This window comes from Camelus bactrianus, chromosome 6, assembly GCF_048773025.1.
Source record: "Camelus bactrianus isolate YW-2024 breed Bactrian camel chromosome 6, ASM4877302v1, whole genome shotgun sequence".
In the NCBI taxonomy this organism is placed as follows: domain Eukaryota; kingdom Metazoa; phylum Chordata; class Mammalia; order Artiodactyla; family Camelidae; genus Camelus; species Camelus bactrianus.
The window spans coordinates 111540213-111753127 of record NC_133544.1 but is presented as its reverse complement, the minus strand read 5'-3'; the positions used below and the strand labels follow the sequence as shown (position 1 = coordinate 111753127).

Here is a 212915-nt window from a genome sequence, read left to right as displayed (position 1 = left end):
CCCACCCCTCCGATTTCCCCCAGCCCATGATCCCCTCTGGAGGTCCCTATTATCCTCTCCCTCCCACTTCAGTCTTGGGCTGCACACCAATTCCCTCTTCACAATCTCCCACAAGAGAGGTCCAGGTACAATTGGGGACACTGAGGTGACACAGGCTGGTGTTGCTGGGAATGAAGAGCAGGATCCTGGAGCAGAGGAGAGGCAAGGGCTCCCAATCCACCAGAACACATGCTAAAGTGGGGGCAAGACACCCATAAAGGTTGAGGCAGGCATCACACTGCAGCCCCGCCCTCTGCTCCCCCAGGTTGCCCTGTGTTTCCTGCTTTGGCCTGGGGGACTTCCCCCCTCACTCTCTGTTAGAGGGGTGCCCATTCATTCATTCACACCCTCATTCAACATGTACATGGGTCCTGCTCAGTGCCAGGCCTCAGCTGAATGACAGCTCATCCTTGGGGACACAGCTCAGATCTCACCTCCTCCATGAAGCACTTCTGGATTCCCACCCCTCCTGAAGTTCCTCTGGCCTCAGTTGGGACCACTAGGGCTGAGACCACACTCTGATTACCTCCCAAGTCTGTGATCTCTGTGAAAGCCCTGGGCCCAATGTGGAAAGAGACTCAGAAAAATGGGGCCAAAAGGGGCTAAGAAAAATGTTACTAGTTCTCTATTACAGAGAAGGGCACTGAGCAGAGGGAGGGAAGTGTCCAACCAAAGCTACAGAGGAGGGTCTCAGTGAGCCCTCCCTTGGCCCTGTTACTAGTTCTCTGTTACAGATGAGGACACTGAGCCACAGAGAGGGAGCAGAGCCCTGCTATATTCTTGGCCCCACGGCCTGTGTCCTTTATGAGTAGCTCCATGCTGCCAGCAGGGGTGTGGGCCTGGAATGGAGGTTGAAAGCAGCCTGACCCCCAGGACCCCTTCATACACAAAGTCAGTCTCAGGAAACACCCCTCAAGACCTACTCTACACCCCTGGGATTGGGACCTGATTGCTGTTCCTGGAAGCTGGCTGGGCTTCCCTGTGAATTGGCCCAGGAGATGCTTGGGACAGCCACAGGGCCCCTGAGGCTCCCTGTCCCCAGATGAGCAGCTCTGGTCCCCTTGACTGTCCCTGGCAGAGGCCTGATGAAACGAGGTGTTGGTCGGGCAGCCAGATGTGGAGATGAGGAAATGGGAGCAACATGCAGGTACATTCAGAGTTTCAGGTATTCACTCAACAATCATTGATTCACGCTTTGCAGTGTGGCTGGCCTGGGGCCAGGCCTGGGTGTCCAGTAGTGAATACAGTCAACCCCTTGAGACTTCTGGGAAAGCAGTGCTCGGAGAAACGGGCCCTCAGTGCCCCCCTCCTGCTCCCCATGAACAATCACACTGAGATGAGGCTGCAGCCATGGGTCCCAGTGGAGGGTGAAGGGAGGAGGGAAACCCAGAGTGGGCACTGACCATGAGCCTGGACACTGGAACCAGATGGCCTGGGCTCTGTAATCTGGGGTGGTCACCTCCCCTGTTCTCTCTGTGCCTCAGTTACTTCTGCAGAAATGGGTGATAACGCCTGTCCCTGCCCCCACAGATTTTCATGGGGAGTCAGTGAGCTTCCCTTATGCGTGTAGGACAGTGCTTGGCTATGGGTCAGAATCCTGCTCAACTCACAATAGTCTGTCCCACTTTAAAGATGAGAAAGCCAAGGCTAAGGGGGTTATGAGACCAGCCTGGGCTAGCCCCCTTCTCATGCTCTGCTGTCCAGGTCTCCTGCTTTTACATCATCCCTCTGCCCCCATATCCACCCAGCAAAGTAGGTGCTGAGAATCTGAGCAAATCAGAATATGAACGGAGGCACACCCTGTCCCCAACTTGGGATCTTGGGGCGGTGGGCAGGATGGGGATATCCGGCACCCCCAGAATGTCCAGGAGGCCCAGCATGACTTTCACCTCCTTTCCACTCAACACGGAGTAGGTGTGTGTCCAAGGGCCAGAGGGCGATGGAGTAACCCAGGGTGGGTGGATGCTAGGTAGGTGTGGGAGGCACAGAGTGGCCCCTGGAAGACAGTGTCCAGGCAGCCAAGGTGTGGGGAGTGATGGTGCCCAGAAGGGGCAGAGGAGAGTCCAGCCTGGACACCACCCCCTGCTGGACCCTGATCTGGGGTGAGAATTGGGACAAGCCAGGACACTGCTAGGACTCCTCATCCAGCAAAGAGGTGAGGAAAAGTTAATGAGACAATGGAGGCTGACACCACCGTGCTCCCTGTGTGAGGGCACTGCTTCCAGGATCCTGGAGGTTCCTTAGACCCTTGTGAAGTGGCTGCTGTTTCCAGCCCCATGTGGGCAGAAGAACTGAGGCAGGGAGGAAAGAGTGACTCAGGACAGAGATAGGATTCATCCAAGGGTGTGTGCTGGGCCTCTCGCTGAGAGCAGCTTCTGGGCATCATGGACTCAGGATGTGTCTTGTCCTCCCTCTTAAGGCTCATGGCATGTTAGGCAGGAAAGGTCCCAGTGCCCATACCTGAGCCTATCTGGGTGATGCTGACATGTGGGATCATGATGGTCCTGGGAAAGGAGAGAGAATATGGGCTGGGCGTCAGGTCTGCATCAGAACGTAATGATGCCCCTAATGTTGTGTGACCTGGAAACTCCCTGACCTCTCTGTGACTGGCTTTCCAGCCCTGACTCAGAGGACTGCTGTGCTTGGCATACAGTAGGACCTCAATCAGAGGAAAAAGCCAGCCCTTCCCCAGGAACCTCTCCTAATACATGCCCAAAGCTAAGCCCATGTGCCACACATCACCAGAGCTGATACTTGACAAACAGGGCAAGTGAAATCCAGCAACTCCTCCATCCTGCCTGAGGCCCTTCCCTCCTCAGTGACAGTGGCTCAGAGCAGGTCTCTGCATCCCAGAAGTCTGAACTGAGCCTTGTGACCTGGAGGAGTCCCTGTTCCACACAACTCTGTTTCAAGTTCCTTCCAACAAGACACAAGAGCACATGGTCAGTCTCTTAACTGCAAGATACTCCCTTTGCAAATTCCCCCATCACATCCGGGCAAGAAGATGTGAGTTCCAGGGCACATGTACATCCAAATGATGACTTCAGGGAAATATCCCTGCCCACACTGCCCTCTTCAGAGCCCACCTTCTAAAAGAAGGGGTAGTGACCCACGGTTGTGCACAGTTTTATCAGAACAAAGCCCTCACCCACTCACCATTGGAAACACGTGAGAAGCAGAGATTCCCAAGTGCCTGGACCCCTGTCATCCAGAAAGCAGAGGTTAGGGTAACAGACAGAAGGGGAGAAAGTACTTTCAGACTATATATCTGATAAGGGGTTAACACCCAAAACATATAAATAACTCTTACAATTCAACAGCAAAAAACAAGCAATCTGATTTAAAAAGAGGGCAGAGGAACTGAATAGACATTTTTCCAAAGAAGGCACACAGATGTCTAACAGGTACATGAAAAGGTGCTCAACATCACTCACCATCAGGGAAATGCAAATCAAAACCACAATGAGATATCCCCTCCCATCTGTCAGGGTGGGTGTCATCAAAATACAAGAGATAAAAAGTGATGGTGGTGGTGTGAAGAAAAGGGAAACTTCTGCAATGTTGGTGGGAATGTAAATTGGTGCCATCACTCTGGAAAAGAGTAAGAAGACTCCCCCAAAATTTAAAATTAGAACTTCCATATGATCCAGCAAGTCCACTGCTGGGAATATATCCAAAGGAAATGAAATCACTATGTCAATGAGACAACTGCACCCTCATGTTCACTGTATCATTATTTACAATAACCAAGATATGTAAACAACCTAAGTGTCCATCAACAGATGAATGGATACAGAAAACGTGACGCATATATATGTATATATAATGGAATCTTATTCAGACATTAAAAAAATGAAATCCTGCCATTTGTGACAACTTGGATGGACCTTCAGTGTATTATGCTAAGTGAAATAAATAAGACAGTGAAAGACAAATACCTATGATCTCATTTACATGAGGAATCTACAAAATAATCCGAAACCAATAGAAACAGAGATCAGGTTGGTGGTTGCCAGAGGTGAGTCAGGGGGTGATTGAAATTCGGGAAGATAATCAAAATGTACAAACTTCCACTTAGAAGATAAACAAGTCCTGGGGACATAGTGTACTGCAAGGTGACTGTAGTTAACAACACTGCGCTGTGCATTTGATAGTTGTTAAGAGAGTACCTCTTAAAATTTCTGATCACAAGGAAAATAGTGTGTGTCTATGGGTGATGACAGACATCAAGTAAACTTAAAGTAGTGATCATTTCACAATATGCACATGTAATAAATCATTATGCTGCACACCTAAAGCCAACAAAGTTATGTGACAATTGTATCTCAGGAATACTTATCCCAGGAAGCGGGGGTGCAAGCCTGGACTACCTACTGCAGGAGCTGCCTTTGCCCTCCAACAGCAGAGGGTGGTAATTGTGACAGGGACTGTAGGTCCCTCAAAGCCTAGAATGTTAACTGTCTGGACCTTCACAGGGAGAGTGTGCAGACCCTGCCCTGGAAGACGGTGGTCATGGCAGCAACGACGGCCTGCCTGTGTGCAGGCTCAGCCCAGACAGCTCCTGTGCTCTGCTGTCACCGCATTTACTTCCCTCCCCACCCTCAGAGGGAGAGGCTTCAATGTTGCGATTTTACACATGAGAAAACTGAGGCTCATTTGCTTTGAATTATTGACCAAGTGGTGGGGGAAGCTTTGAACCCCAGTGTTCGGATTTCAAAGCCACATCTCAGTCCTGATTTTTACAAGGTGGAGTTCCAGGCACTGGGGACCCTCCACCTTCCTCACTTGTAGTCTTACTCCAGGGCTGCCATCCCCGAGGCGTCTGGGTGAACACATTTAATCTGCTTACTCTGCACCAGCTGAGCCCTTGGCTGCCAGTCTGTTGTCGCTGCCTGACACCAGCTGAGGTTTTACAAGTAAATCATCCCACCTGCCCTGCCAGCCCACCTGCCCTGCCATTTGGGGCAGACTCCTCCTAGCCTGGTCATTCTAAACCCTTAGCTCACACATTTGCACAACTGCATCGAAAGGGCCCTACTCCCTGTGTGGAGGTATCGACAAGGGGAAGGGAGGGGAGTTTTGGGTGGCCGCTTACTGTGAAGGTGACACATGACAGGGACATATTCATGTCCATAATTGCACTCAATTTGAATCTAAGTACATGGTCACAGCGAGGGGTAAAAGCTGAGGGGCTACAAGGCTGCTGAGAAAGGGGCTTGACTATTGAATTGTAAATGTGTAATTTAATTTAAAAATTAGCCTCCTGGGGGATAAGAATTTGCCCTAAGGCCAGAATGGGCCACCTGACCCCTGGGAACCCCTCAATTCCAGGATGTAAACATCTGAGCATGGAGGGGGCTTAAATTGGGGTGCTGTCCTCTCAGTCATGGTGCACCTGCCCACATGTGCACCAATGAACTGCAGTTCTCACACATCAAGGCACCTCTCATGCCCTGCCAAGGAGGTCCAGGTCATAAGGAAGGGATGACAGACTGTGAGGTCACACGTGTGCCCCTGCAGGGGTGAATTTTGTATAGGGCAGAGCCCCCCCACTCTCACCTCCAGGAGGGGTGCTGGAGGGAGCAGGAATCCTGAGCCCCTAGGCTTAGCAAGCATCCTGACTGAGGGTGGGGAAGCTGTCCACTCTGAAGTCATAAGTCAGATGGTAGATTGGGGTCCCACCCCCACAGCTCACCAGTGAGACCGTCTAGTCTGTTTTCTCTGTAAACTGGAACACAGTCACCCTCACCCTCAGAAGTGGGGGCAGCCTGTGTAAATTACAACACAAAGCCCTGGGCTGTTTCAGGTGCCCGGGGGTGTCCAGCCCCCCTAGGCCGGGCAGGTGGGAGAGGAGATGTATGAGTTAGCAGGTGTGAGAGCAGGGCTGAGACTTGGCTGAGTGCATGCACTCTAATATCCAGGAACTGCGAGCTACCACTAGCAAATCTGTTCACTGAGGCCATGTGTACTCTCCCTTGTCATTTACAATCCCCTGTTTGAACAGAGGCCTCTGGAGTCTATTAGCCACATTGTTGCCTGTCACCACACTGTTGCAGTTCCAGGGTCTCCATTTAGCCAGCTTGAAGGAATAGTCAAACTTTTTCTTAAAACCAGTGACAGAAAACCAAAGTGGCTTAAAGAAGCAAACAGGGCAGGAGAGAATGACTTAACTAACTGAGACATCCACAGGGAGATAGCTTCAGGCAGGGCTGTACCTGGTGCTCAGTGACATCAGCAGAAGTCATCCTTCCCCACCTCTGGGTTCTGCCACTGGTGTCAACTTCACATGGCTCTGCTTTTACGAGAGCAAGATAGTCACCAACTGCCACAGGCTGACATCACCACCCCTCAACTCCCAACTGAAATAGAACTTCTCTGCTCCCAGGATTCCAGCAACTAGGCCTGACCTCCGTGGAGCCTGATTGGGCTGGTGCCCAGCCCTGAGCCAATCACAGTGGCCAGGGAGGATGGAAAATGCTGATTGGCCAGATCAAGGCCATGTGACCATCCTCTCCGGGAAACCTGTGAGCTGTTCACCTGTTTTCAGGTTGGGAGAGTGTGATGTCTCCCAGAGGATCCTGCTACTAGCACAAACTGCAGGTGGCACAATGAGCTGAAATGAGCCTGTCTGCTTGGTGACAAGTGACAGGTCACTTAGTGGTTCACTGCTCCAGGGAAGGAGGCTTGTCCACACAGTATTGGGGCTTCAGAGCCAGATGTAGTAGAAAAGCCTCCCAGTCTCCCAAAAGGTGGGAAAGTGAGCAGTGACACAGGAAAGGCACTCCTCTCTGTGGCCCTTGGCTTTCTCCTTGTTATAGTGGAGAGTGCAGTGTTGCCCCTGACAGCCCACTTCCCTGCTGGGAGGCCTTTGCAACAGGTGGAGAGTGCTTGGAAAAGCCCACTTATTCTGAGGAAATGTTATTGCTCCTGTTTGCATTATTATTTTCATGTCACTTGTGAGTTGGGCCCTGAGGGGTCCCTGATCTGGGGGCACAGACACCCACAGAAACTTGGCCCACTATTACTGTTCATTCAACAATGACTTACCGAGCACCTACTGTGTGCCAGATTCCCAGGGTAGAGCAGTGGTGTTGACAGCACAAGCCCCTGCCTCACCTCATCTCTGCATCCCAGGTGGGGTCAACAGAGTGGGAGTTAATGAAGCAGAGGTCCTGGCCGAAGCCTTGTGGGAACCCCTGGGTTTTTCTCTGTGCTGAGGGCACTAGCAGCACACCGATTGTGGGACTCAGTACCCGCAGGACCCAGCATGATGGGTAAAGGAGAGGGGCATTCCTAAAAGCCCATCCTCACTAACCCAAGGCTCTGGAGGGCAGCTCCACTCTGCTCAAACCCAGGGGGCATCTTCCACCATTCTGATCACCCTCTGGTATTACTCCCCGCTCAGATGCACTTTTCCCTGTGGCAGCTACACTCAGAATATGTGTTTGTTTCTCTCCCATGTGGTTAAGTGGAGTTCAGATACATAATAGTGATGGAGTGGCTAAGCCTCTGGGCAGATTGCTGGGTGACCCGCGGAAATTGCTGCACATGATTAGCTCCCTTCTGCCAACCAAAGGGCCAGGCCCCAACACTGTTCTCTCTGTTCTAGCTCACTTAATCTGCACAGACACTCTGTGCAGGACATCCTGTTATCCCCCATCTCTGCTGACTTTGGGTGGACAAAGCTTGGGTTTGAGAAAGTTGCCAAGGTCACATTGTTGACAAGTGGGGAGCTGGGGTTTTGCACCCTGGTCCCAGCAGTCTGGATCATGGAAAGGCCTGGGTGGGGCAGCTTATTGCCAAGGGAAGTCCTGCCCAAGCCTCTCCCATGAGAGCCCACCCAACAGCACATCTAGCAGAGTCAGCATTTCCTGGACCAGATGGACAGAACCTCAAAACTTCTTTGCAAACAGATTGTTTCCATGTTCTTTTTTCAAACACAGAAAGGCCACAGGCCAGGGAAGGAAAAGGCCAAGAGTTATTTCATTGGGGAGAGTGAAGGACAAGTGTGAAGACACACAGCACTCCCAGCAGGCCTCTCGGCAGAGCCTGCCACTGGGTGAGCAGCTACCATGACTACTTACCATAACCCTGTGAGGTTCATGCCTGTACAAGCCTGCCTGTGAGAAGAGCAAAGTGAAGCTCAGAGAGGTGTGGGGACACTCCAAAGACAAACAGATAAGGTGGGATCATCACCACCATGCTGTGCTGGGACAGGCAGTCACCTGTCACACTGCTCATGCATGGCCTGCTGGGAGTAGTGAAGGCCTGACAGGAGCACAGGAACACTGTGGTGAAGGTGATGTTTCTACCTGGGACAGATGGTACCGGGAACTCTAGCTGATCCTTCATTGTGCCTGCTTTGAGTGCCAGCATGTTGCAGCCTCATGTAGGGGAAGGGCTGTCTCCTTTCCACAATGGTGGACAAGGAAAAGCATGTACACACTGGCATCACCATAGACCACCGGCAGGATCAGGATCTGGAGCTAAGAACAGAAACTGCCAACACCTCAGGAACTGGTGCAAGAGGAGGACCTGAGTGCCCCCTGAAACATGTCTAGTTTTAAAAACATACTTAATTAGGGGGAAGTGATAAACAGTTGATCCCTTCAAAATATTCGGTTATCCAAGGAACAACAGCACCTCAGCATTGTAAGAAGATTAAGTCAGTCATCAATAACCATCACTATATGTATGAGAAAACAGTGTTAGGAGATACAAAAGGGTCTCAGGATCATGCAGGTCAGAACTGAGAACCGTCCAAAGCATGGGCTGCATGATAGCCTCTCTAAGCTACCTGAGGCTTGGTCTGCTCCTGACACAGGGCAGATGGTTTTGAGAAAACTACACTCCTCAGGGGACCCCAGGGAGTTGAAAGAGTTGAGTTTGGATTCCTGATCATCTTCTAAGTTTGGAATTTTGAGATTCTTCTGCACCTGTCCTTCCTCCAGAACAGAATCTGATTCAGGCGGGATTCCAAGGACTGAGGCATGTGCCAGGCAAGAGAGCAGGCATGGCTGAATGAGAGCATCGCCAGTTCCATCAACAAAGAGGCCAGGGCACTGAGATTTCCAGTGATTTAGCATCCTGGCTTGGAGGGGTCATGTGTTCTACAGTGAGTACTGAGTATCCTGCACCGCCCTCGAGGACCTGCAGGGGGCGCGCGAAGCCAACGTGTCTTAGGTGGCAGTGCGCATACGCAGTTCGCGTCAGCAACTAGCGTCTTCTCTGGGGGCGGAGCTTGTTTTCCTCAGGACTGAGAGGGCGGCGACAGGGAGGCTCCGGGACAGCGCTGCCTGCGTGTCCGCGGGAGAAGGACGCTCCCCGCCCGCTGTCTGAAGTTACGCCGGTTTCCCACGGCCTGAGCCCGCTTCCTGCCGGGGTGTGTGTGGACCTGACCGAGCTGGGGCCCCGGCCGGCTGGGCAGGAGGGGACGGGTGCGCTGGCGGGCCCGCTTCGTCTATTCTCCTCGCCCGCAGGGAGCGGGTGAGTGTCCGCGCCCCTGGTCCTCACCGCCCGGGTCCCCTTCCCCCGTGTGATCGGAGGTGTGTACACAAAGGGTCAGGAGCGGGGACGCGGGTGTAATGGGAAAGGGGCTGAGAAAGTACTGAAAGGGTTAAAGAGAAGTGTGTAAAATCACATTATGTTAATTTTTATATTTTAAGTGTGTCAAAGTCGGAGTTTATCATGCTTTTACTTTCTTGTCTTTAAAGGAATGCAATCATTTATTTTATACTTAAAATATGTTTCTCAGCTTACCTCGTTTTCAAGTCAAAATACTGCCACGGTTGACATTTTCTCATAATATAGTGACAATCTTAAACATGTGTGAATATAAACTCATTGAAAAAATCTTGCAGCATTCCATGCTGAGTAGTCTTGTTAAAAATAATATCCGGGCCATTACTAAATCATTACAAAAATATAATTTTTTTGAATCACTTTTAGAAGTTCCACAAACAGTGGTACTTTTAAAACACCAACCACTGCATAGTGCTTAAGACCATTTAAGATGAAATATATTCAAACCTAAAACTTTAGAATACTCAAAAGGCAGGATGTCTGCTTTTTCATTGCAAATACATGTTTTCTTCATAAGTGCAAAATACGACAGTATTCAGCTAAATATTGTATATATTTATTCAAAAGGTGAAATTAGAATATAATCTCCTTATTTTTTATTTTAAGGCTATTTCCCATAAAAATTGGTATTTTTATCTGTATGATCTTAATTGTCCATTCATGTTTTTTTCTTTTGATTTATTTTCTTTAACAGAGTGCATTCTTGTGTCTTTTTAGAGTTTTTAATTCTGCTAACTTATTCCCAGAGACATTCTGAAACTGATAGTAAATAATGGGAGTGGCCTTATAGTAACTGTGCATCTTTTATGTCAGCACAGTGCGCTTGCTGATATGATTTTACATTACATTATAATATAATTATTTTATTTGATTTACATATATACTAATACATATTTTATATATGTACACACATATATGAATATCTACTAAATGCCATTAATTTGCATGGGGTGATAGCTGATAACATGTGATCTTTCTGACCACTGGCTATTCTTATGTGTGTCTAACGTACTTCTAAGAACAGATGCTAGAATATCACACCTCTCATTATACAGTATATTAAACGTTATATTTTATTTTACTTATTTTTAAACACTTTTTATTAGGTAATAGTCATTTTACAATTTTATGACAAATTCCAGTGTAGAGCACAATTTTTCAGTTATACATGAACGTACATATATTCATTGTCACATTTTTTTTTTTTTTGCTGTGAGTTACCACAAGATCTTGCATATATTTAAGATTCCACACATGAGTGATCTCATATGGTATTCCTCTTTCTGTTCTGCTCAACCTAGAATAACATTCTCCAGGAGCATCCATGTCTCTGCAAATGGCATTATGTTGTCAGTTTTTGTGGCTGAATAGTATCCCATCATATAAATATCCCACGTCTTTATCCAGTCATCTGTTGAAGGACATTTTAGGCTGTTTCCATGTCTTAGCTGTTGTAAACAGTGTAGAGAAATCAGCTGAAAATCTTATGGGGGTTCCCTTGTAACCCACTCTTTGTTTTCCTCTTGCTTCCTTTAGGATCATTTCTTTATCCTTGACCCTGGTTAACTTGATTAGGATGTGCCTTGGTGTGGGTCTGTTTGGGTTCTCCCTGTTTGGGACCCTCTAAGCCTCAGGTGCTTGGATATGATTCCTTCTTTAGGTTTGGGAAGTTTACAGTCATGAGTCCTTCCCACACCTTTTCAATCCCCTTTGTTCTTTTTCCCCTTCTGGAACTCCTATTATGCATAGATTGGCACACTTTATATTACCCCATACGTCCCGTATATTGTTTTCATTGTTTTTTATTTGTTTTTCTCTCAGCTGTTCTGATTGGGTGCTTTCTGTTGTCCTGTCTTCTAGATCACATATTTGTTCTTCTGTATTTTCTAGTCTGCTTTGCACAGCCTTTAGGTCAGCTCCCATCTCAGCCAATGAGTTTACTAATTGTACATGGTTCTTCTTTATAGTTTCTATTTCATTTTTGACATATTTTATATCCCTAAACCCTATTTCTTTTAGTTCCTTCAGTACTTTGATCACTCTTTTTTTGAAACCTTGTTCTAGTAGGCCATCAATGTCTTTTTCCTTGATCATGCTTTCAGGGGGTTTCTCTTGATCTTTTAATTGGGAGTGGTTACTCTGCTTCTTCACATTGCTCATATCTTTCTGGCACCGTGGCTTAAGGAGTATCAGTTACGTACTTAACCTGGAGATGGTGTGCCCTTAATGATTTGATCAAGAGGTCTTTGTGTCTTCACCCTGCTTCGCGAACTCAGCTTGCTGTTTCATAGGCCTTCTGTTGGTGCCCTCATCTGTGCTGCTCTCAGTGGCTGTTGGCTAGCAGATTGTGCCCCCTCCTAACACTAGGTCAGGAGCTGAGCTCTTACCCAGTGGGCGGGCAGGTCACTCCCCCTCCTGATGCCACAGTCAAATGCTGTGCTCAGGGGGAGGCAGGTGGGCAGATCACACCCCATCCCAGCACCGTGGTCCGGTGCTGTGTTCCTTCCAGGAAGGTGGGTGGCTGCCCATCTGCCCTCTCCTGGTGCTGGTCGCTCCACTGCTCTGTGCAGCTGCCTGCTCTGCCTCGAGTAGGCGGTCTGTAGGTGGGCACGGGGAAGACTGCAGAACAGCCCCACCTAATCTCTGTGCCAAGTCTGAGCTCCTTGTTTCTCTTGGCAGCACAAGTTCTGTGAGGTGTCAGGGTAGAAAGATCCTCTCTGCCTCAGGCTATAAACAAGTCTCAGTCCTGCCTAGGAGGTTGTGGAGCAACCACGTGCAGATACAGGCCTCAGCCCTGCCCCCGCCCAGGCACTATGCACAAGAGGAAATGGTAGCTGTGGCTGAGCACTGCTTCTCTTCTTGCGAGATGTGCCAGTAATGGCACAGGTCTGAGGAGACAAAGGCTAAAGCACCCCTCCCCCCAGGGCACATGCCTGTTTACAGTTTTGTTTACCTTCTGAGTTAAAATTTACCTGACAATGAGATGTATAAATTAGGCTTTTGAGGTTCATCCTTGTATCAGTAGTTGATTCTTATTTATTGTTGAATAGTATTCCATTGTTTGAATATACTATCATTTGTTTTATCCATCCACCTACTAATAAATACTTAGGCTTTGGATATCTTTTTTTGCAAGCAAACATTTTTTAAAAAAATGCAAATATAATATACATGCTTAAATGTGAACACATCTTAAGTATACAGCTCAGTGATTTTTCACAAAGTAAACACATCTATGTAACCTTCATCCAGTCAAGAAACAGGACATTGCTGTTCCACTTTGGGTTTCTTCCCAGATACTACGGCACCCCTTTGATGGATTAACCATCCTAAATTCGGCCACCATGGATTGGTTATTTTGCTTTTGAAATTTTTGGTCCCGTACTTTCCACTCAACATTATGTAAGATTCATCCACTAGTGTTTTCTGTTAACTAGTATATTTATTTTTATTGCTTTAAAGTATACAACTTGTATGCATGTGCCACCACTTATGGTCATGTATTGCTGACAAGTGTTTGGGTCATTTTCTATTTGGGGGTATAACAAATAGTGATTATGAGAATTTTCTGGATGTCTTTTGGTGCTCAGATGTAGAAGTTTCTGAAGGGCACACACATGGGTTACCCTTGGTAATAGGGTGTGTGTGTGTACATATATATACACACACATATACATATATAACTTTCATTCAAAAATCCTTTTCCCAAAGTATTTGTAAGAATTTATATTCCCACTGGCCATGTGTAAGAGTCCCCATTGCTTGTTGCACTCAATAATGCTTCATATCACTTAACAACTAACTATTCTAGTGGATGTCTAATGGTGTTCCAAGTGTGGGTTTAGTACGTATTTCCATTATTACTAAAGAGGTCAGCCTCTTTTCATAGCTTATTTGGATTTTTGTGTGTGAGTGTGTGTGTGTGTGAAGCACCTGTTCAATTTTTTTGCACATTTTAATATAGAGGTTCTGCCTTTTTCTCCACTGGTTTTTGTTCTTTATATGCCCTAGATACAAGTCTTTTGTTGGATATAGGTATAGCAAATATATTTTCCCACCGTGTGGCTTATCTTTTCACTTTCTTAATGGTATCTCTTGATAAAAATAATTCTTAATTTTACTGAAGTCCAACTTAAAACTCTTCTTTTATGTTTAGTGCTGTGTCCTGTTTAAGAACTCTTTGCCACTTCAAAGTCATTAAAATATCTCCTACATTATTTTCTAGATGCTTTGTTTTGGTGGGGGATTAGGTTATTTATTTTAATGGAGGTACTGGGAGTTGAACCCAAGACCTTATGCATGCTAAGCACACATTCCACCTGAGCTTTACCCTCCCCCAGATGCTTTGCTTTATGTTTCAAATTTATTAGATTTATAATCTACCTAAAATTACTGTTCATGTATGGTATAGGGTTTAATTCAATACTGTTCCATTGGTCTGTATATCTAACTTTAGGTAGTTATCACATAGACTTAATATTGTTTTATAATAAGTACTTTAACATTGTTCTTTAATATCATCTTGGCTATTGTTGGCCCTTCACGCTTCTCTATGTATTTAGAATCAGCTTGTCAAGTTCTACAAAAAAACAGTAACAACAATTAACTTTTGGGGATTTTGATGTGCACATATAAATATTTGAATCAGTTGAAGGGGAACTGACATCTTTAAAATGTTGAGCCCTCCAATCCATAAATTTGGATTATCTCCCCTATACTTATTTTTATCACTGCTGTAACAAATTATCACAAATTTTGCAGCTTAAAGCAACACAAACTTATTAATTTATTGTTCTGTAGGTCAAGTCAGGAACAGGTATCACTTGGCTAAAAATCAAGATGTCATCAGTTTTATGCCCTTCTGTAGGTCAAAGGAAGAATATATTTCCTTGTATTTTTCAGCTTCTAGAGTCCACCCACACTTCTTTACCTATGGCCCTTCCTCTATCTTCAAATCTAAAAGCTTTACAGCTTTCTAATCCTTCTTCCAAAGTCATATCTTTCTGACCACAGCTGGGAAAATATTCAATTTTTAAGGACTCCTGTTGTTAGACTAGGCCCATGTAGATAATCCAGGCAAATATCCCTGTCTCAGAGTTCTTAACCTGATACATCTGCAAAATCCCCTTTGCCATGTAAAATAATATATTCACAGATTTCAGGATTAGAGCATGTATATAGGTAGGGGTCAGTGTGGTGCACTATTCTGTTTATCAAACTGTTTAACATTTGACACTTTCTGACAAACGTACAAGATAGAAGATCCTGATCATGTTTAGAATGCTTCCTCTGCAAAATATTGGGCACTGAGTTTATTTGAAAGGACTGAAAACAATATTACCACAGGAATGGTTTCCTAATTCTACTGACATTTATTTACTTTATAGTTAAATACCCAAAATGGTCAGCCAGGAGTGGGATCTTGGCAAATAAAATAAAAGTATTATTCAAGCATTTATCACTGAATTTACTAGCTAATTCTATTTTAGAAACAGACAGAAAATAAAACAATTTAGAGTAAGTCTGCTTACTTATATATTAAGTGAACATAAAGTTTTAAAAGCATGTCTGAATATGGGATAAAAAGAGCATCATGAAATGTAATGTTAATATTTAGTACCTGCAAATCTGAAACTCCCAATTTATAAACAAGTTCATGCTGTATAGCACAGGGAACTATATCCAATACTGTTTTGTAGTAACTTATGGTGAAAAAGAGTATGAAAATGAATAAATGTATGTTCATGTATGACTAAAGCATTGTGCTGTACACCAGTAAATGACACAACATTGTAAACTGACTACATATATATATATATATATATATATATATATATATATATATATATATATATATATATATATTTGAAAGGACTATATATACCAAGAAAAAAATTAGATTGATAACCAACAAAAAATCTGTCAGGAATATAATGCTAGAAACACTGAGACACAAAAGAAAATCTCAGGCATACATCTGTTTATAGAGTCATAGAAAAAATAGTGCCTATGCAAGTCCCTGATAAGCATGAGAAAATAGGAAAGGCGATATAAAAGTTCAAAATGCTTTGCTATGTAAGAGCTGCAAGACGACACAGACACAAAATTAAGTGGTCAAAATGTTTATATAATTAATGATAACAAAGTATTTGAGGACATCATTTTAAATGAGATAAAAATAGCTGCTCAATTTTCATATTACTAAGCAACTCATTTCTGTTTGCAGTAGGTCCATATTATTTTTATATGTATTTGTATTTTATAAAGACATCAACTTAGATCCTGGCTGATAACTGACAGTGGAGCAACTGATTGATATAAATGGGTATCATAGGCTTATCAGATTTCATATGCTTTAAATATACATTAGTTATTAGCTGTCAGGAAGAGTTCAATTTTCATTTATTCTAACATAGTTGTGTCACAGGAAGGTTACTCTGTATTTACAATGGAGGATCATGATAGATATAAAGATATCAAGCCTTATTGATCTTCATAGGGTTGCTTTTATAAGAAAAGGAGAATAAAATAGGAAAAATCAAAAATACTACTTTTTTAATAGTGTTCTAACAGTTTTATCTTCATTTTTATTTTTTTACTGAGTTATAGTCCGTTTACAATGTTGTGTCAATTTCTGGTGTACAGCACAATTTTTCAGTCCTTTATGAATATACGTATATTTGTTTTCATATTTTTTCACCATGAGCTACTATAAAATCTTGAATATATTTCCCTGTGCTATACAGTATAAACTTGTTTATCTATTCTATATATACTGTCAGTATTTACAAATCTTGAACTTCCAGTCTGTCCCTACTCACACACCTCCCCCCTGTAAAATACTATTAAATCAACATATATTTATGAAGAACTATGAAAAATGGGAAACTATAAGTTGTTTCTTTAAATTGGAGCAAAGAGAACTCCTTTAACTGGGAAAAGAGTTAAAATCTGGCAAGTTTTATGATTTCATGTTCACCCCTGACAGCTTTTCTTTCCTCATTTCTCCTTCAATCTTTTTTGGGCTTTCTAAAGAATTAAATTAAAAAAAAGAAAAAAAAGTAAATTAAGAAACAGCTTTGCATCTAAAATAACCTCCTAACTGGAAAGATTGTATACTTTGTGAAAAATTTACAGCTACCGACTTATGATCTATGTCTCTGTCCACACTGCCTTACTTGTTAGGAAGGGTCTTAAAAAAAAAAAAGTAAAGAAAAATAGCAAATTATTATGGCTTTTACATTTTAAATTCTTTTCTATGAGTTTACAATCTGCTCTATCATGAGTTATTAAGATAAACATTATCAGCTATACTCTACTTTCCTATCATGCACATTGTGACTCTGAGAAGCTCACACAATCTAACTTAACATCTGCAGGTGGTGTACAGGTTAATGCAGTTCTTTTGACAATATATGGTTTTGTAGTCTAGTTGTCTAACTACTACATAATGGAAAAGATGTAGAACTACTGGTACCACTGCCCTCGGTCTCTGTCATTTACCTTAAACATACCTGGAAAAGTAGATTCAAAAACTCATTGGCAAGAACATTTTTCACACTCCAGATCTGATATTCTTCGAGTTAAGATGGCCACTCTGAAAGAGAAACAATGTTTAAGATTATTTTAAATCTTCATTTTCTTATATTATTTGAATAAAATCTGTTTTATTAAACTTGCAATGGTCATTTGTCTGAAAGAAAACTAATGATTTAATGTAGATGCTATGTGTTCATCTAAAAGTAGGCCAGCAAAAATAAGTTCAAAAGTAACCAAACTCTGAAGTAGTGAGTCATAACGTGGGCAATTTATCACCAAAAATCTTCCTCGAGTAAGACCTGGGAAATAACTCACAGTATCTTCTGGTTCAAGGGGAAGTTTACTAACAGAACCAACAAAAGGTTCTGGGTAGAGAAAAAGGATTATTTACTAACTTTGAAAGAATTCTTCCAAACTCTCTGGATTATGCCGTTTGACCCTAACAATTTTCTAAGATCTTCTTTAAAACATCTGGCAATATTATTAGACTTCTTAAGAGATTTAAAAGAACTAAATATATATAATAAATGAGTATCTATATTAACATTTCCTCAAAATAAAATTTAACATTACTTTCAAAAGTTGAATAAAGCAGTATTTTTTTGGGGGGGAGTCAGAGTGTACCAAAAATTACATTTATATACAGTAGACAATATTACTTGGGAGGCAAAAATATAACCAAATGCTTCTTACTTCATGTTTTGAACAATCACCTTAACAATCCTAGATGAATAATAATGTTCTTAGCTTTTATTACTTAATTATATTTTTATTATCTAATGATTTATTATTTAATGATACTTAATAATATTTACTATTAATGATATTCATGTATTCATTCAATATATAATAACATTTATTATAAGAAAAGATTTTAAAGCACTGTGATGGTAATTATTGGCTTTCAGGATGCAACTTCCATTAAAGTATATTAATACCAATGTAATGGTACAAAATAATGGGTAATATTGTCACAGTCTATTCACCAGTGAATATGGGTAATAGGTTTGGTTGAAAGGTCCAAATTCTATTCTAAATTTTTACCATTTCATTATTATGGTTACACGGAGATGGAGCAGCTAAATGATCTTTTTTTTTAATGTTCAAAAGTACAGCCATAAGAAGAAACTCGGTCTTACATAAAAATAGACAGCAATGATAACATCCATACTTATCAAACACCCAGAAAAAAGGCGATGGAAATTGTATCTCTACATAAGGTATTTCCTAAAAGAAACTTTCCTATGTTTCTGTTTTCATATATACCAAATAGAAATGGCTACCTTAGTTTTGGGCAGAAAAGTAAATGAAGACGGTTATCTGAATTGCCAAACAAAGATCAAGCCCTGAAAAATTAATTTCTATTATTTATTTCTATTGAGTGTCAGTTAATAAGACTATGATGATTTCTTCTGGATTTGTGATTGAAAAAAAATGTTACTTATTTTTCTAAGCCTGTATAAGACCACTATGGTCTACACCCTACAATCTGCTACTTGGTACATGTCAGCATTTGAATAGAAAGAGTCAAATTAACTCATATGTGTCTCACATATATGGATTATCTTCAGTTTCACAGGGATACATAGACATTAAGGCAAACCTATTATAATATCTTCAATAAATGTTGTGAAACTTAAAAAAAATTCAAGGCTTTATTCTTTGTAAAGTACATGCTTGTTTCTGTTATTATACACTAATTCTGGCTGCTATTAAAGAACTTAGTACAGACCTTCACCAATATTATTGAAAAAAAAATTTTTTTAAACTATATACACCACTCAGATTGAGATAAAAAATAATTTCCATCATCCCAAATATCCTATGGTCCTTCCCAGTTAAATCACCCATCTCCAAAATCACTATTGTAACACATTAACATTAGTTCTGTCTCTGTTCTAGAACTTCATATAAATTGAATTGTACAATGTGTTCTTTTATTCTGTGGCTTCTTTTGCTCAATATAAGTTTTGTCTTACCATAATGTATTAAAATGGGAGAAGTAAAGATTATAAACTACAGATGGCAAGGGCTGTCTCTACTTAATTTTTATAAAATGCCTAGCTTATAAAATATAATGTTTTTATGTAAATAACACTTAATGGAGTTGTTTAAAGGTGGAATGGGCTTTCCTTAGGGACAACTTGGAGGTATTGTAACGACAGGTCCAAATAAGCATTTAGCAGGGATGATGTAGAAGAGATTCAAGTATGTATACGTAAGGTATGTATAGCAATTCAGAATATAATGTATTTTTAGAAAAGAATAAATTAGTCTCTGCTAGACTCACCTTTGTGGTATCATGCGCATTCAATGTGTCTTCTACAATGTTGGATACATCCATGTGTAATTCCTTTAAAACCAGAAACCCAAATCAGTAGTTAGGAAGGAGAAGGTATCATTTTTATAAGCCAGTAGCTGAAGTATAAAGTATTTTGGGTCAACTTTTTTTTTTTTTTAATTACAGAAATATATTGCTTGATTACCTTAAAGATTATGACAATTTTCCAGTGGTTTCATTTTTTTTTTACATAATACATTCAGTTTATTAAATTTTCTAAGGCAAATTCTCTTCCTAATTTTGCATCTTTGGCTATGAATATTTTGAGTAGCATAATATAGAACCTGGAAGTAGTAAGAAATCTTTTTCTCAACCTCTTTTAAAAAATTCTTCACTCTATGTTCCTGTTGGAAGTTTACATGCAAGAAGATGTATACAATCAGACTTTACCAGGGTATCATCGGTGCAGTTGTCCTTCCAGACCTCTAAATGTGCAACCACGTGTCTCTCAGTTCAACCCTAGAAAGAACTCCGTCACCGTCAACATCAAATACCTTGAAGCAAACTAAAGAAAAGAAACTCTTATGGAGGGAAATTACTTTCATATTCTGAAGTATAATACATTTTATTACAAGCTGCCCTAGTAAAATTACTTAGTTCCTCAAACAACTACATTCTGGATTAAGTTCTTATTTGGAGGACACTGTGTCCTTAAAGTCCTTTGAACTTGTAGGCATTCCTGTACACTTCACAAGTCTCTCTCCTTATATCATTAGCCAGCTTAGAGAACTCTATCATTCACCTAAATCTAAAGTTAAATTTCTTGCAAACTGAAAAAGGGCCAAGTTACTATACAATATCTCACAGGTTTTGAGAAGGTAATTCAAGCTTTTAAATTAATTTCTACTATTTAAAACTGATCACTTCACAGTTGATTCTTACAATGTGGAAAATATTCCATCTACATTAAGAATCAACAAAAAGCTGGTACAGTAAGCCCCCTGTATCCATTGGTTCTGCATTCACAGGTATAAAGAGTAGATCAAAAAAATAAATATATATAAAATATATATATATATATATATATAACTTTCCCAGAAAGTTCTCAAAAGCAAAACTTGAATTTGCTATACACTGACAACTATTTACATATCATTTACATTTTATTTACAAACAATTACATTGTATTAGGTATTACAAGTAACCTAGAGATGATTTAAAGTATACAGGACGATGTGCATAAGTTATATGCAAATACTGTGCCATTTTACATAAGGACTTGAGCATCCATGGATTTGGTATCTGAGGGGGTCTCAGAACCAATCCTCAGCAGATAATGAGAGATGACTGTATAAAGATTTTGCCTCTCCAATGTAATTAATGTGCACCGTATATTTTTGCCTAAGAACAATTTCAAATCTTCAATGAAGTTTATATAGAACAAGCTAAAAATCCGAAATATCAGCACTTTGCTAATTAACATCAATATCAGCAAAATTGCTAGTTAGTCTAGTTGGTTAACTTCCACTAGTCCACTGGCAAAAAATAAACTTAAAAAAATTTAAGACAATAATTAAAGTCAATTGAGAAACAAAGACTTCAGCCTCTTTAATACCAGAACTTTAATGTGAACAAATAATCTATAACAAAGCCAGGTTAGAGTAATGGTATACTATCAGGGAAGATAAAAGAAATCTAAATTCTTAAGATTAAATAATTATCTACTTCACACACCTGTGTAACAATTATGCTATTAAATTAACTGAGTGCATCACAGTACAACATTACTAAAGAATATTGAACTATTAAGTATCATACACAAAATATGCAGTATTTGTGAAGCTGTATTTTAGAAAGATGCAGCGATAATGACCCTAGTGAATATATAAGAATTAAGTTCCAATTAAATGTAAACTGCTGCATTTTCCTAAACAAATATGGTTAAGATTTATTAATGTAATATGCTTATAAATTAAGCTACAATATTTTAGCTAGGTTTAAAAGATAAATTCAGTATTTAATAAAATTGTTTTATCATAAATATAATTTTGCTAATAAAATATCAATATACACAGTAATAGAAAATAAGTTGGAATTCAAGTTAAGCAAGATATATTTTCTATATAGGCTACTAGAAAATATTTTCTATATGCTTAACATTTTCAAACACATCATGAATGTTGTAGTTCATTTATCATGAATTGTACATTCATCTGGAAAATCAACCATTATTAATAACAAAGATCTTAAATTACTCCACAGTAAAAAGAACAGATGATTGAACCTTTACACTGACCTCAGTAAAACCTCAGCAAGAGACTGCTATTTGCCAAAAGGATGAAAATTCAAGCTTTAATCAGATGATTTTTTACATGAATGGATGCTAATTTTTTTCTCTGTATAGCTTCCAAATTTTGTGATGTTTAACACACTTACATTTCTGTCTTTCAGCCAGAGGTCCTCTGCAACAAGCTGATAACCCACAGGATATCTCCTTAAAATCTATGTGGCTGTCATGATTTTCACCAAAAGCATTAAATAAACCTGTAAAATAGGAACACAGAATAAATCACAGCCAACAAACTTCCTGTTAATAATGACACGCTTATGAAAGGAGGCATGACTCGCATAAACTAACTTAGTTTTTAAAAGTTATCAGTAGTTTCCACTGTCTTAGGAAGTTTTTTCTTTTCCCCTGGCATAATTATAAACAAAATTTAACTTCCTAGAAGAAAATACTATCATTTAATGTTTGGTTTTGTCTGCCTACCTGTCTCTTTTATTAATTCCAAAAGTCAAAAGTGATTGTAGAATGTAAAAAATAAAAATATATTTCAAAAATTTAACTGGAAAAAAGCCAGAGACCACAATTATCCTAATTTGGAAAGACTAAGGAGAGAAAGGAAAAAAGAAGAAGAAAAGTTGAACTCTATCAGAGATATACTGTGTTGTTATTAACAAGCTTCATAGAGCTCCTTCATGAAGCAAAGAAAACACACTATATTATAAGAGAAAGAAATTCTGTACTGCAGTCTTCATTGTACCACTTAATCTGTATAAATAAATATATTAAATTTCAGAAATAAAGGGCAATTTATAATCTAATCCTGTGGATTTTAAACTTTTCATAAAAAATAAATGGAATCATTTTGTTTTCAAATGAAATGATTTCTCAATCTCTAATTCTAAAAAGGTAAAAACATAACTGCTCTGCTGAAGTGGAAGCCCTGTCTGTTTTAGCTCCCCTAACAAATATTTCTAAAACACACTAGAAACCTGAAGAATACAGACTATTTCAAGAATCTAATTCTGTGCCCTCAAAGAGCAGAAAATTGAAGCTAAGAAGTAGTTAAATGACTTGCTAAAAGAAATTTTTTTAAAAAGGTCTGAATCAGAAGCAGAACCCAAGCTTTCACATTTCAAATACAGTTTTTGTGATTATCACCCACAACTACTCCTTGTAAACCTCAATTAATATATATATATATATATATATATATAGTAGTGAAAAGTTTAGAGCTAAGTGGGGACCTTAGAGATGGTCTAGTCCATTGGTTTCTTAATTTTTTAAAGGTGGGGGAAGGATACAGCAGTGGAACCTTCTATATAAAAGATATACAATACACACTCCTCAGCTGAGGAAGAGGTGGGGTCATGTGTGGAAGCTAGAGCTTTGCCTATTCAGTGTCCACCACCCTGACCCTGCACCAGATGCTGAGGCACCGCACTGGAGCACAGTTTCATAATGATTGTCTTGGTCAAACTGATTTTATATATGAGAATATTCAGGTGCAGAAAGGTAAACCAACATACACAAGGCTCCAAAGGTGGAACAAGGCTCACGTGTTTAGCAAAGAACATTTGTAGAAAATAGAAGGATTCCCACCTTCAGTCAGGGATGGACGAATTGGTGGTGAAGCCAATGGGCCAAATGTCTCTAAATCAAATCATCCAGTTCGGGATTGAGCCCTCAGCAACCAATAGCATTTCTCCAGATGAATGATGTCTGATTCTTGCACTAACAATCAAATCAAACAAGATTATAAAATCTCACTCTTCTCTTCTGGACAATTAATTAGTTCATCCTGATAATGTAACTACTAAAGATACATTTTAATTTCCCAGTTAAACTGTTAAAAAAACTACCTAAAACAAAAACTCTGAAAGACAGATATATTGTATCTAAAGTGGCATGAAAATTAAATTCAAATTAACATAAAAGAGGCTTTAAAATGGGAAAAAAATTTGCAATTTCCCATTAAGCAGGCTGTTTAATTCCATCATGTAAAATAATAAACTAAGATATTTATTTTTTGCTTCCCACACTTTTATCTGTATTCACTTTGGTGATTTTAATCTCTATCTTGGATTTGAAAATTCTTGATCATAGTCTCTCCTGGCTACACTGGTAACACACTAATAGCAGAAACTATGTTTGATTTATCCTGTCACTATTGTAACCACTTACACATTTAATACTTATTAAATAAATGTACAAATGGGATAGACCTAAGCTTCTCCTTCTTGGCCCTAAAATTCTTACTACCCCTCCTATAAATGCAGAAGCCTCCTCTGTAGGACAGAGTGTAAATGTATCTCCTGAGAAGGATTCCCCAACAAGGGCTGTCTTTACAGCGTGCATTTAGATAAGATGTTTCTATGGGACATTTCAATAAAAGGATGAAGGACCTAAGCTTCCCAGTATGGTGGGAGTTGTGATGGGCATGGGAGGATGCTCACTTGGGAGGATGAGATGTTAAAGACACTAACAGTGAAAAGGACAGGGCAAGATGAAAGGCGATTGGGATACAGGACCACAGAGATGTGACATCTACTTCCCACTGTCATCTAAGTGATACCTACTTGAAAGAAACATTTCTACAGTTAAATTCTATAATGGGGGGTTATTTAAATGAAGCACACATATTCTCAATGAGTAGATCACATAATTTTTAGAGATTCAGAGTGCATTAGCATTTTCAGAGTACTTTTTACATCAATAACTAGTATTTATAAATTCCTGTGTGCTAAATAAGTATGTGGAATTTTTTCCATTTTGCTTTTAGACTTACTACAGCTTAACCTATTCACTGCACTGATACAGAGTAATTTTTCTAATGAATAAAAATGATAATGTACAAACTTGTTAAAGATTCTTTAATTTCTCCATCACCAGATTTATGAACATTTAGGCCTATGTGTCAGGCCCCGTTTCTTACCAGCTTTTTCACCAACACCTTACATTTAGGTTATATTGCATTACCCAGAGGTCGGGAAATGTTCTTTCACACATCCACGTCTTTATTAGGTCCTGTGTCCTCTGAGGAGAAACCTTCTCCCCACTTTCACATCCTTCCATTTTACAGCCTAACCACTAATCCTTCTGTGAACACCTTCTAATGCTTTCCAACCTCACCAGCTACCCCAGGGTCTTAGTTTCTCTCTTCCGCAACTGTCATCCACTGTATATAGTATCCAATATTCAAGTGAAGTATGAGTCCTCATTTACAGGTCTGTGGCCTCTCTAGATTACAAAGTATTTGGATTCAGTAACCTTGTCCTTTTATCGCTGTTGCTGCTAGAATTCATTTCATAGGACCTGATACATAGTAACCACACAATAAATACTTGCTGAATGAAGGAATGAATGAATGAATGAATAGCCAAGGCAATCTTCACAGCCAAGGCTTCCCCATCCCAGCTCAGTATTGTTTCTGTTATATCAAAGAGACTCTGCCTCATGAAACAATAGACCCTGCATATTTTAACAAATGTATACAATTATTAGGAACTATTATTAGAACAGAGACTAGCACTACTGTTCTCATAGGTATGTCACATAAGTAGTGTATTAAAGCTCGTTCTGATTTATTATTTATACAAATCAGCTATGTCTGTCACCAGTTTAAATATTAGTAATTTAGAAAACAAAAGTTATTGATTTATCTACTCATCAGAAAACATTATGACAGATCTATTTACATACCTCTTTTGTCAGTTTATATACCAACTGGAAAAGAAGGGGTGTACAGTCAACTCTGAGAGTATAATTGCCTGCAAAATAAATAAGAGAGTATTTTAATACCTCCAAATGGACTTCAAACCTGTATTTAATTCTAACTTTATTTTCTAATTATAAACAAGATATAACAGATTTCAATATGAAGGCATCATTCCTGGAGAATTAAAAATAGGGTGGACCCTACAGATTATCATATTCAGTGAAGTATGTCAGACAGAAAGGCAAATACCAAATTATATCACTTATATGTGGAATGTAAACAAACAAAAAAATGATACAAATGAACTTATTTACAAGCCAGAAATAGACTCACGATATAGAAAAGAAACTATGGTTACCCAAGGGGAAATGGGGAAGGGAAGAGATATGTTAGAGTTCAGGAATAAGATATACACTATTATATATGAAACAGATAAACAAGGACTTACTGTATAGCACAGGGAATTATATTCAGTATCTTATAATAACCTATGATGGAAAAGAATCTAAAAACAATGTATATGTATATGTATATGTATATGTATATGTATATGTATATGTATATGTATATGTATATAACTGAATAACTTTGCTGTACACCTGAAACTAATATTACACATCAAATGTACTTCAGTAAAAACAAATAAATAAAATTTTAGAATAGATAGGTAGGTAGATAAATAGACAGACAGACAGACAGTCTGGCTAAAACTAAAACACAAGGTGGAAATAACTCTTCAGGAGCCAGAGAGGCTGCAGCACACACTCGGGATAGGAGACTGCAGAGGCGGACTCTGCTCCTAAGGCCGCAGCTCCTGCAGTAACAGGGTCATTGCTCATTACGGCAGCAGTACCTAGGGGTCTTTGGCAAAGGAAGTGGTAAGGCCATAGTGTTCATGTTTTTATTCATTCATTCAATTCAATATCAAGACTTTAGACTAGAGCGTGTCAGTAACTAACATGTGTCCTGTGACACTTACCTAGAAATAACCATAATATGATGAAAGCCTACAGATGCACATGTCACATGTCAGGGTCAAAAGGAAGTCTGTAGTGGGTGATTATTTCAGAGTTGTTCCAATACATACAGGAACTATTTCTGTATGAAATATTTTAGCCCAACTTTTAAAAATAGCTCCACAGGAAGAATGTCAAAAGTACTAAAGTTTTAAGTAGTAATCCAAGATAGGCCAATGGTAAATATACTAAAGGAATTAGGATCAATACCTTAGTTATGAATCATATTGATTCATTTGAATCATAATAATGTTCTCTCTGGTAAAATGGAGAAATGGAGGTATTATTGAGGCATCTCATAGAAAGAGGATAATCCTAGTTTATGAGTTGGAGTTGATAGAATTAAATACTGGTATACTATTTAATGACAATCTGAAATAAAATTTACCTTCTGTGTATGAGTCTGCATTGATATATGCAACCTCTCTCTCCTGGAGTGTTTTCACATTCTCCTGTAGTTGAAGCAAAGCAGTCACTTAACTCACAGCATTTACAATTGTGGATATACAAGCAAAACAAACAAATTAATTCAGTAAAAGAGTGGTTTGCAGATACCATTATAAATCAAATGCCTATGCCTTTGACCATCATTTTAAGAAAATGCTATTAACTGCTTGATAATATTAAAGCAATTAAAACAAGAAAGAAAAATATTAGTGATGCTGTAGCCACTTTTCATAGCAACAGCAGGGAGACCCAGAGGAAAACTGCCCCTGATCCCCTGCACCATAATATGAAGGGGGAAGGCTCGGAGATGCTCAGCCTCACCCTGGATCTACTGGAAGAGAACTGCTCAAAGTAAGGCTTGGAAATCTGTATTTTTAAAAGGTGTCCCTGGCAATCCTTAAAGACATTAAAGTAAGAGATCCCTTGACGTTGGGGATCCAAGTAACTTTACCATATTAAAAGTGAGGAAGTTGGAAATTTGATTTATCAAGAATTTTTTGAAAGAGAAGATATTGATGAAAAAGAAAAAGAAAGGAGGGGAGGATAGAGAAAAAACTAGAGGGAGAGAAGAGTGGCTATTAGGACAAAGACAAGACATTTCTCTCTCACACATACATGCACACACGCACACACATTCTAGAAAAATACAGCAGAAGAAGACTAATGCCATCACACACATGGGAATATGCAGAGAGAACTCTTTTCTTCTCTCTATTTCTCTCTCTCTCTCTATCTTGCTACCTTATAAGAGCAGTTACAGTAAAAACATTTAAAGCTGTGAGTAGTCATCCCACAAATGAGAATTCTCACCTCTGCACTTGGCCACACGGGATAGATGACAGCTGATTCTGCTGCAGAATTTCCATTATGACAGAGCTACAGTAGAAATAAAAGATTCCTTAACTATATGTAAAGATAAATGTGCTGCTGAACATGATCAAGAAGCTAGTAGAAAATGGGAAACAATATTCAAATTGTCTTTTAACTCACATGAAGTTAAATTAAAGAAAGGCATATTATCTTGTATCTTGGATTTATTTTATCTGTATTTTAAGCTGCTTAAATTATAGAAAGACACATGTATTTCTATATACATGTATTCACAAGAAATTACATATTTCTAAAAGTAAATGACCTTAATGAATAAGATCTGATTCATCTAAATACGTGTATTATGAAATGCATGTTCATAACACCAACATAATAATAAGACTTTGCAATATAAATGGAATCAAATGTGATACAAGTAACTGTGATTTTATTCCCATACTTATTTGATTCATATTATTATTTTAAAGTATGCGGAAATGAGTCAGAAGGAAAGCATTTTAAAAACCAGACACAATGATAAAGATATGACATTCTTCAAATCAATTCTATAAAATTGGGACTCATAAATGATGAACAAAACAGAGGATAGTCACAGGAAAGTGCTTTTTGGTGCACCTGCTTTAAAAAAAACACACAAGCCGACCATGAACATGTAAGAACTTAGAGTTACTGGACAGAGAGCCTAAGGGAAGAAGATGAAAGAAGGGGGCCTATGAAAGACACTTTAAAATAAAGCATTAAGAGCCAGTGACAAATGAAAATTAATCATAATTGAATTAAAAATAAATCCTTGAAATTTTAGAGTAATTCAATTAACAAAATCATTGTATTATACTTCCCAACCAGGCACTTTTGTAAATGGTAAAATATACCTATGGTTACAATTTAGTACGGAATCCATAAAGGAGAGACTATAATCAGAGTATAGTCATCTTAAAAGAGCATGTTGTTTTCCTAGATAGAAGAAATCCAAGGAAACTGTAAAAACTTGAAAATTAATGCCAAGGATCTATATCAGATTTTCAATAAGCTAATTCACTTGTCAGAAGCAGCTTCCTAGGTTTGACTATTTTCTGAGCTTACAGATTTTACTTACTTATCACAAAAAAATACAAATAGAAACTAAAATATTTTAAAAATAATGAAAAACTTGGTTTGTACTTAGTAATTAAGAGGTTGTTCTGTTTTACCAAACTGATGTAAAAGCAAAAGCAAACTCTATTTCTTAAATTTTCTTGAGTATTTATCCAAATTAAAACAATATCAGGTAATGGAACACATCTGTGATTACCCTGAGATACATGTTGACCAAGAAGATACGTTTTCTGTCTTAGTTACCTCAGCCCATTTGTGGAACCCAGAAGTCCAAATTTTTCTGCATCCCAGCTGGCAAAAATGGTAGTTCTTCTCGGTCTCCAGCCTGTAATCATTGTTAACATACATGGTTAGGTACACCTGCCTAAAAACAAAGGAAAATTCACTCAAGTCACTTTCTGTCATCACTTGCCAAGGAAACATTTTTTACCTCTACTAATCAGTTTTCCAAAATTCTGGACAACTTCTTATAAATCAGCAGTTCCACTGGTTAGGTCAGTACCTCCAAATACCCAGAAGTCCTGATGATCTCCCAGAATAACACACCTGTTTGGAAAGGAAGGCATTCAAAAGAATGACAACTTAGAATGTATTATAAAGAGCAGTAATTTATGTTTTTAAATTAAACTTCTTCCTGCTTGAGTTTCCTCCATAGAAAACCATCAAGGTAGTGTCTCCTTTTAGAATTTACCTTTTTTCCCCACATTTAATTATATCACATCAACCAGGAAAAAAATATTAAGAGTTGATTAAAATTTATCTTCTCTTACTCCTGTAATCTTTGTAAAAACAAAATGTTTTAAGACATTTTAAAAAATTCACCAACTCACCAAATTTCACAGATCCTCAGGTAGTTCTGATTACATCGTAAATGCTTGTGATTTTCTTGATGTTATGAACATGCATTTTAACCTTCCTAGAATTTCACAAAGGGAACAAATTACTTCACATAGAGCATTATGTCTAACAGGTTCCTTCCAATGTTTTATTCTAAGTCTCAGAAGTACAGAAAACTGTTTAATAGGATGATAAATTCCCATATGCCCACCATCTAAATTCAATCATTGTTAATACTGTTGAACTATTTGCAAGCGAGTTGCGCAAATCATGACAGTTCTCTCCTATGTAATTAAGAATGCACCTTATGGTGAGATTAAAAAAAAAATCAGTATTTTATATTTTTCCTCCCTCATAGCTCTATTGTTGGTATTTATTTAAACTTCAAAATCATTATTCAACATGAAAAAGAAACTTGTTCTTAGCAATTTAAAAAAAAAATTGTGTATTTGTCCATTTAGAGCTCAAATCAATTAAAGGATATAAGCCCCAGGTGCTTTTATTGATATTTTGACCAGGGAAAATTTCTGTTTCTGACTTTTCTCTTAAACTGTTACTGAAGCTAAATGCTCTGTTTTCCTTGTGTCTGTATGTGTCTGTTTATAAATCACATTTGTCATTGTGTACCTCTAGCAGGTATTAATACATGAGATAATAAAGTCTATGTTAAAGGAACTCAGTTCTAATTGAGTTAAATAAACACTTTTTAAAAAATTCTTATAAAATATAACTGAACTTCTAATATCTTAAGAGTTTTGAAATTTTAAAACAAGCTTCTTACAGAACTTATAAAATACTTGCAGAATCCAAATTCACATTGCTAAAGCAAATCATTAACCAACAAGGCTCATTTAACCATTTTAGTTTAATAAAAACAGCTATCTCCTCTCTGATTCATCAGTGTGAAGTTTCCCTTTCCCTCTACATTTCAAGCCAGTCAAACTAAAGTTCTGATCATGCCATGCTGTTTCCCAACCCTGCACAAGCTGTCCTCTGCAGCTGGCGTTTACTGCCTGTCTTGATTCCTTGGAAATCTTACTGTTTGTGTAAAATTAAGCTCAATGAGCACCTGTTCCGTGGTCATGCCTCCTTAACACCAGTGCTGTCCGGGGCTAGTAACAGTAACGACTATGACGGTAAGCGCACGGGGCCATGTAGCAGTTAAGCGTTCACCACTGTGACCATGTAACCCACCCCCACAGAAGTGACCGGTGAACTTCTCTCCTTTCCCCCTTCTCTCCTACTCCTTCCCTTAAATTAACCTAGGGTTTTGCATGCATAGCGTTTTGACAGTTATCTGAAACACTGTTTTAAACCCTCAGTTGAAAAGGGAAGATAAAATGTTACACCTGGCCCGGACGAGGATAGGGGTGGGAGTGGCCCAGAGGAAGCTGAACAGGACCCGCGGCCTCGGATCACAACACAGCCCCGTTCCTTCCTGAGGTTCGCAGCCGGGAAAGCAGAGGCCTGGGGACCGGACCGCCTCGGGGCCTTTGGGGGAGGCCGAGGGAGGGACGGATACCCGCGCAGGGCTGGGGAGGGGCCCGCAGGGACTCACCGTCTGTGCAGCGGCTCCTGGCCCACGGCTGGGTGGGCGTCGGTGGCGGTTGAGGCTGCGGTGCTGGCTGAGGGGGCCGAGGCGGCGGCAGTACCGGCTGAGGGGGCCGAGGCGGCGGCGGTACCGGCTGAGGGCGCTGGGCGGGCGGCGGCGGCGGCGGCGGTTGAGGCTGCGTTGCCAGCTGAGGGGGCTGAGGCGGCGGCGGCGGGCGCGGAAAGGACTTGAGGGACTCGAAGGCCTTCGCCAGCTTTTCCAGGGTCGCCATGGCGGCCTCCCGCCCCGCGGGGTCAGCCCCCGGTGTCGCCGTGCCGACCGGCGGCTCTGGTCAGCAGCGGTGGCAGTGAACGGGGCTCGGGACCGCCAGCAGGTGCGGACCCCAAGCGCGCGGCCATCTTGGAGCCGTCCCGATAGCCCCCGCGGCCCTGCGTCTTGCCACGCTCCGCCGGTGGGGCGGGGCCTGGCCGCAGGATTGACAGCCGGAGGCAGCGGCCTCCGCCAATGGCTGCCGCGCCCGCCCCTTGGGCTCAAAGAGCCGCCACAGCTGCTGGAACCACTGCGTTCTTCCCGGCGAGGGGTGAGGGGTACTGCACGGAGATCGGGAGGGCGGTTCGGGGGCGGGGTTGCGTGGCACGGCGAGGAGGGTGGGGAGGGCGGGGTGACTTGTGATTGAGGGTCTCTCTTGGCGACGGGCGTCCCCGGACGACGCCTAGCAGGTGGCAGTGAGGCGGGGCAGTGGGCTGGGAGCCCGAGACCCCCACGGGGTGCTTGCCCACCCCGCGGCGCGGGCGGAGGGCCGGCTGGCCGGACAGCCTGCTGTAATATGCTGACTGTTATATATTTGGCCTTACCCTTGTTAGTTGCCTCAAATCACTCCTTGTTCACCTTCATGATCATTACCATAGATACACTTCTTACAATCCTCGTACTTACTATGTTCCCTCATGCTACAGGGCCATACACATGCTATTCTCACTCTTAGAAATAATCTTTTGCACATCAATCCCCTACTCCCCTCAAGAGATTTGCCTATCTAATTCCAATCACTCTCAGTGCTCAGCTAATTTGTGAATTCATAAAGCCCATTACATTAACATAATTTCTTAACACCATGTAATTCTCCTTTATCACATTATTAAAGTATACTTTATAATAACATAAAAACTCTTCCATGCATGAAGGTAGATATTAAACAATTAAGTTCACAGTATAAAGTTGTAAGTACATATACTGTATATTTTGAAAAATGTTAAGGAATAACATACTATAGTTAAATTCATTCATAATTTTTCATAGAAATATGGAAATATTTATTCCAAGTAGGATCATCATTATATGTGTGTGTGTATATATGTATATATCTCTCATCCTTCATTCACATTAAAAGTTCTGATAAATTATTGCCAACAATTAACTTTTATACCCAAAATTACCAATAAAGGAATAGGAAAGAAGGGAGAAAAGAAAGAAGGAAGGAAAGAAGGAAATTGAGGGGTTTAGAACTCTTGAGGTTGAGACATATTAAAGACTCAGATTTGTACACTTATATATGATAATTACTTTCCTGAAATGATATAAAAACACAAAGAAAACTGAAAGCTAAATATAAAGTTATTTACAACCCAAATTTGAGGTTAATTTATATCTTCAATTGATTTGCATTTTTAAAAATTTAATATTACACTGTTCCATTGCTATAATATAATCAAATTCATAAACAGAAAACTATATATGATATATACATCCTCTCACCATTTATAACATTTCTGAAACTATTTTTGAAGTAGAATATTTTATATTTAAAGTTTTTATCATTGGAAAGGCTTTGAATGTTTTAGCACTATTAGATTTAATTTACTTGATCATAATATTTTTTCCAATACATGAGAAATAATATCTTACATGGTTTTGATCATTCTTTAAGTAGTTTGTTAATATTGTGTAATAAGTGAATTCATGGAATGTTATTATAGACTTAGACATTTTTTATTTGAAGATGTCATCTTTTGTAGTATAATAATAAGGCCATTATTGTAGGAATGTGAAGGAGTCAGACATTGCTTTTAGTAAAAACATCACTCTAAAGGGCATATTGGCAATAGCAGCATGTGGTTAAGATCATGTCAATTTTTTGTAAATCTTTAACAAATTCTGAAATCACTCTGGTTGCTTACAAATTTATAAAACACAATTACTTGCAGGAAGAACAAGGCTATAGTCATTGCATGACAAAGGAATGCTGCTTAATAAATAAGTGAGGAGAAGAATTAAGTTTAATCCAAGGAAAGCAGCATTCTTAAAATATTTTGGATTGATTCGAGGAACAGGGATTTTATGATTATTTATTTAGCAGAGTTTATATAGACATTTATGTGTGTGTGTGTATCCTTCATGTCTGTATCAATTCAAATAAGGTTTTGCCACAAAAATAAATTTTAGAGCCAAAAATACCAATCAAAAAGAAAGAAGAGGGAAGGAAAGCAGGAAGGCAAGTTAACATCAAAAAATTTCGTCATTATTTAGAGTAAAGATCTATATCAACTAAAAACATTTGTATTGTGATCTCCACATTCCACTAAAACTTATGCCATTTACCTATAAACATAAGCTTTTATTTGCTTCTAAAATAAATAATACATAAATTTAATGAAACTGCAGCTCAAAAGAAGGAAATAGCATTAGAAATTCAGTCATCTAGTGCAGTAGCTAAAGCATGGGTATGACCAGACTCTTAGCAATCAGAGAACAACCAAGAAAATGTGCCAAAGTGTTGGATACCCAGATTTGTTCCCAGGGCAGGGAAATAGGCATATCAAGAAAAGTAAAAGAATATACCATGTTTAGAGCTTAATTATAATGCAAAATAGATATATACCTATATCTATTTCAAAATGTTAAATTTAAAAGTGGACCAGAAAAAAATATAAACAAAATTACTTCTATAGAGAAAACAAAGAATAGCCTTGTCTTCTTCTATTAAAGACTGACTAGCCACAAAATATTATGGAAATAGCTATAAAGCTTTGAGGAAAAATATTATAATTCTATAATTGTGTTACCACTAAGGTTGTTATGTTTGTAGTTAAGCCAAAGTAATACCAAGACATTCAAAGAATCAGAAGGAATGGTAACTATATATTTATCCTAAAAAGTAATAATAAGTACTAAGAAAAGGATACATTTTTTAAAATGTAAGAAGTAAGATATGATTATATAAATGCTATGTTAAAGGGTATTGAATCTACAAGTAGACAAAATAAGGATCATGTCTATTTTGAAAATATTTCAAAATAAATGCCAATAAATAAAAATAATTCTTAAAATGATATTTCAATCTAACTTGTTTGACTTTGTAAATGCATGTTACTTTATATCAATTTGCATTATTATTATATGGTTAATAACACAGATACAATTAAAAGAAAGTGTATAAAAATTTGAGATAGCAAAAATAACTTTCTTTTCTAATATTTACAAATAAAAGATTTAACAGTGAATTTTTATCAATCATAAGTCTTTATATTTTCAGTAAAATATAAAATTATAATGGAGAAAAATGTAAGCAAAACTAACATAACTTTGTAAATCAACTAAGACTTAAATTTAAAAAAATGCAAACTAGGTTTTTTTTAAAAAAAAATTCATTTATTTCAGTTAAAAAATAGTCACTGTTTTATTTCAAGACGTTGCAGAGATGATGTACTAATATGCTGGTGCTTTAATACCTCAAAGTTCAGAAATCACTGCAGGGAGAGGCTGACGTGTCTACAGTCAGGAGGAAAAAGCCAAATCCTTCCCCTGTGTCCCCGCACCCTGCCAGTGTCTCCTTGGCCCAGGGGTGAGGAGAGGCAGGAAGCCTGCAGAGCATGCTCTGTGCTCGCAGCCCCTTCAGCCAGTCTTGGAACACTGCCCCCTCCTGGGTGTGAGGTGTTTCAGTGCCACTTGCTGTGTGGTCCTGCCTGGCTCCTCTCTGAGGTCACGTCCTCAGAGGTCAGTGCAGGCCGAGGTCAGGGTCTGTGCCTGTGGGTCTGCTTCCTGGCCTCCCCTGTGCATCTGAAACAAGTTTCACACTACGTGCAGGCCCACAGAGAAAGTTGTTGTTCAGATTTTTCTGTTTCTTAGTGCAGTTTTTTCCCCCCTATTTATAAAAATTACATTTACTGTACAAAATTTAGGTAAAATGGAGAAATGTAAAGAAGAAAATAGACTGACCCACAAACCTGCCCAGAGGACTGTGCCACACTTTTTCGGTATAGTCTACTGAGCTCTTTTTCTTAGACACACGATACACGTTTTAAGCACAGTTGGGATACCCTCCATCTGATTTCGTGTTCTAATTGTACAATGTGCTCCTGAAGTTGTATTTTGCATATTGATTTATCCCTGATGTATCTTTATGGTTAAATACTCTGTGGAAAGATATTTAGTAACTACCTGACAGCCCATCATGTGGGTGTAGCACAACTCACTTACTTGTTTTCCTACCATTGGCTGTGGGTTATTTTAATATATTTAATCTGTGATGAAGCTGATACTCAACATGGGTTGAATTAATTTTAGAAAATGTTATATGTAATGTACTGAGTATAGAAATTGTGAATAGTTTCTGTTTGCGAGAGCTACTGTTCTTATGATTTTAAGTTTCTGATTTTAATAATGTGTACATATCTTTTATCTTGATCTTAAATATTCTACAATTGGCTTGGTCTCCTGAGAAAGGCTACACACTCTCTCACTTCTAGAAGTTGTGCACCTCAGAAGACATAAGAGGAATTCAGTCACCTTTTCTTGCAAATTCACTGGTAACTGTCTGTGATTGTACTCGGTGGAACTGATACATCCATCAGATGGATGAGGATTCGCTCCAACCTTCTGTCTCCATGAGTGTGTGACAAGCAGCCAGTGCCATCAGGGTGCTCAGAAAGCCTCCTCTACCTGGTGCAGGTGGGGATTGTCCACTCTGCCCGGCTGCTCCCACCAGCATGAGCTGGACCTTCCCAGCCTGTGGCCTGCATGTTGAGTGGCACCCCAGGGGGCTGGTGAGGCCCTGGGGCCACACAGCAGCTCCTGGCCCTCTCCTGCTGGTGACGGCTGACAACCAGGTCACTGGCCCGGGAGGGCAGCTGGGTGAGCAGATCCAAACTCCCCTCAGCATGGATCTCACATAGCATAGGGTTGAGGGGAACATGCCAGACTGTTCCTTCCTACCAAGTGCAGCCCTTACTAGAGTGAGCAGGTCAATTACTGAGTCCTTAATGCATGCCTAAACCATGCTGTGTGCTTGACCTGCTGCCTGTCACTGGGTCTCTTCTGTGCACCCACTCGCCGCATATGATAGGTGAAGGTGCCAAGGCTGAAACATATGTGTTAACAGGTGTGGTCATGGTTACTCTGCCCACAGATGTAGAACCAGGATCTGAGTCCAGGTTGTCACACCCTAAGTAACGCATGCTAACCAGGTTGTTGACTTTTAAATGCAAGCCAAATTGTAGTTGGTTTAAAAATTAATAGTTAAACAGCAAAAAAAATAGTGACAATGAATATATATATGTTCATGTATAACTGAAAAATTGTGCTCTACACTGGAATTTGACACAACATTGTAAAATGCCTATAACTCAATAAAAATGTTAAAAAATTAATAGTTAAAACTTCTTCCTTTTTGTTAGAGGAACAATAGTGACCCATTGTTTGGACAGACAACAGCATTTTGGAAATTAAATGCCTTCTGCGGTTTTCTCTTCACATTCCTAATGGAAAGGCCACTTTGCTTACAGAGCATCTGGAATTGCATGCATGGTCATTTTATTCCCCCTCCCCCAGTCCTGAGCTTTGCACAGAGTGGAGATTCAGTAAATGCTTGCATTGCCAGGGCAGGTGGGGGCAGGAGTCTAACTTAGAGTCCAGGGAGGGCTTCCCTCCAGGAATTACTCACATGTTGTTTTGCCTCTCTGTCTCCCCAGGTGGAAGATTAGGTAATTGGAAGCTGCATCAAACACATCCCTATTGCAGGTAGAGATATTATGTATTTCATTCAACAGCTGCCAAGGGAGAGGGAGGTGGGAATCCCTCCTGAGCAACCACTGGAGACTGCAAAGGCCATTAAGGTAAAAACAGATGGGAAATTGGCCAGTTTGGGGGTGAGAGAGAAACGGTGTTTGCACACTTCCCCTTGTGGCTGCCACCCCTGCTCCCACCGTGCCTGTCCTCCCCTCCCCATGAATGTGGGTCTCCATCTGTTTACCAGTTGAATTAAGGGGCTGAAAGCTTAGCCTCTTCTCTGAACAGGGATGCTTGTGGAGGTTCCAGCTGTAAGTGAGAGCAGCTTGATAACTGGTATTGAGCATCCTGTGTAGTATGATGTCATTTAATTGGAGCCTGATTAGACAGAACCTTCAATTAGCCAATGTGTCTTTCACCTCTCCCTCCAGGCTTCATTTCCCGAGTAAGGAGCAGACAGCAGCAGCAGTGACTGTGAGGAGTCCTGTGCAGTCAGCCAGAATTCAAACTCATTTCCAGCTCTTGCTGTGTGTGGTTCTGTACCCTGAGAATTACCATTCAGAGTGATGCTGTTCTAGCATGAATCATTGAACAGAGTCCTCCTGTGTTTTCTAGACTCCGTTACCATGCTGGAGGAGTTACAGGAAGCTCTAAAATTAAATCAGTAAGATTCGGAGGAAAATGTCTCATTGGCCTTTATTTAAAATGCCCACTTGACTAATCCATCAGTTTTGTCTTTGTGTCAGTCTGTAGGTAGCAGTTGACAGACCCCTTTCAAAGCAATTTTCTCTTCAGGTTGCAAAATCAGGACAAATTACTGTTTTGTTCTTGTTTTGTTTTAGTCAAAATGAAGAGATTCTTATTAATACAAGGATAATTATTATATAAAGAGCAAAGATTTTGTTTTTGGAGAAAAATTTAAGCATGGAAGTGACATGTGACCTTGAACACATAGTTTCTGAGCTGCAGGGGAGTTTAAGGGAGGTTAGCCTCCCCCCTTCCCTCCCACTTTTGCACCCAGTAACAAGCTGGTTGAAGGAAAGCTAGTGCCTGGGGGGAGTCCCACATTTTGCATGACACTCTTGGTGGATGGAGAGGTATTTTTAGGACAGGGTGCACAGGTGCGAGTCAGGGCTCCTGTGAGTAGGGTGGCTGGGTGCTCTGGTGTGCCCAGGACTAGAGTTTCCAGGGCTGGGGCACCTCAAAACTTGGGTGTGTGGTCCTGGGCAGCCCATGGGAGTCAATACTTTCCCCCTGGGGGAAGGTTTACAGAAGTAGCATAAGACATTCTTTTTATGTTAAAATATTTCCTAGAACTTCCCCTAGTCCTTTCCTTGTGTTTCTTCAAGGAAATAAATTTGGATGTTTGACCGAAGTTCCCTCGCCACCCCACTCCTGTTACCAATATGTCACAAAGCCTCTGGCTCCGGACCGTCGGGGTGGCCATGCAGGTGAGCAGGGCCCTGAGTATGCTGACTGTGACAGAGGCTGCTCTCCTAGTCCTCGTGGTGGATTTTACCTTCCTCACTGGCTCTCTGGGGTCCATCTCTGACCCTGAACCAGGTTTGGCCCATTTGGTCGGTGACAATGTATCACTCAGCCATGAAGGTCAGGAAGTGGAAGAGCTCCTTGTGTTCCCTGCAGGTCAGCCGCCCCAACCCTGCTGTCAGTTAGTTCTTGCCCCACTTCTCTCTGTGGGAGTGGGTCAGAGTTGCCCTGTGTCTTGTTGCCCCTGTGGGCAGGAGTGGGCCTGAGGTTGTGTGGATCCTGTTGGTGGGGGCAGTGGTGGTCCAGGTCTTGGGGCTGACACACTGCACACCATCAACTCTGTGGAGGCACTTCCTGCCTTCTGTTAAGCCTCTGAGATGCTGCAAGACTTTGACCTGGTGTCTTAGGACAACTTACTGTTTCTGCCCTCAGCCTGGTAGATTTGAGGTTGTATGGAGTGACCCACTCACTCAGTTATCAGTGAGCACAGGGGTGTGTAGCAAGTCTGGCCCATCAGTCTTACAGTTGTGCAGAGTATACCAAGGGTGGTATTAGGTTTCGTTTCAGGGATTCTAAGAAATTTTGAACTTAGTATTGTGAAAATGCCTTCAGAGGTCCTCCTGAGCACCAGCTTTGGGCCTGACAAAGTGCAGGCATTGAACAAAGCCCACTTGGCCCACAGGAAGCTGACTTTCAGAATCTGGTACCCAGGGGCCAACCGCTGTTCTTGTGAGGTTAGCTCTAAGGTTGATCTGGATGATCAACCCAGAGACCCCCAGTCAGGCATCACCAGCTGAGGAAACACTTTGCACAGCACAGGCTGGGGCTGGCACTGAGCGGGTTCTCATGCCCCAATGTGTGGCAGCTCCATTCAGTCAAAGTCGGGCTTTCCTTTGGTTCATGGTCCCAGCACCTTACAAAGTGCTGTGCCATTTACTTATTTATCACCATCACTGGTTACTCTGATTCTCAGCCAGTGTATGGGCCAGTGGGCAGGGGTCTGTGTGTGTTTTATTCACTTGTGCATCCCACGTGCCTAGGCACTCACTAACTCTATGTCATGGAGCCACTGAGTGTGCTGTGTCAGACCACAGAGCAGGTTAACCACCTGCCAATCGGATGTGGTGACCACAGGGCCAGATCTGCTGCCTTCAGATCTGGGTTGGGCTGCGATGCGGGTCTGCTTGTCCCAGTGGGTGGCAGCGAGTGCCTGGGCAGGTGCCACGTGGGGGCATACAAGGAGTAAGAAGAGAGGAGATGGAGACTAGGGACTTGATAGGCACCGTCAGACATCATCTCAGATAGTAGGCAGCAACATGTGACACAGTGACGCTGGGACTAACATCAGAGCTGGAAAGAAAGCAGAGTACATTGCCAGAGCATAGCTGTTAGACATCACTGAGCCCAGTAAGTGTCCCTTGGAGCTGTGGCCGTGGGCAGGACTGATGTCGGGGGTTTGTGGTGCTGGAGTTATTGGGTGTTTGCCGGAGGGCAGACAGGGTGGCGGCTAATGCCTGGTGATATCTCTGTGTGTCTGTGTGTGTGTCTGCAGGAGAAGTACTGTCACATTTGCCCCAATATAGTCAAGGAGTTTGCCAAGTATGTCATGGATCCACGGAAGTGGATCAAACAGCACACAGGGAACAATGCCATCAGCCAGAAGAAGTTCATTATCGATGTTGGCTAGGAAAGGTTCCCAGGCCCTGAAATTTTCTTTCACCCAGAGATAAGACATTTGCTTTCTGATTGTGCAGAGAATGACGTGTGTGGAGCAATGCTGCCACCTCGTGTGTGCAAGGGTGGCTCTCCGTGGGGCTCCCGAGTGAGGTGGCCACCTTTTAGGGAGGACCTTGGGAGTGTAGGCTGCAGCTTCAGTGGCTGCTCTGGCTCCTGCGTGGTCCACGCCGTTGACTGGGTGTTTCATCGTGCTCCACTTTGGGTCTGGCTATCTGTTAAACAGTTAATGGTTGGTTAAACCAAGAGTGGTTAGGAAGCAGCTTTAAGAACAATAGAAGATAATGGATTTGAAATTCATCTCCTACTGATATGAAAACTAGTTAATCTCGAGGCTTGATTGGAATTTGCCTCTGTATAAGAGTACGATATCGTACATATAACCTTCCCATCACACATGACGATCCGTCCTCAGTCCAACTTTTAACCCAGTACAGCTGGTCCTGCTGTGTTCCCTGCTGCAAGTTAAAGCTTCTGTTTGAGGACAGCCTTGGGAAGAAGAATTAGAGATATCATCAGTTTAATGAGTAGTCACAAAGAATGATTACTGCTTTTGCAAAAACAGTAACTAAGAGGCAATATTTTAAGGTTTAAGTAAATTGGATTTTACTTCTATTTTGGTATAATTTTCTGCCTCATTCAGTTTACATTTAATAGGTAAATAAAACCACTGCCTGTTCTTCGATGTGTATGACTGTTTGTTCAGGGAAATGGCACACAATGCATGTCTGACTGTACCTGATATCACGGCACTCATTCGCTCTTGATAGTCTTCAGTTAAAATAGACATAAACCAACAATGTCCAGTGAACAGCTGCATGGCGCCTTCTTCTTCCCTCGAGCAACACTTTCCATGATTTTTAAAGCATATTTCAGAATTTTGTAACTGAATTACTTATACTTTAGCTTATTTCACTTATGGAATTGAATGTAAGATTTTTTACTCAATAACATGATTGTTACCATATTGATTGTTTCACTTAGAAGCCACCACCATTCCCCCTTCCCAGTCTTCTAGCTCAGGTTTACAGTATGAGTCACTGACTAGGTTTTTTCTTATATCCTGGCTAACTTTTTCATGACATTAGTGTCTATACATCACATGTTCAATATCTACTCACAATATTTTTCACTACATGTCACATACACTGAGCACTTGCTTTTTACAATCTCATATAAAGTGTGAGTCACTGTGTATTCTAACACAGGGCTGGTCTGTCTTTGTTACTGTTTGATTTTTTCCCTCTCTAAACCCACACATTTCATCTCTTGAGGGGACATGTCACCATCACTCCATGCACAGAGTCACTTGGATTAATTTGACACATTCATTCCAATGTGACAGTTTTAAAGGCATAGTGAATTCTGTATTTGTTAAAGTTACTTTTTTAAAAAAGTTGCTGAGAGAAATGTGTAACGTTTCTTTTATATCTGTATAAAATTCTGTTTGCCAACCCAGATTTTATGGAATCCATCTCAGATGTTGTTGACAAAGTAATACAGAACTGTCCCATCGCTGTCCAACATCTCCTGTGTAAGGTATAAGCTGCTTGGGTAACATGCTTGGATTTCATTCTGGAATTAAAGGCCCAGCATTCTGAGAATAATAGACTCTTACCGTCACTCTGCAGACAGTCCTATTTGACTTCTGTTTTATAGGATTTGTTAAGGGCCAGATTCCTGATAAAATATTTTTCTTGGAGTGAGGATGACTAAAATGCTTGGCAATATGACTCAGTTAACCACAAGTATTTGATTTAAATATTTTAGTATCTCTTATTCTTATCTGCCCAGCTGTATTTTTAAATTGGACAATTTTAACCCTCCATGTTGACTGAAAGATCAAGGGGGTCCTTCCCCTCTTGCTTTCTGTGAGTTCGCTGGTCTTGCTTCATGAGTATTTAGATTAGTGCCAGATGTGTTGTTGTCAGAGAGAAGGAGGAATCTGAAATGAAAAATCGGAAAATGCTCATGTAATGTTTCTCCAAAATTCTTTGAGTGCAGAGAATTTTGAAACTTGAAAGGAGAAACAGGCAGTTCATGTAACTGTAGGATGAAGGAAGTGTTGCTGAAAGCCAGAGGGGAGGGGCAGAAAGTGGCAGTCAGCTGGCCCTGCTTCCCTGCCTGCTCACCTCTGTCTGCACATCCTGCTCTTCCCCCAAGACAATGTCTCCCCTTCATAGATGCAGGGGCCTGAACCTTAGGGGGGAGAGGACCAGGCTCAGTAGGTAGGGCTTAATACAGTTTAATTCATCTGGACAGTAGAATACTATTCAGCCTTTAAAAAGAATGAGGTAAAGCAATGTAAATTCAAATGAAAGGATGTCTACAGTATATATTGTCAAATGAAAAAGCAAGTTGTAAAATTTACACATAGTATTATTTCATTTTACTTAAAATATACTTTATGTATATATATATAAGAAAAGGTTTTGAATGATATGTGTTAAACTCCTTAAAGGAAATAAAATATATCTTGGCAAGAGATGGATAACTCTTACTTTCTACTCTTTGTGTTTTAAAATTATTTGAAATTTTATGGTTAATAAATGTTATTTTATTATTGGAAAACATTTTCTATATACACAAATTTGATGGGTAAAAGCAAATTATAATTTGGTTTTCATTGGTATATAACCTTAATTAAACACATCTCACCTCCAGTAAATGTGCAAGGAAGGGAAAGCAAAGGCAGATGAAAGTATTAAGTTTAGTGCAGTATGTCTCTTGTTTTCCCTACTTCTTAAATCTCACATAACATTAGCTGTGTCTTCCTGTTCATGAAAGCAAGGAACAAGTGCACACTATTTAGTCCTCATTTCATCATGGTGGAGATGAAACTTCTGCCAGCAGTAAGGATTGCTCATGCTGGGGTTGAGTTTTCTCATTTGATCATTTAGTTTGTTTTCAGTAGATTTACGGGATTCTTGAAGTAGAGCTGGCCTTCTAGACTGAGTACCTTATTTAACAGATGATGACACTGAGCCCTACAGATAGGAAAAGGAGGCAAAACTGGAGGGACCTGGGTCATATGGGGCAAACTGGTCTTTGACGTTTTTCTAACTGAGGTAGGGTTGATGTACAATATTATATGTTTCAGGTTGCAGTTTTTAAAGGTTATACTCCATTTATAGTTATTATAAGATATCAGCTATATTCCCTGTGCAGTACAACATATCCTTGTAGCTTATTTATTTTATACGTAGTAGTTTGTACCTCTTAATCCCCTACCCCAGTCTTGCCCTCCCCTCTTCCCTGTCTCCATGGATGCCCATTTGTTTGTTCTCAGTACCTGTGAGTCTGTTTTTGTTGTTGTTGTTGTTGTTGTTACGTTCACTAGTTTTCTTTTTCAGAGTTCATATATAAGTGATATTCTACAGTATTTGTTTCTTCTGTCTGACTTATTTCACTCAGCATAATACTCCCCAAGTCCATCTATATTGCTGCAGATGGCAACATTCATTCTTTTTTATGGCTCAGTAATATTCCATTTTATATATACCACAACTTCATTATCCAGTCATCTGTTGACGGACACTTAGTTTGCTTCCATATCTTGGCAATTGCAAATAAGGTTACCATGAACATTGGGGTGCATATATCTTTTTAGGTTAATATTTTCATTTTCTTTGGATGAATACCAGGAAGCGGAATTGCTAGATCATATATTAGTTCTATTTTTAGTTTTTTGAGAAGCCACCGTCCTGCTTTCCATAGTGGTTGTAATAGTTTGCATTTCTATTGTTCCTACTGTTCCTAGTTTGGGTATATAAACTATACTGACTAAACCCAGAGTGAACTAGTTGCTCACAGTGTCTCTCAATGTGACTACACTTTGAATCAAGTGGGAAGCTTTTCAAATCTGGTTGCCTGGGCCAATTGTATCAGAATCTCTGGGTGGGGGTGTGTGATGTTGGGGGACTCAGCTCCTGGGGAGACTGATGCCTATGGAAAGCCAGGGCTGAAAACTGGTTTCAAGCACCACATGCTGCCTGCAATAGCTTGACGTCCTGGATAAATCACAGGCCTCCAGGACTCAGCTCTCACACACTAGTCTCTGTATAAACTATACACCAACAGTATATATGGGTTCTCTTTTCTCCACATTGTTGTTACATGTTTGTGTTTTTGTGGTCTTTTTGATGATAGCCATCCTGATGGACACGAGGTAATATCTCACTGTGGTTTTAATTTGCATTTCTCTGATGATTAACAATGTTGAATGTCTTTTCACTGCCTGTTTTCTCAGCTCAGTGGCAGGAACTATAGGTCGATTTTCTTTTGATGAAGCAAGTAGGAGGAGGCTTTCTTTAGGTCCTGCTGACAACACCTGAGATCTTCTTGGTCACTGAGTGAACACCTAACTCAGGCTCATTGACAAGAAAAAGGTGGTGGAGAATATAAAATGTGGCTTTGAAAATTCATACATTTTAGAAAACCAAAACTTTTTTTAAGAAGTAGTCATATCTAACTTTTATTTCAGTCTTTTCTGTAGATAAGGGTGTTCACATGCTTCTTTTTTTAATTTATTTTTTGTTCAGTTTCCAAGTGTGATGGAGGTTGGGTCTGGGAATGGTTCTTCTTTTTCATTTTATTATATCTCTCAATTTTTATGGGTTAAAGATTGTCAGTTATCTATTGTAGACTTGAAGGGCTTTTTGTAAGTGGAAGATTTCCTATGTTGGCTGTGCACATTTCCATGATATTGCTGTGAGATCTGTTTTTGGTATGGTGTGGTGCCATGCCATTCTTTTGTGTGCATTGCCTGTTATTTCTATGATTGCCGATGTGGTTTTTGTTGTGGTAAACACAATCTACTTTTGTTGTTTCGCAGAGCCTCATTTTGGTTAGGTGTTTATCACAGATTGGAGAGTGGCTAGGGCTCCTCCTTGTATTGGAATTGAGACTTCCAAACCATTTCTGGGGTGCAGGCTGTGGTATGTGGTGTTGGAATGTCTCCAATACACACTCATGACAGTTCTTTATCCTTTCAATTGCCATGGGAATGTCCAAATTCTACACAGAGACACCAGTGGAAACAAATCCAAAGATCTCATGCATTAGGGCTTGCTGCAATGTTCCTTCAGTCCCCCACCTGGGTCCTCAGTGCAGTACCAGGTCAGTGCCATCCCTATTGTCACATTTGCATGTGGTAGACAAGGCTGATGGAAAGGCTTCAACTTCCCCTTCTGTGCACCCAGATCTCTGCTCTTGGCTCTCTCTTCCTTGTGGCATGGGACCACCAAGACAACCACAGAGCGTATCCACACTGTCTGCCTTGGACCCAATAAAAATCACAGTTTTGCCTATGAAATGTGCAGATTCTTTGGCCATGGATTCTGATTTCAACTCCAACTTCCCCTGGGTCCCTCAAACCAAAATTATGATGGTTCTGATAGAGCCCTGCTTTTCCTCTATTGCAAAAATGCCAAATTGGGCCCTGTATCTTCACAGATAGTGAATATGTCCATGAGATACCTAGATAATCCACACTATGTGCATCAGCAATGTTGCTTTTTGAATTCATGTCCCAGGCAGTTCTGTTCTGTAGACACTACCAATCACAGAAAACAACACACTCCAACCCCATGAGACTCAGTCTGTGCCATCAGCCTCAGCCCTCTCCCTCAGCTTCAGCAGACATTCCTAGCTCAGCATCAGCAGCTCAAGTCAAGGTCTTGGGATTGATTGCAGGGATATTTTGTGCTGGTTTCTTTCAGTTCTGTCAGCCAAGCATCTGCTGTGCACTCCTCTCACCATCATTGGATCTCCTTTAATCCCAACTGATCTCTCTGTGTGTGTCCCAGTAAAAGTGTTTTCCCCTTTTTGGCTCCCTCACCAAAAGTCAGGTCCTGCACTGATTTCCTTTTCTACTTTTCTTTTTCCTCTTTCCCAATTTTGTGAGGACCCTTTCTGTCTCTTGAAGTAAGAGATGTTCAACCAACGTCCAGCAGGTGTCCTGAGCAAAGGGGTGGGTAAATGGAGGTTTATCTTGCTGTGTACATGGATGATAGTGAGTTAAGAATGCACTTGTAAGGTAGTCAATAAAAGATATCAAACATAAGATTGTTATATGGGAATTAAATTTTATAGGAGGAGAGGAATGAAATGAGTTCCACAAGGGAAACAACTATGTAAAATTCCTGGATTTTCTAGAAGAGTTTGTTTATTATGTGTTTTTTATATGGATGACACGGTAGATACAAAATCACTTTGGTATTTAATTTAGCTCCCATTGTGTACATTAAAAAGAGTGGTTTTTGTAAATCAGTATTTATAATATCAGAAGCACAAACTTTTATAATGATTTAAAGTCAAGATAAAAATTTTAGTTATTTTTAAATGGATGAGGAAAGGACACAGTGTTTCAAATTCCTTTTAGAGGGTAATGGTTGAAAAAACATTCAGGCACTTTGTTCTAAAGTGCCTGGAAGCCAAGAACCTTTGCTGACCATTTAACGTTTTGACCGAATAAAATGATAAAGCCAGAGTCATTTCAGAAATGTCCAAAAGCTATTTCAAGAATCCCCTGCAAATGGCCAAATCCAGAACTCTGAACACAGTAAATGTTCAGTTAACACTAGCTCTTTGACAAAATATTTTGGCCATTCAACTGATATCTATTAACAGCATAAATACAATATCCCTTCTTCCTACCTCTAACCTTCAAGGAGATCTTTCAATTTTTCAAATATCAGTCAAAAGTATGCTATTGAACAAAGCCCTCTACTAGATAATAAGTACACTGAATTTGGTTGTTTCATTCTTTTCCGGATATTGTTTACATGCCAAGTATAAAGCCTGGCCCAGGAAGCTCAGGAGATGAATCAAATAACTTGACCATGAAGGAGCACTGAGGAGGAGGCAGAGATGATCTCTGGCATGGGTATTATAATACATGTAATACAAGGCTCAGAGGCAGTGTAGAGAAAGAAATGAGAAGCTCTTGGAAGTGGTGGGCAGAGGACAAGTGTCTGGAATGGTCTTTCAGAATAGATACATTTGAATTGACTCTTGAAAGATGGGCAGGTGTTTGACAAGGCAAGGTGGACACCACAAATAGTGGGGAGTGAAGCCATCTGGCAACCTAGTACCTTCCTCTCTGCACTGCAAACAGTTTGAGATGGCTAGTGCATGGCATGTGACTGTGCACATTGTGTCCATGGTGTGTGCACTGATGATTTAGAAATGACAGAGGGGCAAGAGGTGAAGCTTGAGAGTTGCAGAAGCACACAGAGAAAGACTGTCTTACATGGCTTTCCAAGGCATTTGGACATGATCCTGTGGCAAAGCAAGTCATTACATGATTATTAAAACAAGCAGTATTGGTGTGGAATTTGCTTTCCACAACAATTATTTTCCTGCATTGTGAATGACAAATTTGGGAGGTGGAAGAGGGGAAAGAACACAAACTGAACTACTGGTTGGAAGACAATTAGCAGTGGTCCTGGAAAGACTTAAGGCAATAAAAAGGCTGCGAAGGAAGGGCGCTGAAGGGAGGGACCTTAAGGATATGGAATCTGGACAAACTGATTACTATTGTTTAAAGAGTAGTTTAGTGGGAAACAAAGCAAAGAGAAGCACAAAATGTGTTCTAAGTTTTTTGGGGTTATGTAGTTGGATCAATGGTATTGATATTTGCTATATATATATATAATATATATATATATATGGAATCAAAAAATTAATCACAATTTTCTGGGAGAAAAAGTATCTTCAGCACCCTAACTCCAGGTCCTCATTTTTTCTATGAGGCAGAAAGCACAGGTGATGTTATCCCAATTTTATGTCCAAAGGGGTAAACTTTTTGCCTACGACCACATGAAGCAGGTTGGGAAGTTAACTCTCTACCAGGCTTAAGAACATGTAAACAAGGGAGACAAGATCCATGCTTTCACAGAACTTATATTCTTGTGTCTGTGTTGGGGGGAACAGAATATGAACAAGTCAGCAAGCAATGAACCCAGGTCTGAAGGACTATGATGGTGGCAGGCAGTGGTACTTTATCTAGATATTAGGGAAAGTATCCCTGAGGTCACACTGGAGCTGACCTTCCATTGAGAAGGAAGCAGTCATTCAGATTCTTAGGGGAAGAATGTTCTAGGCAGAGAACAGCAATTGAGAAGTCCCTGAGGTCGAAACAAGTTTGCTGCACCCTGAGGGAGGAATTCCAAATACAGAGCGATTGAAGAGCTAGGGAAATTCCTAGTTCCATTGGCATTCCTGGGAAGGTGAAAGTGAAAGGCTTGTGACTCATTAGGGTAAATACCTAGCACAAATACTCTTGGGGAGGGCTGGGAACCTGCCCACCATGCACAACACTATGCCTTTAGAAACTGCACCATGACTCACAAATGCTTTTGGAAGACAAGTCCTTGCTCAGTTGCCTATTTTGGTACCTCATTTAACTAAAACTCATTTAGGTTTGCCTAGAGAGATGAACTTAAAAATCTTTAGATGAATGGAATTCATCTTAAATTTATCAGCTCAGAACAAGAAATCACCTACAGTCCAATGGCAGGCAGCTCTTCCCCCGAGGCTCAGTCATGCCCTAACATGTTACATGGGAACAGAGCCTCCCAGCCAACTTCCAAAGCCCTAAAAGAGACCAGAGAGGCAACATTTTCCCCAAAGGATGCCCCGTTAGCTCAGCTGGACAGGACAAGGAGAAATGGTACCCCACTGCCACGGTGCCAAGCTGGGTTCTTGTCTATGTGAACCTAGAATGCCTTGGAGAGATGGGACATTGGGGCTGCCTGCTGGCTCTGAGATGGGCCATCCCAAGCACAGTCCTGCCTGCTCTCTGGAACACACTGCTCACACCTCTCATCCTGTGGTCATCCTCCACTGCTACTTTGTGGGCTACCTATTCTCCTGCCAACAGTGTTTCTTATGCTACCCCATTCAGCCAAATGGCTTCAAATTCAAATTCTCACTACGGGTAATGCAGATCAACACTCTGACACTCTCTGAAAAGATTCTACTTTACAGCCAATTTTCTCAGATGCCTCTGCTTGGTGTATCTAAAAGAAAAAGTGTGTGAATTTAATGTTTATCAATAGAGCATGAATAAATTATGAAATAATTAAATTATTCCTAAATTATGTAGTTCCTTCCAGAGTATCATATTGAGAAGTTATATATCATGGGCACTTATTTTAAAGAAGGCTCCAAACCATGAAATGCATTCTTTGGAGTGGTGCTGGAGACTGTGGCATGTTCTGGTCCATGCCGAGGGCAGGCTCACCTTGTGTCTGAGCTCATTTCAAACCATATGCCCATAACATCTCTTTACTTCAACTCACTGGCCAATTTTTTGTTCCTAAATTCAACATTCAACTTCGGATCATAAGAAGTTTGCACATACTTTCACAGCACCTGTATGTCTCCTTCCTAACAACTTTAATAATGGCAATTTTTCATTTATTTTCAGTGATAGACTCACTTGTCTCCCTCAGTAACTACAACTTCCACAGCAGCAGGGACCATGTGCATTTCTGCTTACCAATATGTCCCCAGAAACTAGCACATCTTCTGGCACACAGTAGGGCCTTAACAACTAGCTACTAGGGGAAAAATACTATGAAGTAGACTCATTGGTGGAAATGTTTCTGCTTCTAAGAGTGGATCTGCTAAAAATCATTCAAATCAAGGCTAAATAAGGTTAAGGCTCAGCTATGCTGTGCTGTTTTTTCCTTAAAAAAAAAATACAAGAAAGACTTTGCTGCTATTTGAGTTTAAACTGATTTTGGAGACAATTATCCAAAGGTTTGACTAACAATTTAACAACACTCATTTGGATATGTATGGAGATGACCAATTTTAAAACTTTTTTTTTTAATGGAATAAGAGTTCATTTTCAAAAAGGTTCACCCAGATTCGGCCAAATTTAAAAAGATAAGAAAAACTACCACTTACTTTGTCAGGCACTCTCTCTCTATTATTTTCATTTAATCCTCATATCTGAATTTACCCCAGGTCACAGATGAAGAAATGGAGGGAGCAAGAGGCTGGGGTTAGACACTGACTAATCGGCAGAGCCAGGATGCACATCTAGGTCTATTTGATTCCAAGAGCTATGTCTTAAATCTAAGCCAAACTTTAAGCTAAAAAATAAATGCTGACATTGAATAATAATGTTTGTTGCTTCCTCTCATGAAAAGGTACAAGACTACAGCTTAGTACCATCAACTGGGGCAAGTATTTAAAATAGAATTTGGATGCCAATGATGGGGTAGCAGGGAAATGAGAAAATTCACAAAAAAGAATAAGGAGGGGATTCAGAAGTTGGCGGAGTAGAAGGACGCTCGCAGGTCACCCTCTCCCACAAAAACACCAAGACCCACATCTACAGACCCACTCAGCCAACCAGAGCACCTGTGGAACTCCGACAGAACATCGCCCTCTTCAAAAGATAAAGACACCAAAAATCTGGTAGGAGAAAAGGAAAAAAGAAAGAAAAAAAGGCAAAGCAGCGCGGGATGGGTCTCACGGTGAGGGAGCGGCAAAGGAGGACTGGCGCTCGCTCGCTGGGTCTCCCCTCTCCAACTGAGAGGCCAGTGGGACGGAGGGGGAGCCTCCGAGGCTCGGATCTGTACAGAGCAGCCCTTGACTAAAAGAACTAAGTTAAACGGGCACAGAGTGTCCCCCCGACACCCAGCCTGAGTCGCGGGCTGGCAGCGGTGGGCAGGGCCATGCTGCACAAGCCGGGCGGAGGACGGGGGAGGCTGCACGGAGGCAGCCCCGGGGGAACGCAAGGGGCTGCGCGCCGTGGCTGTGGCTGCACAGGGCAGAACAAACTGGGCCCTCCATAAAACAGCAAGGTTGATGTGCTCTCGGGGGAAGGGTGCACACCCCCATCTCTGAAAACCCGCGGAAAGTTTTCGGGGGAAGAGAGGAGGGGCTCAGGCACAGCCGCCATATCCTCCGCGCTGAGCACTCAGGTGGGGGCGGGGGCGAAACCTACATCCGCACCGAAGGGTTTAGCAGCCTCAAAGGCCAGACTGAGACTGGCCTGCATCCCGGGGCAGATAGGATCCTTCCATCCTGGTCCCTCAGAGAACTTGCTCCACAAAGACAAACAAGGAGCTGGGTTCTGGCTCAGAGCAGGGACAGGGCTGTCCCTCGGTCTTCCCCGAGCCCACCTGCGGAGCGCCGACCAGGGCGGAGCGCGCAACCGCGCAGAGCAGCTGAGCTACCGGCGGCGGCGCAGGTAGAGCGAGAGCGGCCCCCCGCCTTTCGGGCAGGAACACAGCCCCTGACCGAGGTGCTGAGAGGGGGCACGACCCGCCCTCCTACCCGGCCAGTCTGCAACATCTGACTGCGGCATCCGGAGGGGCAGCGACCCGCCTGCCCACAGCAGAGGAGAGCTGCACCTGACCCAGTGTTAGGAGGAGGCGCGATCAGCTTGCCGACAGGTGCTGGGAGCAGCACAGAAGTAGGCGCCAACGGAGGGCCTCTGAAAACAGCAAGCTGAGCTTCCAAAACAGGACGAAGACAGAAAGACTTCATATTAAAAGCACACAGACTCCAGGAGAACACCGACAAAACCCCCCCCTTTTTTTTAAATCTTTTTTTACCTGTTCTATTATCTATTAATCTCTTAATCTTGACTTCTTAATTCATTTCTATTTCCCTTGGGTTTTGATGTCCTGCTATTGATTAGACACAGGTCTCAAATACGTCTATTCATCTCCCCCCCCTTTTTTTGTAAAGGTTTCAAAAGGACGTATCAACCCGATTAATACTCTGCTTCAACTCACTCTTCTATTATTCATTATACACTGTTTTCAAACCCTATTTCTCCCTTCTTTTAAAATTCTTTCTCTCTCTCTCTTATTTTTTTTTCTTTTTTTCCTAAGTTCTATTCCTAAATAGGCATCAGATAGATAAAATGCTTAAGGACCAAAATAAACAACTGATACTCCATAAACCACAGTGCCAAAGAGGTATGAGCAAGATGAAGAAGCAGAAAAACCTTTCCCAATTAAAAGAACAAGAGAAATCCCCTGAAAGAAAGATCAACAAAATAGACATTGATAGCCTACTGGATCAAAATTTCAAAAAACGAGTGATCGAATTGCTGAAGGAATTAAAAGAGATAGTGTTTAGAGATATAAAATATGTCAAAAATGAAATTGAAGCTATAAAGAAGAGCCAAGTAGAATGGTTAAACTCATTGACAGAGATGAGGAATGATCTAATAGCTGTGCAAAGCCGACTAGATAATGCAGAGGAACGAATTAGTGATCTAGAAGACAGGGCAATAGAAAGCACCCATTCAGAAAAACTACAAGAGAAGCAAATAAAAAATAATGAAAATAGCATAAGGGACCTATGGGATAATATAAAGCTTCCCAATCTTTGCATAATAGGGTTCCCAGAAGGAGAAGAAAGATCAAAGAGGATTGAAAAGGTTTTTGAAGAAATCATGACTGAAAACTTCCCAAACTTAAAGAAGGAATCAGATATCCAAGTACAGGAAGCTCAGAGGGTCCCAAACAGGAAGAACCCAAATAGACCCACACCAAGACATATCATAATCAAGATGGCCATGGTCAAGGTTAAAGAAATGATTCTAAAGGCAGCAAGAGAAAAGCAAAGAGTAAGTTACAAGGGAACCCCCATAAGGCTCTCAGCTGATTTCTCTACACAAACACTACAGGCCAGAAGGGAGTGGCAAGATATATTCAAAGCCCTGAATGAAAAAAAGATCCAGCCTAGGGTCCTTTATCCAGCAAAGCTATCCTTGAGGATAGAAGGAGAAATAAAGAGTTTCACAGACAAAAAAAAAAAAAAAAAAAAAAAAGCTGCAGGAGTTTAGCAACACTAAACCCATGCTAAAAGAAATATTGAAAGGGCTATACTAAATAGAAAAGCAGCAGGATGCTACAGAAATGAGAAACACACAACTAGAAAGGTGATAACTCATGAATTACAAATAAAGTAAACATGAAATTATAAAAGAAGACATACAAATCACTGAGAATGGGAGAGGGAGGCAGGGAAATATGGAAAATATTTTTCTTTCTTTTTAAAATTTTTTTAACAGTAGGATGGGATTGAGATCATGTTACTATCAGTTTAATAAAAACAGTTATAGTAATGGGTTGACAGATTTACAAAAAAGGGTAACCACAAGCCAAAAATTTACAAAGGAGTCACAAAAATTAAATAAAATCCATGATAATACAAAGGAAAATTACCAAACCACAAAAGGAAGAAGAAAGGAACAAAGAGCATATACCAATTCAACTGCAAATATAAGTTCAAAGTGGCAATAAACACACATCTATCATTAATTACTGTAAATGTTAATGGACTAAATGCTCCAGTCAAAAGACACAGAGTGGCAGACTGGATAATAAAGCAAGAACCTTCAATATGCTGCATACAAGAGACCCACTTTAGGGAGAAGGACACATATAGATTGAGAGTGAAAGGATGGAACAGGTTATTCCATGCAAATGGAAAAGCCAGAAAAGCAGGTGTTGCAGTACTGATTTCAGACAAAATAGACTTTAAAACAAAGGCCATAAAGAAAGATAAAGAAGGACATTTTATAATGATTAAAGGAGTGATACAAGATGAGGATATTACACTCGTTAATATATACGCACCCAATATAGGAGCACCTAAGTACATACAAGAATTACTAACAGAGATAAAGGGGGATATTGATGGGAATACAATCGTAGTTGAAGATTTTAACCCTGCATTAACATCACTAGACAGATCTTCCAGACAGAAAATAAACAAGGCAACAGAGAAATTAAATACTACAATAGAAAAACTAGATTTGGTGGATAATTTCAGAGCATTACACCCCCCAAAAATAGGATATACATTCTTTTCAAGTGCACATGGAATATTTTCCAGGATCGATCATGTACTTGGGCACAAAAGAAACCTCAACAATTTTAAGAACATAGAAATTATCTCAAGCATCTTTACTGACCACAATGCCATGAAACTGGAAATCAACAACAGAGAAACAAAGGAGAAAAAAAGGAAAGCATGGAGATTAAACAATATATTATTGAAAAAACAATGGATCAATGAGGAAATCAAAGCTGAAATTAAAAAATACCTTGAGACAAATGATAATGAAAGCACAACCACTCAAAACCTATGGGACACAGCAAAGACAGTGCTAAGAGGGAAGTTTATAGCGATACAGGCCTTCCTCAAAAAAGAAGAACAATCTCAAATAAACAATTTAACCCGCCACCTGAATGAATTAGAAAAAGAAGAACAAAAAGCCCAAAAAGCAGCAGAAGGAAGGAAATAATAAAGATCAGAGAGGAATTAAATACAATAGAGTTTAACAAGACCAAAGAAAAAATCAACCAAACCAAAAGCTGCTTTTTGAAAAAGTAAATAAAATCGAAAAACATCTGGCCAAACTCACAAAGAATAAAAAAGACAGAGTACAAATTAGCAAAATAAGAAAGGAAAATGGAGAAATTACAGCAAACAAAATAGAAATACAGAATATCATACGAGAATATTATGAAAAACTATATGGAAACAAACTGGATAACCTAGAGGAGATGGACAAGTTTCTGGAAACATACTGTCCACCAAAACTGAATCAAGAAGAATCTGAACAGTTGAACAATCCGATCAGTAGAAAGGAAATAGAAATAGCAATTAAAAACCTTCCTACAAATAAAAGTCCAGGACCGGACGGCTTCACCGGGGAATTCTACCAAACATACAAAGAAGAACTCATACCAGTCCTTCTCAAACTCTTCCAGACGATTGAAAAGGAGGGAATACTCCCAAACTCATTCTATGAAGCCACCATCACCCTGATACCAAAACCAGGCAAAGACACTACAAAAAAAAAGAGAATTATAGGCCAATATCACTGATGAACATAGCCGCCAAAATCCTCACCAAAATTCTAGCAAATAGAATCCAACAACACATAAAAAAGATTATACATCATGACCAAGTGGGGTTCATCCCAGGGACACAAGGCTGGTTCAACATACGCAAATCAATCAGTGTAATACATCACATCAACAAGAGAAAGGACAAAAACCACATGATCATCTCAATTGATGCAGAAAAAGCATTTGATAAAATTCAACACCCATTTATGATAAAAACTCTTGCCAAAGTGCGTATAGAGGGAACATATCTCAACATAATAAAAGCTATATATGACAAACCTACAGCCAGCATAGTACTCAACGGTGAAAAACTCAAAAGCTTCCCACTAAAATCTGGGACAAGACAGGGATGTCCACTATCACCACTCCTATTCAACATAGTCCTGGAATTCCTAGCCACAGCAGTCAGGTAAGAGAAAGAAATAAAAGGGATCCAAATTGGAAAAGAAGAGATAAAAGTGTCATTATATGCTGATGACATGTTACTATATATAGAAAACCATAAAAGGTCCACACAAAAGCTACTAGAGCTGATTGAAGAATTCAGCAAGGTAGCAGGTTACAAAATTAACGTTCAAAAATCAGTTTCATTCCTTTACACTAACAATAAAACAACAGAAGAAGAAAGTAAAGAAACAATCCCCTTTCAAATATCACCCAAAGTAATAAAGTATCTGGGAATAAATCTAAACAAGGAGGTGAAAGAATTATACACAGAAAACTATAAACCTTTGATGAAGGAAATTAAAGAAGGCTTTAAAAAATGGAAAGATATTCCATGCTCTTGGATTGGAAGAATCAATATTGTTAAAATGGTCACACTGCCCAAGGCAATCTACAGATTTAATGCAATCCCTATCCAATTACCCAGGACATATTTCACAGAACTAGAAAAAATCATAATAAAATTCATATGGAACCATCAAAGACCTAGAAATGCCAAAGAATTACTGAAGAGAAAGAAAGAGGCTGGAGGAATAACTCTCCCAGACTTCAGACAATACTATACAGCTACAGTCATCAAGACAGCATGGTATTGGTACCAAAACAGACATATAGACCAATGGAACAGAATAGAGAGCCCAGAAATGAACCCACAAACTTTTGGTCAACTCATCTTTGACAAAGGAGGCAAGAATATACATTGGAATAAACACAGTCTCTTCAGCAAATGGGGTTGGGAAAACTGGACAGCAGCATGTAAAACAATGAGGCTAGAACACTCCCTTACACCATACACAAAAATAAACTCAAAATGGATTAAAGACTTAAACATAAGACAAGATACAATAAACCACCTAGAGGAAAACATAGGCAAAACATTATCTCACATACATTTAAAACTTTTCTCCTAGAAGAAATAAAAGGAAGAATAAACAAATGGGACCTAATGAAACTTACAAGCTTCTGCACAGCAAAGGAAACCAGAAATAAAAGAAGAAAACCTACGGAATGGGAGAAAATTTTTGCAAGTGAAATCGACAAAGGCTTGATCTCCAGAATATATAAGCAGCTCATACTACTCAATAAGAAAAAAATAAACAACCCAATCCAAAAATGGGCAGAATACCTAAACAATTCTCCAAGGAAGACATACAAATGATCAAAAAGCACATGAAAAAATGCTCAATATCACTAATTATCAGAGAAATGCAAATCAAAACTACAATGAGGTCTCACCTCACAACAGTCAGAATGGCCGTCATTCAAAAATCCACAAATGACAAATGCTGGAGAGGCTGTGGAGGAAGGGGAACCCTCCTACACTGCTGGTGGGAATGCAGTTTGGTGCAGCCACTATGGAAAACAGTGTGGAGATTCCTCAAAAGACTAGGAATAGACTTACCATATGACCCAGGAATCCCACTCTTGGGCTTGTATCCAGAAGGAAATCAACTTCAGGATGACACCTGCACCCCAATCTTCATAGCAGCACTATTTACAATAGCCAAAACATGGAAACAGCCTAAATGTCCATCAACAGGTGACTGGATAAAGAAGAGGTGGTATATTTATACAGTGGAATACTACTCAGCCATAAAAACCGACAACATAATGCCATTTGCAGCAACATTGATGCTCCTGGAGAATGTCATTCTAAGTGAAGTAAGACAGAAAGAGAAAGAAAAATACCATATGAGATCGCTCATATGTGGAATCTAAAAAACAAAAACAAAAACAAACAAACAAACAAAAAAAAGGGTAAATAAAGGACAGAAATAGACTCACAGACAGAGAATACAGACTTGTGGTTACCAGGGGGGTGGAGGGTGGGACGGGATAGACTGGGATTTCAAAATTGTAGAATAGACTACACAGTATAGCACAGGGAAATATACGCAAAATGTTATGATAACTCAGAAAAAAATGTGACTATGAGTGTGTATATGTCCATGAATAACTGAAAAATTGTGCTGAACACTGGAATTTGACACAACATTGTAAAATGATTACAAATCAATAAAAAATGTTAAAACTTTAAACCTAAAAAAAAGAAAAAAGAAAGAATACTGAGCTAGAATGGGGAAGCCTTGGCTGTGAAGATTGCCTTGGCTATTCATTCATTCATTCATTCATTCAGCAAGTATTTATTGGGTGGTTACTATGTATCAGGTCCTATGAAATGAATTCTAGCTGCTACAGTGATAAAAGGACAAGGTTTCTGAATCCAAATACTTTATAATCTAGGGAGGCCACAGACCTGTAAACGAGGACTCATACTTCACTTGAATATTGGATACTATATACAGTGGAGGACAGTTGCGGAAGAGAGAAGTTAAAACCCTGGTGTAGCTGGTGAGGTTGGAAAGCATTAGAAGGTGTTCACAGAAGGATTAGTGGTTAGGCTGTAAAATGGAAGGATGTGAAATTGGGGAGAATGTTTCTCCTCAGAGGACACAGGACCTAATAAAGACATGGATGTGCGAAAGAACATTTCCCGACCTCTGGGTAATGCAATATAACCTAAATGTAAGGTGTTGGTGAAAAAGCTGGTAAGAAATGGGGCCTGACAAATAGGCCTAAATGTTCATAAATCTGGTGATGGAGAAATTAAAGAATCTTTAACAAGGTTGTATATTATCATTTTTATTCATTAGAAAAATTACTCTGTATCAGTGCAGTGAATAGGTTAAGCTGTAGTAAGTCTAAAAGCAAAATGAAAATAATTCCATATACTTATTTAGCACACAGGAATTTATAAATACTAGTTATTGATGTAAAAAGTACTCTGAATCTCTAAAAATTATGTGATCTACTCATTGAGTATATGTGTGCTTCATTTAAATAACCCCCATTATAGAATTTAACTTTAGAAATGTTTCTTTCAAGTAGGTATCACTTAGATGACAGTGTGAAGTAGATGTCACATCTCTGTGGTCCTGTTTCCCAATCGCCCTTCATCTTGCCCTGTCCTTTTCACTGTTAGTGTCTTTAACATCTCATCCTCCCAAGTGAGCATCCTCCCATGCCCATCACAACTCCCACCATACTGGGAAGCTTAGGTCCTTCATCCTTTTATTGAAATGTCCCATAAAAACATCTTATCTAAAAGCATGCTGTAAAGACAGCCCTTGTTGGGGAATCCTTCTCAGGAGATACATTTACACTCTGTCCTACAGAGGAGGCTCTTGCCTTTATAGGAGGGGTAGTAAGAATTTTACGGCCAAGAAGAAGCTTAGGTCTATCCCATTTGTACATTTATTTAATAAGTATTAAATGTGTAAGTGGTTACCATAGTGACAGGATAACTCAAACATAGATTCGGCTATTAGTGTGTTACCTGTGTAGCCAGGAGAGACTATGATCAAGAATTTTCAAATCCAAGATAGAGATTAAAATCACCAAAGTGAATACAGATAAAAGTGTGGGAAGCAAAAAATAAATATCTTAGTTTATTATTTTACATGATGGAATTAAACAGCCTGCTTAATGGGAAATTGCAAATTTTTTTCCCATTTTAAAGCCTCTTTTATGTTAATTTGAATTTAATTTACATGCCACTGTAGATACAATATATTTGTCTTTCAGAGTTTTTGTTTTAGGTAGGTTTTTAACAGTTTAACTGGGAAATTAAATTGTATCTTTAGAAGTTACATTATCAGGATGAACTAATTAATTGTCCAGAAGAGAAGAGTGAGATTTTATAATCTTGTTTGATTTGATTGTTAGTGCAAGAATCAGACATCATTCATCTGGAGAAATGCTATTGGTTGCTGAGGGCTCAATCCCGAACTGGATGATTTGATTTAGAGACATTTGGCCCATTGGCTTCACCACCAATTCGTCCATCCCTGACTGAAGGTGGGAATCCTTCTATTTTCTACAAATGTTCTTTTCTAAACACGTGAGCCTTGTTCCACCTTTGGAGCCTTGCGTAAGTCGGTTTACCTTTCTGCACCTGAATATTCTCATATATAAAATCAGTTTGACCAAGACGATCATTATGAAACTGTGCTCCAGTGCGGTGCCTCAGCATCTGGTGCAGGGTCAGGGTGGTGGACACTGAATAGGCAAAGCTCTAGCTTCCACACATGACCCCACCTCTTCCTCAGCTGAGGAGTGTCTATTGTATATCTTTTATATAGAAGAAGGTTCTACTGCTGTATCCTTCCCCCAACTTTGAAAAATTAAGAAACCACTGGACTAGACCATCTCTAAGGTCCTCACTTAGCTCTAAAATTTTCACTACTATATATATATATATATATTAAATGAGGTTTACAAAGAGTAGTTGTGGGTGATAATCACAAAAACTGTATTGGAAATCTGAAAGCTTGGGTTCTGCTTCTGATTCAGACCTTTTTAAAAAAATTTCTTACTTTTAGCAAGTCATTTAATTACTTCTTAGCTTCAATTTTCTGCTCTTTGAGGGCACAGAATTAGAGTCTTGAAATAGACAGTCTGTATTCTTCAGGTTTCTAGTAAGTTTTAGAAATATTTGTTAGGGGAGCTAGAACAGACAGGGCTTCCACTGTGCATTCAGCAGTGCAGTATTTTTTTTACCTTTTTAGAATTAGAGATTGAGAAATCATTTCATTTGAAAACAAAATGATTCCATTTATTTTTTATGAAAAGTTTAAAAACCACAGGATTAGATTATAAATTGCCCTTTATTTCTGAAATTTAATATATTTATTTATACAGATTAAGTGGCACAATGAAGACTGCAGTACAGAATTTCTTTCTCTTATAATATAGTGTGTTAGTTTTCTTTGCTTCATGAAGGAGCTGTATGAAGCTTGTTAATAACAACACAGTATATCTTTGATAGAGTTCAATTTTTCTTCTTCTTTTTTCCTTTTTCTTCTTAGTCTTTCCATATTAGGATAATTGTGGTCTCTGGCTTTTTTCCAGTTAAATTTTTGAAATATATATTTATTTTTTACATTCTACAATCACTTTTGACTTTTGGAATTAATATAAGATAGAGACAGGTAGGCAGACAAAACCAAACACTAAATGATAGTATTTTCTTCTAGGAAGTTCAATTTTGGTTATAATTATGCCAGGGGAGGAAAAAAAAAACTTCCTAAGACAGTGGAAACTACTGATAACTTTTAAAAACTACGTCAGCTTATGTAAGTCATGCCTCCTTTCATAAGCATGTCATTATTAACAGGAAGTTTGTTGGCTGTGATTTATTCTGTGTTCCTGTTTTACAGGTTTATTTAATGATTTTGGTGAAAATCATGACAGCCACATAGATTTTAAGGAGATATTCTGTGGGTTATCAGCTTGTTGCAGAGGACCTCTGGCTGAAAGACAGAAATGTAAGTGTGTTAAACATCACAAAATTTGGAAGCTATACAGAGAAAAAAATTAGCATCCATTCATGTAAAAAATCATCTGATTAAAGCTTGAATTTTCATCCCTTTGGCAAATAGCAGTCTCTTGCTGAGGTTTTACTGAGGTCAGTGTAAAGGTTAAATCATCTATTCTTTTTTACTGTGGAGTAATTTAAGATCTTTGTTATTAATAATGGTTGAATTTCCAGATGAATGTACAATTCATGACAAATGAACTACATCAGTCATGATGTGTTTTAAAATGTTAAGCATATAGAAATTATTTTCTGGTAGTCTATATAGAAAATTTGTCTTGCTTAACTTGAATTCCAACTTATTTTCTATCACTGTGTATATTGATATTTTATTAGCAAAATTAAATTTATGATAAAACAATTTTATTAAATACTAAATTTATCTTTTAAACCTAGCTAAAATATTATAGCATAATTTATAAGCATATTACATTAATAAATCTTAACCATATTTGGTTAGGAAAATGCAGCAGTTTACATTTAATTGGAACCTAATTCTTATATATTCACTAGGGTCATTATCACTGCATCTTTCTAAAATACATCTTCACAAATACAGCATATTTTGGGTATGATACTTAATAGTTCAATATTCTTTAGTAATGTTGTACTGTGATGCACTGTGTTAATTTAATAGCATAATTATTACACTGGTGTGTGAAGTAGATAATTATTTAATCTTAAAAATTTAGATTTTTTTAATCTTCCCTGATAGAATACCATTACTCTAACCTGGCTTTGTGATAGATTATTTGTTCACATTAAAGTTCTGGTAGTAAAGAGGCTGAAGCTTTTGTTCCTCAATTTAGGTTAATTATTGTCTTAAATTTTTCTTTAAATTTATTTTTTGCCAGTGGACTAGTGGAAGTTAACCAACTAGACTAACTAGCAATTTTGCTGATATTGATGTTAATTAGCAAAGTGCTGATATTTCGGATTTTCAGCTTGTTGTATATAAACTTCATTGAATATTTCAAATTGTTCTTAGGCAAAAATATTGGGTGCACATTAATTACATTGGAGAGGCAAAATCTTTATACAGTCATCTCTCATTATCTGCTGAGTATTGGTTCTGACACCCCCTCAGATACCAAATACATGGATGTTCAAGTCCTTATGTAAAATGGCATAGTATTTGCATATAACCTATGCACATCCTCCTGTATACATTAAATCATCTCTAGGTTACTTGTAATACCTAATATAATGTAATTGTTTGTAAATAAAATGTAAATGATATGTAAATAGTTGTCAGTGAATAGCAAATTCAAGTTTTGCTTTTGAGAACTTTCTGGGAAAGTTATATATATATATATTTTATATATATATATATTTTTTGATCTACTTTTTATACCTGTGAATGCAGAACCAATGGATACAGGGGGCTGACTGTACCAGCTTTTTGTTGATTCTTAATGTAGATGGAATATTTTCAGGATTGTAAGAATCAACTCTGAAGTGATCAGTTTTAAATAGTAGAAATTAATTTAAAAGCTTGAATTACCTTCTCAAAATCTGTGAGATATTGTATAGTAACTAGGCCCTTTTTCAGTTTGCAAGAAATTTAACTTTAGATTTAGGTGAATGATAGAGTTCTCTAAGCTGGCTAATGATATAAGGAGAGAGACTTGTGAAGTGTACAGGAATGCCTACAAGTTCAAAGGACTTTAAGGACACAGTGTCCTCCAAATAAGAACTTAATCCAGAATGTAGTTGTTTGAGGAACTAAGTAATTTTACTAGGGCAGCTTGTAATAAAATGTATTATACTTCAGAATATGAAAGTAATTTCCCTCCATAAGAGTTTCTTTTCTTTAGTTTGCTTCAAGGTATTTGATGTTGACGGTGACGGAGTTCTTTCTAGGGTTGAACTGAGAGACACGTGGTTGCACATTTAGAGGTCTGGAAGGACAACTGCACCGATGATACCCTGGTAAAGTCTGATTGTATACATCTTCTTGCATGTAAACTTCCAACAGGAACATAGAGTGAAGAATTTTTTAAAAGAGGTTGAGAAAAAGATTTCTTACTACTTCCAGGTTCTATATTATGCTACTCAAAATATTCATAGCCAAAGATGCAAAATTAGGAAGAGAATTTGCCTTAGAAAATTTAATAAACTGAATGTATTATGTAAAAAAAAATGAAACCACTGGAAAATTGTATAATCGTTAAGGTAAACAATCTATTTCTGTAATTAAAAAAAAAAACTTGACAAAATACTTTATACTTCAGCTACTGGCTAATAAAAACAATACCTTCTCTTTCCTAACTACTGACTTGGGTTTCTGGTTTTAAAGGAATTACATGTGGATGTATCCAACATTGTAGAAGACAGATAGAATGCACATGACACCACAAAGGTGAGTCTAGCAGAGACTAATTTGTTCTTTTCTAAAAATACATTATATTCTGAATTGGTATACATACCTTACATATACATAATTGAATCTCTTCTACATCATCCCTGCTAAATGCTTATTTGGACCTGTGGTTACAATACCTCCAAGTTGTCCCTAAAGAAAACCCATTCCACCTTTAAACAACTCCATTAAGTGTTATTTACATAAAAACATTATATTTTATAAGCTAGGCATTTTATAAAAATTAAGTAGAGACAGCCCTTGCCATCTGTAATTTATAATCTTTACTTCTCCCATTTTAATACATTATGGTAAAACAAAGCTTATATTGAGCAAAAGAAGCCACAGAATAAAAGAACACATTGTATAATTCAATTTATATGAAGTTCTAGAACAGAGACAGAACTAATGTTAATAAGTGTTACAATAGTGATTTAGGAGATGGGTGATTTAACTGGGAAGGACCATAGGATATCTGGGATGATGGAAATTATTTTTTATCTCAATCTGGGTGGTGTATATAGTTTAAAAATTTTTTTTCAATAATATTGGTGAGGGTCTGTCCTAAGTTCTTTAATAGCAGCCAGAATAAGTGTATAATAGCAGAAACAAGCATGTACTTTACAAAGAATAAGGCCTTGAATTTTTTCAGTTTCACAACATTTATTGAAGATATTATAATAGGTTTGCCTTAATGTCTATGTATCCCTGTGAAACTGAAGATAATCCATATATGTGAGACACATATGACTTAATTTGACCCTTTCTATTCAAATCTTGACATGTACCAAGTAGTAGATGGTAGGATGTAGACCATAGTGTTCTTATACAGGCTTAGAAAAATAAGTAACATTTTTTTTAATCACAAATCCAGAAGAAATCATCATAGTCTTATTAACTGACAATCAAAAGAAATAAATAGTAGAAATTAATTTTCAGGGCTTGATCTTTGTTTGGCAATTCAGATAACCGTCTTCATTTACTTTTCTGCCCAAAGTAAGGTAGCCATTTCTATTTGGTATATATGAAAACAGAAACATAGGAAAGTTTCTTTTAGGAAATACCTATGTAGAGATACAATTTCCATTGCCTTTTTTCTGGGTGTTTGATAAGTATGGGGTTATCATTGCTGTCTATTTTTATGTAAGACTGAGCTTCTTCTTATGGCTGTACTTTGAACATTAAAAAAAAGATCATTTAGCTGCTCCATCTCCGTGTAACCATAACAATGAAATGGTAAAAATTTAGAATAGAATTTGGACCTTTCAACCAAACCTATTACCCATAGTCACTGGTGACTAAACTGTGACAATATTACCCATTATTTTGTATCATTACATTGGTATTAATATACTTTAATGGAAGTTGCATCCTGAAAGTCAATAATTACCACCACAGTGCTTTAAAATCTTTTCTTATAATAAATGGTATTATATATTGAATGAATACATGAATATGATTAATAATAAATATTACTAAGTATCATTAAATAATAAAACGTTAGATAATAATAATATAATTAAGTAATAAAAGCTAAGAACATTATTATTCATCTAGGATTGTTAAGGTGATTGTTCAAAACATGAAGTAAGAAGCATTTGGTTATATTTTTGCCTCCCAAGAAATATGTCTACTGTACTTAAATGTAATTTTTGGTACACTATGACACCAAAAACAAAAAATACCACTTTACTCAACTTGTGAAAGTAATGCTAAATTTTATTTTGAGGAAATGTTAATACAGATACTCATTTATTATATATATTTAGTTCTTTTAAGTCTCTTAAGAAGTCTAATGATATTGCCAGGTGTTTTAAAGAAGATCTTAGAAAATTATTAGGGTCAATGGGCATAATCCAGAGAGTTTGGAAAGATGATTTCAAAGTTAGTAAATAGTCCTTTTTCTCTACCCAGAACCTTTTGTTGGTTCTGTTAGTAAACTTCACCTTGAACCAGAAGATACTGTGAGTTATTTCCCAGGTCTTACTGGAGGAAGATTTTTGGTGATAAATTGCCCACGTTATGACTCACTACTTCAGAGTTTGGTTACTTTTGAACTTATTTTTGCTGGCCTACTTTTAGATGAACACATAGCATCTACATTAAATCATTAGTTTTCTTTCAGACAAATGACCGTTGCAAGTTTAATAAAACAGATTTTATTCAAATAATATAAGAAAATGAAGATTTAAGATATTCTTAAACATTGTTTCTCTTTCAGAATGGCCATCTTAACTCTAGAGGAATATCAGATCTGGAGTGTGAAAAATGTTCTTGCCAATGAGTTTTTGAATCTACTTTTCCAGGTATGTTTAAGGTAAGTGACAGAGACCGAGGGCAGTGGTACCAGTAGTTCTACATCTTTTCCATTATGTAGTAGTTTGACAACTAGACTACAAAACCATATATTGTCAAAAGAACTGCATTAACCTGTACACCACCTGCAGATTGTAAGTTAGAGCGTGCGTGCTTCTCAGAGTCACAATGTGCATGATAGGAAAGTAGAGTATAGCTGATAATGTTTATCTTAATAACTCATGATAGAGCAGATTGTAAACTCATAGAAAAGAATTTAAAATGTAAAAGCCATTATAATTTGCTATTTTTCTTTACTTTTTTTTTTTTAAGACCCTTCCTAACAAGTAAGGCAGTGTGGACAGAGACATAGATCATAAGTAGGCAGCTGTAAATTTTTCACAAAGTATACAATCTTTCCAGTTAGGAGGTTATTTTAGATGCAAAGCTGTTTCTTAATTTTCTTTTTTTTTTCTTTTTTTAATTTATCCTTTAGAAGGCCCAAAAAAGATTGAAGGAGAAAGGAGGAAAGAAAAGCTGTCAGGGGTGAACATGAAATTATAAAACTTGCCAGATTTTAACTATTTTCCCAGTTAAAGGAGTTCTCTTTGCTCCAATTTAAAGAAACAACTTACAGTTTCCCATTTTTCATAGTTCTTCATAAATATATGTTGATTTAATAGTATTTTACAGGGTGTGAGTAGGGACAGACTGGAAGTTCAAGATTTGTAAATACTCACAGTATATATAGAATAGATAAACAAGTTTATACTGTATAGCACAGGGAAATATATTCAAGATTTTGTAGTAGCTCATGGTGAAAAAATATGAAAACAAATATACGTATATTCATAAAGGACTGAAAAATTGTGCTGTACACCAGAAATTGACACAACATTGTAAACGGACTATAACTCAGTAAAAAAATAAAAATCAAGATAAAACTGTTAGAACACTGTAAAAAAAGGAGTATTTTAGATTTTTCCTATTTTATTCTCCTTTTCTTATAAAAGCACCCCTATGAAGATCAATAAGGCTTGATATCTTTATATCTATCATGATCCTCCATTGTAAATACAGAGTAACCTGCCTGTGACACAGCTATGTTAGAATAAATGAAAATTGAACTCTTCCTGACAGCTAATAATTAATGTATATTTAAAGCATATGAAATCTGATAAGCCTATGATACCCATTTATATCAATCAGTTGCTCCACTGTCAGTTATCAGCCAGGATCTAAGTTGATGTCTTTATAAAATATAAGTACATATAAAAATAATATGAACATACTGCAAACAGAAATGACTTCCTTAGTAATATGAAAATTGAGCAGCTATCTTTATCTCATTCAAAATGATGTCCTCAATTACTTTAAGTTATCATTAATTATATAAACATTTTGACCACTTAAGTTTATGTCTGAGTCATCTTGAAACTCTTACATAGCAAAGCATTTTGAACTTTTATATTGCCTTTCCTAATTTCTCATACATATCAGGGACTTGCATAGGAACTATTTTTTCTATGACTCTATAAACAGGTGTATGCCTGAGATTTTGTTTTGTGTCTCAGTGTTTCTAGCATTATATTACTGACAGATTTTTTGTTGGTTATCAATCTAATTTTTTTCCTGGAATATATAGTCCTTTCATATATATATATATATATATATATATATATATATATAGTCAGTTTAAAATGTTGTGTCAATTTCTGGTGTACAGCACAATGCTTCAGTCATACATGAACTTACATTTATTCATTTACATACTCTTTTTCACCATAAGTTACTACAAAACCGTATTGGACATAATTCCCTGTGCTATACAGTATGAACTTGTTTTTAAATTGGGAGTTTGAGATTTGCAGGTACTAAATATTAACATTACATTTTATGATGCTCACTTTATCCCATATTCAGACATGCTTTTAAATCTTTATTTTCACTTAATATATAAGTAAGCAGACTTACTCTAAACTGTTTTATTTTCTGTCTGTTTCTAAAATAGAATTAGCTAGTAAATTCAGTGATAAATGCTTGAATTATACATTTATTTTATTTGCAAAGATCCCACTCCTGGCTGACCATTTTGCGTATTTAAGTATAAAGTAAGTAAATGTCAGTAGAATTAGGAAACCATTCCTGTGGTAGTATTATTTTCAGTCCTTTCAAATAAACTCAGTGCCCAATATTTTGCAGAGGAAGCATTCTAAACATGATCAGGATCTTCTATCTTGTACGTTTGTCAGAAAGCGTCAAATGTTAAACAGTTTGATAAACAGAATAGTGCACCACATTGACCCCTAACTATATGCATGCTCTAATCCTGAAATCTGTGAATATGTTATTTTACATGGCAAAGGGGATTTTGCAGATGTATCAGGTTAAGGACTCTGAGACAGGGAGATTATCCTGGATTATCTACATGGGCCTAGTCTAACAACAGGATTCCTTAAAAATTGAAAAGCTTTCCCAGCTCTGGTCAGAAAGATATGACTTTGGAAGAAGGATTAGAAAGCTGTAAAGCTTTTAGATTTGAAGATAGAGGAAGGGCCATGGGTAAAGAAGTGTGGGTGAACTCTAGAAGCTGGAAAAGACAAGGAAATATATTCTTCCTTTGACCCACAGAAGGGCATAGCGCTGCTGACATCTTGACTTTTAGCCAAGTGATACCTGTTCCTGACTTGACCTACAGAACCATAAAATAATAAGTTTGTGTTGCTTTAAGCTGCAAAATTTGTGATAATTTGTTACAGCAGTGATAAAAATAACGGAGATAATCCAAATTTATGGATTGGAGGGCTCGACATTTTAAAGATGTCAGTTCCCCTTCAACTGATCCGAAGATTTATATGTGCACATCAAAATCCCCAAAAGTTAATTGTTGTTACTGTTTTTTTGTAGAACTTGACAAGCTGATTCTAAATACATAGAGAAGAGTGAAGGGCCAACAATAGCCAAGATGATATTAAAGAACAATCTTAAAGTACTTATTATAAAACAATATTAAGTCTATGTGATAACTACCTAAAGTTAGACATATAGACAAATGGAACAGTATTGAATTAAACCCTGTACCATACATGAACAGTAATTTTAGATAGAGTATAAATCTAATAAATTTGAAACATAAAGCAAAGCATCTGGGGGAGGGTAAAGCTCAGGTGGAATGTGTGCTTAGCATGCATAAGGTCTTGGGTTCAACTCCCAGTACCTCCATTAAAATAAATAACCTAATCCCGCACAAAAATAAAGCATCTAGAAAATAATGTAGGAGATATTTTAATGACTTTAAAGTGGCAAAGAGTTCTTAAACAGGATACAGCACTAAACATAAAAGAAGAATTTTAAGTTGGACTTCAGTAAAATTAAGAATTATTTTTATCAAGAGATACCATTAAGAAAGTGAAAAGCTAAGCCACATGGTGGGAAAATATATTTGCTATACCTATATCCAAAAAAAGACTTGTATCTAGGGCATATAAAGAACAAAAACCAGTGGAGAAAAAGCAGAACCTCAATATTAAAATGTGCAAACAAATTGAACACTTGCTTCAAAAAAAAAAAAATCCAAATAAGCTATGGAAAGAGGCTGACCTCTTTAGTAATAATGGAAATATGTACTAAAACCACACTTGGAACACCATTAGACATCCACTAGAATAGTTAGTTGTTAAGTGATACGAAGCATTGGTGAGGGCAACAAGCAATGGGGACTCTTACACATGGCAAGTGGGAATATAAATTCTTACAAATACTTTGGAAATAGGCTTTTTGAATGAAAGTTATATATGTATATGTGTGTATATATATGTACACACACACACATACACATACATACACACACACACCCCCTATTACCAAGGGTAACCCATGTGTGTACCCTTCAGAAACTTCTACATCTGAGCACCAAAGGACATCCAGAAAATTCTCATAATCACTTTTTCTTATAGCCCCAAATAGAAAATGACCCAAACACCTGTAAACAATAAATACATAACCATAAGTGGTGGCACATGCATACAAGTTGTATACTTTAAGCAATAAAAATAAATATACTAGTTTACAGAAAACACTAGTGGATGAATCTTACATAATGTTGAGTGGAAAGTACGGGACCAAAAATTTCAAAAGCAAAAAAGCCAATCCATGGTGGCTGAATATATGATGTTGAGTCCATCAAAGGTGTGCCGTAGTATCTGGGAAGAAATCCAAAGTGGAACAGCAATGTTCTGTTTCTTGACTGGATGAAGATTACATAGATGTGTTTACATTGTGAAAAATCACTGAGCTGCATACTTAAGATGTGTTCACATTTAAGCATGTATATTATATTTGCATTTTTTAAAAAAATGTTTGCTTGCAAAAAAAGATACCCAAAGCCTAAATATTTATCAGTAGGAGAATGGATAAAACAAATGATAGTATATTCAAACAATGGAATACTATTCAACAATAAAAAAGAATCAACTACTGATACAAGGATGAACCTCAGAAGCCTAATTTATACATTTCATTGTCAGGTAAATTTTAACTCAAAAGGTAACAAAACTATAAACAGGCATGTGCCCTGGGGGAGGGGTGCTGTAGCCTTTGTCTCCTCAGACCTGTGCCATTACTGGCACATCTCGCAAGAAGAGAGGCAAAGCTCAGTCACAGCTACCATCTCCTGTTCATAGTGCCTGGGTGGGGGCAGGGCTGAGACCTGAAACTGCATGTGGGGGCTCCACAACCTCCTAGGCAGGACTGAGACTTGTTTATAGCCCGAGGCAGGGAGGATCTGTCTACCCTGACACCTCACAGAACTTGTGCTGCCAAGGGAAACAAGGAGCTCAGATTTGGCTCAGAGTGTAGGTGGGGCTGTTCCGCGGTCTTCCCAGAGCCCACCTACAGACCGCTTACCTGAGGCAGAGCAGGCAGCTGCACAGAGCAGCAGAGTGACCAGCACCAGGAGAGGGCAGATGGGCAGCCACCCACCTTCCTGGCAGGAACACAGCACTTGACCACGCTGCTGGGATGGGGTGTGATCTGCCCTCCTGCCTCCCCCTGAGCACAGAATCTGACTGTGGCATCAGGAGTGGGAGTGACCTGCCCGCCCACTGGGTAAGAGCTCAGCTCCTGACCTAGTGTTAGGAGGGGGCACAATCTGCTAGCCAACAGCCACTGAGAGCAGCACAGATGAGGGCATCAACAGAAGGCCTATGAAACAGCAAGCTGAGTTCGTGAAGCAGGGCAAAGACACAAAGACCTGTCAATAAAATCATAAAGGGCACACCATCTCCAGGTTAAGTACATAACTGATATCCTTAAGCCACGGTGCCAGAGAGATATGAGCAATATGAAGAAGCAGAGAAACCACTCCCAATTAAATGATCAAGAGAAGTTCCCTGAAAGCATGATCAAGGAAATAGACATTGATGGCCTACTAGATCATGGTTTCAAAAAAAGAGTGATCAAAGTACTGAAGGAACTAAAAGAAATAGGGTTTAGGGATATAAAATATGTCAAAAATGAAATAGAAACTATAGAGAAGAACCAAGTAGAATTAGTAAACTCATTGGCTGAGATGAGAGCTGACCTAAAGGCTGTGCAAAGCAGACTAGAAAATACAGAAGAACAAATATGTGATCTAGAAGACAGGACAACAGAAAGCACCCAATCAGAACAGCTGAGAGAAAAACAAATAAAAAACAATGAAAACAATATACGGGACCTATGGGGTAATATAAAGTGTGCCAATCTATGCATAATAGGAGTTCCAGAAGGGGAAAAAGAACAAAGGGGATTGAAAAGGTGTGGGAAGGACTCATGACTGTAAACTTCCCAAACCTAAAGAAGGAATCATATCCAAGCACAGGAGGCTCAGAGGGTCCCAAAAAATAAGAACTCAATCAGACCCACACCAAGGCACATCCTAATCAAGATAGCCAGAGTCAAGGATAAAGAAATGATCCTAAAGGAAGCAAGAGGAAAACAAAGAGTGAGTTACAAGGGAACCCCCATAAGATTTTCAGCTGATTTCTCTACACTGTTTACAACAGCTAAGACATGGAAACAGCCTAAAATGTACTTCAACAGATGACTGGATAAAGACGTGGGATATTTATATGATGGGATACTATTCAGCCACAAAAACTGACAACAATGCCATTTGCAGAGACATGGATGCTCCTGGAGAATGTTATTCTAGGTTGAGCAGAACAGAAAGAGGAATACCATATGAGATCACTCATGTGTGGAATTTTAAATATATGCAAGATCTTGTGGTAATTCACAGCAAAAAAAAAAAATGTGACAATGAATATATGAACGTTCAGGTATAACTGAAAAATTTTGCTCTACAGTGGAATTTGTCATAACATTGTAAAATGACTATTACCTAATAAAAAGTGTTTAAAAATAAGTAAAATAAAATATAACCTTTAAAATACTGTATAATGAGAGGTGTGATGTTCTAGCATCTGTTCTAAGAAGTACGTTAGACACACATAAGAATAGCCAGTGGTCAGAAAGAACACATGTTATCAGCTACCACCCCATGCAAATTAATGGCATTTAGTAAATATTCATATATGTGTGTACATATATAAAATATGTATTAGTATATATGTAAATCAAATAAAATAATTATATTAAAATCTAATGTAAAATCATATCAGCAAGCGCACTGTGCTGACATAAAAGATGCACAGTTACTATAAGGCCTCTCCCCTTATTTACTATCAGTGTCAGAAAGTCTCTTGGAATAAGTTAGCAGCATTAAAAACTCTAAAAAGACACAGGAACACACTCTGTTAAAGAAAATAAACCAAAAGAAATAAACAAATGAATGGACAATTAAGATCCTACAGATAAAAATGCCAATTTTTATGGGAAATAGCCTTAAAATAAAAAATAAGGAGATTTTATTCTAATTTCACCTTTTGAATAAAGATATACAAAATTTAGCTGAATACTTTCGTATATTGCACTTATGAAGAAAACATGTATTTGCAATGAAAAAGCAGATATTATCCTGCCTTTTGAGTATTCTAAAGTTTTAGGTTTGAATATATTTCATCTTAAATGGTCTTAAGCACTATGCAGTGGTTGGTGTTTTAAAAATACCACTGTTTCTGGAACTTCTAAAAGTGATTCAAAAAAATTATATTTTTGTAATGATTTAGTAATGGCCCGGATATTATTTTTAACAAGACTACTCAGCATGGAATGCTGCAAGATTTTTTCAATGAGTTTATATTCACACATGTTTAAGATTGTCACTATATTATGAGAAAATGTCAACCGTGGCAGTATTTTGACTTGAAAACGATGTAATCTGAGAATCATATTTTAAGTATAAAATAAATGATTGCATTCCTTTAAAGACAAGAAATTAAAAGAATGATAAACTCTGACTTTGACAAACTTAAAATATAAAAATTAACATAATGTGATTTTACACACTTCTCTTTAACTCTTTCAGTACTTTCTCAGCCCCTTTCCCATTACACCCGCGTCCCCACTCCTGAACCTTTGTGTACACACCTCCGATTACACGGGGGAGCGGGGACCCGGGCGGTGAGGACCAGGGGCGCGGACACTCACCCGCTCCCGGCGGGCGAGGAGAATATTCGAAGCGGGCCCGCCAGCGCACCCGTCCCATCCTGCCCAGCCGGCCGTGGCTCCAGCTCGGTCAGGTCCACACACACCCCGGCAGGAAGCGGGCTCAGGCCGTGGGAAACCGGCGTATCTTCAGACAGCGGGCGGGGAGCGTCCTTCTCCCGAGAACACGCAGGCAGCGCTGTGCCGGAGCCTCCCTGGCGCCGCCCGCTCAGTCCTGAGGAAAACAAGCTCCGCCCCCAGAGAAGACGCTGGTTGCTGATGCGGACTGCGTATGCGCACCGCCACCTAAGACACGTTGGCTTCGCGCGCCCCCTGCAGGTCCTCGAGGGCGGTGCAGGATACTCAGAACTCACTGTAGAACACATGACCCCTCCCAGCCAGGATGCTAAATCACTGGAAATCTCAGTGCCCTGGCCTCTTTGTTGATGGCACTGGCGATGCTCTCATTCAGCCATGCCTGCTCTCTTGCCTGGCACATGCCTCAGTCCTTGGAATCCCGCCTGAATCAGATTCTGTTCTGGAGGAAGGACAGGTGCAGAAGAATCTCAAAATTCCAAACTTAGAAGATGATCAGGAACCCAAACTCAACTCTTTCAACTCCCTGCGGTCCCCTGAGGAGTGTGGTTTTCTCAAAACCATCTGCCCTGTGTCAGGAGCAGACCAAGCCTCAGGTAGCTTAGAGAGGCTATCATGCAGCACATGCTTTGGACGGTTCTCAGTTCTGACCTGCATGATCCTGAGACCCTTTTGTATCTCCTAACACTGTTTTCTCATACATATAGTGATGGTTATTGATGACTGACTTAATCTTCTTACAATGCTGAGGTGCTGTTGTTCCTTGGAAAACTGAATATTTTGAAGGGATCAACTGTTTATCACTTCCCCCTAATTAAGTATGTTTTTAAAACTAGACATGTTTCAGGGGGCACTCAGGTCCTCCTCTTGCACCAGTTACTGAGGTGTTGGCAGTTTCTGCTCTGAGCTCCAGATCCTGATCCTGCCGGTGATCTATGGTGATGCCAGTGTGTACATGCTCTTCCTTGTGCACCGGTGTGGAAAGGAGACAGCCCTTCCCCTACATGAGGCTGCAACATGCTGACACTCAAAGCAGGCACAATGAAGAATCAGCTAGAGTTCCCGGCACCAGCTGTCCCAGGTAGAAATATCACCTTCACCACAGTGTTCCTGTGCTCCTGTCAGGCCTTCACTACTCCCAGCAGGCCATGCATGAGCAGTGTGACAGGTGACTGCCTGTCCCAGCACAGCATGGTGGTGATGATCCCACCTTATCTGTTTGTCTTTGGAGTGTCCCCACACCTCTCTGAGCTTCACTTTGCTCTTCTCACAGGCAGGATTGTACAGGCATGAACCTCACAGGCTTATGGTAGGTAGTCATGGTAGCTGCTCACCCAGTGGCAGGCTCTGCCGAGAGGTCTGCTGGGAGTGCTGTGTGTCTTCACACTTGTCCTTCACTCTCCCGAATGAAATAACTCTTGGCCTTTTCCTTCCCTGGCCTGTGGCCTTTCTGTGTTTGAAAAAAGAACATGGAAACAATCTGTTTGCAAAGAAGTTTTGAGGTTCTGTCCATCTGGTCCAGGAAATGCTGACTCTGCTAGATGTGCTGTTGGGTGGGCTCTCATGGGAGAGGCTTGGGCAGGACTTCCCTTGGCAATAAGCTGCCCCTCCCAGGCCTTTCCATGATCCAGACTGCTGGGACCAGGGTGCAAAACCCCAGCTCCCCACTTGTCAACAATGTGACCTTGGCAACTTTCTCAAACCCAAGCTTTGTCCACCCAAAGTCAGCAGAGATGGGGGATAACAGGATGTCCTGCACAGAGTGTCTGTGCAGATTAAGTGAGCTAGAACAGAGAGAACAGTGTTGGGGCCTGGCCCTTTGGTTGGCAGAAGGGAGCTAATCATGTGCAGCAATTTCCGCGGGTCACCCAGCAATCTGCCCAGAGGCTTAGCCACTCCATCACTATTATGTATCTGAACTCCACTTAACCACATGGGAGAGAAACAAACACATATTCTGAGTGTAGCTGCCACAGGGAAAAGTGCATCTGAGCGGGGAGTAATACCAGAGGGTGATCAGAATGGTGGAAGATGCCCCCTGGGTTTGAGCAGAGTGGAGCTGCCCTCCAGAGCCTTGGGTTAGTGAGGATGGGCTTTTAGAAATGCCCCTCTCCTTTACCCATCATGCTGGGTCCTGCGGGTACTGAGTCCCAAAATCGGTGTGCTGCTAGTGCCCTCAGCACAGAGAAAAACCCAGGGGTTCCCACAAGGCTTCGGCCACGTCCTCTGCTTCATTAACTCCCACACTGTTGACCCCACCTGGGATGCAGAGATGAGGTGAGGCAGGGGCTTTTGCTGTCAACACCACTGCTCTACCCTGGGAAACTGACACACAGTAGGTGCTCGGTAAGTCATTGTTGAATGAACAGTAATAGTGGGCCAAGTTTCTGTGGGTGTCTGTGCCCCCAGATCAGGGACCCTTCAGGTCCCACCTCACAAGTGACATGAAAATAATAATGCCACCAGGAGCAATAACAGTTCCTCAGAATAAGTGGGCTTTTCCAAGCACTCTCCACCTGTTGCATAGGCCTCCCAGCAGGGAAGTGAGCTGTCAGGGGCAACACTGCACTCTCCACTGTAACAAGGAGAAAGCCAAGGGCCACAGAGGGGAGTGCCTTTCCGGTGTCACTGCTCACTTTCCCACCTTTTGGGAGACTGGGAGGCTTTTCTACTACATCTGGCTCTGAAGCCCCAATACTGTGTGGACATGCCTCCTTCCCTGGAGCAGTGAACCACTAAGTGACCTGTCACTTGTCACCAAGCAGACAGGCTCATTTCAGCTCACTGTGCCACCTGCAGTTTGTGCTAGTAGCAGGATCCTCTGGGAGACATCACACTCTCCCAACCTGAAAACAGGTGAACAGCTCACAGGTTTCCTGGAGAGGATGGTCACATGGCCTTTATCTGGCCAATCAGCATTTTCCATCCTCCCTGGCCACTGTGATTGGCTCAGGGCTGGGCACCAGCCCAGTCAGTTTCCAAGGAGGTCAGGCATAGTTGCTGGAATCCTGGGAGCAGAAAATTTCTATTTCAGTTGGGAGTTGAGGGGTGGTGATGTCAGCCTGTGGCAGTTGGTGACTATATTGCTCTCATAAAGGCAGAGCCATGTGAAGATGGCACCAGTGGCAGAGCCCAGAGGTGAGGAAGTATGACTTCTGCTGATGTCACTGAGCACCAGGTACAGCCCTTCCTGAAGCTATCTCCCTGTGGATGTCTCAGTTAGTTAAGTCATTCTCTCCTGCCCTGTTTGCTTCTTTAAGCCACTTTCGTTTTCTGTCACTGGTTTTAAGAAAAAGTTTGACTATTCCTTCAAGCTGGCTAAATGGAGACCCTGGACCTGCAACAGTGTGGTGACAGGCAACAATGTGGCTAATAGACTCCAGAGGCCTCTGTTCAAACAGGGGATTGTAAATGACAAGGGAGAGTACACATGGCCCCAATGAACAGGTTTGCTAGTGGTAGCTCGCAGTTCCTGGATATTAGAGTGTATGCACTCAGCCAAGTCTCAGCTCTGCTGTCACACCTGCTAACCCACACACCTCCTCTCCCACCTGCCCGGCCTAGGGGGGCTGGACACCCCGGGCACTTGAAACAGCGCATGGCTTTGTGTTGTAATTTACACAGGCTGCCCCCATTTCTGAGGGTGAGGGTGACTGTGTTCCAGTTTACAGAGAAAACAGACTAGACGGTCTCACTGGTGAGCTGTGGGGGTGGGACTCCAATCTACCATCTGACCTATGACTTCAGAGTGGACAGCCTCCCCAACCTCAGCCAGGATGCTTGCTAAGCCTAGGGGCTCAGTAGTCCTGCTCCCTCCACCACCCCTCCTGGAGGTGAGAGTGGGGGGGCTATGCCCTATACAACATTCACCCCTGCAGGGGCACACGTGTGACCTCACAGTCTGTCATCCTTTCCTTATGACACTGACCTCCTTGGCAGGGCATGAGAGGTGCCTTGATGTGTGAGCACTGCAGTTCATGGGTGCACACGTGGGCAGGTGCACCATGACTGAGAGGACAGCACCCCAATTTAAGCCCCCTCCATGCTCAGATATTACATCCTGGATTTGAGGGGTTCCCAATGGTCAGGCGGCCAATTCTGGCCTTAGGGGCAAATTCTTATCACCCAGGGTACTAATTTTTAAATTAAATTACACATTTACAATTCAATATTCAAGCCCCTTTCTCAGCAGCCTTGTAGCCTCTCAGCTTTTAGCCCTCGCTGTGACCATGTTCTTAGCTTCAAGTTGAGTGCCATTATGGACATGAACATGTCCCTATCATGTGTCACCTTCACAGTAAGCGGTCACCCCAAACTCCCCTCCCTTCCCCTTGTCGATACCTCCACACAGGGAGTAGGGCCCTTTCGATGCAGTTGTGCAAATGTGTGAGATAATGGTTTAGAATGACCAGGCTAGGAAGGGTCTGCCCCACATAGCAGGGCAAGTGGGCTGGCAGGGCAGGTTGGATGATTTACTTGTAAAACTCAGCTGGTGTCAGGCAGCGACAACAGACTGGCAGCCAAGGGCTCAGCTGGTGCAGAGTAAGCGGATTAAATGTGTTCACCCAGACGCCTCGGGGATGGCAGCCCTGGAGTAAGACTACAAGTGAGGAAGGTGGAGGGTCCCCAGTGCCTGGACCTCCACCTTCTAAAAATCAGGGCTGAGATGTGGCTTTGAAATCAGAACACTGGGGTTCAAAACTTCCCCCACCACTTGGTCAATAATTCAAAGCAAATGAGCCTCAGTTTTCTCATGTGTAAAATCGCAACATTGAAGCCTCTCCCTCTGAGGGTGGGGAGGGAAGTAAATGCGGTGACAGCAGAGCACAGGAGCTGTCTGGGCTGAGCCTGCACACAGGCAGGCCGTCGTTGCTGCCATGACCACCGTCTTCCAGGGCAGGGTCTGCACACTCTCCCTGTGAAGGTCCAGACAGCAATCATTCTAGGCTTTGAGGGACCTACAGTCCCTGTCACAATTACCACCCTCTGCTGTTGGAGGGCAAAGGCAGCTCCTGCAGTAGGTAGTCCAGGCTTGCACCCCCGCTTCCTGGGATAAGTATTCCTGAGATACAATTGTCACATAACTTTGTTGGCTTTAGGTGTGCAGCATAATGATTTATTACATGTGCATATTGTGAAATGATCACTGCATTAAATTTACTTGATGTCTGTCATCACCCATAGTCACACACTATTTTCCTTGTGATCAGAAATTTTAAGAGGTACTCTCTTAACAACTATCAAATGCACAGCGCAGTGTTGTTAACTACAGTCACCTTGCAGTACACTATGTCCCCAGGACTTGTTTATCTTCTAAGTGGAAGTTTGTACATTTTGATTATCTTCCCGAATTTCAACCACCCCCTGACTCACCTCTGGCAACCACCAACCTGATCTCTGTTTCTATGGGTTTCGGATTATTTTGTAGATTCCACATATAAATGAGATCATAGGTATTTGTCTTTCACTGTCTTATTTATTTCACTTAGCATAATACACTGAAGGTCCATCCAAGTTGTCGCAAATGGCAGGAATTCATTTTTTTAATGTCTGATTAAGATTCCATTATATATACATACATATGCATCACGTTTTCTGTATCCATTCATCTGTTGACAGACACTTAGGTTGTTTACATATCTTGGTTATTGTAAATAATGATACAGTGAACATGAGGGTGCAGTTGTCTCATTGACATAGTGATTTCAATTCCTTTGGATATATTCCCAGCATTGGACTTGCTGGATCATATGGAATTAAATTTTGGGAGAGCTTCCTTACTCTTTTCCAGAGTGATGGCACCAATTTAAATTCCCACCAACGTTGCACAAGTTTCCCTTTTCTTCGCACCACCACCATCACTTGTTATCTCTTGTATTTTGATGACATCCACCCTGACAGGTGTGAGGGGATATCTCATTGTGGTTTTGATTTGCATTTCCCTGATGGTGAGTGATGTTGAGCACCTTTTCATGTACCTGTTAGACATCTGTGTGCCTTCTTTGGAAAAATGTCTATTCAGTTCCTCTGCCCACTTTTTAAATCAGATTGCTTGTTTTTTGCTGTTGAATTGTAAGAGTTCTCTATATGTTTTGGGTGTTAACCCCTTATCAGATATATAGTCTGAAAGTACTTTCTCCCCTTCTGTCTGTAACCCTAACCTCTGCTTTCTGGATGACAGGGGTCTAGGCACTTGGGAATCTCTGCTTCTCACGTGTTTCCAATGGTGACTGGGTGAGGGCTTTGTTCTGATAAAACTGTGCACAACCGTGGGTCACTACCCCTTCTTTTAGAAGGTGGGCTCTGAAGAGGGCAGTGTGGGCAGGGATATTTCCCTGAAGTCATCATTTGGATGTACATGTGCCCTGGAACTCACATCTCCTTGCCCGGATGTGATGGGGGAATTTGCAAAGGGAGTACCTTGCAGTTAAGAGACTGACCATGTGCTCTTGTGTCTTGTTGGAAGGAACTGGAAACAGAGTTGTGTGGAACAGGGACTCCTCCAGGTCACAAGGCTCAGTTCAGACTTCTGGGATGCAGAGACCTGCTCTGAGCCACTGTCACTGAGGAGGGAAGGGCCTCAGGCAGGATGGAGGAGTTGCTGGATTTCACTTGCCCTGTTTGTCAAGTATTAGCTCTGGTGATGTGTGGCACATGGGCTTAGCTTTGGGCATGTATTAGGAGAGGTTCCTGGGGAAGGGCTGGGTATTTCCTCTGATTGAGGTCCTACTGTGTGCCAAGCACAGCAGTCCTCTGAGTCAGGGCTGGATAGCCAGGTACAGAGAGGTCAGGGAGTTTCCAGGTCACACAACATTATGGGCATCATTAGGTTCTGATGCAGAACTGACGCCCAGCCCACATTCTCTCTCCTTTCCCAGGACCGTCATGATCCCACATTTCAGAATCCCCCAGAGAGGCCCAGGTATGGGCACTGATGGGGGCACTGAGGGCCAGTTCCTCTGAGCACTGCTTTCCCAGAAGGCTCAAGGGGTTGACTGTATGCACTGCTGGACACCCAGGCCTGGGCCCAGGGAAGCCACACGGCAAGGCCTGAATCAATGATTGTTGAGTGAATACCTGGATCCCTGCATGTACATGCATGTTGCCCCCGTTTCCTCATCTCCACAGCTGGCTAACCGGCCAACACCTCATGTCATCAGGCCTCTGCCAGGGACAGTCAAGGGGACCAGAGCTGCTCATCTGGGGACAGGGAGCCTCAGGGGCCCTGTGGCTGTCCCAAGCATCTCCTGGGCCAATTCACAGGGAAGCCCAGCCAGCTTCCAGGAACAGCAATCAGGTCCCAATCCCAGGGGTGTAGAGTAGGTCTTGAGGGGTGTTTCCTGAGACTGACTTTGTGTATGAAGGGGTCCTGGGGGTCAGGCTGCTTTCAACCTCCATTCCAGGCCCACACCCCTGCTGGCAGCATGGAGCTACTCATAAAGGACACAGGCCGTGGGGCCAAGAATATAGCAGGGCTCTGCTCCCTCTCTGTGGCTCAGTGTCCTCATCTGTAACAGAGAACTAGTAACAGGGCCAAGGGAGGGCTCACTGAGACCCTCCTCTGTAGCTTTGGTTGGACACTTCCCTCCCTCTGCTCAGTGCCCTTCTCTGTAATAGAGAACTAGTAACATTTTTCTTAGCCCCTTTTGGCCCCATTTTTCTGAGTCTCTTTCCACATTGGGCCCAGGGCTTTCACAGAGATCACAGACTTGGGAGGTAATCAGAGTGTGGTCTCAGCCCTAGTGGTCCCAACTGAGGCCAGAGGAACTTCAGGAGGGGTGGGAATCCAGAAGTGCTTCATGGAGGAGGTGAGATCTGAGCTGTGTCCCCAAGGATGAGCTGTCATTCAGCTGAGGCCTGGCACTGAGCAGGACCCATGTACATGTTGAATGAGGGTGTGAATGAATGAATGGGCACCCCTCTAACAGAGAGTGAGGGAGGAAGTCCCCCAGGCCAAAGCAGGAAACACAGGGCAACCTGGGGGAGCAGAGGGCGGGGCTGCAGTGTGATGCCTGCCTCAACCTTTATGGGTGTCTTGCCCCCACTTTAGCATGTGTTCTGGTGGATTGGGAGCCCTTGCCTCTCCTCTGCTCCAGGATCCTGCTCTTCATTCCCAGCAACACCAGCCTGTGTCACCTCACTGTCCCCAAGTGGACCTGGACCTGTCTTGTGGGAGATTGTGAAGAGGGATTTGGTGTGCAGCCCAAGACTGAATTGGGAGGGAGAGGATAATAGGGACCTCCAGAGGGGATCATGTGCTGGGGGAAATCGGAGGGGTGGGGAAGGCAGACACTCAGGGCTGAAGGATCCTGCTAGTGGTGGCTCCTTCACAAGGGGCTTCACAGGGAGGAAGCATTCATGGGGTAAAGGCAGAGCTCAGTTTGGGGCTCGCTGACATGGAACAGCTCATCACAGAGACGTCCAGAGGAGCTGGATGTAGGGAACGAAGGTGCCACTGATGTCAGGGTCAGAGCCTGAGACCCAGATGAGGTGGGGTGTTGGTGCAGGTGAAGGGGCTTGAGGATGTCAAGATGTTCATTCATTGGGGTCCTCAGGGTGGGGAACTTCATGTTCATTTCACAGCCACCTGGTGCCTGACAGAGCTATGCTTAGGGAGCTCACTGAGTAGACACGTGCTGACAACCTAGATTGTCCTGTTTCCACATAAAGTCCCTGGTGTGAAGCCAGCTGGCACTCTTTAGAGTCATACACCCTCACCCCTGGGCTCTCTGTGTGCCTAGAGCCAAGTGGCACTTTACCTCCCACTCCACACTGCAGGACCCTTTGCACACCTGCATTTCCACAAGCTATAAAACATCTTCTCTTGCTGTGTGTTTACCCTATGTAAACTCATTGCCCCAGGAAGAGAGGCCTCACATCCTGCCCTTATCAAAGTGGTAAAGCCTGTTGTTCAGAGAAGCCCCTGACAGATCTCACAACCAACCAGGTACCTGTGCATGAATTGATCATGCATCCCCCTCCTCCTTGTGTGCACAGCACACCCCCAATAAGAGACCCTACACACTCAACCTTGGCGCTCGTGTAGGCACCTCTTGCCTGTGTGGCCTGATGTTGCCTATAGCAGTGTCCCTATTAAACTTTCCTAGACCCTTCTCAGACGTGGGTAGTTCTTTACAAACCCAAGTAACTAGCCCGCAATTGTGCCCACAACACCTGAAACAGAATTGGCTAAATTATGCAGATTGATGATGCAGGTTAATTTGCTATAAAGTTGAAATCTAGGTTTACAATTAAAAGCAACATACATATTCAAGGCAGGACTAAGAACTCACATGGATAACTAAGACCCTCCACGCGCATCCCACTGTGGCCTCAGGGCCTTTGTGCTGGCTGATCTTTCAGCCAGGAACTGTCTCCCTCTGCTTCTTAAACACCTCCAGGAATCTGCTCAAATGTCCTCCCTGACCTTATTTTTCTCCATGGAACATATCACCTCCGGATATTGTGTATATTTTACTTAATTTTCTCTGTGTCCCCCACCAGGCTGTCTGCTGCATGAGAATGGAGACATGCCTGCTTCACTACCTGCTGTGCCCGGTATCTGGAACCCGCCCAGCACACAGTAGGACCTCAGCGAATATGTGAAGTGTCTGTGATCACTGTAGGCCACAGAGAAAAGTCTTCCCAGCAGTGATGGTAAGAGTCTTTCATTCTCTACTTACTGAGCCCTACTGTGTGCTGGATATTGACCTGGGTGGGAGGCATGCAGTGGGTGAGACACAGTGAGCACACAACATGTTAGGAGGGACACGTGCTCTGGAGAGCACACAGGGTTGGGGGAATTCAGGAGTGCCGGAGTGAAGGAGAAGAGGGCCAGGTGGAGACAGTGGTGGCAGGGGAGACAGAGATGTGGGGCCATGGTCATGCAGGGCTTGATGGCTCCCGTGAGGGCTTTCCCTCTAGGCAGCGGAAACATGGGTGGGTGGGGAGCAGGGGCCCGAGTCCTGAATGCTATGCAGGAAATGGAGCAGGTGTCTGCTGGGGAGATATGCTTGGAGGAGGCTGTCCCTTTAGACTGTGCAGGCAGGGAAGGCTCCTTTGAGGATGTGACTTCTGAGCTGAACCATTTTATGGACCACCTTTCCACCTTCTGTAGACTGGACGCTTTCATTTGCCCTGCAGGACAATGCAGGATATGACCTGTTCTCAGTCAACTGGACTTGGCCTCCTGCCTCCATTGTGTGCCCTCCCGCCCCAGAAGGAGTCCTTCTAGATCTAACCCGCTACCTCCTCCACTGGACATGGACTCACACTGAGCCACTGTCCAACTGACCAACTCACCCAGAGTCAAGTCCAGACACTTGGGGGAGACCCTCCACCCCAGAAAGCAAATCCCAATCCTGCCTATGAAATTGGCAAATCCTATGGCTTTGGACACTGAGTTCAACCTCAAGGCCCCCTGGAAATCTCAGACCTGATGCATGATGGCTCTGACTGAGCCCCACACGTGCTCGATTGGTAAAATAACCAATTGGTCCCTGAATCTCCAGATGCATTGGATGTGGCCATGGGACATTTCGATAAACACAAACTCGCACGCCAGATTGGTTGGTTTCTCATTTGTAACCCAGGCCGGTTTGCTCTCTTGATAGGACCAACCACAATCCAATACACCCTCCAGATCACTGAGATTCTGTGTGTGCCATTTTCCACAACCATATCCCTCATCTTGCCCAGCTTCTGCTAGCTCAAATTTGGCCACTCGTATCTTGGTCTGGGAATCAACTGTGGGGATATTTTGTGCTGATTTCTTTGAGTTTTGTCACCCAAGCATCTGCTGTGCCCTCTTCTAACACGCAGCGCAGTGCTTTCAATCCCTTGTTTCCTGACCACCTGAGAGTGTGTGTCCAAGTAAACGAGAGTTTCACCTTGGCTGCTCCTTCACCAGAGGTCAGGTCCTGCACTAATTTCCATTCTCTACATTTCTTTCTGCTCCTTCCAGGTTTTGTGAGGCCTCTTCCTGTCTTTGTAAGTAAGAGACCACTCTTCACCAAGTGTCCCAAGCCAAGGGTTTGTTGAGTCCATATATATCTTTCTGAGCACATGTCAGTGAATGAGCGAAATTTGCACCAGTACTCTGCCAAATGGACATCAATAAATCAACATTTCACAGACATAACTCACAGAAATGTGATTCTTGTTTAGCTCAATTTTCTGTACAGACATGGTGGGACGGTTTGTCTGAAAACTCCATTATTGACATTGCGTTGATACCTCAGTGGCAGTCTTTCAAATGGTTAATGGAATTGATTTACATATTTTGGGAGTTGTATCAAAATGAAGTTAACTTTCGAAACATACTGAATCTAGCCCCAAAGCACATTTGTCATTTTCTGGTACTAATATGTCAGCTCAAAATAAAAATAGGAAGAATGTAAAATAGCAGTCCCAAGTGTTGAAGGGGACAGGTGAAAGCTTTATTATTTATGCATTCAACAACAGGAACAATGAGCTAAATATAGGAACCATGAAATAACCCCAACCCTGGGTTTCCCTTGTTGATGTGCTGCCCTTTCCTCCCAATGACACGTAATTGTCAATGATGGCTAGTAAAGGGGCAACTTTTCTCTCGAGGTAAACACAAGGAAACACAAATAACATATTTACACATAGGCTTGGTTCAAATAGCACCTAGAAGCATTATATCTATGAGAAATCTGCTGCAGCTTTGCTAGACTATGGAGAACCAGGTGCTCTTCTATCAACCATGAGAATATATACTCATCCGATCACGTTTGATAAAGCAATTTAACCCATCCAAGACTGCACCCCCATGATATCCTGCACCCGGAACTTGACTGAAGGGAAAAGACAATCCACAAAACATGTGTCCATTCATGTCTATGGTGACTTTTACAGATCATTTCAATAACTGACTTATAAGATTTACCTATACTCTCTTGAAAAACTGAGGCTTAGTACATATTCAAGTTCAGTCAAAGATTCCCCTCACTTACCACTCTCCCTTCACCCCAAAGTAGGCAGAACCGCAGCATTTGCTGAATCTAGGGGAAGGTCATCATTTCGCGGTGTGATCTAAGTATTCAATTGCAATCTGTTTTACTCGAGAGTAGTTGACCATGGAGGAGTTCACTGTTGTTCACAGAATGTGAAGGTATTTGAACTCTGATTCTAGAAGCGGCTTGCTCTGCTCCTAATGGCTTCATTGCAGCTCACGTGCTGATGCCTTAAAATGGATGCCTGTGTTGGGGAGGGAAGAGAAAGTGCTTGATAGCTAGACCCCACCCTGGGCGAAGGCTTACCTGGGCTTGGTGCATGGTGGTATTAGTGTTTTGAAATTTTCCCTTGGGACGTGTGGATTCTCACGACCTGTTCCAAGAACATGAGCGCTTTTATGATCTCTGCCATCTCTTCTATTTTAGACGTCCAGAATCTTGGACCCGTTCTTGGAGAAGTGAACTGAGAACTTTTCAAGTGCACGTTGCCCCTCCACAGTTTTCTGCCAGTATCAGTGAGGCTCAATATGTCTCATGAATATCTTCCGAGCCTAGTATTCTGTACAGAATTCTCCATACCACTAATCTCCAGTGTAGCAGAACAGCAATCATCAAAGTGTTCACATCTCCCCTCAATCCGTGCATCCAGCTTTTCTGCCAACTTCTCTTCGTGTCTCCCTTAAAGTTGACTTCTACAGGACTGGACATGTGTCAAACTAACTCGGAGTCTCACCAGTAAGCTGAGGACAGGCAGAACTTCCACTGTCTGACCTTTCAGTTTCTGGAAACTGACCCGTGAACTCAGGCCATTGGGCAGCAGCAGTATCTTGCTCTTACAAAGCTTCCCGAACAAGAGACATATCCCAAGCTTCAGCGAGGGCGGCAGCCCCTCCATGACACTGATCCACCCACCGTGTTCTGCCCAGTTACCTTGGATCCACCAGCCACAACAAGCCACGCGGGACACACCAGCATTCCACCTGGATTTCAACTGGTAACTGCCATCCCCAATGGTTGCTGCATCTTTTCAGTGTTCGGGGAGGGGCTGCATCCGTCCAGAGTTTCCTAAGGTATGTGTGTTTCTCTCCATTTGTGTCCCATGTTTCTTATTTTCCATTCCTCTTTTCTTATGTGCAGTTTTCTATATAAAGTAGAAACGGAGGAAGTACGTCCATGTTAAGTTTATGGATTCACATGTCTATAAACTTTCTAACAGTTAACAGTACCCAAAGACTCACTACAGTAATCTTATATTTGTGTCATATACATTCACCGAGAATGCATATCTCTCTGTTGCTTTTCTGCTGAAAAACCCACACTCTCAGAACTTGGATTCGTTTGTTTCATTGGGGCTGAATTTCCTAGAAACGAAACCAGTCCCATTATACAATTTACTGTCTGTCTTTTTTACTCTTTTAAGATTTGGCAGAGCTACTTGTCTTTATTATAGGAATATGCCATTTATTCTCCTCGTAGTATTCAATATGCCATTCATTCATCCTAATGGAAGGCTTGTATTTCTATATCACGGACTATGGATCTATTTTATTCAAAATAGTCATTTGGGTTAGGTCACAATGTGCTCTTATGTATCAATATTTATTAAGATTTATGCACTCGTGTGTTTTCTTAATACAAGGGTGTTGTTTATATGCATTCAGCCAAACTGTGTCAAAGCGTGCTGAATGATCCTTGACATCACTTTTAGTATTTTCTTTTGAATTTTCTTGGTTTCTGCGGATATATGTCACTCAACCGTACGCTTTTGGTGATTGTTTGTTTGCTTTTTTGTTGTTTGTTTGTTTTGCAAACACATTATGCAATGTATCACTCCATTTGATGAAAATAGTCATATATAGTGATTAAGATACAAAATTGCTGAACATCACCTATGTTTCCTGCTACCTTCTCCCATCCATAGGATTTTGACGTCCTCTTTGCCTACTTCTCTTTTATTCTTTGCAACTTATATTGTATCTCCTGCATTTCCAATGATGGTTTTCTTATTTCCAGATCATCTTTCTAGTTTTCTATTCAGGGTAGAATTCACAATCTTTCTTTTATGATAAATTTTGAAGTTCTGAGATCTTTTAAAATTGGCCAGTCTGTGAAATTGTCTATATCGGCCAGTATTGTAAATGGCAGTCTTGTGGCATAGGCTGCACTAGACTGCAGCTTTTTCTCATTCAGAAATTTGTCTGTGTCTTGTCAATGCTAACTGTCTTGCAATGAATCTGTCGAGATATCAGCTGAAACCCCTCTGGAGGTTCTGTTGTGACTAAGTTGCTTTTACCTAGGTGCATTTAAAATCACTCGGTGGATCATGAATTTGATGATTTGAAAGATAAAACAGCTGCTTTTAGGTCTTTTGGGATTCCGCCTTCTTTGGACGCTTTGTGCCTCATCATTTCTTATACATGATTGTTTCTTGCCTTTCAGCAAGTTTCAGTCTGATATTTTTACAAATACATTTTCAGATATTTTTTTATATACATATCATGCTTTTCCTTCTTGGAATCCTATGAATCCTAGCTTTGCATGCTTTGTCTTATCCAGGATTCAGCAGAATTTTTTGCATTGGTTTTCATTTGCTTTTCTATGTCATCTTCTGATCAGGGTATTTCTGTTCTCCTGTCTTCGCAGTCACTCACGAGTCCCTCTGCATTATCTAGTCCGCTTAGGACTGACTTTATCTGCCCTATTATCCCATCCATCGAGTTTTCTGATTTATTTGTCTTGTATATAGATGTTCTCTTCCCTTTTTCTTGTATTCTGCCTTTTGAAATTCTAAGACAATACTGTTCTTCAGTGCTTCTCTCACCAACCTTTTCAAGGCTTGCTCTGGAATTGTTTCAGAGTCTAATTCTTTAAACCATTTTCTGGAACCTTCAATCCCTTTTGGAGTGAAAATGGTACTTCCTGTCTCTTTTACTATAGTTTTGTAACTCTACTGGTCAAGTATTTTCAGGTATATAATGTAGACTTGCTGGGCTTGTTTAAGTGAAAATTTTAGTCTCTTGGGTGTATGCAATTCCATGATATTTCTGTGAGGACAATATTTCCTAGACAGTGATGCAATGTTATTTTTCTGTGTGTGTAGTGTGGTATATCTCTAATTGCTGGTGTTGCAGTGGTTGTCATGTACAAAACCTACTCTTGTCGTTTAGTAGAACTTAATTTTTATTACGATTATATCACAGCTCTGAACGTGCATGGACCCTCTCCCTTGTGGAAACGAAGCTTCTATAAGGTTTCTGCTTGGCAGGCTGCTGTATGTCAATTTGGAGTGTTTCCAAAACACCATTGTGACAGTGCAATTGTCCTTTTTATTGCAGTGGTATGTCCCAATAGTACAAGGTCTTCCCAGAGCTTCTTTGTCTACAGAAACACCAGTGGAAACATATCTAAGGATGTCATGCATCAGGGACTGCTGCAATGATCCCACAGCCCCACCTTGATGTCCTCGTTGCCGTAACATGTCAGTGCCATCCCAAATGTAGCATCTGCCTTTGGGAGATAAAGCTGAATTAAACGCTTCATCTTCTCAAGCAGCGGACAGGAACCACTCATCTTTGTCCTCTCATTCTGGTGGCATGGGATCATGAAGACTACTACAGAGCTGACCTGCATCCACTGCCTCTTACCAAATCCTAATCCCAGTCCTAGCTATGAATATGGAAGATCCTATGGTACTGGACACCAATTTCAACCTCAAGGACCCGTAGATCATTGAAACCAGATGAATGATATCTCTCATTGAGCCCCACACTTGTTCGATTTGCAAAATTCCAAATTGGTTCCTTGGACTACAGATGCTGTGGATGTGGCCATGGGATATTTCAGTAAAGTCAAACTCGCCCGCCAGTTTGGTTGCTTTCTCATTGGGATCCCAGGCCGGTTTGCTCTCTTGATAGGACAAACCACAATCCAATACACCCTCCAGATCGCTGAGATTCAGTGTGTGCCATCATCCTTAGCCCTGTCCCTAATCTTGCACAGCTCCTGCTAGCTCAAATTTGGCAGCTCATATCTTGGTCTGGGAATCAACTCAGGGGTTATTTTGTACGATTTCTTTGAGTTCTGTCAGCCAAGCATCTGCTGTGCCCTCTGCTAACACTCAGTGCAGCACTTTCAAACTCTAGTGTCCTGTCCGCTTGAGTGTTTGCGACCCAGTAAAGCAGAGATTCACCTTAGCTTCTACCTCACCAGAGGTCAGGTCCTGCACTAATTTCCAATCTCAACATTTCTTCCTGCTCCTTCCAGGTTTTGTGAGGCCTCTTTCTGTCTTTACAAGTAAGAGACCACTCTTAGCCATGTTCCTTAGCAAAGGGCTGGGTGAGTCAATAATTATATTGCTCTGTATATGGCAGCGAGTGTGCGAAATTTGCACTGGAACTCTGCCAAATGGACATAGACAAATCAACATTTTTCATTATAACTCACAGAAAAGTGATTCTTCTTTAGCTCTATTATCCGTACCGCCATGGTGGGAGGGTTTTTCTGAAAACACCAGTATTGACATTGTGTTGATTCCTCAGTTACAGTCTTTCACATGGTTAATGGAATTGATTTACATATTTTGGGATTTGTATGAAAATGAAGTTAATTTTCAAAACATACTAAAACTAACCCGAATCCAGTCTAGTCATATTCAGGTACCAGTTTGTCAGCTCTAAGAGGAAAATAGACAGAAAAATGTAAAATGCCAGTCCAAAGTGTTGAAGGGAACAGGTGAAACCTTTACTGTTGATGCCTTCAACAACAGGAAACATGAAATAAATATTGGAACCATGAAATAACCCCCACCCTGGGTTCCCCTAGTTGATGTGCTGCCCTTTCCCCCAATGACACATACTTGCCAATGTTGGTGATTAAAGGGGCAACTTTTCTCTCTAGGAAAACACAAGGAAACACAAACAACATATTGACATGTAGGCTTGCTTCCAATAGTACCCAGAGGCATCATAGCTATGAGAACACTGCTGCATCTTTGCTAGTCTATGGAGAACAAGGTGCTCTTCTATCAACCATGAGAATACTTAATCATCCGATCATGTTTGGTAAAGCAATTTAACCCATCCAAGACTGCAACCCCATGATATCCTGCACCCGGGACTTGACTGAAGAGAAAGGAAAATCCACACAATATGCGTCCCTACATGTCTATGGTGACTTTTACAGTTCATTTCAATAACTGACTTATAATTGTTACCTATACTGTCTTGGAAAACTGAGGCCTACTAAATATTCAAATTCAGTCAAATATTCCCCTCACTTACCACACTCCCTTCACCCCAAAGTAGACAAACACCCAGCATTTGCTGAATCTAGTGGAAGGTCATCATTTCATTGTGTGACCTAAGAATTCATTTCCAATCTGTTTTAGTCGAGAGTAGTTGACCATGAAGGATTTCACTGCTGTGCACAGAATGTGAAGGTGTTTGAACACTGATCCTAGGAGGGGCTTGCTCTGCTCCTAATGTCTTCATTGCAGCTCAGGTGCTGATGCTTTAAAATGGATGCCTGAGTTGTGGGGAGGGAAGAGAATGTGCTTGATATCTAGGCCCAACCCTGGGAGAAGGCTTACCAGGGCTTTGTGCATGGTGGTCTTATTGGTTTGTTATTGCCCCTTGGGACGTGTGGATTCTCACCACCTGTTTCAAGAACATGAGCGCTTTTTTGATCTCTGCCATCTCTTCTGTTTTAGACGTCCAGAATCTTGGACCCATTCTTGGAGCAGTGAATTGAGAACTTTCCTCAAGTGCACGTTGACCCTCCACAGTTTTCTGCCAGTATCAGTGAGGCTCAATATGTCTCATGAATGACTTTCAAGCCTAGCATTCTGTACAGAATTCTCCATACCACTAATCTCCAGTGTAGCAGAACAACAATCATCAAAGTGTTCGCATCTCCCCTCAATCCGTGCATCCAGCTTTTCTGCCAACTTCCCTTCGTGTCTCCCATAAAGTTGACTTCAACAGGACTGGGCATGTCTCAAAGTAACTCGGAGTCTCACCAGTAAGCTGAATACAGGCAGAACTTCCACTGTCTGACCTTTCAGGTTCTGGAAACTGACCCGTGAACTCAGGCCTTTGGGCAGCAGCACTATCTCGAACTTACACAGCTTCCCTATCAGGACACATAACCCAACCTTCAGAGGGCTGCACCCCTCCATGACACTGATCTACCCACATGGTTCACCTACTTATTTTGGATCCACCAGCCACAACAAGACACGCGGTAAACAACAAGTTTCCACCTGGAATTCAACCGGTAACTGCCATCCCCAATGGTTGCAACTTCTTGTCAGTGTTGGGGGAGGGGCTGTATCAGATGAGACTTTCCTAAGTTAAGTGTGTTTCTCTCCATTAGTGTCCCATGGATCTTATTTTCCATTCCTCTTTCCTTATGTTCCTTTCTGTATAAGTAGTACAAACGGAGGAATTATGTCCATGTTAAGTTTGTATATTCACATGTCTTTAAACATTCTAACAGTTAACAGTACCCAAAGACGCACTACAGGAATCTTATGTTTGCATCATATCTATTCAGCCAGAATGCATATCTTTCTGTTGCTTTTCTGCTGAATCACCCACGCTCTCAGACAATGGATCCATTTGCTTCATGGGGGCTGCATTTCCTAGAAACGAATCCAATCCCAATATCTACTTTTCTGTCTGTCTCTTTTACTCTTAGTACGGTTTTGCAGAGCTACTTGTCTTTGTTATAGGCATATGCCATTTAATCTGTTCGTAGGGTTGAATATGCCATTCATTCATCCTGATGGAAGGCTTGTAAGTCTATATCACGGACTATGGATTCATTTTATTGAAAATAGTCATCTGGGTTAGGTCACGATATGCTCTTATGAATCAATATTTATGAATATTAGTGCACGCATCTGTTTTCTAAATACAAGTGTGTTGTGTAGATGCATGCAGCGAAACTCTGTCAAAGCATGCTGAATGATCCTTGACATCACCTTGAGTATTTTGTTTTGAATTTTCTTGGTTCCGTCGGATATATGTCAGTCAACCGTATGCTTTTGGTGTTTGTTTGTTTGTTTGTTTTTTGTTTGTTTGTTTTTCAAACACATTATGCCATGTATCCCTCCGTTTGTTTAAGAGAGACATATAAGCTGATTCACATAGTGAAGTGCTGAAAATCACCTATCTTTTCCTGCTTCCCTCTCCCATCTTTAGGATTTTGACGTCCTCTTTGCCTTCTTGTTTATTCTTTGCAAGTCATTGCACTTCTTGCATTTCCAGTGATGATTTTCTTATTTCCAGATAATCTTGCTTGTTTTGTATTCAAGGGAGAATTCGCAAACTTTCTTTTAGGATAAACTTCAAACTGCTGATTTCTTTTACGATTGACCAGTCTGTGAAATTCTCTACATTGTCCAGAATTGTAAAGTGCAGTCTTGTGGCATAGGCTACACTAGACTGCAGCTTTTTCTCATTCAGAATTTGGTCTGTGTCTTGTCCCTGCTTCCTTTCCTGCAATGAATCTGTCGAGATATCAGCTGAAATCCCTCTGGAGGTTCTGTTGTGACTAAGTAGCTTTACTCTAAGTGCATTCAAAGTCACTCGCTTGATCATGAACTTTGATGATTTGAATGATAATACAGCTGCTTGTAAGTCTATTGGGATTCCGCCTTCTTTGGATGCTCCGTGCTTCCTGGTTTCTTATAGATGATTGTTGCTTGGCTTTCAGCATGTTTCAGTCTGATTTTTTTCGAATAGCTTTTCAGAGCTTTTTTTCTTTTTTCTTTTTTCTTTTTTCTTTGATTATCTTGCTTTTTCATCTGGGAATCCTATATGTCATAGCCCTGCATCCTTTGTCTTTTCCTAGGTTTCAACAGCAATGTTTGCATTGGTTTTAATTTGATTTTCTATGTCATCTTTTTACTGACGTTTTTCTGTTCTCGTGTCTTCTCAAACACTTCAAGTCCCTCTTCATTATCTAGTCTGCCAAATCCTTTATTTAGCCGTTCTATTATGTCACCTATCAAATTTCTTTTTTTAACTTTTTATTGATTCATAATCATTTTACAATTTTGTTTCATATTCCAGTGTAGAGCAGTTTTTCTTTTATGCATGAGCATATATACATTCATTGTCTCTTATCTTCATTTTCAGCCAGCACAAAATCTTGTATATATTTCCCTGTGATACACAGTACAGTCTTGGATATATTTTCTGCATTTTGCTATCCCAGTCCTTTCCCACCCTCATTCTGTTTGACCAGAAGTTTGTATTCTATGTCTTTGATTCTGTCTCTGTTTATATACATGGCATTATGTTGTCGGACTTATGTCTGAATAGTATTCCATTTTATAAATATACCATATCTCCTTTATCCAGTCATCTGTTGATGGATGTTTAGGCTCTTTCCATGTCTTGGCTATTGTAAATAGTTCTGCTATGAACATTGGGGTGCAAGTGTCATTTTGAAGTAGGGATCCTTCTGTATATATGCCCAGGTGTGGTATCCTGGGTCATATGTTAGGTCTATTCCTAATCTTTTTAGGAATCTGTATGCTGTTTTCCGCAGTGGCTGCACCAAACTGCCTTCTCTCCAGCAGTGTATGAGGGTTCCCTTTTCTCCACAGCCTCTCCAGCATTTGTCATTTTTGGACTTTTGAGTGATGGCCATTCTGACTTGTTTGAGGTGATACCTCATTTTACTTTTGATTTGCATTTCTCTGATAATTAGTGATATTGAGCATTTTTTCATGTGCCTATTGATCATTTGCATGTCTTCCTTGGAGAATTGCTTATTTGGGTCTTCTGCCCATTTTGGTTTGGGTTGTTTGCTTTTATTCTTATTAAATTGTGTGAGCTGCTTATATATTCTGGAGATCAAGCATTTGTCAATTTCATTTGCAAAAAAAATTATTTCCCATTCCCTAGCTTGTCGTTTTGTTTTACTTATGGTTTGTTTTGCTGTGCAGAAGCTTGTAAATTTTATTAGGTCCCATTTGTTTATTCTTTCATTTATTTCTAATGCTTGGGTTGACTGTTCTAGGAGAATATTTTTGAGATGTATGTCAGATAGTGTTTTGCCTATATTTTCCTCTAGGAGGTTTGTTATATCATGTGTTATGTTTAAGTCTTTGATTCATTTTGAGTTTATTTTTGTGTATTGTGTAAGGGAGTGTTCTAGCTTTATTGCTTTACATGCTGCTGTCCAGTTTTACCAATACCGTATGCTGAAGAGACTCTCTTGATTCCATTGAATATTCTTGCCTTGTTTGTTGAAGATTAGTAGACCAAAAGTTTGTGGGTTCATTTCAGGGCTCTCTATTCTGTTCCAATGCTCCATGTATCTGTTTTTGTACCAATACCATGCTATCTTGATTAGTGTAGCTCTGTAGTATTGTCTGAAGTCTGGGAAAGTTATTGCTCCAGCCTCTTTTCTTTTTCTTCAGTAATGCTTTGGCAATTCTAGGTCTTTTGTGGTTCCATATAATTTCTTCTTTGAATTTAATAGATACAGAAAAAGCGTTTGATAAAATTCAATGCCAATTTATGATAAAAATTCTCACCAAAGTGGGCTTATAGGGAACATATCTCAACATAATAAAAGCTGTTTATGACAAATCTATAGCCAGCATAAAATTCAATGATGAAATGCTGAAAACATTCCTACTAAAATCTTGGAAAAGGCAATGTTGTCCACTCTCACCATTTCTGTTCAACATAATCTTGGAAGTCCTAGCCACTGCACTCAGGCATGAAAAAGAAATAAAAGAGATCCAAATTGGAAAAGCAGAAGGAGATAAAGATCCCAGTGCTATACAGAAGAAATTTGTTTTTTTAATCCAGTTTTTATATATTGTGGCCCAAATTTGCAAATCACAAACTCCCAAATTTATCCCTTCCTACTCGCTTTCCCCCAGTAACCATAAGAATATTTACTATGCTTGCAAGTCTGTTTCTACTTTGTAGATTAGTTCAGTACTTTCTTCCTTTTCTTTCATTTTTTAGATTTCACATATAAGTGATACCATATATTTTCTTTCTCTTTCTGGCTTACTTCACTTATAATGATGATCTCTAGATCCATCCATGTTATGATTTTATTATTTTTTATGGCTGAATAGTATTCCATTGTATAAATATAACACCGCTTCTTTATAGTGTCATATGTCAATGGACATTTAAGTTGTTTCCATGTCTTGACTAATGTATATTGTGCTGCTATGGACATTGGGGTGCATGTATCTTTTCAATTTAGAGTTCCCTCTGGATATGTGCCCAGGAGTGGGATTACTAGATCATATGCTTGGTGCAGCCATTATGGAAAACAGTATGGAGGTGTCTCAAAAAACTAAAAATAGACTTATTGCATGATCCACTCCTGGGCATATCTATTTCTGAATGATCTGATTATAATTTATAAAAATCATGTCTCAAATTCAGTGACTATTTTTTTAAGATTTTCTCTTATGCAATCACAATATATTTATCAAAATCAGGATACTTAATACTGATTCAGTATTATTATGTATGCCACAGTTCATATTCAAATTGCACCAGCTGTTCTAATCATGTCCTACTTAATAATTTTTTTCTTGGTCCAAGTGCAATCCAGATATTTGTGGGAAGGTTTTCGGTTTTTCACAATTGAGTATTGTGCTGACTGTAGGTTTGTCAAAAATAGCTTTTATTAAACAAGAATATGTAAATTTTATTATGATTTGTTCTACTTCTGTGAAATATGTCCTGGGTAAATTGATAGGGATCAACTTAAATCTGTAGATTGCCTTGGGTATATGACCATTTCAACAATATTGATTCTTCCAATCCAGGAGCATGGGATATCTTTCCACTTTTTTAAAGTCTTATTTAATTTCCTTCATCAGTGTTTTATAGTTTTCTGTGTAGAAGTCTTTCATTTCCTTGGTTAGATTTACTCCTAGGTATTTTATTACTTTGGGAGCTATTTTAAAGGGGATTGAAACTTTATATTCTTTTTCTGTTGATTCATCATTAGTGTAAAGAAATGAAATTTATTTTTGAATGCTAATCTTGTAACCTGCTACCTTGCTGAATTCTGTGATTATTTCTACTAGTTTTTGGGTTTTCTATATTTAACATCATGTCATCTGCATATAGTGACACTTTTACCTCTTTTTTCCAGTTTGGATCCCTTTTATTTCTCTCTTGCCTGATTGCTGTGGCTAGGACTTTCAAGACTATGTTGAATAGGACTGTTGATAGTGGGTAACCGTGTCTTATTCCAGGTTTTAGTGGGAAGATTTTGAGTTTTTCACCATTGAGTACTATGCTGGCTGTAGGATGTGTAGACGTATTTTTGATTTAGCGTTCCCTTTGGATAATTGCCCAGGAGTGGGATTGCTGCATCATAAGTTATTTGTATTTTTAGTCTTTTTAGGAATCTCCATTCTGTTTTCCACAATGGCTGCACCAAACTGCATTGACTTCAACAGTGTATTAGGGTGCTCTTTTCTCCACAACCCCTCCAGCATTTTTCATTTGTGGACTTTTGAATGATGGCCATTCTGACTAGTGTGAGATAATATCTCATTGTAGTTTTGATTTACATTTCTCTGATAATTAGTGATATTAAGCATTTTTTTCATGAGCCTATAGGGTATTTATATGTGTTCATTGGAGAATTGCTTGTTTAGGTCTTCTGCTCATTTTGGGATTGGGTTGTTTGTTTTACTTATTAAGTCATATGAGCTCTTTATATATTCTGGAGACCAAGCCATTGTCAGTTTCATCTTTTGCAAATATTTTCTCCCATTCCATAAGTTACCGATTTGTTTTGTTTATGGTTTCCTTTGCTGTACAAAAGATTGTAAGTTAATTATATCCCACTTGCTTAGTTTTGATTTTATTTCTGTTGTTTAGGTAGACTGCCCTAGTAGAACATTGTTGAGATGTATGTGAGATAATGTTTTGCCTATGATTTCTTCTAGGAAGTTTATTGTGTCTTGTCTTATGTTTTAGTCTTTAATCCATTTTACATTTATTTTTGTGTATGGTGTAATGGAGTATTCTAACTTCATTGATTTACATGATGCTCTCCAGTTTCTCCAACACCATTTGCTGAAGAGACTCTGTTTATTCCATTGTATGTTCTTGCCACTTTTGTTGAAGATTAATTGACCAAAATTTTCTGGGTTTACTTCTGGGCTTTCTATCCTGTTCCATTGATCCATATTTCTGTTTTTGTACTAATACTATGCTGTTTTGATTACTGTAGCTTGTAGTATTTTCTGAAATCTGAGAGGGTTATTTCCCTAGCCTTATTCTTTTTCTTCAGCAATGCCTTGGCAATTTTGTGTCTTTTGTGTTTCCATATAAAATTTAATATGATTTGTTCTATTTCTCTGCAGTATGTCCTAGGTAATTTAATACACGTTGCATTAAATCTGTAAATTGCCTTGGGCAGGTGCATGGGATATCTTTCCATTTTTTCAGGTTTATTTAATCTCCTTAATCAGTTTCATTGTTCTTCATTTATAACAATTTCACCTCCTTGATTAAATTTATTATTAGATATTTTATTACTTTGGGTGCTATTTTAAAAGGGAGTGTTTCTTTACATTCTTTTCCTGATTATTCATTATTTGTATAAAGAAATGCAACCGGTTTTTGTCCATTAACCTTGTATCTGCTACCTTGCCAAATTCTTTTATTAGTTTTAGTTTTGTGTGAAACTTTCAAATTTTTCTGTATTCAGTATCATGTCATCTGCATATAGTCACAATTTTACCTCTTCCTTTTCCTATTTGGATCCTTTTTATTTCTTTTTTCTTACCTGATTGCTGTGGCTAGGGATTCGAAGACTATATTGAATACAAGTGGTGAGAGTGACAACCTTGTCCTTTATGAAGATTATACTGTATAGCACAGGGAAATATATAAAGATCTTGTGGAAGCTCACAGCAAAAAACAATGTGACAATGAATACATGTATGTTCATGTATAACTAAAAAATTGTGCTCTACACTGGAATGTGACACAACATTGTAAAATGACTATAACTCAATTTTTAAAAGTTAAAAAAAAGCTTTTTTTATGTTGAGCTATGTTCCCTCCATAACCACTTTGGTAATGTGTTTTATCATAAATTAGTGTTGAATTTTATCAAATGATTTTTCTGCATCTATTGAGATGATTGTGTGTGTGTGTGTGTGTGTGTGTGTGTGTGTGTGTGTGTGTGTGTTTTCTCTTGTTGTGATGCATTACATTGATTGATTCATGTATGGTGCAGCATCCTTGTGTTCCTGGGATGAATCCAAATTGATCATGGTGTATGATCTCTTTTATGTGCTGTTGGACTCTGCTAATATTTTGGTGAGGAGTTTTGCATCTATGATCACCAGTGGTATTAGTATGTATTGTTGTTTTTTGGTAGTAACTTTGTTTTTGGTATCAGGCTCACGGTGGCTTCATAGAATGAGTTTGGGGGTACTCTCTCTTTTTCAGTCTACTGGAAGTGTTCAAGAAGGATTGTTATGAGTTCTTTGTATGTTTGGTCAAATTCCTCAGTGAAGCCTTCTGGTCCTGGAATTTTGTTTCTAGGTAAGCCTTTATTTCTAATTCAATTTGATTTCTCCTGATTGGTTTGTTCAAGTGGTCAAGTTTTCTTCATTCAGTCTTGGTGGACTCTATGTTTCCAGAAACTTGTCCATTTCTTCTAGGTTATCCATTTTGTGTCCTTATAGTTGTTCATAGTATTCTCATATTACATTGTGTATTTTGTGGTATTGTTTGTAATTTCTCCATTTTCCTTTCTTATTTTGTTTATTTCTGCTCTCTCTTTTCTCTTCTTCATGAGCTTGGCCAGAGATCTGTCAATTTTGTTTACTCTTTCAGAAAACCAGCTGTTGGTTTGATTGATTTTTTCCATTGTTTTTTAATCTTTATTTATTTCCTCCATGATCTTTCTTATTTTCTTTCTTCTGCTGACTTGCTTTTGTTTGCTCTTGGTTTTAGCTAGTAGGTTAGAATTTTTATTTGAGATTGTTCTTCTTTTTTGAAGAAGTCCTGTATTATTATGAGCTTCCCTCCTAGGACTGCTTTTCCTGCAAAGCATAGATTCTCTGTGGTTATGACTAGTAAAACTTTAAATAGATGTTTTCCAAGAGCAGTTTTATGTTCACATCAAAACTGAGAGGAAGGTACAGAGATTGCCCATATGCCCTGTCCCCATACTTGCACAGCCTTCCCTATTAGGCCACTTTGGTGGGGGATGTTTCTATCTGTTACTGTTGATGAACTAATAATGACACATCTTTATCACCTGAAGCTCATGGTTTTTATTAAGTTTCACTCTTGGTGTGCATTCTGTGGATTTGGACAAATGTGTAATGACATACATCCATTATTATAGTATCAAGTGGAGTATTTTCACCAGCTTCAAAATCTTCATTGCTTGCCTATTCAGTTCTCCCACCCAAAATCCCTGGCAACCACCAATCTTTTTACTGTTCATATGGTTTTGCCTTTTCTAGGATGTCACATAGTTGAAATCATACAATATGTAGCCTTTTCCAATTGGCTTCTTTCACTTAGTAATAGGCATTCAAAAAAAAAAAAGAAACAGGCATTCAAATTTCTTCCATGTCTTTTCATACCTTGATGGCTCATTTGTTTTTAGGATAGAGTATTATTCTATTGTCCAGCTGTACCACAGTTTATTTATCCATTACCTAATGAGGAGCATCTTGGTTGCTTCCAAGATTTGGATATGATGGGTAAAGCTGCTCTAAACATCTATAAATTGTTTTTTGTGTGGACATATGTTTTCAACTCCTTTTGGTAAATACCAAGGAGTGCAACTGCTGGATTATATTGTGCATGAGTGTTTAGCCTTTTAAGAAGTTGACAAATTGTCTTCCACAGATTCCCTACCATCTTGCATTCCCATCAGCAATGAATAAGAAGTGCTATAGATCCACATCCTCACCAGGGCTTGGTGTTGTCTGTGTCCTGAATTTGGGGTGTTCTAATATTTTTGTTTCCATTTGCCTAACAACATATGATGTGGAACATTTTTTGATATGCTTATTTGCCCTCTGTGTATTTTCTTTGATGAGATGTCTGTTAATGACTTTTGGCTACATTTAATCAGGTATTTTTGTTTCACTGTTGAGTTTTAATTGTTTTGTGTATATTGAAGATAACAGTCCTTTATCAGATGTGCTTTTTGAAAAGATTTTCTCCAAGTAAGTGTCTTCTCTGTCATTCTCTTGGCATTATCATTTCTCCAGCAAGTTTTTAAATTCAGTTATACTTTTCAACTTCATGTTTTCCATTCCTTTTTTTTTAAAGTAAGTTCTCTCATATTATTTTCTATTAGATGAAACATTTGCATATCTTCCTTTAAAATTTTTATCATGATTTTTTGTTCTTATAAGAGTTAAATGTCTAATATTATATCTATAATATCTAATATCTGTGCTCAGATATTGAAAAATAACATTCATTTGATTTGTACTTTTATTCTCCTTTAGTATGGAACAATTTTCAGCATTTCTTTTCTTTCATGATCTTATGATTTTTCAAGAACATATATCATTAATTTTATAGTGTCCATTTTATATTTTTCTGATATTGCCTCATGACTAGTTCCATGTCATGTATTCTTAGCAGGAGCACAACAGGCATCAGTGATGCTATGTTCTTCCCAAGGTGTTATTTTAGATGGCACAAGATATCAATTTTTCCATTTATGGGTGATGGCTAAGTTCATCAATTCACTAGGTGGTGTCTATTAGGTTTCTTCCCTATAAAGTTATTTTTTCCTTTGTGACTAACCAGTAACTTGAGATTATGTAAATATTCTGTTCTTCATCATGATTTCACCCACTGTTTTTAGCATCTATTAATTTGAGATTATGTAAATATTCTGAGATTATGTAAATACTCTGTTCATTTTTTAATACTTATTCAATTTCATTTCTAGTGATCAGTTTGTTCTAGTGGTCAATTTCTTCTTGATTCAGTCTTTGTGGACTGTATATTTCCAGAAACTTGTCCATTTCTTCAAGGTTATTCATTTATTTTCCATAAAGTTGTTCACAGTATTCTCATATGATATTTTGAATTTCTGTGGTTTTGGTTGTAATTTCTCAATTTTCCTATCTTATTTTAATTATTTGTGCTCTGTCTTTTCTCTTCTTTGTGAGCTAGGCCTGAGGCATGTCAGTTTTATTTACTCTTTCAAAAAACCTTCTCTTCATTTGATTGACTTTTTCTATTGTTTTTTTAAATCTCTATTTTATTTATTTCCTCCCTTATCTTTATTGTTTTCTTCCTTCTGCTGACTTTAGGTTTTGTTTGCTCTTCTTTTTCTAATTCTTTTAGTTGGTTGGTTAGGTTGCTTATTTCAGATTGTTTATCTTTTTTGAGGAAGGCCTTTATTGCTATGAACTTTCTTCTTAGGACTGCTTTTGCTGCATCCCATAGATTTTGTGTGGTTGTGATTTTTGTCATTTGTCTCAAAGTATTTTTTTAATATCTTCTTTGAATTTAACATTGACCCATTGGTTTCTTAGTATCATGTTATTTAATCATCATCCTGTCATTTTTTTCTCCTACGTTTTGCTGTAGTTGATTTCTAGTTTCATGGCATTGTGTTTAGAAAAAAATGCCTAAAATAATTACTATCTTCCTAAAATTGTTGAGTCTTCTTTTGTGCCCAAGTGCATGACCCATCCTAGAAAGTGTTCCATGTGCACTGGAAAGAATGTATATTGTAATTTTTGGGGATGTAATATTCTGAAAATATCAACCAAGCCTAATTGTTCTATTGTATCATTTAGTTGCTGTTTTGCCTTTATCTTTCTGTCAGGAAAACCTGTCAAGTGATGTGAATGGGGTGTTAAAATCTCCTACTATGATTGTGTTCCCATAGATTTCTCTCTTTATATTTGTTAGTATTCACTTTATGTATTTAGGTTCTATGTTTTGTTCTTGTATGTTAACATGTATACTATCCTCATCTTGCATTTTGCCTTCAATCATTATATAGTGCCCTGCTTATCATTATTTATGGCTTTAGTTTTTAAGTTATTTTGTCTGTAATCAGTATTGCTACTCCTACTTTGTTTTTTTTTCCATTTGCATGGAATATCATTTTCAATCCTCTCATTCTCACTCTATGTCTCTTCTTCTCCCTAAAGTGTGTATCTTGTATACAGCATACTGCATGTTCTTGTTTTATTTTCCAATATACCACTCTGGCTTTTGATTGGAGCATTTAGTCCATTGACATTTACAGAAATCATTGATAGACTTGTATTTATTGCCATTTTGAACTTAGTTTTGCAGTTGATTTGGTATTTCCTCTTTGTTTTTTTTTTTTTTTCTTTTTCTTTTTGTGGTTTGATAATTTTCCTTGTATTATCTCTGTTTTATTTTGTGTGTGTCTCCGTTGTTAATTTTTGTCATGTGGTTACTCTTTTATATATATACTAACCCATTACTATATCTGTTTGTTTTAAACAGATAGTGATATAAGTTCAAACCATCCTGCCAAAAACAAAAAGAAAAAGAAAAAGAAAAGAAAAATACTCTTAATTTTCTTGCTCCCTTCTCCCACTCTTAATGATTTAGACGTCTCTCTTACAATTTCTTGTTTATCCTGTTGTTATTCATTGTAGTTATCATCTTTCCAATTATGTTCTTTTTCCTTTCAGTAGAAACCTGGCCATCCTGATTATAATATGTCTTGGTGTGGTTATGTTTGGTTTCTTCTTGTTTTGGACCCTCTGTGCTTCCTGTACTTGGATATCTGATTGCTTCTTTAGGTTTGGGGAGTTTTCAGTTATTTTTTTCTTTAAATGCCTTTTCAATCCCTTTTGCTCTTTCTTCTCCTTCTGGGACCCCAAATATGCATACATTGACACACTTTATATTATACCATATATCACTTATATTGTTTTCATTGATTTTTTTCTCTCTCTCTGCTGTTCTGATTGGATGATTTTGTTTTCCTGTCTTCTAAGTCACTTATTCATTCCTCTGCATTATCTAGCCCACTAGCTCTCATTTCAATAAATGGGTTTTCCAATTTTATGTGGCTCCTCTTTATAGTGTTAATTTCTTTTTTGACATATTCTCTGTCTCTATGCACAATTTGTTTCATTTCCTTCTGTACTGTGATCAGTCATTTTTTGAAATAATGATGTAGTAGACTAACAAATTCTGTTTTATTGATTATTCTTTCAGGGAATTTCTCTTGTTATTTTAATTGGGAGTGATTTTTTGCTTCTTTAATTTTCTTATCTTTCTCTGGCACTATGGATTATAAAGTATCAGTTATCTACTCTGGTCCTGAAAGGTTTTATTTATTCATTTATTTATCTGAAGTGGATGCAGAAATAAAACTATAAAAGAGAAATGTAAAATAAAAAAATTGAAAACAGTGTATAATCAATAACAGAAGAACAAAACAAATAAAAATCAAGTTGAAATCAATTTAAAATTAATAAAAATATTTTAAAGAAAAATTTTAAGTTATTAATGAATAAAATATTTTAAAAACATAAAAATTATAGAAAATATGGATATATTTCTCTATAGACTGTTCCCTTATAATTTTGTTGAGAGTTCTTTCTTACTCACAGGTAGTTGCCAAGTCTTCCTTCCTTCCTTTTTGCCTGTTATTACTTTGGTTGGGGATGTGGCCAGTGTTCTGGTGGCAAGAGCATGCCCTGGCTATTTACTGGGCCCTCCTTTTTGTTCTGTTGTTGTCACCGACACTATCCTTACCCTGCTGCCTGAATTCCTCTCACTGGTTCTAGAGGCCCACCAGTCATGTCCCTGGCTCAGGGAAACTGGCCTCACTAGCCCTTGACCCTGCTCTGTGCCAAATATCTTCTTCTTATTCATTTGTCTTAAAAGCACGAGTCCACAGAGGCACCTTTGCAGAAAGATTCCCTCTGCCTGGGGCTGTAAACAAATCTCAGTCTCACCTATGAGGTTGCCGAACCCTAGGTATAGCTTCAGGTTTCAACCCCACTTTCATGTGGGAGCTGCACACTGGAGAATATGGTTGTTGTTAAGCCCTGCCTCTCTTCTCCCAAGGATACACAAATAATGGTGCCATGGGTCTGCAGAGACAAATGCTACAGTGCCCCTCTCCCTAGGGCACACCTGCAGTGTAGCTTTGTGTGTGTGTGTGTGTGTGTGTGTGTGTGTGTATTTTATAAGGGACCCAGGCTTTTCTGATCTGTATATCCCCCTAGCTATGGCACACAGCTCATTGAAGTCCCCCAAGCTTGCTTCTGTACATTTGGCCCATATCCTTTTCCTGGATTGGGCAGCATGTCCTGTCCCAACCCTGCTGGTTGATGTCTATGCCTGGGGATTACAGGGATCCTTTGTGCCCACTTAACTTAGTTCTGTCAGTCAAAGGCCATACCATCCAGATCCAAGCCTTGGAAGTTCCCCCTCAATCCCACTGACCTCTCCTTTGGAGTGAATGAGACCCAGCAAATGAAGGCTATTTCTTTTTTGTCACTCTCTCCCTGCAGGATCGTTTCCCCACTATTTTCCTTTCTCTTCCTTTTTTTTTTTTTTTTTTCCCTTTTCTCCTACTCGATTGGCAATGTATTTGGTCTTTTGAAGAAGGCAATGTTCTGTCAAAGTTCAGCAATTGTTCTGTTTGGGTGGGTGGGTTCATGGATATCAGTCTTGGTGTATTTGTGGGAGATGGTGAGCTACAAGTGTCCTTCTACTCCACCATCTTTGCACTTCTCCTCTGCTTATTTTCTATTTAGAGTAAACCTATCTTTATTTACTTTAGCATAGGCTTAGTATTGCTGAATTCTTTTAGTTTTTGCTTGTCTATGAAATTCTTTCTCTTTCTATTCTAAAGTACAGCCTTACTGCATAAATTATCCTAGGTTGCAGCTTTCTCTCATTCAGAAATTTTAATATATATTGCCACTCCCTTCTGGCCAGCACTGTTGGTGAAGGGAAACAAACAGATAGCCTTATGGGGTTTTTCTTATAACTAACAATTCATTTTTCTCTTGCAGCCTTTAGTATCATTTCTTTATCTTTAAGTTTCACCATCTTAATTTTAATATGTCTTGGTGTAAGTCTATTTGGGTTCTTCTTCTTCAGTACTCTCTGTGCTTCCTGTACTTAGATATTTGATTGCTTCTTTAGGTTTGGGATATTCTCAGTCATGATTTCTTCAAATACCTTTTCAATCTCTTTTGCTTTTTCTTCTCCTTCTGTGACCACTCTTATACATAGGTTGGAATGTTATATATTATCCCATAGATCCCTTATATTGCTTTCATTGTTCTTTTTTTTTTCTTCCTGCATTTCTGTCTGCTGTTCTTATTGGGTGACTTCTCCTATCATGTCTTCTAAGTCACTTATTCATTCTTCTGCATTGTCTAGTCTGCTTTTGACTGCCTATAGCTTGGCTCTTTTCATAGCCATTGAGTATTATGTTTTTAATTATCGCCCCTTTATAGTTTCAATTTCCTTTTCATAATGTTCTCTCTCTCTATTTATAGTCTCTTTTATTTCTTTCAGTGCTTTCATCCCTCCAGTTTTGAAGTCATGATCTAGTAGACTACTCAGATGTATTTCATTGACTGTTCTTTCTGGGGATTTCTATTGTTCTTTTAATTGAGAATCATTCCCCTCCTTCTTCATTTTACTTATATCTCTCTGGCACTATGGATTATGAAGTATCAGTTATCTTCTCTGGCCTTCAAGGGATTTTTTTTTTTTGAAGAGGATGTGTTCCTGTGTAGACTGCGCACCCCTAATAATTTTTTCACTAGGTCTGTTTTTACTATGGATGGTAGCCATATCTTTCTTCCATGTGTGTTATCTGTTTTCCTTTTGATTAGGGATGTGGCTGGTGTTGTGGTGACCAGAGCCTTCTCTGGTTTTTTAGTGTGGTCTCCTTTTTGTTCTGTGGTTGTCATATCTCTGTCAGGGACTGAGTCTGTTTCCTTTTTGTTGGGAGTGAGGCTTCCAGACCTGGTTCTGAACTCTGGTGCATAATAGGTGGTGTTGGAGCACTTTAAGTACTTTTTCTTGACACTGACCTTGTCCTAGCTTTAGTGACAGGAATGTCAGTCTGTTGCTCTGGTGTCCCCCAGGTTCTCTGCCCCCAATTCCACTGAATTCTGGGTCACACACTTGGTTGGTGATGCACTATCAGGTCAGTGACATCCCCAGCAGCAAACACTGCACCTGCACTTTCCCTGATACACAAACTATGCTCACTTGTCTTAGATGCCTACACCAGTAGGGCTTCCAGCACTCAGTGACTACATTCATGCTACCAGATCAGCATCATGCCAAGTCCCAAACGCTGCCCCTTCAATCACCCCACTTTGCAAATTCTGCTCACTCTTCCCAGACGCCCACAGGTCATGCAACTTGGTCAGAACTACTCTCAGTGCTGCATCCACTCAGGGTAGGTGGGCTCACAGAAAATGGCCACACCAGCACTCACCCTCACTCTGTGCCAGAACTCTAGTCCTTGCCCAATTGTCTTAGAGGTGTGGGTCCGCAAAGGCACCTGCATAGCAAAATGGTCCCCTTTGCTTGGTGTTGTAAACAAATTTCAGTCCTGCCTGTGAAGTTGTGGAGCCTCTAGATATGAATTTGTGTTTCAAATCCACCTCTGCCTGGGAGCTGAACACTAAGGAATATGGTGGTTGTGGTGGAGCCCTGCCTCTCTTCTCCTAAGAACACACCAGCAATGGTCCCACAGTCCTGTGTAGACAAAGGCTATGGCCCAGCCTCATTGTGCTCCTCCCTGCAATGCACACCAGCAGTATTGCTTTCTTTTTTTAATTTTATGGGGAACTCAGGCTGTTCTGTTCTCTATACCCTCCCAGACATAGTTCATAGCATACTTCAGCCCCCTGAGATTGCCTCTGTGCAGTTGGCCCCAGTCCACCACTTGGCTCTGGCAGCCATTCCCAGCCCACCCCCTGCTGGTTTGTGTCTAAGGCTGAGGTCACAGGGAAATTTAGTGCTCATTTTACTTATTGTTTTGTGGGCCAAGGGCTACTTTGCACAGATACAAGACTTGGAGTCCCCCCTTCCCCCCCAGTTTAAGAGTGCAAATCCTCCTTTGTCACTCCCACACTGTGGGATCCATCCCACGCTATTTTCCTTTTACTTTTTTCCTACCAGATTTGTGGTGAATTCTGTCTTTTGAAGAAGGTGATGTTCTGTTAATGTTCAGTAGGTTTTCTGAGTGAATGGGTAGGTCCCGGGGTGTCTCTCGGTGTATTTGTGGGAAAGGGTGAGCTACTAATGTCTTTCTACTCCACCATCTTGGCTGCTCCTGACTCCTCTTTCTTAAATTTGATACTGAAATTACTAATAACTGGCCAGAATTCTCAATGTTTCCATGATATATTCAGACAGATATTGTATACCTGTCTGAAAATTAACATGGCATTTCTTATTTTTTAAAAAATTGACAGCACATTCTGCAGGGAAGAAGTAAATATAAGTGTAATCCTATGAATTTTCAATAAAAGGATGAACTGATGGAAAGTCTGGTAGCCATGTACAGTGAACATCAGTTATCTTTGTTCTACCTTCCTTGATAATGCCTTTTTCTGTGGTACTAATTTCTTCTCTTCCCTCTACTGATCAAAACTTCTCCACTTGAAGGCATATAGTGGTGAGTATAGCTGCCTTCCAAAAGTTCTCCACTCTCCCCTGTGAACAAAACTTAAAACTAAAATGCCTTAGCCAGACATCCAAAGCCCAACATAGTTTTATCTTAATTCCACTCCCCCACAATTCATATAATTCTAGGAAATAAAGGTGAACATGTCAGTCTAATACTGGAAGACACTGAATTTATTTTGAATGTTTATTGATGGATGTCTAATATCAGTTTTAGATTTTTTTTCCTCTTGGTCTAAATCTAATTCCCCAAAAGTAAATATTTAAATATTTTCTCTGCTGGGTTTAAGCCTTGCAAGTTATTTATTAATTATAGACTAGAATCATCCTTATATTATGAGATAATGAAATACAAAACACATTTCAAATTGCTTCTCCACTCACTCCCCTCTTTCTTTTAGAGAATAAAATTTTACTGTTGAATTTTAATGCATAATTAAAATATATCTATATATATTTATTTATATTTATTTACTGAAGTATAGTCAATTTACAATGTTATGTCAATATCTGGTGTACAACATAATGCTTCAGTTATACATTAACATACATATATACTTTTTTATATTCTTTTTCACCATAAGTTAGTACAAGATATTGAATATAGTTCTCTGTGCTATACAGTATGGAATTGTTGTTTATATTTTATATATATATTAGTATCTGCAAATCTCAAGCTCTCAATTTAGCCCTTCCCACTCTCTTCTCCCTCTGGAAACCATAAGTTTGTTTTCTATGTCTGTGAGTCTTTTTTGTTTTTTAATAATTTCAACTATTTTTTAGATGCTACATATAAGTGATATCATATGGCATTTTTCTTTCTCTTTCTGACATCACTTAAAATGATATTCCCCAGGTCCATTCATGTTGCTTTAAATGGCATCATTTTATTATTTTTTTATGGATGTGCATTATTCCATTGTATAAATATACAACTTCTTTATCCAGTCATCTGTCCTCTTGTTAATCTTACTGGAAAAGCCAAATCTTACTGGAGAGACCAATGCTCACAGCCTAGGTCACAAGTGGAATAGTCAATTTGTTTTGGCTTGCTTTGAACTGAAAATAGTTGTGTTAGAGGATTTCATTTCCAATGATGATGCCTTTTTCCACACAGTAATGTTCCCACTGTTTAGTCATACCTTTCCTGAATCTCCCTACATGGACAGAAATGTCAAGCTTCACCATAAGAGACACAAGCTCATAGACTTTATACTTCCAGAATGATTCAAGATTTGGATGTAAGACTCAGGTTAGAATCAGTGCATTAAGTTGTTCAACAAATAAACTACACAGACTTAGTGTATGCCAACCTCAGACACTGGCTGCAAGTGGAGTCAGGGTATTCACAAACCAGAAGGCATCACTGAGTTTGATGTCCAGAGTTTTTACTTGGGCTTTATAATTTATTAAATCATTGGACACCTGATTAATCTCCATCTCCAGCACCATCTCCTCCCACCTTCACAGAGTTCAGCATGGCCCTAATTTTCAACCCTCTAATTATGTGGCTGGTCTTTCTGGGATTAGCCTTCATGCTGAAGTTAACTTGGGGCCCACTACCATGAGTCACCTCATTAGCATAAGAGACACTCTTCTCACTCAAGAAATTCCAAGAGTTTTGAAGTTCTGTGTCTGGTACCAGAAATAAGGGACAGATATTTTATTTATTATACCACTGGTAATAACTAAAAATGTGGTATGCATGAGAAATACAAAGGAGATTGCTTAAAATTTTACCCTTTGTAGAACTGAATTGAGGCTCAGAACTTCCCAACTTTCAGGAGCACATAAAGAATGCTACAATGCTGATGAGCATGTAAATTGCTACAATCACCTGAGAAGCAAATATCTGTCAGTATCCACTTCAACCTGAACATACAGATAAACCTATTCCAGCAAATCTGCTTCTAGGTAAATACCTAATAAAAGTGGCCACTATCAGGAAAAACTGAAACATTTTGAAACACCCACTCAACCACACCAAAGATTAATTGGTGTCTCTCTAGGTCACCCTTTGAATATTTCAAATTCAATGTTACTGAGCTATTTTCTAACTCTGTAAGTAGTAGGAAACATACAGTGATATAAATTATTATTTTTCTGTAGAAATGCTAATGTACTTAATCTTGTGGAATGCAATTGCTGGGTACCATTGCCTCAGTGTGCTGTGGTTTGTCTAGATTTCTTCTTTAAAGGAACCCTTCATCTCCTCTCTAATTCACCATTTCTAAGAGGGTCAACACTTAAATTGGTGTGAAATACGAGACATAAAATATGATAGCACATCTTAATTTGACCTTAAAGGACTTTTACATTCTGGCCTCAAGCATCATTTCCAACTTCACATTTTTATTTCCCTTTCTCAACTCATATCCAAAGATTGTTACTGACACTTCAGCCATCTTGCATGATGTCTTCATCCATTACTCAATTCCTCTCCCAGCACGCATGCTTAAACACACAAACACACACAAACAGGACCACTTCCACCTGCCTTCCTTTCCTCTTTGAACTTTTTGAGCACTACTGTGATCCACTCACTTAAAGTTCAATTATACATCATCTCACATATTTACCTTAGTGCATACCAATCTCTCCTTTTGCTTGGCAAGTTCTGAAGGCTTATCCTTCCTGTTATTAACTGATTTGTTATCTGGTCCTGGGGTGAAGTATTTTATGCATATGAGTTGAAAGAGAAGCAGTCAAGGGAATGGTTGATGAAGAAGTATAAAAATTGCCATTTCGGAAAATCTAGGACAGCAAGAAGGAAAAACAAACAAAAATAATTGGTCATGCAGAGAAACTGTGAAACCAATGATCTTTATGCTTTAAGTCCAGGATTACCTCCCTGCCTAGTTCATTGGAATTCAAACCTAGGAATTTGCCCATGTGGTCCCACACCAGCTCCACTTTCTGCTTCTGCTATTCATCCTTGTGGAATTTTCTTTATGACATCTGCCTTCAGCCTGTCTTTGTCTTCTGGTTTCTGCTCATGTCCCTTCATCCCAGTTCTTAGTGACTTGTCAGATGTCACTGAGATCACAGCCATGAAGTTCCTTATACCATGTCTGGTGCAGGGTAGGTGCTCAGTGAGGATTTTCCTTCTTCTTAAAGTAGCTCAGATTTGTTATTATGCTTCCCGTGGAAGTGAGCAAAAGGCTTTTATTAAATTAGGAAATAAAAGCAACCTGTGTTGTTTCTTGGTCAAAGATGTCAGCCTGAGGCAGAATTCTAAGTTGGATGCTTGGATAGTCAGTGGGAGCACCACAGGGTCCTCTCCCTCCTTGTCTCTCTAGATGGACTCACTTGCTCATTGTCCTTTAGGGGCTTAAGGAGCAAGTCTGAACTCACAGCTCCTTGTTAACATCAGAGGCTGCCATCCAACCACTGTTGCCCTGACTCCACACTCTCCTCCAGCAGCACCAGCTCAACTCTAGAGTAGAAGCTGAGAGCAGTGTCTGTAGATCAGAGTCCAGACAGCTAGCTCTTCCTGCATAAACTGGGGTGCCCCGGCACTGAGCTGTGTTGAATGGCAGCAAGCATCCACGTTTTAGCAGGTAGGGCTTCCCCCTTACCCACTCTCTCACCCTTAGAGTCTCTTCCCCCTCTCCCCTTCCTCCCCTCCATCCTTCTCTAACACACCCTTGAATAGATGATGCTGGCTTGCAGCTGTTAATTAAGTTCTTTTTTATAAACCCAGTAGTTTATTTGAAAGTAGAAATTTTAGGTTTACTGGACAAAATCCCACTACAGTTGACACATACAGACACTAGACTACTGTACATTTAAAAAAAGAAAAAATCAAGAAGGGCCAATGTGGTGGAGTAGAACGAAACCCTTAGCTCACCTTCTCCCACAAATGCACCAAGACTGACATCCACTGACCCACCTATCCAATCAGAAAGTCTGCTGAACTTTGACAGAACCTTACTTTCATCAAAAGACAAAACACGCCATTAATCTGGCAGGAGAAAAGGAAAATAAAAGGAAGAAAAAGGGAAATAGTGCAGTCCAGTCCCATGGGGAGGGAGCAGCAAAGGTGGTATAGTGCTTATTTGCTGGGTCTCTCCCACTCCAATGAAGAGGTAAGCTGGATGGAGGGGGAACCTCTGAGGCTTGAAATTGTATAGAATAGCCCTTAACTGACAGAACAAAATTAAATGGGGCAAAAAGCATCCTCATGATCCCCAGGCTTAGACACCAACCAGCAGGTGTGGGATGAAACAGACTGCATGAGCCTGATGGAGGACTCGGGCCAACTGTACAGAGGCAACCTCAGGAGATTTCAATGTGCTGTGTGCCATCGCTGGAAAGGTATACAGAGCAGAACAACATGAGTACCCTATAAAATATTAAAAAAAAAAAAAGGCAAAGCAACACTGCTGGTGTGCCTTGGGCAGAGGGGTGCCATAGCTTTTGTCTTTGAATACTTGTGGCATCATATCTGGTGCCTTTTCTGGAGAAGACAATTGGGACTCAACCACACCCACCATATACTCTAATGTGCACCGAGGTGGAGGCAGGGTTGAAATCTCAATCCCTAACTAGGGGCTCTGAAACCTCATAGGTGGGACTCAGATTTGTTCACAGGCCCAGGCAAATAGGAAAGTTCTGCTGCAGTACCTCTGTGAACTCATGCTTCTAAGAAGAACAAGAAGAGTTCTGGCACAGAGCAGGGGTGATGACTGGTATGGCCATTTTATCCAAGTCCATCTAAAGAGCATGGAACTGAAGTGAAGTTGGGAGGGGCACTGAAAGGCAGAGAGACCCAACCACCTACCATGCACAAGTGCACCACCACAATGAAGCATTTGGAGGAGACATGACCCATGGCACTAGGAGAAGCACAGATTGGGGGCACAACTGGAGGGCCTCTGGAACCAGTGACTGGAGTTCATGCAGCAGGGTGAGAACAGGAGCAGTGACAACCACAAAATAAAAAGGAGATCTCATTTAATAGCAAGGGAAGACTCTTGCTACCAGATCACAGGCCAAATCCCCAACAAAAAGGATAACAGGCAAAAGACAGGAAGACATAGTAACCACCCATACTTCAGACAGAGCTATCAACAAAATTATTAAGAGCACATAGTGCCCAAAAGAACACGTTCACATTTTTTCACTTTTTTCATTTACTTTTTAAATTTTTACTTTTAAAAGATTTTTATGTTTCTGTTAAACCCCTTTTAAAATTGGAGTTTAAAATATTTAAAGTTGTCTTTAGTTTGTCTCAATTTCATTTTTATTTCTCTTTGCTTTATTCTTCTATTATCGATTAGACTATGTTCTCAAATTTTTTTCTTCTTTTAAGCTTTTTAAATTTCTTACAATTTGCTTTTAATGTCTTTGTTTTGTTCTCTTATTTATTATAATCAGCTTTCAGATATTATTTTCTAATTTTAAGACTTTTAAAATTGGTCTCAATTTTTATTTTTCTTTGACTTGTTCTTCTGTCATTGTGCATAATCTGTTTTCAAATCTTATTCTTTTCTTTTAATTTTTTTTAGCTTTATTTCTGCACCCGTTTTAGGTAAATAAGTAAAAAGAAAACCTTTAGAAACAGAAGAGATAACTGATGCTCCATAATCAATAATGCAGGAGAGATATAAGTAAAATAAAGAAGTAGAGGAAAAATTCCCATTTAAAAGAACAGGTAAAATCCCCTGAAAGAATGATCAATGAATTAGACCTTGATAATCTATTAAATCATGTTTTCAAAAGAGGAGAGATAAAAGTACTAAAGACACAAAAAGAGATTGTATATAGAGGCACAGAATATGTCAAATAGGAAATTGAAACTTTATAAAGAGGAGTGAATTAAAACAGGAAAACAAATTTGCTGAGATAAGAGCTGAGTTAAAAGTTGTAAAAAAAAGTAGGCTACTTAATGCAGAAGAATTAATAAGTGGTTTAGAATACAGGACAACAGAAATCAACTAATCAGAACAGAATAGAGGAAAACAAACAAAAACCAATGAAAGAACAAAATTCAATGAAAACAATTATCCTATGGGATAATATAAATCTTGCCAAATCCTACACATAGCAGGAGTCTCAGAAGGAGAAAAAAAGCAAAAGGGATTGAAAAGGTATTTGAAGAAATCATAATTAAGAACTTATGAAACATAAAGAAGCAATCAGATATACCAATACAGGAAGTACAAAGGGACCCAAACAAGAAGAAACCAAACAGACACACACTAAGCTATATTATAATCAGCATGGCCAGGGTTAAAGCTAAAGAAATGATTCTAAAGTCATAAGGAGAAAAACAGAGTTATTTACAAAGGAAAACTCATAAGGATTTCAGCTGATTTCTCTACACATATACTACAAGCCAGAAGGGAGTGGCAAGATATATTCAAAGTCCTGAATGAAAAACAAACAAACAAAAAAGATTCAGCCTAGGATAATTTATCAAGCAAGTCTATTCTTTAGAATAGAAGGAGAAATAAATATCTTCACAGACAAGCAAAAATAAAAGAATTTAGCAACACTAAATCTATACTAAAAGAAATATTGAATGGTATACTCTAAATTGAAAAGAAGTAGGTTGCTTTTGAAAGGAGAAAACCATAATTGGAAAGGTGATAACTACCATGAATTACAACAGAATAAACATGGAATTGTAAAAGAAGACATCTAAATCATTAAGAGTGGGAGAGGGGAGCAAGAAAATATAGAGTTTTCTTCATTCTTTAATTTGTTCATTCTCGGTAGGATGGGTTTGAGTTTATATTACTATATGTTTAAAACAAACAGATACAGTAATGGGTTAATATATGTACAAAATTGGGTAACCATAAGACAGAAACTTACAAGAGAGTCACAAAAACTAAAAATTAACGAAGATAATAGAAAGGAAAACTTAAAAAAAAAACACGCACACAAACACACACACACCAGGAAAAAGAAAGGAACAAGGGAAAAAATGCCAAATCAACTGCAAAATTAAGTTCAAAATGGCAATAAACCAAAGTTGATCAGAAATTACTTTAAATTTCAATAGGTTAAATGCTCTAATGAAAAGACATAGAGTGAAAGACTGGAAAATTAAACAAGAACCTACAATATGCCACATACAAGAGACCCACCTTTGGGAAAAGGACACAAATAGACTGTGAGTGAGAAAATTGAACAAGATATTACACACAAACAGAAATGAAAAGAAAGCAGGGGTAGCAATACTGATTTCACACAACATGAACTTTAAAACAAAGACCATAAAGAAAGATGAATGTTTTACGATTTAAGGAGAAATACAAGATGAAGATATTACATCCATTAACATAACTATACCCAATGTAGGAGCAACTAAATACATAAAGCAAATACTAACAGATATAAAAGGAGAAATTGCTGGGAATAAAATAATGGTAGGAAATTAAAACATCCCATTATCCTCACTGGAAGGTCTTCCAGATGCAAATTTAATAACGCAACAAATTAAATGATATAATATACAAATTAGACGTGGTTGATATTTTGGAACATTACATCCTAAAAAAATACAATATAGAATCTTTATAAGTGCACATGGAACATTTTCTAGGATAGATCATGTACTTGGGCACAAAAAAAGACTCAACAATTTTAAGATGATAGTAATTATTTTAAGCATTTTTTTCTGAACACAATGCATGAAACTAGAAATCAAATACAGAAAAACAAATGAGACAAATGACAGCATGATAATTAAACAACATGATACTAAGAAACCAAAGGGTCAATGATAAAATCAAAGAAATTAAAAAATACTTTGAGACAAATGACAAAAATCACAACCACACAAAATCTATAGGATGCAGCAAAAGAATTCCTAAGAAGAAAGTTCATTGCAGTAAAGGTCTTCCTCAAAAAAGATGAACAATCTGAAATAAACAACTAACCAACTAAAAGAATTAGAAAAAGAAGAGCAAACAAAACCTAAAGTCAGCAGAAGGAAGAAAACAATAAAGATCAAGGAGGAAATAAATAAAATAGAGATTTAAAAAACAATAGAAAAAGTCAATCAAACAAAGAGCTGTTTTTTTTGAAAGAGTAAATAAAATTGACAAGCCTCAGGCCTAGCTCACAAAGAAGAGAAAAGACAGAGCACAATCAAAATAAGAAAGGAAAATGGAGAAATTACAGCCAATACCACAGAAATTCAAAATATCATATGAGAATACTGTGAACAATTTTATGGAAAGTAAATGAATAACCTTGAAGAAACGGACAAGTTTCTGGAAACATACAGTCCACATGACTGAATCAAGAATAAACTGACCACTAGAACAAACCAATCACTAGAAATGAAATTGGATAAGCATAAAAAAAAAAAAATCTCCCAACGAACAAATGTCCAGGACTGCATGGATTCATTGGGGAATTCTATCATACATACAAAGAAGAACTCATACTAGTCTTTCTCAAAATCTTCCAGAAGATTGAAAAGGAGGGAGTACTCCCAAACTCATTCTATGAATTCACCATCACCCTGATACAAAACCAGACAAAGACACTACCAAAAAAGAAACTCACAGATCAATATCACTGAGGAAACATAGATACAAATATTCTCAACATAATATTAGCAAACAGAATCCAACAGCGCATAGAAAAGATCATACAACATGATCAAGTCGGGTTCATCCCAGGAACACAAGGATGGTTCAACATATGCAAATCAATCAATGTAATACACCCCAAAAACAAGAAAAAGGACAAAAACCACATGATCATCTTAATAGATGAAGAAAAAGCATTTGAAAAGATTCACCACCCATTATGATAAAAATCCTCACCAAAGTAGGTATAGAGGGGACATAACATAACGTAAGAAAAGCTGTTTATGACAAACCTACAGCCAGCATAGAACTCAATGGTGAAAAGCTGAAAACCTTCCCACTAAAATCTGGCAAAAGGCAGGGTTCTCCACTCTCACCATTTCTATTCAACATAATCTTGGAAGTCCTAGCCACTGCAATCAGGCAAGAAAAAGAAATAAAAGAGATCCAAATTGGAAAAGAAGCTAAAAAATCATCACTTTATGCAGAGGACATAATACTATATATAGAAAACCCTAAAAGGTCCATGCATAAACTACACGAACTAATGAAAGTATTTGGCAAGTTACAAGGATACAAGATCACAAGATTAATGTACAAAACAATACAAGATTAATGTACAAAAATCAGTTGCATTTCTTTACACTAATGATGAATCAACAGGAAAAGGAAGTAAAGAAATAATCCCTTATAAAATTACACCTAAAGTAATAAAATATCTAGGAGTAAATCTAACCAAGGAAGTGGAAGACTTATACATGGAGAACTACAAGGAAATTAAGGGAGACTTTAAAAAATGGAAAGATACCCCATGCTCCTGGATTGGATGAATTAGTATTGTTAAAATGTCCACGTTTCCCAAGGCAATCTACAGATTTAATGCAATCTCTATCAAATTACTAAGGACATATTTCACAGAACTGGAACAAATCATTATAAAATTTATATGGAATCACAAAAGACCCAGAATTGCCAAAACATAACTGAAGGAAAAGAATGAGGCTGGAGGAACAACCCTCCCAGACTTCAGGCCATACTACAGAGCTACATTAATCAAAACAGCATGGTATTGATACAAAAACAGACATATCAATGGAACAAAATAGCCCAGCAATGAACCCACAATCTTTTGGTCAATTAATCTTCAACAAAGGAGGCAAGAACATACAATGGAATAAAGACAGTATCTTCAGCAAATGGTGTTGGGAAAACTGGACAGCAGCATGTAAATCAATGAAGTTAAAATACTCCCTCTCACCATACACAAAAATAAACTCAAAATGGATTAAAGACTTAAACACAATACGTCACAATAAAGCTCTTAGAAGAAAACATAAGCAGAACATTATCTCACATACATCTCAGCAATGTTCCCCAAGGCAGTCTACCAAAGAAATAGATATAAAAGTAGAAATAAACAAGTGGGATCTAATTAAACTTACAAGCTTTTGCACAGTAAAGGAAACCATGGGCAAAACAAAATGGCAACCTATAGATTAGGAGAAAATATGTGCAAAAGATGAAACTGACAATGCTTGTTCTCCAGAATATATAAACATCTCATACGACTTAATAAGAAAAAGACAAACAACCTTATCCAAAAATGGGCAAAACATCTAAACAAGCAATTCTCCCATGAAGACATACAAATAGCCAAAGGCACATGAGAAAATGCTCAATACCACTAATTATCAGAGAAATACAAATTAAAACTACAATGAGGTTTCACTCACACCAGTCAGAATGACCATCATTCAAAAGTCTATAAATGACAAATGCTGGAAAGGGTGTTGTTCAAAAGGGACCCTCCTACACTGTTGGTGGGAATGTAGTTTGGTGTAGCCATTATGGAAAACAGTATGGAGATTCCTCAAAAGACCAAAAGTAGACTTACCATATGATACAGTGTTCCCACTCCTGGGCATATATACAGAAGAATCCTTAATTCAGAAAGACACCTGCACTCTAATGTTCATAGCAGCACTAGTTACAATAGCCAAGACACGGAAGCAACCTAAATGTTCATTGACAGATGACTGGATAAAGAAGTTATGGTATATTTATACAATGGAATACTACTTGGCCATGAAAATTGAGAACATATTGCCATTTGTAGCCACGTGGATGTCCCTGGAGAATGTCATTCTAAGAGAATTAAGCCAGAAAGGGTAAGAAATATACCACATATCACTTATATGTGGACTCTAAAAAATAAGACCAATGAACTTATATGTAAAACAGAAACAGACTCACAGACATATAATACAAACTTGTGGTTGCCAGGGGAGAGGGGATTTGGAAAGGATAAACTGGGAATTTGAGATTTGCAGATACTGAGTGACATATATAAAATAGATAAATAAGTTTTACTGTATAGCACAGGGAATTATATTCAATATCTTGTGGTAGTCAATTTTTTAAAAAGAATATGAAAATTAATAAATGTATATTTATGTATCACTGAAGATTTGTGCTGTGCACCAGAAATTGAGGCATTGTAAACTAACTATAACTCAATTTTAAAAAGTAAAAAAAAAAAGTTGTCATTAAGCTGGCAAAAATGCTCAGAGAGCACATACAGATGAGCCCACTGCCACTGTCAAAATGAAATCACAGTGGGTTAGGAGGAAACTTGCACTGATTTTGAGAAAAACTGGCAATGAGCCCAAACCAAATTTAATATCTTCCACTCTTCGTTTTTCCCTTTGGGCTTCATTCTCATGGAAATCCGACATGGAAGGGAAGGGTTAGGGACTTCAGGCTAGCTGATGCTCACTCCATGTTCTCTGATCAGCCATCTTAGCTGCCACAGGGGAGCGAGTCTCTCACTCCAAGTGGAAGAACACAACACCAAGGCAGTGGGGGACCTCAAATACATCCATAGCACAAAGAAACAGTTTCTCAAAACATTTTGAGATATATGTCTACCAATCAGCATCATCAAAATATTCACTTCTATGTACTGTTTATGAAGCCATCAATATGGTCTCTGAGGGTACTAGAATTACAAGAGTTTACAAGATCTGACAAATAACATAATGAGTTTTTCTTCTGTCTTTAAAATTTAAAGAAATCGAAAACATTATTTTGGTGGGCTAGCTGCCTCTATTGAGAAAAATTTAAAGAAGCACAGCTACAAATATAAATATCAAACCAAGCTCAGTCTCTGTACTGATCACTGGTCCCTGGCAGACACAAGATGGAAATGTGTAGCTCAAGTTCTTGGCATGAATTACTTGCTATTAATTTCTCATTAACAGTAGATCCTGTCAAACTTAAATTTAATCATATTGATTTGTTTTCGAAAATAAAGACCTCTCACTTAAAAAATAAAAAAAAATCTTCAAAACCTAATAAAAACGGGCAACTTGCTATAGCCTGGTTTATATTAGACATTAGGAAGGTCTCCCATTGCCTTCTTATTTACACTTTCGCGTGCAATAAAGAAAAATCAAGTTGCAGTTTAATCTAATTCTTTTAAAAGATCTCTGAAGCCACAATAGCAATATAGATAGTTTGATTCACACACTAGCTTCTCCAAATTTCAGATAATTTTTACAAGTGTCATTTATTCCAAATTTGGAAACACCCTGGAGGAAGGTAAGGATGAATGGTGGTAGGAGACACAATGTAACTATAGGAAGGACCTTCCCTCTTCCCTGAATGTGTAGAAGAGCAGAGTGAGTCATGCTTGTGGGGAGTGGAGAGGAACCGAGTGCAGGTCCCATTGTGGATCTGCTGAGGGTAGGGTTGTTGTGGTGCTGTTGATGAGCATGTGCTCCAAGGAAAGGTGGGGTCAGGGAGTCCAGAATCACTGGAAATGGTTTCCTGGGACATGTGCCTAGAACCAGATGGCCTGGAATGGAACTAGCATGAACAGAATTCCACAGTCCCACAAAGATAGATTCCCAGGTCCATGAAAAACCAGGACCACAGGTGTGGGGGAGATGAAGGTCACTGTCTGAGAAAGTGGGAACAGGCCATGAACAGCAGTGAGGGTGTATGTGTCAGGGCTGGGAGGTGGGGTAATTCTTAAATCTTAGTTCACATGTAGACTACAAGAGACTGGGTGTGGAGAAGCCAGTCAGGGTGAGGAAAAGTAGTGGGATATTTTTGTAGAAGGACACACTGAGGCTTGGTGATGTGTTAAAAATAGGGGAGTACCCCTGGTTTTTTTTCTGGGGAGACTAAAACCGACAGCAGTGGAATGAGAGGTGGATTCGAGGAAAGAAAGGACATGGTGATGTAGTGAAGACACTCTTCTGGGGAGGTGAAGAGACTGGAACAGAAGTAAAATGTCTCTTTTCTCCAAAGGGATCCTCAAAGGCACAGAGAGTTCAGAAGTCTCCCCTTCTGCTCCCATTACCTGTTGCTTTCAGGGACTCCATGAGGGATAGGGAAACCACCTGCTTTATTATCACAGTAGAGAGCATCCTTGGTGGAGTGGAAAAACTTAAAAACTGTATTTGAAATTATATTTTCTGAAAGCATCCATTTAAGAGGTTGCCATTGGGATTCCTTTTTGAGAAGACTTGGACTTACAAATAAGTGCAAAGTATCCATTGACATCTGCCCTGTCCAAAGTGGCAGCTGCTAGGGGGGAGGGTATTGCTAAGAGATAGAACATGTGCTCAGAGTGCACGAAGTCCTGGGTTCACTCCCCAGTATCTCCATTAAAAATAAATCAATAAAAACCTAATTACCCTCCCAAACAAACAAAACAAAAACCAAAAAATCACAGAAAAGCAAAGTGGCAGCCGCTAGCCACATGTAACTATTGCTTGCTTGATACATAGCCAGCTGAAATTGAGATGCATGGTACGTGTAAAATACACTCAGATTTTGAAGGTCTAGTATGAATAAAACCATGTGAAATATCTCATATTTTTTTCTGTTGATTATTCGCAGCAATGATAATATTTTGGCTCTATTGGATTAAATATAAATATATTGCTAAAATCAATTCCAACTTTTTTTTTTTTTACTTCTTTAAAAAAGTTGGGGAGGCTTCTGGAAAATTTAAAATTACATGAGTTGTTTCCATTATATTTGGATATCCCCTGAGTTGATTTACCAGAAACATATTTTTGCCAGTCCTGTTCATTTTATGAAGTTTTGTTTAATTATTAGAATTACGTTTTCATGCTGTAACCTTTACCAACCTTCTGTCTGAAATCAAGCTCAGTGAGGAGCTGGCATTTTTGGTTTTCCTTTGTGAATTTGATGAATGACTGCATTACTGTTTTGTGTTTTCTTTTCCAAAATTTAATTCTGTGCTGGTTAATTCCAGGACGGTGATGTCTGAGATTTTTGTTTTTGTTTTTTTTCTTTCCCTTTTTAAAGGTAAAATTGCACCATCCTGGAAACAGTTATCTCAGGGTATTAGGAATTATTTTTTAAAGCATTCACCTCTCAAAATTCCTTCACTGGGCCTGGCAGCACACACCATGACTCTATTGCTCTTTAGAGCTGTATTTTCAGAATATTTTATTGATGTATATTTGATTTACAATGTTGTGTTAGTTTCAGGTGTACAGCAGGGTGATTCAGTATACATTTTTTTTTCTTTTTCAGATTCCTTTCCACTGTAGGTTATTACAAGAAATTGAATATAGTTCCTTGTGATATACAGTAGGTCCTTGTGCTTATCTATTTTGTATATAATGGTGTGTATCTGTTAATACAGCCTCTTTTTGGATGCAAAAAACATAGGTTGGGGCTCGAAGCCTTGAAAAACGAACACTACTAAGGCCATCCGCCCAGGCTTTGGGGGCTTTCTGAATTTGTCTGCCCCTGCAGGGGAAGGCAATGGCACCTGTCATGGGATGTGATGGTACTTGGGCATCAGGGCTCTTTCCTGTAGCCACGGCTGGGTGTCCTCAGTGAGCAGGGCAGAAAAATTGATGCCTATGCTGAAGTGGACGGGGGGTTCTGTGGACAGTGTGTTCTCACAATATTACCTTTTTCTGAGTGGCAGGGGATAATTATTTGACAACTTCTGTGTGACTGACAAGAAATGTGTGTGGTAGAGTAGCCTTTCACATCTTACTTCTTAAAGCAATCACTTTCCCTCCCTTTTTGTTACAAAAGAATTTATGTTGTTGGGAAAACTACTCGTTAGGTGGAATTACCATAGTCACAGCCTTATGCCACTTAACCATATTTTCTTCTTGTGCTTTCCAGAACATTGTAAAGCTGATAGAAAGAAAACAAGCAGGAGGGAATACTCCCAAACTCATTCTGTGAAGCCACCATCAGTCTGATACCAAAAACAAGCAAAGACACCACCAAAAAAGAGAATTAAAGACCAACATCACAGAAGAACATAGATGCAAGAAATCCTCAAGAAAATACTAGCAAATAGAATGCAACAGCACATAAAAAAGATCATACATCATGATCAAGTGGGGTTCATCCCAGGGACACAAGTGTGATTCAACACATGCAAATCAATGTGATACTTCACAAGAGAAAGGACTAAAACCACATGATAACCTCAATAGATGCAGAAAATGCACTTAATAAAATTCAATGGAGAACTATAAAACATTGATGAAGGAAATAAAGAAGTTTCTAAGAAATGGAAAGATACCCCATGCTCCTGGATTGGAAGAATCAATATTGTTAAAATGGTCATACTGCCCAAAGCAATCTACAGATTTAATGTGATCTCTATCAGATTACACAGGACACTTTTTATAGAATTTGAACAAATAATCTTAAATTTATATGGAATCACAAAAGACCCAGAATTGCCAAAGCAATATTGAAGAAAAAGAATGAAGCTGGAGGAATAACCCTCCCAGACTTCAGACAACACTACAGAACTACAGTCACCAGAACAGAAAGGTATTGACATAAATACAGGCATATGGATCAGTGGAACAGACTAGAAAGCCCAGAAATAAACCCACAGACCTACAGTCAATTAGTCTTTGACACAGATAGGCAAGAAAATACAGTGAGTAAAGACAGTCTCTTCAACAAATGTTGCTGGGAACACTGGACAGCAGCATGTAAATCAATGAAGTTAGAACAACTCCCACACACTATACACAAAAATAAACTCAAAATGACTTATAGAATTAAATATAAGACAATGTAAATCTCCTAGAAGAAAACCTAGGCAAAACATTCTCTGACATAAATCATAGCAATGTCCTCCTAGGGCAGTCTACCCAAGCAATAGAACCCCTAGACACCTCTTCATTCCACGATTCCACAGTGTTCAAAGCAGTAATTCACTTGTGCAGCTGGGTAATAAGCCACAGCTGCCAGATCACTGGGCTTTTCTAGATTTCTTGGAATGTCAAAGAAATCCAGAAAAGTCATTAGCTATTTGAAGAAATCTTTGGTATCTCATTTTACAGTTAAAATTTTTTATTCCATTTTTCTAAAATTCAATACTGATTATATTAAAGCATAATCATACAGACATCATTTTCAGGTGTACCCACTACACTTTTTTCTTATCATTATAAACAAATCTCTATTAATCAAGAAGTTACAATGAATTACAAATTATGTGCTAGGAAATGAAGCAGATACATAATATGTGAAAAAGAGCAATCTTTATGATAGTTTGGAATCTAGATGGAGACATAAGTACTATGTTGTACCATCAAACAATTACTTGGTTTTGTGTTATATTCCAGATATATAAAAGAAGTTCCAAGAGAAGAAATCTTGTGTGACTAGAAACATGACATATCTTTGCACCTGAAGGACACTCAATAAATACTAAAGGAGGGAACAAATGAATGAACAAGAAGAACCAGCATAGCTGTGCAGATACATAGTATTGAGCAGGGTTTTCAACAACCAGCAACACAAAATCTGCTCCTCGCCAAAGAAGAGCCCTCAAGTCTAAATACACACCTGAAATATTTCATTGAGTCTAAAGGCACATATATTTTTTCATGTCTCAGCTTCTCAGAAATTGATGAGATGCCATAATTTAAAGAGTAGCATTTTTTTCTTTCTTATAGTTAAAATAAGTGTGTATCTCATGACTCTTAAATTTGATCAAACATATCGATTGACTCTAAACAAATGTTATTGTGTGTAATATGATTTCAAAATTAATCACTTAATACATGCAAATTTAGATCCCTAATTATAACTTTTAATATTCATAACAGCTCAAAAACCTAATGAAAACTTGGGATGTCAAATTCTGTGAGTTCTAATTCTTAACATTTCAAAATATAAAACAACAAAATTACAACCACTACAAACTCATACAGCACATCTTAATATCTAGAGCATGCAGAATCTGCAATGTTACTGCAAACGGTGTTGTGAGGTAAATAACCGCAGATACTGTAAACAAATCTGTTATAGAAACAAAGAAGATATTCTTTCCTTTTTATACTAAAAGGTGGAAAGCTGGGGAAAAGAAAATAATTTTTGTTGCTATAATTTTATCTATAAATAAAAGAATAAAATACTGACCATCTTAACATGAAGAAATTTTACTGAAAAAAATAGAAATGTGTTAACTTCACATTAATGAATTTCATATTCATTTATAAATTACTCTAAAGGAAGACTCACACAATCAACATAATGCAGTAACATAAAACAAGCAACCTGCTATATTTTATTTTGCCCGGGGGAGATGCCATTTTTTTAAAAAGGAAGCAATGAATTTGCCAATGTCAGACTATTATCAGGCAGCTAGGGAAACATTTTATAGTCTACTGGAAAAGTGCAAACAGGCATGAGTTAAACTGCTGACACAACCTTAGTACAGCGTCCTATTCTAATTAGTATAGGAAGTTACATCAAGGAGAGAGCTTCCCTACCAATTTTTTTTTTATCATTATCAGCCTTAATATCTGGATAGAAAAGGATATGAACTAGTGAAACGTTAATCAATTAAGGGAATAATAAACCTTAAATCTGTAGGAGAAGCTGCATTTATCTATGAACCTACAGTTATGTATGTGTGTATAGGAATTTCTCATAAGAATTACATAGTGAATCTGACTTTTGCTATGTACAGGGGTAGCTAGTCACTTAGTATTTTTAGCCTTAAGATTCATCACTAGAAAATGAAATAACACTTGTTGAGTTTCTGCAATATGCCCATCACTGTGCTAGATGTTTTATGTAAATTATCTCAATCTCCAAAAGAATCCTACCAGATAATTAGTATTTACTTCACATAACCAAAACTCATTCACCTAAATTTGATTCCACTGGCCAAGTCAGCCAAATCCTAAAGCTCTTTTCCTTTACTACATGGTACTATGTATATATAAACATGAATGTGCACAAATACTGTCCACTACATGAATCATGACATAGCAATGGGACAGCTAGAGACTGCTGTCTAATTTTTTTTCTACATAACACACTTCTGTAGTGAGAATCAGTTCATTCATCATTAAGTGATAAGGTCAGTATAATGTGAAAGTCACATTGGTCCAGAAATAATTGTCTCCATCATAACAATGTTTTAAAGCCTTGAAGGATGAGCTTTCTCACAGAGTCTTAGCAATAAATGATGACCTTAAGGAAAACACCTGACAATCCTTTGGAAGAGGGCGAACAGAGGCCAGTTAATGGCTTCAAGAACTACTAGGATTTCTACAATGTTAGACTACCTGGCTGAGCTGCGAACACAAATAAACCATGAAAATGTTTCCCCATGTTTTCTCAAAAAAAAAAAAAAAAGAGGGTAGTATCTAAAGAAGAAAGGCTACATCCTGGATCAGAATTTTTAATTTTGACAATTTATCTTTAACAGAATTGAATGCCATTGTGGACTTACATTTCAAAGGAGAAGACTAACTGATATTGGGTGCAAATGTTCAACTATAGTAGAATTTTATGAGAACACTTACCAGTTTTGCTAGTACAGAGATTACAAAGCTGCATAGTTCTGAGTGGCTTGTCTGTATTTTTAGGGTATGATTTTGCAGAAGTTTAGGTTTTTTCTAGAGACACATATATTGTTTTACAAGAGAACTGCCTGCATTATGGTATTGTAGAAAACTCAGTTTCACCACCAGCTTTATTCAGACCTAGTCTAATTTCTTCAGTATTTGCTGTTACAGAGTAAAACCAATCTAAACTGAGAGGTTAAATAAACTTTATTGCTGCTAAACCCTTAAGAATTACTTTGTCAAAGCAAATCATTGCTCATTTTTATTTTTACTTTAAGAAATAAGAAAGAGTTGGAGTGAAATATTTGAAATAAATAAAAACTAGAAAATAACATTTTAAAATACAGATTATATTAATAGAAGTAGAATATATGATCTCAAAATTCTCAAAATTATTCTAAATTAAATGTAAATTCTTGTATATACTATATATAAAAAAAATACTTTGAGTCTGTTTAAATTTTTTTTAATTCCACAAGGCAGATGACATTCATTACAATAATAATACAGGTTTTTCCCTTAGAATTAGTCTATAGGTAGCATACTTGAGATTATTTTCCTTATGAAAATGTCAAATTATTAAGGAGAAAACAATATTAACCAATATTGGCCACAGGGAATACACTTTACTAAGTTGGCTTCTTCATTTAAATCTTTTTCTGTAATGTGTCTAAGACATCACTAATACTTTAAGAATGTCAAATCCTAATCAAATTTTAATTCTGGTAAAGTAAGTTACTAAAAGTTATGAATATTGAAAGTTATTAAATTTCCACTGTGATAAACAAAATAGGAATCAAAGTTAAACAGTCCTACATAAAATAAAATGTTTATTTAACAACTAGAGCTTACGCTGCTCAGTAAGTGTTTTACTCTCCTCATTGAGATGACTGAAGATTTCAGAGATAGGCTTCTGTCAATTTTCTACCTCTCAATCTCAAAAGGCTTTTGTTTCTTGATTCCTCCTTCCGTCCTTCCTGTCTGTGAAGAAAAAAGTGATCCCTATCATTCCCAAGACTAATATCAGTCCTTTTGATTTTGTCTACGCCATGTCTCCTCCAGAATCTTGCTCTTTTAATCATCTCCCTTCTGCTTTAAAGTTCAATTGCTTTAATCTCATTTGTCTCTCTTTCCATGAACATTATTCTTCCTAAGTTTAAGAGATAATGGTGTTCCATGAAACTTACCTGTGTTTTGTGTATTCAGATACCCTGCTGTAAAATGTCTCTTACTATGACTCATAGTAAAAAAAAAAAAAGCTTGAAAGTTACTAAACTAATCTTGTGCCTTCATTTCATATATGTGAACATTGAACCCACAGATCTGATCTATCAAAATTCACTCACTCAGTAATAGAATCCTTGGCCTTTCAATTCCCTCTATGGACAGAACTTTTCTTTACTCTTCAAATTATGTCGTGACATGGTGTCATTTAGTGACGACGACCACTTGTCATTATCTTAAGGTTATCTGTCAATAGACACTTTATGTTAATATTAACTGAAAACTCAAGTTACTGGTTCCAAGCAAGGTCAGAATTCTGGATCAAAACTATTAAAATCTCCACTTTGTTCATGTGCATCTGTTTTATTGTAGGTCCATGAAGTGCCATTTTTTTTTTAGTCACTTTTTCCCTTTCTAGGTCATACCTCAGATAATGCTGTCTGCCTCGGAGATCAGACTCCATCCTATCTTGGGTGTCTGACTGTAGAGGAGAAGGCAAATGTGTGTATTCTCCCAGTTTTCTAGGATGCTCTTTGTCCTGTGAGGTGACATATTGGAGATACTTTACATAAATGTGTGCTGTTGGGAAAGTAACAGGACTTGCCTTACCCTGTGCTCAGGCTGGAAATGAAGGTCAGTCGTGGGCTTGGCAGTGGCAGCCGCATAGGCTTACTGAGCCGTCCTCCACCAGGGGGCAGCACTTCCTTTATTGCTCGTGGAAGGGAGGGAGAGAGTGTGGGGGGGCCTTCCAGTACCTTTGCAATAACTGTAGTATGTGCTTTACTATGTTAAAGAGCTCCTCCCTTCACTCTTGAAATAATTTGATTTCTTTGAAATTCATTTTTGAATAAAGATCTACAGAATTAAATCAGCTGTATTCAAAGAAGTTTAAAAACCCTCCTATCTTTAGTAACAAATTTACCATGATTTATCATCATGTTTGTTTAAGGACCATTTAACATTGCTTTTGTAATAGAAGAAAAAACATTTTACTTTCAAAAATAAATTAATTATTTTCTAATGAAGCATTTATTACATTTATTTTGAAGTAAAACTTGTAATCTTTAATCACTTAAAGTAATCACTGTTAACATTTTCCTATGTGCAATTTTTTAATGTATAAATAAATTTTTTAAATATACAGCTAGACTGAAGCAATATGCTGTATACCAGAAATTGACACAACATTGTAAACTAACTGTAATTCAATTTAAAAAAAATCCTAGAAGAAAACATAGGCAAAACATTCTCTGAAATAAATCTTAGCAATATTCTCCTAGGGCAGTAAACCCAGGCAATAGAAATGAAAGCAAAAATAAACAAATGAGACCTAATTGAACTTATAATCTTTGCACAGAAAAGAAAACAATACACAAAACAAAATGACAACCTATAGAATGGGAGAAAATATTTGCAAATGATGAAACTGACAAGGGCTAAATTCCCAGAATGTTAAAAAAAAAAAAAAAAAGCTGATACAGCTTAATAACAAAAAAACAAACAGTCCTATCCAAAAATGGACAGAAGACCTAAAGAAGTAATTCTCCTATGAAGACAAACAAATGGCCAATAGGCACATGAAGAAATGCTCAGTATCGCTAATTATCAGAGAAATGCAAATTAAAACTACAATGAGGTATCACCTCACACCAATCAGAATGGTCATAATTAAAAAGTCCACAAATGATAAATGCTGGAGAGAGTGTGGAAAAAAGGGAACCCTCCTACAGTGCTGGTGGGAATGTAGTTTGTTGCAGCTATTATGAAAAGCAGTATAGAGATTCCTTAAAAAACTAAAAACAGACCTAACCTATGACCCAACAATCCCACTCCTGGGCATACATCTGGAGGGAAATCTAATTCAAAAAGACACATGCACCCCAATGTTAATAGCAGCACTATTTACTATAAGCAACCTAAAATGTCCATCAAAAGATAACTGAATAAACAAGCTGTGGTATAATTATATAATGAAATACTACTCAGCCATATAAAAGAATAAAATAATGTCATTTGCAGCAACAAGGATGGACTTGGAGATCATCAGTCTAAGTAAAGGAAGTCAGAATGAGAAAGAAAAATACCATATAATATCACTCATATGTGGAATCTAAAAAAAAGTCACTGATGGACTCATCTACAAGACAGAAAGAGACTTGCAGACATAATAAACAGTCTTATGGTTACTGGGGGAAAGGGGATGGGGGGACAAAATGAGAGTTTGAGATATGCAAACATTAACTACTATATATAAAAATAGATTAAAAAAACAAATTTTTTCTGTATAGCACAGGGAAATATACTCAATATCTTGTAGTAATCTATAATGAAAAAAGAGTGAAATGAATATATTTGTGTATATATATGACTGAAACATTATGCTGATCACTAGAAATTGACAAATTTTAACAGTATAATTTTAGAAAAGCTTAATTGACCAAAAAAATAAAGTCAAGGGAAAGAAAAAAATATATATATATGTATGTATATTCAGTTAGATTCCTAGTCTTATCACTTAATGTGTAAGGGGAATGATTTTTTTTCCTTCTGCCACCTTCTTACAGGTTGATGCGTTAGGAGCCTCCCTGGGCCTCTCCATCACCTCTCAGTGTGGAGACTGTCCGCACTTCCCGCTAGAACTTAGGTGTTCTTGTGGCTTTAGTTACTGTCTCTATGTTGGGATCCAAATCTGCATCTCTAGTCCCTAAGACTCTTTTATATTCTTCTAAATGCCTGTCAGAAATTTTCAACTGGATGTTTTATAGGCACCTCTTCATGTAAATCTTTACTCTCCCCTGGGGCTCTTAGTGTGACCTACAAACTGTTTGCAGGCACACTGGTGTATTTCTCTCCTGTCGCCTTACTGTCCTACGTAGTTCTCTCCCAACCCTTCTGGGATGGTTTCCTAGCTTTTGAGTGTCTCCTTCCTTCAACTTGGCCTGGCTAGTCAGACATCAGCTTTCAGAGCCTGATCTCTGGGAAATGTTTTTGAACTCCTCTTTGACCTCCTTAAGACTGGGTCAAGTGCTTCAATGTACCCTGTGATACCTTTTTCCACCATAGCATTTGTCACTTCATATAGTATTATTGTTGCCTGTTTACTAGACATGAACTTCTTATTCACAACTCCCTAACACCTAGTCTGGGGCCTGGCACTTAGTAGGGACATAATAAACATTGGTTGGATAAGTGAGCAGTATTATGAAATGTCCCCAATCTAATTAGCTGTAATTAGTCTTCTACAACATTATTTTTAATGTCTTTGATGGTATTGGCATTTAATAGCATAAAGGTTCACCCAGTGTTTGGGCATTTTCCTTTCTTTTTTTCTTTTGAGTACAGCACGAATGGGTTTTCATAGTTCAGTGTTCAGAAGAAGCCCCCCCTTTACTTTCTCATGGGAGACTCAGCTGAGCTTAACATGCCTGGGTGGTGCATCTGATTAGGATAACAGAACCGGAGTTGTTTCCCAGCTCTGCTGTGTCCTGCTTTATTGCCCTATTCAGCTGCTTATATAGCTCTTATGAGAACTTCATACAGGCTTCTGATTATTTTTTAACTTACCTACCCTCAGACTCAATGGAGGTTAATTTAACAGTCTCATCCTCTCCCTACACGGTGCTGTTAGCTAATAATATGTTTGAAAAGAATTCTCTAACCTAACAACCTCCCCATATCTGTTTAAACTTTGTTGTTGAGACATTTGTGGAGCTGGCTCTTATTTATGATTTCCTCTTAGTATTTTGCTAATACCAGGGTAAGGAATTGGCCCTTGTGTACAGAATGAGGTACTTTTCTTTTGGTGGTTTCTGACCGGCTGGCAGTATGTGGCTCATAAAAAGCGGCCCTTACCCCCACTCCACACTTCTCTAGCCATTCCTTTCCTGGTTCTCTTGTTTCCTGAATATGTATTTCCCAGGTGCTCTTTTGGGCCTTGTCTTCTCTTCATCTTCATCTTAAAACAATTGCAAAGGTTACTGACAAATTTTACTTCTTGGTTATCATCTCAGATTGCAGTTACTTCTTGCATATCCCATAAACCTGACAGTGAGGCTTAGATAACTCAAGTATCTTACATGATTAACTGATTAAGCGGGGCTCTTCCCCCTTCCTTCACTGAAGTTCTGAGTTGCTCCTGTATTTGTAGTTTTTGAAGACTGTGACTATCACTGCTGTCATCTGGGCTCTGAACCCGGCCAGATCATGCCAGTTCTATTTCCCATAACATCTCCTGAATCTCTCTATGATGCACACCCTACCACCGTCAGTTCAGGAATGAATTGTCTCTGACCTGCTCACCACTCTTCCATCTGGCCTCATCCTCCAATGCCTTGTGAAGGTGCACATTCACAGGGAGCCTCGGGGGCTTGACTTTCCTAGCTCTGCAATGCTAACCACCTGTTGCAAATTGCATAGCCCTTAACATTCCTACCAGTTCTGCCCCTCTTTATCAGGGCCTGGCAGTGCCTTTTCATGTAAATTCTCTGATTGTAAAACTTAAGCACCAGATGAAGATCTTTTGTAACTTTCTTTCAAAATTGTTCCAAGCTTAAATAGACCCTTGGCTTTTAGCTATTATCTGCTGTTAAAAAACAGTGCAGTGTTTTTTGACTGGAGACCGTGGGCTCTTAAATACTGGTGCACCTCTATAAAGATCCAAGAATCATTTGGAACTGTTGTGACCTTGTCGACAGTCTTAAGTGAGTAGGCCATGGGACCGAGGTCAAAGTTCACAATAACTTGCATGTGTGTGAGGTGGGAAGTAAATGTATGCATGTGCCAATAGCATGAGAAAGTATTATGAACAATACGCGTGAGCGGGCATAATAAAAGGACAAGTGCATACGCCCGAGGACGCGCTTCACCCGCTTGTACTGCAATAAACTGCTGTTTTGCTCCATGTGAGCTCCTCACGCATCATGTTAGCTCCTTGTGCATTTTTTCCAGTTGGGCAGCTCACCTCCTCGCATCACTCTCCAGCCTCCCGCGGCTGACAGACCTAACCCAGTATTTCTCAAATTATTTCTAAGGCTGTAGTTTTGTTAATGCTACTTCCCGGTACTCCAAAACTATTTGGATTCCCGCTGCTTTCAGAATGTTTACATAAGTTCCAGATAGCCTGGCATTCTAGGTGCATTACATATTGGCTTAGAACTACGTTTCCAACCTCATAACCTGCCATTTTACACCATATTCCTGGTATACCTCCTGTCACAGCCAGATAGGTGTATCTGAGGCCCGCTGGTCTGGGGTGCCCTGTTCATTCCCTCTCCCACACCCTTCATCCTCTACGTCATAAACTCTTCAGTTCCAGCTCCATCATAAGCCTTCTCTGGCATGCCCAGATGAAAATAATACCACACTTATCACCTCTAACACCTAAAACTTTGTAAATTGGATGATAGTTTTTTCTATGCACTGCTCCTACTCACTGGATGTTCTCACAGCAGGACTTTATATCCCTACAGCACCCAGCACATAATAAGCACTTGCTATTTTTTTGATGAAGAAATTGTCACTTAATCAGTTTCCACCTGTGATCCACCTGTTTGTAAGTTGAGAGTACTGTGGATTCATTAGTTTAGCTCCACACTATGAAAGTCTTCTTTGTGGAAAAACTTGTTCATAAAGGTTTAATTTCCCTTGGCTCACCATGATTCTGTTCCACTAAACTTCTAACTCATTTTGAAGTTTACAGATAGGGCATGTGAGTCAAAGTGAGCCTGTGGGCATATATATTTTTGCTTGATAAGTTGTAGAAATTTACCGGTATATTGAGAAGATGATCAGACTAGGACTCAGAATGCAGACCTAAATTTGAGTTCTACATTTCCACCTAAGGTTAGATAAGTCATTTAAAATCTCTTGGTCTTAGTTTCCTCTATAAGGGAAAAGTTGCATAAGATAGTTTCATCTGTCAGTTTGGAAAGAAAAAGCCTATATAAATGCAACTTTTTTCTTTAAAAGACCAGATAGTATTTTAGGCTTTGCTAGCAATGGAGTGTTTCATCTTCTCGACTCTGCTATTAATAGCTTGAAAGTGGCCATAAACAATATGTAAACTAGCATTTCAGTATTTTATTTATGAGAACATTACTATATAGTTTCATTTTTATGAAATTATAAAACAAGCAATACTTATCTGTGCTTGAAAAAAAGCTCAAAATTATGTCTGCCTCTAGGATGGTGGGTGTGGGGATTGACTGGATAGGGACATAAGAGAGATTTATAGGTGATGGTAATGTTCTCTATCTTGATAGTGGCTTGGATCATATAGGCTGAACTCAAGTAATGGTACATTGGAGGTTTGTGTATTTCACTGAATATAATTTGCTTTCTCAATTTTAGTTAATATGCATGGAGTGTTTAGGGGTAAATTGTATGGACATCTGCAACATGAAATGCATTAAAAACAGATGGTGAATAGATATAAAATAAATATAATAGACTACTGTAGAATCTAGGTGGGTTTATGGATGTTCACTTACATTTCTCCTAACCTTTCTATGTATTTGCAAATATTTCTAATTAAATGTTGCAGAGAAAATAATAAACGAATAGATTGATATTTCCCTTGACTGCCTTCTACCAGTCACGGATTCTTTCCTGCAGGTAATGATTGCTTGTCAGTTTTCCTACCAGTGATTTTCCAACACATTTATGTACGTCAGTCTGTATGTCTGTATGTGTGTGTGTATAGATGGGTCTATGTGGAATATGTAGGAATCATTTTCTTTTCCACTTTTACATGAGTAATAGGAAGAATGTATGTTCTTGAACTTATTTTTCCCCACTTAATGTCTTGATTGTGTTTCCTTGTCTTTCTCTATATATATTATGCATGTATATCTCCTTTGAATCATTGCAAAATATTCCACAGTAGAGGGATACATATCCAAGACTATATATATATTTCTTGGTGATATATATATAGATTTTTCCATTTTTCTCTTACAAATTGCTGCAGTGCAATTTGTAAAAGAACAAATTATTTCTCTAGGGTAGACACTGAGAAATGGAATCACCAGTTTGTAGTATTTTATTTTTATATTAATAGATTGTCCTCCTGTAAAGCTGTACCAGTAGTCCCTCCAGCAGAGATTAAATTACCTGTTTCTTTTCAACTTTCTGAGCATTGATTATCACTTTATTTATTTATTTATTTATTTATTTATTTATTTATTTATTTATTTATTTGCTAATTTGATAGGATGCTGGTATCTGGTTGGGTTAATTTGCAGTGTCTCTGGTGACTGCAAATGAGCATATTTTTATGCTTGCACCATTTCCATTTCTTTACAGTCTTGTGCTCATCTTCTTGCTCTCTTTTGTCTTGTAATTCCTTTATTTTAGAAATCGTACTTGTTTTAAATTAATATTTTCATTTTTATGGGCTATTCCTAATCATTTATCTCAAAATATATTGCATAATCTGCCATTCCTCACTATTTCAATTGCCAATTGTGTTGCATGCAAAACTCCATTTTATATAGATCCTTTCCTAGACACTGTTCTGTTTTGTTAATTTCTACCTCTGTTCTGTGCCATTATCACACTGTAGTATGTAAGCTCTATGTAAGTGTTTGTAAAATAAAAGTAATGTGTGAAGTTTGTGTGAGTACCGTCTCTCCAATTTTGGCATCTGTGTAGTATTAGCTTTATAAAAATCATTTAAGTAAACTTGCAGAAAAGGAAAATATGTGTAGAAAAATAATGTATTTCTTGAAAATTGGGAGAACCAACTAAAGACATATGGACATTAGAGATAGAGCTCTATTTATTTTTTTCTAAGAACTCCTGATTTGAAAATGTTAACCAGCTCTTACATAGGTGGTACCAGTAGGTCTCACTGCTTTCTCTTCTCACCGTTGCTTTATATAGTATCTTGTCTCAGATTTTTTAAAAGAAAATATTAAAAAATGAAAAATATACAATTACATTAAATTTCTGGAATTTAGTCTATGAGATTTGTCCTTTTTCTCATGTTAGACAGATACTATATAAGAAAGTTTTCTCCCCCAACCAAAAAAAAATATATATATATATATGCCTCTAGAGGGCAGCATTCCTCATACATCAGATATGACAAATAAAAAAAGAATTCCACTGTCCAAGAAGTTTAAGAAACAAAACATAAACAAGCTTTTACAAGTTTCTTTCTTGTAAAATGTCTCAGAATCTTTAACATACTATTGTGCATTATGACTCATCAATAGGCCACTATTATGGTACTCAGTGTTTCTTCAAACTTAATCACAGAAAACTTTCTTCAAGGACCATATCTAGTGTCTACTCCTACAGAATGCATTTGGAAACAATCTGGTAGAGAAATTCTCTAGTTGACAAGTTTCAATTCCTTTTTTTATTCATAGACTTCCTCCTATGATTTTTAAAACAGGTCTTTAGACATCCCTCTCTATTCACAGATCATGACTGAGAATGGAATAACTATTTACATTTATTTTGGGGAAATCAGAAACATGGAGAACTTACTGCTTGACTTGCTCAAAGGACAACAACGAAAGAAAGAAAAGAAGATAAAAGAAAAAACAGGAAAGAAAGAGAGAGAGAGAGAAAGGCTGGTGCTATAACTAGTTGAGAGACCCCTAGCTTTAAAAACCACAAAGCAGTTGAGGTATGCATAATAAAACATGTTCATACATACCCAAACTCAGAATATCAAATACTTGAACTCCATTAACCTCTTTCCACAGTCCATGTCAACTGAAATTAAATTTCCTAATTTAAAGATATGTTGTAAGCCTGATGAGACCTCTATAGACTTCTATAGATGAAATGATCTTAAATTTTAACTTGTGTGAGAGCTCTTAAACAAAATTACTCCCCTCTTTTGTTGTCATTTGGTCTTTCACTGAAATGATGAAAGCAGGTTTAAAATATAGACATGCCCCCACTCCCCAAGTACTCCTGCAGAATACTTGGAGAATAATGGGGGATGAGCCATGACTTCAAATATAATACATGTGTCCAAATGTTTGATTACTAAATAGTATTTATCCATAAACAATGTTTGAAATGTTTTTTCTCTTTTTAATTTTGCATGACTATGAGGTACGCCACAAAGAAAATGCAAGTACAGGCATACCTTGGAAACACTGCAGGCTCAATTCCAGACTATTGCTATGAAGCCAATGTCACAACAAAGCAAGTCACAGGAGTTTTGGGGTTTCCTAGTACATATAAATTTATAGTTGCAATATACTATAGCCTGATAAGTACACAATAGCATTATGTCTAAAAAATATACATACCTTAATCAAAAAATACTTTATTGATAAAAAATGCTAAACATCCACTGAGCTGACAGTGAGCTGTAATCTTTCTGCTGGTGGAGGGTCTTGCCTCCATGTTGGTGGCTGCTGACTGACCAGGGCGGTGGTTGCTGGAAGCTGGGGTGGCTGTGGTAATTTCTAAAAATTAAGCAGTGATGTTTGCTGCATCAATTGGCTCTTGCTTTTACAAGTGATTTCCCTCTAATGTGTAATGCTGTTTGATAGCACTCTATCCACAGTAAAACTGCTTTCAAATCTGGACTCAATTCTCTCAAACCCTACTGTCACTTTATCAAGTTTGTGTAACATTCTAAATCCTTTTTGGTCATTTCAACAATCTTCATAACATCTTCACCAGGAGTACATTTCATCTCAAGAATCACCTTCTTTGTTCATCCATAAGGAGCAAATATTCACCCATTCACATTTTATCCTGAGATTGCAGCTAATTCAGTCACATCTCCTTGCTCCACTTCTGATTCTCATTCTCTTGCTATTTCCACCACATCTGTAATTCATTCCTCCACTGAAGGTTTAAACTCTTCAAAAAGTCATCCAGGAGGATTGGAATTAATGTCTTTCAAACTCTTGTTAATGTTGATACTTTGACCTCTTCCCACAAGTCACAAATTTTCTTAATGGCATCTAGAATGGGGAACCCTGTCCAGAAGGTTTTCACTGTACTTGGCACAGATTCATCAGAGGAATCTCTACCTATGGCAGCTGTAGCCTTGCAAAATATATCTTAAATAATAAGACTTGAGAGTTGTAGTCACTCTGTCCATGGGCTGCAGAACATGTTTTGTTAGCAGGCACATAACATTAATCTCCATCAGAGCTCTTGGGTGATCAGTTACCTTGCCAATGAGCAAAAATATTTTGAAAGGAATCTTTTTTTTTTTTTCTGAGGTCTCAAATGTGAGCTTAAAATATTCAATAAACCATGTTGTCAATAGATGTGCTCTCATCTAGGCTTTGTTGTTCCATTCATAGAGCACAAGAGAGCAGACTGAACATAATTCTTCAGGGCCTGATGGTTTTCAGAATGCTGGATAAGTACTCGCTTCAACTTAAAGTCACCAGCAATGTTAGACCCGAGTGAAAGTCCTAGATGGCATCTTCCAATATAAGGCTGTTCCATCAACACTGAAAATATGTTGTTTAGTGTAGACACCAAAATGAATTCTCTTATTGAGATATTGAGGCTGACTTGCTGCACTTTCTCCATCAGCCTTTATTGTTTCCCCTTGTACTTTTCTGTTATGGAGATTGTGTCTTTCCTTAAACCTCATCAGCCAACCTCTGCTAGCTTCAGCCTTCTCTTCTGCAGCTTCCTCACCTCTCTCAGCCTTCAGAGAATTAAAGAGAATTAGGGCCTTTCTCTAGATTAGGTTTTGGATTAAGGGAATGCTGTGGCTGATTAGATTTTTATCTAGAACAATAAAGCTTTCTCCGTATCAGCAATTAGCCTGTTTCACTTTCTTATTATTTGTGTATTCACTGGAGTAGCACTGTTAATTTCCTTCAAGAGCTTTCCTTTGCTCACAAACTGGCTCATTTGCACAAGAGGCCTAGTTTTCAGCCTATCTCAGCTTTAGTATGTCTTCCTCACTGCACTTGTTTCTAGTTTTTCATTTAAAGTGAGAGACATGCAACTCTTACTTTCACTTGAACACTGGGACCACTGTAGGGATATTAATCACCCTGATTACAATATTTTTGTGTATTAACTAATAGGCAGGCCTGAAGAGAGGGAGAGAGATGAGGGAATGACCAGTTGGTGGAGCAGCCAGAACACACAGCCTTTACCGATTGTGTTCGCCATCTTAAATGGGTGTGGTTTTTGGCACCCCGAAACAATTGCCATAGTAACATCAAGGATTACTGATCACAGATTACCACACCAAGTATAATAATAATGAAAAATTATGAAATATTGCAAGAATTACTAAAATGTAACACAAAGACATGAAGTGAGCAGATGCTGTGATAGCACTGCCACCGGCACAGTGAAGTGAGACTGGAAGAAAACAATGCACGAATTTTAACATGAATAGTAATCACAAGTATCTCTGGTAAAGCAAAATTTAAAAGCTATTACTTATATAAAAATATTTTAAACAAAAAAGTAGACAATATTAAGAGACATTTTCAGGAAACACATAGTAAATTTTCATAAGAAGTTTCCTAAGTCAAAAGAGAAGCAAAAAACTTATTCACCTGAGATCAGAAGTAAATGTCCAAAAAACATTTTTAAAAGATTTTTAAAGAATATGGGCTTATTACTGTAGTAAGCTATAAAATGACATGGATTCTTGCAAAAAGAAAGGGAGGGAGGGAGAGAGAGAGATGTAAGAAAGAAAGGAAGGATGGAAGGAAGGAAGGATGGAAGGAAGGAAAGAGGGAAGAAACCACATTTAAGTAGAGAGATGGTAAATAAATTATTTCAATTATAGATATCTTATTAGAAAATTATGAGGAATACTAAAACAGATATTATAGAAAAAGTAGAAGGCCTTCAATTAAGCCACCAAACTACTGTCCATCATATGGAAGACCTGTATCAAAAATCAGTAGATTCAAAATATGAGAAATTACTTTTCTTTTAGCTTTAGATAAGCCATGTGATACAAGAGACACTACCAAAGTACAACTTTAGACACATTTTGTTTGAAAGAACTTCCAAACTTAAGAAGAAATGTCAATATGTACCTTAAAAAATCAAAATTGTAGCATGGATTATTTTTCATCTTTTACACAGCCAAAGAATTTCAGCTATATATTAAAATATTAGTCTCTGTCTCAATAGACAGCTCCAGCCATGTTAGGTTAAAAAGCTACACTTATTGGATTTTTAAAAGAAGAAACTGATACTCCTCTTATTGCTCTGCTCCATTATATGACATACATAGAGTAGATTTGTGAGGGGGCGAGTATAGCTCAGCGATAGAGTGTGTGCCTAGCATGCACAAGGTCCTGGGTTCAATCCCCAGTGCCATCATCAAAAATAAACATACAACTAAACCTAATTACCTCCCTCTCAAAAAATAGAATGAGAAAATGTTTGTGCTCAGCATTCTAAAGCTATGAAACATAGCATGTATTAAATTGTTAAAACTGATAAGTATGTGCGTGAAAATAATAAGAATCCTAGCCAGCTTGCAAAACTATTGAAAAAATAGAAAACAATACATTTAAGAATCTTGTGTTCCTTGCTCAATGGTTGAGTAGAGGAAGAATTTCACAAAGATTTACTGTATTATTGCCGCTGATTAAGAAAGTATTTTTTTCAATATTCAATAATCAAAGACAAAAATGGCAGTGCTCATGTTTTCTCAATGGTATCTCAGTACAGGTAAACAACCATGGCCTGAAGTACCAAAGAAAGAGAAATTGTACCTATGACCTAGTTACACAGGTACAGACATTTATGTTGAAATTGAAAGTTCTTATAATTGTGGGAGCCCATGATTGGGTTAACAAATTGTAACAGATCCCAGCCGCTTATCTCCTTAAAGAAGACTTGCTTAGTAACTGCCTTGAAGTTTTAGCAATGACCCAGGTCCATGGCTATAAACGCTGGGCGTGCCTGCTGTTAGTCTTCTATCCCCAAAACAGCCTTGGGCTGGAATGGTAAAAATCTGCAGACTCTGAGGTGAGAAGGCTGGGTAGCCAATGACAAGTAAGATCCCCTGAGGGTGGCAACCTAAGACAGGCACAGCCACCTGAGTCCAAGTTGTTAAGCAGCTGATTCTCATACGTTCCGCCCTGATGAGCTGAAAGGCTCAACACAAACAGGATTCACCAAAGAGTCTTCTGACCTTGAGCCAAACACCAACAATAAACAAAGCCTTTGTACTCACTGTGATCCCACCCTGTCCTTCCCTAAATTCCTGCATTCCTCCTTTGACTGTACTCAATAAATGTGGGAGATTTGAAAGGCTCGAGGCTCCCAACTCCCTCTGGCTCTCTTCACTTTTCCACAGAGTCTTGAGTAATTTATTCCGTCTCGGTGGGACTTCTGCTGGCCAGAACCCACAACTGGTGACGAACCTACAATAATATGATTTGATAATAAAGATTTTACACTTTTCCCTAATGTGAATCAATATACAGAATATTTTATTTACAATGCAGAGTGCTGTAAAAATTGGCTGCAAAAATAATCATAAATAGTTGAACACTTTTTTGTTTTGATCGAGTTAATTAAAGTTCTTCAACTTATGCAATATCCTTAGGAAATGATGTTAATAACACTAAGTTGACACAAGAATTAGTGAATTTGCTTAATTTAAGAAACACAGATTTGGAACTGTTAAATTTTTGCTTCAAATTCTAAAAAAGCATGAACAAGTCTTATCATAATAAATAAAAATATTAAAAAGAAAAATTTTTGGCACTTAATTCAGATATTGAAAAGTATAAGTTTCTTTGGAAGAACTTAGTCATGTGAATCTACATTTTCAACCATAAATTGTTTGAAGTCTCAACTAAGATCAAGCATTTTTGATGAAAATTCGGTGATCCAATCAAGATGTAAAAGATCTACTAGGTTTCAAGGTATTGGTTTAAAAAAGTAAAATAGATAAAGAAGTTTATACTGTATAGCACAGGGAAATATACTCAATAACTTATAGTAGCTCATGGTAAAAAAGAATAAGAAAATGAATATATATATATTCATGTATGACTGAAGAATTGTGCCGTACATCAGAGATTGACGTAACATTGTAAACTGACTATACCTCAATTTAAAAAAAATTACAAAAATTATTTAATAAATATAAAGTGAACACATAGTTCCAAAAACTTGAAAAAGTATTAAAAAAAATGTAAAATATCTAAATCCTGTTATATTGTTTAAATGTTAGAATGATAATATCCTGGATATGTCAGATTAAATAAAATACATTAAAATTATATCTAGCCCTTTTTAACTCTTTTAAATGAGGCTACTAGAAATGTTTAAATAACATATGTGGCTCAAATTATATTTCTATCACACAGTGCTATTCTAGGCAAGAGTAACTAAAGATAAACATAATTAAGTTCATGCAAGAGGAGCACATGCTTTAGAACATCGCTATCAACTACTAAAAATTTACCCTGGAAGTTCACATTACAATAGCCCATCTCACTATCTGCAAAACACACAGTGAAAAAGTCTCAGCACCAGAATATAAATTTGCCCAAGAAAATTTCCGTATTTGCAGATGGATGGGTAAAAACATACAGAAGGAGGCAAACTTCAGTAGTATAATGGCTTAAAGTGCCTTTCATAAAAAAACTAAAACATGAAAGACCCATACTCTAGGAAACTAGTTGCAGAATATAACAGAAATGAATTATAAAAACATAACAAGAGTAATAAAATTAGGTGCTTAAAGTAAAGATACAAACTATACAACAGCAAAAAAAAACTGTAATATCTAAATTTTACAACTGCTGCAACAGGGATAAGCATCTCATATACTATACTAACGACATCATAAGGGTGGACTCACATGAAAAAATAGAACGGCAAAGCAAAAGTATAGTACTTTTAAAGTAAATGAATGGAGTTGCAAGTTGTTAGAGAACAGAAACAAGTCTTGTGCATTTTCATGCTTCCCTCAGAAGCCCAGGAGTGTACATATCACATAATACTAAAGTTACTTCTTTATAATTTACTAAGTGCAATATTTTAAATGTTTAAAGTTATTCATAATTTTAGTCTTATCAAGAAAAAGTTAAAATAACACTTAAAGTGCCTAAATAAGTTTTTTAAAAGTATATAAAACAGCATGAGAAATGTATATTCAAAACAACATAGTACATAAGAATAGACATATACACCAATGAAACAGTACTGAAAGTCCAGACTTTAAGCCATAAATCTATTTTCAAGTGATTTTGATTAGGGTGCCAAGTTCATTCAATGGAGAAAGAAAGGTCTCCTCAACCAATTGTGCTGGAGCAACTGGATTTCCACACATAAAAGAATGAAGTTGACCCCTGCGTCACACCATATACAAAAGTTAACTCAACATGGATCAACAATCTACATATAAAAGCTAAAATCACAAAACTGTTATGCAAAAACACAGGGGTAAATCTTCATGATCGTGGATTGCCATTATCACGGCAGTAGCTCTTAGATATGACACCAAAGTACAAGCAACAAAAGAAAAAATAGATAAATTGGACTTCATCAAATGTAAAACTTTAAAATAAATAAATAAATAAAACTTTTGTACATCAAGATATTATCAATAAATAAAAAGATAACCTACCTAATGGGTGAAAATATTTGTAAGCCATATATCTGATAAGGGTTTAATATCTAAAATATATAAAGAATTTCTATAACACAACAACAAAAAGACAAACAAATTAATTTTAAAATGGGCAAAGGTCTGGAATAGACATTTCTTCAAAGGAGATATATAAATGACCAGAAAGCACATGAAAAAATGTTTAACATCATCAGCCATTAGAGAAATGCAAATGAAAATCACACTGAGACACCATTTTGCACCTACTGGGATAGCCATAATTATTTTAAAAATTTAATACTTTTTTTAAAACAAAATATAAGCACTGGCAAGGATATGAAGAAACTGTAGATTGTTGTGGTAATAAAAACAATACATACACTGTGGAAAATAGTTTGGTATTTTCTAAAAAAGTTAAAAACAGAATTACCATATGACCCTCAAATTCCATTCCTAGATATATACACAAGATTTGAAAAAAGTCTCTAAAAAATATTTATACACCAACATTCATTGCAAGCCTTATTCACAATAGCCAAAAAGTGAAAATAACCTGTGTTCATTAACAAATGAATCGATAAACAAAATATGATATATACATGCAATGGACTGTTATTCAACTATGAAAAGGAATGAAGTTCTGACACACATTCTACAACATGGATGGACCTGGAAAACATTATGTTAAGTGAAATAAACAAGGCAAAAGGGACAAATATTGTATGAGTCTCCATTTGTATGAAATACCTAAAATGAACAAATTCATAGAGACAGAAAGTAAATTTGAGGCTACCAGATTCAAGGGGAGGAGAGAACAGAGAGTTAATCTTCAAAATAACTCACTACCCCTACAAGCTAGGTAAAACAGATAATATAAAACAGCAAACGGATAAACTGGCACTCTGTACCTCCAACAGTAATTGGAAACAATTTACAGGAAATGGACACAGCAATGTTTCTCCTGCATCAGGATCACCTGAGGGCTTGATAACCCACACTACCTCCTCTGGGTGTTACCCGAGAAGGCTACACTTCTAACTAGTTCCCACAGGAGGCTGGCACTACTAGTGGTAGGGGACCACACTTTGAGAACCACTAGTAAAGTTAATTTACAGATGTATACAAGATAAATTAATGAAGAGTATGCATGAAATCTGTAGTGCCAAAACAACTCATTCTAAGAACATGGGGTACTAATGCCTCCCTTAGTTTTAAGTTCAAGTGTCTAGGAAAGAATGACTTGTAAATAATAAATCTTCAATCATGTTTCCATGAAATAACATATTTGGCACAGTGGAACCTGTGCAGAAATCCTCCCGCTTTAATAAGTGCAAGATGAATCTGCTGGGAACTATACAGAATCTATTACAAAGGGAATTACTGGATACAAATTAACTTCTCTACAGCAGAGTTACATACCCATAACCTCCAAAGTAGTTTTATATTGGAAAGATTTTTTAAAAATGCTGAGATACAATTATCAGGGAAAGAGTATGGAAGAATTCCAATCTTCAGTAAAGACAGCTAATCTTCCTTGGTGAAATGGCTAATTCCAGGGCTAGAGCAGAGAATGCACAAGATGAGCCTGGGACATCCTGTGGTACTAGAAAGACAGTCAATCCTCAAAAAATGATGAGCCAGAAGCCTTCTTGAAAGGGTTCCCTAGAGCCAAACCTAGAGTAATTACAGCACAAATAGTAATTATGGTAATAGATTGAATCCATAGACTAAGAATCTGTTAGTATATTTGATATAAGTAAAATAAAAATCCTCAAGGCTATTCTGATATAGATTTAATAATTGAACACATAACTAAGAAAGGAAAGCTTTTCTTTTTTTTTTCTTTTTTTCCTTTTTTTGATTGAAAGTAGATTTATTCAGAGAGATACATTGAAAGGCAAGAGAAAGGCCACGAGGTGTGGGGGTTGGGTGCTCAGATTAAAAGTAGGTACATACTCCATAGACAGAATTCGGGCTGTCTCCAAAAGGGGGGGTGGCCTCAAAGGCGCCGTGTTGCTGGTTTTTATGGGCTTGGTGGTGAAAGCTTTTCTTTATAGGAGATCCAACCAATAAATGCAGAAGGAATGATGGAAACAGAAAATCACCATTTGGCAAACACCACAGTAATAATATCATTTCAGGTAAGAATCACCAATGAAAATAAAAATTAGAGAGTATGATGAAAAATGAGATAATTACCTGGTCACAAAGTGTTTGCCTACAGAACACTTATTAATTACAAAGGAAAAGCACAACTACAGCAGACAACCCCAATTGTATCACCTAAACCAAGTGAACAAATTAGCATCACTGGTAATTGTAAAAATCAGTAGCACGTGCCTCCTAGTAAGCTTAATAACGTCACTTGTAGAGTTCTCTTAACCAAAAATGTTTAACATTCATTGAATCATGGGGAAACCACACAAATCCAAATTGTTGGGCATTCTACGAAATTACTGACCAGTACTCTTCAAAGTATAAGAGTCTTGAAAGACATAGAAAGATTTTGGAATTGTTTCAGATTACAGAAAACTAAGAGGGGACATGACAATTAAAATGCAATTGCATCAGATCCTGGACAGAGGGAGGACATTACTGAGACAACCGGTGAAAACTGAATACAGCCTGGAGACTAGGTAACAGTACTGTATCAGTGTTAGTTTCCTGATTTTGATAACTACACTGTCACTGTGTAAGTTGTTAACATTTGGGGAACCTCAATGAAGACTACATGGGAAATCTTTGCAATATTTTGGTAGTTTTTCCTGAGTTTGACAAAAAAAAAAGTAAAACCACCAAAGAAAAAACAAAGCTAATAAATCAGAATAAAGTCTTGCTTTTATATCATATCAAGTTATTTCTGTACCTGTGAAGAAACTGTTACTGTTGACCCAGACGTTCATGGGGATAATAAAAAAATGACATGTGCTAGGGCAGATATTCAAGTTAAGTAACTTAAACTACCATTGCTTCTTGCTAAAGGAAAGAGAAGATAAAGAGAAGCCAAGAAAATCAGAAAAAAATCTTATATAATTTCTGCCAACATTTTTATAATAGTTTTCAACTGGCTGCAGTATTACCCACTTAATGACAGTTGAAGAGGCTTTGTGAGTCAGTAACTATACACGACTGTAGCACAATGGCATCACAGTGGGGTAGGGGACCAGAAAAGCACGGGGCTCTCTCACCAATGGGTTGTCTTGTTCAAAACAAATACTAATGGCACCCTGACTGACACACAGCCCTAGAGGAAGGTGGAGAAGTTGATCGCGGGCAACAGTGAAGAGTGATTTGTTACCACTGTCCCAGGTCAGTCTGAGAGGCCCAGATCTGCAGAAACTCCTGCTCAGGAAGGGCCAAGGGCTTGTCATCAGTCACACACCCCTGCAGGTAATCAGCTGTGACTTTAAACTGAGCTCTCCTGTGCTCCTTGAAGTACGAGGAGGGAAAATGTAAAGCAGAAAACTTTCCTAGCTACAGCAGGTAAGACACTTTTTCAGCACTCATGAGTGTGTAGCATGTACACCAAGATACTCACTGCAGCATTTTTTATACTAAAAAGCACTGGGAACAAGCTAAACATCCAGTAAGTAGGCTATAACATACCTCACCACTGTGCCAGGAGAGCTGGGGTAGGTTTAGCAGCTCTCTTGTTAGTAAACACTAAGTCACAGGCTGCAGATGTGCTGAATTTCTATCAGAACAAAGAATTTTCATCTCTAAAGGACTCACCTTTCAGATAAGGTTGTATGAGCATATCTGTAGCGCTCAGCTCCTGGAGGTACAGCTCCTGAGTCACAGGGCATCGGCACCTTATTTCAACAGATAATCCAAAAAAGCCTGCATAAATGTACAACTCCCAGCAATGGGGAGAGGGGAGTGAAGGAGCACAGAGAAAGACAGGTCCCTCCTGTAACTAGCCACACCTAATAAGGGACGAGAACACAACTACAGCTTTTGTAACTAAAACACATCAGGAAAGCTGTGAGCCTGCCCCAAGTTGGTGTTAAGGAGCAATTACAGAAAATACAAAACTGTGGGAGCACAAACTTGGGTTAACAAATTTTGATATTATAATGATTGTTTAACGAAATCATATTCTCACCTTTATGTAAACACATAAGAAATGTATAATCAAAACCCATGCTTTCTGTGTTTGCCATTATACTGCTCCTTCAAAGCAAAATGTCCAAAAGCACAAAAGACTGAACTCTCAGTGCCAGTCACCGCCTTAACTGAGGGATTTCGCTCAGCTGCCTTGAAGCTGCTGTGCTAGCAGGGACCCGCTAACTGTCTCCTCGCCGTGAAAACAGAGACATGCTTTGCTCACTTTGCTTAGTTCAAGGTCACAGACTCAGGGCTGCTTCTGCTTATGGAAAACCATAGCTCATCCCTCGCCCTAACCGGCAGGACGTGCTTGGCTTACCAGGCGCAGGTGGATAGTGTAGGTCACTCCTGCTCACAGAAAACTGACCTAGCCCTCAGCTGGGGGCAGCTGGGCTGCGTCGTGTGCTTAGATGATTTCTGATCATAGTATGGAGACTCTGTGGTGGCCTGGGGTTTCATTATCAATTATTCAGTAAACTGCAGCCTTGCTCATGATTGTTTGAGGCTTAAAATAACCATTTGTATTATCAATATTATAACCTTCTAAGTATAAATTAAGATTATAATGTTTTTGTTTTTCATGAACTGAAACTGCTGACCGGCATCCCTGCACATACACCATACCCCTTACACATTCCTATGATGTATTTCACTGTGATTAATTTTTTGACTATTCTCAATAAATATAAGAGTTTTGGAACAGCTTGGGAGTTGGTCTCTGGCTCCCTCTCACTCTCTTTACCTGATAAAGTCTTGAGAAAATTCACTATTCTACAGTGGGACTTTTGCTGGAGAAAACCCATGACAAACAGAACTCACACAAAAATATAGTGATCAAGAAAAAAATGAAATTTTCATGGCTGTACTCAGTTCAGTCTAGTAAGAAAGCTAACCTCACAAAGTCCTTTTATATTATCTTTTGTTTAATTTGTAAATTATTTTTTATGTAAAGACTGAAGCAATGAACAGGTGGTGTTGTTGTTGTTTTGACAAATTAGAAATTTGTTGCAACGTAAGTCACCAAATCACTGGGGAGGGTACAGCTCAAGTAGTAGAGTGCAACCCCCAGTGCCGCCTCTAAAAATGAGGAAACCTAGTTACCTCTTCCCACCAAAATAAAAAATACTTCTGTAAACCAATAATAAATAAATAAATTTTTAAAAAATCATCAGATCATCCATCTTCTCCCTCACCAATCTGAAATGCTGCCTGTGATAAATACCTATGTATATTGGGGTCTCTTTTTCAGTACTTTACTCAATTCATCCTAAAGTGTTGTTGTTGTTGTTGTTGTTGTTGTTGTTGTTGTTGTTTTGACAGGAAAGTAGGATTTATTGGTGGTTGTGTGGAAGGAGGGGACAGCACCAAGGCTCTCATGAGTGCAGGGCCTGCTATTTGTCCAGGGGGCCACGATTTGGGATGTAGTTGACCCTGCAGCCATCCGGGATGAGCCACTTTTCTGCCACCATGTTTTCAAATTCATTTGTGTTAAACTTGGTAAATCCCTACTTCTTTGAGATGTGGATCTTCTGGTGACCAGGGAACTTGAACTTGGCCCTGTGCACGGCCTCAATCACATGCTCCTTGTTCTGCAGCTTGGTGCCAATGGACATGATGACTTGGCCAATGTGGACCTTGGCCACCATGCCCTGGGGCTTTCCAAAGTCACCCCGCATACATGTCTGGACCCTTCAGAGGAAAGCTGTTCATATTCATCTGACACTATTTGGCCACAGAGTGGGAACTCATCCACTTTTGCCTTCTTGAGCCCCAGGTCAAAGATGCGGATCTTAGCATCAGGGACACCTCAGCAGAAGCATGGCTTTGGGTGTGGCTTGTTCTTACAGCACTGGTAACACCAGGCGGGGTGGCGGCCCATGGTGACACCAGGATCTTCAGTGGCGCACAGAAGGGAAAGAGCTAAAGTGTTTTATTTACTATCATTTCATGATACTTTTTTATATCAGAAATAGTCCTTTTGAAGATTGAAAAGCACACCTAGAGGCTTCAGAATGCAAAATTTCTTAAAGGACTAATCCAGAAAATAAAGTCTGGAATTCTATTATTTCTGTTGAAAAAGAAGTTGGCATGATTTCTCTCTCCTTTTTTTCATCAAATGCAACATGGATACAGCAGGGAGGCCAGGAGCTTGGAAACACCTAGATTAACATCAGGACACTGCGCTGGTTGCATGATCCTGGGCAATTACTTAAATTTTCTTATCTTCCATTGTTTTAACCTATAAACAAAGTCCAAACATCTGCACATTGTTTCCTTTTTCCCATTTATATCCCCTTCTCTCTTTTTCTAAGTATAGGTAATCACATTTCAAGTGGATACACATCTTAGAGAAATTATCCTGCAGGAAAAAAAATGAGAATGTTCTCAATGTACTATTATGAAAAGATTTCTAAGATATACTGTAATTTTTTTGTCTATATACTGTGTTCTATTTTTCCATATAATGGGAGAAAAATGCCACTGTACATTTATATCTGTGTGTGTATATGCAAAAAATAGTCGGGAAATAATTTTTAAGTTTATATGAAAATATTTCCTTTTTAACAATTTCAGACATGTCAAAAGGGGAAAAAGATTGACTCTATCTGGATTTAAAAAAAAAAAACAAACAGAAAAACTGTGGCCCCAGAAAAAAATAACCGTGCTAACCAGAAAATGAATGGTTTGAATGAGTTCCACATATCAAAGGCTGACTCAAATGAGGTACTTTTTCACATTATATGAAAATGAATGTCTCTGTTTGACATTATGGTCAAATCCAGAAAAGTTTTTTCTTTGTTTTTCTATAATGTTTCACTTTATTCTGTTCTAATTCTACAGACTAAATATCTACCTTCAATCTACTCTTTGGTTTGTAAATAAAGTCTTTATTCTTAAAAATTTAGATCATTTAAAAATGAATTAAATTGATGAAATTATATATATCATTTACATAATCTATATTCATATGTAGCACATATTTTAGAAATAACAAACTACAACACAATGGAAAAGAAGGTTGGAAAGGAAAGTAGCAAAGACTTTTAATGCGAACTAGGCATCTTCTATTTTGTTGTACAAGCAATAGGGAGCCCCTGAAAGTTTTGACAAGAATGGGACATAATATGAAGAAAGAAATGTTTTTGAAGAATGAATGTAATCACAAAAACTAGATTATTCATAATAGCCAAAAATTGGAGAAAATCAAAATGACCATCAACTGAAGAATGAATAAACAAAATGTGGTATCAGCATACAATGGAATATTACTCAGACCTAAAAGAATGAAGTACTGATACACAATACAACATAGAAGAACCTTGAACATTATGCTAAGTGAAAAAGGCCAAATATAAAAGGCCATATATTGTATGATTCCACTTATATGAAACGTCCAAAATAGGCAAATTCATAGAAATAGGAAGTAGATTTGTGGTTGCCAGGGAACTGGGAAGAGGGGCGATGGGAAGGGACTGTTAATAGGCTTGGGGTTTCTTCCTGAGGTGATGAGAATGATAAAGCATTCAATAGTAGTGATGGGTGCAAAACTTCATGGATAAACTAAACCTCACTAAAATGTATACTCTGAAAGGGTAAATTTTCTGGCATGTGAATTATATCTCAACAACACAAAAAAGGTGTGTGCGTGTGTGTGTGTGTGTAAAATACTACAGGTAAGAAAAATAGAAAGCAACCATATTGGTTTAGCAATGAATACGTAAAGGCCATCAGGGCTTCTATTGTTAAGCCCATCTAGGGAGCACCATTCAGATAACCAGACTCCACAGAGGACCTCTCACAGGGTCCCCATGGTGGAATATAGCCTGGGACTCTGAATGAGTAAGTGTAAGCAAAGGGGCAAAAGGACTGTCAATAACAATAAATATATGAATATGAGGAGCAAGGAAATAAGACAAAATAAATCTCTTTTCTCTTTAATTGAAAATGAAACATTCACAAAGAGGAAATTCAACAGAATTCAATACTTACCATCTTTGGATTAAGAAATAAAGGCAATCTGTAGTCTCTTACCCAGACTTTTTCAAATTTTCAACACTAAGCTTACCTGTAAAAGGAGGAAAATGTATAAAAATGTATTTGTCTTTATTAACAAAGTATTTTATATCTCAACCATAGAAACCATTCTGAAATACACAAGCCCTAACCTATTAGAGAGTCAAGCATTGTTAAAGCCAATTTCTTGTGGAATCCATACACTACTGTCTTAATGGGAAAAGTAAAGTTCATAACCTACATCTTCACTGTCCAATATACCAGCCAAAAGCTAGTAAGCACTTGACATTTGGCTAAGTCTACACTGAGACGTGGTGTAAGTATAAAATATACTCCAGATCTCGGAGTTAGTACTAGAAAAAGAATCTAAACTATCTCCTTAATAAGTTTTCATAGTTTCATATTGATTACATGTTGAAATAATAATATTGTGATATATTAAATAAAATATATTAAAAATTAATGTCACCTGTTTCTCTTTAGTTTTTTCATATGGCTACTAGATATCCGGCTTGTATTATACTTCTATTGGACAATGTTGTGTTAAGTGGCAGCTAAAAGAGCTTTCTGAGAGCTTCATGAGTCCTCCCTTGGTTCCCTTTTTCTTGTGCTCCAGGAAGTAAGACTTTTCCCAGAGTGTTTCCTGCACTGGAAACCGCTGCACACAGCAAGCAACATGAAACAAGCAATAACCCTAAGATGTGACTAGGAGGGAAATCGCTTACAGTTCCTAAGATTCACACTGTACTATGAATCTGAACAAGAAAAATGGAGATTCTCTTGGGGGGTAAGACTGCCTTAAGTAACAGGAGAACAGCCTCAGACAGCAATGATATGAAATGTTTTAGGAGCTTGGAACTCCCAGCTGAAAGCCGCCACCGTTGCTGGGCCTCACACAGACAGCAAACAGAGCAGTGGGCCAGGGAGCCAAGCACGCACATGTGTGGGGCAGGACAGCCAACTCCGAGAGGTGGTGAACAATGCCCAGGCAAAGTAGAAGCCAGCGGTAGCCCACGGTAGTGGCCAGAAAGCTTCACGGAGAATCATTTTACCCCCACGCTGAAGGAATAAGCCTAAGACCTAAAAAGGAAATTATTTCTCTAAGAATGAGGAGGTCTGGAGAAAACCCCAAAATTAAGAATACTGTCCCCATAAACATTTATTCTCACTTAAATACCAGAAAATGCTAACTAATCTACAATGACAACAACAACAACAACAACAACAACAACATCTATAATTGCCCGGGGTGAAGGAACTGACTCTTTTGAGGCTGATGGAAATGTCTTCACTGTGGTAGCATTTCCATGAATACAGTTGTCAAAACTTATCAAATGAAACCCTACATGGGTGCAGTTTACTGTATATATTATATCTCAATAAAGCTGATTGCAAATAAGTAGGAAACAAACAAAAGCAATCACCATTTGCCCTGTGGTGGTCACAATGTAGCTGTCATTCCCTGGGCATGTGCAAATTTGGTCACTGACAGTTTATATCATTGTAAGCTTTGCTGAATTATGTGTACTTTGTGTACACACATGTCACATTTATGACCCAATTTTTAATATCCTCTAAAAGATTACACTATGATTCAGCATTAAAAAAAAATTGATGCTTGCAAAAAAGCACAGAAAGGCAGCGGTGGGGACTAAGTTTGATATTCATGAAGCAAATATTTGTGATTAGATGAATGACCACAATTCTATTTTTGTTTTTTTTTTTTATTTTTGGGGGGTTTTTTTGGACAAAGCAATATCCAAGTACTTATAATGCACTCTATCATACTTTAAGCCAGCATTTTTCTTCCTTACTGACAAATAAAATAACAATTTGTCTTATAATTGATCATGTGGTGGGCAGAATTCTAAGATGGCTCCCAAGATTTTAACACCCTGTTTTACACACCTTCTCAAAGTTATTCAACCAAATAGTAATCTAAATTCTGCTGTGAAAGGATTCTATCAATGTAATTAAAATCCCTAATAAGCTGACTTTAAATTACTGAGATTACTGTAGGTTGGCCTGACCTAAAAAAATCAGTTCTTATGAGAACACTGTCCTTAAATAGCAAACAGCCATGCTGTGAACTGTGCATACAGAAGGCCATGTGGGAACCTAAGCGTGGCCTCCAGGAGCCTCTAGGGGAGTGTCTGTTACTCCCAGCCAGCAAGCAAACAGGAATGCCATTCCTACAAAGGCAAAGAATTGAATTCTGTGAACTACCAAGTGAGCCTGGGAGAGGACTGTGAGCCTCAGATGAGCTCGCAGCACTGGCTGACACTTTGATTTCTGTCTGGTAAGACTCAGAGGACAGGACCCTGCTAACCACGCCCAGACTCCTGATGGACAGTGACTGTGAGGTGAGCTGCTAAAGCAGCAATGCAAAACTAACACAGAAGGCTTCTTAGATTTGAGGAAATATGATTTATATTATTTCTCTTAAAGGCTGCTGATATGCTCCATCATCAGTACAATTTCTCACACTTCACATTATTATGAGTGATGTGATTCAATTTCACAAGGCAGCAGGATGAGGTAATACTACTCTCAAAATTTTACAGGTAAAAAAACTTTAGAACACATAATAATTTGTTTCCTCCAGCAACTGGGCATACGATTTAGCATATTTGCCTCTGTCTTTCTAAACCAGTATCATTCCAAAAATAAATAAATAAGTAAAAATCTTAGTCCTTATCCATTTCAAAAGGAATGAAAATAAAGTTGAATGTGTGGTAAGAAAAGCTAATTTTGAGATCTAGCAAGGCCATATAATTTGAGGTAATCATCTAGTTTCTAAGAACTTCAGGGAACTCAGCTATTAAAAGAAGGACTAGTGGAAATTTAAATCAAGTCTGGAGCCTAATTTATAGCAGAAAAATATACAGACATATATACAGACACAAATGGATAATGACATGCTCTGCCAACCTTATAGAGTGTATAATTAAATGCCATTGCAAATGGCCTGCACTTCAATAGCCCTTGTGTGCCAGACACTCATCTATAAATGATATATGAAGTGTACAGACAAGGACTACCATATAGAATAGTGGTGAGGGTTTCCGGCCACAGCCCCAGAATTCCTGGCTGCAGCCCCGGGCCCACCGCTGACTGAAGGCGAGGTCTTTGGCATGTCTAGCACCCCCTGTGCCAAACCTTCAGCTGTAAGACAGGGACATGGACAATATTTATCTCCGAGGGCTATGGTGAGGATTGAATGAGTTAATACATACAAAGCACACAGAAGAGCACATATTAAGCACTCAAATGCTGACATCAATATTGTTTACATAATAGTGCCATATTAATATTCACTTCTAAGAAAGGCAAACTGTGCATCTATGGAGGATACTAACGGACTGTCCCCCTGGGATGGCTTTTACTTTTATTGTATGAATTTGCCAGGGCACTGTTAAAATTTGTTACTGTGTTTTTTACCTTAGTGAAATGTTTATAGGTTCAAGTAATGTATCTATTTCTGTGTTAAAAATCTAATTGAAACATATGTGGAAACATTAGACACTGACATTCTAGGGCTTTGCTATGCAAAATAGAATTTTGAGGACCACCAATTCAGCATCCCCCAGCTGCTTGTTAAAAATGAACAATCCCAGAATACACAGTACATTTGGCCAATATACTTTATGTTTCTTTTCCATGGGAGGGATAGTTTCTCAGGCTTTTCTCTTCTTCTTTTAATACTCAGTACTTCCTTTTCTGTGCCTGTAAGGCTCCTGGATGCTATTCAGTCTATTTATAGAAGGTGCAACACTAGTTTTCAAAATTTTTCAAAAATCAAATAACATTATCTAGGCCATAGAAGCCTTTTACAAATGTACTTTTATGCAAATCAGATACTAGGAGACAATACTCAAATCCAAATAAATGTTGCTTTAAAGCTCATGTTGTTGCTTTATAGCACAAAACAGTGCAAGCCAAGAGGGAGGAGTAGGTAACCAATGCAACATGAAAAACTGATATCTAAGATTGGGTATTGCTAATTAAGGTTACAAGTTCAAAGCCTTAATCTTTATACACAAGTACTTGAACTTCTGAAATAAGTGGTTTGCATCACCTCATTACTACAGTACATTGGTTCTCAAATTCTCGTCCCCTAATCATCAGTATCACTTGTGAACATGTAAGACTTATACTCCTGGGTTTCTCTCCAGACCTGCTGAATCAAATACCAGGTTTGGGGACCAGCATCTATGGTCCTACAAGCCCCCAGATGATCCTGATGATTGCTAAATTGTGGGAACTACTGGAATAGTGGTTTAGGCACAGTACATTTATGCCGAGTTTTTCATCACTAGTTTGAATTTAATTCTGCCTGGTCAAGTGTGAAAATGTATGAATGTTGGAATAGGACACAAAAATAAGGAAACCCAACATGTATGCCTGCAAATAAGTGCATCTATGACAAATTATAAAGAATTATGTGATTTAAAGCTGATGTAATTCAAAGTCACTGCACATTTACTTGATTGTCTACTATGTATGTTTGCAGAATTATTTATAAATTTTCTATAACCTTAAACTTTTACAAAAATATAAGTATGCAAGCTTACAAGGTAGAAATAAAACCTGATTGGTTGACGGGGGTGGGGGGGAGAAAATAAAGATAGATAATGTGAAAAAACAGTAAGTTCCCTAAGACAGGATCCTTAGGTCTTGACAGGATTATCTGTCTCCCTCTACACCAACCATAAATTCCTATTTACCACAATTTATTTCATTCAGGCATTTTCTTCTTTTTTTTTTTTAATTGAGTTATAGTTAGTTTACAATGTTGTGTCAATTTCCAATGTAGAGCACAATTTTTCAGTTATACATGAACATACATATATTCATTGTTGCATTCATTTTCATTGTGAGTTATTCAGGTACTTTTAATCTTTAATAGACCATCATTCAGCACACTGCTTTTAGTGTCTGCATGTAACTTTTGATAAAATTTTACAAAGGCTTTGAATTATAATTCTGGAAGTAGCAAAGTTCAAGTGTATATAACTACAGTTAGAAATACAGTATTTAAAACACAACCAAGAAGAAAGAGAAAATCTTCTATAAGACATTTTTAAAGACCAATATCCAGGTTTAGCTCTTTTTAAGGTAACAAAATAAAATTCAAAACTATTTAAATCTCCTAATGAACAAATAAAAATAACAGGGCACAGACGTCAAAACTATGTTCTCACTATATTTATTAAATGTGAAACAACTATAAATAAACTAATTAAGGTATAGTCCCATACAAAGTATGGGGAAGAAGGAAAAATGAATTTTATTCTAATGACAAACACTATCTCAGCAAACAAAAATAGTTTAAAAAACCACATAATAAAAACACTCTGCTTGTACCCACTGACTTACTGTATATCTTAGAGACTAACAAGTGCTCCTTCCCAAATTTTCTGCTACCCCTTCCCAGCATGACAAACCGTACATTTCCAAATCTAAATAATATATTTCTGAGGCTTGTCCCGTAAATAAGAATCTCTTTCAAAAGATTTACCTCTAATGACAAAACACATTTTACACATAGAAAATAATTATTTATAAACATCACTTTGCTCCCTAAGCCTTTAGATTTGACCTAGACAGGCTTCTTCTACTGCTAAAGATGTATCTGGGATGCCTGTCCTGATGATGATACCAAGGGCAAGACTGAATTTAATTTAAAAAATGCAAATTACTGCAAGTTGGTTAAATTACAGGTTTAAATTTCATAATTATTTTGTATAAGAAAATAAACGTGGAAAATGCTTTTCAAGAGTCTGTTTATCTTCTAATATCTGTATAGGATTAAATCTGATTATTTTCCCCTCCTATTTCCGTACTGCAATTTTCAATATAAAACTTTTCACTGAACGGGGAGGGCATAGCTCAGTGATAGAGTGTGTGCCTAGCATGCACATGTTCCTGGGTTCAATCCCCAGTACCTCCTTAAATAAATGAATAAATGAATAAATAAATAAATTTAATTATCTCCCCCAAAATAAATAAATAAAAACACAAATAAAAAAAAACCCTCCTCCACTGAAACTTAAGAGGCAGCAGCACGGTGACTAAAAGCATAAACCACAGTCAGATGATCTGGATTTGAATCCTAGTTCTGTGAATTCAAATTCCTAGCTATACATTCTTAGAAAATTCTCTGAATCAGCTCTTCTCCCATAAAAAAGGCTTGTTAGTATCTATTTCATAGGGACTGCTCTGAGAAATAAATAACGTATGTATATATCCTTAGCAGAGGGTCTGATATATTGCAAACATTCAATAAGTGGTAACAATGATAATCAAAACAAATAATGATCAAATTATTAATTTATCAAATGATCAAATCTACACTTTTATCCTGTAGATTCTCAGCCCTCTCCTAGTTAATTCTTTATAAATAACTAGGGGCAGCTCTGAGGTATAAAATCAATCATCAAAAGAAAGAGACGTAGCAGGCACCTTCCTCACCCTTGTTCTCTCCCATGTTTCAACAGCCTTAGTCATTATCCAAACTTGAGAATAAAGACCTGCTCACACTTGGCAGAGGAGATCAGAGGCCATATTTAACACCTGTACTTAATGATAGCTCACCCACGGTGTAAGGCTGATACCATATACTCATTTTTCCAACACATTCAACATGAGAATGGGGACTTAGGTGGAAAAGAAATCAACCAAAAGCATCTTTCAGGAAGTACCTGTTGGATCAAAAGTCTCATTGCTGAGTCAAGAAGAAGGTCACCTTAATGCATCACATGTACCAAAAGAATAGGCTGTTTTATACTTTCTAGAAATGAAGGGAAACGTTCACATGAAATCTCTATCAACTTTTGTGACTGTCTTCTAATTCATTTAATAAATATTTTTTGAACACCTTTGGACTGACACTACACTAAGCACTTGGATACAAAAGTGACAAGATAATAATATTCTCCTCTTGCAGAGCCTATTAGAAAATCGTTCCCTTTTTTTTCCTCTCTCATTCATTGGTTGACTTACTATATGCCACTATGTGGCAGCAAATGTTAGGCATTTAGGGGAGGAGAGATTCACTAAAAAGATAAATAAGATAGAACCACTGTCGTCAAAGAACTGACAGGCTAGTAGAAGAGAAAAATACAAATACCTATGTTAAGTGCTATGAAGCCACATAGATACTGTGCATAATCAGGAGGAAAAACAACTAACTCTACTCACATTAACCAGGAAAGGCTTTCTAAAGAAGATGGTATTTAAATAGAGTCTTAAGGGATAAATGTTTCACAGAAGAAAGGAAAACAGTACTCCAGACAGAGGAAATAGCCAGGTGCAGATACATACATGAAACTATATACATGCACACACACATACACACACACAAACTGCATTAAATATATACATGTTACATACAAACGGAGATACAGTCAGTTTTTAGATGGAAGCAGTCATTTGAATTACAACACAGAAAATGATGCAATTGCCTACTTTTCCAATTCTCCCAAAGATGGTACACAGCTAATAATATATATATAAGGGAAAAGTTAGTTCCTTCCAATTCCAGCCTTAGAGCATTAGCACTTAATTCTCTCCCTGAAATAAAGGGAGGTTTGAATGCTAGGTTAAATCTGGAATAGAAAAGGCTCTCCCTTAAGCAAAGCATCAATTCAGGTTGGAAAATAAAGGAAAATAGCAAGGGTATCAAATTAGAAGCTCCTTAAATGGACAGGGTTCAATTTTAAACAGTAGGAAAAAAATTAATTCCTCAGAGAGTAATAAAACTTGAAGGAAGAAAGGGAAATCAGACATGATGCAAGGTTTCTCCCAATGATCATTCTATTAACAATGATACTTGCTTTTTCCATTAGTGTGTACTTGACTTTACACATATTTACATATCATGGTACTCACATTCTGTAAGCCCCCTAACTCTTGCTATACTTTCACGTGAATAGTTTGCCATTTAAAAAAATTAAATTCAGGCAGATGGGGTGAATAAATTTTTTTTAATTGTATAAAAATTAGTAAAATCTTCCTGGAAACCCTTCCTAGCTTCTGAATAATAAGTATAAATACTTTTGCTTTTTGAGTAATTGCCTTATCATCTTAAAAAAAATCATGAAATCTGTTAATTTTCCTTTATGTCTATGTTTTAAAATGTGGGTTAGAGGCTTATCCATGTCTATGCTTTATCTTTATCAATAATCAGTATTTACACACAATATAACTGGTAAAGTACCTTATACTACAAAGGAAGTAATCAAATGAGAAACGGAGAATTTAATGATGGAGCAAGTTTTCCCAAACTTGGTATATTTGACCTTTTGGACCAGATCATCCTTCATCATGGGGTGCTGTCCTGTACAAGGTTTACACCTGGCCCCTACCAACTAGACACCAGCAGCACCCTCACACACAACTCTCCCCTACTTGCGACCATCAGAAACATCTGCAGATGTTGCCAAATTCCCCCCTGCGGCCACTGCTGCATGCGGGCAGCGTGCTGCGCTTCTCAGTGGTTATCTCACTTCACCTAACATAGTGTCCATGAAATAGTTGTTATTTCCCCAGCTTAACAAATAAAGAAACTAAAGCCAAGAAAATTAAACAACTTGCCAAGAGTCACGTAACCAACAAGTGTGGCAGCCCGTACCGAACCCACACAACGGGGCTTCAGTCCCTGCTCTAGTCACCGTTTTGTTGTCTCTTAATACCTCAGCATTTTTCATGTGACACTTGAAAAGTAATATTTTGAATCTTATCTGAAAATAAAAAAGTAAAATTATCCACACAAAAGGAATTTAAATTAAAAGACTCCCAACCTAAATTCAGGATAAACTAACAAGTATTTTTTAAGAACTGACTGTATGTATGCCCAGTACCAACTTTAGGAACTAGAGTGATTCAAAGAAAAAAAAACTACATTTATTAAGGATTTGGCTCAAGACCTTTTCCACACATTACCTCTCTGAAGTCTCACAACACCTCTGTGAGGTTGGTATTAGTATCGTCGGTGGATGTAGACAGTGTACCAGGTTCTTGTCCCATCCCAGAAAGAATTCTGAGATAAGATGTAGTGTTTAAAAAAGGTAAAGTGAGAACTTATTAAGGGATGGATTGTACACTCTCAAGGGGAGAGCTAGCAGGCTCAGATGAGCAGCTGCCTTGTGTTTCTCTGGCAAGTTAGTTACATAGGGTGTAAAAGTGAATGGGTGGGTTATTCATTAGGGAAGGAAGGGTTTGGGGTCAGATTCCCTGATTGTCATCCCAAATCCACATTCCAAAAGAGAAAAGAGATTTTTGTCCTTATTTAGTCTGGATCAGAAGTGTCATGGCATCAGTGCATGATGGATACTTCTAATCTGCAAGGCTAATATTAATGAAATGAAGGCATAATGAGAAAAAGTTTCATTCAGACACTGGAAGTTCCTGCCTTTTCTCACCTTTCTTTATTGGTCTCCAGGCCACTGATCACCCCTAAATGTGTGACCACTTATGAGCTTAAAGATTCCTGCTTTTCTTTCTCTGCCCATGGACCCCTGGTTCTTACATGATATGTGGTTTCCTGCATTTGGCCTGTGCCCCTCATTTCTGCCCAATTGCTGCCATTTGGTCTGTGTTCCCCTTTCTCTGCTTATATCTAGCTATCTGCCTGCTCTAACATTACTTTTTTCAAATGAGGAAGCTAAGGCTCAGAATAGAAAGGTAGTCCCTGACCTAAGAAGGCTTACAATTCAATTGAAGAGACACAAACACACAAAAAAATGTTTTTTTAAAGACAGAGAATAAGTTAAGTATCTCAGTTAACAACACAGAGGGTGAGAAATAAAAATGAGCAGAAGGAAAGTATGAAGGAGGATTAATAAAATGGCTCACTTAGGCTAACAGATTACTTATTCTTATGCTCACCCTTAAAATGGTCAACTGACCTGACTGACCGGTTGCTACTCATGGTTACAGGCCCATTGTTGAAACTGAAGCTGTTGATCTTACTGTTTCTAACTTATTCCAGTCATTGAAAGTCATCATCATGCTGGGTCTCTGAGTCCTTCTCCAAGAAGAAGGTCCAGTCACAGGACTGTCACCTTATAAAATACCCTGAATTACCAAGAAGACCACACCTTGAGATAAAGCAATCTAACCACTACCCTCCATAGAACTGATCACCTGAAGGCATCATAACACCATTCTGAGTTTTCTGATGAGAAAATGATTGTGTTGATGGTTGTCAATGCTTTATTGTTTGAGCTATGGCTCTAGAACCACCCCACCCACTCCATCCCCAAGGTGGGTACACAGTTTGGAAGGCACTAGCCTGCTGTGAATCCCCTTTGCCTGACAAAGCTATAAAGCTGCCTCTTTTATTCTAAGCTCCAAGACCCTGTCTCTGAATTCTTTGGCTTGTCAGGGACCGGGAGCCAATCTTTTGGCAACAAGCATACAGTTAGATTAGTCAGGGAATAGTTCTTAAAAAGGGTTTCTAGTATCCTCTCTTAAGAAAGGAAATGCATGAGCAAAGTGTAAGAAACTGAGGAGGAGAAACACATCTGAAAACAACAAGAAACAGAAGCGTGGGGACTGAAATGTAAGCTTTGTGATAGCCAATGCAAGCAGCAACTCAGGGAAATGATGAGGAGTGATACGTGCCTTAAAATTCAGATGGAGCAGTAGCTGGAGATGAGACTAGCTCTGTGCTTTTAGGGCGCTCCTGCCACAAACACTCTAAGGCATAACTACAGGAATGAACAAAAAAGGGCTGAAGGTGAAGACTAATGGTTGGTAGTGGAAGCTTAGACATATGGAGTCAAACACCAAAATTCATAAGATGGGTGATGGGTCATCTACTTTGCTTTATGCATTTTGTCTCCCCAAGCAGAATGTAAGTTTCCAGAGGGCAGGGGGCTTTATGTCCTGTTCACTTAGATCAATGTCTGTCATAGTAGGTGCTCAGTAAATGTCTGCTGCTGAATAAAGGCAGTTTTCAAAACAGTTCACCTATTCAGAAACTAAGGCCACAAATGTATTCAGCGTTCAAAAAACAAAAAACAAACAAACAACAACAACAAAAAACCCAGCAAGCACACACACAGAAATAAGAAGACTATTGTCCTATTCAACTTTATTGCAACAACTAACATTTACTGGGCACTAACTCTGAGAAGACACTGTGATCCATTATCTCAATCCTCTTAGCTGCCCTGTGACAGAAGTAGGTAGTATTATTATGATCCCAGGTTTACAGGTTCACACAGAGAATAAATAACCTGGCCAAGGTCACAAAGCAGTGCAGCTGGAGGAAGCTGGGTCTGTCAACTCCAAGGCTTGCCTCTCAACTACTACATCACATACACAGAACTACAAGTATTCTTCTTAGGCAAAGCTATGGAAAAGTGGCCAATGAGGAATGAAAACAGCAAAACAAAACAAAACAAAATAGAAACTCCAATGTAGTCAAAAACCGTTGGTCTGCCCCTCTCCTATAGCGGCTACTGTGGAATCTCCCCACCTGGGTACCCTGACTACGCCATGCCCAGCACAACTTCAGTGGTATAAACAATCCAGATACTGAAAAGCAGGAACTAGAGTCAAGCATCTAATCAACATTTCAAAGAGCGGTAGATAACAAGTGGTAATGCCCCAGGGCCACAGACCAAAGAAATGACGGCTGTGACCTCAGACTAAGGCTGACCTCAGACCTTCCCAAGCCCTTCTCCCCATGTCTGCCTCTTCCCTCCCTCCTATGCCCTGCGTGTCTCTCCCCACCTCTGCACCTCCTCTCTCCCACTATATGGCCTTCACAAACACTCTGAAAATTTTTGTTTCCTGCTCTAAATTTCTCATCTAGTAAGTTAAATTTGTAATATTTCTCTAATGAAAAGAAGTCTACCTGTAGACAGGTAGAAAAATGTTCTCTGCATGTTGCAGCATCAGTCCAAAGGGCACATTATCAAATTCACACAGTAGTCACTAAAGAGACCACCAATCAAACAAATTAAAACTGACATCCCACATATTTATTTATGTAGCCTTCTGGTGTTACCCAAATAGTAACTACACAGGAGGACATTAAACCCACTAGACAGACTCTGCTCTTCTCCCATCAGTCCAGTAACACATCCATGACTGCAAAGTTCTGAAAATCTCTAAAATGGAAAGAAGTGTAACTCCAGAAGCATGATTGCAATCGTTACCAACAAACAAAAATATTTAAAATATTGAATTTCCTTAAAAAACTAGAATATTCATTAAATTAACTACTTAGAGATGCACTAAAACATAAGCTAATTTAACTTCTGCACTTACACCAAAATCTAAAGCAAATGTGCCTTAAAAGCAGACAGACAGTAAGCCAGAAAGAGAAAGAAAAATACCATATGTGCTCTCTCATATGTGGAATCTTAAAAAACAAACAAAGTATAAATACAGAACAGAAATAGACTCATAGACATAGAATACAAACTTGTGGTTGTCAAAGGCGTGGGGGGTGGGAAGGGATAGATGGGATTTCAAAATTGTAGAATAGATAAACAAGACTATACTGTGTAACACAGGGAAATATATACAAGATCTTATGGTAGCTCACAGAGAAAAAATGTGACAATGAACGTATGTATGTTCAGGTCTAACTGAAAAAGTGTGCCCTACACTGGAATTTGACACAACATTGTAAAATTATTATAAATCAATAAAAAATGAAAAATGTTAAAAAAAAAAGCAGTCAGAGAATGAGGACAAGAGTTGGCAAGATAAACAATACTAAGAAACATATCTCAATCTTTTCTTTCTGCCTTTGGATATTTTTCATACACTTATCTTAAATATAGAACCCTATTAAATAAACAGACTATGAAAGCAAAGTCATATTGCACTCAAAATAGAAATACTTCCCAAATACAAAAAAAAAAAAAAATCAAGAAGCATTTATTTCTTGAGTTGGTCAGCTGAAAACTGATTATGCCAAACCTAAGGAAGGAAAGGAAAGTTATTTCTGAAAACGGATCCTGTATTTAATAAATATTAAGCATGAAAAGGGAATGTCCATGTCACCTTCACATCATTTTAGGAAAAGGAGAAAAATCAAAATTCAGTTACAACAAAATCACCTGAATAAAATTTCATCAATCATAGTTTGAGATGTAATGATACAAAATAAACTTATTAAACTTCATTTTTTTAAAGCTTTTCATTTCCAAGCATTAAACCAAAGGATGTTAAAAAACTTGATAACCCAATTACAGCCTGATATTTCCAAACGGACAATTTAAATCAAAGTCACTTTCAGAGCTAATCAATGAATTCATCAAAAAGCCTCCTTTCTGATCTAAGCATACTGAGGTCTTCGGAGATGAATTCAAACTCTAGTTATGTTCAAATCAGTCTTTCTTTTCTGTAAATAATAAGCACAGTAGTTCTGTCATTTCTCCACTTTTTAAGATTTTTAAATAATATGTTAATGAATCACACACTAGCACAGATGCTTTTGAAAACACTGCAGAATTACTTCAGTTTAATTTATCAAGCTCCAGGGCTGAGTTTAAGTGTTGGGCAACATAAAGCCTGACTTTAGCCTTCTGTCTGCGTCGCACTGTAAAAGACTTTTAACTCACATTAATAGTGCGGGGCCACGCTGTCCTATGCGCGGCGCTGGGAGAGCTCTGCATGTGCTTTATATTATCTCATTTAGTCCTAACAACCCTGGGAAGGACATGGTTTTTACATCCACATGTGATGAGGCCCATAGTGAAAAAGGGTAAGTAACTCATTTCAGGCCACATGGCTAAAAATGACACTGCCTTACTAATGAATCTTCTGCCTCCACAGTGTGAATATATTTTATGAGGGAAATGAGAAGTGAACTAGCAACACGGTGCTGGCTCCAGGTACGCATAGTGCTTCCAACCACGAGATTGTTGCAAATTACCCACTACTACTAGTGAGGCAAGTCCTTCTCAGGCATACAGGATGTCATGCAAAGGTCTATTATTAGACCCTTAACTGACCTAAAAAGCATGACATTTTAAAAGTCTCATAAGATAGATACATTCTTCCAAAAATAAACCAGCAATGTGTCTTGATACTTCACATTTGGCCCAAAATATTGATGCATTCAATGTATTATCATAGGGTGATCTGCTCAGAGGAAAGGCTAAGTGACAGGAAAATATTCTGCATCATTAATATTCCCTAATTTCATAGCCGTCATGCAGAAAGGAGCATTCAGCATGACTCAGGCTCCAACAGACACAAGCTCAGAACGTGCTGCCTCCTGCCTGAAGCCACCCAGGTCTCCAGTAGCCAAACTTCAGCTGGAAAAAAAGGCGGCAGAGGCCACACAGCAAAGCAACAGGCACTTCATGCTATCTGACTGATCTGGCAGCTGTCCCTTAGGTGATAGGGGAAAAGCAAAATATAAGATACTCAAGCAGTAAGGACTCTTGTGCATTTGTATTATTTTTCAAAAGCCTGCATTGCAGGATAGCACAACACAAACATAGGATCTTGTATTTACTTGTATCAACTTACAATTTTAGAGAAATCAATTGTTACTCAAAACTTTTTAAGGGAATATTTTAGAAAAACTGTCATACATTGGTTTGTCTCTCAGGATCCAGATCAAGGACAGATGTTCCCTCATGATAATTCATAAATTCTGAAGGTAATGTAGGAGGAAATTTTAAATATATTTGTGGGTAAAAGTATAATTATTAGAAAATATATATCCCATAGTGTTCAGGAAATGTCATGTTGATTTAGGAAATACACTCTAAACACATGTGAAAGGGAGCATGAGAAAGTGCCCAGGAGGGGTCAGGACAAAGCAGGGAAAACCTACAACTACATGAAGGCATAAGACGGGCTGGGTTTCTACTTAGTGGGAAAAAGTCTCAATGGTGAAAGGTTTAGCAGCAAGAGTTCATTATTTGAAAACAACTTTACTCATCTGTTTGTAATGAAAATTCAACTACACTAAAAAGAAAAAATAAACCAATGTTCCACTCTTCCCTGGTCCACTGAAAGTGTCAACAATATGGAACATTTCTATTTGGGATATTTGCAGATATGAGAGAAACACCTTGTGTCTTTTAAATTGCCACCCATCCTTAAGCCTGAGAATGACAAATTACCTAAAAAGGCAAAAAAAAAAAAAAAAGAAAGAAAGCTTTTCAAAAAGAGCAAGGAAAGAATCATCTCCTAATGAATAGGAAAGTAACTTTACAGTGACCTTCTTTCTAAAAGGTATACTAAAAGTGTCAGTTTATATAAAACTGTCAGGCACCTTTCTTAAAGGAAGAAGAATTGAAGTATCTATTACATGTGTAGAAATACTATGTAAAGTAAAAGCAGGCTTGACAATAACTAACAAGTGTCACTATTGGAAGAGTAATCCTTTCCCCTGACGGAAACTTGGGAACCCAAAGATAAATAAGATTTATGAAACCAGGCAAAAATATACCATCATCCAACGTAGCTATTCGTTGACATATGAAAAAAGTGTTGTGGTGCTAGCTATGATGTAAAATTGACCAAAGTGAATTATCCTTTCTAAACAACACTTGTGAGATACAGTCACTTAGGAAATAAAGGCCCCGCGCTGCCGTCACCACAGGCTGTGGCAGGGCTCTAACGCGCACGCGCACACGCCGTGCGGGGTCGCCTAGGAAACAGCAGCCGCCGGTAGCAGGACGGCGGAGCGGGACTCCGCACGCCGCGCCGGGCGCTGCAGGAGGTCAAGTCTCTAAGACGCATAAGTATCAAACCTCAGTGTTCTTACAGTTTGATGAATAATCCCATCTGGTTCAAACAGACCATAAGCACTTCTAATTTCACATCTAAAGTAAGTGCTTTTTTACAACTTATTTTCAGAATCTTTCAAAATTATACCCAGAAGTTTCTTCAGATACTCCAAAGACACTTCTGGCCATGATGCACAGCCATTATATCACTATGTGGTACCTTTTATATTATGGTATCTTTGAACAAGCAATGCAAGTGTCCCTACTTTTTGGCTGCATCCCTTCATAGATGGCATTGCCCATGTTCCTCAGTCCATGGTTTTCATTACAACGGAGGCAAAAGTAACTTGAACAGTAGACTCTGTGCAGAATCATTTTAAGACAGCCCCCAAGGAACATATCTCACTTAGAAAACAGGCCACCTGAAATAGCCAATCTCAGCTTTGCAGTAGAGGGATGCTCAGACTGCATGCAGGTGGACTTGGCACTTGTCTACATCAGGGGTCCATAAACTATGAGCCAAACCCATACTACCTCCAGTTTTTATGCATAAGGTTTTATTAGAACACAGTCACCTTCATTCACCTACAGATTGTCTGTGGCTGCATTTGCACTACAAGAGCAGAAATGAATCATTGTGACAGGACCATGTGGTCCACAAAATCTAAAATATTTACTAACTGGTCCTTCACCAAAACAAAAAACAAAACAAAAAAAAAACAGTTTGCCAACCCCTCCTCTACACAACGAGATGTCAGCGGCAGCACAAAACTTCTCCAAGTACCATCTCCAATCTACAAGCATTGGACTGATGCTAGCCTAGGCATGGGCTGCTAGCTCATCTGGTGTCAAACACACAAACAAAAATGCACACTTTTAAGTCTTTTTAATCATCTCATATCAATCCCAAAGTTGCCTGGGCAAAGCACATGACGTTACCATTTCCAACTACCAGAGTCCCACCATTCCCACTGCCTTTACTAGTAAACTATGTTAACCCAAAAAGACTGCCCTTTAAAGTTCATCAAACCATGATTTCACTTGCATAAAAATGTTGTGGAAGATAGCGGATGAGGAAGGAAGTTGCCCATATGGCATCTGTTCCAGAAACCACCTTAGATCTAACTCCCCATCTAAATTGATCTACCCTGGATGTTTTCCCATTGGAACAGTCACTCCTAAGAAGAGGCCAAAGAAGCTACAAAGGAATTGGTGAATTCAAACTAAGGAACACAAGACAGTGTGGCTATATAGAGTCCCTAAATCACAATCCTCAATCCTTGTTGGCATCAACAGTAAATTCCACACTTCACAACGAAAATTTTTAAATTGTTTTAAATTTTTAAAAAATCAGTCTTCCAGCATCTTATGCTTCAAAAATGTCAGGGTTTTTTAAGTGTCAAGTTGGTTATATTTGTTAGTTTTTTAATAAAAAGATTTTGTAAAGGCATTTTCAGCAATGCTGTGCCAGCAAAGTGCTCTCCCGTCCACTGTGTGGGACACAAAGACACACATCACCTACCAGCAGGAGAAGCAGCCTTCTTTGCCAAATATTTTAGCCCCACTTCATCATGTTGGGGACTAAACTCAGTATGATAATGAAAGGCACATTTTAAAAACATGAATTTGGTAAAACAGATCTGTCCTTTATGTATAAGTTCCTTAACAGTGAAATCCTACATATTCTTCTGAACTTAACCTCAAGAGACATACCCTACAAAAAGCTTGCCAGTAGTTTCAAAAATAATCATGTGTCCTGAGACTGGCTGTTCCTCCCTTTTCCACTTCAAGTTGTACTCACTTTAAGAACATCTATTTTAGGGAGAGTCTCATCCATCTCTGTTCTTACTATACCTTTGCTAACTTCAACAGATTCTCCTCTCCCAAGTAAAAATACCCATTTGTCAGCTCTTTGCTCTCCATCAGCACTCTTGAGAAACTTTAATACTTTGATAATGACTCCCAATTCTACATTTTCAGCATATTGCTCATAATTTTACTGTCTTGAGATTTCATCAGTATCCAACTTCAATTCGAAAATGTAATGTCCAAAACAAAGTCCACTGCCCCATTTCTGAATTACTTTGTATCAGAAACCACTAGCACCATGCTAATATATTGGGAGCACTTTTTCACTCCTCCATCTCTATCGCTCTTCAGTGACCATGGTATAAAAATGTTGGTTCCCTAGAAAAACAAAATCCGAATCCAGGTATAATGCCTTGGTTTAAAATACAATTTCTCCTCTATGGTTTAAAACTACCATCTCAGGAATATTGTTCTCAACTGATTCTTTGAGCTGTAAACACATACCCACTCAAGCACAAACAGACCCTAAGCTACTCAACAACTTCCCTGTGATTTCCCATCAACCAACTTCCTAATTACTTTTGTTTCCCACATCCTCCAGTTCCAAAAGTCTTAACACTTCATCTCCACCTGCTCTTTTCTTCCACTGGCTCAGACACTCCAGTATGTTCTGTGTAGTCCAATATCAACATTTCCCCAATGAAAAATGTACACACTTACATCTATAATGTACCAATCACTTTCTGTCATATAGAGGTCACAGATTAAAAACTGGTCCATTTCCCTTTCCCTACAGTTTTGTGCAGTCTGTGTATCATTGTCTCTGCCATTCATAAGTAAAAGCATCTCAAAGGCAGGGACCCCCAATTACTTTGTTGTTTCTTTGCTCCTAAATAAATACGCAATAAAACACTGACATGAATTTTAGCCAATCTATAGTAAAAGCAATAAAAGTCTTAAATTTAGTAAGCAACTCTGATGGAGTAGAATTTACACTCAAACTATTTTGTTGGTTTGTCCTCCCTTCCTCCCTCCCAAAAGCAGCCTATGCAGGACTAGATTTCTCTTCCTATCTTTGTGAAACATGGGATACATGACTTCCTCATGGTCACAAAATAACAGATAAAGCAACAGGTGTCTTCAATCTCACATCTAATATTACAACCATTACACAATAATTTAATGTCAGTGTCTATTTAAAATAGACAGAATTTAAGGTTCATAACAAAGGCATAACAATAACAAGGCATATAAATAAGGATAAAACAGCTGCAGAAGTTCCAGAGGAGGGCAAAGTGATTGTAAAACAGACAAAAAGAGTCAGGAAATATGATGGTAAAGAGGAACAGTGAAAATCTATAAAACCAGGAAAAGATGAACTCCAGCTCGTTCTAGCATTTCTCAAAACACACGCTCAGGATCTGTCCTGGAACTTTAAATAGACAGGTTTGGGATAAATAAATGAATTCCTAATAAAAATGAGGGCTAATAAACTTGTAGAATTTGTCACTTCAGAAGAAAAAAGTACAGGCTAAAAAGTGTTTGAGAAAGTTTTAAATAAGTTTGATCAAGGTCCTGAATGGAAAATTTAACACAGATGACTCAGGCTTACATTCACTCCACAGAGCCTCTCTCAGCAGTGGCTTCAGGACTAAGCCCACACAGCTGTCCAGGGGCCTGTGATCCTCAGTATGGTACTGTCTGCATTGTTATGTAAAATTCCACCTATGCCTAACCCTTAAAGTCTGTGTAAATATACAAAATATTCATTATCTTCCTGCACCTTAATTTGCCACTCTGAGAGGATACTTAAAATACAAATCAAAGATTCTATAGACTTCTCCTTTAAAGTAACAAAGGGGGATAAAAAATCATCCTCATTTGATAGAGAAGACAACTGAAATAAGTCACAAGTCATTCCACCAATTAAAAAATGCTGTCAATTAGGACATATGTTACCCAGGGGAAAAAAAAATTGGCTAAGGAAAAATGAAATACCTTTTTAATAAACTGGTTAAAGTACTAAATGCTCTCCCCCAAATCAGTTATGATTCCTAAGAACCCCAAGTTTCCTGAGTAACTGATCTCTGTTACCACGTCCTGCTGATACGCAGGAACTGCACCCAGGAAATGAGAAGGTAAAAAGTTCCTGTGCCGAAATGAAAACTCTCAAGGAAGAATGCAGAAAAGAAAATAAATTTTAATTTCAGGGCCTCACAGAGTCAGAGGCTTCCATTTGGGAACCCAAATAAGAGTTGCCCAGAAACAAAACCTAGAGCGCTGTTTCCCACCCGATGTACCAGGAAAAGCTACATACACAGAGATGTCCTCTGTGCGCACATATGCTCTGGCTTCCTCAGTTTCCTTTTACCAATTAATGGCCAGAAACATGCAAGTGTCCACTCTGCAGAAAGACAGAACTCCACAAAAAGAAACCTGCAGGCTTGCGTATCACACACACAGAGAACTAAAATGTTACAAAACACGGGACTGCCTGATACCTTCTGCCCACAGTGAGGACTCAGGTACCCCGCTCATCTATATGCTCCCAACACTCCAGGAAAACATCTGCAAAACACCGCAGGATGCACAGGCACCCTCGCCCTCCCCATCCCTCAACTCCCCTTCCTAGAGCCACTCACACTTTACAGAAGAGCCAGAGCTCTGTAGGTGGGCTGGTTCCCTTCCTCCTCGGGATGGAGGCGGCAGCTGCGGCAGGGCCCGCGCCTTACTGAGGAAGAAGCGGGGCAGCCACCCAGGTCTTTTCAACACCAACAGAGCAGAGGAGGCAGCGGCCCCACTTCCCTCCTCTTCTCTTTCTGGGCCTCTTCAGGCTGGGTCTTCTGCCGGGCCTGGTCCACTTGTACCTGGACAGTCAGGTTTGGGATGCTCTGTATTTTGATTTTAATAAAGTTCCCTCTGGGCGAAGGCTGCAGTCGGCCCTCCAGGTCCCCCCAAACCCGCCGCCCTCGGGGCTGGGGGGGGTGGGGCCCTAAGACGTCCTCCCGGAGTCCTGCCGAGGAGCCAGGGTCCAGTGACTGGTTGAGGGAGAAGACCCCCAAGGGGGCAGAAGGGAGGGCGAGAGAAGGAAAGGATGGCGGCGCCGGTCCTGCTGATCCCGCTGCCCGGGCCACTACTTCATATTGAGGTCCCCGCCCACACCCCTGGCTGGGGGGTGGTGGCCGAACTTGGGGTCCCGGCTCATATACTCAGGGTGGAGATGCTATAGACGCAGAAGGGTGGCGGAGATGGCACTGAGGTGGGGGATCCAGCCAGCTCCGCTCGGCGCCACCCTGGCTTCCGGCTCCCACAGGTGTCGCTGAGGCTGGGACACCCTCCCTCCACCATGGGGGTCCCTTGCCCCAGGCCCCAGGATGAGACAGAAGCTCCAGCCACATCTCAGCGCCCTCTCACCGCGGAGCCGCTGACGAGCCCCGCCCGAGGTAGCCGCCTCCCGGCCCCCGGCTGCCGGCTCGGGCTCCGGCGTGTGCAGCTGCCGCTGCCGGCGGGGAGGGGAGTGGGGAGACGGGAGGCCGTGGCTCCCGCTGGCCCCAGGTTGGGCGCAGGTCTCGGCTGGGCCAGCGCACAGGGGCTGGGTCCCTCGGGTGCTCCCTCGCTCTCATGCTGGCGGTGGTGGCAGCAGCTCCAGAATCTCAGCTCGCAGTCTTGCTCGCTCAGTGCCTGGGTCTGGCCTCACTCCAGAGAGAGGGGAGGAGGGAAAGCGGTGCAGACTGATGACAATTATAAGGACACTAATCCCATTCGGGAGGGCTCCACCTTCACGACCTCGTCTAATCCTAATCACCTTCCGAAGGCCTCACCTCTTAGTACATCTGAGCATCTCATAGGGATGAAAAGGAAGGGGGATGGAGGGGCAGAATAGAATTTCAACGTGTGAACATTCAGTCCATAACGCCCTTAAAGATGTTTTTCTTAAGAAGCCGGTCTACCCCAGAGATGAATTGCCAGTGTTATAAACCATAGACATTTCTACCATAGTTTTTGTTTTAAATAGCAATTTAAAACAAATTTGGTATGCAAATATTGGTAACATGTAGAGTTTTCTTTTTGGCTTCTTAAAGTTTAAAACTTCTAGCTATGTAATTCCAGGATCATTTTTAATAAATTAATTTGTGATCTCTAGATGACTGGATTTTAATTTCTTACATTATCATTGCAAAACACATCATATTAGTGACATTTTAAGCTCTTTTTTTAGACCCATGTGTAAGAATGATGATTAATTTCCCTTTTACAACCACAAATTATTTTTATTTAGTTTAAAACAATCTGAAACTTACAGAAAACTGCAACTAGAATATAAAGAACTTTTTTTAAATCTTGAACGCCCATTTGGGATTGAGTTACCAACCTGACTATAGTTCCCTGAGGCAGCTCCAACACTAGCTCCCTTTCTCAGAGGTGGGAGGTGTGGAGACGTGGACTATACCTCGCCCGATCTGCACAATAACTCCTCACCCACCCCACAACCCCCATCATTTGCATTTCTGTTGTTCTGGGTGGGGGCAGTTAAGGTCTTGGCCCCAAATTCTGGGCCAAAGGCAGAACTCATGCAAACTGTCCCCTGCCCCAGAAAGTGCAGTTTCTCAATTCGGAAGGAGGAAAAAGGCACACCCACAGCAGAGCAGGGGCAGCAGACGGGAGTGACCCCAAATTTAAAGCCCTGAGGAGCGGGTCTGAGAACAGTCTTGGCCCTGCTGTCCCGAGCAAGAAGCGAGCATCCAGGCCTCACCTACATTTGCCTCTGAATTTCGTGCTTTCCCAGAAGGTCTAAGGGGTGGACTTCAGCCCCCAGGCTGTCACATGACCCACTATGGTCACATGATTCACGGACACCGGGGACAGTGGTTAGTGTCTTTTCACCTCTCTGAGCACAGGTTGGAGTGGCCGTGGTTTCCCAGGGCAACCTGGCGGGTAGGAGCAGTCGCCGCTGCCCTGGTGGAGGCTCCGTGGCCTTCTCCTCTGTGCTCCTGGGAGTAGTGCAGTGACAACAAGGTCACCAGAGCCAAAGCAGGAGTGACAGGTGTGGTGGGCCCACCCATGGCTTCCTGGGAAGTGCAGGTTAGCTCCCCTAAACCTTGTATTTCCTCACTTCTCATCTCTCCCTAACCTTCTCCTCTAATGTCCTTTCAGCTTTCTGCCTTACAAGGGGAAGCCTGGGGAAAAAAAGTAACTTATTGGATGATTTCCAATTTGCACTTTCCACGTGTAAAGCCCAGTGTGGGCTTTGTGAGAGAAACGCAAACCTGTGAGAAAGAACTCTGTTGTTAGGATAAGGGACTGTGATCCACCATCTAGTGGACAAGAAATTGAAAATACACAAGCAGGTTTTCCTTTTCCCTTGTCTAGAAAAACAAGTGTCCCAGAAGCGCACAGCCTAGGCCTAGGCTCCAGCCTTCGGCAGTGAGTAACCAAAAGCTATGACTGGAGCCCAGACTAGGTCTTTACCTCCTGGATGTGCTTCCTGGTCCTTCTGCTGCAGCTCGCTAAGGGTTCATAATACTCCCAGTCGTGGGTTTCCGTGAAGAATTCTTGGGAGAGGATCTTCCATCCGCAGGTGTCCAGGTCGTGGCCCAAGTAGACCTGAAGTCGACGATGTTAGGTAGTTAGATAGAAATGAGCACTGGGCAGGGGGAGAGGAAGGGGGAAGGAACAATCCAGTAAATAACAGTATGTATGCATTCAGGATAAGGGACTCCAGAAATTTTCGCTTTCTCTAAATGAGGGCCAGCAAAAGAAGCCACTTAAAATCAAAATGCTGCAGCTGCATATAAGAGAAGGACCCGGTGTAACTTGAATCAATGCTCATTGTAACGTAATTAACATTACAGTCTGAGCCCCCTCCCATTGGTTTGTCTATGTGCTTCATGGGTAAAAACCTGCCCAAAAGGGGATGGGCATGCCAGAGCACAAGGAACCTGAGCTGTCAATCAACCAGAGCAAAAGGAACTTGAGTCGTCAATCAGCTTGTTAACTCAAAGAACCTGAGCCATTAATCAATCAATCACACACACACACACACACACACACACACACACACACACACACACACACACACACACACACACACACACACACACACACACACACACACACACACACACACACACACACACACACACACACACACACACACACACACACACACACACACACACACACACACACACACAAATGCCCTTAAGACAGGATATAAGACAGAAAAACAAAGGAGCAGCGCCATTTTTCCTCTCTTGGATTGGCCAGCTCCCAATTCTTGGGAAAGTACTATTTTTTACTACCTTTTCATTTTACTAATAAAAATCTGACATATCACACTTTCTTTCTCTCGTTAAAAATTCTTTCTTTGAGGGATGACTAAGAAACGAGGTAATTCTTATTTCCCTTTTCCCAGTAACAGTAACAGTGGCGATCTCCTGCTCAGTCACCTCCGGGACGCCCCCAAACAGCACTGTCCACATGCCCAAGATCTCCTCGGGGAATATCAGCAAGCACTGCTCCAGCTGCGAGTTCACAGGGCTTGGCTGCTGGTGCACTGAGCGCAGATCCTGGAAGAAGCGCCCGGACCAGCTTCACGCCCTGGCGGAGACTCCAGCTCCACAGCGGGCGTCCGCTGCTCCGTGAATGTGAGTCCCGGGTATGCCGGATCCGCCTCATCCTCCCTCAACATTTCTAGCACCTCAATCTAGGTGACCACTCTGCAGGCGCTCACTATCCACACTGAGGACACCTGGGCCTCCATAGGCGCCAAGGGGGCTGCCACAGAGGCACATCTCTACCTGCAGATGTGCTCAGGATCGGGCTGGACTTGGCCCACACTGGGATCCAGAGAGGGCTTCCCACCTCTTTTCCAGACAAACTTCAGGGCAGCAGGTCCCCTCGAAGGCTGCACATGCTCCATGGAAAGCCACCCTCGGTCCAGGACGGGAGCTTCTGGGGCCCAGGGCTTCTGCCCTGGGTCACTGAGGCAGTGGCCCCAGGCCAACCCCTGCCTGCTGGGCTGCACAGCCTGCAGGTCCTGTTGGACATGGGTGTGCCAGGCTTGGCGCCCCATCCCGCACCCACCTGACCGCTGGTGCCGCTCCTCTGCCTCTGGGCCATCCGGTTTTAGCAGGTTATGGCAAACTTGCCCTCAATCTCATTCCAGGAGATGATGAAGATGAACTTGTGCTTCTTCCGCTTGTAGAACACATGCAGCCTCCAGGCCACCCAGTCCAACTGGAGTCTCTCCTTGAGCGCCAAAAACATGGTGGCTGCAGGGCCAGGCCCCGGGGAAAGGGTCACCAGCCCTGCCCGCCAACGGACTCAGCCGCTGGCTGTGCCGTGCCCAACAGCACCCCCGCCCCCCACCGCTTACCCTCGCCAGGCGCCTTCGGCCATCCTAAAACGCTGAGGGGCTCTCCCTGCTTGCTCGCCCGCCTCTCTGCCTTCCGACCGCCCCGCTTCTTTGTGGCGCAGCTCGCGGGAAAGAGAACACGCCCCCAGGAGCATGTAGTTCACACGGTCACGTGCAAGGGGTATCTGTTTACAAGCCCCGAGCTGCCGCAGCGCCTGGCGCGAGCCCTAGCCACCCCCTGGGGCGAGGCCGCGGTGCTGCACCTGCGGGGCTCCGGAGGTGAGGCGCGGTTCCGTGGGGCCAGGCATGTGGTCGGGAACCGTGTGTGTGTCTCCACCGCTAGTACCAAGGCCGATCTCCCCGCCCCCCCTCCTCCTCTTCCTGGCAGCCAGGAGCTGGCTTGACGGAGGGTCGCGTCTCCTAAACTTTGTGCCTCAGTATTGTCAAAATGTCGCCAGTCGGCTGCTGACATAGGCTCCACTAGGACGTAAACACGGACACGTGCCGCACTCTGGTGCCGCGGTAGCGGCGGCAGCGCGCACAGCCGCCCGCGCCCGTTGGCCCCGCCCCCAGCACCCCCGCCCCGCCCCGCCCACTGGCAGCTGAGAGCCCCTCCCTTCTTCCTTCCGCGGAGCCGCCTGCGGGCTGGAGCCGCCGGTTGGCCGGCGGTGAGAGTGGCAGGTGCGCCCTGCGGTAGAGGTGGCTCCGAACCCAGGAAAAGAGGAACAAAGACGGAGGGACTGAGAAGTTTTGAACTCCATTTATTCAAAGGGACCCTCAAGTGTAAGTTTTCCTCCATTCACCCGGGGGGATAACTTCTAAATTCAGAAAGTACTCCGTATCATATGAACTATGTGCTTTATTTTATTGAGACCCCCTAGGCTGTTGAATTCTCTCCTAACATCCTTATGATACAATTTTTAAGATATGAAAGGAAGGTGTCTGAAGACAACTCAGTAGAACTCCGAAACAAAATAAAATTAAGTGAAAGTTAAAAAAAAAAGAAAGAAACAAACAAATAGAGGAAGGAAGGGAGGAAGGAAGAAAGGAAGAAAGAAAATACAGACACCCCAAGCCCTACTACCTCACAGCACCTCTATGGTTTCCCACTACCTCTCCTTTTCCTCCATTCTACAGTGGCATCTTACAATTATTTTCTTGGATTTTTATTTTATTTTTGCCATTGCTTCCTCTAAAAAAATAAGAACTTAATACACACTGGAGTTTCAGAGGACAGCATTTAGGATACTGAAAGGAAAATTGACAGCAGTTGAAATCAGTGTTGGCAGACGTAGTTAAGGACCTTATCATGTCTGTCCTGAACTTTTCATTCAGCAAGTGTTTACTGAGATACAAATATGTACATGCCAGGAACTGTGCCGTATGATAAAGATGTGAAAAATAATGGAGCTTTTTTAAACCTACTATTTACTGAACACTTAAGTTGCGAGGAGCTGTACACACATTACTTCACTTAACCCTTACAATCTACAAGAGAGTTCAATGAAATTTATAAACTTTTTCCAATATGTGCTAAATGGGCTAGGACAGTCATAATCCCTGCCCCAGTAAAGTGTTTGGTCTTAGTGGAGCAGATAGATAAGTGATCTGACAATTGCAATTCTGTATGACAACAGCTACTGTAGGAGAGGTACATGTGGCTGAAAGACATTGGAGGCCACCTCAACCCCTGGGAGGACGGAGAAAGCTTCCTAGAGGAAACAAAGGCTAAATTTGACCTAAAGCACCTAAAGGATGAGGCAGCAAACGTTGATGAAGAGAAACCGGCCACTTTCAGTGAGAAAAACCCAAAGTTGCACAATGTCTCTGTTATCCCCCCATATTACAGACAGATAAAGTGAAGCACAGAAATTAAGTAACTTGCTCAAAGACATGGTGGCTGAACCAGAATTCAAAGTTTGTTTTCACTTCCTTGCTTATCCAACTTCCATTCTCTCATCCTCCCAGTGGTCTTTTGTCAATACTCTGAACTCTTGAACAACAGGGGTTGAACTGTGAAGGTCTATATATACACAGATTTTTCCCCAGTAAATACATGGTGAGCAGATTCCTAACATCAACTGTCACAATGCAAAACCCAGGGCCTGCACCCAATTTCTGGATGTATTTAATTTGAACAGACCCAGATACCATTGGCTAAAATGGAGGGTGAGTGCCCGTGAGAAAGGACTCTTTAATGACATAAGAATAATTATAAACATTCTACCTACCCTTCTACAAAGGGCCTTATGAGAAAAGTGTACCAAACACTTATTGGACTTAAATGATGCCCAGATAAATAAAAAGGTCTTCAGGAGGCCAAGGCTGTTGTGCAAGTTTCCTGGAATCTCAGGCCATGTGAACCAGCAGATCTGATGGTAGCTAGAAATAGCTGTGCTGATTAAAGAGAAAAAAAAAATATTGGCCTGGTTCACATGTGGGTTAAGGTGGCAAACTGATGGCAGCCATAAGTGAACAGTTGTCACACTACAGCTGCACTCAGAGCTCGCCCTAAAGGAACGCATCCCTAAAGGGACATCCTCCCAGTGGGAAGAACTCCAAACAGAACAATCCATACATTACATTATATGGAGGCAGAAGTGGCCTGAGCTATGGATATGCATAGACTACTGGGAAGTAGCAAATGACTTTTTGTCAGGGGCTTTGGTAAAGCAAGAAAAAAAAAAAGAAAACAGAGACAAGGAAATCTGGGGAAAGAGGCAAGTGGATGGATCTCTGGGGGCAGATATATAGCATGCAGACCATTGTCTCGTGTTAGTGCCCACCAAAGAGCACTCTCTGAATAGAAGACTCTCAGCAATCAACTGGACAGCTTAGTTTGCTCTGTGAGTGTGAACTATACTCCATCCTTAACCTTTAGCGGTCCCCTGTTTGGACGATCGGTGCATGAACAGATATGACACCATGGCTGGGAAGAGCCGTGGGTACAGCAGACTGGGATCCCTCTCCCTAATGCAGATCTAGACCCTGCTCCTTTCTGAGTGCCCAGCTTGTCAACAGTAGAGCCTGGTCCTGAGTCTGTGATATATTATCCTTCAAGGAGACCAGCCAGCCATTTGCTGTCAGATTAACTTTATTGGATCCCTTCCACTCTAGAGATGGCAACAGTTCATCCCTGCTAGAATTTAAACCTACAATGGTAATGCATTTTAATTCTCTGCCAGCAAAGCCTCCACCAGCACCATGAATTTGGGGCTTACAAAATGCCTTACTTATTGGCACAACATCCTCTACAACACTGTGTTTGAGGGATTAATTTATGACAAAAGTTGTGAAACCAGGGGTGCATGAGCACTGATTCCACTGGGATTACCATCTGTCTCATCACCTAGAAGGAGTTGATCTGATATAGTGGTTGGATGAGCTGTTGATGGCTCAGCTCAAGTTTCAGGTTGGGGAAAGTGTGTGCTATGTGTGCTGTATCGATGGCTGACATATGGTGCTGTCCTGTCAGGAACCAAGAGGTGAGAGTACAAATGGCCCCATTTACCATTACTCCTAGTGACTCAATTTCAAAGTTTATGCTTCCTGTGTCTGAAGCTTTAGGCTCTACTGGATTGGAGATCTTGGTTTCCAAGAAGGAAAACACTTCCACCAGAGGACAACATAAGCATTCCACAGGAACTGACTATCATCTAGCCACTTTGGGCTCCTGATTCCAGTGATTGGCCTTCTCATTCCTGGATCATCAGACAAAAGAGAATTAATATGTTAATATATTTTCAAGATTAACTTGCCCTTAGTAACGTGAAGAACCTGGGTCACTGCTGTATAGTGGAGGCAGGAAGGAATAGTCACAAACTTCACTGATGCATCACCTGGTGTTTTGTGACAAGTGATAATGGTATCTTGGCATTTACAGCAACTATGTCCTCATGGAGGTAAAGCAAATCAAACCTAGATGAAGAAGGTCTGGCTCACTCTACCAGGCAGGCAACCTTAGATCAGCTGAGACACTGGTCAAAGATGAGAGAAATTTAGAATTAGTGGTGGGGAGGAGAGATGCTGACTCTCAGCAAGGCTTTGGGAGCAGCTGTAGCCACCAGGATATTCCACAAACCCTCTTATAGAGATTGCAGCTGGCCAGCACCTGGAAGGAGACTCAGGGGCAGATTAGAGTTAAGGGAGAGAAAAGGTGGGTCTGAGGAGTCCTAAGGCTCTAGTGCACCAGCACCCACTCTGAGCATCACTTAGCACCCTCCTGGCCCCATGTCCTACTGCAGGCACCTGTCCTACTACCAGTTCTTGGAGACTTTGACCAGCTTCCTGCAGGTGCAACTGGGGAGTCCCTTACTCTGGCTAAGGCGTGAGCCTCTCCTTTCCTTTCCTGGAAGCTTTCTGACAAGAAATGCAGGATGCGGAATGTGCAGCCTACAAGTGCTTATGTGATAGTCAAAGTCCAAGGGCCACTAAATCCATGGCAGGTGGAAGCCTGTGGGAAAAGCCTTCTCTTCATTTCCTGGCTTTCATGAGGCCTCCCAGAAAGCCTGTGGACTCCAGCACAGGTCGACCATGGTCATTGTGATAACATATCCATACTTCAGCATTTCCTTCTTCCCTGTTTTCACCGCCTTGTTCATTATTCCTACTCTATGGGTCACATTCCCAGATAAATTCCCTTTGAGGAGGCCTTTTTGGGAGGAATTCATGTCAAGACAGTAGTCTTATTAACTAAGTTGAAGTAATGAATTCAAATAATTCAGATCTTAATATACAATTTTGCTGCCTTATTCATATGTACAGGATTTAGGAAAAATGATGGTTTTGTAAATTAAAATAATTGTTTCAACTTAGCCAAACTTTATTCAATTTCCATTTGAAAGTTAGTAGTTGCAGGAGTAAGTTGTTATATCAATAAAATGTTCATTTTACTGTATGTAATGTGCACACATACACTTTGAGATTTATACACTGTGAATAAGAGGGAATTCTTATGCTTCGAAGTAGTATGAAATTGTCCAACACTCTTTCTATATTGTTGAATAATTAATACCGTTACATTCTCAAGGTAAATAAATATGAAAAGAAGGGAAATGATCTTCAGTAACAAGGTAAATGGAATTTGTGGCATTATTTCTGTTGATATTTGTAATGTCAATTTACATTTCCACCATCAGAGGTCATGAAAGAAAAATGGTGAAAAGAAAATTTGAGCTTTGTTGAAAAAGCTGAAGTTTGAAATCTGAACTGTAACATTCTTAGTTTTTTTTTGGTTTTTTTGTTTGTTTGTTTGTTTGTTTGTTTTTTACAAAGGAAGAGCCACAGTCTACTTAATTTTATATGTAAAGGAAGAAAAATAATTTTTAATAATAAACTTAACTGATAGATTACAAAAACATGAGGTTCTTATTTGACTTTGGTTCTTTCAAATTTTAGTTTAAGAATAAAATTGTAAATGCAAAATGGTGACTGATTGTCTTGGGAATATATAATATTTATTTCAGCTGGGTTTGTGGGTCTGTAATTGATGGAAATTATCCCACTTATTAAAAAAGAAAGGAAATAAATACAATTAATACTTAGAAATATTTAGGAATACACTTCTTTGTGAAAATAATATCCACTTCATAAAGCATAATAAAGTGTGTCTCAAAGTTTTCATTTGAGAAACTGACAATGCAAAGTGTATCAAATATCTTATTGATAATAAATTTTAATATAAGTGTCTAGTATTGATATATATTTTGTTATTGGTAGCATGTGTTGATTTAAAACCTTTCTTGCTCTAAGTAAATGATTAGAAATTAAAAAATAACAGTGAGTTAAAATCATTATTTGAGTTTAAAAAAAGCACAGAAGTCATCACTTGTCATGACACTTTTTGGGAGATAGTAATAATTTTAAAAACCTTCTTATAAAATGAAAATAATATGTTTGCATTATCATAGTTTCATATGTTTTCAAAAACTCTGTGACACATTAAATAAGGAAGTCACAAGAAGACAACTGCTGTGTGAATTTACTTGTATGAGGTATCTGGAGTAGACAGAGTCATAGAGACAGAAAGGAAAATGGTGGGTCTGTGCATTATTTACTGGGTATTGGATTTCAGTTTTGCAAGATTTGAAAAGAGTTCTGAAGATTCTACAACAATGTACTTGTTCTTAACATTGCTAATCTGTACACCTAAAATGGTTAAGATAGTGAATTTTATGTTATGAGTATTTTACCACTATTTTTTTAAATGGGAGATAAAAAATACTGTGCATATAAATTGACATCAGACAATCAAAATCCTGGTAGGGGGAAATTGTATTTGACTTACACAAGAAATTTAGATTAAAATGTGACACCATCTACCCAAGATTCCTCATTGATCCAACAAGTGTAACAAAAGAATCCACACCATATTGTCATGAGGAATAAATGAATTAAAACATTTAAAACTGCTCGTCGGTGACTGTACATCACAATGCTCAATGCCCGTTAGCTCTCGTGTTGTTGTTGTGAAACACTTCCTCGTATGCTGCGCCTAGTACCCAGATTTAATACCTATTATTATCATCATTATTAGTTGTTCTATTTTCCAATCTAGTGTATAAAAAGACACTTTTCGTATGTATCTTGGAAGCCCAGGGACGTCACAACCATCAAAAAGCCTTAAAAGTAATAAAAACAGAAGTCTTTATCTCAAAGAGGAATTCATTTTTGTGGGCTATTTGTTTAAACAGCCAAAACTTAGTCTTCACTAATGTCCGTACAGGTGTCCCTCCCCTTGCTTGTCCTCTTTTATTGAATCAGTTCTATCTTATTGGGTTTAAATAAAGTTCTGGCAGCACCCATACTGCTTACATGTGCAGCCTGCTTCTGTCTGAAGTTGTTCTCCGTGTTACAGGCAATGACCGTGGGGGTGCAGTGGATGAGGAGGCCAATTAGCATCTGGGACTTCAGAAATTTTCACCACAGATTTCACTTTAATTCATGCTCCTTTCTTGATAAGAGTCACTATTCTAAAGTCATTCTTTGTTGTTGTTGTTGTTGTTGTTGTTGTTTTAATTTTACTTTTAGATTTTTTTGTTTCTCTCACTTGTTTATTTCTTTAGTAAATTTAAGGTCCATCAATTTTAACATAAAAACAGATTCTGCTACTTCTGTGAATACTGATGTGTTCTGTTAGTTGAGAAATATTTTATCTTGGTTTGTTTTAGGTTATAAAATCAATTTCAAGAGGAAAAATATAAATTAATATTTGATATGAATTGGGAGAAAACTTTATTTTCTTGAAGTCCTTCTTTGAAGACTCCATTATCCAGAAAGTCAAAGCACACATGGCATTTTCTACTCTCCACATAAATCTCACTGATGGGAAACAAGATTTCTTTGAAAGAAGAAGACAGTATAAAGAGACTGTTTCTACAATTCCACCAAAACTTTCACCAATGCTTCCCAAAAACTTCCAAAAGTAATTTCAGCTCCCTCCCCTCCCTTGTTTGCCCTCTGCAGGATGTTTTAATGAGCAGTGAGCTGGTTCTCATGGTGAAAGACAAAGGAAGAAAAATCCTGAATAGCCTGCCATCTGCATTGTTCCACATTCGATAATTAGGGACATTAAGAGTAGCGTTAGTACTGTAACACCACTGCCTTATGGAAGGAATCCATTTACATTTGGGAAAACTACAAAAGGGACAAAAGAACATCCAATTCAACTTTATTTCATGCTCATATCCCCAAGCCTTCAGTGCCTTCTTATGCTGTAAGTTGGAAATGCCAGCTCTTCTTTGTTTCTTTTTCTAGTAGAGAATTCATTTTTTCAGTATTTATGTATTTACTTACATGCTTACTTACTTGTTGAATACCTGCTCTTTCTCTTTCTCCTACTAGATCATAAATTCTTTCAGGGTGGGTGTTGTGTTATCAGTTTTCTGTGTAAGACCCATGTTTTGCACTAGTCAGTGTTACATAGCTAGTTGTTGAAACCATTGGCTTTAATGTTTCAGTTACACTTTATTATCTCATGGTTTAAGTTATAAGTTAAAACATTTCTTAAATGATTGTTCTATGCATGGGGTAATGGTGTCCCACTCCCCCACTAACCTACCACTATGTATTGGGGAGAGAGTCCTTTGGCCTGAGCCTGGGAAGCCACATTATTTCTAGGTGGGAAGAATCACAATCACAATCTAAATGCGGTGATGATCCATTATGACTTTCTCTAACTTCAGAGAGAGCCATGAAAACCAAATGTCTAGGGGGAGCACAGTGAGACATGTGGGAACTGTAGCATCATTTCCATCAGCTCAGCAGCTACTCAGAGTCAACCCACATTTCTCCGCCATCCCAGGGTCTAGTAAATGGATGGATGAGTATCTTCTCATTATGGATAAATATCGCACCAAAGGGAAATTGTTCTCATTTTATGTCTTAATTCTCAAAGGTTCAGAATAAATTAATAATATTGACTAATTGCTTACTATTTCACAATAGGGTTCCTTCTCTAGAATCAGAAAGACCATTGGTGATGACCTATGTGATAAGGTACCTGTCCCAATATCTTTGAGAAGTCTGAAGAAGATTTGCAATTTTCACCACATTTTTTTTTATAAATTAAATTAACAAGGTAAAGAAACTGTCTTCAGGAGTTTAATTTCCTACCTCTTATAAAAAATAAACACATTTAGGCTGTTCACCCACTCTGAAAAGCTATTTTTTAAACATAAGTAAACATTCAGGATTAATGCTCCCCTCCCCGTGTCCCCACTGGGAAGAAAGGAGATAATGATTTATTTTGCTTAAAAAAAGAGAATAAAACCCATGAGATTATGACTGCCATATTTCAAGGTTGTTTCCGATCTCTTGATACTATTATAAAAGAGATATATTTGAGTTAATTTTAATTGAAATTGAGTCTTTTATCTAAAAATATGTAACATGGAGACTGCAAGAAATAAAGAAGTAAAGTCATATATTAACAAAAATGTACATTTAGTGTAAATCTAAGAAGAAACCTTAGGCTTATAAGGGGGACTTTCATGGCAGACTCAGCTATGACTTTAAGCGTGGCGGTAGACCCTATATAGAGCTTGGAAACGTCACCATCACAAATATACTTTGAACCCAAACATCAAGGAATATGGCAATTGAATGGCCAGAGATGTCTGTCATCCTGGAGGAGAAATTTGGATGGTCTGAGAACTCCCAGTCCTGTGCAGCAGAGCCACAGGTAAGTGAATCACAAGACTGGGGAGGCAGGGCTGGCAGGGTCAGCAGGCAATTGAATGGAAAGCAACTTGGGGGAAGGCTACTGAAAAGGTAGCATCTGACATTAAAAGAGAATTATATATTTTTGGCTCAGATCAGCAGTCTTTTTTTTTTTTTTTTTTTTGGTAGAATCTTTTTTTATTCAGGAAAAATACACAAAAAAACAAAAAAGTTATCCAACCACACAAAGGAAGGGTATGAGAAGAGGGAGGTGTCCATCCAGCCCTGGCCTCTGACCATGTGGTTTGGGCAGCAAAAAGGGGTGTGGGGTAATGGTCCCAAAAATAAAAATGGTGTATGTGGGGGGGAAGGAGAGGGGTGCAAAATCAGTGGGGAGCAGTAGGGGAAGGGACAGATGAAGTCAGTACTGGGAACACCACAGGAGGGAGCCATTTTATAACATTTCTCGTTGATCATACCACCGTGGGCACCTTCTTTGCCCATCAGCAGGACTAGCGTCTTGGCAGTCACGGTGACCATGATGTTGAAGGTGAGTGCGCCACCTGTGATCTTGGTACAAAGATCCATGGGAAATTCCCCATCCTGCAGCAGTGAGTCCCGGATCACAGAACATTTCTGGCCCCCAAGCCTTAGCCCACTCATGAAAAATCTTGACCAGTCTTTGCCAATCAGGACACCAACCTCAGCTGGTGTGATGCTAGCAAAGGTTTTCCTGGGGTGGCGGCCCAGATGTGGGGCGAGTCCTTAGAGCCCACCATGGCCGCATCCTGACAGGTCCCGTCCACGAGCAGGTTGTGGATGTAGGTGTTCCCCGGCGCTGCTGCTGGGGCCGCAGGCGGGGCTCGGGAGGCCTCGGGCTGGCGGGCGGGGGGAGGCGGATAGCTCGGGGCACGGGCTGCCCACTGGACGGCGGCTCTGCGAACTGTCCCAACGGTCTTCTAAGGTCTGGATCATATAACCAGAATATACTGCAAAACTGGAGTTTACATTTTGAGTTCTGGCAACTCTTCAAGAACAAAAGGCTATTTTATTTTTGGTTTCTTTTCTATTTTGAAAAGCTCTCTAGTCTTTAAAGATTGAAACCTCTGGGTTATATATATATATACATATAATCCCCAAAAAACAGTCTGCAGTCTCAGGTGCACACTTTGGTCAGCGGTGGACACAGGAGGGGGTTGGGGGTTTCTCAAGGCCTGGAGGGCATCTGCATGGACTTTACTGGGGTCAGGTGGACCAGAAACACTAGGGAGTAGCTGGATAAGAGCTGGGCAGGTTCCAGGAGGTCATTTCTGGGAGAAAGAATGGGCGCCCTTCGTGGTCTTTTGATGGCCCAGCCCTGCCACCGGTCCTCTCTGGTCCATGGAAGGACAAGAAAGGAGGGGGAGAGGCTGATGTTTGGTAAGTGAGAAAGTTCCTGAAGACCGAGGCAGGTTTTGTCAGCTCAGGCCTCGGCTGCCCCATCCGGTGGTGATTGTGTCACTGGAGGGGCAGCCCAGAGCCACAAAACTGTCTTCCCCGCAGAGCCCTGAGGAGGGCTGATGTTCCCCTGCCTTCGGTGAGGGCCTAGTGGCTGGGCTTGATTACAAAGTTGCTGCAGATTGGATAATCTCTGGTTCCTTTGTGTTAATGTGCCCGACCCTCCTAATCGGGAAAAGCACGGTGCACTTCAAAAGATACTGACAGTGTTCACACCAGTATAAGAAATCTGTTGCTATTAAATGGAACCAAAAGGAACAGGCAAACTGTAGCAGAAGAAGCCTTTCCAAATACAGTTATTAGAAAGGAAGAAGGAAAGGAGAAGGTGAAGGAGGGCGGGACGAGGGCTTCTTCCTGACCTGAGCAGAAGCCCCGCTGCTGGCTCACCCACATCTCCCGGGTCCGGGTCTCCGCCTCAGGCTCTACTTCTGTGAGGCCGTGCAGTCATTGTCCTGCTGAGTTTCTTCTTAAAAGTTTTCCCACTTGACACCTTAAAATAAATGACAAATTTAATGATGAGATGGAATTTACTGTGAGTCAGTGAAGCCTTGTGGCTGCCACTGGTCAGCCCGCTGGGCTCACCGCATGGCCCCAGGGAAGAGGGAGACACGGGCTTGTGCCCTATGTGTGTGTGATGTGTGTCTGCATGTTCATGTTTGTGTGTGGGGTGTATGTGGTGTGTGTGTGTATGTGGTGTGTGTGTTTATGTAGGGTGTGTATGTGGTGTGTGCCATGTGTGTGTTTGTGTAGCACCCAGGGGCCTGAGTCTGCAGGGTGACCCTTGCAGAAGTGAAGGGCCAAGTCCCTGCTTCCTCTGGAGGAGCACAGGCCAAACACATGCCCCCACATGTGGAGACCCCAGGGACAGCGCCTTGGACCCCCATGGGTCAGGTGGCCTTTGGCCTGTGTTACTTGAGGATTGGGCACAGACAGACCCGGGGTGGCACCTGATGTTTGGATCCCAGCTTTGGTACCCAGGACACCTCCCTATGAGGGAGCTCCCATCATTTCCAGGCTCCTGGGAAGAAGGGGCCACCCCCAAGTGAAGGCCTGTGGGACAGTCATGAGGATCCTCAGAGAGGCTGAGCCAAAGATTCCAGCCCAGTTCATGTGGATCGGGGTAAAGGGTGTCTGCCTGGGTTGTCCTGGAGGGAAAGGAGGCCATAGGGCCGCCCCCTGCAGCTTCATCTGCTCTGCCCCATCAGTCCTGCCCCTCAGTGCATCACCCCCCCTTTCCTGGGCATCCTGGCCAGCCTCTAGTCCCAACCCCGTGGGCTCCAGCTCACGGAGCGCCCGCCCAGCACCAGGCCGTGCCCCAGGAGGGAGGCGGCTCCTCACTCCCGCCCTGCAGTCGGGAGACCACTGGGAGAGGTGACCCTATTTACCCAGAGTCACAGAGCTGGCAGCTGGTGGAGGCTGCATTCCCAACATCAGGGTTTTAACTCTTCTATTTCCTCTGTGATCACAGAGTCTAGTATTTACATGTACATGTGTTTGTGAGTTTCAGTTTCCACATTTTTACATCTAAAATAATTATTAAATACAGTGTAAACCCAACATGATTGTAATTTTAAAAGGGGATATACAAATTATTGTATATAAAATAGATAAGCAACCAGGATTTACTGTGCATCATGGGGAATTAAACCCGATATCTTGTAATAAAGTATAATGGAGTATAATCTGCAAAAACACCAATTCATTATGCTGTACACCTGAAACTAACACAATATTGTAAATAGCTATACTTCAATAAAAATAGAATACAAAGAATACATATTACCTTGTTAATTAAGATATTAGGAAAGTTTCAAATGGGACAGCAGAAGCTAAAGTGCTTTAAAACAAAGGTGCTGTGGCAGTGGAGAGGTGGGGGCTGTATTCATTGCTCCTCTTAGTATTTTATTGTATTTACATGATTCTTTCATTGGAGGAAATGGGATTAATGAAAAGCCACAGGTCTTTGGTCTGGTGACACAGAGGGTGGCTGGTGACTGGAGACTGAGGTAACCTCCAGCCCTAGGAAAGTGAGCACCTTGGGTGGAGATGTCTGAGGGGGGCCCTCCTGGAAGGGGAGGCTGGGTGGCAAATGGGATGGTTTCCATTTTTCTGTGTCCATCATTTCAGAACGTGGGGGCAATGAAGACAGTGCCCTGATCCATGGACAGCCACAGTGCCCCTAGGGAAAGTTATTTGACAGGTGCTAAAAATGGAACACTGTATTCAGGAGGAACTCTCCAAGGGGTGACATGGCTGGGGGAACCAGGCCCAAGTCCAACTTCGGCCTAGGCCAGTGGGGGTTACAGCCCAGGAACAGGGTAGGGTCATGGATGAAGACTCACTGAGAGGAAACATCCATGGTCTGGGCTCTGGCTGGCCCTTAAGGGGTTCCTGCTGCAGGCAGGCCAGATGGTCAGATTTCTTTGGGTGGTCATATCCCAGCCCTGGCTAAGCTGACTCAGCAGGGGACTTTCCTGGGTGACATGGGCCCAGCAGGATGATTCTGAAGGTCAGATGATGGAGGTCGAGTCTGGAGGAGCCACGGTTTGGTCAGGGAAGGGTCGTGTGCCTCGTGGAGGATTTGTTTGTCCAGGGGGAAGTGCTCTCAGACTCAGACCCTGGAAGCAGGTGCTTCACACACTGCATGTATCCAGAGATGTCCAGAGGCTGTGAGTTAGAGTCTGCACTGGTGGGGGCTTTGTAAGTGGATAAGAAATCAAACTAAGTTTAGAGGCCTGGAAATTCAAGGCTCAGAGAGGGCAAGTAACTCTTCCAAGGCTTCACAGTGAATGTGTATTGCTTCTTTATACTGAAGACAAGTCTCCCATCCTCATCTCCCCTGTGAGGCGTTCCCACTACTGCTGCCCCGAAAGTCCTAGCCCAACACACTCAAAGGACTCCCCACGGTCAGCAGGTCAAAGAGCAGAACTCTTTATGTTTGCCAAGGACCTTGTTAATTTGAACAATACAGAAAACTACAAAAACGGAAAACAAGTTTCCCATAAATAGGCATGTCACTATTAGTAATATTTGTGTTGTTCCTTATGTTTAACTGCCGGAACGTGAGCTTGTATATATTCGCCATCATTATGCGTACATTATGATATGCTCACTGAGGTCATTGTAGGGTTTTAACATGAAAAATAAGATAAATAATTTAGAAGAAATCAATCATTTAATTTAAATGTAAATTACATCACATTGTGAAATTGTTGCAAATTCCCTCTCTGTTGCAATGTGTAAATTGTTTATATTTTATAGAGTAGCAAATTTCTTAAAAATTCAAAACAGCAAATACTTTTTGAACACCTGCATACACACTAGGTATATGCTATGTATGATTTATACATAATAGAATGTCTATGTGTCAATATTCATGTATATAACTGCATAGACCTAAGTGTAGATTTCTCACACTGTTCCTTGGGCTTACTTCCTACATGTAACCAGTGTTGAAGTTTGGTGCAAATCCTATTCGGTTTGTTTTGTTGTTGTTGTTGTTGTTTTTAAGTAGAGCTGAAATTATAATCCTGGTCAATGTGCTCCAAATTCCGTGTTCTTTCTATGAAATGAGATAATGCACATAAAATAGAAGGAATGCCTGGTATGTAGCAAGACTCAGCATTAGCTGTCATCCTGTTTCATTTCTATCAATATTGTTAAATGGAATTAGCTGCTTAGTCAGTGAATACTTGGTGCACACGTTGTTCTCAGCACCACAGTAAGTACAGAAGGTATCTGAGAGGGTTTCAGTGACAAAGGCTATGCAATGTCATTTTCATTTTAATATATGCCTACAGTTAAGCATAGCATAGAGGCCATTGTAATATATCAGGTTATAAAGTAGATCCCAAAGGCCACATTGATCTTAAAGTTTACAGATTGCCTTCATTCTCCAAATATTACCATTGCCCCTCCCTTGATATTGATAAAGACAGGTTGTAGGAGTGTGGCAATTTCTGTGTGGGTCTTTGCTGCAGTATGTGTAACCAGCAGCACACAGATACATCTGGCTTTGTGGCCCACCTTTCCAGAAATATATGATTTCAAATCTGGCTGCTCTCCTGTTCAGATCAACCTCTATACCAGCCCACTTGGGATGAGGAACTGTCTCCTGAGGTGGCTCAGATAGCTCTGATTGCTAGAAAGTTCCATGTGGTGGCCTTTAAATTTAATTTGGCCCGAGTAAAATCTCACTAATTTGAGCCTTCAGACAGAGATGGCACACTTGATCTTTGTTTACACAGACCTGACGCCAGCAAATTTTCAGGATTCTCATCCAATAAAGGTCATTCAGGTTAATGTTACTAGCTTCCTCCACAGAGGGCTCAGTACACGGAAGTTTCTTTAATCATGTGCTTCTAGATGCAGAGATGGGCTCTTAGGTGTAAGGGTTGTAATTCTGTGACACTGTTGTGAAAGGTGCACTTCTTATGAACTTTAATAAAAGCATGAGTTAATTTAATTAATAAAACTCATAAATGAGTGAATGACTAAGGTCACATTCCTAGAACTCCTGAAAACTGCTCAGAATTTCCGAATGCCTGAAGCTCTGGGACAGTCACCTGCCCCCACCCCTTGCATCAGGAACTGTGCTTTGTGTGGGTGGCCTTCCCTGCTGTGTTCTGGAAATAATGCAAAATGTTGTTTAAGTATTCTGGAATTTAGCTTTTTGATTTAGACAGCCTGGCCTTGTTCCAGATAAGATGGCCTGGATATGCAAGGGGTTACAGTTTAATTTACAAAGGAGATGTTCAAAGCACAGGAATGCGGACATGCAGACCTAAAAGATGCCAGTGATCTGGGCACAGGTCCCTGTGCTGTGTTTGGGAGAATCAAGAGATCCACATTATTTGTTGAAGTGTTCTGAGTTGGTTTCCCATGTTTTGTTTGTAGTGACATTGAGGGGGCTGTGTTTGGATCCTGGCTTTGTTTTGTAACCTCAACTTTATGGTTTTTGACTCATCAATGTTTGTTCTTGCAGTGGATTTATTTTGACAGTAGCCCTGTGCCCGGGGTACAGGCTCATCCTGTGTTGGCAGTACCTGCCCCAGCCATTGCCATGTGTACACTCAGGGTTTCCATTCCTGAACTCTCCCCAGCCCAAGCATATTTGACCTGCTTTGAAAAGGTGTGCATATATACATTTTTAACATTCTTCAGTATCCCGATTAAGAAGGAGGACTTTAATTTCTACTAGGTAGAATGTTCTTTTTTCTTCATATTTTTTTCTTTTGCAGTGGTCCTGCGTGCCTGCACAACGTGAGTGTGTCCTGCCACGCTGCTTCACGCAACCCCACGCCCCACTGTACCACCGGTAGAGTGCTCCTTAGTTCGTGCTCTGTGATTTTACATCTGTTTTTAATATTGATGTCAGGTGGATCCAGAGGTCCTGGTGATTGTCTGTGTTTATCTCATGACCTTATTGTTGCAGAAAGAATGGCCCCTGTCCCTGACAAGCCAAATAACACAGAGACAAGGTCTTAGAGTTTAGAAGAAAAGAGGAAGCTTTATTAATTTGCCAGGCAAAGCAGACCCACAGCAGGCTAGTGCCTTCAAAACTAAGAAGCCATCTTGGGGATGGAGCAGGGTGATTAGCCATAGCTTAAACAATGAAGCATTTATAACAACCAATAGGATCATTTTTTCATCAGAAGACTTAGAATGGCATCATAATGCCTTCAGGTGACCAATTCTATAGAAGCTAGTGGTTACATCTCTTTATCTTGTAAACACTTAAGATGTGTTCTTGGTTATTTGGGCTACTTTGTAAGGTTACAGTCCCGTGACTTTCTCCCTGGAGAAGGACTCGGAGACCAAGCATGATTATGACTTTAGATTACTGGAATAAAATAGAAACAGTAAGATCAATGGCTGTAGTTTTAACACTGGGCCTGGAACTGTGGGTAGCAACTGGTCGGTCATGTTCATTAACCATTCTAAGGACAAGCATCAGAATAAGCAGTCTTTTTACCTAAGTGCGACCATTTGATTATTCCTCTTTCATCATGACTCATTGAGAATGGAAAGTGGGGACTTCTGGGCTTCTTGCCACACTCTTGCTTTCCACCCGACATTTAAAATTTAGCTTATCCCACCCATCTCCTTGGCTCCTCCCAGGCCCTAACCCTAACCCTGCAGCCACTGAGTCTGTCCTTGGGGCCCTTGCAGGCCTCTCCCAAAGACAAACTCAGAGTCTCTACATTTTCAAGTTTTGCTGCTAATCACTTCTGAAAAAAAAAAAAAAAGAAAGTACATTTAATTTTTTTCCAGGGTAGTAAAGTTATAAAGCTCAAGAAAATATTTACAGAAGCCTAAATTTCAGAATTCTTTTTATAAAATGTATTTTTAAATTCCTCAGGTAATACATATTTTGTGTGAAAACATAAGCAATACTGAAATATATGGAGTAAAAGTTTCTCTGTAGACCTTAGTTTGCTGGTTGGAGGGTTTGCACATTAAAAATTTGATAGATAATAACAAATGGATGCTTTCCAAAGGTGTCATACCATTTAAAGCCCACCACCACCGGCAGCCTTTGAAGGCTTCCCAGCAGGTTTCCCAACACTGGGAAAGTCTTTGCAAGTGTTTACCAGTTTGATAGGTTGGAAAACAGCATTTCACGTTTGATTATATTTCTCTGATTATAATAGAGTTGAGTATCTTTTACTATGTAATTGTTTGGCTCTTTTCTGAGACAGGAAATAAAAGTACTGGGAAGGTGTGAGGTGCTGTTACTGAGTCTAAACATGTTCTGCTCACCATATGACAGACCAATAAATGGGGAGACGAGGTGTTGGAGCAAGGAATAGCGACTTTATTTGGAAAGCCGGCCAATTGACAAGATAGCAGACTAATATCCTGGAAAACCATATTCCCCAGTCAGAATTCAGGATCCTTTTATACTAGAAAGTGTGGGTTCTATCCAGCAGTAGTCCCAATGAGATGGAATGTATTACTCAGGACTCTGTGGAAAGTCAAGAGAGTGAGAAGGAATCAGGGACGAACTCAATTGAGCCTCTCAAATGCTCTCACTTTTATTGTGTAGCATGAAAGGAAAAATCGCCGACAACTGTGTGAAGGATGCAGGAACTTTGCTCTTGAGCCTTGGGCTCCTAAGAAGGACATGTTCAAAGCTCCCGTCCCCCTTCCCTCTGCCCCCAGATGAATGAACACAGTCCCTGAAACCACCTGGGCTGAGCCCAGGCCATGCACACAGCCAACTGCCTGCTGTCCATCCCCAGGCTTGGCCGCATCCTCCCCTTGACAGGTCCATGTACCCATCACCTCTGCCCTTGGGGTCTGGTTCACCATCCACACCATCAGCCTGGGACCACCCTGGCGCACAGCCAGGGACACCCTGAGCCTCTGGCTCAGAGGAGGTACAGGGCACAGGGGGAAGGGCCCCTGGGCAGGAATTTGACCTGCCTCCAACCTTGCCTGCCGAGCCCCAGAGCCTGGACACAGGGCTGTTTGTCCACACACTGCACCAGATCTCTGACTGGTGGCTGTCACCATGGTGACTGGAGAGTGGACCGCCCCAGCACACATGGGGTGAAGGGTGAGGGGGTCAGCTTGGGGTAGGGGAGAGACAGGATGGAAAGGGGCAGGCGCAGCCATTCAAGGAATGCTACAGCAATTAACATTAAGATGGTGAGTCAACCCCCAGTAGGCCTTGAGGCTCAGGATAATGAGGGATTAAACTTCAAGTAGATCTTGACCTTCATTATACTCTCGGTGTAATAAACTAACATGGTAAATAACACGCCCACAGGCACCATGGAAGTCCAAAGGCCAGCCACAAAAGGTCAAAGAGTGGGAAATGGCCAAATTCCCAGGAATCCCAGCCCCGTCCCCTGGCTACTTAGACCGGTCCTTCCACTTATCAGTATATGAAACCACCAAGCCCATAAAAAACAGCAACAGGGCATCTCACGACCGCCTCTCTCTCTCTCTTTGGAGACAGCCCACATTCTGTCTATGGAATGTGTCCCTACTTTTAATCTGAGCACCCAACCCCCACACCTCGTGACCTTTCTCTGGCCTTTCTCTTGCCTTTAAATGTATCTTTCTGAATAAACTACCTTCACTCAACTGTGGCTTTCTCTTGAATGCTTTCCTGCATGTAGCCAAGGACCCACACTTGGCGGGGCACATTCCAGGGACTCAACTGAGACCAGGGACATTGCCCTCCTCACGCCCCACATCTGTTTTCCTGCATCAGGGGTGCACTCAGAGTGAGGGGATATCCTGCAGTGGGGGAAACATGCTGAGGGTTGGGCCCCTCAGAGTGGAAGTGACCCGGCTGAGGGTTAAGTCTGCAATCCCGGGGTGAGGGGACAATCTTGGAATGGGGGCCTGGGGTGAGGTATGACGTGTCAGCTTGGGGTGCAGGGGTCTTAGATTAGGACATAGTGGGGCAGAATGTGGCGGCGGGGACCTCAGTATAATAAGGTGTTTCACCTTGGGGGTCCTGTCAGGGACCAGGCCTGGCCTGGGGTGGGGGTTCAGTGACAGGGGTTTTGACAAGCAGGAGTGTGGTTGGGGGTGTGGCCTGGCTCAGGGCTGGTTTTGGTGGTTCTGCTTGGGCTCCAGGACCTGGTCTGTGGCAGGGTGGGGCTTTGGGAACGGGTCTCGCCCAGCCCAGCTCGCCTCGCGCTGTGCTGCAGGAGCCGCTGCCCGCCCAGAGCTCGCGGAAGTTGTGCAGGAGCCGGGCTCTCCTGGACCAGCCCGCCCCCCGAGGAGGAACACGGCCTTGGATCTGGGCAGCCGCCTGCCGTCCCCTTCGTTGGCGCCTCTGGGTAGGTGAAGGGATGCTGGTGGGGGCACGCAGGTTGGGGAGCCGGCGGGGGAGGCGCACAGGTGGGAATGCAGAGGTGAGGCTGGGGCCGCGTGGCTAGTTAGGACCCCGAGGCCGGTCTGGGGCCACCGCCATGGTTCATTGTGCCCCCCCAAATTAGTAGCCACTGAACCCCGCACCTTCACCGCCACTCATAAGAGGGTTTGGGAAAGCGGTCGCAGCCCCAGGAGGTGGGAGGGCGCCGGCCGTGCCCGGAGCACCTCCGACTGACACTCAGGCCAGGGTCCCCTGGCGCAGGTGGGCCTGTCTGATGAGTGGTGGCTGCCCCCGACCATTCAAGGTGCAGGCGACCTGGGGCGGAATAATGGGCGAGGCCCAGGTCTTTGGGAGCTTGTCAGCCTGCCTGAGATCAAAAGCCTTTGACAAGTCTACTTTTAGTCTTTTGAGGAATCTCCATACTGTTTTCCACAATGGCTGCACCAAACCACTTTCCCACCGGCAGTGTAGGAGAGTTCCTTTTCTCCACAGCCACTCCAGCATTTGTCATTTGTGGACTTTTGCATGATGGTCATTCTGACTGGTGTGAGGTGAGACCTCATTGTAGTTTTGATTTGCATTTCTTTGATAATTAATGATATTGAGCATTTTTTCATATGCCTATTGTGCATTTGCATGAATTCATTAGAGAATTGCTTGTTTAGTTCTACCCACTTTTGGATTGGATTGATTTTTTGTTATTCAGTTGTATGAGCTGTTTATATATTCTGGAAATTAAGCCCTTTTCAGTTTCATCTTTTGCAAATATTTTTTCTCATTTCATACATTGTCTTTTTGTTTTGCTTATGGTTTCCTTTGCTGTGCAAAAGCTTATAAGTTCATTTGGGTCCCATTTGTTTATTTTTGCTTTTATTTCTATTGCTTGGGTAGACTGCCCTAGGAGAATATTTATGAGGTATATGTCAAATAACATTTTGTCTATGCTTTCTTCTAAGAGGTTTATAGTGTTTTGTCTTATATTTAAGTCTTTAAGTCATTTTGAATTTATTTTTGTGTATGATGTGAGGAAGAAGTCTAACTTCATTGATTTACATGCAGCTGTCCAGTTTTTGCTACATCATTTGCTGAAGAGACTGTCTTTTCTCCATTGTATGTTTTTGCCTCCTTTGTCAAAGATTAACTGACCAAAAATTTGTGAGTTTATTTCTGAGCTCCCGATTCTGTTCCATTGATCCATATGCCTGTTTTTGTACCAATACCTTGGATGACTCTAGCTCTGTAGTATTGTGTGAAATCTGGGAGGGTTATTCCTCCAGCTTCGTTCTTTTTCTCCAGTAATCCTTTGGTAATTCTGGGTCTTTTTTGATTCCATATAAATTTTAGGATTATTTGTTGTAGTTTTGTGAAAAAAAAAATCCTGGGTGATTTGAGAGGTTTTGCATTAAATCTGTTGATTGCTTTGGGTAGTATGGCCATTTTAACAATATTAATTCTTCCAGTCCAAGAACTTGGGATATCTTTCCATTTCTTTAAGTCCTCTCTAATTTCCTTAGTCAGTGTTTTGTAGTTCTCTACATATAAGTCTTTTGCTTTCTTGGTCAGATATATTCTTAATTATTTTATTTATTGGATGCAATTTTAAAAGGTATTATTAGTTTCATGTAAAGAAATGCCACTGTTTTCTGTATGTTGATGTACCCTGCTACCTTGCTGAATTCTTTTATTAGCTCTAGTAGTTTTTGTGTGGCGTCTTTAGGGTTCTCTATATGTAGTATCATCTCATCTACATATAATGACAATTTTACCTCTTCTCTTCTAATTTGGATCCTATTTATTTCTTTTTGTTGTCTGATTGCTATGGCTAGGAATGCTAATACTATATTGAATAGAAGTGATGAGAGTGGGCATACTTGTCGTGTTCCAGATTTTAGCAAAAAGGCTTTCAGCTCCTCGTGGCAGAGTATTATAATAATATGTGGGGGCACACTCAGGGGTTAATAGGTTGTAAGGCTGCGATGCAAAAAACTGCTGCTCTGTGTCTTGCTGAAAACAGTGAGACAAACCTTGCTTATATTCGGTGTAGCTTGTTATCTATAAGGCTGCTTCTGCTTCTTGGGAAACCATCGCATCATTCCCTTGCTGAAAACAGCAGGGCATTCTTCTCTTCTCTAGTTAGATCTTGAACTTTATGGGGTCTTTGTGCCTGCCTGGTTTCCGTTATCAGTTGTACACTCCCTGAACCTTGTAAACTTCTGCCTGAAAATGTAGATTAAGACGAGTGTTTCTATTTTTCACAAAACTGCTGACCTGCATTCTTGCACACGCCCTGCCCCTTGCACATCCCTGTGCCGTGCTTTGTCTTAATCCTTTGTTTGACTATTCTCAATAAATACGAGAGTTGCAGAGGGGCCCTGGGAGTTGGAGTTGATCTCTGGCTCCCTCTTACTCTCTTGACTTGCTGAAGTGTTGAGTAATTCATTCTTCTGCGGTGGGTCTTTCCCGGACAAAGCCCACAAGCGGTGACCCCGACGTGACAGTCTTGAGCAGCAGAACCAACACGCTGAGGGAGGAGAAAGCATTTTGGGCTGAAAACTGCCTCCTGGTAAGGGACAGCAGCCCCCGCCTGGAGCAGCTGCCACAGTGGCCAGCATTCAGTGCGAGCTGTCTTTCTCTTTTCTCACTTCCTCTTTTAAGATGGACCAGCAAGTGACTAAAGAACAACTTCTTTACCTCAGGATATTACAGCAACTCTTAAAAGCGGCCCAGTGTTCCTTTCCTGAGGAACAACTAGTTAAACTACTGCAAGTCGTATGGGATTTCTGTCCTTGTTTCCTGCCCAGGTAACAATCGATTTAAAATTATGGGAGCAAGTAGGGAAAAACTTAAAAAGAAAATATGAACAAGGAGAAAGTGTGCCCGCATTTGTTCTTGTCACCTGGAGCTCAGTCCGAGCGGCATTGTGCCTTGAGGGAACAAGATGATGCCCCCCTGCCGCGTCTGCCCCCTCGGCCTGCCTTTTACAGACGGTGAGCCTGCCTTTCCGCCGCCGCCTGAGAACTCTCAGAAGTGTGTGGGCCCAGAAAAGCCCTGTCATACAGCAGTGTCTTAGAGAGGGCTTAGCCCTTGGAGAACCACATGCTGTCCCTGTCACCTCTGTGCAAGGGCCACCCCCCAGACACGATGCTCTTCTTTTTCAAGTTTTCAAAGAACTGCAGCACAGTATCGAAGGGAACGGGCTACAGTGCCCTGTACTAAGGGCATCACTGGGTTAATAGGGTGTGAACGAAATTACTGCAATGTGAGTGAAAATACTGCAACCATATCAGTAAACAAAGAATGCTGAAACCAGGTTATCAGTGGCTGCCGCCAACCCCCAATGGGGACGGGCCTGCAGCCCAGCCTCTGCAGCCACTCACAATGGTACCTTCTGAGTGGACTCAGAATAACAAAGGATGGGACACTGGCCCTGGATAGCTAGGTGCTTGTCAAAGGAATGAATTCAGTGAGCCCAAATGTTTGCTTCCTCCCATACATAGAAAAGCACTAAGTTCTTTAACTTGAGATGCCTGGCTTTCTTTAGATAACAAGTAATCTTTTATTGTTCCTACTACCTGGTCTTTCTTGTAAAGCTCCTATATATCCTAGCTCCTTCCCAACCTCTTCGGAGCAGTCCCTCAGAGCGATCTGACAGGCTGTCATCCCGGCCCGAGTCCTCCCGCCAAATAAAACATAACTCTTAACTTTTAGGCTGTGCATTTATTTCAGTCGACAGTTTTGGTGACCACAAAGGGACCCAGAGCAGACTTCTCCTTCCCCTGAGCTCTACAAGGAGCTGGAGCCTTGGTAAAAGCAGTGGCCCTTTGTGCCCACCCGTCTCCTCGGGGAGTCTAGATGAATTTGGGTGAGTCTCTCCTGGTTCTCAGATCTCCCATATTGGTTCATGATCCTGAGTTTTATTTGGTGGTGTATCCAGGTTCCTGGCCCTCCAGTTGAAAGATACTGGGGGGAAATACCTACCCAGTGGAGATGTCCCGGGTGGGGTCCGGTTGAAAGATACTGGGGTCTGGACTGAGTGGTTAGGTAAGAGGCTGGTCTAATGCTTTCCTCAATTTGGCTACCTCCGTTGAATTTGTCAGGATAAAAGTAAAATCTTATGAGGAAACTTTCAACTCCAAAAATGGGACCCTCCTCCTTGCTGGCAACAGCTTTCTCAGGTGACTGAGAAACTTGCAGGAGTGGTAGAGGCAAAGACCTCATGCCGTGCAGTTGTCCCTGCGGGAAAACCTACTAGCAATTTTATTCTGACAATCAGACCTTAGAAAGGGAAATAAAACTTTCAAAACAAAAGAAAAAGAAATGACAGATTGTCAGCCTCCAACTAATACCCCAGCCAGGTTTATGTACGTACAAAACTTACAACTTTAATTGAGAATTAAAAAAAAAATCTCACTCTGAAAATAACTAGCCAGGCCTGATAAAAACATTTTTTTTTTTTAAATTCTGACCTTATAAAAATAAAAGCCCCTTTAGAGGGAACTTGGATTTCTCTTACTGTGTCCTTGAAATGTAAATGTTTCATCTTTCTCTGGGTGTTTTATGTGTATGTATGTATATATATGTGTTTCCTTTTTTTTTTTTTAAGGAAAACTTGGACTCTGTCATGCAAAGTTACAAGTATTATGTAAACATGGCGGCCAAGCAAATAAATTGGGATTCTTAACAATCCTTTGATTGTACCAATTCTCAGGCATTTTGCCAACTTAACCTTTGTTGCATCAGCCTGGACCACAAAGGCCTTTACTTTTTGGGGAGTAAAATTTTGAATTTTATTTAGGCAACACCCCCTCTTATGTCGAAAAGCCTCTTCATCTTATTGGTTTAAAATCACTATATATATATATATATAATATATATATTAATATATATATATAATATATATTAATATATATATTAATTGATGGCCATATGACGGATCCTTTAATTTAGAAAAACTTCTAACTTGGTGAAAGTTAAGAGAGTTCTCATTATAAACATCTGTTTTATTGGTACCTATTAAAATCAATCAAGTTTAAAGATGGGAAAATATATCTAATGGTTAACCTAAGAATTTAGTTTAAAAAAAAAAAACAGTTTATAAAGCTACATTTGTGTTTTCCCTTTCCCTTCAATGGGTTTTAGGGATGCTAATAAAAACATTAGAATAATTCATGTTAATTAGGTTGAGTAACTGAAAAAAGGAATGCAAAAATGTCAAAAATTTTTTTCTTAACAAGAAAAAAAAAATAAGGGACTTATCCCAAATGAATAAATGTTTTTAAATGGTTATTTTGAATGGGATAAATAAAATGGACATTTTTGGATTTAGATACAAGGTTTTGATATTACGCTATGTAAAGTTAATTAAAGGCCAAGGGGATGACCTACTGGTCCCCAACATTAAAGTGCAAACAAGTCCGCTTTATTTACCCCAGTGTAAAATATATATACTTATAGGGGTGGAAAAAATTATATATAGACTGAGATATTAGATTAATGATTGGGGCAACACACCAATTAATCAAATTAAAAATTCATAAGGGCCTAAGTCCTTTGGCTCAAACTTGGGGTTCCCAGAGACTTTTATATAAAATTAGATAAAGTGGACAAGAAATTAAAGAAAAAGGCTTCTGGCACTCCTTCTAAAATTAAAATTATTGATTAAGCCTAATGAATATTAAAATTCAAGTTATAAGAGTTAATAAAATTAAGATAAAATTTGTAAAATTGGTATATTAAATGGGCTTTATATAAACTTCTTTTGCTTAATTATGTTGTGGAATAGATATGTTTCAATGGAAAAATGCTTCGCCTCTTGGTATTATAAGGCTTGGCACATATCTGTCCCTCAGAAAATATTAATTAAACAAACTAAAGGAAACCAATAGTTAACCTGAGCCATCCAATATAAAGTAAAACTAAAAACTGATATTCAGGGGATAATATAAATAAATAAATGAATGAATGAATGAATGAATGAATGAATGAATAAATGAATAAATGAATGAATGAATGATTAACCCCGGGGTTTAACTTATAACTCAAGGAAAAGAGATATTACTAAGTGCCTTAAGCATTTGCTTTAACATGGAACAATTTGTTTGGAGCAAATTAAGGAGATACAATTGGACCTAGGTGACAGACCAGTTCTTTGGGGAACTGGAAGCAACTGTCTTTGTCTTGCAGATCAGAAATGTAAATATAGCAGACAATGACCTGAGACTGAGCCTAATTAGCTCAATGAGGTAAAATTTAAGGTGAAAGAAATTTTTGGCATTTTAGAACCCAGAACTCTGATGGGTCCTTCAGACTGTCAAGGACAAATAGGAATCTTTAAAGTCTTTTTCATAAATAGTAAGCCTTACTGATTTGAACAAATTCAGCTTATTCCAACTGTTATTTATAAGCAATAAATTTATAAATACCCAACTCATAACTAAGTTTTAAAGTGAAGCTATGAGATATCTAGATTTGTCTGTTCATAAGTCTGTGTACACACTATAGATATGAGATATCTCTACTGCTAAAAAATTTCCAAAATTAAATTTATAAAAGAGCTCTGTTTAATTCCAGCAGTGTAACATAATGTGCTTAAAAATTAAATGTTTCTAAAATAAAAACTGAACAAACTGACTTTCAGGTTTACATGAACTGGAAAATATTCAATATTAAGTTAAAACCTGGTATTAAGTTCAGTTTAAGTTTGTTCTACTTAGTATAGATGTCTTTAGAGTCATCAATATTAAGTATAATATCTTTACTGTACCTAGGTTTAATGAAACTCAAATACGATCTTGTTATATCTGTTGCAGATTTGTCAAAAAAATAAAAAATAAATAAATGTAATTTGGTGTGATAAAATTCTAAGTAAATTAAATGCAAATGAGATAAGCGCTTTCAGGTAAATACTTTTAAATATATTTTTAGACATGTATGCTTAAGATAATCTCTATAAATATTTGGTATCTTAAAATTCTAGAGTTGTGCTAAATTAAGTTAAATAATGGGAGTTTATTAAATGTTATGCCATTTTGATATAAAATAAGATTGAAACATTAATTACTTAACACTCACTTCCTCTTACAGAGAAATTAAATGTGTTTAGATATATTAATAAATTGTTGGTGCAGAATTCTTTTGACCTCCAGCTAAATCTGGGATGCTTCATAGGGCCCCAAAACATCCCAAAGAGAGATTTTCATACTGACATAATTTTATCTGACCAAGTGTTTTGAAATTTAACAAGCTTCCCAAATATCAAATTTTAATCAGAATTCTTTTGATTTCCAACTAAATCTGGAATGATTCAGAGGGCCCCTGAAACATCCCAAAGAGAGATTTTAAACTAGTAAGTTTCATATGGTATGTTAAATAACATGGGAAATATTGCCCAATTAATAATAAATCTTCCTAGGTTATACTGTATGAGCAAACATGATTAATATAGATAATCTAGAAGTTATATGGAATCCCTAAAAATCTGGTATGTCTGAAATGTTATTAGTCATAGTTCTGGTCATTGTGACCCGATCTCTTTATTGATTGCAGAGTAACTAGGTGTTTAACCATGCTATTAAGTATTTTGTTATTTATAGATAGTTATGGTTTTATTCTGATGTTTTTGCAAAATGCTTTCTCTTCAAGGAGATTTACTGGTTTCTAATAAATTAATTTCAAACTATAGCACTGATCTAAACTGGGTAAGAAATTTTAAAGATCTGATGAAAACTCTGATTTCATAAAAATGTTAACAACAAAAAAAAGGATTATTTACATGGGACTAAGAAAACTGTTGAGTACGGTTATAATTTTTGGTTTTGTCTAAAATATTACTGGCTTTTAATCTGTGTTCCCCAGATATAAACAAACCCTTGTCCTTAAGCTAATTATGACTCAGCAATTCGGTAAATTATACCTATGTAAGCAGACTTGGAACAGTTATCTTTCCTCTATCTGATCCCTCCAGAGACTAGAAACTCTTAGGTCCCCAGTGGCTCTATCACATAAATCAGGAAAATCACCTCCTAATAGGTATAGGAATCTCAAGGCATTTTGAGGACCTTAAAGAGAAGAGAATTCACCTAAATCTGTAAGGCAAAAATATATGACAAGACCTTGATGTGGCTTTCCTGGCCTTAGAAGACCTTATTAAAATTCTAGCCTGAAAGTCCTTATTAAAATTTCCAACACAGCCAAATTAAAAGAGCTTACATGATCAAATAATCAGACAACTTATAAACAAATTAATCTTGATTTGGCTATATTTTATAAAATGAGGGAACTTTAGAGGGAAAAAGATTATATTTTAGTGGGTATTAAACTCTAGTTTGTTGATTGAGGTCTATATTTTACTAAGGCTCAATTCCCAGGTCATTCCTTGCTGTTATGTTACATTGCCGCAATGTTTAATTGAATTATTAAAAGGGCACTCTAGGTTTGTTTCCTAAGCTCAGTAATCTATTCTTCGCTGAATATCCGATGTCCCATGACCTGCAACCAGGGGATTACACATACAGGAATAGACATAACTTATAGAACTGTCTCAAACCTGAATGGAAGGACACTTTATCAGGTACTCTTAACTAGACCATGCACAGTGAAAGCTAAAGGAAATTGACTTTTGGATAAATTTTCAATCAGAAAAAGCCATTGCATTGAACTGACCTATAGAGTAGTGCTCACCTCAAATCAATGCTCAAATGGAGAAGAAGCTACCAGGCCAGGATGAGAAGAAGATGACATCTGAGGTAGACAGCTGACCTGAGACCCCATACCAGGCCTGTTTATCAATTACTCTGATAATTGCTCTTACCTTTGATTATGAACTAATCCAATTGTAGGTTTATGGTCAATTACCTATATCTTGTACTTTTGTGTTATCTTGACAGGTTTCCCTACTCCAAGGTTCTAACTAGATAGCCCTCAGAAATGTATTTTAAAAGAGAAATTATAATTCTACTTAGGCCACTATTGACATTACAATTTGGGAGACCTCACCTGGCCAAGTAATACCTGCTCTGAGCCTGACCATAAGTATGAATTTTCTTATAAGATCACTGAAGCTCAATCAAGACAACAAGCAAGATTTCCACCAAAGAATATAACCTCCTTTAAATATGAAAAGGACTTATATAGTTAACACCAGGATATGGACATTTAAGTTTAAAGGCTCTCTTATGTTGGAAAAATTATACTGTACTAAAGATAACCAACCTAATAACACTATGGAATTTGGCTGGGAGACTTATGAACAATGCCTGTATAACATCTTCCTTAAAGATAAGGATTGGTACAGAACAGACTAAGTCAGATGACCTGAGGATATACTGAGCTGCATCTAATGGAAGTTTTTCAATTAAATTCTTATGACTTTAGTAACACTGCTAACTATTTGTATTTTGTCTGTTTTACAAAATTGTTTATGCATTACCAAATGTGTAACTAGGCCTCCAACAAGACTGATGATGGCTAAACATCTTGAATAAATAGATAAAATTTATAACTCTGCATAGAATAATTGTAATAGTGTGATTCTAGGTATGTTTATCAATTACTTTGATAATTGCTCTTACAATGAGGGGTAACAATTTCCTGGATCATAATAGACTAGTAAGACAGATGATCCAGAGAATTTTTGAGTATCAACAGGGCCAGATCCAAAAATTAACACTTGAGTGACATGTCAACACTATCTTCGGCCTGATCTAGGAATGAGTCTTCCTAGCACCATGGGACAAAATTGGTCATGAAATGTCTCCCAAAATATTGGTTAAATTTAGGACCCATGGTGAGCACTGTGAATGAAAAACACTGCAAACCCTATCAGTAAACAAAGAATGCTGAAGCCATGAAGTCATCAGTGGCTGCCACCACACTCCAGTGAAGAAAAGCCTGCAGCCCAGCCTCTGCAGCCACTCACAATGGTGCACTCTGAGGGGACTAAGAATAATAAAGGACAGGATACTGGCCCTAGATAGCTAGATGCTTGTCAAAGGAATGAATTCAATGAACCCAAATATTTGCTTCCTCCTGTACATAGAAAAGCACTAAATTCTTTAACTTGAGATGCCCGATTCTCTTTAGATAACAAGTAATCTTTTATTGTTCCAAATACCTGATCTTTGTTGTAAACCTCCTATGTATCCTAGCTCCTCCCCTACCTCTTCAGAACAACCCCACAGAGTGTTCTGAGAGGCTGTCATCTGGGCTCCAGTCCTCCCACCAAATAAAACATAACTCAATGTTTAGGCTGCACATTTATTTCAGTCAGCATAGGAAAATTTAATTCCATGAGGAAGGGATTGTATTCCCACAAATTCTCAATTTTGATCATAATGGATAAATTTATGTCTTGCTAAAGGCCTCAGGACTATACATGATTCCATCTGGAACCCAAATAGCACTAACTCAGAAAGTTATTCTAAGGCTGATGCTGACAAAACTTCTTTAAGATGGCACAAGGCTGCCCTTTACTGGACACAAATTTTAAATTCACAAAAACCCTTATTGACTGTTTCCATAAAACAAAAAATTATTCCATGGCCTTGTAGACACAGGAGCAGAAGTTTCTGTAATAGCCCTAAATGAGTGGCCTGAAAAATGGGTAAAAGTGACTAGTCATATGTCTGTGACAGGAGGAGGAGGCACTCACAAGCCGATGCAAAGTAAAAAAAACAAAAACAAACTCTAAAATGTATTGGCCCAGAAGGACAAGCTGGGCATATTCAGCCATTTATTCTCCCTATTCCAGTCTCTCTGTGGGGCGGAGACCTGTTACAACAGTGGAAAGTCACAATTCAATCTTTGGGACCAGGCCACTGTTAACATACCTCCCCTTCCATTAGTCTGGAAATCTTCCACTTCTATTTGGGTCAAACAGTGGGGAAACTTATTAAGCTAAGCATTTAGTCCAGCAAGAGGCTGGACACAGTGAGCCACCTGCTCGTCCCTGGAACACTTCTGTCCTTACTACCCCACAAAGGCCAGGCGAGCGCGTTGCATGACCTCAGGGCTGTAAGTGCTATAATCCCACCCCTGGGAGCCCGGCAGCCAGGCCCCCCAGCCCTGCTGTTACTCCTGCAGATTGGCATGTCGTGGCTGTCGATCTTTAAGATTGCTCTTTCACTAGTCCGCTGGCAAAATCAGAGCGAGAGCGTTTTGCTTTCTCTTTCCCTTCACCTGACAATCGGGCCCCTTTGTCTCACTGTCAGTGGCGAGTTCTGCCTCAGGGAATGACTAACAGCCCTGCTACTTGCGAGCTATGTGTTCATCAGGCCCTGCTGCCTGTGCACTCTGCTTTTCCCTCCTGCCTGGTTTATCATTATGTGGATGATGTTTTACTTGCAGCCCCTACACAATCCCAGCTTCTAACTAACTATCGATTTATGACGGATCCCCTTTCCAAACAAGCACTCCAGATAGCACATGAAAAACTTCAGCTTCAAAGACCGTGGAATTATCAAGGTTACATCTTTTTTAATTGAACTATTCGATCTCAATCAGGAATCTTAGATACTACTCGCCTTCCTACTTTAAATGATTTTCAGAAATTTGGGGGAGATATAAATTATGTTCGACTCATTTTAGGCATTACTATGGGACAACTTTCTAATTTATTCAACATCCTTAGGGGAGATTCACCCTTAGAGCCCCCCTGAAAATGAACTCCAGAAGCTAAACAGGAAATAGCACTCATTAAAAGGGCATCCAAGACAGACAATTAGGTAGGAGACAATTGGACCACCCAATTGATTTGTTCTTACCCCCCAACTTTTGGACCCGGACAGGATTATTGGGACAGCTTATTAGCGAAATTCAATGTATAAAATAGATATTAATTTCTCATTTCTTTAAAACAAACAAAAAATCTTCTCTCCTATGCTCAGCAGCTTATCAATTTGTTATATAAGGGCCGATATCACAGTCAGCAATTGACTGGCTATGATCCAGACATGATTTATCCAAAAATATCCTTACGGTTTCCAACAATTAGTCTCTTGATTTCTAATCTGCCATAGCTGACTTTACGGGGAAATTTGTTTATTCTCTACCCTCTGATAAGTTGTTACAACAGCTAGCCCTTATCAATGTCATTTTGCCTCACAAGATTGTGACCACTCCTATTCACAAAGCTGTCACTATCTTTATTGATGGCTCCGGAAAAACAACTAAGTCTGCATTTCCTGGACAAGGAAGGTCATAGATTGTTTCCTGCAGGGCAACCTCATCACAAAGAGCAGAACTTAAAGCTCCCATTATGGCATTGCAACAGCCTGTTAACTTGCTGATTCACAATACATGGTTTATGTCATACAAAATATAAAACAATCATCAATTAAGAAATGAACAGACTCCTCTCTCCTTTCTCTGTTTCTTACTTTGCAATCTCTAATAGATAAATGTAAACATCCCCTTTTTGTCATACACGTAGGGTCCCATACCAATCTACCTGGTCCCTTGACAGCCAGCAATGTTATGGCAGATCACTTTGTTGGTTTCAGCTTGGCTTTCAAAACAGCACAACAATCGCATAAATTCTTTCATCAAAACTATAAGTCTCTGGTTAAACAGTTTCACCCAACAATCCCTCAAGCAAAACAGATTATTTCAGCTTGTCCTGATTGCCAATTATTGGCTGGAGGACAGAAATCTTGGGGTGCCAATCCTCGGGGCTTAGAACCCAATCAAATATGGCAAACAGATATGACTCACTATCCTTTTGGTCGCTAAAAGTATGTCCACGTTTCCATCGATGCCTTTTCTAACTATATCTCTGCTTTCACATACATTGGTGAAAAAACAAAACACGTTGTCACCTTCTTCATGCCTTTGCACACCTGGGCAAGCCACAACAAATAAAAACTGACAATGGACCCAGCTATACCTCTGCTAAATTTAAACTCTTGTCAAAACTGGGAATTACAACAAGTTACAGAAATTCCTCTTAATCCCACTGGACAAGCCATTATAAAAGGTACTCATTCCACATTAAAGTCTATGATTAAAAACCAAAATGGGAGTGGGGATACTCCCAGTAGGATCTTCACAGATAGGTTACACAAAGCAGTATAAACTAAATTTTTTAAACTGTGATGTTCAAGGCCTCACAGCAGCAGTTCACCATTTTGCTAAAACAGCTCTGTAAGAGCAGACGTTCTGGTAAAAAATATTACAGAGGAAAATGATTCATGGGAAGGGACTTTTAAATTAGTCACCCTGGGGTGAGGATCTGCTTGTATTCTTTTACCCACAGGGCTAGTTTGGCTACATGCCCGTCATGTCAAACTTCACCGCAGACTGGAAGAACATACCCTATGACCCCAACTTCCAGGAGGACAATCCTGTCCCTCAGATGGCCAGCCTTTCCCTACTAGACCCCCGACCAGAGACCTGCCCAAACACCCTTAAGGCGCCAGGTGTGACCTTGGGGCAATTTAAGAAACTCGATCAACAGACCAATGAAGTTATGCAATGTGTTGGAGTTCCCCCAATCCAGAAAACTGGTTTTTAGCATGTCTGGTTGTGGTTTCTCAAAACTCAGTGAAGGTAATACCTCTCCTGCTTTTGCTTCTCTTCCTCCCTGTCACACAAGCGCCCCTATACTGGGCTCATATTGTAGATCCCTCTCTTTTCAGACCTATCTCCTGGTGGGGCGCCAATCCTCCTTTCAGCAGTAGTGACACCCCGTGGACTGGAAGAACCTGGCTCCCACCTCAAGGACCTCTACTAGATCAGCGAGACTGGCTCAACTTAAATGAATCCATCTCCTTTGTCTCCCCTTTCCACCAGCCTGTTTTGTTAACATAGCCACACTCGATTTTGCTTACTTACATTACACTCCTAAAGACGGATTTCATAAGATTAATTTGACTTTCATATTTACTGCAGCCATTGATGCTGGAAGTCTCCCTGATCAGAATTGCCCTCCACCGTTGGAATGCTGTCATATGACAGAAGCCTGGACCCCAGAAAGTCAAAACTGTTTCTGGAAACCATGTCCCTCTCATTAAGCTACCATGAAAACTCTTTGCTAATTTCTCCCTTTTTGTTTGGGGTCCACAAAGTTATTTATCATCTGAACATTTGTCCACTGTCTTTTAATGAAACCAGTAATTCTAGCATCTCCTGGACTTATGAGGCTTTTCTGGCCTTATTCTAAGCATTCCCAGTGCTCACAGACACAGCCCCAGCACAGTAATCTACGCCATGTGGCTCTACACTTTGTGCCTCAACATATCTCATGGGAAGTACACACTCAAAAATGGCATATATAAAGTTAACCTTACTTCTCATGTTTCTGATCACATTCTTTCTTGTACTCCACATCCTTATATTTTTACTATGTCTTAACAAAAAATCAATATTACTCTTCAAAAGAGATTTTACTTACTTCAAGTTCATACCCCTGTCTGGTATACCTCCTTCATTAGAACAATGAATATTACACATTAAGGTCTCTCACATGTGATTGTCCTGAAGGGACAGCCACAGGTCTGTTTCCAGTCAGTCTCACACGTCCCTGGGAAGGGGCTAGCGGCTTTACTAAACTAGCACAAACTATCTCTAAATGGAGACCTAAATGCTTTATTGGATGGCCCATAGCGTTCATCACCTCTGCCGCCGTCACTACCGCTGCAGCTTCTGTAGTGACTGTAAGCTGCTATGGGCGCGCGCCGTCTGTTCCACCCAATAGCCCATTGGGCAAGGTTTTGAATGGATGGTCTAATCATAGATAGCCACCTATGACTAAGAAAAAGATGGTATTTTACTGTAATACTGCTTGAGTAATGTACGCCTTAGGCTCGAGGGAACACTGGCCTGAAAATGGGTTATTAAATTACTACATCATTCTCCAGTTAGAGCTGTTTTGCCAGAGAAAAGGTAAATGGGAAGAAGTACCATATATACAAGCCTTTATGAAAGTCCATAATGAGGAAGGAAGGGAGCCAGGTACTAGATTGCTGGTTCAAAGACAAGTAGAGAAAGAATTTAAAATTGAACAGAGAAAGGTTACCAGACAAGTGAGGGAAGAAAGAAAACATCAACAACAAGCACCTTCCAATGTCATGGTCACCCAAGGTATCATAGACGAGGAAGATAATGACTGACGGGGCCCGGGGCTCTCAGCCATGTTAAAGACCCCCTGTAACAATTGCCACCCAAGAGCCTTGGGTACAGCTGACAGTGGGGTCTCAACTAGTGGGCTTTCTAGCAGATACTGGCAGAAACTTCTGTCCCAGTACCAACGACTCAACTGCTGTTACGACCTGTGGAATGCAAATTTTGAGAAAGGGAGTAAGTAACTTGGAAACAAATAGAAATCTTAAATGTCTTCTATAGAAGTCAGTAAAAATGTTTAGCTATCCAGTCAGGCAGCTTTGATTTGTTCCACCTGCCAAAAACTCAATTTGTATCCAACCTCTTCTAACTGATGAGTCTTACATCGTTGTACCTAATTCATGGCTAAAGGTTTAAAATGGGAATTATGAGGTCTCTGTGTTTGTGTGTTTGTACGTACCTATATGTGTGCTGTATATATGTGGCATGGCCAAAATTAATTCATTAAAGAGCTCTATCCAATTGGCTTAAAGGAAATTAAATGCTTATATAAATACTCAGGAATATAAAAGAAACTGGCCAGAATGAAAATTGGGTTTATGTGATCTAAAAAATATTCCATACTGAATTAATACCTGGTTATTGAAGCTACCTTAAGCTTATTGGTTTGATAAATATAGACATGTCTCAAGATTCATTAATGTTAAGCATAAAACTTTATTGAACTTAGGTTTAATAGAAACACATAAGAACTTGTCATATCTGTTAAAATTTGTCAGCAAGAAAAACAACTCGGTATAATATATTTGTAAGTAACTTAAATACAAATGAGAAAGAGCTTTTCGGTAAACTGTTTAGGAATGAATATTTCAGGAATGTCTATTCAAATTGTTAGAGCAGGCAGATAGCTAAATACGAGCAGAGAAAGGGGGACACAGACCAAATGGCAGGAATTAGGCAGAAAGGAGGGGCACAGGCCAAATGCAGGAAACCACACGTCATGTGAGCAGCAGGGATCCTTGGGAAGAGAAAGAAAAGCTGGAAACTTTGGGCTGATAATGGACCACAAATTTTGGCTTGGAGACCAACAAAGAAAGGTCAGAAAAGGCAGGAATTTCCAGTGCCCCAATGTAACCTTTTACTCATTATACCCTCATTTCAATAAAATTAGCCTTGCAGATCAGAAGTACCCATCATACACCGACGCCATGACGCTTCCGATCCAGACTAAATAAGGACAAAAATCCTTCCTCCCTTTGGGAAGCTGGAGTTGGGATGATAATCAGGGAATACGACCCCAAACCCTTCCCTCCCCAATGAATATTCCGTCCATTCATTTTTTCACCCTATGTAACTAACTTGCCAAAGAAACTCAGGGCAGCTGCTCACCTGGGCCTGCCCGCTCTCCCCTGAGGGTGTACTATCCATCCTTTAATAAATCCTCACTGTACCTTTTTAACCTCTAAGTCTTGTCTCTGAATTCTTTCTGGGACGGGACAAGAACCTGGAACACCAGTTGCACCTATCGGCGACAAAATGATCTCCCCATATATTTGGTAACTTTAAATTATATAATGGTGCTAAATTAAGTTAAATGATGGAAGTTTATTAAATAGCCACTTCATTTTCAGATAAAATAAGACATTGAAAGATTTATTGCTGAATATTGACTTCCTCTTACAGAGAAACCATAGATATTTAGCAATAAATATTAATAAATATGTGGTGCCACCCTGAAATATTCTCTACTACTAAGGGAAATATCTCAGTATACTAGGAAAGTAAGATGAATGTTTTCATTAAAAGAAGATATAAGAAATGGAATTATGTTTTGTTAATAAAAAAAGTGACTTTGTCCTAAAGCTACTTGATTCTGAATGGAAAAGAAAATACGGAACAAAGTAATATGGATAGAGAAATTTGTGGAAGGTTTGTGAAAGAGGAAACATGAGAAAATGGTTTTATACATGGTCTGGATTGGCTAAGTTT

General features: G+C 39.5%; 1 protein-coding gene, 2 long non-coding RNA genes and 1 pseudogene across 10 annotated transcripts in view; 2 read left to right on the top strand and 2 right to left on the bottom strand.

The window, feature by feature from the left end:
* Positions 1-31694: 31694 nt before the first annotated feature.
* Positions 31695-50842, top strand: LOC141578020 (uncharacterized). 2 transcript variants are annotated; one of them, XR_012507920.1, is made up of 4 exons: positions 31695-31801; positions 35944-36351; positions 37188-37331; positions 37656-39143. It is a non-coding gene; the product is annotated as an uncharacterized LOC141578020 (long non-coding RNA). The 2 variants fall into 2 exon arrangements; XR_012507921.1 differs by lacking the exon at positions 31695-31801 and adding an exon at positions 50425-50842 and having other exon boundaries at positions 31847-36351; positions 37656-38675.
* Positions 40365-176737, bottom strand: LOC141578019 (junction-mediating and -regulatory protein-like). 7 transcript variants are annotated; one of them, XR_012507915.1, is made up of 6 exons: positions 176402-176737; positions 176110-176274; positions 174493-174627; positions 171666-171890; positions 151475-151550; positions 145059-147189 (listed from the first exon to the last, which is right to left on the bottom strand). XR_012507915.1 is itself a non-coding variant. In XM_074366567.1 (4 exons), exons 2-4 carry the CDS (start codon positions 176143-176145, stop codon positions 127531-127533), a joined length of 228 nt encoding a protein of 75 aa, XP_074222668.1. In that variant the 5' UTR covers positions 176146-176274; positions 176402-176737; the 3' UTR covers positions 124076-127530. The 7 variants fall into 7 exon arrangements, 2 of the variants coding, with proteins under 2 accessions (XP_074222668.1, XP_074222667.1); XR_012507916.1 differs by lacking the exon at positions 151475-151550; XR_012507918.1 differs by lacking the exons at positions 145059-147189; positions 151475-151550; positions 171666-171890 and adding an exon at positions 40365-42391.
* On the bottom strand, positions 84924-151468 carry LOC141578018 (large ribosomal subunit protein uL16-like; annotated as a pseudogene).
* Positions 176738-199597: 22860 nt separating the features above from the next.
* Positions 199598-212915, top strand: part of LOC141578016 (uncharacterized) — a 21931-nt gene continuing 8613 nt past the window's right edge. The window contains exon 1 of the long non-coding RNA XR_012507908.1: positions 199598-199734. This is a non-coding gene — a long non-coding RNA (uncharacterized LOC141578016). The remainder of the gene's footprint in view (positions 199735-212915) is intronic.

Coding starts and splice junctions, on each gene's coding strand:
- LOC141578019 (XM_074366566.1), bottom strand. CDS start 176,145: ATGGCCCAGAGGCAGAGGAGCGGCACCAGCGGTCAG. Junction 174,628..176,109: donor GGAGCGGCACCAGCGGTCAG/GTGGGTGCGGGA, acceptor CGTCGACTTCAG/GTCTACTTGGGCCACGACCT. Junction 147,190..174,492: donor CCAGGAAGCACATCCAGGAG/GTAAAGACCTAG, acceptor TGTTGAAATAAG/GTGCCGATGCCCTGTGACTC.